This window comes from Lissotriton vulgaris, chromosome 2_1 (genome assembly GCF_964263255.1).
Source record: "Lissotriton vulgaris chromosome 2_1, aLisVul1.2, whole genome shotgun sequence".
NCBI lineage: Eukaryota > Metazoa > Chordata > Amphibia > Caudata > Salamandridae > Lissotriton > Lissotriton vulgaris.
The window spans coordinates 1,234,948,491-1,235,236,848 of NC_141687.1; positions in this window are offsets into that span (position 1 = coordinate 1,234,948,491).

Sequence of the window (288,358 nt, forward strand, 5' to 3'; positions counted from 1 at the left end):
TAAAAAGGAAGCGAAGGGGTGTCAAGCATAGGGGAAGGCTGGCTAAGCAAGCCAAATTGCACCATAACCCCCCAAGGCTCATACTAAGCCACTGATAACAGAGAGGACTATCCAAAGCCTGCATGTGTCCCAATCTATTTTACAATCCCCTCTTCTGGCTCAGATTGAAAATATAGTTAGGTCCTTCATATTGCCGTTGGTTGAAAGACTTAAGAATCTAAATGATATGGTGGGTCTAATCAGGGACTTAACTGACGCCAACAATGCGGAAATCAAGCAACTGGTTCAAAATAGCTGTATTGATGTCCACATATCATCTAGTTTGCCTACAACTAATATTGTTAAACAACCTAATTTAAGCCAATCCATGGCCACTAGATCCTCATGCCCAAAGGTGCATAATCCAAACAATCATAAGGGGGTAAGTCCTTTACCAAATACCACTCTCGTAAAGACTGCGCCCAATATCCCTAATAAGTTAGAAACTCGTGATAATGGGCAAAGTAACAGACTTAATACCAAAATTGACTTGCCGCCTGAGGCAGCCCCCTATGTATGCATCCTTTCGGGCGTTCCTGAGCTAACCCATGGAAAAATAGAGAGGCCACAAGATCTAAAGAACAAAGTTGCCTTTTGGCTTAGTAAAAACAGACCTCTCCCCCCCAATATTGATGGGCGTATTTTAAATGTTAGAAGGGTTGGGTGGCTTGGACACACGATTAAAGACATACCGGGAGACTTGATCATTGTTAATTTTAAGAGTACTAGGGTGATCCCATTCCGGAGAAGCTGGCAACCACAAATGGGTGATGGTTGCATTGTAACATGGGAACTTGTTGATTGTTACCCAAAAGCACGATCCACATCACATGTGAGTACTAGGGTCAATAGATTACCACCACCCCGGGTCCTGCAAGTTTGCTTAATATACAATCGTTAATTTCTCATGGCAGATATGCTCCACTGTCCCCACTTGATGAAAACGATTGACATACTGTTGTTAGTGATTCATTTATCCCAAGGGCTGTTAGGGGTAATACATTAGATGTGAAAGCTCTAGTGACTTTATCACCCGTATCTAGTATGGGGTCTAGTGTCGAATCCAATCTGTGTTCCCCGGTAGCTATCAAATGCCCGGTTCCATTGGCTACCTTATCGAGCCCGAATTTAATTACAAGTGAACAGTCTCCGGCTTTGTTATATACCAAGGTTGCAGGCTGGAACATAGCGGGGCTTGAGCCTAGGTTGTGTTTACCAGAGTGGGTAGGATTTATAGACAAAGGTAATGTTTGGTCCTTTCAGGAAACCTGTGCAGAAGCACCTGTATTTCGTGTTGGCTTCCAAAACTTCTACAAACCAGTATCAAAAGGCCATTGAGGGCGCCTGTAGGCGGCCTAACAACATGGGTTCGCCAATTTCAAGGCGTAACGGTCGAGGAAGTTACAATAGACAGCCCAGATGTACTAATTATTAGGATCCGGTCTTCCAAGGGTCTTAACATCCTGCTCGTTAACATTTATGCCAGGGGTGTCCAGGGTGGGAAAGTCTCCCCAACTTGTACACTCTTGGATGACTTTCTTTCTAAAGTACCAGACGTGGGGCACAAGATTGTGGTGGGAGACTTCAACACCTGTTTTGAGCCATTGGGTTATGAGGACAGCTTACTTACCGAGGTTGAAGATTTGTCGTGGGGAATTCCCCAGTTGGAACTGGTACCCATAAAAAAGTGGTCACAATCGGCTATGTACATTAAAGGAATGTGCTTAAACCTAGGATTAAGGGCTGCAAATGGTAGGGGGAAATCTGACAGGATGGGTAGGCATACCTTCAACAACGGCAGACACAGTAGCCGTATTGATTACATCTTGATTGACGTGAAGCTGTGGTCTGTCGTTGTTGATATGGAAGTGGTGGCCAGACCTGAAAGTGATCACGACCCACTAGTGTTGTCCCTACTGGATTATAGTTTCCAGGGGGTCCTGTGTGATGACCTGAATGCCGTCCAAGCCCAGGTATGCTTAAAAAATGACATGAGAAGGGTTAGGTGGCCCAAGGTTGCTGTTGATGAAGCAGCCAGAAAAGAGATAAGACTCCTAGTTTCTCAAACACTGGAAGTATTACACAATTGTGGTTCACAGGATATGATAAACGCTAAAATCCCAACTGTCCACAGCGAATTATTCCAGGGGTTTAAAAAGATATTTACTAAAAGCATATCCAAACGGGGCAACAAACGTAAACCAAGACTGGTTACTTGGTATGATAATAAGTGTAGGCAGTCCCAAGGAGAATTGCATTTAGCAATTAAATCTAAAGCTCATGGTCGAATCCGTATTTGTAGAGCAGCTTATAAAGAAGCACAAAAGAATGCTAAAATAAAATGGGATGAGGAACGCTGGAAGGCGCTGACTGAGGCATGTGGTGGTAGAAATATGCAACAGTTCTGGCACCTTCTTAAATGGTGTAAATGCCAAGATGAACGACCAAGCTCCTCTTTTGTGGACCAACAGCAATGGGTACACTTTTTTGAAAATCAGTTCAGGGTGAATAATGACGCTGTGGTAATGTTGCCCCCCCCAAATTCTGATGAGCCGCTTATTTTTACCCACTCTGAGGTTAAGTATATTTTGAAATCAATACCAAGTGGGAAAGCTCCAGGTCCTGACTGTGTTCCTGCTGACCTATTTTTGCAGGAGCAGGACCTCTGGGTGCTTTATATCACTATTCTGGCTAACACCCTAGCATCTGGTGCACAGGTCCCTGATTTTTGGTACGGGGCAGAAATCTTACCGATTTATAAGAAGGGTGATCGTACTGTCCCATCCAATTATCGGCCGATCAGCCTAATAGACGCGGTACAAAAAATAACTGCCCGTCTAGTTTTGGGACGCATCCAGTCATGGATCACTGAATTTGACATTTTGACACCATTACAGGCGGGATTTCGCAGTCAAGCTTTCCGGTTTGTGTTGCTCTACTGGAAGTCAGTTTTTCTTGGAGGGGGCAAACTATATGCGGCCTTTGTTGATCTTAGGTCCGCTTTTGACCTTGTTCCGAGGGCAAAGCTGTGGGAATGCTTATTGAATTTGGGCATGCCAACTGAATTGGTGAGTCTCCTGGTGAATCTTCATACCCAAACATTCGCACAAGTACGCTGGGGCAAACCTGGAGAGGTCACTGAAAGATTTGCAGTGGCAAAAGGTGTTAGACAAGGGTGTGTATTGGCCCCTACCCTCTTTTCGTTATTTATTAACGGGGTCATAAATTACTTTTCTAATTACCCCACAGACGCCCCAAACCTGGCAGGGATAAAGATACCACTCCTCATGTTCCCGGACGATAGGCTGTTAATATCGAAAACGCGACAGGGTCTCCAGTCAGCCCTGTCCAGGTTTGAATTGTTTTGTCGCGAGCATGAGTTAGAGGTAAATGTGTCCAAAACTAAGTTCATGGTTTTAAGTGGGAAGAAACCTGTTACAGCCAGGGTAACAATGGGCGGAACCACTCTTGAACAGACCTCTCTATTTACCTACCTCGGCGTAACCTTCAGTGAGAATCTTAGTTGGGCCCGCAGCTTGAGCTTTTAGCCTTAAAACATGCTCAAATTGGTGGAGCTTTAATTAAAGAACATAAAAGCTCCTATACAAGGCCTATGTCTCCTCCTATGAAAATTTATGGTTCAAAAATCTTACCCTCAGTACTGTACGCTGCAGAGCTATGGGGTTTCAGTAAATTAGATGCCTTAAAAGTGGCTCAAAACAAATTTCTCAGGGCGGCAGTAGGACTTCCGCAATCTACACCACGTATACCCCTCCTTTACGATCTAGGGTGGCAACCAGTGGAGGACATAGCAAGATACAGACCCATTGCATTCTGGCGGCGCCTGTGGATTACGCCAGAACTTTCGCTTTATGCGAAAGCGTGTCTTGAAGTCAAGGACCTTCAGGGTTCCCACAAGATAGGCTGGTTGAGAGACCTAAGATCTTCCCTATATGAGATGGGGTTGGGGGACTTGTGGTCAAATCCGGATACAGCTACCTTTCCTACGAAAAAGGTGTTAAGAAGCATGTATTGGGAGTGGACTGTTTGCAAAAGGCATTCTATAATGGTAGATGGTTCTCTTACGGCATCCTTTGTGTTAGTGAAGGATGCCAGCCAGCTGGAAAATTATTGGGATGTCATTACTAGGCCTATGGACCGTAAACTATTTCATCAATTTAGAGTAGGGTCTCTTCCGCTTAGGGGCCTAACCAAGTCATAGAGCCTTGGTGGTTCAGCTGACTGCCCACTGTGTCTAGGGTTGGGTGAATCAGTCGACCATCTCCTAATTGTCTGCCCTTTGTATAAAGCACCAAGACAAAAGTGGTTACGCCCAGTATATAGAATTCTGGGTACACGCTCAGCAAAAACAGCCAGTAGAATTTTAAAAACAGATACATCATCACTGGTTGTAATTGGAGTGGCGAAATTCCTGGGCTGGGCATGGATTTTACGGGCTAGGCTGATCAAGTCTCTTTCTACTGCTGCGTAAACTGTAAATTGGAACAGCAGTCTTTTGTACCATTGAATGTTACTGCCATTTTAAATTGTTTTTTATCTGGATTTTTATCGTCTACATGAAGTCTGACGTCAGTGATTTAATACTATTCTTAGCTTGTTCTTAAATTGCATATTAATTTATTGTCTTAACATACTTCACAACTTTTATCTGTATATTCTATCTGTAACTTTGATATATTACTGGTCATGTTGTATGTTGTGTAGCATGTCTTTTATGATGAAATATCGAATAAAGACTTCTTTGACTTAAATCTCTATGGTTTCGCATCTGGTCCAAATTAAATGATATTCTATCCACAAATTTCCCTTTTGAGATTATACATATATTTTTGGGAGGCTCCTCACCAATATGGAATGCTCACTGTAATGTGCGAAGAGTTATAGACTTATTTATAGCCATCTCCCTCCAAATCATAACAACCAATTGGAAATATACCTCAAAAATGTCATATCATGCATGGTGGAACTTGTTATGCCCTCACCACAGGCTTGATCGTGCATTCGCCACTTCAGTGCCTTTATTAATTAAAAAAGACTTGTTATGATCACCTCTCACAGATTTTGTCTCCAAATATGCTCCCTGAAATATTCTTGTTTCCATTTAAAGTACCCTCTTCTCTCTTTATCACTTGTTTACTTTTAACAGTTTACTGATGTTGTAGGTTTTGAATATGCATTTTTTTATGCTAACCCTTCCCTCCCTCTTCTCCCTCTATCTTTCTTTTTTTTCTCCCTTCTCCTTAAAAAAAAACAACTTGAAAGGCTTGTTTCCTTTGTACAGTTTTAGTTCCCATTTATGGGACTAATTTGCATTTATTCTATTCTAATATCATTCCATTTTTCATTTTCAGTCATTTGCTTTTGTAATGATCTTTTACTATGTTAACTATTTTCAATAAAGCTTTCTAAACTTAAAAAAAGGATCTTCCAATGGTCCGTCGCCTCTCCTCTGTATTCCCTTGGAAAGCTTGTAAATTAACTTAAAGGTATCTGAAGACTGCTAAAGCTTTTCACAGTAGATACATTTGAAGATGATTATCACAAGAACCCTCAATAAGCCTAATCTGTTAGTTGTTCAACGTCCCATTGTTCAATCAAATGGTCTAATAAATACAACATTTTTTATTTGCAATGTCCTGGTTAGATGATGAGTAACATTTTTTTTCACCAGCCTTAATTCTACTTAAACATTCGTTTAATTATAACATAGAGCATGTTACTTAATCTAATACGATGAAAACATGGTGTGAGGAAAGAAAGAAACACATTTTCTTGAAGCAGTGCATTTTCTGACAATAACACATATTACAGTTAAATCTTACAATGAATCAACAGTTCTAAAAGGCATAGTTTAATTAAAGAGAAACTAGAATAAGAAACAATATAAGAGTCTAGGTATGTCTTCATGATGAAAATAGGAGCTCTCTGCTGACTAATAAGCTGCACATTTGTTTTTATATGTTTAAGAAATGCACATTTTCCCATGGTTTGTGTTTGTTAAGCATTCACTACGTTATTGTCAAAGTACATTTTATCATTCATGTAAAGTTAATATTCTCCAAACTTTTCTGCTGTATTTAATCTCTCCCTATGATGATTTTCTAAATCAACTATGTTTCACATGTGAGTTTGTCTTAGAGGGCACTTTCGTCATCAGTTGTGTCTTGTCTTTTCCTTTTCTGACCTCTAAATTTCAATGATTTCATATAATCGTCATTCATATTACCCCTTAGTCCCAAATCCTTTTCATGTAATTTTCTGTAATTTTCCCTTCTTTTACATAGTGCATATTTACAGCTCAAGAACAGGACATAAAGAAATATTAGATAAAGCCCCACTAATATTATTGGCATTAGAATAGCCTTCAATATTCCTTTTGATGCTGTGGAAAACCAGTTCCAAACATTTTCTAACGGTCTTGGTGTTTCCAATTCATGTAACTCAGGTTCTAAGCCTGAAAGGTTCTTTGCAAAGCTTTCTATTTCATTACTCTCGTCCAGTATGTATGTGCAGTAGTGAGCTAATTTGATCATCTTGCAGACTCTACAAGTAAGATGTCTAATGCAAGTCGGTCCTGTATAACCATAAGATACAGCCACCAATTCTGTATTTAACAAGAAAAGCTCTAGATGCAGTTGCTGTCATTTTCTCGACAACTGTGTCTAGCTTTTTAATCTTTTTGTCATTTTAGGTGGAATGACTACTCCTAATATATAATATATCTCCTACCAATGTGGCTCCTGTTTCTGTACTACGTTTCTATCTGTGTGAGGGTGTTAATGTTAATGCAGCTAAACTCTTTACATGGTACGTCTTTGGAATTAGTATGCCCAAATACCATATTCCCTCCCAGTCGGCAGGCAGTAAGAAGTAGGCATTCTGTCTACTAATTTAACTAACCCAACTAACTAAAGCATTTACGTCTATCTGTAAAATTTGCCAAGATCCCCCTGTTAGTTTAAATGTGTGTTCTACATGTCTAGTTATTTTGGGTGTCCGTCTTCTGTACACATTAACCCCTTCTGTGCTCACGTCGGCCGAATGGCCGACGCAAGCACTACCTGCTAGGTGCTGAGCACGACCTTTGGCCGACGCAGCCCTTCCCTTTCCATCGAACGCCGCACCGCGGCGGAATTGCCACCACGGTAAATGGGTTAATGTTCCCTTTGTGTTGACGGTCAAGTCGCGGTTTATGGTATACAATCTTCTTTCTAAAATTGTTTTCTTCCTTCTTCCAAGCATTTTATAAAACATCCTTCTTTTTGTGAGTAGTTTGTGTCATGTTAGATTATCCCTCTTTTAAAGCCATTATATAACCCTTCTCTATTGGTTGTATTAAACAGGTTATATTGTTTTTGTACGGCTTCACACTATCTGTAGGTCTATGGGGAAAAAATAATAACAAGCTGTGTCCATTACCTTTGCTTGTAACTGTAAATTAATGTTCTCTATTAACGATACACTGGAAAGTATTAGCTCATGATTAGAATAGATTATTCAAAATGTCCTCACCTTCAAACTAATGACGATAGGATGCTGCAAGAAATAGCATAAGAGAAAGGCATATGGCAATAAATAACTTCTTCTGAAACCGAAGTAGGTAAATGTGTGAATATGTAACAATCCTTTGCATCCATCGTTTTAGTTTATTCTTGGCCTAACCTAAAATAAACTTTAGTAGAATAATAATTTGTCTTATAACTTCCAAAGGTGAAACTAAAGGGGTCTTCCCTAGTACTGTAAATTGGTGTATTAGTCATGTTATTTGCTTTAGACTCCGACTCGCTAGGTAAAATCCTATTAGTACTATAGGGATCATTATTACTGTTATCTGATTAAAATAAGCTTTATTCGATAGCAAGTATCATAAAAGCAATTCACAGCAAGCAAAAAATGACCAGTTCATCATAATATTACAGTTAAGAGGAATACTACAAAAAGAGATAAAAACCTTGCTATCGATAATGACATGGTTAAAATATAAAAAGGTATAAGCAGTACATCCTGGACGACACTACACTATCAGGTGTAAAAATTATTGTTTTGTTATTACAAATGTCTCCAAGATGGCAATTTACAACAATAATTTAGTTTTTCTTTTTCTAAAAACATTCCCATATCTATATATGCGCTCTGGAGCCTCAATAGCTAATTTTGCACTACTTCCTTATTTATTGCTTTGGTGTGGATAGTCCATGCGCAACCCAAAAACTTGGCAACACCACAAACGAACAAAGGGCTAGAGGAATCTGTTTTCAAAATACGTAAAGCCTCTAGGTGGCTTCTTGTGCCCAATTGTGTACATATTGGCTTGAGCCATTGAAGCCTGGCCTGTCTGTATGCTGAGCAGACAAACACTAGATGGAGTAAAGTTTCCTGCTCAGAATCACAGCAAGGACAGTTGGATGGGAGAGAATTTGTAGGGTCCCATTTTGCCCTGGTCTCGTTTACCATAAGGGAACCAAATTTAAACTGCATATATAATGCCCTATCTCTGGGTTTCCTAATGAAATCCAAATAGGGTTCCAGAGAACAAGCTGGCTTATGTTGAAGGAATTCCTCTGTTAGTCTCCCTTGTCTGATATTAACTAGGGACTGAAGGGAGACCCAATTCCAATAGATCTTTTTTAACTCGTTCTTGGGCGGGGGGATCTGAGTTGGCCAAGATTCGGCCAAACCCAATTCGGTCAACAGACCTTTTGTAGCCTTGATCCATTTGATCCTTTTGTTGGTATCCAGGACAATCAGTTCAGCCAGGCCAGTCGCGTAGTCTTGAAGTTCTGGTGTGCGTATTAATCTTGCCCAATACAAGAGAGGACGAAGTCTAGCCACGTCACTAAATGTGCGTCTACCCATATCACAGAACAAAGGCTTGAGTGGTGTATTGATAGAGACGGATGCAAATTCCCTTAAGAATTTGTTCTCAAATCTTCCTATCTCTGTTGTCTTTTCGAAGCCCCATAGTTCTGCTCCATACATTGCGGAGCTCAATGCTTTTCCTTCATAAACTGCCAATGCCGGGCCTATCAATCTTGAAAATGAAGAGCGCTGATCTCTAGCAATAGCTCCCGCCACCCGCTTATGGTTCAATAGCATCTTATTCAGATGGGCCCCCCAGTGCATTTTGTCCGTTAATCTAATGCCCAAGTAGTCGAAAGAATGGACTCTCTCTAGTGGAGAGCTGTTGAGAGTTAGATTATTTCTAAAATGTTTCCCGGGGTTAAAAGCCATAAACTTGGTTTTTGAAATGTTTATTACTAGACACCTTAATGTACAGAACGCTTGAAAGCGGGTGAGGAGTTTTTGCAATCCCATGGGGGTTTTTGAGATTAGGAGGGTGTCGTCTGCAAATAGGAGGGTTACAATTTTTTCGCCAGCCAGGGATGGGGCGTCAGCTGGATCTTGGCTCAGAAAACTAACCACTCCGTTCACAAAAAGTGAAAAGAGGGTAGGAGCCATTACACATCCCTGACGGACCCCCCTGTTAACTCTTATCTTCTCAAGGCCCCCATCTAACTTGTGCAAAAGTGTCCTCATGGAGTCGTATTAGGAAATATAAAATATAGGAGAGTAGGCCCATTTCGTGTAATACTGACCATAACTTTTCTCGGGGAACTAGATCAAAAGCGTTCTTAAGATCTATAAATGCTAAGTAGAGGCTTCCCTTCCCTAGAGTGACAACTTTCCAGGAGAGGAGGAGTAGCCTAAACACTTGATCTATTGTGCTAGTGGCTTTCCTAATGCCTGCCTGGTAATTGGAAAGGATGCCTTCTTCTTCCATCCAAGTTTGAATCCTATTTAAAATAGATCTACCAACCACTTTCTGCATGGAATCTAGTAAACTAATAGGCCTGTAATTAGCAGGGTCCTGCCGGTCTCCCTTTTTGTATATAGGTATGACCTCTGCTTCTTTCCATGACTTTGGGACATCCATTCCTTTCAATATGTTTTTAATTGAAAACAATATATAATAGGCCCACTTCTGGGGTTCCTTTAAAAACAAATTGCCCGGAATACCATCTGGTCCTGCCGCTTTTGCAGGTATAATAAACTTGATTGCACTCACAATCTCATCCGGCTCAAAGGGATATGTGACTTCAGGTACCGCTATGTCCTGGATTTCATGGGGCTGCATTAGATTGGACCCTACTGCTTCCTCCATGTATAGTTTGGAAAAATGTTTCCACCAGACTCTATTATCAATGTGATTCGGAATAGGAATATTATGGTGCCTTTCTCTATTCTTTAGTAGGGCCCAAAAGTCGGTAGAGTCTCTCTTTGAGCTAGCCTCCTTTAGTTCCTCCCAGTGTGCCTCATCCCTGTCACGCTTAGCTTGCTTCAAGGAAGAATTATATTCCTTTCTAGAAGTTTTAACCATTATGGGATTTTTTCCCTTTACTGCTAGAATTAATGCATGCCTTTTCTCCCTGCAAGTCTCCGTAAACCATACATTTGTACTTCTCGTTTGGCCTTTTCTGTGTGCACTGTAAGGTTTGGAGATAAAATGAGAACCAATCAGCCCAATTGTGTCTTGGTGGATTGAAAGAATCTTCTCCCGCCCCAACATTGCTGCGGAGACTTCCTCTAATTCTAGTGTCTTGGCCTCCAAGATTGCAGCAATATGTGAGAGTTTAGAATTCTCCACTACCACCTTGGACCACCTTAAGCGCCTACCACAATTAGAAAGGATCCACTCATTGGTAACAAGGGGGGCATTAGTTGTGTGGTTATCAGGTGGGGCCCACCAGTTCTCTATTTTTAACAATAGAGGAGTGTGGTCGCTATCAATGGTCTTTCCCACTTCTATATCTATAACCGCCGACCAAAGGCGTAGGTCCACCAATAGATAATCTATTCGGGATGGGCAAGCAAGTTTGTTATAAGTATTAGCCCCCTGTGTGTCAGAGATAGTTCTGCCATTTACGGCTCTAAGGCCATATTCTAAAACCAGAGCATTGATCTATATTATAATCTCGGACCATCTTTTTACTGGGGGGAGTAACAAAGGGGTCACTTTCCAAGAGGAATCCTCTCCCAAGGTCGCTGCGGGTCTTCACAGCCTAACGGCTCAAACGTGCAATTAAAGTCACCAGCAACAATGACCTTTGTGGAGGGATGGCACTTGGATAAAAATTCTTCCAACTGACTGACGATGGATGAGGACTTGCCATTTGCAGTCCCTCTAATGTAGACATTAAAGAGCTCCAGTGAATCTACCCCCTTCGGGCCTTTTACTGACAGCCACATGATATCGGGACTATCTGTATCATGTTGAATGGCTGACCAGCCCAGATATAATCTAATTCATGTGGTTATACCTCCTGACGGTCTGCCCTTACCCTTATGAACTGCTGGAATATAAAAAGTATTGTATCCGGATTTACACAACATGGTTAAACTCCAAGTCTCCTGGAACAAGCATATGTCGTAAGCCTCCACAAGCCTGTTCCAGGCGGGTACAGACACATTTTTCTTTAACCCAGCTATGTTCCATTTGAGGATTTTTAGTGGGACCAGACCTTTTGAAATGGGGATGAAATTATCTGTATTTGTATAGGCTACATTTTCTGGGAAGTTGGGCATAAAAGGGACCAAGGGGAGCAACTGGGTGGATAATTCGAGGGGGCTGAGACTAGGTAAATTACCGCTCCTTGCACCCTCTACTAATGGTTTCTGGTGCAGTCAATCATTTGCATCCAGAGTTGAAGTGGCCCCATTAGTTCTCTGGGCAGAATCATTCCCCCCTCTTCTTGCTAGTACAATAGGGAAACAACTAATTTGGATGCGCGAGGAATCTGGGGAAGACATACGATACTCTAGCGCCACTAAATTTTCGGCCAGACTGGTATCTGCTAAGGTTAATTCAATACTATCTAAAGCAGAGTTAAGGGATATGCATCTTCTGGCATTAACTATGTCTTCCCAAATGATAGAACGACTTCCCCGTACATGGCGGAGCCAATGAATCAATTTATTGATCAGAGACTCCTTTGATTCGAAATTTCTAGCGTCGATAATTTTGGGGACATTAACCATATAGACTACATTTAGGGGTACGTCTTCATTCCTGGATTTTCTTAGGTCCATAGATGTAACGGGAGCCAAATCTCTACTTGCACACATTTTTGGCAATGGACCAGGATTTAATACTGGGGAGCTCGATCTGACAACGCTCGTACAAGATTGGGGGGAGTATTATGTATTGGCTCGCTGAGACATCTTGTCGCCTGGATTGAACCAGGCGTGGCTCTTTTGCTATCTAGGGTGTTCGTAATTACCTCCCCCCTATTTGGTCTATAATCCTTAACAGGATGAGAAATCGCTGGCGTAGAACAGTTATTAGTATTTAGTGCGGAGGTGACTGTTAGGCGAAGCTCAGATATCATACCTTTCATCTGGTCAATTTCATCTAAGTGCCCTTATTACCTACAACAGATCCTCATTCGTGTGGCTGCAAGGGCAACTAAGTGGTATCCTAAGTGTGTCAGGATTAGAGGAGGGTGTGATTGAATCAGTGGATTCGCTACGAGAGGCAAGCAGGGCAAATCTATTAGAGCATGGAACAGAAGGGATCACCCGAGGTGTCGCTTCGCAATTATTATGGGAAACGTTATGCGGGGCTGTAGGGTCGCTAATCGGAATCACTTCTAGGCAGGGCGGGCTCACAGACCCCTTTTTTTTGCACAAGTAGTTTTTTGGAAGATAGAAGGAATTACTGTCTTTTTCGAAGGTGGTACTGGACTCCTAGGTAAGGTAAGTAAAACTTTATCTGCGGGGGCGGTAGAATCCCCTGCTAACACATCCTCGCATTCTTCATTTAAAATGGTGCACAGACATAATATGGAGTCCAAAATATCGATTGGACATAATATTGAGTTTTTAATATAGACTGGACAAAATATCGACAGGACAGAATATAGATAACAAAAATATTGTTTTTAAGGTAAGTGAAGTAATATCGACTGTTAAAAATATAGATAGTTAAAATATCGAAGTATATAATATAGATAGTTAAAAATATCGATTTTTTAATAATATATAATTTTTGATAGTGTATTTTTATGTTATATTATGTGTGAAAAGTGTGTATTTATGTTATAAATAATTTTATTTAATGAATTTAGTTTTTATAATTATTGAGTAATTTAATTCTGTAGCGGGTTGTGGGTTTATAGGGGAATTTAATTATAATTATTTAAATATGTAAATGTATTTATTGATAGTAATTTGTAATTAATTGTTAATTAATTTATATGTGTTAATTAATTTAATTGTAATTGGAAAATAATTATTATTAATTGATTATTTGGTAATTATGTAAATGTTACTAATTTAATTCTGTAGCGGGTTGTGGGTTTATAGGGGAATATGGTGGGAAGTAATTTAATTATAATTAATAAAATATGTAAATTTATTTATTGATAGTAATTAGTAATTAATTGTTAATTAATTAATATTTGTTAATTCATTTAATTATAAGTGTTAAATAATTTGTATTAATTGATTAATTAGTAATTATGTAAATTTTACTAATTTAATTTCTGTAGCGGGTTGTGGGTTTATAGGGAAATAGGGTGGGAAGTAATGTATTAATAAGTAATTAAATAATTAAATTAATTAAAATTTATTTTTTGGGAAATAATTGTAAAATCATTTTTAATTATTAAATAATTAATTGTTAATGTTTAATTAATTTGGATTAATAGGTGATTAATTGAAATATTTATTGTTAATTAGTAATTTTTAAATATTAAATATTATATTAGATACAAGTTTTATTTATTTGTAATTAATTATTAATAGATATTAATTTTTAGATTTTTGAATAATATATGGAATATTTACTTTCCCTAATGTTGTATTCTCTGGAGTGGGAATAGTAATTTTTAACCCCTACGCTATTAAACGCTTTCCCTACTGTTGCATCCACTGGAGTGGGAATAGTAATTTTTACCCCTACGCTATCCAACGCTTTCCCTACTGTTGCACTCTTTGGAGTGGGAATAGTAATTTTAACCCCTACGCTATCCAACACTTTCCCTACTGTTGCACCCACTGGAGTGGGAATAGTAATTTTAACCCCTACGCTATCCAACGCTTTCCCTACTGTTGCACCCACTGGAGTGGGAATAGTAATTTTAACCCCTACGCTATCCAACACTTTCCCTACTGTTGCACCCACTGGAGTGGGAATAGTAATTTTAACCCCTACGCTATCCAACACTTTCCCTACTGTTGCACCCACTGGAGTGGGAATAGTAATTTTAACCCCTACGCTATCCAACGCTTTCCCTACTGTTGCACTCTTTGGAGTGGGAATAGTAATTTTAACCCCTACGCTATCCAATGCTTTCCCTATTGTTGCACCCACTGGAGTGGGAATAGTAAGTTTTACCCCTACACTATCCAACCCTTTCCCTACTGTTGCACTCACTGGAGTGGGAATAGTAATTTTAACCCCTACGCTATCCAACGCTTTCCCTACTGTTGCACTCTTTGGAGTGGGAATAGTAATTTTTACCCCTACGCTATCCAACGCTTTCCCTACTGTTGCACCCACTGGAGTGGGAATAGTAATTTTAACCCCTACGCTATCCAACGCTTACCCTATGATTGCACTCTTTGGAGTGGGAATAGTAATTTTTACACTTTTGTTATTGTACGTTAATAATATTGGCTATTATTTAATTATATTTTGTTACTATATATATATGTTTTAAGAAATATGAATTAATTTTTATTTTTTTACTTTCATTAATTATTTAATTATTATAAGTTAATTTAAGTATTTTTAAGTATATTTTAGTAATTAATTTTTGATATTAATTTAATTTAACATTGTTTTTAGTAAAGTCGATATTTTTTATAAGTATATTTTTGTAAACGATATTTTTAACTCGATATTTTTGTACTTACCTGTTTGTAGATAGAAACTCGATATTTTGTCAGTCTATATTTTGTCAACGATATTCTTGATGGTCGATATTCTGTCTCTTGATATTATTTCAGTGATCCAATCAAAATATCTATCCTAACCATTACACAGTTAACAGCAGCATGCTTTCCAATTTTCCTCTGCCTTTTCCTTTTCCTTTGCTCTATTATCTGCCCATTGTTACTCCCCACTCACTTCATCACTTTCCTTTTCCCCATTGTACAGTAAGAGTACTCTTAAGGTGAGACAACAGAAACAAGTATACTTCAAGTGGAAATTTAAAAGTCCACAATTTTACTCCCGGTCAGCAACTCAGGACCGTAGGAATGAACAACCTAGGTATGATCACGAAACGAAGCAAGTTTGTCACGGAAACAGTACCTCTCTCTTGGAGTCCTGGGCAAAATCAAAGGGACCAGGCCCTGCCCTGTCTCATCCTTGGCTCTGACGGGCTTGGACGGGCCCGCCCTTCACGAAAGTTGAACCCATGATGCATATACACTTATTTCTAAGGCAACACATTCTCTTTGAGCCAGACCCAAACACTTACGTTTAGTAACTTGTAATAAGATTAAATACGCAGTTTCAATTAGTATAGTTAGTTCTTATTTTCAGCAGATACATTTCTAAAAGACAATCCCTAGCCCTACTCCATATTCTGCTAAAATGTTGTCTCTATCTCTTCTTTAGCTTTTATTATGGCCTAGGCTGATCTTATGTAAAAAAAAGAAACAAAATAATAAATGTCTAGCAGGCACTGTTCAGAGATATTCTTTCTTCAAATTCATCTGGCTTTAAGTATTTTTTTCCAGTGTTTTTAGCAAGAATCTCGCTCACTTTACTTTCAGTGAGGTTCAAATATATCAGGATTCACGTTGCAAAATCTTCCAATGTGATAATAAAAGCAATGTTCATGTAGTGTAACTATTCAGGTGCTGAGTATCTTCAACAGGGCATTCATGCTATTTTTGATCTTCTTAGGTTTTAATGACTTGGATCTAGGCCACTTTCATCGCTAGACTCAGCTTATTTGGGTATTAATTCTGGAAGTCAAGCTATTGAAGAACTTCACCTCAGATTTTTGTTTTCATAGCTTTGTGGCCCTTTCACTTGTTGATTTGTTCTCCTTGTTCCAATGCTTAGGTCTTCTTCTCCTTCTTGCACCACTTTGGCGGTATTTCCCCTCCGTGATTCGATCTATGCTTCTTTGTTGTTAGAGATCTCAATGCCAATCTGAGTCATTTCAGGTACTTGCGCTTGTCTCTCTCCTTGCTGATCTTCACCCCTCTTTTCCTCCTGCTGCTAGATTGGCAACGGGACTGCTGGTATGGGTGATCTCTCGACTGGTGGTGCAACCTCCAAGGCTCTTTGGTCAGGATCATAGACCAAAAGCACTTCTTCTGGATTGCTCAGTCTTTTGGTATGCAAAGTCAGGATCACCTGGAAGTGGCCTCCCATTTGGGCTTGAAACAAGTCTTCCAAGCAGGTTTCTTGATCATGACCCAATCACTGTTCTTGATGTTGGTATGGTGTGGCAGCTGAGACCTGATGAGAGACAGAACGAAGCACATCAGCCAGTCCCTTGCAATAAGCTTTCAACCCCCTCCATGTTCTTGTTTCAAAACTGAGAACTCCTCATTGAGCAGTTCTAACTAAGCCGAGTTCCTCGACAGTTGCAGTAACCACCGGCAATCCAAGTTAAAAGAAAAGTAGTCACAGTAAGAGCTATGATTTAGCATAAAGACAGAAAGTCTCCTCATGAGTGGTAAGGAAAACAAGAAAATCCGAATTAGCAGTATCTTCCAGCACTTCAGGCAGCTAAGGGGCAAGGCAGGATAAGTGTGCATAGAATGCATGCCTTAAATCTCTAGCTAAGAACATGTACTATACAGAAAGGCACAAAACATATGTTGCAAAACATGTGCTTAAGTCATTTCCAGCAAATAAAAAAAGATCTTCCAATTGTCCATCGCCTCTTCTCTTGGTTCCCATGGAAAGCATGAGAGTTGACCTTAAGTTATCTGAAGACTGCTAAAGCTATAAACAATAGACACAATTGAAGAAGGTTGTCACAAGAACCCTCAATAAGCCTATTCTGCTAGTTGTTCAACGTCCCGTTGTTCAATGAACTAGTCTAATAAATGAAACATTTTCTATTTGCAATGTCCTGGTTAGATCATGAGAAAAATGTTCTACAACAGGCCTTAATTCTACTTAAACATTCTTTTTATTATGACATATAGCAGGAGACTTGAACTAATACAATGAAATCATATGGTGTGAGGAAAAAAAGAAATACATTTCCTTGAAACAGCACATTTTCTGACAATGACACATATTACAGTTAAATATTAGAATACATCAACAGTTCTATAAGGCATCATTTTATTAAAGGGAAAGAGAAAGGAGAGAAAGAAAAACTTTAAGGCCTAGCAGTGGCAGCTCCTCCACCAGGGTGGAGGAGCGTCGCCCCACTCCTTTCTCGCAGTGCAAGAAAGCCGAAACATAAAATGATAATAACGTTTAGTTATTACAAATTCATGTTTGCTTTGCGTATTATGGGCAGGCAGGTGGCTGGGGCTGCTCTGCTCTTTGAGCAGGGCAGGGGAGGAGGGGTTTTCCCACTCCTGATAATGCAAGGACTGTTTGGTTATCCCTCTTGGGCCGCCCAAACCAGTCATGCACCTTGCACCCTGCATGGAGAACATGGCCACCCCATTAGCCCCTGGCTGGGCACCGTCCTGACCAATCACAATGCTGCTTAGGGGAGGGAGCCTTGCTTTCTGCTTCCTGTTCCTGTCCGAAGCATGAGCAGTAAAGACGCGGGACTCGGCGGAAAGGTAGGTTCTTATTATTATATTTTTTTAACTATGATCCCCCTCCCCATGCGACCCCCCACACCCTACACCCACGAGCCATACAGGCCACTACAGAGGCCTAGTTATGTCAGCATAATGAACAAGCATTTGCAATGCAATAGGTCTCGCATTAGGAAAGTTTGAGCTAATGGTATTGTAAATGACATTTTTTATTTATGCGTTGGTTTTAAAAATACCGAAATTAATAGCTTTGTCATTTACAATGCCAATAGTTTTAACTTTCACAAATGTGACACCTATAGCTTTTGTAATGCAATATGTGTTGTATTTTCACGAAAATCCAAGAACAGAATTGAAATATTAACATCTTTTTGTGACATTTATAAGACAGACGTCATCGTTGTTCGAGTACTTTACGCTGATGTTTGGATTCCTGTAAATCCCCTGCGTTGCAGGGTGCATAAGAATTTTGTGATCACAGTTGTACTGTATTCCGTGCTGGGGGGGAGGGGAGGAGAGAGAGAGAGAGAGAGGGGGGGGAGGAGAAAGAGAGAGAGAGAGAGAGAGAGAGAGAGAGGGAGGGAGGGGGGGAGAGAGAGAGAGAGAGAGAGAGAGAGAGAGAGAGAGAGAGAGAGAGAGAGAGGGGGGGGGAGGGGAAGAGAGAGAGAGAGAGGGAGGGGAAGAGCGAGAGAGAGAGAGGGGAAGAGAGAGAATTGGAGTTATGCTAATGCAACCAACACTTACCCTTGTCAATGGTCCATCTCTGTGCAGACTTCCAGATCCATCTACAAGGTTCATAAGACCTCCAGCACGTCCTGGTAACTGGCGTGTCACACTGGATTGGTTCCGGGTGCACTAACTTGTGTTAAATTCTATTGTAGCTAATACCGGTCCAGCGTTCGTCACAGAATATGTTTTTGACATTTTTCAAAAGTTTATGGTAGCAATAAATAATAACAAAGCCTCACTCATGAGTCGATTTCTTTCATTCACAGTACTTTGCCCAACCTGACTCCTCCTTATCAAGGGGAATATCACGTAATTTCGCAAACCTGTCATTCAAATGTAGGAGGCGCAGCCACTGCTAGGCAGTGCAGTTTGTGAGGCATAATACTTTTAACTCTGCTTCAAAGTCCGCTCAAGCAGGACAAAACTGCAACAACATTATTGCATTTGATTTATGTCCACTGAAACCCGCTGCCATAACAGTTTTCCAGTCGAATAAAATCCGGCGCTTGTACTTTATGTAAATGAGGAGCTCATAGGCTAGATTCTGTCGAATTAAAGAAAATGCAAGTACATCTTAATAAATCTAATTTATTGGCCTTTAGCGCATCGGTTTGTTTGTGCGGATGGGAGAAAGGAGAGGGCAGAGATTTAGAAAGAGGAATGGAGAAGAGCTAGCAAGAAAGAGAGGTTGTGAGTAATAGAAAGATCAAGAGAGAGAGTTAGATAAAATGGTGAGAAGGGGCAAGAGAGAGAGAAAGAAAGCGAGGGGACAGTGGAGGGGCTAAAGAGATAGAGAAACTATAGAGGGACAAAAAGAGAAACAAAAGTGGAGATAGAAAAGAAAAAGAGAGTGACAGTCAGAGAGAGAGAGAAACACAGAGAGAGAAAAGGAGAGCGATCGCAGACTTGAACTTAGTCTGCCACTGGGGCACACCCTTTCTTCACCAAGGCTTCGGCAATAACTGTTGGCATCTGCGTGGGAGTTCTGATACAAGGCACCAGGGATTCGCCTGACAAGTGTCTGACTCCGCCCCTGTCCTAATGGCCTTCCAGACACGGGCTGTCGGAGCATTTCTTCCTTTGCACAAGAGCACACCGTTCGAACTGCTTTCCACTTGCACAGCTCCTCTGTAGAGTTCTAAGCAGTTGGTGGGGAGTGCCCCGTGAGCGAACAGCCTGTCCTTCATGTTCACCTCGCTTGCCCAACGGAAATGTAACAAACATCACGACACAAGAGCCTGCCTATGGCCAAGAGGAGGCGCTGTGATACTCCAAGCAGGCAGGGGCCGTGCACTGTTCGTAGCACCAACACGCACATTCTGCACGCCATCACTATTCATGCACGGCTAAATCACAACAAACTAAAGTGGGCTCAAGTGCTTGCTAATAATGCATTACCATTTCAGGTACCTGTGAAGACTGGAAGTCTGAGCTGCTGAGCAGAGCCAGCTGGAAATCCAACAATCTCTGACTTGGATTACCCTGGCAGGCGCACAGCCCGCTGAGCTATCTTACGATCACTGTCAGAGCACAGTGGAGGGACTGGGAAGTGTGGGATTCTTTTCAAAGGCATGCGCTTTTGGCGACGTGTTCACCAAGGAAAAGTAGTAGCGAGTAGTAATACAAGTATCAGTTCTGTTCCTATTGTGAAGCATTCTGACGCCTTCGGGTAAAGTCCGCGCTATATAAAAACGCATTAAAGAAATAACTAAATAAAAAATGATACCCTTTGCAGTGAGGAGATTGTGAGTGTGGACCTGGCGCCGTCTCTGCACATGTCACGGTGTGGCGCCGTCTCTGCACATGTCACGGTGTATGCGGCGGCTACTGCCATAGCACAGGGATGCAGGGCTGCTGAAAAAAATCAAAGTGCGCACTGAAAATAAAAAGTGTAAGCAGTGCCCTGAGCTGCGGCGAAAAGACACCCGAGCTTGGGAGACGAGTGTCTGGGCACCCCCAAAGCAACGCCGAATATTGGGAATACTCACTGTTACCTTGCAGCGTAGACTGCCTATGTGCTCACACGATACACGAGCGAAGGCGGCCCCGCGGCCCTTGTCCTTCTACTTCCAAGGCCCTGGTCTGCTCGCTGTTCTCAGGCTGGGGTCGTGCGCAGCTGATATTAGATCCGGGTCCTTGTCCGTACTCTCTTTCTGCGGGGGGCGGGCATGCACGCGCTCGCTCAGTTCGTAGGAGGGACGCACTGGTCCTTGTTATGTTACGCATCTGTATAGGAGGCCGAATGGGGGCACGCGCCGGCAGTTAGACAGATGCCATGGAGCCGCCGCTTCTGATCACCGCCTGCCTCCTGCTGCTCGGCGGGGCCCGCGCCGACCCCTCCGGTGAGTGCCAGCACGTTTCCTTCAAGCCTTTTCCGCGTTCGCTTGTATAGGAGGCTGAATGGGGGCACGCGCCGGCAGTCAGACAGACGCCATGGAGCCGCCGCTTCTGATCACCGCCTGCCTCCTGCTGCTCGGCGGGGCCCGCGCCGACCCCTCCGGTGAGTGCCAGCACGTTTCCTTCAAGCCTTTTCCGCGTTCGCTTTGTATAGGAGGCTGAAAGGGGGCACGCGCCGGCAGTCAGACAGACGCCATGGAGCCGCCGCTTCTGATCACCGCCTGCCTCCTGCTGCTCGGCGGGGCCCGCGCCGACCCCTCCGGTGAGTGCCAGCACGTTTTCTTCAAGCCTTTTCCGCGTTCGCTTTGTATAGGAGGCTGAAAGGGGGCACGTGCCGGCAGTCAGACAGACGCCATAGAGCCGCCGCTTCTGATCACCGCCTGCCTCCTGCTGCTCGGCGGGGCCCGAGCCGACCTCTCTGGTGAGTGCCAGCACGTTTCCTTCAAGCCTTTTCCGCGTTGTGGAATCCTCACATGCGGTGTGGCTTCGGGGGCTGTAGAGTGCGAGCACGTTTTCACATAAATGAAAGCGAAACTGACACGCGCACGTTAGACCTGAATGAAAGCGCAACAAGCAGCCAAGGCGCCAAAGCGCGCCCACGAGCACAAATCTCCGGCAGGAGACGCTCGTAACAGTCTGATGTCCACAATATTCCCAGAAAAGCGGCAACATAAGTTGTCTCGCATAGACAGCAAAAGCTTCGCTTTTGCTTTCGTCTAGGCGAGACCTAAAAAGGGAGCACTCTGCTGACCAATAAACTGCACATTTGTTTATACATGTTTAAGAAATGCAAAATTTTTTACAGTCTGTTTTTGTTAAGACAATTTAATTTCGGCACATGAGGAAGATAGCAGTCATAGCAATAATATAATATTAGGACAGTTACTCATGCTGTTTAACTTTCTCGTCCAGAGAAGTAGACAACAATACTCTGGGATAGTTTTTGGAGAATGGTATAGAGAGTAAGTGATTAAGTTATTTGACTGTTCACAAATAATTGATTGAAAAATTGATGAAGGATTATTTGATGTGTTCATAATCTATTGCACCTAATGGAGTATGCAAGATGAAACTTGTTCCAAAGTTTGAATTTGCCTGAATACATTCTTTATTTTCATTTTATGTGCAGAAAAAGCTGTTTTTCGCCTCAGGCATGATCATATTTTCGTACAGCAATTGAAGCATCTAGTGATAGATTGGAAATAAATTCTGGGACACGTTCAACTTGGTTAATGATAATATTAAGAGGGAGCATGGCCAAGCTGCTGACCAAGATGGCCGCGCAGCGTTGAGGCTCCGTCAGTAATCCTGACAGCTTCGCCCATCCTGCCTTCCATCCTGGCCGCATTAAACCCAGGACGATCGGCCTGGCTGCATTGAAGTATCTGCATGAATTGGAGCTGCCTGGAGCACCTGGCCGCCTAAAATCGCCACAAGCTAAGGCCTCCAGGTACGCGGGGACGGCGCTGGCACAGTGAGCAAGGCGCGGCCGAGATCACGCCTGTTGAAGAGAGGAGCTGATGGGCCCCACTTGCACAAGGTGAGCACGCTCTACTTGCTGCCCCGTGATGCATATGGACTCAGACCTACATCGGTGGCTACAAATTGGCCTGATTCGCCCCCGGAAGCCCCTTCGTGAGGGGGACCGAGGGTGAGCCTGGGGGCCAGTCATCTGGCTGTTTGGGCCGGCCGGGGGACTGTGGGATTGTCAAGCCCGCTATGATAGCTGCTCCTGCTGAGCTCTGCTGAGCATAGCGGAGTGAAATCCTGCTGTGGTCAATTCCTGTTTGTTAGTGCGGGGTTACAGCTCCCGTACAATGGCACTCCAGTGCATCCCAGCATCTCCCAAGTACATAGTCTGACCACTCTCCGGTAGTGTTGCAGGTACGTGTTGCTAGACCTGAGGGATGTGAGAGGGTGTGGAGTTTCCTTGGATCGGTATTGTCCGATGCAGTGTTTCTTTCTGAGCTTTTGAAGGCTATAGTTGAATATTTTGAACTGAATAAAGGTTCAGTAGACTCATGGGCCACACTCTGGGAGGCATTTAAAGCCTATATGAATGAGGTATGCATCTCTAAGCACTCAAAGGTTTGCAGAATATGATTGCGTAAACCGAGAAGCAGCCTGATGCACTGGAAAGTGAGCAGATTATAAAACCCGACCCCTTACATCAGAGCCGGCGACTAACGCTCTTGACGGAGTTCAGAGAGGCAGAGGAGCGTGAGAGTAGGTACTTAAGTAAGTATGCCATTGCGAGGCATTATGAGAAGGATGACAGACCTGGCCGCACATTGGCGCTGCTGCTGAGTACGAGGGGTTCCGATGGAAGACGTCCGCTCCACGTACCCGATCTTACCTCTTCAAATTATCCAAACATAGGACTGATGAGGGAATTCATACAGCTCTAGTAGAATCAGAACCCCACGCCTAGTCGGGACTATTTATCAAGCTAAGCGATCCTTCTATGAGCGGACGATGATCTTCTTCCCCACCCATTAATCCTCGTATTTTTCGTGTTCATTATCTACACACAACGAGGAATTCTTCCCGACAAGTCACGATGCAACACACACAAGAGTCGTGGTGATATTTATATTTGACATATCTACAGAATAAGGTCATCTCCATTGAATCCTATTTCAGTAAACGTTTTTGTGTAAGAATACAGACTTCCTGAAAAAGGCTCACGCTGAAACGCGTTGAATGGGAATGTACTTCTATATTTTATGAATTATTTTGAGTGTTTGCTATCACTTCTGTATTTTTTATTCACAATATTTTATGTCACATGTATTAGAACTTTATCTGTACAAACTCTTTAGTAACTAAAAAATTTCCTACAAAAAAGATGAAACAATAATAAATAAAATATCAGAATATATCAGGAACACACATAGTGTCAGTTGATTCATTAGCACAATGTTCTTCCTCACTTTTGTATAACAGGCACAAAACCCTCTCTTTCTAAAGCGCTGCTGCTGAGACCCGCATCTGGGCGCTCATATATTGCTTGCATACGCTCCTCATCTGGTAAGACCCTAACTGACACCTCTGAGATGAATTCTTAGCATATTATTTCACGTTGTACGCCACTCGTGTGTTGCACAGCGAGGAAGACCGCAACAACTATCTCACAGAGATCGCCATGGTATGGCTCAAGAAGTTTATGCAGCAATTCCCTGCATAGCCATTCTCTGTCGAAGAAATCAGTAGTGCCATAGATGCCATAAATGGCTCGACAGCTCCTGGTCTTGATGGTTTTACTAGGATATTTTATAAAACCTATAAAGATCTTCTGTCACCCTTCTTATACTTCTGTTGCCCCATGTGTATAACGAGGCACTTTAACGCGGGGAGCTTCCCCTACTAACCCCTACTTTGCGTGAGGCCATAATAATTCTTCCCCCCAAAAGCGGGGAAGGATCTGCTGCGGTCCTACTTGACACTGAAAAGGCATTCGACTCCCTGGAGTGGCCTTTTTTCTTGGCTGTGATGGGGAAGTTGGGTATCCCTCATCGACCTCACTGTGCTGCTATACACCCTGCCCACAGCCAAACTCTGCCTTAACGGCACACTTTCCTCCTCGTTCCCCCTTACTTGTGGCACCAGACAAAGTTGTCTACTCTCCCCATTGCTCTTCATACAGGCACTAGACCCTCTGGTTTGCCACTTCCAGGAAAGACATCTGCACAGAGGCCTTCTGTTCAAAACGGGGCCGCTTTTAATCTCCCTATTGTTGCCGATACCACAACCTGCGATATATCTCCAGACCCAAACCACAGGAGCAACGAGAATTCCCCACACTCCTAGAATCTATCTATGGGTGCAAGGAGGAGAAGCACTTACACCCCCAGACTGACTCCCGGAGATGTGGGGATAAGAAGCCAAAGGCATAGACCTCAAATCCCCCAGCTGGCTCCCTCGGAATGACAAAAGAAGAGCGGTACCTACAGAGGAAACAATAAAGATAAAATTAGTATGAAACCCACCCTCCTGTAAATTACTACTAGTCCTAAACTACTGAGTGGCAAGCTTTATGGAAAACACACACTTTCTTACCAGCTGGACGTCTCCAGACGCTAAAAATAAGTGAATGAGCAGCAGTACCGAAGCAGAATTTAAGGCAGGTAGAACGTGGAAAAACACCATCAGTTCGCCATCAAAAAGGAAAAGGTAAATGACACTAAACTTTACTGAAGATTAACTCTGTTTCTAACCCTCACAGAGTAAAGAAGCCAATTATTTCAAAACCTATAACAATTCCTTTAGTTCTGACTAGAGTCAGACAACACTCTCACACACAGCGCGTGTGACTATAACATTTCTATGCTGCTCAGGTAGGAAAGAAACCTCAAACGCGCACCGCGTGTGTAAAAAAAAATTGATTAATTGCTCTGTCAACAAAGCGCAACAATGTATCAAATCTGTCACACTAGCTTGGTAGGAGCGGCTGCGATAACTGTAGTTGCGAAGACCAAATAAACCACACTGTGAGCTAACTAAACAACCCTGCAGGCATGATAGGGGAAATGCTCGCTGCCTCTGTAACCAAATAAACAACACTGCGAGTCTGATAGGAGCGACCGCGATAACTGTTGGAGAAATGCTTGCGGTCGCGTTAATTAAACAAACCACACTGCGGGCTTCTTAAACCAACCGGCACTCAAGGACTCTGGAAGCCTGACTAAACCAACAACGGTCGGACCCACGATACCGTGTTGATTGGAACAAGGGAGGGTAAAAGGAGACAAAGGCAAACGGGAAAGGCGCAGGAAGCTAAGGAGGAATTTCTGGAACCGGAGGAAGGAGCGAGGATTCAGGAGAGCGAACGCCAAGCACCGGGTTCTTGCCAAAACAAGGCATTTAAAGGCAGAGAGTATCAACTAACCCCACCTCTCTCAGCGCGACTAGGGATCGTTTCAAAAGTGTGGATTCGCCACAAAACAAACACTCAGTCCCTTCTCTGTCTCCAAGGGATTAAGCACAAAGCTTGATGTCTAACACCTATATGCGGATGACATTATCCTTTACGTCCGTAACCCTAGGGAGAATCTGGAACCGTTCATCTGTGAAAATATTTCGATTTGGCGTTTTCTCAGGGTTGGATATAAATTTGGGTAAATGTGAGACTTTTCCTTTGACCCAGTGCACAGCACATTGAGAGATACGTTCCCATTTGCGTGGTGTGAGGAGTCGCCAAATATTTAGGCATTCGGGTCCACCGAGACATTGAGCAAATTATAAGACTAAATTATTGCCCGGTGGTGCATAATTTGAGCAGCAGGTTGAGCGCTGGCTGAAACTCCCTCTCTCCCTTGCTGGTCGGATGGCACTTGTGTACATTGGAGTGGGAATTGCAAATATAACACATTTGAAATCTAATAATTTCACTACTAATATGTAGACTGGAGTGGGAATAGTAAATATAACCCCTCCAAAGTCCAACGCCTTTACTACTGTTGCAGAGACTTGAGTAGAAACAGTAAACCTAACCCTTCTAAAGTCGAACTCTTTCTCTACTGTTGCTTAGGCTGGAGTGAGAATAGTAAATGTAACCCATCTGACATCTATCACTTTTCCCTACTGTTTCTTAGAGAAAAGTGTGAATAGTATATGTTACTACTCAAGATATTATGTGTAGGGAATTGGGTTACTGGTTGAGGGGGTGAAACCCTACTTAAGCAGAAACCTCAATTCCTCTCAGGGTGAAGTCACAAGCAGCCCCAAAGTAACCTTTGCTGAGCCCCCTGGTAGCTTCCCACAAAAGTAGACAGGCTTAACTTAGTGGAAATGTGTATAAAGTATTTATGCAGCACTTCAAACAGTAATAAAGTGAAAACCCAAGACAAGAAAAATGACAGACCAATAAAGAAAAATTAAGTACAATTAAAAAATGATTAGAGACCAAAAATACAAAAATCCAATCCATAGAACAGAAGATATGCAATTTTAAATATTTAATTGCAAATGGTGCCTAAAAGGACAAAGTGCCAACTGTGTCAGAAATTCAGGCTGATTGCGATGGAGTGTGAGCCGGATAGAAGGGCCAAGTTAGGCCTGCTGAACAAAGCACTTTAAATGTAGGTTGCAGAGCATTGCAAGATCTAGAGTGGAGGATGCATTGCGCAGTGGCAGTTCAGATGGGATGCAGGCTAGAATGCAAAGTCTAGGATACGTCCTGCATCTGCTGGTTTAATGAGTTGCGGGCTGTGATGTGAGGTCCTGTTTCAAAGAGGAGTCCCACAACACTGATTCCAAAGAGTCATGCGTCAGAGATGCTTGACGCTGGGGTAGTTCCAATGTGGACCTGCAAGGTGAAGTGTTGCGCTGCATTGGTCCTGCTTGGGGCACAGCTGGGCTGTCAGAGCATCTTCAGGCTAAAACCCAAGGGTCCAGGAATGGGTTGGCACTACTTGGTGGGTAGGACTCACAGCAGACAGAATCCAGGTGCTGGGTTAAAGGTGGTTGGAAATGTTTCTGTCCCTGAGGCTCTAATCAGGTGACTAGCCAGCCAACCTTTGGGGTCACTTCTGGTGGTCATGTGATCAAGATTCAGGTCGATTCCTTTTCAGTCAGATAGAAGGGTTACAGACTAGCAGTCCTTCTTGCAGCAAAGTACTACAGCAGTCTTTCAAAGGTCCAGTGGTGTACTGAAGAGCTGAGTCTGAGGGTCCAATCTTTATATTTGGTGCCAGCTTTGAAGTAGGTAAAGGTTTTGGAGGTTTCCACTATTATAAGGGTTTGTAGTTTTCTGCATCCCTGTCCTCTGCTTGTTTGGGGGCACAAAAGACTACTGTCAAACACTTTGTGAGTGTGCCCAGAGAGAGGCTTTATGATGTGCAAGTGTGGTAAGGGACAGCTCCTCCACCTCATAAGACCAGGCATGGCCCATCTGCCAAAACCTATTGCCCTTCATGCTGATTGACACAGAGGATTATGAACCTTGAGTAAAAGTGGCCAATGAGATTGTTAGGTAAAATCATGAAAACAAATCAGGGACAAATAGCATAACTGAACATGAGAGGCTGCAGATGATATGCTACAAATCATGTATGAAATAGGAGAAGAAATCATGGCAAATTCCTGAGAGGAAATGGAGAACATGAGAGAAACCAGAGGATAAGTGGTAACATCAAAGCAGATGAGCAGAACAGATCATAAATGATGCGCCCAAGGAGACACATGAAATGAGTAGAAGAGATATAAGAATAGGCAGAACAGTTCAAATAGCTGTATAGATAATAAAGGATGGGAAATAAAAAAAGAATGAAAGGCACAAGAGATAATTAGGGATGCTATATAAGGAGCATTCTGCCTTTCTTGATCAATCATATGGAACGGGAAGGAGAAATGAAAGAGGATGTGCAGGAGTGGTTGTGGAGAATGGGCTGGCAAGATCATTAAAGATGACTGTCAGTTAAGCCTTTAAAAATGAGCTTGTGATGTTGTGTGTCGATTTAGATATTGTATATAGATTTCCTGATTCATGCCCTTATATAGGTACAATTCACATTGCCCTTTTTTGGGCATAGAAATCCAGCCCTTATTTAAGCATTGCTCATGCTAACGAAATACATGCATGGTGAACTACATCCGATCCTCTTCGTCACAACGAGTTCTTGGAAAACCAGACTCTCAAGCCTTTAGGACTTCCCCTTGCCTGGATAGTGATTTCTCTAAGAATTCATTTATTATGCTTGAGCATCTATTCCTTAGGGGTTCATTCATGACGTTCATATCCTCGACTTGTTCGTCAATACTGGCATTGCTCAACACCTTCAAGGTATAAATATACCTTCACTTGCTATGGCAAGGCATGGTGCGGTTCGGCTACCTACTTGCATGACGCGGCTCGCCACAGCAAGTCCCTAGGGAAGTCAACTCCCCAACTGACGCACTAACCAGACATGTCATCCTCCTCGCCAAAGATTCCAGCTCCAGTGTTTCTGACTGTTAGAGATCGAGTCCCGGGAAAGAGATACCAACCTTTTTCATTCTAAGGTATGGAGCTGATTAGAACCTAGAGAAACTTTTGGCAATTCTTGGCACAACTAAACTAAACTAAACTGTAGCTAAACCAGCACGTACGTCTTCCCTCGTACTACACTTAGGTCAGGTACACTGGGGTAGGATTATTTTAGAAGCACCAATTGAGTTATTTATCCTGTGTTATTTATGTATGTATTTTTATATAGGTCATAGCTACAGACCATGCTATTGCAGTATTATTTTATCTTACTGCTAACGCTGTAGGTATTATACTTCGTATTCTGTCTTACGATTATAGCAGTTCATAACTCTTGTATGAGAAATAAGACTGTTCAATGAACCCTTTTTATTGAAACTCCTGTCTCTCTATTTCTGTGCAACTCTGTAGAATTGAAAAATGAATGATTGACTGAGTGAAACTGTAATCTATTATTTCCAAGACTTTGAAGATATTGTTCCGACTCTAAGGGAAACAAAGGTGTCATGTTTATGCGGTTTTCAGAAACTAATCCCTTCTTGTTCATTCAAGACGTTTCTAGTAACCTCTGAGTTAGCTGGAACACACAAGTAATTAAGTTTAATATACTCGATAAAGACATACTGACCTCAGTCCTATGTCAAATCTATACTGTATATTATTCCAATGCGCAGAGCCTATCAGGGATGAAGGAACTACACTATAGTGATCTTGATTGATCCCAGGAGTGAGTAGAGTAAAATCTAAAATCTGAAAATAATTGTAAAATTAAAGGTAGTGATATGATCAAAAGACTTCGCAAAGGACATCTGAGGGATGGTCTGTTGAGATCTCTGAGACAGTGAAATTGAACACTTTATGGCACATGGTTGGGAGCAAACAAGACCCAGTGGTTGAGGATTGCAGAGTGGATGACCAAACAGGCTGCTGAAATATGGCAGAACCAAAAGAATGCAAGCATGTTCAATTACAAAAACTGAAGTCATTGATTGCAATGTATATAATTAGAACCATTGTGTTATAATAATCAAGTAGCAGTAGAAATGGATGAAATAGTTTGGAAGGAAGGTTTCAGTTTATTATTTGAAATGGCATACACAATGATGAACGACACAGGAAATGAGGCAAGTTCATATGGAGTTCTTAAATACACAAAATGTGGCATAGAGTGCTTCACCTCATCAATAAAGGAGAATGCTTTGCTTATAATGTTCAGAGTCGAAAAGGTAGAAACCATGTCTTCAAATTACCTTCCGTGTTCTCTCCAAAACTCTTTAAATATAGTTATTCAAGTTGTGCTGTACTGATTGATATGTTTGAGGAAAGACATCATGCCATACAGTACTGAGTAGATTAAATGATAGCACACCAATATAAAATATGTCAAGAAAGCACTGATGGCCATACAGATATATACCTATGATTGCACTAGGGAACAATTTCACTTATGCTTCTACAACTTAATGTTGGCCTGAAAATTATCTTATAAGAAAGCATTATAAACAAAGAATAGGCAATAGAATGTCTAGTTAGCATGAAAAGATTGATTTATATTACAAATGGAAAATTGTGCCAAAATTTACACAAAGACGGATTTGAAGAACATAATAAAATTCAAGGCCTGGGAAAAATGAATGTATTTTCCTTTGCGGAAATTATGCAATGTGGCCCAAAAATATTAAAAATTGCCTGTTATAAAGTATTAATGCTTCAGCATTTTGCACCATTTTGTAGCACAAATGAGTCCTTTTTGTCAATTTTTGGCATGAGGACACATTTCATGAACAACAGTTGCTCGCATTCACTTTGTTTGCGACCTTCCCATGGTCCAGCAACTGAATGAAGGTGAATTATGCAACTTGGTCTAAAGTCAGGCATTTTGCGTACCAATCACAATGAAATGTGCTAGATGACGCCAGCATAAATGATATTTTACCTGGGCTTAGACAAGACCCAAAACACAATTAGATATTAATAATACAAATATTGAATAGTAATTCTGAGGAAACAAATGGATTAAAAGATCAAGAGTTAATGAAGAAGCAAAAGCTGACTAAAAGGAAAAAGAGATACCTTAAAACATTGTAGTACTTACATTTGAATGGTTAGACATAGCTGATAGGCCACGCTTGAGCTGGTTGTTGACGAGCAGAGTCATTCATGAGAAAGAATGTGGGCAACTCATACGAACTGTCAGGTTGAATCTCTTGCAGACGTTTTCAAAACGGTTTGAAGTGTGGAATTCCCCATGAAGTTGAATTAAGATTGAAGAGTTAAATCTTCCTCAGTAGCTGCCGTGAAGCAGCTGAATTCAGCTTTAATCCGTTTGAGCATTAGGGACTTTTGTGTGATGTGGAAAATATGAGATTGAAGAGTAATTTGAAAAGTGTTTCTGTATGTTTTTGCAAAATTGAATGGTAAGTCTTACAGGCAGTGCTTAATTTGAGCTGGTGGTCTCCGGTGCTAGGACCAGCACTTAATTGTCAACACAAGCACTCGTGACAGTCTGCCACATGGTGACGCTGCATGTCTAGTTTTAAGATAAGCAAAACAAAAGTTGTTTAGTAATTCAATATACTTACAAAATGACAAATTCCTGCTGTCAAAGCCATTCTTATAGTCCGGGGGGCCTGGAAAAGTCTGAACTGTCACTGTCACTTGTCATTAGCAGCACAAACAGGGGCAATGAGCGCTGCATGTTGCCAAGCTTCTGTGGCCAGCTGACCAGGGCCCGGCACTTATGCTTTTACAAATTAAGCACTGCTTACAGGCAGTGGGCACTTGAAATTTGAAGGAGCCTTCCCAAAAAATACAGTCAGCTAGGCTCCGTCTGATGCATCCAGCAAGAATGGCCCTCTTCAGGATAGACTGGTCAGAAGGGAAAGTCCACTGTAAAGCCAAGCATGCATCTTGCAGGCAGTAGATACAACTTCCAGTACACTGGTTAATTAAAACAGTGGTTCTTCTCTATTCATAGTTGTCAAGGGATTCTGAAGAGCAGAGGTGTGGCAGAGGAACTTGACAGATGCACACATATACCATGCTTCTCAACCACCTCAAATGTTCTACTCCACCTCATGCTGTCTTTTATTTTAAAGTGGTGAATGTCCTGACCTTGCAGTGTGTCTTGGGGCCGAAAAACTCATAGGCCTTGAACTATAAATTCAAACATGGCTTACAGGGACAGATGAACTCATTTTCCAGGCCCCTTGCCCTCACTAGAAATACTTCTTGGAGCCCTCTGCAGAACAAAAAGAGTTCAGAAATGCTTCACAGGTAGAGAAGAAAGGTTTACTTTTGACCACCAGCATAAGTAAAATAGACAGATAAAATAGCACCAATACTGTAAACATATATCGTACAGGCCTACTCCCTGATGCTGTGCAATTGTATTGTATGTATGAATGCCCACATGCATCAAACTGAATTGCATTCGTAAACGGTGCGAATCGCAAAATACGGCTGTTTGCGAATGCAATTCATTGCTTTGGGATGCATTAAGCTTTTTTGCTTTTTTCGCAATTTAAGAAATCGCAATTTATTTGCGATTTCTTAAATAGCGATTGCATTTAAGAAATCACAATTTTGCGATTTCTAAAATGCAATGCATGATTTTTTTTAATTGCTAAATTGCAAATAGGAAGTGGTTAATTAACATGAAATTAAACTTCATGGTAATTTGCGATAACTTTCAAAAATGCACAAAAGTGCATTTTTGAAAGTTTCATTTTACACACACATGCCCTTGGGGCATGTGTGTGTGTAAAAAGTACTTAAAGGTAAATTTCAGGGGTGCAGGGGGGGGTCTTTTGGACCCCCCCTGCACCCTTGAAATTGCATTCTCATTTTGCGATTCCTTAATTGCGAATCGCAAAATGAGAATGCCTTCACATTCATTCCTATGGGCCTCTAGGCCCATAGGAATAAATGAAAAGGGATTCCTTAATTGCGATTCGCAAATTGTGAATCGCAATTAAGGAAAATTAAGAAATCGCAAAATAAATTGCAATTTCTTAATGCATAGCCGTTTGCGAATTATTAATTGCGATTCCTTAATTTTCGCAATTAAGAATTCGCAAACGGGAACATTGACGCATCTGGCCGATAGTTCTTACTACCTTTGAAGTCATGAACTGCCATGGATCATTCAAGTGGAAGGCCAAATTGAAAACTGATAGAATTTGTACTTTGTAATTAGTCACTCTCTCTTGCAGACAGTGGTATGAATTCACATCAATCAACCTTGGGCAGGAAAGTAAGGTGAATCTAATCTCTCTCATAACTCTTAAGGGGTAAGAGTTAAGAACATTCTGATCATAAATTCGGATTCCCTGGGCAGGATCGTATTTCTGAGAGGGGTGACTTTAAAGAGCACCAAAACAATCATTTCTGCACTTAACTAAATATTCTATTTCTTAGAAGAGATGGCCACAGATTGTTCTGTAGCTTTGTGACAAGGAAGCCTGAATATCGCACAGTTTCAACAAGGGGAACAATGCCTCATACTTCTCCATGCTGTTAGTGATGCCATGGTAACTATGCAAGTTAACTTATGATCCTTCAGTAATTAGTAGGCCTAGGCGTAATTTGTGCAACGCTGTATAATCACCATGATTGTGGTAATTTTGCATTTTTTATGTTTTGTGAAATATCCGAAATTACGTTATCATGCCACATCGCGTAATTAAGTGCAGTTCACGGTAAAAATGTACAGTGAACATACAGACACAATGTGACCGGCAAAGCAGAGTGGCTGTGTTCATAGTGCTTTTCTTTATTTGCAATGTTTTTTCTTGCGAAAGGCACCTTTGTGACAGTCAATTAGTCAAATATCTTTATTCGGCTTAAAAACACCCATAAAAGTACATACGATTTCATAAATCAAACATTAAAAACATTTATTAGAAGAGAAAAACATGCATATAATTAAAAACAGTTATTAAAACGATCAATCTAAAACAGCTCAATACATTTTACTATCCTTCTCCTGTGCAATGCAATTTCCTTGTTGTCAGGGAGCTTTGAATAAAATTAATTACAGTCCTACTATGTATTTCTGACCAAAGTAGTTGTAATGCAATCAGAGCAAGTTTGGGCTGCTTAGTACATAAAATAAGCATAGTGGTATTCTATAACGTTTCTTTGCATCAAAGAAATTTTCAAAAAAGAAAATTAAGTGCATAGGGCTTTGTGCGATTCTCTCATAGGCATACGGGGAGATCAACAGACCCGTGGTCACAGTTTTAAAAGTAAATCAAAAGGTGCACATAATTTAAAACTATCGTATAAAATCCAAGCTGAGAATTTAATCCAGACAGAAGATACGGCTCAGGTCGTTCCACTATTAAAAGTTCAATGGGATTTCACGGAGGGTTTATACAATTCACGGCTTAATCTATTATCACAATAAGATTTAAAAAGATGTTTAATCTTTTTTCTGCTTCAAAGCCTGATGGGCATATAAATAACTCTGTGACACCGAGCAAGTGGAAGGCTTTCTTTACATATGCAAGCCAGGGAAAATGTGTTGCATTATCCAACAGCATTCTTTCCCTCAATATGGATTGGTCAAAGCTTGTCTCTAAAGTGGACACAAGGACGCATTTCGATCTATAATAGAGCAAGAAATAATAGTATTGCATTGCACGAAATTATGCATAATATTGCATAATTGTTTTCAAATTTCACATAATTAAGCAAAAGCAAATCACAGAAAGTTTGCAGAGCTCTAGTTATGAAAATGAATTACTCTTCTTTGCCAGCCCGTTGCCTATCCATCCTATTTCACAAGGTATGCTTTGATGAGCAAAAAGTGTAAGGCTAGGAAGCTTGTATTCCATTGAACAATGGGTTGTCTGACTCAATGGAAGACCGGGTCTAACAGTGCAGATCCAGAGCACACAGTCATATTTGCAAGGGTGGAGGAAGTGGCAAAGTCATTTAACTTGCAGCTTTATCATTTTTTTGAACAAGGTTAGCTACACAAAGAATGAAGCTGACAAGCTGCAAAAAAGGGGCCTTGCGCTGCAGCAGTAATGTTATCAGGAGTCCACCCTCAACAGCCTTACGTTTTCTTTCAGCCATCCCTAGTCTGTCTCCATTCCCCACTCCTAGAGATACCAGCAAGTAGAACTTCTAGTAATGAGAAAAAGACTGGATGACACAGCTGAGCAGTGGCTATTGTTTTCGTCACTACCACTTCGGTAAATGTGTGGAAACAGATTAACTGCAATGCTGGGCAGGACAGTCACTGCAAAGAACTGGGCGGGAAAGGGAAATTATGCTGGCCTCAGCCACCGTTGCAGAACTTAGCACTTCTTTTCAAAGTTCCCTGACTTTGCTCCCAGCTTCACAAACAATGGAAGTCCCTTTGCTCTCACCCACACGTTACTTTTTGTGCTGTCGCAAACACATTGCCCACTCTTTTGCTACAGTACTTGCTACCTAACTGGTCCCAATGATGTTTCATACTTCCACATCATGTGTATAATTAATGAATGAATGAAATGAAATGAAATGAAAAGAAAATGTATAAAGCGCGATGGCTACCCAGGGGCGTCCCAGCGCTGCGGAGGTTGGGCTAAGCGGAGTACGCTAGACTTAAACTGATTTTTAAGATGATTTATTGAACAGGTGATTTATTAAAAAGCCAGGTTTTAAGGAGCTTTCGGAAGGTAAGTAGTTTAGGGTCTGATCTGATTGAGAGGGGGAGAGTGTTCCAGATTTTGGCTAGGTTGTAGGAGAGTGACCGGCCTCCACACCTGGCTCTTTTGATTCGCGGCACTGTGGTGAGACAAGAGGTCCCAGATCTGAGGAGACGATTGGGATGGTAGGCATTTACCAGGGGCGGTTAATAGCAGGACCTGTTCCCCAGTAAGAGCGGTGAGCAATACACATGGCCTTGAATTCGATCCTCGATTTCACAGGGAGCCAGTGGAGATCTTTCAGTCGGGCTTTAACTGAGACTTGTCGTGGGATATTGAGGAGGGTCCTGGCGGCACAGTTTTGGACAATTTGAAGTCTATTGAGCGTGGACTATGGGGCCCCAAGGTATAGGGCGTTTCCGCAGTCAAGGCGAGATAGAATCAGTCCTTGGACCATGATCCATCTTGAGTGGAACGGGAGAACAGGGAGGATTTTGCGAAGTAGCCTCAGGAGCCCAAAGCACGTGGCAGCAAGCGTGGTTGCCTGGTAGTTAAAATTGAGTGTTCTGTCCAGCCAGATGCTGAGACTTTTGATTTGTTCCTTGGGTTCCGGGGGACAGCCTAGGCAGAGGGGCCAGATGGAGTCGATGGATTTGGTGATGTTGTTTCCCAAGAGCATAATCTCTGTTTTCTCCCCGTTTAGTTTTAAGCAGGAGGCCGACATCCAGGCGGCGACTGCTTCCAAACATTTGTATAGGCTGTGGTGGGAATTGAGAGGGGGGTCTAAAAAGGTTTTGGAAATTGGGTTACTGGTTGAGAGGGGCTAAACCTCTACTCAAGCAGCAGCCACCATTTCTCTCAGGGTGAAGTCACAATCAAACCCCAATTTAACGTTTGCCAAAACCTCTGGTAGGTTGGCAAAATCAGTCAGGCTTAACTTCGAGGCAAAATGTAAAGTATTTTATGCAGCTTTTCAAGCAGTAATATAGTTAAAACTCAACACTGGAAAAATCCCACAACAATTTAGAAAAATAGAGTAAAGTTATTTGAGACCAAAATGACAAATGTTCAATCAGTATTGTTATGAACCCCAATGTACCCCAATATAGGCCTAGGTAGTTACAGGACCTTTTACCTACATTTGTCCTACCTTACTCTACATAACAGTTCTGGTGCTGATCTTTTACCTAGTTAGGTTCTACATAAATGTTGTGTGGTTTGCTCTGAAAACTAGCCTAATTCATTATGCAAGAGGATTCATAGTATCAGAGCAGTATTACCATCTTCAGCATAATAAGTCAATATAAGGGTTACCACTATCGTCATCTTGGCCGACATGCCACAGTACCATGACACATCTAGGTAGAACCCCTGAGGATACCTTTCGGGTATATAAGTACCACATCTTTTCTGGGCAAACCAGAGGAGAAAGAAACTTCCAAGTTGACATGCTGACACGAGACGCTGAAGTCCCTGAACTCAGATACTCCAGCATGCAGTGGTCTGACATTCCTCGCAGTGTTTACAACTCGTGACCAAGATGGGGTCCTTCACTTTCTCACATCAGGTAATGGGGTCGGCTCTTTCCTAGGGGATTCTTGGCTATACACCTACATACATGCTAGATACACTTAGGTACAGCTAGTTAGGGTTTGAATCGTAGGAGTAAATATTATTACTGTCATGTATTTATATGACAAAATATATTACCTGTTTTAGCACTATGGTAGAGTTCTACCTTTTATTTACTCTATGGGATCTTGCAATCGTCTATATCTGTTTCTGTCTCATGGTTGTTGCAGCACACGTATTTTATACTAGAATGACACTGGTTCAATAAACACTTATTGGAAACGTCTCCACAGTTTATTCTGTGTATCTCTCTGAGACAAAGTGAGCACGTGTAACTGAGTGAAAAATACTGCACCGTTTCCACAATCCCTGATGCTTTGCGAAATCCCATGTTTATTTATTTTATTTATTTTAAAGGTTTTATATAGCGCGAACAAGACACATGAGGGTATCAGAGCGCTTTACAGGTGAGCAAAAAAGAGAAAGGAGACCTACAATCAAACAACAGGGTGGTAAGGAGTGCAAGGTCAGGGAACCACTATATCGGCATGGAATACATAAATATAAACAGTCTAGGGTATGGAGAATAAAAGAACAAGAAATAAATAAAGCATTTTACAAGGGCCTGAAGGATTAGCAGTGGGAAAACTGAGCATAAAAAGAGTACAAAAGTGCATCAAAACAATACAAGTACAATAAAAGTAAAGACAGGTAAAAACCGGGGAGGGACGAAGTCTTTGAAGTGGTTATAAGGCAAAGGAATTTTTAGGCAAAAATGTGTTCATCAGAAGACCTGTAACTTCCTATTTGAAGTTAATACTAGAAGGGATCATCCTTTTGAAGATGTATCACGCAGCGGTGGTTTCGTGAAGCTGCGGGACTGTGATGCAGAGTCCTGCATCATCGTCGAGGATGCTGTTGATGAGGGGCTTGTGATGCGAAGTAAGGCAACAATGTCACGTCACGCAGCTGCTGCTCTAAAGAAACAGTGGGGCTGCAATGCTAAGTCCTGTGTCATCTTTGAGAGTGTAGTCAATGATGAGCATGGGATGTGAAGGCCTGAGTTGAGGATACGTTGTGTAGTGGCGGTTCTGAGGAGGCTACAGGCTTCATTGCAAGTTCCTGTGTCAGGGATGCATTGTGGAAAGGTAGTTCCAAGGCAGCTGTGAAAAGATGCGTCATGCTGCATCAGTTCTGCCCACAGGACCACAGCTGGCTAGAAGCCCCCCTTCAGGCCCTCTTCCAAGGGCCCAAGACTGTGATGGCACCACTTGAGGGGCAAGGCTCACAGCAGACTGGGTTCAGGTGCTGGGATCAATGTGGTTGGAGCCCTTTCTGTCCCTGAGACTCTGATCAGGAGGACAGCAAACAAGGCCTTAGAATCACTTTGGTGGTCCTGGATTCAAGACTCAGTCCTTTCACTTAGGCTGCAGGGCAGCAGAGTATTAGGCCTTATTGCAGAGCATCACAGCAGGCCTTCTGAGTTGGGTCTGAGGGTCCACTGTTTATACCTGGTACCCACTTTGAAGTAGGCTCAGGTTCTGGAGGTTTCTACCCGCAGAGATGTTTGGAATTTACTGCCTCACTGCCCTGACTCCAGTTTGTCTAGGAACTTCAAATATTAGTGTCAAAACCCATTGTGAGTGTCTGGTCAGAGCCTTTGTGATGTGCAAGTGTGGTAGGTGACAGCTGCTCCACCTCATCAGGTCAGAGATGGCCTGACCTACCAACACCTATTTACCCTATGTTTCAGTGTCTGGGAGCAAGACTCAAAGACCAACTGCCAGCTACAGCTAGTCGTGTGACCCAGGATACAGGTTGCAGGCTTCAAATGGTTGGGACAGGAAAATGACAACTTTCTAACAGTTATCAGATAAGATAAACTGTCAACAAGAGAGTCATTTAAAAGAAAGATTTATAACACTTAAATCAGTTAGGGATGTCCTTGGCTGACATTTTAAATAAATTTGTTACAAATTTGAAGCGGTACAATGTTGAATGAATGATAAAGGTGGGAGTAGAGACACGCCGATACTTGACAGCGAGATGGAATAGTTCAATGCAATTTACGCATCTCGGCACAGATAGAATGTTCATATCGTGTCACTTTAATAGGGAACTTCATCGAGCACAATGAACGGAGTTGTAAAGCCCAACATCTCCATATAACAACAATCAACAAGTTTTCTGACTGAACCACTCATCAAAGGGTCTTTGTTCTACATATGAATTCTGTGGCCTGAAGATGATCTTTACAGGTGGACAACATAAAAGACAGAAACATTAACGCATCAACCCATTTTACAACCCACTAAAGAGAATCTATTCAGTAAATTCATGTTGTATACATAGGCTATTTCCATCAGAATTATATTTTGAAATGGGTTTAAATACATTGGTGACAATGAGAAATTATTTTGAGTGATTTTGGCTTCTGTCACCCCTGTATACATGAGATATGCATGTAGCCTGGAATCTCTATTCTTAAGTATACAAAGTCAAAGTCAAAGAGGTTTATTGCATAATTAATTAAAATCATTACAATTTCCACATGTCAATATTATGATACGAAAAATAAATGCTACTAAAAAGAAGATTGAACTCTTCCATTGTTTAAAATGATTACACAATTTTAAAACAAAGTTCCTCAGGTAAGCTCCCACCGGCATTAAGAGGTCAGAATGTTTGATACATATTAATGCAGGGTTTACCGGTCTTAGGGATCAGGGAAGAGTTATTACACCGCTTATTTCATCATGTCCTTGTTCCACAAGACTCAGGCATTTATTCACTTCTGCCAGGAATTTTGTTCCCCGGCATGCTAAAATGATTGAACTCCCTCCTAGCCAGCAAGTTACCGCTTGCCTACAGGTGCGGATTTTTAACTCGTTACAGATCTGTTTCAATAATCTTCTACGTTGCACCAGGAGAGCCGGACAAACGCACAAAAGATGGGCTAATGATTCCGTTTTGTAGCCACAAAGTCTACAGCTCTCGGTCTGGTGTTTCTCTTTCCAAGAAGGTGCTAAGTCTTTCGAACTGTGCATACCCATCCTGTAGGCTGTAAAGGCTCTTTTTATGTGCACATTAAAATGCGAGGTTAAATATGCGTGTGGTCGACCAGCTGTGAAGGAGTTGATTATGGTCCAACCATGCCGCCGCTTGAGCAGTAACGCTTTGTCCTCTTGAAAAGATTTCGACCTTGCTGCCTTATTGGCTAGTTTACTTATTGTTGCTTTGTCCGTCACAGATTCCCAAATTCCTTCCAGCCCCAGCTCTTTCATGCAGGTTTTCAGGTATTTTCCCCAAGGACAAGGGGTTCCAGTTGCTCCTTGATTTTTTATGGCTTCCCAGTTTAACCAATCCATCGAATCCGGATCTGCAGATCTTAATTTGTGACACAGTTTTATGAAGCCGCTCATGCTCCTATATTTCTGGTTTTGCAGACCGAATTCCAGCCTTACTTGCGGAGCTGAAGCACTCTTAGGGAGGTTAAAAACTGCTTTATAAATTTTTGTTTGGAGCTCGTTGAGCAAGTCTACTTCCTTGCCACACCAGGTGACGAGACCGTAAGATAATGATGGTAATATTTGTGCTGACATGACCTTCAGGAGGTGACTGTAATTTGGGCAATTCATTTTTGCTTTTAGCAATCGGTACGCAAAAATTAGTTTTTGTGCTTTTGCTCGAATTGCAGTTTTGTGCTCCGTTAGTTTTGCTCCCTGGGATATTGTTACTCCAAGATATTTATACGAGCCTTGTTCGTTCACCTTTGTCCCGTTAAATGACCATGTGTAACTAAGTTTTTTTGGGTCCACTAAACGTACTACTTTTGTTTTTTCTTTGTTTAAGTCCAGTCCTTCTTGTCTTAGGTACTCTGCTAAGATGTTTAAAGCTCTTTGTAAACCCACTGGAGTTTTACTCAGCAGGACAATGTCATCTGCATATTGCAGACAGGGAATTCGCCGGTTTGCCAATAAAGGTGGATGCACCTCATCTGTGTCCAACACTGTTGCGAGATCAGAAAGGAATAGATTAAAAAGGGTAGGCGCTAGAACACAGCCTTGTTTTAGGCCCTGGAATGTTGGTATGTTCCTCGTTGTATACGCTCCGTCTCCCAATTTAACCTTTGCCCATGTATCTTCGTGCAAAGCTTTTATTGCCTGTATTAATTTTAAAGGCGTCCCCCAAAGCTGCAATTTTTCCCATAGGCGCTCTCGATTTACTCTGTCAAATGCAGATTTGATGTCAACAAAACAGGCGTATAATCGTGCACCCTTTACTGCTATTCTGTCCATTAATACTGACAGGCAAGTTAAGTTGGTGATTGTCCCCATGTCCCTCCTAAATCCCGTCTGGAACCAGGGGATTCTCTGAGATTCTTCTATCCAATCTTGCAGCTTAAGGAGGATACAAGAGGCATAGAGCTTGGCTTCCACATCTATCAATGATATAAGTCGGTAATTTGTTGGGTTGCCATGGTCACCTTGTTTAAATATTGGGTGAATCACGTTCCCCTTCCATGATGCAGGAACCTGTATGTCACGATAGATTTGGTTAAACAATGGTGTCAGGATTTCTGCCCAGAATACCGGGTCATGTTTAAAAATGGCATTGGGCAGACCATTCGGACCTGGTGCTCCTTCAGCCTTTAGCCTAATAATGATTTTACACAGTTCCACTCTGGTCGTCAATTCTGGGACTATCATTTCCTCTTTCACGCGGACCTTTATCCCTGGTCCTTCTGAGCCTGTGTTGTAGGTTTCCAACTGTCCATTCTCTGCTGTATTTGTTACCTGCATATTATTTGGAAGACCAACTGTTCTTGTGCAGTAAAGGGATTGCACATGTTGAGACCACGTGTCGGCTCCTACTCCCGCTTCCTGAAAGAGTTTTTGTCCTTTATTTAGGTCGTTGATGATGCCCCAAAATTCACGACTATTGGGTTGTTTTCCGGCACTTAACAATCTATTCCATAACTTCTCCTTGTAGGCTGATTTTGCAATGTATAAAGCCTTCCTGTAGGTACTTCTGGCTTCTGTCAGAACCCCTTTGTTTGTTGGTAACCCCAGCTTTTTATTCCACGCAAGGTGACGGACAACATTTGCTACCCTCCTTTTCTTTGTTCTCAGTTCGTTGGAAACCCAGGGCTCCTTTTTAGCGGTGGACTTACTCCGTACACCTGAAGTTGCAGGAAATTAAGTATACATTCATACAAAAAGAAATACACCCGGTTATGCTTCTTTTGCTTTATGAGATTTATTCACCATAGATTTTTTAATTTATGTTAAAATTTTATATTTTTGATGCTAGTACTAGAGCATTCACAAACAGAACAATGTTTAAAAGAATGATATTGTTAGCTAAATAAAGCCTTTGTAGGCATCTTCACTCGATAGAAAGGAAACTACAAAAGGATAGACGAAGGGTCCCAGGGAATATTTAGCGACCACACAGTTACAGCCCCCTTCTCAAAACTATAAATACAAAACAAAATAACTGTGGGTCGAAAGATGTGTCAAATGAAATGTGTCTAAATGAATGAGTGTGTGCTAAAAGTTGTTAGAAAAGCACACAACCAGATATCGCACTGTATGGGAAGAAAATCCATCAGTTACTTGTCCTTTGCTGCCCTTTCATCCTTTGAACCACTTCCCAAAGTGGAGAGTCCAAGTTGTTGCCACCTTGTCAGGGAAAGGCTAGTATTATGCAATTAAGCGCTAAAGGAAGTGCTGTGTAGTAACTGAGGAGCAGTGCAAAAATGAGTTTGTGAAAACCAAGATAGGAAAGAATGTGCTCTAAGATAAAATTGAATAATGAACGCAAAAAGACTTTATTCTGGTGCCGTTCATTTCCAAACTTAAAAACAATTCAGTGCAAAATTGCCAGTGATTAACCCTATTCGTCACTAGCCCAATGTGATGGTCGACATGTTTCTGCGGTAGTTTAAAGATCACTAAGTATCTCCCGCTTCTTCAGGACCTATAACATTTGCTACTGCTCAAAGGTGCGATATAAAAAGGATTTCTGATACAGATATCACCTGTTCAAACCTGGTAGTCCGCTTAATTGTGCAGGGGATGTCCCAGGAAAGACGTCATCAAGGCACAGACAACATAGATAAAAGACACGTACAAAGATAAAAACGACATTACCATGATTAGTGTAAGTCATCTCATATTACCAACTGATTATCTGGAAATCCTATATGACCAGCTTACAGTCGCTAGGTCACTCAAGTCCCCTCGCTCACCTAGAGGAACGTGCCACTCCTCACCTGGCCACAGCTCAGGAAGACAGTGCACCGCTCTATAATATAGAGAAAGTAATATGTGAAAGTCAATTAAAACCACGCGAGTGCCAGTTGTTCAAGCGCTCCCTAAATTCTGAAAGAGATACCATTGTCCATATTAAGTCTCCCTTATTCCTTATGTTTCTCCAGAAGTTTCTTAGCTATTATACATCTGCTCATATTCCCATATTATCCTAAGAACTTTTATAGAACTATCTAGAACATATTGGGGCATGTTTAGCACATCCTCGGCCGACATCTATGCTCTAAGTAATTTCCATATAACGAGTGTACACAATACTGGCACACAATACGTCCCGCCTCAAGGTGTGCGTGTACCCTATGAATGGAGGTCGTCCTAAGAACTCCAACACACGCAACTTCATGAGGTAGTGGTAAATAACCACGCAGACTTTGTCACGTAGGGCGCACTAAGAGCGCTTTCATTCGTGAGCAATTTGGGGGCACGTATATTAATTCCACATTCAATGCTTTGGCAACATGTTTTGTTGTCTTGAGAATAGGTAATGGTAATCTATCTGTTTTTTTATGTGCAATGTTCGTGGTCCACCTTTAAGGAATGTCGGCACAACGAGCATAAACAGTACCGGTACACAAACGTGACCCGTACTACATCTCCCGGCATACTTTGTCGCGTATGAGTGATGTCATTGCTAACCAATCGCGCTACGAGCACAAACACACTAATGGCGGTAACGTACCCAGCCCCGGCACCTCCCCAGACAGCCCAGACGGGCTCTTGCTTCAACATTCTTCGCATGCTCAAAAAAACATTTCGCTGGATCCCCACCGAAACTAGAAAAACGGTCACCCACGCACTGGTCACGAGCCGCCTGGACTACGGAAACACCTTATACGCCGGTACCACCGCAAAACTCCAGAAAAAACTCCAACGCATCCAGAACGCTTCAACCAGGCTCATACTAGACATCCCGCGTAAAGAACACATCTCTGGTCACCTGAAAAACCTCCACTGGCTCCCCGTAAATAAGAGGATTACTTTCCGCCTCCTTACCGACGCACACAAAGCACTTTGCGAACTTGGACCCGAATGCCTCAACACACGACTGTCCTTCTACACCCCCTCCCGTCAGCTACGATCCTCCAACCAAGCCCTGGCCACTATACCTCGCATCAACAAAACCACCATGGGAGGTAGATCCTTCTCCTACCTGGCAGCTAAAACCTGGAACTCACTTCCCACTTACCTTCGTCTTACTCAGAACCACCTATCATTCAGAAAGCAACTTAAAACTTGGATATTCGACAAGTAACTCCCCACCCTTCCTCAAGCGCCTTGAGACCCTATGGGTATGTAGCGCGCTATATAAATCCATTGACTTGACTTGACTTGAGTGTACCGATGGGCAGGTAAGCCCATACTATCCTGCGTCTATGTGTGTCTGTACCAAATGAATGTACCGAATGACTGTCGGCTTAAGTGTACTAACGCACACAGCACAATATGTCCCAGTTTCATAACCGCATGTATCAGGTTTCGAATGGCGTATTAAGAGCGTAGCAAGAGCGCTTTCACTCGAACCATTAGTGTCACACATGTGACATACTACTACGTTTATTTTCCATGAATAAACGGTTTTTGAAAGCAATACAGCCAGAGTCAGTGCACCTTTTTCCAGCGTGAAGGAGGGATGTGTGTTTAATTGATTGCTGGAAGCCTCGCACCAGCAGCACTGGCCGCACTGCAAAGGTCGTGGGCTCCCTGCGTGGCAAAGTGGTGACTCATTGATTTTTGGAGCCTGACCTGCTTGCCCTCGGAGAACAGAAAGGATTCCCTGAGTTAGGCGAGCAAGGGAAGCATTGGGATGAAATTCCGGTTTGCGGGCTGCTGTTGCTTTCAATAAGTAAGTGGACAATGAAAAAACAGACTGTGCAACTAAAACTTACTTATTTCAATGTGCAAGGGAAACCATATTATCAAGAAGAAGGTTTTCAGCGCTAGAATATTGAATGTTATGGATTGAAATCGCGCTGTTCACGTTCCTTTAAAAATGAATTACTGTTTCCATTGCGCAACTTGCAAAAGAATACGGCCTGCGCTTTAAAAGGAAGCACGTGGGCAATTCAAAATGCAAAGACTCTCCCGTGATCAAGGCTCTACGGAGCAGAAACGTTGGGACTGTGAGCCTGCTGCCTCTGTTTATTTTCCATGAATAAACGGTTTTTGAAAGCAATACAGCCAGAGTCAGTGAACCTTTTTCCAGCGTGAAGGAGGGATGTGTGTTTAATATATATATATATATATATATATATATATTCCAGCACAGTGTCCTTACGGTTTAAGTAAGAAAAACGCCGAGCCCCAATTCTTCGATGAAGCAATTTATTTCTTATACAGCATAGGGTAATTTTTGCCACTGCTGTATAAGAAATAAATTGCTTCATCGAAGAATTGGGGCTCAGCGTTTTTCTTACTTAAACCGTAAGGACACAGTGCTGGAATATTTAGGCTCGCAACCTGGCCGGAAGCCCGCTGTCATAAGTCGCAGAGAAAAACTTGCGAAAGAGATTTGCCGTATATATATATACCTAAATGCAAAGCCTGCACGGCAGGAGTTAATACCCGCACATACCAAACTGGAATCTCCAAAAGACAGAAAACCATCAGGGGTTTTTTTAGTTGTAAGACGGATTATGCTGTCTACGTGCTTAAGTGCCCATGCGGCCTGAGGTACGTGGGTAGTACAATTCACCCAGTTTATGTGCGCATCCTGCAACACATGAGAGCCATCAAACATGCCGACCCTGCCTACCCGGTAGCCCGGCATTTTGAGACAGCTCATAATCAAGACGTAACAGGGCTCTGTTACTTTGTTGTTGATTCTGTCCCTGTCAGCAGTAGGGGCGGGGATCGCTTGCAGAAGTTGAGACGGCTTAAGTCTAGGTATATACTTGAACTCAATGCCAAGGCCCCTGGAGGTCTCAACCTAGAAGAAGATTTAAAAACACATCTGTAGTCTAGCTTTCTAGTTATTTGTTAGTTCGGACTTTGAGTCAGGCTTAAAGGCTGCTGTATATATTTATTTGTCCATCAGAGCGGGTGGCCGGCCTAGGATCCCCACTCCCACAAATGAAAGAGGTTTTATTTTAACTTGCACAATTTCAAGGGTGTCACAAATGTTAGTGGGGGTCACATGTGAAACTTGTTTACTGTATTTGCCCACATGGGCAGTATCCCTTGCGGTCTGCTTAACGTTATGACACACATAAAAACGGCCCACCAATTAGATAATGACAACAAGCCCACTTGGGCTCAATTAATTGTATTGTAATTTTTATGGTACTATGGTTAAAGCAGTTTAATTGTGATTTTGCATATTATTGTTTGCATTATTGTCATTATTGCCGATGAATTTATTAATTTAGTGATTAAGCTAAGCTCCGCTCTGATTGTCCAGGATTTATTTATGAAATGGGACGAACTACAAGTCTTTTTTCCATTTCCATCCGTAACTTCCTGTTTCTGTCACGTGACCTCGCAACCTGTTTTGCACTTTAAAAGGTTTTCTGTTTACATTGTACCTTAGGTGATCAAGCCTGCTGGTCAGGCGAAACGCGTCCAGGGTTTTGACAAAATAAACTTTATTTGTCTGGTACACGGTCTCGTCAGCGTGTGGTTTTCTACTCGTTGAGGCTCATTTGTAAAGACCTGGCAGCGGAGGTCTTTTGACAGACGAGACACCCGTTGGTTTGGAGGCGGTGACTACTTCCGAGGCAAGGAGTGGAGAAGATATACATATATATATATATATATATATATATATATATATATATATATATATATATATATATATATATATATATATATATATATATTTTTTTTTTTATAACTCCAAGTTTGCTTCAAAGCAATAAATTGCGCACTCGGGAATCCATGTTCAGCAAAACAGGTTTATTTTCAGTTTACACGCTACGCGTTTCGACACTCCTTGTGTCTTGATCACATACAGAGTGAATCTGCTATGTAATTACAACTTTTATAACTGAATGTGTTTGAAAGTGCTTTATTTTCAGTAATAACAAGTTATATTTTATAGGGATTTATAAGAAGATGCTTTACTTTTTACTATATAATGGAATATGTATTTGTTAGAAATGGGATTTCTGGTTGGCTAGGGCTTGCGCCTAAGCTAGTCAGAAACCACCACTCTAGTCAGGGCAAGGGAGGTACACGCTGAAGATAACCCCTGCCCACCCCCTTGGTAGCTTGGCACGAGCACTCAGACTTATCCGAGAGGTAATGTGTAAAGCATTTGCGCAACACACACAAACCAGCAACACACTAGGCACACTACCAAAGGAACTCCACGCAAGGTTATATAAAAAAAGCCTTTGTATTATCCAAAACACATTAGACTCATAATCACACAGTATACACTGTGCCAACTGGCACTGGGCAATATTCCCAGGGGAGTATATACAGGACAGGGCCAATCGGGCCACGTTCAGAACCTTTAGAAAGCACTAGTAGCACGCATAAAACACATCCAGTTACTACTGGTACAATAATGACCTCAGCATTATATCTAGCTACATAAACGCAATATGTCTGCATCACCATAGGCATAAAGCACCTTTTGCATAAACATCCTAAGCATAACATCTTCACATTAGCAACATAAATGCATCATGTCTGCATCACTTTAGCATAAACACATTAGGCAATAGTTATGATGCAAAAATTACATTTAGGGCCTTGCGCCCTACCAACATACAACTGACCCCCTGGCCAACTGGCCTTTCTGTGGGGATCAAATGCTCTCTGTCCGAAATGTCAGGGCTTGTAACTGGGGCTTCCACTGGCTCCATTGACTTCCACTGCAGCAAAAGCAAACTGCACAATGCACTGGGGCAGAAGAGTGTATTTCACTCCATCTTCAGAAATGAAAAATGTTCCACGTTGCAGCTGCCCGCTCTCTCTCTCCCAGTGCAGCTGTAGCAATTGGCACCACAGGCATTAATGAGCACTTGCCCCTATGGTCTGCTGGATCCCCATTCTGGTACTGCTACAAACAAATTGTCCCCAAAAAGGAACTCAGCCATGGCACAACAGTGCCACAGGGAGCGCCACTCTGGCTCCGCTGTGCCCCCACTCACCGGGATAGATCGCGGTTGGCTCCAGGCACCGACAATGTGCCTAGGTGGGCCCCTGCTCCCAGGGACTCCCCTCACTTCCCTGGTCCCTTCTGGGAAGGGGAAAAGGCACAAACATCGCTTTAGGGTGCCCCACTCACCTTAGCTTCTCCCTGATGAAAGGAGGAGAGTGCTGCTTCCCTTCCCTTCCAGACCACCGTGACAGACTCCCGCTGTGGCAATCTCTGGGCCTCCTCAGCCGCGTGGACTGCACGCTGAGCTCTCCTCCTCTCGCCAGTCACCATGCGACATGCGGGCTCTCCCTCTCTTCACGGGAGCCCCGCTCCAGAGTGCGCTGAATTCCGGCCTTTGTCAATTGCTCAGGCCCGCCCACAGTCAGGCAGGGGTGCCTGACATCCATTTATGCCGCTCACAGCGGCTCCTCCAGTGCGGGGTGGGCTCACACCTCTAAATAAACGCGAATGTAGGGTGGGCTCCCACTTCAACGGGCATAATTGTGGGTTGGGCTCCCGCTTCTATCCCAATGTGGGGAAGGCTCCCGTTGTCCTCTTCTTCGGTCCCGCCCACAAGCAGGCAGGATGCCTGACTTCTGGGTTGCCGCTCATAGTGCGGCTGCCCTTCTCCGAAAGGCAAAGACGCAGAGTGAGCTCCCACTTGGTTTCACAGCAGGGTGGGGGAATCCTCACGCTGGGATTCCCTTGGTCTATGTGAAGCTCATGGCTGCAGGGCCCACAAGCTCCTCTTCCCTGGCACAGCAGCAAAACGGTGCAGCGCTCACAAGGTGCTTGAATCCCCAATGTTTCAGGGGCACAAGACTGGGCACAGGCAGGCCAGCTCACAGGGCCCTCATGGTGGTTCCTCCTGGGGCCCAGCAGCAGCAAGTCCCCCAACAGCACAAGGAAGCACAAAAAGCACAACGCATGGGGTCACAGCCCCAGTATATATACATGATTTTCCTTTGTTCTGCCCTTGGCACAGGGATGGGGGAACCGGTCTCAACTGACTCTGGGGGGTATTGGAGCACTCTGGTTACAGGGCTCCTCTTCCCCTTTGTTAGGTGGGGGCTCAGTCATCAGACACTCCACAGGGGGCGGAGCCAGAATTCACCTCGGCAGGCACAGACCTATTCAGGGCCAGGGGACTACTCCTCCCTCTACTCCAAATTCAGATCCCCTATTCAGCCTAGTGCCGACTCACCCTGCCCTCCCTGGAGCGACACACACCTCACCAGCCTCTGTCACTCCAAAGCCAGCAATGCAATCCACAACAGGCAGGCAGACACATACCACACAGAACTTCTAAAAGTGGCATTTCTAAACTAGTGATATTAAATCTGCGCACACCATTGTGCAAAATGTATTATTACTATTTCAGACATATCAAACTTTACCACTCTGCTACTTTTGTATCAGGAATTAGCACTGAAACACTTATCAGGGAATCCCCAATGCATTCATATAAGTGGACAGCCTCACAGCAGTGAGAAACCAAAATGGAGGTTTGTCACTTCCAGGACATGTCACACACTTTAGGTGTCACGTCACAGCGGCAGTAACACTAATCGTACAGGCCCTGCAATGGCAGAGGCCTGAGCCACGTTTGAAAGGCTACTTTGGAGGGTGGCGCAATCAGTGCTGCAAGTCCACCAGCAGCATTTAATTTACCGGGCCCGGGTATCTGAGATACCACATTACAAGGGACTGACAGGTACATTAAATATGCCAAACAGGTGTAAACCAATCTTTACCATGTTTACCACAGAGAGCACACACACTTTACACTGAACAACAGTGCTAAAGTGTCCAGAGTCTTAGAACCACCAACACCATGTCAGAAAAAAGGCTAGGATGAAGGCAAAATGTTCAGGGATGACCCTGCAAAAAGGGCCAAGTCCAACAGTATTCATGAGAAATGCATTTATTTTCCTAATGTGACTGTTCATGTATTAGCATTTATGTAGTATAATATGTATTGAAGTTGTTAACTAGACCAAAGGCCTTAAGCATTTGGGTTTCGCAAAGTCTAACTTTCAATGTGAATGTTTTCTCAAATAGAGTGTTTTTTTCTCCTCTCCAGGTACATGGTACAGCAGCGCCGGGGATGCCTGGCTTCACCTTGGGGGTGCCCTCTCACAGGGAAAGCCAGGACGGGTTCCCCAGCGGTATACAGCGCCAGGACACCACGTAACGAGGTAACAGTGCGCTTTACAAGTATACATACATTACATTACACACATGGTACGATGACCCAATAAATGGAAAAATACTCTTTATGTGAAACAGATAAGGAAGTGAGAAGGGAGTCAAGGGCGAAAGAAATTATGGCCAGATGGGACGCTTACTGTCTGTGTGGAATGAAGGCATACATTCAAGGTCATATCAAAATATGTGGAAATAATGTGTTTTCAAAATTACCATCAGAGAAAAATGAATTATCAGTGTGTCTTGCCAAAGAGAGTATTGTTTGAAAGTAGTCTTTAATTGCATCCATGAAAATAATTTAGGTCTTTGAGGGTATGACTAGACAATGTTCTGTGGCTTTGAACAGACTACGTGAAGACTTCTTTAGGATAGTAGCAGTTTAGACCTCTGTGCCTTGTTCTCCTCACATAGCTTCTTGCTATAAAAATACTTTATTTTAGAAATGTCAATTGAAGTTTCACGCTGACACTTTTCTCTTTATTTTAGGAATCTAACTGAAGTTTAGTTTAGCTTAGTTTAGCATTTTTAGTGTAGTTTAATTGAGGGATTAGAAATATTCATGCATCATATACAGAAAGATCAGACTTTTACATCTTCTCATTCTACTGTGTTTCTTTCACTTTGTACCATCGCTACGAAGGTTCTCATTGGTTATTTACTATTAAGAATTAATTTTGTTCACACAATTGGAAGTCCTTCGATAATTTTCTGTTGCTATGTGATGTTTTTGAGACTGATTTATATCACTTTGGCTTTGAATTTGCAATGAATCTATGTTTAACCTGACTTCCCGATACTGTGTAGTCAAATGGGTTGCACTGTATTTGTGAATTTGAATTGAAATCTAACTCCTTTATTCCTCAAGCTCCCTAAAAAGTTAAGATTTGGAGGGGCCAAAGTGGGCCCAAATCCCTTGTGCTGGAGCAGATGGTAGAAAAGGATGGTCAGGGTCCTGAAATAAGGAGTTAATGGGTTTTGGTGACGATAGTTAACATCCCAGGTTAGGATGGTTCCAGCCCTGAAGTTCATGATTCCATTTGGTGGATCAGCGCAGTTTCAGTGTTCTGTGGTGGCGTATTAGCATCTGAAGGATTGAGTATAAATAGGGTTGTGTGCATATGGCTTACTCTTAGCTTGCGGTGTTGTAATGGTTGTGCGATGTCTGGCGGAGGTGTTGTGTATTTTGTGTGAATGTGGTAATGTTGTTAATGGGCCCGACGTGGCCTAAGATCCCAGGATAGTATTAAAAGATGTAAAAGATACCATATTGCATTGTCTTGTAGAATTTTGTGGTATTTGTCATGAGACGTTGTCGGCAGCCCAATTAAGATAGGAACTTTTCTTTTGTGGTATTGAGGAGTACAGTGGACCCAGGGGAATTCTGTATTGATCAAGGTGATTCTTCACGGGTGAGGTTTCGCTCGAATGTGTGCTTGATGAGAATTTCTTGTGTGAAAGAATTCTGTTTATCTCTTTAGTAAAGCAGAAACTTGTTATATTGTATTTGGTTGTATGTGTGGAGTTCAAAGCATGCATTCATGAAAAATTGTAAAGGAGGGGGAACTGTTGCAAAAATATATGGGGTGTCACTCTGTGCTGCGCTGCGATAGGATGGTATGAAGTTGCGCTGTTATTGGTTGACTAAGTCGCGCTGCAGTGCTATTGGTTACTGACTCTGAAAATAAATTGTGTGAAAATCATTGTTTTTCTGTTTGAATTGGATAATATTGATTGTGATTTTTATATATTGTTTTAAGAATTAAATGTTTTAAAGTGATACAGGACCTGATTAGAGGAGATGTGTCTATTACCATAAGAAAGGGAGAGGAAGTGCCACATGTGGATATGGCAGGTCATTATGATAAATATAGGGCTCCACAATGTATTAGCGTTTCCTCGCTATGGTACATGTAATATACAAATCATAGAAAATTTGAGACACATTTTGAATCAAATGAAGCCACACCAAGACCTGCACAGTTCGAAGCACTCAATACGTGGGAACGTGCTGCACACGCTAGAGAGAAAGAGAGCTTTCAAGGAAGGGCTAGAAGGACAGTATGTATGTTTGCACATTCAAGATTGGATGCAGAACAAGAAAAGGTAGAGGACGGATATGATAGAAGGAGCTAAATTATATCCAGCATTAACAGGTGAAGAGTTTCGGAAGGAAAGGAAAAAGAAAGTGAGAGGAGATGGGTTGAAGAAAGAAAATGAGGGAGCTGAAACTGAAGAAATGGATTCCAGTGATGATCGTTTAAAGGTTTTGCTGTCTGAGCATCCACCTCAGTACAATAAAAGTGGGGGAAGGTCGAAGATTAATGATTAACAGAAATTCAGAGGGTGCTACTGCATTGATAAATACAAACACTAACACAGTGGGAAATACTTTTACAAATTGGAACAAGAATATGGCACAACTTAATCCAGGAACTTGTGTACTTAATCACCCTATGGACCCAAATAATTCTACAGCCCCAAATATACTGGATGCCCTTACGGTTCTAATCATGATTGGACCCGTAGTCGCGATATATAACCCTCGTACTACAGAGAGTGTTCTATTTGATGTTTCTGTTCTAAGTGCGACAGGACCCCAAAAAAGTCTTCGACTAGTTCTAGTGTGAAGTTTGTTCCCTTAGTTCCCATAAATGAGGATTCTCCTACTGCTGGGAGTGCAGATCCATCTATGAGTCAAGGAGGATTTTGACCTTTAAGCTAATTTGTGAGATTGCCAGAACTGGGTTACCTTGTATGGGAAACACCTTTGAATGTACCCAAAAGCACGCCTAAGTTTAAGGTAGTGTCCAAGCCACCTGAGAAAACATGCATACTGACAGATGAGAATATAGATGAGTGGTTAAGGGAATGCAACATTCCCTTAAGGCAGGGTTCTCCGAAGGCACTCTTGAAGGGCTGGATCCCTGCCAGATTATTAAAATAACTAGATTTATCTAAATGGGGATATGCTAAAAATCTTTCATGGATCTGGCCCTCCAGGACCGACTTTGGAGAGCCCTGCTTTAAGTGAATACAAAGTTTTGTTGAATGAGACACAGAGTACAGAAATAAGTCAGTCAGCTGTAAATGTAAATTTGGTGGATGTATGCAAAATAAAACTTGAATTTGATGAAATGATCAATGGAAGTTTGGAGTTAAATTGAATTGATACTTATTAACCAAATTAGCTTTTGTTTATGAGCAAGGATGTTACTCAAAAGGCGAGACAGGTTCATGAGAAGTTATCTGAATTGGATTAGAAATAGGAGGTAGATTTAGAGCAAACTAAAGATTTACAGAAAAGTCATCAAACTAACTTTCCCGATCAGGACTTGGGAAACATGAGTTTGGTAGGTTAAAAATGCAAATTAGAGAACTAGTCCTAAGTTTTTCCATTTTGGAAAATATTGGAGAAGTGGGAAGTTAGACGGTCAAAGAAGAAAAGCCCAAGAAGACAGTTTGGAGAGCCGCCGCCCCCAAGAAGTAGGAACAGGTATCAGGATTTGACCTCTACGATAAGTAACTTGAAGTTGAAAGAGAAACCTGTAGTTTGATACAAACAAGTTGAGCAGTTTGTGAAGATTTCAAAGGTTTTGTGGGTAGATTTGAATACTTTGTTTGAAATTGTGGTTTGGATGATTTGTGGTTGGATTACAAAATAGCCAACAATGGCCTAATGGAGGGTCAGAGAGAGATCCAGCGACTAATAGTCTGTCAGGTATTCTTATGAGAAAGTATAGTTAAGTGATGACATGGTTAAAATCTATGGTGTCACCTAAGGATGTTGATTGGGTTAAAATTGATTGTACGACTCAGGAACACAAGGAAACTAGTTATGCTTACTATGAGAGATTGTTGCAGGCATTCAAGCAGTATAGTGGGATGTATACATTGGAACTCAAGGATATGGGAAATTTTGTGTCCAGATTTGTGACAGGATTGAGACCTGAAATTAGCATGATGATGCAGCAGCATTTGATATGCTGGCAGAATTAACCCATCAATGAAATTTAGCGGTATGCAAAATACTACAATGACAAGATTGTTATGAAGCAAAAAATGTTGAAAGGGAAGCTCATGGTGGCATAAATGAAAGCAGCACATAGAGGAAATCAAGGTCCACCATTAGTTGTGAATACACTTGATATGCAGGGAGTGTATCAGCAGGGAGTCTCTGCCACCTATGGTGGAGGTGGATTTCTGTCTCAAGGTAGAGGTAAAAGAGATTCTATTGTCCCTAGTTATGGAATTGATGTGACAGCATTGAAAAAGTCTAATCCAGTAAATCAGGGGCAAAATGCAGGCTTTGTACCTCAACAAGGTAACAGTCCTATGCAGATGCAGAATGTGCCTAGACCAAGAGTTCAAAATTTCAATGTACGTCAAGCCCCATTGATGCAGTTTCCACAACCCTGATGCCAAATTCAGCTGGTCCCAGATTTGTTTTGAATCAGGTTCCAAATGTAATCCAGAACTCATTTCAAGGAACTGACCTATATCAGCAAAATCCTGTGTTTGAGACAGTTGACAACTTTGGTGCTGACCAGTCCATTTGACGGTGCCTGAGGGGGGAGGAGTATTGTGTACTTGGTGCAGTCCTAGAAGTAGACCAGAGTGGCCCTTATGTAAATTGTGCGGTATATGGCCCCAATATATCTTTCTTGGTTGATACTGCTACTACATGTTCCACTGTAAAATCAGTGGAAGTTCCGAACCTACCCCTCTGAAGAAGAATGATCGAGGTTGTTGGAGTTGCTAATCAACAGATAAGACATCCCATTACAGAGGAAGTACCTGTTAGAATAGGTAAGTTTGAGGACAATAACCAGTTTGTTGTTTGTGATTCAAGTCCAATAAATCTGTTAGGACATGATCTGCTGTCCAAGTTGAATTGCATTTTTCACTGTACACCGAAAGGTGTGGAGTTTCAGACACACAATGAGGATGTGGCTTTTAAAATAGTCAATCACACTCCAGTTGTTGCCATGTATCCCATGATGATGTGATGATGTGCCTTTAGACCTTAGAGGCTCAGTGAAAGTTGAAGTGTGGGATTTGTCAGGAAAAGATATTGGACTCTCTAATTGGACTCTCTAAAGGAGTTGATCCTGTTGCATAAAGATAAAGTCAAATGCAGTATTTCCCAGTAATCCACAGCAAAATGTGTCTCCTGAAACAATTGGTGGAATAACACCAGTGATTGAGTTCATGATTCAGCAGGGAATATTTAAAAGAAATTATGGGGAATCCAGGTAATTCACCCATTTCGGGCTTGCAGAAGCCTAGCAGTAAGTACAGCATAGTGCAGGACCTTTTTAAAATAAATATCATTGTTGTCACCTGTTGTCCTATGGTACCGAATCCTGTTGTAATATTGTTCTAGATTCTATGCTAGGCTGAGTGGTTTTCTGTTATCTATTTGTGCCCGGCATTTTTCTCCATACCTTTGCATGAGGAAAATCAGTTCCTCTTTGCGTTCTGAATAGGTAATCGTGTCTTGGAGTTCCACAAGATTGTGCTACATTGGGTCCGTCTATCTTCAAGCAGATTCTACAGAATAGTCTGTAGTCTGTGGTCATGCTTTGCAATTCTATCCTTGTCCAGTATATTGATGCCTTGTCGGTTGCGCCAAATGCTCGTGAAGTGTGCAAGGTTGATACCATGGCATTGCTGAACCACTTGGCTGAGAATGGACATAAAGCGTCCACTGGAAAGTTGCAGTTCTAAGTGAAAGAGGTTCAGTACCTTGGTTATCATATCGAGGAAGGAGTGGTAAGCTGTCACAGGAGAGAATCCCAGCAATTTTGCAAATTAGGCTGCCAACGTCTCAGAAAGAGGTTAGAATGTTTATGGGAGTCGTGGGTTACTGTCACCAGTGGATACCCAACTTTTCCAAAGTGACTAAGCCTTTACAGAGGCTGACACACAAGGATGTGTTGGATCTGATACCTTGAGATAATGACTTTCAATGCATTTGTGGAGTTGCGTGAAACAGCACTCGTTCAGCCTGAGGAGGGTCTTAAAGGGTTAGTTGCTGAGGTCAAAAACTAAATTGGTTCTGTGACAATGACAGAAAACGAGTCAGAACCAGATGAAGGACTTAGTGCTGTTCAGGCATGAGTGACAGCTGCCGAACGTTGGCCAAGACAAGAGAGGGGCGGACGGATCTAGCAAGGAGAAGATGATCTTGCTATAATTCGGGAAGACATAGAGAACTCTGATCTGAATGACGCTGGAAAAGAAGTAGACAACACACTCAGAAGGTCAAAGAGAGCGAGGGTGCCTTGTCGAAGGTACTCTTCTCCTGAGTGGACATGTTTGTTTGCAAATGAACGAAAGTTCAAACGGTCTGAATCCTGGAATAGTAGTGGAAAGAGTCTGGGGGAACCTGATCTATAGTTTGAGTTCACGTTTGAACTTCCTTCGCTAATAAGACTGAGTGCTTTGAGGTATTTAATTTTTAACGTGATCAACTGGATACCAAAGTGTATCTTGTGTCAGTCGATGAACTGAAACTCTTTCTTTTGGAACTGATTGTTAGTGAATTCAAGCCTTTTATCAAGAGAGACACTGAATACAGTGCAAGCAAGAAAGAAAGGCTCATAAATCTGTTGCTTATTGACTTAACTTGCTTTTGCTGTTTGCACATGTGGAAATTGACAGAAAAGATTCTTTAGCTGCTACATTCCACCCAAAGGTTTAGATTTTAGCCAAGAAATGGAAGCCAATACCAAAACAAGTTCTATAGCTGATGTTACACATAGTACTAACTCTAATAGACATAAATGCATCATAACAGGCATAATAACAGTTGCAGTATTAGTAGTACTCATAAAGATACTTATGGGGTCCTCCCCAACTACATATAGGCCAGGAGGACTGATTTCAACAGATGCACCAACTACATCACATTCTGCTCAAAATAAAGTACAAATATAGGGAACTAAAATGCTACATACAGAAATGCCAAGAGGAGATTATGATTCAAATGAGTATGTTCGGATGCTGTATGAGTATGTTGATACAATGAGTGCGAGAGATTGTTATGTGTGTACGCAGTTGCCTGCCTCAGTAGTTGAGAGCAATACCTACTATCACATACATTTGACATTTGAGATTACATGTAGTATTTTGATGAGATTTTTCTATGGACACTGTAGTTTTCAATAGTATTTTTCGAATTTTGATTTAGCACAGTCAGAAATTCCAATTTTCCTGAATTTGAATAAGAATCCTTACATCAAGGGTTCGGAATTTGTAGGTACATATTTTGCATCTCCTAAAATTCTAGATACGGCTTACACTCACAGACACAATCTGAAATGTTCAATGTCTAATGTGGAAAATACATTTCTAAATTTAGTGGAGGATAGATGGAGAGGCATGTAGACTCAAGCTGAAACTGGTAAGAGTGAAGACAATCACAAATTGGGGTAGTGAAGAACTCAAACAGCAAGAAAAAGGAACTCTACCTGCTCTTGCTTTATATTGGGAGCATAAGGGAAAATTGTGCATACATGTTTGATCAGAGTTATTTTGATCCATTGTTCTTAGGGGAGGGTGATTGTGAACATGTGTTTGAAGCAAGAGGAAGGAATTCTCGTTACTTGGAAGGACAGGATCCTGTGATTCTTGGAGTATATTTTATTTGTGGGCAAAATGCATATTTCAAATTTCCTTTTGAATAGCATGACAGGCTATCTTGATGTATTGTTCCCATAAATTTACCATATTGAGCATTTTGATCATCCAGCATGGGATAAGAAACACACAACAAAACCTGGTGCTAGTGCAGCTGCAGTAGTAGGTGACATATTTGATGCCATCATTTCATTTGGAGGTGTGATTTTGAATGATCTGGTGATTAGGATGTTCCTGTCTAAAGTGGATAAATTAGCCACTAGTACTGCAAATTCTCTACTGCTTATAAATAAGTAAATGGTATCGACTTGATTGATGGTTTTACAGACTTGACTTGGGTTATGCCTTCTACTGGCAAAAGATGTCGGAGTCTGTCGGATGCTCAAAATCCAACAATAATGTACCTATTTCTATATCTGACGAGAGTCAGGATCTTAATATGTATATCCAGAATATACCTGGGTTGATGAAGGACTTGTAAGGGTTGAAAGCAACAGGAGCTTGTGAAGGTCCGAGCAGTATCCTCTTGGGGAAAGTAGCCATGATCGGCATGCAGAATCAGACTCATGCATAGTGCTAAGAGAAGGATGGGGCACCCCCGTCGGTCTTTGCTGTATTACTTAGATCCTGCTGGGCATCACCTACGCTCACTGCAGAAGCTTCACATAAGCGTTCACTGTGGGCTGTAGTGCGAAGTGGAGATTTCAAGTTGCTGGTTGCTGTAGTGCAAATTTAGGTCCACCAGAGCATAGCATTTACGGCTTTTGCGGGCGGCAAGATCTTTGCACAAACTGGCATGCTTTGGCTGCAAAGAGGCCAAAACTTTAGGATGTGTTCCTTTATTCACCGGTGGAGCTCAACTGATGCCAACCAAGACTCCATATCTTGTGAATGTACCTCTTTGGGATCAGAAACTCACTCCAGCAGAGGCCAGCAGGGCTAAGGCAGGTTACATTGTAGGTCCAGTGCAGCAGGTCAGCTGCAAAGTTGTGGGAAGGCCTCAGGAGCTTGTTTTGCCCATGTAGCTCAGAACAGAAGGTCAGGAGCCAAACCCTGGAGTCACTCTGGCAGTCCTGGGATCAGGCAGCAAGGTAAACCTAGTAGCAGGGCAACCCTCTAAGGTACAAAGGAGGCATCAAGCAGCAGGGTAGTCCTCTGAAGTACAAGGCAATCATACTAGGGGTCCTCCGCAGGTCCGGGATTGAACTGAAGAGTTGGCATCAGGGTCCAATATTTATAACTGGTGCCAGCCTTTGAAGTGGGAGAAACATCTAGACTCCCCCTCCTCCAATCAGGTTCTGGAATTTTCCTTCCTCCCCTTCCTAAGGCTCCAAGGGCTCTAGAGTGACAATAGACTGGTGTCAAGTTATTTGTTACTGTGCTTGGGCAGCCCCTTTGAATTATAAGTGGGTCAGAGAACAGCTCAGCTGCTCCCAATCTGGCAGGATGGCCCAACCTGCCAACACCTAGTCCTCCTTTGTCTCACTGTCTGAGAGGAATACACAAAGCCCGACTGCCGACTCCACTCAGTCGTGTGAACCAGGACATAGGCTGCAGGTGCCAAAGGAGTAGGACTAGAAAATGCCAACTTTGTAAAAGTGATTCAAAAAAGGGGGTGGTGATGAACAGAGTGTCTGAATTAAGCAGACCACTCTTACCCAGTCCAAAGATCAGGGCTTGATCCATCACCGTTATTTATCTCACTGCACCATCCCAGCTCAGAACCTGGCTATATGCAAATCAGTCTGTCCCTGGCCCAGTGCATCATGGGAACAGGGCAGACTAAACTACCAAGCCAATTCTTCACCAGAAAGGAGACAAGCTACCGGGGACCGGTTTCTGGCATTTCAGCCGTCTTCGGCCCGGCTTGCTTGAATCCTGATGGTGCAGTGAGAAAAGGACTCATGTCTGAGTATACCCTGCCACACCTATAGTGGCCAAAAACGATTCAAAAAAGGGGGTGGTGATGAACGGAGTGTCTGAATTAAGCAGACCACTCTTACCCAGTCCAAAGATCAGGGCTTGATCCATCACCGTTATTTATCTCACTGCACCATCCCAGCTCAGAACCTGGCTATATGCAAATCAGTCTGTCCCTGGCCCAGTGCATCATGGGAACAGGGCAGACTAAACTACCAAGCCAATTCTTCACCAGAAAGGAGACAAGCTACCGGGGACCGGTTTCTGGCATTTCAGTCGTCTTCGGCCCGGCTTGCTTGAATCCTGATGGTGCAGGGACAGACTAATTTGCATGTAGCCAGGTTCTGAGCTGGGATGGTGCAGTGAGCTAAAAACGGTGATGGATCAAGCCCTGATCTGTTGACTGGGTAGGAGTATTCTGATTAATTCAGAAAGTCTGTCCATCAACACCCCCTTTTGAATCGTTTTGTCCACCATAAGTGTGGAAGGGTATACTCAGATGTGAGTCCCTTGCTCATTGCACCATCAGGATTCAAGCAAGCCGGGCCGATGACGGCTGTAATGCCAGAAACCGGTCCCCGGAAGCTTGTTTCCTTCCCAGTATAAGAATTGGCTTAGTAGTTTGGTTTGCCCTGTTCCCATGATGCCCTGGGACAGGGACAGGCTAATTTGCATGTAGCCAGGTTTTGAGCTGGGATGGTGCAGTGAGCTAAAAAACGGTGATGGATCAAGCCCTGATCTGTTGACTGGGTAGGAGTATTCTGCTTAATTCAGAAACTCTGTCCATCACCACCCCCTTTTCTGAATCGTTTTGTCCACCATAAGTGTGGAAAGGTATACTCAGATGTGAGTCCCTTGCTCATTGCACCATCAGGATTCAAGCAAGCCGGGCCGATGACGGCTGTAATGCCAGAAACCGGTCCCCGGAAGCTTGCTTCCTTCCCAGTATAAGAATTGGCTTGGTAGTTTGGTTTGCCCTGTTCCCATGATGCCCTGGGACAGGGACAGACTAATTTGCATGTAGCCAGGTTCTGAGCTGGGATGGTGCAGTGAGCTAAAAAACGGTGATGGATCAAGCCCTGATCTGTTGACTGGGTAGGAGTATTCTGCTTAATTCAGAAACTCTGTCCATCACCACCCCCTTTTCTGAATAACTTTGTAAAAGTGGCATTTTCAGAGTTGTGACTCAAAACCCGACTCTACCATTAACCCCTTGCATGCTCATGACGGCCAGGAGCCGTCACAAATCACGGTGGGCGTGCGCGCAGGATGGTCCCCGGACATCCGAATCCTGCCCACTCAGCGAAAATTTGTGCCGCACGCAAGGGGTTAAAGAGGGTTTTCATTTACAATTCTTTAGAGAGCAAACATGATTTTTATACCTGTTATCAAACAAAAGTTATCACTTATTAATTGTAATAAGGTAACCCCATTTCATCCTATGGGAGAGGCAAGCCTCATAGTAGTGAAAAAACATATATAGGGGTTATGTACTACCAGGACATATGAACGGCATGTGTATTCCACTTTTTCCTAATTTTACAATGTTCGCTTCAATTGATAGCCTTGTTGGTTTTGAGGTCAAACAGTAATCAATGATAACATAGTGGCTGATATTACTGTAGTTACTATAGTTACTATAGTTTCTGTGATTACTGTAGTTCGTTTGGATGCTGTTGTGGGTGCCATAGAGGTTATGATTGAGGCTGTGATTGGTGTGATGGGAGCACCAAGCACATCATGAGAGGTTGTGTTAAAGATGTAGTGGATGTGATAGACACTGGAGTGTTAATTGGATTTCCCAAAAGTTCTCCTTTGAAGGGAAATGGTGTGCTGGTGGTTTGCAGATTTCTGATAGTGCTTTTGAGTGTATGGATTGACATCTTCAGGGGACAACATAAGCCAGAGAATCCTAGATTTAGCTTGTGCCTGCTTCTCCTCTCAGTAGACAGATTCATTTGTTGAAAATTGTAGTTGGTTGCAAATCAATTTTTGAGGCTGTGGCTGAAATTTTAATGTAGTGAACTTTGTATTTATGCCCAGTTGAGAGTCTGAACAGATTTATATGCACCTGTTTTGATATTTCATTCTCTATACAGTTTTATTTAGCTCAGTATAAATCTTTGTGAATCTGTGCTCTAAACTTGAAAGTCTAAGAGGCTTGCAAGCAATCACCCATTCCTGTTGCTACATTGACAGAGGAGCTGGGCAGGTGGGCAGCCAGATGGGCATCAATGAAGGCAACAGCTAGCTCTCGGCTCTCCATCATCTTCTGCATCCAGCCTCCAGGATAACTGAAACACAGGAATATCCCCTGCAGCACATATCTGGTTCTCACCATGCAGGTACAAGCTTTGTTGTGCAGATGAACATGGCCAAAGAGGCCAGTAACGAGAAGAGCAAGGAGAAGGAGAATGGGATCATTACATTGTAATATTACAATATTGCTTCCCTCACTCTCTAGGTACTGTCCCATATACCCTTGTGCCACCCACTCCTTGCTCACTTTTAACACATTTTAACAATTTAGCAAAGCTTACAGCTATACCTCAAGCTAATTTATACTATACAAGTTCACAAACTCACTGGCCATTCTTTTAGATGACCACCCTGCCTGTATGCATCCCGCCTCCACCATCACCTTTGTCAGTGACAGCTGCTGGGATAGCAGTATGCTACATGGTTTGAGAGCGCTCTGCCATACTGCAACAGCTGGCTAGAATGGCAAGGTGAGGAAACAGAAATTTTATGTGGCCAGTGTGTCCCCCCCTCGCACCCTATCCACGTACCTATGCTCCATGTATGTACATGTTATCATGTAATTCTTTTTCCGTGCCTGTCACAATAATGCCTCTGCATTTCCGTCTAATGTTAACATGTCAGTTATTAGGCCTTCCATGAATGAAACGTTAATTCTGCACTGAGGCCTACGTTGCCAATGCATTTACATGGTACACGTTTAAATATCGAGAACCACACGTTTTTGTGGCCCAGCCGAGCCAGGCCCTGAATTATGGATCCGAGCCTTTTCTGTCTCTGAAAGCTGCAGTTTAGGTATGCATCCCTGACCTCTCCCTCACTTCCTGCTCAGCCGAGAGGTGCCCAGCCTGGCCTGCCTGCCAAGACGGTATTTTGCCTACAGTTATCTGCTCAGCCTCCGCCAAAACACATTCCAGTCTAGTGAAAGAGGTAAACATATCCCGCCTGCAGAGCATAGGGCCTAGCCTTCCTGTCTCCATGCAAGTGATTTACTGAACCCGTTGCCATAGTAGGCCCATGGCCCCACGCAATGCACGAAGAAATATATGCACACACTAGCATTTAGTGATGAACGGCCTTTACTCGAGAGACCTTTATGTCAGACAATACATCCTCCAAACACAAGATATCAGATATGCCAAAGGTACAGGTCGCTCTGACACCCCAGACTCCAGACTCCTCTACTAGTGCTAAAGTCAACCCCCAGCTCTCCCCAGTTACACGTCAATGTCACGTCATGACCAGTTGCGCGCATATGTAGGTTAAAGGTTTCTGCTGACCCTGCAGACCTCCTCTATGCATCCACCCACCTATGACACATCTATGACTCACCAAGTGGACGCCTATTTACACACCTCTTTACACGCATTCTTTTACGCCCATGTGTTCTTATCTCTCTCTTTTCACTTACTCCGCCTGGAGTGTTCCGCCTACCCTATTCATTACAATTGTATGGTTTTACTATATATAATGTGTGATGTTAATAAAACGTTAGATATCCCTTCCTGAACCTTAGTGGTGATGGAACCCGATTCTCATTGACTCGAGTCATTCGAATTAAAGCCCTTTTTGACTCAGATACCACGGACTCTGCCTCTCATTTTTTATGAGCTATCCTTATTCTTTATTAATGTATAGAAATTATCCCCGGGTAATTTTATTTACCACATAAATCTGGCGCCCGAATAGGGACGAGTCCCCTTCCCCACGCGCCAGTGATGTAACCGCAGCCCACTGACCCCTTCTATAGCTGTGACGGACCTTTTCTGTGCACATTCGCGGGTTTTCCTGCTAACTCCCTCAGGCCCACGGAGGAGACGGAGACTGCGACCAGGCATCCACACGAGGCGGTGAGGATTGCGGACTGTCCCGACCAGAGCCCAAGCCGAGAGAGCAAGGTCCGAGGTATCCTGAGGCCCACCTGTTCCGAGGCGCATGCGCAGCAAGAAGCCGTAGCAGTCCAGTCCAGTATCGAGTTTCCGAGGCCTTCAGTTTTGCTTCCCGGTGAGTACCGTTGTTGGGAACGCATATAGACGGGTTCATTTATTTGTGCCCGGTCAAGACGGGTCTGGGTACACAGATCCGGTATAGACGTGTCCATTTCGGTGGATGCGGTATAGACGTGTCTCTTTATGAGACCGGTATGACTGTACTGTTCTAGCAGTGCATCCAGTAAACAGGGTTTATTTTAGGATTTCTAGGAATTGTGTTATTCTATGTACTAGTTAGTATCTGTTTCTAATGTTTTAATGTTGTGGTATGAATGATTGTTTACAGTCTATTATTATGCTTATTGTGTTTTCGTTCAAGCTAGTTCAAACATGCCATTGTTTTCGAAATTACGTCAGATACGAACCAGGAAAGGGATACTCGAAGAGGCAGTTCCCGTCCCGCCTAGGGACACTCCTGGACATTTTATGTATCACAAGCATGGCCTAGATGCCATACTGTACTTAGATTTATGGGTAGATTACACGAAGGATCTGGAAGAGAAATATAGATGGCCTGTCTCAGGGACATGGGATGCCGATTGCATCATGAGAGTAGAGGAAGCACTGTGGAAAAAGAAAGCTAGACAATCCCAGAAAGATGCCATAGAGTTGTGGCGTAAAGAAGCACATAGAAGAACAGAGAAAGAAATTCAGAAAGCAGAGAGAAGTAGAGAAGCATCAGAAAAAGCCAAGGAAAAAGAGTTACAAGAAGAAGGTGAACGGGTTAAGGCAAAACAGTTAGATAGACAAAGAAATGCCCTTATTAAAGGCATGTACCCCCTTCTCACCGAGGGCCTACCTAAAGTGACCCCGGAAGTACCCAGTAACTTGCCGCCACCATTGATCCCGACTAAACTCCGTAGTCATAAACAGACCGCAGCGGACATTTTTCTTTCCTCCTATTTGGATGACGCTGCTCCAGAATATGTAAATGCAAATATACCTCCTCCCAACCCTATCAATAATACTAATAATACTAATCCCCCTACTATTCCTCCTGCCACCCTCCCTACTAATCCTTTTCGCACAGCATCCGTAGTACAAGATCAACCCGCATTACCAGCGACAGCGCTGACAGTAAAAGCCGATTCAAGCCAAGGCAATTCCAGTCTAGGAGCATCGGGAGGGGGCCCCTCCACCCCACCACTATTAAAACGATCATCACTACGAGATTTAGCACTACAATCCACGCCAAAACCAGCAACATACCAATCCCTTAGACAGTTTCTTACGGATTGTATATATGATCCAGTACCAGGTGAGGGTCCAATGCTCATATACTCAATACGTTTAAGACGCGTTGCAGACTATTTGATTACTTTACCAGACATGAAAGACCACTTAAATAAAATATACCACTTCATCAGAACGGGGGAGGGACCAGAAAGTATTCACGAGGCCATGGCACATAGAAAAGTGGAGCTTCAACGTATGCTCTTGCAGTTTCTTGTTAATTGTTTGATCAGGGAACAAGATCAGCTAAATAAAGAAGTAACTAAAGTCATGACAAACTGGAGTGACAACATAGCTGCTGGTAAACATGATAAACAGAGTTGTGTAGAAGCAATGTACAGGAAAATTCGTAAAGAAATACTTGAGATACACAAGAAAGAACAGGCCGAGAAGGAAGCCGAGAAAGAGGACGATGAAGTCTCAGAGGACGATGATATAGTAACAGAGGGAGCGAATAAAATACATTATGTGGGTAGGGCAAGACCATTTGATAGACCCATACGCCTAGAATACATGAAATGTTCTCTCTCTCCCATACCAGAACGATATTCCCTTGAACATATATTCCAAGCCACGGATCAAGCACTGAAAAAACGAGTAGGGAGTAGCGAGCTTAGTACTATGCATGAACAGGAACTAGCCCGGTCAGCAGTCCAATGGGCTGGAAATTCTAACATGTATAAGGATGACGTAGTAGCACAAACATTTTTGAGTCTTCCTCCGGAAGAACAGCGTTTAGCTGGTATTTACATGATTCAACATCTCATCACATTGTACGAGAGTCGACATTCTGATCCAGGTCCCCTGTATAAATTATTGGACGATTTACTCCTAGCCAGATGGAGAGGTCTAGGCACCGAATTAATTAATGATATTCTAGACCAACGACATAAATACATGACTTTCCTGACCCCACACTTGATTACTGTTCCACACCGAGAAAGAAAGACCTTTTACATAGACAGACAGAATCCCCTACGAGAGGTTCATCCCGTTAGAACTACAGGGGGTGAGCTTCAACGAGTATATGTTTACACACCCTTGACGAAAATGGAATTATTGGAAATGAAAAAATTACTGTCCTGTCACGATAAAGACCCAGCAGGGTTCCACCGTGAATTAAAAGACATGCTCCGCATGGGGGAATATACGTACGCTGATACGATTAAAATGTTGAAAGTACTGTTACCAGCAGGCATTTATGAAAAACTTAAAGAAAAGGAGTGGGAGGTGGGAGAGAAAAAGATTAACTGGACAGAATTAGAGGATGAAGATAATACACGAACCCCTGGTACTGGTCTCGGGGAAAAAGCTAAAGAGTTACCCGAGCTATTGATACAGGTTTTGCCGAGATTATTGACTTCTAAAAAGGAAGATTGGGATGCTATTTCAGCCTGTAAACTGAAACAAGATGAAGATACTAGTGATTTTTTGTCTAGATTCGAAAAATGTTTTATTATTAATAGTGGCCTGAAGACAAGTAGTGAATCGTACCCACATCTGTTTGTGACCAAATTAGTAGAGAATTCCTTACCCCAGATTAAAAATAGAGTACTGAAGGTTGAAAGTACCTGGCAAGCAAATAGCCCTTCTCAAATGTTACAAATGTTACAGTACCATCAGAACCGAATTAGAGAAGAACAGGAACATGAAAAGAGACGCATGAAAGACACGAAAATGAAAGTACTAGTTGCTCAATCATTTCCAGCCGATGGCCAGAAAAAGGGCACAGCACCTGTCAAAGGGAACTGTAACTACTGCAAACAGCCAGGTCACTATATAAATGAATGCGCTGTCCTGAAACATAAAATAGCTACAGGCAAGACGAAAGAAAGACTGCGTCCTCCTAGACAGGAACACATCCCGCAGAACACCCAAACTCCACAGAACGCGCAACAGACAGTAGCTGTACCCCAACCCGTTGCTGCCACACAACATGTCACACAACAAATGTACCAGTACGCGCAGTCAGACTACCCAGATTATCAACAGTATTCATAAAACAGCCTAGAGAGGGAGGTTGGCTTGCCCCTTATCGAGGTTCCTGTAGATCAAGAGGGTCCCTATGTACATAGTCATGTATTGGGGAAAGACAGAAAATATCTGATTGACACAGGGGCGAGCAGAACTACCATCAGTCATGACGAGGTTCCAGGGGCACCCCTCTCCGGCTCACAGAATATTTCCCTGGGATTTTCAGGAAAGCCTATTGTTAACGAAGTGTCAAAGCCAGTTTCCCTGGAAGTTGGTCCATTGTCCCGTACTACAGACTTGTTGCTTACTAAATCATGTCCAGAAAACTTGCATGGTATAAAAACACTGAAAGAACTAGGAGCAGTGATTTGTTGTTCTCCGGAAGGAGTGAGATTGTTTTTACGTGATTTTAAAGGACATTATGTGTTGAGAGATTTTGACCCAAGACTCCAGAATGTACCACAGCATTTATGGGCACAAGGTCCGACTGATGTAGGTTATATGCACATTACACCATACCGTGTCACACTCAAGCAAGGAGTTGTACTGCCACGAATCCGACAATACAAATTGCCACCTGATGCTGTAGTTGCATTGCTGAAAATTGTTGACGAACTCATTGCACAAGGAGTGGTTGTAGAAACTGACTCCAATGTATGTAATTCTCCTATCATTCCGATTCTTAAACAAACTGATCCAAATGCACCACCGGTTTACAGATTAGTGATTGACCTCCGAGAATTGAACAAATGCATAATACCCCAGTACCCAGTGGTCCCAGACATTTCTTCACTATTGACTACCATTGATTCTGAAGCGGCGTTCTTTACTGTAATTGATCTCAAGAATGCCTTCTTCAGTGTCCCAATCCATCCGGAAAGCCAGTACCTTTTCGGATTCTGTTTAAATGGCCGAAGCTTCAAATTTGCAAGGGCTCCTCAAGGGTTCACAGAAAGCCCTAGTATTTACAGCCAAGCATTGAAAAGACAACTAGACAGTATTCACATGCCTACTGACACTGCATTGCTCCAATACGTTGATGATCTTTTGATCACAGCACGGACAGAACGAGACTGTGAACGTGCATCTCTGACAGTCTTATACTTCCTGGCAGAAAAGGGGCACAAAGTGTCCCCTTCGAAGCTACAATTCTGTGTCCGGCAAGTTGTGTACCTTGGTCACTTGCTGTCCAAGAGGGGTAGACAGTTGACACCTGACCGTATTCAGTTAATTGCACATCTTCCACAGCCCAAGACACAAAAGGAAGTACGGGCCTTCATTGGCCTCACTTCTTACTGCAGACAATGGATTCCCCAGTACGCATATCTAGCCAAACCACTCATACAGTTGACAACACAGGAGGCAGCGACTTCGACTGTCCTCCCTTGGACTCAAGAACATACACTTGCTTTTGATGAACTGAAGAAAGCCCTATGTGAAGCACCAGTTTTAGCGACACCATGTTACAGCAAACCTTTTACACTTTTTGTCACTGAACGCGATGGCACAGCATTATCTGTTCTCACACAAGATCAGGCAGGAAAACACAAGCCTTGTGCTTACTTTTCTAGTACATTGGATCCAGTGGCCCAGGCTCTGCCTGCGTGCCTCAAATCAGTTGCAGAAACAGCTCTAGCAATCAGACAAAGCGATTCCATAGTGTTAGGACATCCTCTGACAGTACAAGTACCACACTCAGTGGAAGTTCTCTTGAACAGGACACAGACACAGCACCTGACTATAGCAAGACTGACAGGATATGAACTGACATTGTTCCAGCCACACATAGAGATCAGACGTTGCAATATCCTAAACCCTGCTACACTTTTGCCCTCGAGCACAACAGACCCTGCACCACATGACTGCGTGGAAGTAATTAACACAGTGACAAAGCCAAGACAAGACTTGACAGACATTGCATTACCCGACCCAGACCTGACACTTTATGTGGATGGTTCATGTATGAGAACAAGCACAGGAGAGTTAGTGGCCGCATATGCAGTGACCACCGATACCGAAGTCATAGAAACACAACGAATTGACACCCTGTCTGCTCAAGCAGCAGAGCTCATCGCTCTGACCCAAGCCTGCATACGAGCCAAGAACCTGAAAGTAAACATATACACAGATTCACAGTACGCATTCGGAGTCGTTCACGATTTCGGTGTCCTCTGGCAAGAGAGAAGTTTTCTGACCTCTCATGGGGCCAAGATACAGCATGGTCCCCTCATTCAAGCTCTGTTAGATGCAATACACTTGCCTACGGCCATAGCCGTCATGAAATGCAAAGCACATACTAAAGTCACTGACACTATTTCCCAGGGTAACGACCTGGCAGATCGAACAGCTAAACTTACAGCACAGACTCAAACAGATATTCCAACTGACACGACGAAGACTGAAGTGCCATCACTGACAAATTGCATGACAGTCAGGGATCCCTCACAAGATGTACTCGACATACAGACACATGCTACTCCAGACGAAATCAAAAAATGGACTGAACAAGGAGGGGTCCAGACAGATCAGGGATGGATGACAAAAGGCAAGGCCACGTGGTTCCTCCCTGACTCCATGGTTCAAGTTATCATTAATACCGCACATAGTCCAGCACACTTAGGAGAGAAAGCCATGTTAGACAGTTTACAGAACATCTGGTTCAACAAGCATTTACGTGCAGCAGCGAAACAGAAAGTGCGTACCTGCATGATCTGTTGTCAGTTCAATCCAGGCAAAGGCATTCCCGTGGAACAAGGTGGATTTCATCCTCCTGACCACCCTTTTGAAGTCCTCCAGATGGATTATATTCAGATGGATAGATGTCGAGGATTCAAGTATGTCCTCGTAGTCGTATGTGCACTATCTAGATGGACAGAAGCGTACCCAGTTCCAGATTACACTGCTGTGACCACTGCCAAGCAGTTGGTCCGTGAATTCTTCCCGCGATACGGCTTGCCCCGTGTCGTGTATTCAGATAATGGACAGCCATTTTCTTCCGAATTGATGAAACAAGTATCTCTTCTGTTAGGGTACCAGTGGAAATTCCATTGCGTACGACACCCAGAGGCAGCAGGCCTCGTAGAGAGACACAATCAGACTCTAAAAACAAGGTTAGCGAAGGTCTGTGCAGAAAAAGGTGTGGATTGGATGGTAGCCTTGCCGGTTGCCCTCTTTTACATGCGTATGGTAGCTCATTCCAGAACCGGACTATCCCCGTACGAGGTGGTTTTTGGTAGACCGCCGAATATGTGGGGTACGCCTATGCCGAGAAAAATAACTGATGTTGACAGTACTATGCTGACAGATTACCTGGCTTCCTTGATGTCTGCACTACTCTCTTGTCGTTCACAGGTTGCAGCTGCCTTCCCGGACAACACCCAGGTGAAAACGCACGAAATTGTTCCAGGAGACCTGGTGTTCGTCCGCAACTTCGACCGCTCAAGCCCTCTGGAGCCCCGCTGGAAAGCACCCAAATTAGTCTTGTTGACGACGAGGACCGCCGTCAAGGTCGAGGGCTGCAAAGGCTGGCTCCACGCCCATCATGTGAAGCGTTTCCATGGACTTGGTTCAGTGAAAAACTCTGAGAACTGCCCCGAGAACATTGACATTAAACCCCCTTTGCTAGAAAAGACTCCGCAACAGGAGTATAGGCAGAAGCTACGGTCTAGTAAGTCAGACAGCGTTTAATTGTTTAAGTCCCCCTCGGGTGAAGCGGTTAGACAGGTTCCTGACATGTATAAGATCGTAGACCCAAATAGTCAGAGAGATAGGCAGAAGAAAATGAGAGAGAGATACTGCAAGAACCTACGTAGTAGATGCATAGTAACTTTGATCATTATGTTTTTCCTGAGTATATCGATTATATGTATAAGCTTGACGCTAGATGTTTTCTTTCCTCCTCTTGGTTCACATATACATTCTTCCTTCAATGACACTGTAGAGCACACTTTCAGTGACCTGCCACCCCATGAACTATCCTATCGACTAGCACTGCGCAACAACACTTTTATCCGTATGTTACACCATTCTCACCAGACCAGCAATGTAACGAATTGCTGGGTATGTGGCCGACTCCCACCTTATCAGAAAATGAAGGGAGCTCTGCCCCTCTGTCCTTATCCGTTTTCACACAATGGTTCATGCGAGGCATGGTTGGCTTTAATGTCATCACTAGACAGTAAGTCCACAGTTTCCCAGAGCAATTGGATATGGGGAGACCTGAATACAGTCATGAATAAGGCATGTTTTCCCGATAGAGATGGTCTTCCCCAAAGGAAAGGAACAGATCTAGAAAATGAAGTGTACGAATTAGGGAATGTTTCCCTTAACCTCATGATTCTGAACATCCAGTCCGAGACCAATACAGGTTCACCGTTTATAACAGTCCTACCAGTGAAAGGTGAATTATGCGTTAGGAAAAATGGTTCAGTGCACCTAGGACACAGTGATTGTAATACTGTGGTCGAATTCAATGATAAAGGAAAGCCTACTTTCAAAGCTTCCCGTCATTCCTATTTTATTTGTGGTCAGACAGCCTATGTACGTCTGCCCTTAGACTGGGGTGGAACGTGTTATATTGCGTTCCTACTGCCACCTGTTTTTCTAGCTCCATCCCATTATCATCGAGATTCCCAGCTTATACATGTAAGACACAAGAGGGAGATCGAGTCCCCAATTGTCGATCAGACTGAGACAGCATTGGAGCAATATACAGATTTCAATAAAGGATTCTTTTTCTTCATAGGTCCTATCCAAAACAGTAAATTAATACGTAGATTAACCAGAACATTGGAAGCAGTAGTGAATGAGACTACTTCTGCTTTAGGAAACTTGACCGAGGAGCAGTCTGCTATGAGACTTGTTGTTCTTCAGAACCGCCTTGTTCTTGACGTCATCCTGGCCGATAGGGGCGGAGCTTGTAGAGTGATCGGCTCGAGTTGTTGTGTGTTTATTCCTAATAACGCACCATCAGTGTATGCAGCAATAACAAGACTCCATAAGATAGCTCACGAGATGCACCAGAACCCAGGCACCTGGACTTGGTCCGGTTGGATCTGGAATGTGATATCAGCCTGGGGATGGAAAGTATTGTCATTCCTAGGAATAATACTGCTCATAGTATTCAGTTGCTGTCTCTGTCTGCAATGTGGCCCAGCGATTTGCGGCTTGTGTGCCACTGCTTGTATTCCCCGTCCACGTTCACGTTCCCGTGCACGAATGAAAAAAGACGAGCAAATGATGCTGTATGAACAAATAGATGGTCTCATGAAAATAGATGTATCCTAAAGGGCGCAGTAGGGGACAAGGAGGGAATGAGGAAACAGAAATTTTATGTGGCCAGTGTGTCCCCCCCTCGCACCCTATCCACGTACCTATGCTCCATGTATGTACATGTTATCATGTAATTCTTTTCCGTGCCTGTCACAATAATGCCTCTGCATTTCCGTCTAATGTTAACATGTCAGTTATTAGGCCTTCCATGAATGAAATGTTAATTCTGCACTGAGGCCTACGTTGCCAATGCATTTACATGGTACACGTTTAAATATCGAGAACCACACGTTTTTGTGGCCCAGCCGAGCCAGGCCCTGAATTATGGATCCGAGCCTTTTCTGTCTCTGAAAGCTGCAGTTTAGGTATGCATACCTGACCTCTCCCTCACTTCCTGCTCAGCCGAGAGGTGCCCAGCCTGGCCTGCCTGCCAAGACGGTATTTTGCCTACAGTTATCTGCTCAGCCTCCGCAAAAACACATTCCAGTCTAGTGAAAGAGGTAAACATATCCCGCCTGCAGAGCATAGGGCCTAGCCTTCCTGTCTCCATGCAAGTGATTTACTGAACCCGTTGCCATAGTAGGCCCATGGCCCCACGCAATGCACGAAGAAATATATGCACACACTAGCATTTAGTGATGAACGGCCTTTACTCGAGAGACCTTTATGTCAGACACGTCAATGTCACGTCATGACCAGTTGCGCGCATATGTAGGTTAAAGGTTTCTGCTGACCCTGCAGACCTCCTCTATGCATCCACCCACCTATGACACATCTATGACTCACCAAGTGGACGCCTATGTACACACCTCTTTACACGCCTTCTTTTACGCCCATGTGTTCTTATCTCTCTCTTTTCACTTACTCCGCCTGGAGTGTTCCGCCTACCCTATTCATTACAATTGTATGGTTTTACTATATATAATGTGTGATGTTAATAAAACGTTAGATATCCCTTCCTGAACCTTAGTGGTGATGGAACCCGATTCTCATTGACTCGAGTCATTCGAATTAAAGCCCTTTTTGACTCAGATACCACGGACTCTGCCTCTCATTTTTTATGAGCTATCCTTATTCTTTATTAATGTATAGAAATTATGCCCGGGTAATTTTATTTACCACAAAGGATAGAAAGACAGGAGAAGGTCGGGGATCGCGATCAGCGCTAAGGGCTGGGAGAATTGCATGACCAAAGGTAAAAAACAGGACTGAGGTACTTAGAGGTCTTAGGATGTTCATTAGGCACAATTTCCTTATGAAGAAAGATATTCAGAGATAGAAAGCAAGCTGTACCAGAAGCTACTGCTCCCCTTCTGACAACGGACAATCTAATGTCCCAATGTTCAATTTTGTTGCTGTCAATTGCAGGAGAATTACAGAGTTGAGAATGAATGAACCTCTTGTGAAGGTTTTCAATCTTCAAAAAAGATACGTATTTCAATAATGGACTGAATCTGAGTTCTGACACTACTGGCATTATTTAGAGTTTGGGAGATGGGATACTCCATGAAAGAGTGAAGGATGGCCCTTCTGCAGTATGACAAGTGGCATAGTCTATAATGCACTCACTATGGAGCAGATGGAACATCCACCATGTCTGTAATGGAGTATCCCATCCGCCAAGTTCTGGCTTGGCAGTTCGGTCTGGACTGTTCCCATTGTAACAGGGTCAAGACTGAAAAACGATGAATTGGAAGGGGGCCCTGAGTAATTACCAGTGGCTGAGATTAAACCAAGCATTCCATCCATCACTTTTTTGTATACTTTAGTGTCTTGCCCCAAGTGGGATGGGTATGCCCAGATGTGAGTCCAATGCACACTGTGTCACTGGAACCAAGCTACACCAGGCTGATACGCCCTAAGTACAGCAAAATCGGTTCTCTGTTGCTTCTGTTCGGGTTCAGGGAGGACCTGGCTTGGCAGTTCGGGCTGGACTGTTCCCATTTGAAGAGAGTCAAGACATATTTGTATATAACTGGGTCCAAACTGAGGTGGAATTGGTGTGCAAAAAAACAATGGAGTGGGATGCTTTTCGAGTGTTTGCCAGAAGATAAGATTAGTTGAAGCATTTCATCCACCACTTTTTTGTATACTTTAGTAAATTCTATATTAGGTCCTAAAGGTTATTTAAAAATAATTTGCCAACCGAAAGGGCACTACCTGTTAAATATTGACCAGCTTTGTAGGAAGAGGATTCCATTGTAAATCTAAGGGAACAACCCTGCCCCAATAAAATTGTTACCTGGGTGTGTACTGTTACGTCCTTTAGCTCACACCGGCTTTAGTCCTTTCAACATTACATTCTATTTCTCTAATGGATACACATATTTCTACCTTCTTGTGTCTATCTCTTTATTTTTATTTTTCATTTTCTGACTCAGCTGTGTGAAATCGTTGTCTGTGCAGCCGCTGAGGCGCTTGTGTTGCAAGGGCAGAGAGTACTTAGGATCCGCCCTCCCGAACCTTTGTGCTTGGTTTCGTTTCCGGTTCTTGCCCCCAGAAGAAATTCTCGCTTTCAGCTCTCTCGCTGGTTTACTAGTTTTCGTGCCAGCATTGCCTTGGATTTCATAACTCTTTTGGCAAATTTCTCTTTGACCTCTATTTCCCCTCGAGCCCCATCGGACGCTGCACTCTTGAACAGCGCTTTCTGAATCCCTTCCTTCTTCAATGACTCTTTTTAGCTAATTCTGGGCATATTATCAAGAAGGGCTTTAAAAGTATCGCCACTTTAGCGGCAGGAAATGCCGCTAAAGCGGCGATAATGGGCTCGATAATATGCCCTTGAGAATTCCCATAAAAGCCCATGTTCACACACCAGAACATGGGCTTTTATGAGAATTGACAAGGGTATATTATGAAGCCCATTATCGCCACTTTGGCGGAAGTTTCCTGCTGCTAAAGCAGCGATAATTTTAATGCCTTTTCTTGATAATATGCCCCTCTGTTTCTTCATCTCCGACAGCAAGGGCATGTAAGCGAGTGTCAGAAAGTACACCAGAACAAGCATTCTTATTTTTTTGGGGTGGGGGGGGGTTGTTTTTTGCGTTCTGGAATGGGTCAGTGCACTGTTTTCCCTTAGTTCACAACACATTTGGAAGGATTCCCTTCTCATATTTGGTTAATAACTTGCAGGTTTTTCCCCTAATCATGGATTTTGCCGTATTCACTTTCTTTATATTATCCCATTTTTGGCCTTTGGAAGGATTCCTCCCTAAGAACTACTTCAACTAAGAAATGGGATATTGACTACTCCTTTAACTGTTGTGATGTTCATGTTGGACATCTAATTGGACTCTTATTCCAGGGTGAGCAGTGGTCGTAGTTTTGTTATATACAATACAACAGTCTGCAGTTCATTCTTGAGTTATATTTTTCTGTCTGTTTTCTAACCTGTATTTTATTTTCTTCTTTTCTTTCTCTTAAAGACATTTGTGGAATTCCCTGCCTCCCAAGATACTCCTGGACATTCTGTTTCACTCGAACCAGCAAGAATTGGTCTACAGCGATCTAGGCACATTTTCCTTGTTCCCTTGTTTACCTTCGTTCCCCCAGTGTGTTTTCTGGTCATGTCTGGTAAAATATTAGCATGGAGGGTAAAGGCAAAGGGTGTGTGGCAGGACATTCTCCATTCCCGCAGTACCTGGTTTTCAGGTGAGTGGATATTGGACCATGTACTCTTCTCGTGGCCAATATTGCTGTTTAAATTAGCTTATATTTACTGTTCTGGACAATAAATATGTTAATATTAAAAAAGCTGAATTTTTGACATCTGGTGGTGATAAATTAATGCACCCTTATTTTAAGTTTCAATCCCAGGTCCACATTTCCCCTACAGATATATGGAAACATTTCAATGCAGCTTCGGAATGGAATGTATCTCCTTTGGCCTCGAGCAATGGGCCACTTTTTCACTTGCAGACAGACAGCTGATGGCAAAGGCCAATCGTTTCTTCTGCTAATGGCACCCTACATTTGGAACACCAACTTTGCAAAATGTCAGCTGCTGAGAGGAAAAAGGAGTCTTCACTGTGCTCCGTCCTTTATGTACACCTTAGTCGAAACTGATGGGCTGAAACATCATGCAGAATGCATCATTAAGTTATAAAATGTGATCTAATTTACAAAAGAAACCTTAAAACATATTCTAGTGAAAGTACCTGCATTCTTTTTCTCATGGCTTACTACAAAAACATTTGGATGCTGGGCCACTTAGGTTGGTGATGAAGTGTGTCCTTCTAGCTTCCTGGAACTAGATAACTATTATGTGTCTAGATATTAGGTACGCAGGCAATCGGAAGATTATTTCAGTCTCTTAAATGCAAATTGATTTAGTAATTTGGTCTGACATAAACCGGCAAAACCCTGTGAACACACAGGGATAATAAAACTGGACAATTTAAAATGGATAGTAAAAATTCAAATACAGAACTTATAAAAAGGAAAATGAGCAGAAATGGCATTTTGTTCACCATATCCCAAACTGAGAAAATGGAGCCCATCTCGACTTATATAGGTTAACGGAAAATTACATAATACATGTGAACTCTTGTGATTTCCAGTTTGAAGCCCACCATTTGACATGGCGTACAAATTATTTAGAAATTTAGATTGATAAGTTGTGGAAATATGAAATCTCTAAATACCGCATCCATTTTGTATTTAGCCTCCATTTTTGTATTGCCATCACCCAGGCCTAATTTCTCGAGTCATCACTCAGCACTCCCTGTCCCCGAAAACACATGCAATGCTTGCCTAACAAATAAACCATTCATTGTTGACTCTGCTCGATAGGAACAATCCTTATACCAAGGGGATTGTGTGAACTCTTGACCTGCATTATGGCCCAGTAGAGTTTGTTTATCCTTGTGCATTGTGACTCATGTTTGTGGTTAAGCATGTCTGTCCTTGTGGTGGGTGGTCTAAGTCACTAGACATGTACATGATTAACTATGTTGCAAAAGATGTTGCACGAGTGAAGAACTGAAGCACGTGATGATCACGCCACACTTTAGCAAACAAGGAATTCACTGACTGATTGGTTCGGTTTGTTTAAATGTGGGTTGGATATGGGTGTGTCTATTGCTTTAAAAGATTGTACGCTGTTGATTCAAGCAGCAGTCTCCCGAGAACTTATTTGTATTTTACTTCTGGGACCACTGTTCATGGCTGCAGCCAAATAAATACTTGCTCTTCCTCACGAGTAGAGTGTTCTGTGTCTCTGTGTACCTGGACAGGTGAACTCGAAGATTTCAGGCGTGCCCTGCGCCACTGGGCCATTAAAAGGTCCGGTTCTTATAAGTTAAATTATGCAAAACAAATGGCATTTCTGTTAATCCACTAGTAATATTCTCATTTGCTTTTCAAATGTCTGTAATACTGCAAAGTTCTTAGGGCGTCTTTCAGTATAGTTAGCGAAGGCAACGTCTGCAATCGAAATATTACTGTTCACCGTCAATGCTGGAGGTAAGGATAGAAAAATCTTGTACATGGTATAAACCTAAAGGCAGTGTTTTAAACTTCTGTTATTTTGAGGAATGGTCTAAGAACTGCGAGCAAAGCTCTGACTAGTAAGTGTTGTGCATGGCATGACCCTTTATGTTGCAGTAATATATGCATGCATCGGTATGTAAAACAAAAATATTTTCACACCCACCTATGTATGCAAACAGCATAAACCTTAAATAGAAGACTAGGAACAGTCTACTGAAGACCTACAGTGTACTGGATAGACTTTGAGTCTACATACGGTAAGAGTTCTGAACATGAGATGCTGCACCATGTATGTTTTGTAACACATACCAATTTAAGAAATCCCTGGACTCGAAAAATGGAAGTCCCTTAGTATGGATTTGAGGCTTGTTGATTATTAAACCAGGTAGACTTATTATGGAGCCAATCACACAAAGTCTTTTAAAAGTTGGAAATCTATGGATAGTACGTTTCGCCCCACGGTTTGCATAAATTTCGGACCTTTTTTTGGGGTGGGGGCTATTGGAAAACTATCCAGGTGTGTGCATGTATTTCCATGCATAGGTGTAACTATAGGCAATGTACATTGCACATGCAAAATAATCCTCTGTATGAAAAGTATTTTCTAGATGAATAAATGCCTTTGGAGTTAGCTCCTGGTCTAGGGACTGCATAGTGATGATCAATAGCTCAATAGTGAGGCCCACAAAATCTTTGATTAGCAACCAGCAGTTGCGCTTGGGAGCACAAACCTGGCCCTGTGTGGTACTTGGGTGTGGTGTGTTCTGCCAAGTACACCAGTTAAGCAAAGGTTAACATTCTAAGTGCCGCAGTGTTTTTAGGTCGAGCCTAGAGGCAACACAAAACATTAATTGATTTTCGCCCGAGGCCGTGTTGTCCTGCCCCTGTGTGCTGACCTGCTGCTGTGCTCCTCGAGTCCTCCCGCTGCCGCTTCTGCCGCTTCTGCTTCTCTTGCGGTTGCCGAGCTGAGGACTCGCATTCCCACCACCCCCAGCGGCGGCGCAGCCAGGAGATCGTCATTCATGCGCCTGGAGGCGCTACAAAGGCAGTGAGACACCCGCCTCGCGTGAGCAAGCGCGGAGCGAGCCGGGCGAAGCCCGGGCAAAGGGCGGGCCCTCTGTGGCCCTCAGTGGCCGAGGTAGGCTGGGCTGGGCCCTGCTATTTATATTTTATTCTTCTTGTGTTATTCTACTTGGTCCGGATGATTTAAATACCTGAGTTGAGAGGGATTGAGCCTTCCCACTTATTACAGTAAGCTGGCCGTTATATAACTTTTTACGGTGTTTATAAATATTTTAAACTTTCCCTATACTGGAATATTACCATTTCACAAACGACGCAGTGTGGGAAGCTCGTTGTAGAAGATGACTAAAAAACTTCGCTCTGGGAGAATGGTAGGAGGAAGAACTTGTGCCAAAACAAAATCAAATCCCTTGCGAAATAAATCCATGAATAACCAGCTGCTAAAGGGTCAATGTCAGCTCTTTGAACTATGGGAAAAACCGGTGGATAAACCCCTAATGGCTGCTGGAAAGGATGTTATAGCCCCTGACATCCAAGAGAACTATACTCAAGTTGTAGATACCAACACTCTTCCTGTGATTCCTGAGCCAGCCCAAGTGATAATCATTGACACTCCCTGCCTTGTGCATCCTGAGGACGGTGGGGTTATTAATTCTCTTGCACTTTCTATCAATGACATTCAAGTCAATAATCCTGGCCCACTTTTGGAGTCACCCGTAAACAGTATGGACGGGCAAGCCTCACCACCGCTTTCCATTGACCTCGAACTCTGTGGCCGCTATGTGAAGGCTGTCAGCCCGGTTGCCCCTGAAATTAATAAACCTTTTGGGGGGGGCGACTCCATCCGGGCTTCTACTTTATAGTAGTACCCCCTCAGTGAATAGGCAAGGTATGTCGGACTTATTAAGTACTTCCAGGAGTCCGATCCTCAATCTCTCCGGCAGTTGTCCTGCAGTCGGGGCAGGAGATAAACCCCTATCGGAATCCCTGATTGCATTGGAACATCTGTTAGCTTCTATATTATTTCTACTGGGGAAATTTGTAGGCAGTTCGGACTGCATCTTGGACTCGGTTACACAAATCTTGGAAACTCTAGTGCAAAAAGCACCTGAAATGAGGAATACCCCCCTCTTCACGCATGTTACTAATCTGAACAAGGGGGAAACTGAGGTGTGCACAGAAAACTCCAAGATAAAGGTCCCTGATCCAGTACTAGTACCAGTACACGACAACATTGTCAAGGGTTCGACTGCAACTGCTGCATCCAATTGTATCATGAATGTGGATCTGGAGGTAGTGGAAGAAATTATGCCTAGCCCTGACTGCCAAGCCCCACAAGAACTTTTTCCTATTTTCTGCTCGGAAAATAAAAAATCACTTCCTGAGGTCAACCTAGAAGTAAAGGAAAAAAATGGAAAACACAAAAAATATAAAGGAAATAAAAGGAAACCGGTGCGTAAACATAAGAAGAAAAGACAGAGGCGGATAATTTTTCAAAACTCTTTATTCCTAAGTGATAAGGAAGACAAAGCCATTGAACCAATCCCAACAACCGCAATGGTGATTTTGGAATCCAGTCTTCCCTATCGTGCCCCAGAGACTTCTGGAAATTCCCTACCCACGATTAGGGAAGATCTTACTCAAAAGGACGGTTTGGGCTCAAAATCTTCCCCACGATCGGACACAAGGAATGCAAACCCAGTTAAATTTGAGTTACTCAACCCACTCGCCTCTCCTTTTACTCTTACAGCTGGGGCAGGGGAGCCGCCACTTCCCATTTTAGAGCGAAAAGAGGTTACATCTTATGTGGACACTTATGTGTTGGATTTTTTTCCGCTATTTGATGTTGACTTACCACTAAATAGAGCATGGTTACTCAAACGCTTTAGTGAGATGGATAGGCTACATCTTATTCAATCCAGCGATATTGAGCTAGTCTCTTTGTTAGGGGGAAGTAGTGTTTCGCGTATAAGGGTCAAGTTTCATTCTAAAATAATTGTAAATTTGGTTCTGCAACAGGCAGAGAGTTTCCAATGTACAGGTATTGATGTATTACCTATATTGAATTTTGGATATAAAGACGCTTCTCATAGGATGTCCCAAAAGGATGATAGACAAACTGGGGTTATTTCACCACTTAAAGATCTAAAAATTTGGGTTGCAAAAGGGAAACGTTTAGTTTCCCAGGTAAAACCACCTCCACTGATTCAGAATTCCTCTCAAATAGAGGATTCTAATCGGTGGAATTGGCTGCATAACGCCCTATCATCCAAACCCACAGATAATCCCAAATTGTTTCAGCACCTTTAACAACCAACTGAAAATCATCTCATGGAATGCAGCCGGGATACACAGTAGTCCAGAGAAATTCGAGTTCCTATTCACGTTGGGAGCAAACGTGATTTGTATTCAAGAAACTTGGTGTACTAATAATATTGACGTTAGAAATGACTACTTTGTGTTGGAAGTTCCGGCTGTTACATCCAAGAAAGGGCATGCTAAAGGGGGAATCGCGTGCCTGTTATCGAATAAATTGCACTGGAAATTTTCTCAGTATACTGACCCTAGTAACCTTTTCCAAGCCATAACCATAGCAAATCTTCCCTCACTCCCAAAGAAGTCGTCTGTTGTAATCATCAATGCTTATATTCCTCCAGAAGAGTGTTTTAATGGTGTATTGAAGCAGGTTTTCCAATATATTGGCCAGATTAAAAATATATCACCTTCTCCAGAAGTCATACTAGTGGGTGATTTAAACTGCAAAATATCTAACTCCAGTATGAACCTTTTTAGAAATAAAGCCAAAGAAGAGGCGCACTTTGTACCACAATCCCTCTTTCCCGATAAAATAGTAACTAGTAAAAGAGGGAAGATGCTTCTTGAAGAATTATCGGCAGTCGAGGGGCTTATCTTAAATGGGAGATTCCCCTCTGACGTACCTGCGAAATTCACGCATAAATCCCATTGTAAGCCCTCTATTATTGATTATGCGATCTCGGACTATGACACGTTCCCGCGCATCCTGGACCTTATGATAGTTCCCACGACATTGAGTGACCACAATATAATTCTCCTGACTATTTCCTTAAAACCTCCTAGTACGGCATCATGGTCTATTAATAGTAAAGATACAGCTTTCCACGCAGCCTCTGGTAGATGTTTTTGGAACCCATCTGCAATTGCTGGGGTGCATACTATCTTATGTAAAACTATATTAGATCTGAATGCTTGGTATGGTTCGGAAATTGTTAGTTTTGAAAACTTTATGCGGAACATTATCCTGGATGTAAAAAAAAAGGCTAGCTGTCCCCCGAAGCGGGTATTCATGCCCAGTGCCTTGTGCACACTGAACAAAGAAATAAATAAACTAGTCCGAGCCCAATTTTTAAGTAGATCTGGGGAACGGGAAAAAGAAATATCGAGGTTAAAAAGAAAGAGAGTTAGATTAAAAGCGAAATTAAAAAAGGAAAAGGAAGACCTAGTATGGATTAACCTAAGGGAAGCAGTAGCGCATGGTAAGTCCCGTGAATTTTGGTCCATAATCGGGAAGGGTTGTGGCAATAGATTAACCTCTTGTCCAATTCCCATTGCCGAAGAGGTTTGGTCTGCCTACATTTGGGAGCTTTATGGAGGGAACGATACTATAGTGGATATTAGTCTCCCTGATTTAACTTCTGAAGGAGAAATTAAGTATCCATCGGAGGAAACAATAGCAGCGACCATAAAGAATATGCGCTCGTCTGGCGCAATGGGCCCTGACGAACTTCCCATGACGGTTCTGAAACAGGAGCCCCTCCTTTGGAGTAAAATTCTTTATCCACTGTTTAAATCCTGTTTTGATTCGAAAAAGGTACCAGCATCTTGGAGGGGTAGTATCTTGGTCCCCATCTTTAAGAAGGGAGCAAGGGATATCCCTAGTAACTATCGTTTGATTGCTCTCCTCGACTCAGTCGGTAAGATTTTTGCGAAATGTCTTTTAAGTCTACTTTCCGACTGGGTTGATGAGAGCAATACTTTGCCACTCGAACAAACGGGATTTCGTAGGGAGCATGGCACTTTAGATAATTAAACCACACTTCACGTGATATCGGACAAGTATACGCAAGTGAGAGGGGGGTTTGTTTATGCAGCCTTCATTGATTTCTCCACAGCGTTCGATAAAGTGGATCGTAGAACGCTGTGGAGAAAATTAACATCCCTTGGAGTACCCCCGTACTTGCTAGATCTCGTTCGTACATTACATACGGAAACCTGGTGTAGGGTGCTGCAGGGGGGTGAAAGGGGTCTTTCCGATCGTATTCCCTCCCTAAACGGCCTAAAACAGGGCTGTCTTTTGGCGCCTCTTTTGTTCTCCCTATATACGCAGGATTTACCAGCAGCTGTGTCTGTCTGCGAGGGTATCGCTCCAGTGATAGGGGGGGCCTCTATCTCCTGTCTGATGTATGCCGACGATATTCTTATTTTAGATTTAACACCTAAAGGTCTGGCAAATAGGTTGCAAGCACTTCATGCTTTTACAGTTTCCCACTCTATGAAGATTAACATATCTAAAAGTAAAATCATGTGCATAGGGGGGAAAAAGAAGTGCCGCTCGGAAAATTTTGGGTGGAACATTGGCGGCCAAAAGCTGGAGGTAGTTAAAACTTACACCTTTTTGGGAAAAATCATCGCGGCTAATCTGAGCGAGAGGCCCCATATTGAACATTGCTCTCGAAAAGCCCTCGCACATGGTAAAGGCTTAAATTCACTATACTCAGCGACCGGTAAAAGACATTTTGCCTGTATGCTTGAGGTATATAGGGCTAAGATCCCCGCTACCCTTCTTTATGGTATTGAACTTGTAGAGTTAAAACTCTGGGATTTCTGCCATAAAATTGAAGGGAAACTTTTAAGATCCTTGTCCTCCCTAAACACTAATTGCTCTTTGGCTGCTTGCAGACTTGAGTTTGGGCTAAGGAGCAGTTGGGTGCAGGGATTATGTGCCCTGGTACGATTGGTGGCCTCTCTTGCCAGAGCAGAACCGGGGACGATGAGAGCCCTACTCAAAAGTGAATTATTAGGCAACTTTAAAGAGTTTTCACAACTTGTAAAGAATTTTAGAAGAGCTGTGACTCTTCTGAAGTTAGATGAAAGTGTTTTGTTCCTGCATTCTCAATCGCAACTAAAAACCCTGTTAAAACAGGCATCGTGGGAACTATGCTTTCTAACAGATAAAAATGTAATACAAGGTAAAGAGGGTTGTGATCTTCTCCTTAACTCATATGTTGCCAAGAAAGCCCAACCCTATGTTTTATGGAATATACCCCATGGCATTAGAAGACTATGGTTCCTTCTCCGCTATGATCTATTGCCTTTAAATGTACTCCTATCCAAATGGTATGGATCATCTAAAATGTGTAATTTTTGCAATTTGAGTACACAGGATCGTATGCATGTTCTGCTGATTTGTCCTGCACTTCGCACTTTGCACCTGAAATGGCTAAAACCAATTTGCCTCCGTTTAGGTATATCTAATGTAAATATCTTTGTACAATCCTTATATTGGCCTCCAAATGAAATGTTCTGCTTCTACATTTTTAAATTTTTTAAAGGATTTTTAGCTATTTATTAATACGTCATCTGACTGATTTGCGCCAGCTTTTTGTTGTATTCCCGGTAATGGACGATTCATGGATTTGAATAACATATGTATATGGAACATTATGATTTTATTTGTATTTGCTTTGAATCTATTGTATGACTTTTATGTGGCCCTCGACGAGAGCCAAAACATAATAAACTTTGAACTTTGAACTTTGAACTTAGAGGCAACACACATGCGCTGCTCTGCGAGGCATGCTGTAATCTCTCTGCGGGGTTTTAATGCACCCACCACATGCCCACCTCTTTTCATTGGTTGCTTGGTCCGCCTTTACAAATTCCATAGTTTTCATTTGTGAATAGAGTACATTTGTCCTGCCTCGTGGCTGTTTTGTTCCCATCCTGACTACTGGCCCTGCTACATGGATCCTTTCGATATTGGCTATATGTTTTTGTTGGGTGCACTACTTTCCCTTTTATCCCTCTCCTTGCTATCTGCTCACTGACACAGGGTGTTGCTTGCAGTTCCCTTAAACTAGCCATGCCTTCCTCCAAGTTGTTAATTTCCAGTGTCATTGTTCTGTAATCACGCCACGTCTCACCCACCGAGCTAGTTTATATTACTGTGCGTTTAGGGGCAGAATGTAATTTTGAACGCTTGCTCTGTCAGAACCTTTGCTTAAATCACACTTGTTTATGTTTTATTCTGAAAAAAAGAGTCGAACCACTTTCTGCATTACCAAAGACAGGTACGTAGAAATCCCCTGAAGGGATGACGACGGTTTAACTCACTCAGCACTTTCGCGCTATGAAGCCACCAACAAGATTGGTGCCAGTCTTTCGCCTGGCACGCATGGCTCAGCGGGAATACACATGTGAGGTACAGGGAGAGACTGGTCTAAGTGGATGTAAACAGACAGGCTTACTCAGGTGCAGCCGTGCCATTGTTGTGGGTAGTTTAAAAAGATGCCTGGCTATGTGGACTGTCTGGGTGGAAAGTGTTTTTTTCTACCGTTGGTTCTATATTTTTGTTGGATGTGGTATGAGATCGTATCTGCTCCTGCAGCTTCCCTCATGATGCAGCAATAGTGAAGCATATGCCTGGGCGTTTGAAACATATTACAGGGGGTACCACTGGGCAGACCCATTCTTCTGACCCTAGTTGACCTCCATACACACTACCTGCATCATCCCAAACGCCTGCTGCTCAAGTCTTGTGACACCTTGTGGGGGGCATCGCAGTATTCCAAGTGCGTCTGTAATCCCACATGCTTGGTATCAGTCCTTCACCTGGCATTCATGGCTCGAGCTAGAGTATACATGTGAAGTGTGCATTGGTAGGGATAGAGAGCGACTGGCCGCAGCAGATGTAAACAAACAGGCTCACTCAGGTGAAGCCTAGCCATTACTGTGGGTAGTTTAAAAAGATGCCTGGTTGCCACATAAATAAAGTGGGGGGGCGGGGGGGGGTGCGGGATGAGCGCAGGAGGTGGGGAGTGGGCGCTAGGGGAGAGGAAGTTTAATAATAATAAAAAGTTAAACGTACCTGCTGCCATCCGTCTCCCACGTCGCGCCTCCGTGTTGGTTCTTGTTGGTCCCGGCAGACACTGGTACCACGTCACAGACTTCCTATCCAATCCCCGCACTACTCTCCTGCTAGGAAAGCATCACCAGGGATTGAAGTCAGCGGACTAGAAAGAAGGTCCGCTCAGGGAGTCTGTGAGGTTTCTCCAGCCCAGCTGTTCAATGCATCCAGGTTAGAGAAACCTAACTGCGCATGCGTGTTTTGGTCACCCAGAGATGGCTGGCCAAACACATATGCTCACTTAGAGTGCACATAGCACTTCTCCTCTCCCCTCTCATGCCCTGGCCCTGCCCCTCCTCGCACACCCTTGCTGTGCTAGCTGCTTAAAAATAAAACAATAATAAAATATTGTTTTATTTTTTAGCTGCTGGCTCTGACTAGTGTGGCGATGCTCCTCCGCCATTGCGGAGGGGCCGCCCCTGCTGGTCGTGCAGACTGTCTGGAAAAAATTTGTTTTTTTTCTACTGCCAGGTCTATATTTTTATTTGATGTGGTATAAAATTGCATCTGTTCCTGAAGCTTCCTTTATGATGCAGCAATAGCGAAGGCTGTACCTGGGCTTTTCAAATGCTAAACAGGGGGCATCACAGACCAGACCCCTTCTTCTGCTCCTAGTTGACCTTCATACACACGACCTCCCTCGTCGAAACTCCTGGTCAAGTCTTGTGACACCTCGTGGTGGGCATCGCAGTATTACAAAAGCCTCTGTAATCCCATTCATTTAGGATTTCCAAACTGGCAACATAAGTTGGTGCCTTGTTTTATCAAGGGTACTCCATGAACTTAAGGGCTCCTCGAAATCTGTGTGCATTTTGAGGTTTTGATTCAGCAGCACACCAAAGACCATTACCTCATCGTCCCTCCCTCGCTTCCCTTACTTACGAAATTGAGGCATCCCTGCCTCACCAGACACCCGTACCCACGTGATTTGTCACGTGGGGACTATATATAGCCCCCAGCCCCCTCATACCTCCTGTTTTTTTCTGTCTCACCACTGTGAGACGCGCGTCCCACGCGCTGGCCGTTCTGCGGAGCTGCGGTCATTTTCTCTTTCTTGAGGGCTTCTCCCTCACTTGCTATCGCCATCCTGGGTCTGGCGGCGCCGTCCTGGTGTATGCGAGCCTTCCCCACCGCATTAGGTGTTTTGCGGTGCACTTCTCGGCGGCTGGACGGTCGGGTTCCGGGTGACGGAGTCACCGGCCCTGAGTGGCTGGGGCTGTGGTTCCGGTTCAGATGGCCGGAATGGTGGCGGCGGCTGGCGGATATGCTGTGGCTTCTCGGCTGGCTGTTTCCGATGCTCCTATGCGGTAGGGGCCTCGTTTGAGGTCGTTTTTTATACATTTTTATGTTTTTGGGTGATTGGATTTCATTGTCTGCGAGGCTTCTTTATTGGTTGCCTCGTGTGTCCTTTTATTCTATTGGGTTTCTCCCGGCTGGGGCTGTGTTTCACATTATTTAAGGGCTTGCCTCGGCTTTCTACCCTGTCAGTTTCACTATGGCTAAACGGACTTCGAAGCGCTTGAGGGTTTTGTCCTCCTCTGATGAGGATGGTGAGGTGCCTGTCCCGGCTCGTAGGACCAGGTCCCAGGGTCCGGTGGATTCTTCTGCCCTCCTGTCTGCTTCTGAGGTGCAGTCCATGATTGAGGCTGCTGTGTCTCGTGCTTTGGAGGCGAGGGGTGCTAAGCCACGACGCAGGTCTTCTCGTGTTGCGGGGGGTCCGGTGGACTCTCCCTCTGAGGACTCGTCTTCTTCTTCTTCGGACTCTGCCATGCCTTCTACGTCTTCGGGAGAGTTTGTGCGTAGGGAGGAGGTGCCTGCTATTCTCCAGCACATCAGGGAGAACTTGGGGTTTTCTCCTTTTGCTGCTCCCATGGGGTCCGAGGACATTTTTCCCCAATATGTTAAGCCTCCTGTACTCTCTATGCCCTTTCATGGTCGCATCAAAGACTTGATTTCGGGGGAATGGCGAGACCTTGAGCGCTCCTCTGTTCCTCGCTTTTTGCAGAAGCTTTATTCCCTGGAGGAAGGGGAGGTCTCTCTTCCTCACTCTGTGAAGGTGGATGCCATGTTGGCCACTCTTATTGGGCGCACTTCTATTAATCCTGAGGATTGTTCGCCTTCGGATGCCACGGATAAAAAGGTGGATGGTGCGCTGAAGAAGGCCTTTTCCGCTGGGAATTTGTCTTTACGTGCTGGTATCTACTCAGCGTATGCGGCGCAATCTTTGGTGTCTGACTTTGGCAAGCTGGCCACGGCTGTTCAGGAGGAGTCGGACTGCTCTGGCTTGCTTGTCCACATGGAGCAGCAGGCTAAGCTCTTGGCTGACGTCTCTTCAGATGTTCTTCGCTCTGCGGCCATGACCTCTGGCTCCTTGGTTTTGGCTCGTCGGAACTTGTGGATGCGTGACTGGAAGGCTGATTCTTCGGAGAAGTCCTCACTCCTTAAGATTCCCTTTGATGGCAAGTTGCTCTTTGGTGACCAGCTGGATAGTATGGTCACTAAGGCGTTCAAGGACCGTAAGCATGCTCTGCCTTACAAGGGCAAGGCGTCTTCCTCTGGTTCTCGCCGTTTTTGGAATCCTGCTCCTTCCTCCTCTGCGTCTTTTCAGTCTTCCCGCCAGTCCTCCAGGAACTTTTCTGCTCGTCAACGCCATTTCAGGCCCAGGAAATCTTCGGCCTTGCCTGGTCCCAAGCTTCCGGCGGATACCTTCAAGAGGAAGTCCTGACGTCGACTGTGTTTCGCCCTCGGGTCCTGTGGGCGGAAGGCTGATGTCTTTCCTGGACGCTTGGCAGCTGGATGTAAGGGATCGCTGGGCATTGACTATTGTCAGGAGAGGCTATATTATCGACTTTGTCGCCGTTCCGCCCGGCTGGGGCACCATCCTTACTCCTATCCCCAGGTCTCCATCCAAGAGGGAGGCTCTACTGGAAGGGGTTCGGGATCTTCTGTCAAAGAAGGCGATTGTTCCGGTCCCGCTGGCGCAGCGAGGTCTGGGATGTTATTCCATTTTGTTTCTGGTCCAGAAGGTGTCAGGGGGATTCCGGCCGGTTCTGGACCTGAAGAGGGTGAATGGTTGGGTTCGGACCGTTCACTTCAAGATGGTGACTTTGCAGTCCATCATTCCGTTGGTGGGGGTCCGGGACTTCATGACGTCTATCGATTTACAGGACGCCTACCTTCACGTTCCTGTGGCTCGGACTCATCAGCAGTTTCTTCGCTTTGCAGTTGGCGGCTTCCACTTCCAGTTTGCGGTTTTGCCATTCGGGCTGAAGTCCGCCCCTCGGGTCTTCACCAAGCTCTTGGCCCCCTTGGTGGCCCTGGTCCACTGTCAGGGGATATTTTTACATCCTTATCTGGACGACTGGCTGGTTCATGCTCCCTCTTTCCAGTTGACTGTCGCTCACACAGACTTGGTGCTGGCCGTTTTGAGGGGGCACGGCTTTCTTGTCAATCTGGGCAAGTCGTTTCTTGTTCCTTCCCAGGATCGTCTCTTCATTGGGGCCAGGTTTCGGACAGATTTGGGAGTGGTCACTCTGCCCGAGGCTCGGGTGGTCAAGATTCAGTCTCACATCCTGTCTCTGCTGTCCGGTCCGGTGCAGGTGGCGGCACGTTGGCTGCAGGTCCAGGGGGATATGGCTGCCACGGTGTTTCTGGTTCCTTGGGCCAGATTTCATTTACACACTCTGTTGGCTCATGTTCTGGCGCATTGGTCTCCCCATTGCCTTCCCCTCTCTTCTCCGATCCCGGTTTCCCCTCAGATCAGGTCTTCTCTGGGTTGGTGGCTGGTTCGGGATCATTTGCTGAAGGGTGTCTCTCTCTCTCCTCCGGCTCCGGTTGTGGTGACGACCGATGCCAGCCTCTCGGGTTGGGGGGCCTGGCTGGGGGTTCATCAGTCCAGGGGCTTCTGGTCTCCCGCTCAGAGCAGGATGTCATCGAACTGGAGGGAGTTGGAGGCTGTCCGTCTGGCTCTGTTGGCCTTCTCCCAGTTTCTGCTGGGTTCCGTGGTCCTGGTCAGGACGGACAACGTCACGGCCATGGCTTACGTCAACAGGCAGGGGGGGACGAGGTCCTCTTCTCTGTCCCTTGTGGCGAGGCGGTTGTTTGTTTGGGCGGAGTCTCATCTGTTGGCTCTCTCGGCGATCCATATTCGGGGGGTGTCCAATTCCCGGGCGGATGCCCTCAGCAGGGCCATTCCGTCGTCTGTGGATTTCTGCCTTCGTCGGGAGTTGTTTGTGGCTCTGACGTTGCGTTGGGGGGTTCCGGTGGTGGACCTCTTTGCGGATGTGGGAAATGCCTTGGTGTCCCGGTTTGTCTCCCGCTGTCGGGAGGGGTCGGCCTGGGCGGTGGATGCTCTCTCTTGCCCTTGGCCCCGCGGGCTTCTGTATGCGTTTCCTCCTTTCCCCCTTCTTCTCCGCTTCCTGCTGAGGGTCCGGTCCTCGGGGGCTTCTGTGATTCTGGTGGCTCCGGCGTGGCCTCGTGCCTCCTGGTTTCCTCTCCTGGTGGAGTTGAGGTCGGAGGTGGAGTGGTTGCTGCCTCTGTCTCCTCCCCCTTTGGTCTTCCCGGAGTTTCAACAGGATGTTCTGGGCCGGATGCGCTTGGCGGCTTGGAGGTTGAACGCCTAGGTCTTCTGCGACGTGGGGTTCCGGCTGGTTTGACCTCTACTCTGCAGGCGGCTAGACGCGCTTCGACCAACAAGTCTTACCTACGGCACTGGCGTTCTTTCAGTCGGTGGTGTCTTGTCAAAGGTTTGGACCCCTCTTCCTCTTCTTTGTTTGAGGTGATGCTGTTTCTTCAGGAGGGTGCTTCCTTGGGCTTGAAGGTGTCTTCCCTTCGTTTGCAGTGGGCTGCGATTCGGGCGTTTAGGAGCTCTTGGGGTAATCTCTCGGATTCTGAGGGGTTGGTCAGTCGCCTTTTTAAGGGTTTGAGTAACGTTCTTCCTGCCCCTCGGCGGCATTTTCCGACCTGGGATCTTTCTCTGGTCTTGGACGCCTTGATGTCATCTCCCTTTGAGCCGTTGGTTTCTGTGGATCTGCGCCTGTTGTCCTTCAAGACTTTCTTTTTGGTGGCCATTTCATCTGCTCGCCGCCTGAGTGAACTGGGGGCTCTTTCTTCCAAACACCCTTTTTGTCGGGTTTTTGATGACAGGATCGTGTTGCGACCTATTTTTTCCTTTCGTCCTAAGGTGGACTCTCAATTCCACAGGGATCAGGAGTTGGTTCTTCCTTCCTTTTTTGGTTCCCCGTCCTCGGAGTCTGAGGTGCGGCTTCACTCTTTGGATGTTAGGAGGGCTCTCCTGGTCTATTTGGAGCGGGTCGCTCCTTTCCGTCTCTCAGATTCCCTTTTTGTTAATTTTGGTCCTGTGAATAGGGGTTTGCGTCCTTCTACTCCTTCCTTGAGTCGTTGGGTTCGTTCTCTGATTTCTTTGGCGTACAAAGAGGGGGGGCACCTTTCTCCTTTGGGGGTTCAGGGTTGTTCCACTCGCTCCATGGCTGCTTCCTGTGCGGAGGTCCAAGGGGCTTCCATTTCAGAGATCTGCCGGGCTGCCACCTGGGCTTCCCCGCTGACCTTTGCCTCTCATTACAGGATTGGCCAGGAGATTGACTGTACTGATGTGTTTGGACACAGGGTTCTTTCCACTATGATTCCTGAATAGTGATTTTTCCCCTGGTCTTCTGTGTTTTTTAATAAACCTGTTTTTTGCATACCTTCTTTGGTTGTCCTGTTTGGCTTTGTACATCTCAATTTCGTAAGGAAGGGAAGCGAGGGAGGGACGATGAGGTAATGCTTCAATTACTTACCGGTAATTGCATTACTCTGAGTCCTACTCCCTCGCTTCCCTTACTTACATCCCTCCCTCCCTCCCTGATGGTCCAGGCCAACCTTTTGGTATGGTTTCGATCTGTGTGGTATTACAGGAGGTATGAGGGGGCTGGGGGCTATATATAGTCCCCACGTGACAAATCACGTGGGTACGGGTGTCTGGTGAGGCAGGGATGCCTCAATTTCGTAAGTAAGGGAAGCGAGGGAGTAGGACTCAGAGTAATGCAATTACCGGTAAGTAATTGAAGCATTTCATCATATCATCTCAGTTTTAAAACAATTGCGCTACTTCCACTTTCAACATGCCTCCCGTTACATACGACTGTATCATTTTCAAGCTGTCTGCTCAGATAAATTAGGGAACCTGATGCAAAAGAAATTTACAAAATCAAAAGCGACTATAACACGTACCTCCCCGATGGTCAGACTTCAAATCAAAAAAACTCAACAAGAACCCATCTGTAAACAGAAATTCTCTTCATACGATGCCAGGTGATGAAATAACCTTTGCCTGAAACAAAGACTTACAACTTGCTTACAGACGTTCAGGAGGGACCAAACTAGGTACTGCTTCACCATCTCCACTTACCTGTAAATTAAGCGTTCCTTGTCCACCACATCCCTCACGTCTTTTCCGCATCATTTTCATGAATCTGCTTATATGTGTCCCCAACATGCTTCTATAGTCCAACATTTTTGCACATATTCCTCCGTTTCTCCGTTGGGCCTAGGTTTGCGCTGTATAAATACCCACAATTAATATAGCAGTGGGTGCATTAGAGTAAATCTATATCCGTTGTTGGTTCTGTGGGAAAGAAAGACGGGAAAGAATGTCTAGTCTGGAGAATGTGGCTGCACAGGCATATAACCAGAGAAAAAAAACATCTTTGTAATGTCTGCACTTCTTTTTACTGGCCTTCCAGCAGAGAAGCGAGCTTGTGTGAATTAATTTATCTGCGCTAAAAGCAATGTCACATTTCTGCTAAATTCACACTTCTACCTCTCAAAGAGCTGTTAAACTATCCATAAATACAATTGAACACCAAATTCTTCCCTTTGTCAATACGGCCTTGCAGCATATCTCACTGTGCTGTGGTTTCAAAGAATTAAATGGGAAGCGAGTCCTCAGTCTCACACTGGGTCAAATAAAAGTAAACACATGCATGACTTATCTCCATCTTGTGTTGTGACGTTGTAGGTTCCCCCAGAGATTTAAGTGTGTAAAGTACAGGATTTTAATATGCATTCTTTAAGCCATACCTTTAACTATATAGGCCAACACTCTTGGAAATAATGTACAGCCTGATTCATGAAGCTAAATTGCGCTCGCAATAGCTGCGAAAATGCTATCGCGGGCGCAATTCCCATAATCGGTATTCACCACGAAAATTGCGAATTCGCTAACACAGAATTGCGAAATCGCTAAAATATTCGCAGATTGCCGGCAGTAGACCAGTTGTGAATCGGAAATAGCGAGAAATCACGGATTCTGCGAAAATAATAGCAAAATCGCAATTTCCTCGCAATCGGGATTCATGACAAATCGCAATCAGCGAAAAAACCCAAAATCGCATTTTGCGAGGCGCAATTTAAGGACAACCCAAAGCAGGTGGTAACCATCAAACCCATAGTAAAAAAAAAATTGAAAAACCGTTGGCCAATCAGCAACTGGTGCTGGCCTGACCAAACACACTTAAGGAGAAGCAGCATCAGCATAAGGAGTGTCACAATGCCAGGAATGTACATGGTGGTCAGGCGGCGAAGGCTACAGCGAGCAGCACGGAGGAGACGCAGAATCCAGGCCAGGATATTCCGCCAGCGGGTCACCCTGCTGGGCCAAACCAGAGAGCAAATTTACGCAAAGTAGCGCCTGAATGGGGCAATGATCATCAAGCTAATTCAGGACCTTGACCCCCTGATGCAGCACCCAACAAGGCGGACCAATGCCGTGCCAACACATGTCCAGGTATTGTGTAGCCTGCCCCTCCTGGCCTCCGGGAGCTTCCAGGGGATAGTTGCGGCTGCTGGGGGGATATCCCAGCCCACCATGTCCCACTGCTTAGGGAGTTTCCTTGACGCAATGCTGACCCAGCTACACCACCACATCAAATTTCCAACAAGCCAACAGGAATTTGATGAGACCAAGCTTCAATTCTACAATGTTGCGCATTTCCCACATGTGATAGGATGCATTGACTGTACCCACATCCACATCTGCCCACCAGCTGCAACGGAGTACATGTACCGCAATCGCAAGTCCTACCACTCCCTCAACATCCAGATGGTCTGCAATGCTAAGACATACATCACGGACATAGTGGCACAGTACCCGGGTAGTACACATGACTCATTCATATTCCGGCACAGCGGCCTCCACACACGACTGGCCAGGGGAGACTTCGGGGAAGGACACCTACTTGGTAAGTACACTTTGCCCACAATGTCACACTGCGATGAAGTAGCTGCGCTGCACAGGCACTCACCCTCTGCTCCTCTCATTCAGGTGACAGTGGCTACGCCCTGCGTGAATACCTCCTCACCCCATACCTCAACCCTGCTACATCACAGCAACGGCGTTACAACGTATCACACATACGCACAAGGAATTGCATTGAGAGAACTTTTGGGCTACTGAAGAGCAGATTCCGCATACTTCACAAGACAGGTGGGGCCATGTACTACAGTCCTGATGTGTGCTGGTTTTGTGGCTGTGTGTGCAATACTACACAACATTGCTACCAAGCGCCGGATACCTGTCGACATCTCTGGCAGTGAATCGGAAGGGGACGACCGGCCACCTGCACATGCGCGCCATGCATGCAGGGAGAACCCAGCTGAAGGCCACAGACGCCGCAACCACATCACAATGAACAGTTTCTAGTGCACCCTCTCCCCTCACCCAACAAATCACAATTGCATGCAAAATGAAATAATGACAGAACGCCAATGTGTGATGCTATATTAAATATTATTGTTTGATTCACAATAATAGTGCAAGTTGCCATCCTTCCATTGCAAACAGTATTTCCCCATACTGCTGCGTCCAATACACAGGGCAGGCTTATGTTCAGCCTGTGCCTGTACAAGTACATATAAGTCAGGTGCGCCTCCGGCGCGAAGCACCCGAGCGCCTCTCCGGCTCCTCCTCAGCCACCGCACGTGACCCTGCAGTGGGCCTGGTGCTACGTCTCAACGCCCCTACGTGTGAGGCAGAGTGGCTGCTCACACTTGAGGTGCCCTCGCTGGCATCATCCCCCCCCAGAGTGGCAGGTAGAGCGGGATGAAGTGCCATTACCGCAGTGGTGAGGTGCTCTAATACCCTGGCCACATCCTCGCAGCATTGAATGAGCTGCTGCTGCTGCGCCAGGGACCGGCGCGATAGCTGCGACGTGGCATTCCCGATCACGTAGTTCGACCGAGTGTAAGCCGTCAGCCGCGTCAGTAGCTGCCGGTGGCGCCGGCGGGCCGTGTTGCGCTGGGATATCACAGCAGCTGTGTTGGCCTCCATGGCGGCCGTCATGCGGGCCATCCCCTCCCCCACACCTGCCATGGCTGCCGTCATGCGGTCCATCCGCTCCCCCACACCTGCCACATTGCGGCCAATGTTATACAGCTGCAACTGTATGGCCCCTTGCCGGCGTGCCTGCAGCTGGTGAATGCGTAGCATTCTACGTTCGATACTCATGCTCGGCAAGCGCTGTTTCATCCCCCTCCTGGCGCTGGGAGCATTGGTCTGCAGGCGAACCCTGCCATGCCTGCTCTGCTGGCTGGCCACAGTGGGTGGCCGCTGTGTCACCGCTGTCGCTGTACCTGATGTGGATGCGCCAGCTGCTGGTGGAGTTGAGCTAGGCGTAGATGGTGCGCCAGACGGTGGAGGCACAGATGTAGTGGGCCTGGCTGCAGGGGTTGGTGCTGCGGCAGACGGTGGAGGCACAGTTGTAGTGGGCCTGGCTGCAGGGGTTGGTGCTGCGGCAGACGGTGGAGGCACAGTTGTAGTGGGCCTGGCTGCAGGGGTTGGTGCTGCGGCAGACGGTGGAGGCACAATTGTAGTGGGCCGGGCTGCAGGGGTTGGTGCTGCGGCAGACGGTGGAGGCTGTGTTGGTAACGGCACCTCCTCGTCATCCAGTGTTTGCTCATCGATGAGCAGCCTCTCACTGTCGCTGCTGTCTGCGCCACCTGTGAGGGGAAGTGGACGTTCATTAGTTGCATGTATCTGTCACACGTGCAGTTGCTACATGCATGCTGGGTGACATTCCCTGACTGGCTATGGCATTGCGTACTTTTGAACCTGTCTGGCTGCATTGGGGTACTTGTACATTGTGGCCACACTACATGTCCCACAATGCTTTAGGGCATTACCTAATGTGCACTGATGGCATGACTTTGGAACATTATGGAGGCTATAGGGTCATGGCCATTCATAGGGGACAGGGTCGCAGTCGCATGCCACTTACCTTGGCTCTCTTGGGTGGGGCGGGATGAGTCCAATCGGGTGACTCCAATGCACGCCTCGGCCTCCAGCGTGTCTTCGACGCGATCCTCCATGGGGTTGTTTGGAGGGACTGTAGGTCCTCCCCCTCCAGTGGCCATGGACTCTCACAGCCTCTCGGCAACCTTCTCCTTGGCACAACCTCGGAGGTCGTACCACCTTTTCTTTAGTTCATCAAGTGACCTGTCGGCCACACCCACAGAGTTCACTGCGGCCGCTATCCCGACCCAGATCCTGCGCTTCTCCTGCTCGGGCACCCTCCTTGACTCTCTCCCGAACAGTTTGGAGTGGTTCTCCACCACCCCTTCGATTAGGTGCTCCAACTCCTGTTCGGAGAACTTAAGTTTTCTCTTGCGCCCGGTGTTGCTGGGCCCAGGTACTGCCTCCTCAGCCATTGCTGCAGTGGAATTGGAAGTGGTAGTCCAAGTTTGCAGGTGTCCTTGCAGGAGCTGTCTCTGTTGCTGCCTCGAGGTCTGCCTCACTGTGGTGAATGGGGGTGGGAACTGGCTGCTTCCTGGTTGTGATGTCATCACTGTGCTCGAAATGCGACTTCCCGTTTTCCCGATCTCGCGATTTTGCGATCTCGCTTTGTGCGATCTCGCAATTAGCAATATCGCTATTTGCGATATCGCAAATCCTACACGGATGTTGCCGAAAATAGCGATTTTTCTGCGATTTTCGATAATCGCAAACGGTTTTTGCGGCCGCGTGCGAATCGCATTTTTTTCTCGCAAAACATCATGAATACCGTTCTGCGATTTCTCAATTGCGATTCGCAGTTAATGGCTATTTGAGAATCGCAGATTCCGGTTTTCATGAATCAGGCTGTATGTCGCCCTTCTTTGCCCACTTTTCACTTTTAAAAATCTCCCAACTTTTTCATTCCAATTAAGGTCTTGAGTCACCAAAACCCTCTCCGTCCCCATCGCATTCTATTCACTTTGTCCCTCTCACACACATGTACTACATCTATGTCTGTCTCTCGTTTTCTTCTCTCAGCTCTTTTCTGCTAAATCCTACTCCACATAATTACTATCCACATATTTCCACTGCACACCATGCCACGTAATTTCACTGCACAAATTCACTCCACACCACACAATTCCATCACACACAATTCCACAACTAACAACTCCAATCCAACCAACATAATCCCACTCCACACCACTTACATCCACTCCAAACCACAACACATGGGTAAAACACAAGTGGGGGTATTCACAAGAACTTATCTCCGATTTATCTCCACCTTAACGCATCAAAAGTGGAGATAGATTTAACACCCCATTCACAAGCTGGTGCAAACTGCAGACATCGCCAGTATTCCCATAATAACTGCCCCAAAATGTATCTCCACAGTGGACACCACCACCAACTAACCCTAATGAGATGCAGAATAGGCGTTCCCATGCAAAAAGACACAAAAAAACCACAACACCACTTTCACAACGAACTACCAGGTGTGCGATGTGAACCAAAAACAGGCAATAAGCCGCAGTAGCAGCAGGGAATTACACCTGCCTTTTGCTGGCGTTAAGCAGGACGACTACCTGCAGCATAAAAGGGAGCCCAGCCAAGAGACACACCTGAAGACCCACAGATGCAATGGAGACAATGATCATGCAATGTACCCATGAGGGCCACAACACCCACCCCATCTGCCACAGCCCACCACCACCCCAGGACCCATCCCACCCCCCGGTATACCACAGAGGCTGTACACAAAGACAGCGGACCCACCTGAAATGCATCTGCCTCCCAGACCCAACGCCAGAGGAAGACATTGCCCACTACAGCCCCAAAAGGACAACCATCCCCCGCATCCTGACCCACATCCCCCACCTGCTGACAGTCCCAACCCAGTGGACAACCAACATCCCTCTGCAGACAAAGCTGCCGGCTGCGCATCACATGCCAGCCTATGGTACCATCCAACCCACAACTGCCAGAGTCGAAGGAGTCACACAGCCAGACCCATCCAAGGTCATCACACCTGTCCTGGATGCAAACATCAGCCTGGTACCCCAGCAGCCCCACGTCACCCACATTGCGCAGGATCAGCTGGAGACCAAGCAAGGCCCCTATGCCATAACTGGATTCCCTCACGTGTCAGGGACAATCAACTGCACACATGTACCCCTCGTGCCTCCTGCCCACACTGCACACAACTACCACAACAGAAAGCACACGTATACCATGAATGTGTAGGCAATAGTGGACCTCCCAGGACTCCTCAACAATGTTGTGGCCAACTCCCCAGGCAGAGTGCAATATTACTCACATCTCTGACAACACCACTCCATTGGGAATCCGGCCTTGCCATCTACAAAACCCAGCCACGGCATGGTACCACCGACACACGTTAGCAGGATGTGAGGAGAGGCATGGAGCAGGCATGTGCGAGAGTGGCAAGTGATTAAGGAATGTGAACCTACCCAATGCCATGTGTGGTGTGGAGGTGCCGGACACAGATTGCAAACCACGGAAATGGCCAAGTGGAAATCAACTGCTTTTTTGCGCGCAACCAATGTTGATGGTTATAAATAATCCTGATCATTTTTTGCGCTTGTGTTGATGTGTGGTTTATTGAATTTTTATTGAAATCATGTGCATAAATATGGTTATTGTGCATGTAGAAATTTCTCCCCTTGTTTCAGGTTATTGATTAACCGTGTTGTAATGATATATACAACGTAAATTCGCAAATATTTCTTGAAGTGTTGGTCACGGACCCTTGTTTTCATCCTGGCATGGAGTGTAGTGGCCAGTGGACGCTACCATGTCCCCACAGGCTGTGGGGCAGAACGCGGAAATGTCACACGTTATGTCCCCCCTGCATGCATGTGCGTAGTGGGTGTGTTCAAAAAGCCTATCGCACTGGTCGTGGTTCTCATTCGGAATGGACAATGTGTCTGCCAGGGCAGCACCTCTCAGCCCGCCACGAGTCCTGTGCCGAGCACGGCGGGGCATGCGTCCCTGTGTGCCTGCTGCACCCCGGGCTACTGGTCCCCAGACCAGTAATGCGTGCCCCAGTGCACCAACGAGGCTGTGCTCACCTGCATACACATGCGTGTGTCAAAGAGAGCCCACCACTTGGTGGTGCAAGCTCCAAGCACCAGTCCCGTGACCTCTGCAGCCTCCACAGACCATCGCTGGCCCATATTACTCCTTTCTCATTGACATACTCCACCGGCCTCCTCTTTGGTCCAGTAGGTCCGCCATGTGGAACTATGTCTTGGGTAAGAAGTGGAGGAGTCCACACCATTGGACATGCCTCATCGCAGGCGGCCTCCTCTAACAGCATTGGTGCCACTAACTCTGTGCGCAATGACTCATGGGCACTATCTGGTTGGACCTTGGTGGCGTCTGTGCCCATTGCCTGGTGGTTTTCTGCATCTTCATCTGGCTGGACCGGACTTGGTGTCCGACATGTTTCTGTTCCATTCATCTCCACCATAGTGACTGTTTCAGCGTGGTCCTGCCCTCTGCATCATGCCCTGGGGTACACCTCCCATTGTCCACTGAGACACTCTGTGACAAGCCCCTTTGTCATCTTCGGAAACCTGCTCTGCACTCGTGACCCTGCCCCAGTGCCCAGCAAGTCAGCTGCCCCTGGCGGTAGGCCCCTGCAGGACGCTGTGCATCCGGGCCACTAACTCTGTGCAGCACAAGTCAATGGGCCTTTATGGTTGAATGGTTGTGTCCTTTACGATGTACACTGTTGTTGATTTCTGACTGCACCAGTCATCCCTTGCCGGCTGGTGTGCACACACCCTACACACATCCCACACAGGTTTCACCCGGTGTGTGTGCCTGCTAATAAATGTGGCCGTGCGCACATGCCCGTAGCCATTCCACCATTTGAGCAAGTGTGTCTGTGTGGTCATTGTGTGTAGCGGGCCTGGCTGTGCTTATCCCTGCTTTCCTCATCGCGAATGGGCTCATCACACTTTTTGTGTTATTGTTTGTGTTTTTATCTCCGTCGAGGTAGTTGTATCGCGGACATTGGCTGTGATTTTGGCAAGACTATCGCATGGTACCGCCTTGTTGTGAATTCCACATTGACACAGGGTTATTTTCCCGCAATAGGCTGCGATGTTTAGCACACGTTCTTGTGAATATACCCCATTGTCATTTACAACACCAATATCTCTAACCCTCACTCTTACAAATGCGAGACCAATTTGCATTGCAAATGCTTGTTTCTTCACCATTCTGATTTCATAGGTTTTTTTAAAGGTCTAGAATCACCACAGCCATTTTTTTGTGTTACTTCTCTAATTCACCCAACCTGAATTTGTGAAATCTTCTCCAAATAATTGGTTAAGATGTAATCCAGGTTCTTTTCTCTTCTGGTCTTACTGTTTTGCCTGGCAGACCGAACTCTGACCACTCCAATGCTTGGATGAAAAGAGGGGGAAAATATGCAAGGTAAGTTGGTTTCCTTTCCCTTTTCTTCCTCCTTCTGTTCTTTCATTCTATTCCTCCCTGTTGACTTCTGTCATTATCCATTACCAACCCAGTACTAGGTCACCCACCTGCGTAGGCCACGTTCCTGCAGGAACCTAGTGGGAGCCAAGTTCAGGTCCCATCAGCTTATGGACTGTGAGACACTAAGCTGCAAACATTTGCTTCCTTCTGGACTCATCTTCTTCGTGCAATGCAGGATTTCTTTCTTTTTCTTTTTTTCATGTTCTATTTCTCACTTTTTCTATTTCATTGCTTTTTTCAGACATTTGTTGCCTTATTTTTCAGGTCGTGCAGCATCCCAGCATTCCCAGTGAAGCTAGAGCTTAGATAGGTCCTCTGCTCCCTCACATTGTGTTAATGCCTTACCTATCCCTTTGCAATGTTACTTCTGTAATTCTATCCATACCATGCACCTTATTTCACCCAATTATTGTCAAGCAATTGTTGAGCACCACTTGAAATGCTGTGACTAAAGAGCAATCTTGCATCAAGTATAATGCGGTTACCCAGTGACCCTCAGAACCTGGGTATCTGAAATCTAAAGTGAAGTAGGTTCTTTCAGGGGAAGAAATAATTACTTTAACTTTGTCAGAAATGGACGCACAAGAAACAAATGGAAACACACCTGGATTGTTGTAAGCAAAAGAAATTGTATTAACACAATTAATTCTTATTCCATACAATAGACTTTAGAAATTACATGATCCGGCTGTCACAGTGAGAAACATGGCATTACAATACAACACGAGGTAAGTTAATGTGTGATAAGGTGATCTAGAATTGACAAAGTGTAAGAGGTGAACTGCAAATTTATAGTGCTGTACATATATAAAATGGTTAGTCAAATGATACCAATCCCTATACAAATAAATCTCCAATCCATACAAGATTCTGTTTTTTAACATGATGTGGAGAAAGTAGGGAAATGATTGCGTTGGCACGCATCCTCCATTTTGGCTTAAGGTCCATGGCGGGTACCTCTCCACATCTTAAGGCAAGAAAAATGACTGTTTGATCTTTTGGTGGAGGGTGCTGCCAACAGGGGTGATCCTCTTAAAATGGAATATGATTTTATCTAGACAGGCTTTCCTTATTGGCAGTCCAGCTTTGCAGTTTGGTTGATTTGTTTGCCAGTTTCGTGAAGGTTTGCCCAGAGATATTAGAGGTCCGCAAATCTCCCAGTTCACGCATCTGAAAATTATTTTCAAGATATTTCATGTGAAGACAATTTCCCCGTTCCAAATTAATTTCAGTCCAGACAAAACTAGCCAGTGTGTTTTCAGCTGCTACACAGAGATTATAATAAATGGTTATGAAATCCACCGGCCTAGCGAGTGTCTGCTTTGTGAGTTGAAACTCTAACCGAAGCTGTGCAGACGAGACAGATCTAGGGAGCCTAAAGGTTTGTTTATAGGTTCTTATCAACAGTTTTTCTAGCAGAGGTGCCGCACACTTAGCATTATATCTGATCCATATGCAAGAGTTGGAAACAATTTGGCTTTCATAACTGTTCCCAAAGGTTTCAGATCGTGGCCTCGAATGGATCTGGCCAGTGCCAAGAAGCCATAATTAATGGCCTGAGCTTTCGCCCTAATCGCCTTCTTCTGACACACAAAGGAGCCGTTTGCATCTATTTTCACTCCTAAGTATACACAGAGTTTAACCTTGTCAATTCTATTTCCCTTGAAAAGCCATTTTTGATTTTTCTTGGAACCATGATTACATACCATCACACTTGTTTTTGAAATGCTTATTTCCAGGCCGTTCTTTTCAGTGTATGTTCCAAGGGAATTGAGCAGGCCTTTGTCCTCCTGTGCTAAGTGCATAGGCCATCTGCAAGAGGAAGCAAAACGCTCTTCAAGACAATCAAGCACTTCATTAACCACCTGCCAAACCCTCCTTTCTCACACTACACAGATAAGTGCCATCAATGTATTCTTAAATGAAAAAATACAACATATCCAACAGCACATCCACAATATCAAGCCTGCCTCTTCTGGTATATCCACATTCCTGTAGAAGCCTGCAATGGACATACTTCAAAGGCCCATCTCGTGCATATTGTGCCAATATACTTAATAGTCTCAAATCCACTTCCAAGGAAGGTTATCTGTTACCCTCAATCTTCATCAAATCTCTCTGTACGGAAGCTCTCTCACCCCTATTCACCATTGGACGAGGTCCCGATGAAGCAAATGGGTTTTGGCAGGAAAGCTCTAAATGGGAGAAATTTGAATTTCATGCCCAGACAAGGTCCGTCTCTGGCGGCATACTTTTGGCACCTTTGCCCGGTGAAATATTCTACATTTGGACGTAATCACTTTTTGGAACTTGCATTCTTCAAGTAGGGCAAGATTACAGGTTGTAACCGGAGATAGCTCCACAAGGCCAGATAACTAATCTGCAAGGTCTTGCTGAAATGGATTTGCTACTGTAGAATAGCTCTAAGTGGGGGCAACCTACATCTTCAGCCTAGCAGCGACACACAATGAATAAATGAATGGTATTTATTAAGCATGGGCTAATGCCTGGAGGAGTCTTGGCACTGTAGGGACCAGTCAGAAAGGTGAAACCTAAAACGTTTCCTAGCTTGACACAAAGAGGCAGGTTTTAGATTTCCGAAAATCCTGTAATCAAAGGGAAATTTCAAGTTCCCAAGGCAAAGAATTTCAAAGCACAGCAATCGATTTGAAGAAACCTAGAAGCCTAGTGCTCTGTTGTCAGACAGCAGAAAAATTAATGGAACATCTCTAACAGGCACAACAATTATCTAGTGCACTGGTGGAAACTCTTGAAGCACAAGCAAAGTTGAAAAGTAGTCTGAAGGGAGGAACAATTTCCACAGCTATTTGACAACTTTTAGTCCTACAGAACATATTGTGTTCCTATACCCATTAACCAATTTCATACCAGGCAACCCTCCAAACTCCATATGTTTTGTTATGTGCTGTACACCATAACACAAGGTACACTAATCCTATCCACAACAGAAAACAAACCTGGTACCTTGTCCATGTGACAACCCTCCCAATATGTATCCTCACACTGTTACAGCTTCCACACCATGAACCTGACATATTGCACCCATCACAACTCCACACAGTATCACATCAGACGTGCTGTTTGCCAACCCCCCTAGTACATACCTGGCATACTGCCAGCCTTTTACCTTCAGGTAAAACAAATTGGATTATTATTTGGTGTAGACAGTTGCCCACCTCAAGGAATAATAACACTATCCAATTAAAGTAAACCTCAAAAGTCACTACATTAATGCTAGCTAAACCCCCTGGTAGCTGAAGCACATAGTTTACAAATGGGCTAGAATTAGGAAACTCAGTGCTCAAAAACAATACAAAAATATTTAGGCAAAAATTCAATATTTGGGCAGTGCTTAAAGAGGAGTTATGTCAAACCTGCATCCCCTAAATCTGTATGGTTACAACAAATGAAGCAAGCCTCCTAGCACACGCAAGTATATCCAAAATATAACAGTGTAATCAATCCAGATGTCCATGTACTCCTCAGGTTTTTTCTTTATTTGTTCAATACCCTCAGCCAACCATTACGTTTTTCATCACCGGTAAAATTCACCCAATGACTTCCTCAGGGCCGCATCTGATCATACAGAGCTCTTGCCGGGACAATGTTTATGCATCCTGTTAATATCCAATAGTAATTGTGTGTTATGACACGAGAGTCAACCCTCCCTAATCCACGATAACTAAGTGAGTCCACAATCTGCTGTATTGGTAGATATTTATGTAGTTATGCTCAATGTCTAATAGTAGTGCAAAGTGAGTACACCCATATTCCAGCGTTCATCCAATACGGCTGATAGTGGATCATGAATTTTCCCAGTGACAAAACACCGACTATTCAGTGACTGCTCAGAACAGTCCTTTGGTTGTGAACAGGAATAAGGTGGAATCCTTTCCAACAAATTAATAGACAAACCACATTATCATTAAGGCTTCCAGTTTTTAATTTTTACTGATTTTTACAGATAAATACAGACATAAAACAATATTTGCTGCCTGTATTTATTTTTAGAAACAGAACAATACAAAAAATTGTGTTTACTGTGAGTGACTCTCAATGCTGTCCTTCATGGATTGCAGGCCAACAGCTGAGCAGGTAGAAAGCATGGGAAGTTAAAAAAGCCGGATGAGATTTCCTTAAATACAGGCATTAGTTAACATATATTTGTATATAATGGTATATTTACATGTGGGTGTAGAGTTTTGCTATATTTGGCTACTTAATTTGCCAAAAAGCAGCAGGTATCAAAGTATGAGTGCATGTTTATCAGTTAAATAAACATAGAAATATACTGTTTTACGACTCTGTTTATCTTCAAAACATGAAATAAATATGGATAAATATCAATAAGATGGCCAAAAAATAAATATAGTTAAATACAGATGGAAATGTTAGAAAAATAAATACCATAAAATCACGAGCCCTAATCATCATATACATTGTGCAAAATTTACACCTTCAAGAACTCTTCTTGTGCTTTGGACATGTTGATGGGAAAAATCCTGGCTGCAAATAAAAATGTGTTATTAGACTTGGCACCATTGGCTTGAGTCTCCCTTCCACTTTTTGCTGTTGCCTCATCTGTTTTTGTTGGTCTAGATGCTTTGGGCACTTTGCCACTGCGCCACTGCTGATCAGTGCCAAAGTGCATGTGCTCCCTATTGTAAAATAATTCAATGGATTAGGGATTCCATGATTGGTTATTTGATTTACTTGTCAAACCCTAGTACAGTGCACCATGTGGGCCCATGGCCTGTAAATCAAATAGTGCTGGTGGGCTTGCAGCACTGATTGTGCCACCCACAGAAGCAGCTTGTAAAATGTGGCTCAGGCCTGCCATTGCAGAGCCTGTGTGCATTTTGGAGCTGCCATGTCGAGTTGGCAATGCACCCACTTGCCAGTCCCTAAACCTTCCCTTTTCTACATGTTAGTCGCCCCTAAGGTAGGCCCAGGGTACCCCCATGGTCAAGGTGCATTTTATGTGAAAGGTAGGACATGCCCTGATGTGTGTGGCATGTCTTGATAGTGAATTTCAGCCAATTTCGTTTTTCACTATTGCAAGGCTACCTGTTCCCATAGGCCAGAATCGGCAGTTTGATTATAACATCTTATAATCCTAATTGACTCAGGGAACTAGGTAGAAATTCAAGTTTAGTATGCCTGAACTCATAATGTTAAAATACATCGTTTAGTGAGGGTGATTTTTACATTCTATATTTCAAAATACCAGTTTTAGAAAGTAGGCATTTTCTTTCCTAACCATCCAGCATGCCTCTGCTAGGTTTGTGTATTCCATGTCCGATTTGTGAGTGACAGGGGCTGGGGTGGCTCCAGGAGTCTGAGTGAGACAGCACTAGGCTGAAAAGACCTATCTGCATTTGAAGTTGTGGGAGAAGTAGCACCTGGGCCTGAATCAGGCTGTGCCTGCCTTCCACAATGCTGGCCCACATTCATGTGGTGTGTCTGATGATTCTGGCCCACACTGACAAATGAAGAAGTTGTGCACTGGCAGAGTGCACCCAGAACTGGTTTGGACTGGGTCCAGGACCCCTCACACATTGAGAACAAAGACTTTTGGGGTATAAATATGAGAGCTGAAACCCCTGAACTTTAGATCACTTCTGGGAATCAAGACCAACCTTTGCCAAGGAGAAGAACCAGAGAAGATGAAGGAAGACTACTGCCCCTGTGCTGTTTGATGTTGGGGTTGTCCTGCAGTGGTTACCTTATTGCCAAGGAAAGGAGAAAAGGAACTTTGTGTTTACTTTAATAATCTTGAGGAAGATCTCCAAGGGCTTGAAGCTTCTGTTCTAAAGTCTCAGGGGAACAAAGACTTCCCCACCAGCTCCCCCTGAATTCCCTTGCTGGGAATTCTACTTGCAGTGAGGTGCCTGCTGTTGTTTGGGCCCTCTGAGAAGACTGCGTGTCTCTGAGAGATGGAAGAGCGACGCAACAAGGAGAAGCGTGTCGCCTCCACAGCAGTTGCTGTTGCATTGCCTATGAAGCGTGCCACGGCAGCAGCTGGTCACCGTCGCATTGCAGACAAATCTTGTCGCATCACCCGAGAAGGGTGCCGGCACCGCAGAGGTCACCATCACATCACCTGAGAAGCGTGTAGCAGGGCCTGTTGCGGCTCCAAAGTTAATTGATTCAGCCGCGCGGCTGTCGAGCATGCATGCATCACATCCACGTTGTCGCATCACATCAAGGCGCCATCTTGTTGCATTGTAACTGGAACGCAGTAAGAAATGGACACATCACCTCCTCTCCAGTATGGAACCGACGCATCACCTCCACTGCGCTGCAGCAAGGAACCGATGCATCACCTCTCCGAAGCAAGGAACCGAAGCATCACCTTCCCTGCAACCCTTTTGTTTGTCTTGTGTGACACATCCAAGATACTTCAAGAGTAAAGTGTTGCATTTACCATCTACATTGAACTAAGCTATTTCTACCATTTTAAAGTCTTATTTTTGATTACTGTATTGTGGATTTTTGTTGTTTGGTCTTGCCTTAAGTCTAGTAAAGATTACTTATTTTTCTAAACTGGTGTGGTGTCCATTTGTAGTGTTTTCAATGTATTACTGTATGTGTTCACAAATGCGTTACACACTGCCTCTGAGAGAAGCCTGTCTGCTCGTGCCAAGCTACCAATGGAGTGAGCAGGGGTATTTTAGGAGTGTAGCCCCTTACCCTGACTAGAAGCAAGGGTCCCTATTTGGACAAAGGTGCAAACCATTGCCAACTAGATACCCCCATCTCTAACATGTGTCATGTAACATGTGACACTCTAATATGAACTTACCCCTTCATGCTGCTGTTGGGCCCTCAATTGCCCATCAAGCTCTGATTAGGCGACCATTAGGGAGGTCAGACTGTGGCACACGCTCTTCCCTCACTGGGAATATATTGCCCAAGCTTGGCTTAGGCTGACTTTCTGGTTCAGCATTGTAGGTCCTCCCACCTCTTGCAACGATAGACACTGCATAGCTTGTAGACCCCCAGGGTCTGCACCTTCCTAGCAATGGCCTTCCAAATGTCCCACTTCAGATGGGCCTTGATCTGTACGGATACAAGAAATGAAAGAAAATCCTGTAGTTTTGAGACTTTTTATTTGCCTGTCTTGATGTAACACAATTTATGTACATCTATCACAAGCATAACTAATAAGTTACCATATAACGTGTATTTTCATATGCTTACCAAAACAAATGTATCAATACACGCCATTGTAGTGACCAGTTCACTACCCCATCCCATGTCATGGCCTAAACTCACTAATCCAGGACTGTGATATCCTCTACCCCACGGAGCTCCCACATATTCTGTGATGTGACATACTTCAGATCAGTGAAAGACATTCTGAACTACTGAATGCTAAACATAAATACTTATGGCACAGTGAATATTGGCTTCAGTGGCAGGTAAGTGTGGTGGGTGGCAGGGGGGAAGCTGACACACAACGGAATAAGTATTATTTATTTAATTATACCTATTCCGGTGCCTGTCAATTTCCCCACCTCTCACCCCACCTCACCGCTTTTACCTGTGCTAACCGTTGCTGACTGGGCCTGCAGTTTGGACATGATACACTTTGAAATGGTGTAAAATGAAATGATGTATTAGCACAAGAAGTTAGGTAATTCTTCCTTTCAATTGTCATCCTTTTGCTTTCAGGGGCATATTTTTAAGCACACCTTACATTTTGACATGGCAAGGATATATTTTATAACAGATCTACTTCGGTGCTTCAGTTGTTTTTCCCTGTGACTCAACCCCAACCTGGCCCATGATTGTGACTGAGCTCATTTTCAGGCCCTGCTACCTGCAGCCTGATCATCATGATGTCACATAAACATAACCTTCCCATTACTTTTACATGACAAAATGACCTTGTGCCCATGGAATATGTGATCTCATGGGTGTGTGCTACTCTGGAGGGGTCTAAACAACTGTTTAGAGAGCCCTGATCTAGACTCAGTGATTTGTTTGACAAGACAGATAGCTATCATCATTTTTATTTGGTTTGTACAGAATACATATTTATATACAGATATAAAGAGTATATCATGTGTTTTCTAATTTCCATAATATGAGCGTTCAACATATCACATGTAAATCAAGCATACACACACATATATCTCCATATATACACCAAATAAAATCTAAGGCTTTAAGCACACAACACATATTAATCTTGTTGTTTTTTAACGCTGTAAAGTGCTTACAAATCCCTAACACCATTCTCCTATGTAAGGACCAAAATATATTACATTTAACATCAATCACTAAACGTCACTCACTACACTGTAGCCTGTGTTAATGGAAAAAAACAGTTAGACAGATTTACATATGCATTTCAAACACGAGCCTGTTCCTCTGGTGAGCCATAGAGCTGGCCATAAAGGTAAAGGACCTCATTTGCCAGAAGCTACAGCTCTTCTGGCATGAAGGCAGGGACCCTCTCTCCTGTTCAACCTGGCATCATTGCTCCAAGAGGTCACAGACAGCAGTAATAGTGGAAGAGGTCTTGATGGCTGCAATGTTACAAGGCAAGTGAGCTTTTTTTGAACCACAGCGTACATGTATGTGACATACGTGGGCGTTAGACCAGGCACCATTGGCGTGGGTCTCCCTTACATTTTTGCTGCTGCCTCATGTGTTTTTGCTGGTGTTAAATGCTTTGGGCACTGTGCTACTGCTGTCCAGTGTCACAATGCGAGTGCTCCCTATTGTAAATTAATGTATGAATTTGTGATTCCACGATTGGCTGGTTTCGTTTATCTGTCAGACCCTAGTACAGTGCACTAGGAGTGCCCAGGGCTTGTAAACCAAATGCTGCTGGTGGGCTTGCAGCATTGGTTGTGCCACCCACAGGAGCAGCCTGTAAAAGTGTGTAGAAGGCCTGCCATTGCAGAGCCTGCGTGCAGTCTGGTACTGCCATGCTGACTGGGCAAGTACACCCACTTGCCAGTCCTTAAAACTTCCCTTTTCTTCATATCAGACACCCCTATGGTAGGCCCAAGGGCAGGGTGCATTGTAAGTATAAGGTAAGACATGCCCTGGTGTGTGTGGCATGTCCTAATAGTGAATTACAGCCATTTTCGTTTTTCACTATTGCAAGGCTACCTGCTCTCCATGGGCCAGAATGGGCAGTTAGATTATTACATTATATAATCCTAACTGACTCAGGGAACATGGTAGAAATTCGAATTTAGTATGCCTGAACTCAGAATGATAAAATACATCTTTTAGTGAAGTTGGTTTTAACATTCTGTGTTTGAAAATACCACTTTTATAAAGTAGGTATTTTCTTGTCTAACTATCCAAGCCTGCCTCTGCTAGGTTGTGTATTCCTTGTCTGGAGTTTGAGTGAGAGGGCTGGGGGATTTCAGGAGACAGGATGAGTCAGCCCAGAGGTGAATAGAGAGATCTGCATCTAGATGGGAGGGAGAAGTTGCAACTGGGACCTGAAGAGGGCTATGCCTTCCCTCCACAATGCTGGCTCCACCTCCTGTGGTGTGGCTGATGTCTCTGCCCTGCACTGTGAAAGGAGAGAAGGAATCATGTCATCAGAGTGCTCCAGGGCTGTGCCTTTCCTCCACAATGCTGGCTCCACCTCCTATGGAAAGGAAAGAAGGAGTCATGTAAACAGAGTACTCCAGAACTGGTTTGGACTAGGCAAAGGCCCCTCTGCCCTCAGAGGACAAAGGATTTTGCGGTATAAATATTGGGACCCTGATCCCAAGAAATTAGATCACTTTTAAACAAACAAGAAGAAACCTTTGCCGAGGAGAGGAACCTGAAGAAACTGAGGAGAGACTATCCCTAAGCTGAAGTGCTGCTTAGGGGATTGGCCTGCAGTGGTTGCCTGACTGCCAAATAAAGGAGAAAGGACTTTGTGTGTACTTTATTCAACTTGTAAAGGATCTCCAAGGGCTTGAGAGAAGAGCTTGCCTCCTGCTGAAGTCTCAGGGACAACAGACTTCAACCCTCAGCTCCCCAAGAGTTCTTTGGAAGTGCCTGCTGCTGTTTTGGGGCTTCTGAGGGACTGTGTTTCGCAAGGAGCTGGAAGCATCTTGCAACGAAGAAGAAGCGTGTCGCTGTCGCTGCTGCTGCCGTTGCATCGTGGATGTTGCCGCTGTAGCCGTCGTATTGCACCGCAACGAGAGAAGCGTCTCGCAATGAAGAGGAAGCGTGTCGCCGTGGCTGCTGCTGCCGTCGCATCTTGGATGTCGCTACTGTAGCTGTCGTATTGCACTGCATCGAGGGAAGCATCTCGCAACAAAGGACAAGCGTGTCGCCATTGCTGCTGCTGTCGCATCTTGAATGTCGCCGCTGTAGCTGTCATATTGCACCGCATCAAGAGAAGCACCTCGCATCCACGGAGAAGCGTGCCGCCGTCGGAGCTGCTGTAGTCGCGTCACCGAACAAGGGTGTCGCCACTGCATTTGTCGCATTGTGCGGAAGCGTCTCGCAACATCCGAGAAGAGTGTTGCCGCCAAAGCTGACGCGTCGAGTCGAGACTTCTCACATCATCGGAGAAGCGTGCCGCAACAACAAGAAGACGTCTTTATTTCTTTGCCTCAATATTTAAACGCATCACCATCCTTGCAACATTTTCGTTGCCCTGCGTGTCGCATCTAAAGGTACATTGAATCAACGTGTCACATTTTAAGAGCTAAGCTAATTCTACCATTTTAAGTACAGTATTGTGGATTTTTGTCCTTTATGGTCTTGTGTTAAATCTATATGAAGAATACTTATATTTACTATACAACTGTGTGGTGTTCATCTGTAGTGTTGTCACTTGATTACTGTATGTGTTCACAAATGCTTTACACACTGCCTCTGAGATAAGCGTGTCTGCTCTTGCCAAGCTACCAAGGGGGTGAGCAGGGGTTATTTTAGGAGTGTACATCCTTACCCTGACTAGAGGCAAGGGTCCCTATTTGTCACAAGTACCTACCTGTGCCAACTAGAGACCCCCCAATCTAACAGTGGGCTTCAGTGGAGATGGACACATTTGACTTTGTATTCTGCTTTCACCCACGTTAGCCGATGGCTGTGTCCGTCATTGAGTTGAACATCCACCAGGCAGTCAACTTCTGCTGCGGATTGCTGATTACAAATGTCCTGGTGGCGAGGTCAGGCGACCACCATTTTAGAAGGTCAAATAGTGTTTTTGTGACTGTTAAGCGTGTCACCACCACTCAAAATGGTGGGCAGTTTTTCTACATAATCAAACTTCAATGGACACTCATGTATTAAAAAAAGCATTTATATGTAGTGCATTACTGTGGTTAAGAGCAATCTTGGAGCTGTGTATCTTACATCTCCATTGATGGTATTTTGTCAGAAAAAATCTTACAAATATTTTGGATGTGCAAATAATACTTAGTAATGTATTTTTTACACACTCTTAGATGTATAGCTGAAAAAAATACATTTGTGAAGTAGAAATGACAAAAAATAAATGTTAGATTTAAATATGTTTTGAAACCAGATATCTTTTTTGCTCAATTTTACATTAGTGCCAATAATAAAAACAAAATGTATTTGGACAATGTTTAAATATGATCACAATTCTTCCAATGCAGACAGTTGAACCCGGAGGGAGTGAGGAGGGGACATCATCAAGTGTACTGCTCATTTCCAGACCTTGCCACCATGTAAGAAAAGGATATCATCAAAAAATTTAGATTAAATAAGCAAACTGTAATGGATTTATGTCATCAGATGGAGCCGGATATTCTGCCTCACAAAGGAAATCTATTATGCGAGTTGTCAAACTATTGGCAGTTCTTCATTTTATGACCACAGGATCCTTCCAATACACTGTGGCAGTATCTGGTGGAATGGCACAACCTACTTTGAGTGGTGTGCTACAAGACGTTCTTTCATCAATGATGAGGCACATCAGCAGTTTCATCCAGTTTTCACGACATGAGGATTTTGCGAATGCGAAGGGTGATTTCTATGCTTTGGGTTGCCTACTACATGTGGTTGGAGCCATTGATGGCACACATATTGCTTTTGGACCACCACATGCCAGGGAACAAGTCTACCGGAATAGGAAGCACTTCCATTGAATGTGCAATTTGTCTACTTAGCTGATTTGTACATCACAAGCATCTGTGTGTGTTTCCGCGGATCAGCCCATGATTCCTTTGTACTACGGAACAGCAGCATACCCCTGCAAATATCACAACTTGGACCTGAGAGGGGCTGGCTTGTTGGTAAGTACAATAGGACATAATATTGCTTTGGGTAGTTTCAAGGTGAATCATCTGAAATGACATTACATATCTTGGCTCATCTCTTTTTTTTCCATTGAGGAGGCTCAGCTGATCTTAACGGACCATAGTTGGTGGCACCGCTGAGGAATCCAACAATGCCAGGGGAAGTCCACTTCAATGAGGCCCATGGAAGAATATGGATGCCAGCGGAGTCACTTTTGGGCCTCTAAAGGCCAGATTTTGCTGTCTGGACAGAACTGGTGGAGCCCTCCTCTTCGCACCCGATAACGTGTGCCTATTCACCTTTGCCTGCTGCATGCTGCACAACATAGCCCTGTGGCGAAACATCCCTTTCATCATAGATTTTGGAGACCATGAAGAGCCACCCGGTGAGGATCCTGAAATGCCGAATTAAGATGATAGTGGTAAGGATGAAGGAGTTGACTTTTGTCAGTATGTCATTGACAACTTCTTCACATGAGTTTAAGTATCTTTTTAAAATCTCACTACAATAACTGTAAAACTGTAATGTGGATAAAAGTATGTGCTGCACATTTTTTAGGAAGAGCGAGTACAGGGAAATCCAGGCCACAAGTCATTGTTGATCAAAGTTTTGACACATTGACTTTTTTCTTAATTTCCATTGTTTATCTCTGATTGGTATTTGGATAACGTGTCCTAAAAAACATGGCTTTTTAATGTGTCTATTTTATAAGGTTTCATTACTCATCTTTTTGTTGTAATCATTTTTAGGTATCTTCACTATGTCATCCGCATTTATTCATTTCAAAGTTGTGACATTTGCAGTTAAATGTTCCAGTTTTAAAGTACAAAGGGACCATGCATTGTTCCTGTGTAAGACGCACACAGACTATATGTGTGCATATCTTGTACTGAGATAACTTGTACAGCGATTGAATGGAAGTTTTTTAGATAGTATTAGAATTGTTTTCTGTTGATCTTGGCTCCCGCCAGTTGAACTACGCATCAATTCCTTGTTATTGCTAAATAAAAATAAATAAATATTTTGTAATAAAAAATCCTTGTCGAAAAAATCCACAAAGTACTTGATGTACTATCACACCTTTGAGACTACCGCATTTCTGTAATGTAATTCCATTTTAAGTACGAATTAACTTTTTTTTTAATTTGCAAGTTTTCTTACTCAGATGTTTTATGTAAATTGCAATGATTTTAATAAATCTGAAAATAAATATGACTTACTTACTTACTGTTGAATGTTATCACCAAGCAAATATGTGCTGCTTGATTTGCTCTAACAACATGTGGTAGTCAACCAAAAGCATAATCATCCGCCTTCACATTGTCCAAATGTACATTTTGTGTTAAGTGTATGAATATATTTACAGGTCTTATCAATGTCAGAAGAACTTCTTGTAGCACAGCACTTAAAGGTGGTTGTGACATTCCCCCAAATATTGCAATTGCACTGGTCCTGTGGCCACAAAATTGAGCAGTGCTAGGATTTATGACTTTTGGTGTTATTGTTGTGCAATTCCTGTTGTGAGGCGGAAAAGCTGGCTCCAGCTCATGGCATAATACATTAATATTTTGCCTATTGAATCTGAATCTTTATATTATATCCACTTTTTACATTGTGGCAAGGTGTAGAACTGCACATTTAAATATTGCACTTTGTATTTGTGTTATTTATGGTTTATTATGTTCAATAAAAAATAGGCAGAACACTCTGTTACTAATTGAATGAAATACTGGTTGATGAATATTTGGTATTTATATTTTGTTGTCATGGCTGAAGTTAGTAACATTACTTACTCACAATGCAATTATGAATAAACATTACCTTGGTTGTTTACATTTTGAAAGATATCATGGAAGGAAAAACAAAGAATGAATACAGAAAATAACTACAACACCAGTCTTTGAAAAAAAGAAATTGTTGATTTTATTTAACAAAAGCAAATAATGTAAGACTGGAGTTCAACCAAAATAACAAACAAAAAAAGAAAAAGTCAGTCATGGTGAATTAAACCATAACTGTAGAGCCTAAATTGTTTGCAGTCCAATATCCAAAATACAACTGGCGTCTGAAAAAGGAAATGTGACCAGAAAATAGTCCACAGAGTTGATTGTGTCACACACTGGAGGAAATTAGGTGCAGTGTCTCTTGCTGGTGGTGGGGGTCTTGCCATCCCCTCTTGGTAGTCTGGATGAACATGTACTCCGTTGGGTGGCTGGTGGAGCCACAGTTGCAGGGACTGGGGTGGGTGCATGTGTTGCCTCTGTTGTGACAGGGTCTCCCTTTCAGTGGCTGAGGCAGCTGTAGTAGGCCCAGATGTATTTGGTCCGCAGAGAGGAGAAGATGATGCAGGAAAAGCCTTGCACAAATGGGTGTAAATGTCCTGTAGCACCCCAGTTAGGGAGTCTAAATTGGAGTTCAGAACATCCATTTGAATATTGTGCTCCCTCTGCAACTGCTTCATGTTCTGGAACTCTGTAAAGACCTGGCCCATCATGTCTTGGGACTGATGGAGGGCTACCAAGACTTGGTTGATGGTGGCTTAGGTGACAGTGACCCAAGTGGCCCCACTATGCTAGCCCACAGGATCCCTCCCACAACTCCTACCCACACTAACCTGTGGCCTTGAGCCAGTGTGCCCCATCCTATTGCGTCCTGGCTGAACTGAAGGTGGTGGTGGTATTGTCTCACCACCAGCTAGGAATGGGGCAGAAGATGGGTGTTATGTTGGTTTGGAAACAGAAGTGGAGGCATTAGTCTGCTGAGGTGTTGTAACAGCTGCAACCTGTTGGACTTGGCCCATTTTCCCAAAATGTTTTGCTTTTCACCCCCCTGTTTTAGGATGTCTCCCTCATGGTCGAAAAAATGTATAGGTGTGAAAAAATCCTAGGACGTCTAGGTATGACAGTGTACATTGAAGTATAGCCAGCTAATGAGAAGGAACAATGGAAGTGGAGTAACAACGTTATTTAAAAAAACATATTTTTATTTGTTATATATTAAAAACCATGTTGAAACTAATCAAATGAATAAGTAAAAAATGTCTATAACAACATTACATACAAAAATCATAAAAGGTTACACGTAAGTTGAATAATATACACAATAAACCAATAAAATGACAACATATACAGTTAATCAAAAAGATGGAACAAGCATAAAAAACTCGACGCGCGTTTCGGCAGGGGACCGCCTTCTTCAGGAGACACAATTTACTTCAACAGTAAGACTCTATCCATGCAGCAAAAAACATCGTAGGTGACTCTTCATTTATTCAGTATAGTATGGTAAACTGATGCCTTATATTTCCACATGCGATGTTAGAGTTATAGATGAGAATATCCTAGATGAGATTGTCCCATATCAATGGGTATAGAGAATACACTGCAGCAAAAACGCTACATAGGCTGATAGAGTTAATGCTTGAGGCAAAGTTGCTTTAAATGGCGCTCTTGTTCGTCATTCACAGACTGATAAAAAAATGGGTTCTTGGTTTAAAATGAAGCAGCGTTTGGATAGAACATACTTCAAAAAGGTCGATAGGGGAGGGCGCCTCACGTTGTTTGTTAAAATAGAAAGATCGAGAAACGAAGGATTCTTTGTGGACAGCACGATGTAGCTGCTCCGTGTTCAGGCGTATGGGAAATCGTCCTCCTCCTCCCGGATAAAAAGTAAGAATGTATAGGCCATGTGTGGTGTGAGACGCCATGTTAAATGAAATGCAATGGTGTGCGCACTTGTTAACCCCCAATTGTAAAAATGCATCCTGGTGAAATGCCGCATTTAAAATGGATGCCATGGCTGTGTGTTGTGCCACCTGACTGTGGTAGGTTAGCAGTCTAGTTCTTTGGTTCCCAGTCATCCCAGCTTTTGGAGGGAAAGCCTCGCACCCAGGGTGCTCTACTCCCCCCTGAGCCAGTTAGAACCAGTTCTAGAAGCTTCTGGCACTGCCTGGTAGGTGGGGTGAGGGGCGTATAAGTACAGGGGTTGTGCCACCATGTGCTCAGACAGAGCAGGGACATGAACGTGAGGGGACCTGCTGCCAGGGTGTGCTGCCACTTGGGCCTGTGTGCTGGACCCTGCACCCACCTGAAACCCCTCTGATGTCCACAGGGTTAGTGAAAGCCCCACTACAGGAGTAAAGGCTGCTGTACAGGAGGAGTGCCACGCTACAGTGGAGGATGGTTTTTAAAGCCCACTGCCCTGTCTTGATGAGTGACCACTGACCTTGCCCAGTAGTGCCTGCTGCTCTGCTACCCGGCCCCTGAAGAAGGAAGGAGCGCCATCTTAGTTCTCTGACGCAGCTGGTGGGACCTTGCGCCCTGTGAGCGCTACCCCTGGGCCCTGACTGCTGGCAAGCGCCTGGAAGAGAAGAGCGCATTATCTGCCTGCTGACTGGCGCTTGGAGGGTGCAGCGCTATATTCCCAACGCCCAAGGTGTGGTAAATAAATTAATTACCCTGTCAGAATTTCTATACATTAATAAGGATCATGCATATAATGAGAGGCAGAGTCCGTGGTGTCCGATTCAGAAGGGCTTTAATTCAGTAACTCGAGTTAAGGGAGAATCGGGTTCCATCACCACTAAGGATCAGGAAGGATCGTCATCTCAATCTTTATTCACAGAATACATTATATATAGTTAAACATACATTGACTTGGATAGAGAAGGCGGAGCGCTCCAGGTGGAGCAAGTGAAAGAGAGGGATAAGAGCACATGGGCGTGAAAAGAGGCGTGTAAGAAGGCGTACACGTGGGTGTTCACTTAATGGGTCATAGGTGTGTGGATACATGGAGGGGGTCTGCATGGTCAGCAGGAACCTTTACCCTACTTATGCGCGCAAACTGGTCATGACGTGGAATTGACGTGTAACTGGGGAAAGCTGGGGGGAGCTGACTTTCATGCTAGTAGAGGAGTCTTGGATGTCAGGACGACCTGCACCCCTGGCATTATCTGATATCTTGTGTTTGGAGGATGTATTGTCTGACTTAAAGGTCGCTGGGGCAAAGGCTGCTCATCACTAAATGCTAGTGTGTGCCTATATTTCTTCGTGCATTGCGTGGGGCCATGGGCCTTCTATGGATTCGGGTTCTGTAAATCACTTGGATGGAGACAGAAAGGCTAGGCCCTATCTTCTGCAGGCGGAATATGTTTACCCCTTTCATTAGACAGGAATGTGTTTCTGTGGAGCAGAGCAGATAACTGCAGGCAAAATACTGTCCTGGCAGGCCAGGCTGGGCACCTCTCGGCTGAGCAGGAAGTAAGTGAGAGGTCAGGGATACATAGCTAAACTAAACTGCAGTTTTCAGAGTGTCAGGAGGCTTGGAGCCTGAATTCAGGTCCTGGCTCGGCTGTGCTACGAAAACGAGTTTCATCTCGACTTTTAAACGTGCACCAAGTAAGTGCATTGGCAACATAGGCCTCAGTGCAGAATTAACGTTTCATTCAAGGAGGGCCTGATAACTGACATGCTAACATTGGACGGATATGCAGAGGCATTAATATTACAGGCATGAGGAGGGAAGTGCATGATGACATGGACATACATTGGGTATATGTACATACATAGGGTGCATGTGGGGGACACACTGGCCACGTAAAATTTCTATTTCCTCATTCCCTCCTTGTCCCCTACTGTGCCCTTCAGGACACATCTATATTCATGATACCATATATCTGATCATACAGCATCATTTGCTCGTCTTTTTTCTTTTGTATACGTGGACGGGGAATACAGGCAGTGGCACACAAGCCGCAAATCGCTGGGCCACATTGCAGACAGAGACAGCAACTGAATATAACTAGTAGTATTATTCCTAGGAACGACAATACTTTCCATCCCCATGCTGATATTACACTCCAGAGCCAACCGGTCCAAGTCCATGTGCCTGGATTTTGGTGTATCTCGTGGGCTATCTTATGGAGTCTTGTTATTGCTGCGTATACGGATGGCGCCTTATTAGGAATAAACACACAACAACTGGAGCCGATCACTCTACAAGCCCCGCCCCTATCTGCCAGGATGACGTCAAGAACAAGGCGATTCTGAAGAACAACAAGTCTCATAGCAGACTGCTCCTCGGTCAAGTTAGCTAGAGCAGAAGTAGTCTCATTCACTACTGCTTCAAGTGTTCTTGTTAACCTGCGTATTAATTTACTGTTTTGGACGGGACCTATGAAGAAAAAGAATCCTTTATTGAAATCTGTATATTGCTCCAAAGCTGTCTCAGTCTGATCGACAACTGGGGAATCAGTCTCCCTCTTGTGTCTGACATGTACTAGTCGGGAATCTCTATGATAATGGGATGGGGCTAGAAAAACGGGGGTAGTAGGAATGCTATATAACACGTCCCACCCCAGTCTAAGGGCAGATGCACATAGGCTGTCTGACCGCAAATAAAATAGGAATGGCGGGAAGCTTTGAAAGTAGACTTTCCTTTATCATTGAACTCGAACACAATATTACAATCACTGTGTCCTAAATGCACTGAGCCTTTCTTTCTAACGCATAATTCACCTTTTACTGGTAAGACTGTTATGAACGCCTTTGTATTTGTCTCGGACTGGACATTCAGAATCATAAAGTTAAGGGTAACATTTCCTTGTTCGTACACTTCATTTTCTAGATCTGTTCCTTTTCTCTGGGGAAGACCATCTTCGTCTGGAAAACATGCCTCATTCATTACTTTATTTAAATCTCCCCAAATCCCTTCACTCTGGGAATCTGTGAACTTTCTGTCTTGTGATGACATTAAAGCAAACCATGCTCCGCACGAACCATTGTGTGAGAACGGGAAAGGAAAGAGGGGCAGAACTCCCTTCGTTTTCTGATAAGGTGGGAGTCGGCCACATACCCAGCAATTTGTTACATTGCTGGTCTGATGAGAATGGTGCAACATGCGAATAAAAGTATTGTTGCGCAGTGCTAGTCGATATGACAGTTCATGGGGTGGCAGATCACTGAATGTGTGCTCTACAGTGTCATTAAAGGAAGAATGTATATGTGAACCAAGAGGAGGAAAGAAAACATGTAGCGTCAAGCTAATACATATAATCGATATACTTAGAAGAAACATAATGATCAGAGTTACTATACATCTGCTGCGTTAGGTCTTGCAGTATTTCTCTTTCTTATCTCTCTGTCTACTATTCTGGTCTACGATCTTATACATGTCAGGAACCTGTCTAACCGATTCACCACAGGGTGGACTTAAACAATTAAACGCTGTCTGACTTACTAGACCGTAACTTTGACCTATACTCCTGTTGCAGAGTCTTTTCTAGCAAAGGGGGCTTTGAGTCACTGGTTTCTGGGCAGTCCTTAGTTTCGATTACAGTTCCGTGTCCATGGAGTCTTTTGACGTGTTGGGCATGGATCCAGCCCTTCCTTCCCTCGACCTTGACGGCGGTCCTCGTTGTAAGCAGTACTAACTTCGGTGCTCGCCAGCGGGGCTCGAGAGGACTTGAACGATCAAAATTCCGCACCAACACTGTATCTCCAGGAACGATGGAGTGTTCCTTAACTTCGGTGTTGTCGGGGAAGGCGGCTGCAACCTGTGAACGACAAGAGAGGAGTGCAGACATCAAGGAAGCCAGGTAATCTGTCAGCATATTACTGTCAACATCGGTAATTCTTTTTGGCATAGGCGTACCCCACATATTCCGTGGTCTACCAAAAACCACCTCGTACGGGGACAGTCCTGTTCTGGAATGGGCCACCATATGCATGTAAAAGAGGGCAACCGGCAAGGCTACCATCCAATCCACGCCTTTTTCTGCACAGACTTTTGCTAAATTTGTCTTAAGTGTCTGATTGTGTCTCTCTACAAGGCCTGCTGCCTCTGGGTGTCGTACACAATGGAACTTCCACTGGTACCCTAACAGAAGAGATACTTGCTTCATTAATTCAGAGGAGAATGGCTGACCGTTTTCTGAGTACACGACACGGGGCAATCCGTACCGTGGAAAGAACTCTCGGACTAACTGCCTGGCAGTGGTCACAGCAGTGTAATCTGGGACTGGGTATGCTTCTGTCCATCTAGATAGTGCACATACAACTACTAGGACATATTTGTATCCTCGACATCTGTCCATCTGGATATAATCCATCTGGAGGACTTCAAAAGGGTGGTCTGGAGGATGAAATCCACCTTGTTCTACTGGAATGCCTTTGCCTGGATTGAACTGGCAACAGATCATGCAGGTACGCACTTTCTGTTTTGCTGCTGCACGCAGGTGCTTGTTGAACCAAATATTCTGTAAACTGTCTAGCATAGCCTTTTCTCCTAAGTGTGCGGGACTATGTGCTGTGTTTATGATGACTTGAACCATAGAGTCAGGGAGAAACCATGTAGCTTTGCCTTTTGTCATCCAACCCTGGTCAGTCTGGACCCCTCCTTGTTCAGTCCATTTCTTTATCTCGTCTGGAGTGGCATGTATCTGTATGTCGAGTACATCTTGTGAGGGATCCCTGACTGTCATGCAATTTGACAGTGATGGTACTTCTGTTTTTGTTGCGTCCGTTGGAGTCTGGGCTGTAAGTTTAGCTGTTCGATCTGCCAGGTCGTTACCCTGGGAAATGGTGACTTTCGTATGTGCTTTGCACTTCATGATGGCTATTACTGTAGGCAAGTGTATTGCTTCTAACAGAGCCTGAATGAGGGGACCATGCTGAATTTTGGCCCCATGAGAGGTCAGGAAACCTCTCTCCTGCCATAGAACTCCGAAGTCGTGAACGACCCCGAAGGCATACTGTGAATCTGTGTATATGTTTACTTTCATGTTCTTGGCTCGTATGCAGACTTGTGTCAGAGCGATGAGCTCTGCTGCTTGTGCTGACAATGTGTCAAATCGTTGTGTCTCTATAACTTCAGTATCAGTGGTCACTGCATATGCGGCCACTAACTCTCCTGTGCTTGTTCTCATGCATGAACCATCCACATAAAGTGTCAGGTCTGGGTCTGGCAATGCAATGTCTGTCAAGTCTTGTCTTGGCTTCGTCACTGTGTTTACTACTTCCACACAGTCATGTGATGCAGTGTCTGCTGTGCTTGAGGGCAAGAGTGTAGCAGGGTTTAAAGTGCTGCATCGTCTGATCTCTATGTGTGGCTGGAATATTGTCAGTTCATATCCTGTCAGTCTTGCTACAGTCAGGTGTTGTGTCTGAGTCCTGTTCAAGAGAACTTCCACTGAATGTGGAACCTGTACTGTTAGGGGGTGTCCTAACATTATGGAATCACTCTGTCTTATTGCTAGGGCTGTTGCTGCAACTGATTTCAGGCACGCAGGCAGAGCCTGGGCCACTGGATCCAATGTGCTAGAAAAATAAGCACAAGGCTTGTGTTTTCCTGCTTGATCTTGTGTAGGGACAGATAATGCTGTACCTTCTCGTTCGGTGACAAAAAGTGTAAAAGGCTTGCTGTAACAAGGAGTCGCTAAAACTGGTGCTTGACATAGGGCTTTTTTCAATTCTTCAAATGCAAGTGTATGTTCTTGTGTCCAAGGGAGGACAGTCGAAGACGCTGCCTCCTGTGTTGTTAACTGTATGAGTGGCTTTGCTAGATATGCATACTGGGGAATCCATTGTCTGCAGTAAGAAGTGAGGCCAATGAAGGCCCGTACTTCCTTTTGTGTCTTGGGCTGTGAAAGATTTGCAATTAACTGTATGCGGTCTTGTGTCAGCTGTCTACCCCTCTTGGACAGCAAGTGTCCAAGGTACACCACTTGCTGTGCACAGAATTGCAACTTCGAAGGGGACACTTTGTGCCCCTTGTCTGCCAGAAAGTATAAGACTGTCAGTGATGCACGTTCACAGTCTCGTTCTGTTCGTGCTGTGATCAAGATATCGTCGACATACTGGAGCAGTGCGGTGTTGGCAGGCATGTGAATACTGTCTAGCTGTCTCTTCAATGCTTGACTGTAAATACTAGGACTTTCTGTGAATCCTTGAGGAGCTCTCGTAAATTTAAAACTGCGTCCATTTAAACAGAATCTGAAGAGGTATTGGCTCTCGGGATGTATTGGGACACTGAAGAAGGCGTTCTTCAGATCGATTACAGTAAAGAACGTCGCCTCGGAATCAATTGCAGTCAGCAATGAAGAAATGTCTGGGACCACTGGGTACTGGGGTATTATACATTTGTTCAGTTCTCGGAGATCAATCACTAGTCTGTAGACTGGTGGTGCATTAGGGTCAGTTCGTTTAAGAATAGGGATGACAGGTGAATTACATACATTTGATTCAGTTTCTACTACCACTCCCTGTGCAATGAGTTTGTCAACAATTTTCAGTAATGCTACTACGGCATCAGGTGGTAACTTGTATTGTCGGATTCGTGGCAGTACTACTCCTGGCTTGAGAGTGACACGGTGTGGCGTGATGTGCATGTAACCTACATCAGTCGGACCTTGTGCCCATAAATGCTGTGGTACATTCTGGAGTCTGTGATCAACACATAATGTCCTTTAAAATCACGTAAAAACAATCGCACTCCTTCCGGAGAACAACAAATAACTGCTCCTAGTTCTTTCAATGTCTTTATACCAAGCAAATTTTCTGGACATGACTTAGTAAGTAACAAATCTGTAGTACGAGACAATGGACCAACTCCTAGGGAAACTGGCTTTGACACTTCGTTAACAATTTGCTTTCCTGAAAATCCCAGGGAAATATTCTGTGAGCCTGAGAGGGGTGCCCCTGGAACCTCGTCGTGACTGATGGTAGTTCTGCTCGGCCCTGTGTCAATCAGAAATTTTCTGTCTTTTCCCAATACACGACTATGTACATAGGGACCCTCTTGATCTACAGGAACTTCAATAAGGGGCAAGCCAACCTCCCTCTCTAGGCTATTTCATAAATACTGTTGATATTCTGGATAGTCTGACTGTGCGTACTGGTACATTTGTTGCGTGACATGTTGTGTGGCAGCTATGGGTTGCGGTAGCGCTACTGTCTGTTGCGTGTTCTGTGGCGTTTGTGTGTTCTGTGGGGTGCTATTCTGTCTGGGAGGATGAGGCCTTTCTTTTGTCTTGCCTGTAGCTATATTGTGTTTCAGGACAGCACATTCATTTACATAGTGACCTGGTTGCTTGCAATAATTACAGTTCCCTTTAACAGGTGCCGTGCCCTTTTTATGGCCATCAGCTGGTACTGATTGTGCAACTAGCACTTTCATTTTCGTATCTTTCATGCGTCTCTTTTCATGTTCCTGTTCCTCTCTAATTCTGTTCTGGTGGTATTGTAACATTTGCAACATTTGGGAAGGACTATTTGCTTGCCTCTGGGTGTCGTACACAATGGAACTTCCACTGGTACCCTAACAGAAGAGATACTTGCTTCATTAATTCAGAGGAGAATGGCTGACCGTTTTCTGAGTACACGACACGGGGCAATCCGTACCGTGGAAAGAACTCTCGGACTAACTGCCTGGCAGTGGTCACAGCAGTGTAATCTGGGACTGGGTATGCTTCTGTCCATCTAGATAGTGCACATACAACTACTAGGACATATTTGTATCCTCGACATCTGTCCATCTGGATATAATCCATCTGGAGGACTTCAAAAGGGTGGTCTGGAGGATGAAATCCACCTTGTTCTACTGGAATGCCTTTGCCTGGATTGAACTGGCAACAGATCATGCAGGTACGCACTTTCTGTTTTGCTGCTGCACGCAGGTGCTTGTTGAACCAAATATTCTGTAAACTGTCTAGCATAGCCTTTTCTCCTAAGTGTGCGGGACTATGTGCTGTGTTTATGATGACTTGAACCATAGAGTCAGGGAGAAACCATGTAGCTTTGCCTTTTGTCATCCAACCCTGGTCAGTCTGGACCCCTCCTTGTTCAGTCCATTTCTTTATCTCGTCTGGAGTGGCATGTATCTGTATGTCGAGTACATCTTGTGAGGGATCCCTGACTGTCATGCAATTTGACAGTGATGGTACTTCTGTTTTTGTTGCGTCCGTTGGAGTCTGGGCTGTAAGTTTAGCTGTTCGATCTGCCAGGTCGTTACCCTGGGAAATGGTGACTTTCGTATGTGCTTTGCACTTCATGATGGCTATTACTGTAGGCAAGTGTATTGCTTCTAACAGAGCCTGAATGAGGGGACCTTGCTGAATTTTGGCCCCATGAGAGGTCAGGAAACCTCTCTCCTGCCATAGAACTCCGAAGTCGTGAACGACCCCGAAGGCATACTGTGAATCTGTGTATATGTTTACTTTCATGTTCTTGGCTCGTATGCAGACTTGTGTCAGAGCGATGAGCTCTGCTGCTTGTGCTGACAATGTGTCAAATCGTTGTGTCTCTATAACTTCAGTATCAGTGGTCACTGCATATGCGGCCACTAACTCTCCTGTGCTTGTTCTCATGCATGAACCATCCACATAAAGTGTCAGGTCTGGGTCTGGCAATGCAATGTCTGTCAAGTCTTGTCTTGGCTTCGTCACTGTGTTTACTACTTCCACACAGTCATGTGATGCAGTGTCTGCTGTGCTTGAGGGCAAGAGTGTAGCAGGGTTTAAAGTGCTGCATCGTCTGATCTCTATGTGTGGCTGGAATATTGTCAGTTCATATCCTGTCAGTCTTGCTACAGTCAGGTGTTGTGTCTGAGTCCTGTTCAAGAGAACTTCCACTGAATGTGGAACCTGTACTGTTAGGGGGTGTCCTAACATTATGGAATCACTCTGTCTTATTGCTAGGGCTGTTGCTGCAACTGATTTCAGGCACGCAGGCAGAGCCTGGGCCACTGGATCCAATGTGCTAGAAAAATAAGCACAAGGCTTGTGTTTTCCTGCTTGATCTTGTGTAGGGACAGATAATGCTGTACCTTCTCGTTCGGTGACAAAAAGTGTAAAAGGCTTGCTGTAACAAGGAGTCGCTAAAACTGGTGCTTGACATAGGGCTTTTTTCAATTCTTCAAATGCAAGTGTATGTTCTTGTGTCCAAGGGAGGACAGTCGAAGACGCTGCCTCCTGTGTTGTTAACTGTATGAGTGGCTTTGCTAGATATGCATACTGGGGAATCCATTGTCTGCAGTAAGAAGTGAGGCCAATGAAGGCCCGTACTTCCTTTTGTGTCTTGGGCTGTGAAAGATTTGCAATTAACTGTATGCGGTCTTGTGTCAGCTGTCTACCCCTCTTGGACAGCAAGTGTCCAAGGTACACCACTTGCTGTGCACAGAATTGCAACTTCGAAGGGGACACTTTGTGCCCCTTGTCTGCCAGAAAGTATAAGACTGTCAGTGATGCACGTTCACAGTCTCGTTCTGTTCGTGCTGTGATCAAGATATCGTCGACATACTGGAGCAGTGCGGTGTTGGCAGGCATGTGAATACTGTCTAGCTGTCTCTTCAATGCTTGACTGTAAATACTAGGACTTTCTGTGAATCCTTGAGGAGCTCTCGTAAATTTAAAACTGCGTCCATTTAAACAGAATCTGAAGAGGTATTGGCTCTCGGGATGTATTGGGACACTGAAGAAGGCGTTCTTCAGATCGATTACAGTAAAGAACGTCGCCTCGGAATCAATTGCAGTCAGCAATGAAGAAATGTCTGGGACCACTGGGTACTGGGGTATTATACATTTGTTCAGTTCTCGGAGATCAATCACTAGTCTGTAGACTGGTGGTGCATTAGGGTCAGTTCGTTTAAGAATAGGGATGACAGGTGAATTACATACATTTGATTCAGTTTCTACTACCACTCCCTGTGCAATGAGTTTGTCAACAATTTTCAGTAATGCTACTACGGCATCAGGTGGTAACTTGTATTGTCGGATTCGTGGCAGTACTACTCCTGGCTTGAGAGTGACACAGTGTGGCGTGATGTGCATGTAACCTACATCAGTCGGACCTTGTGCCCATAAATGCTGTGGTACATTCTGGAGTCTGTGATCAACACATAATGTCCTTTAAAATCACGTAAAAACAATCGCACTCCTTCCGGAGAACAACAAATAACTGCTCCTAGTTCTTTCAATGTCTTTATACCAAGCAAATTTTCTGGACATGACTTAGTAAGTAACAAATCTGTAGTACGTGACAATGGACCAACTCCTAGGGAAACTGGCTTTGACACTTCGTTAACAATTTGCTTTCCTGAAAATCCCAGGGAAATATTTTGTGAGCCTGAGAGGGGTGCCCCTGGAACCTCGTCGTGACTGATGGTAGTTCTGCTCGGCCCTGTGTCAATCAGAAATTTTCTGTCTTTTCCCAATACACGACTATGTACATAGGGACCCTCTTGATCTACAGGAACTTCAATAAGGGGCAAGCCAACCTCCCTCTCTAGGCTATTTCATAAATACTGTTGATATTCTGGATAGTCTGACTGTGCGTACTGGTACATTTGTTGCGTGACATGTTGTGTGGCAGCTATGGGTTGCGGTAGCGCTACTGTCTGTTGCGTGTTCTGTGGCGTTTGTGTGTTCTGTGGGGTGCTATTCTGTCTGGGAGGATGAGGCCTTTCTTTTGTCTTGCCTGTAGCTATATTGTGTTTCAGGACAGCACATTCATTTACATAGTGACCTGGTTGCTTGCAATAATTACAGTTCCCTTTAACAGGTGCCGTGCCCTTTTTATGGCCATCAGCTGGTACTGATTTTGCAACTAGCACTTTCATTTTCGTATCTTTCATGCGTCTCTTTTCATGTTCCTGTTCCTCTCTAATTCTGTTCTGGTGGTATTGTAACATTTGCAACATTTGGGAAGGACTATTTGCTTGCCAGGTACTCTCAACCTTCAGTACTCTATTCTTGATCGGGGGTAAGGAATTCTCTACTAATTTGCTCACAAAAAGATGTGGATACGATTCACTACCTGGCTTAAGGCCACTATTAATAGTAAAACATTTTTCGAATCTGGAATAAAAATCACTGGTGTCTTCGTCTTGTTTCTGTTTACAGGCTGAAATAGCATCCCAATCTTCCTTTTTAGTAACCAATAATCTTGGCAGGACCTGTATCAAGAGTTCAGGTAGTTCTTTGGCTTTGTCCCCGAGACCAACACCAGGGTCCCGGCCTTTATCCTCATCTTCCAATTCTGTCCAATTTATCTTTTTCTCTCCCACCTCCCATTCTTTTTCTTTTAACTTTTCATAAATGCCTGCTGGTAACAGTACTTTTAATAATTTAATGATGTCAGCGTATGTGTAATCCCCTATGCGGAGAATGTCCTTTAATTCACGGTGGAATCCCCCTGGGTCTTTATCATGGCAGGGCAGCAACTTTTTCATTTCCAGTATTTCTATTTTCGTCAAGGGAGTGTAAACATATACTCGTTGAAGCTCATTGTTTGCATTTTTGACGGGATGTACCTCTCGTAGGGGGTTCTGTCTGTCTATTTGTAAGATCTTTCTGTCGTGGTGTGGGGCAGGAATCATGTGCGTGGTCAGAAAAGTCAAGTACTTATGTCGTTGGTCTAAAATGACATTAATTAATTCGGTGCCTAGGCCTATCCATCTCTCTAGAAGTATATCATCCAGTAATTTATACAAGGGACCGGGATCAGAACGTTGACTCTCGTACAACGTGATCAGATGTTGAACCATGTAAATACCAGCCAAACGCTGTTCTTCCGGGAGAAGGCTCAAAAAGGTCTGAGCCACTACGTCACTGTTATATATGTTAGAATTAGTCACCCATTGAACGGCTGACCGGGCTAGTTCCTGTTCGTGTATAGTATGGGGTCTACCGCCCCCGCCCCCTGCTCGTCTTTTCAGTGCATTCTCGGTAGCTTGGAATAGGTGTTCGAGAGAATATCTTTCTGGTATGGGAGGTCCATGTTTGCTGTAGTCGAGGCACTTGGGCCTGTCAAACTGTCTTGCTCTGCCTACGTAGTTCATTTTATCCATTTCCTCTGTCTCGGGCTCAGCATCCTCTGATGCTGAATCCTCTCTCTCGTCAGACTCTTTCCTGTGTAAGTTTAGAATTTCTTTACGTATTTTCCTGTACATGCATTCTATCTTTGCCATTGTATCATGTTTGCAGGCAGCTATGTTGTCACTCCAATCCATCATACCTCTATCTACTCCTTTATCCGGCTGGTCTTGTTCCCTGATCAGACAATTAATCAAAAAACGTAAAATTGCGCGTTGAACCTCCACCTTTCTTTGTGCCATGGCCTCATGTATACTCTCGGGTCCCTCCCCCGTTCTAATGAAGTGGTATATTCTGTCTAAATTGTCCTTCATGCCTGGTAATGTGATCAGATACTCTGCAACGCGTCTTAATCGTAATGAGTACATGAGCATTGGGCCCACACCTGGTACTGGATCGTATATACAATGTGAAATCGTTACATTATGCTTATAGGGTGATGCTGTCATTTGCGGCGTTCGTTGTAATGCTAGCTCTTGGAGTGCTCGTGTTGGTGGCGGTGTTTGCGGCGTTGTTGTGGGCCCCCCTCCCACTGCCCCTTGTCCTAAATCGTCTTTTATTGTCTGCACTTGTGTAAGCTGTTCCTGTGATGCGGGCAAAGGGAGAAAAGGATTGTTGCCAGGAGGAGGAGGGAAATCTGCGTTAACATAATCCGGAGCAGGCTCCTCTAAATAGGAGGAAAGGAAGACCTCCGCGGCTGTCTGTTTATGACTACGTACTTTAGTCGGGATCAGTGGTGGCGGCAAATTACCGGGTACTTCCGGGGTCACTTTAGCTAGTCCTTCAGCGAGGACGGGATACATGCCTTTAATAAGGGCATTTCTTTCTCTATCTGCTTGTTCTACCTTGACCCGTTCCCCCTCTTCCTTTAGTTCTTTTTCTCGGGCTTTTTCTGCTGCTTCTTTACTTCTCTCTGCTTTGTGGAATTCTTTCTCTGTTCTCCTATGCGCTTCTTTACGCCATAACTCAATGGCATCTTTCTGGGACTGTCTAGCTTTCTTTTTCCATAGTGCTTCCTCTACTCTCATAATGCAATCAGCATCCCATGTTCCTGAGGCAGGCCATCTATACTTCTCTTCCAGATCCTTCGTGTAATCTACCCATAAGTCTAAAAACAGTATGGCATCTAGCCCATGCTTCTGGTACATGAATTGACCAGGTGTGTCTCTAGGCGGGACGGGAACTGCCTCTTCGAGTATCCCTTTCCTGGTCCCTATCTGACGTAATTTCGAAAACAGTGGCATGTTGGAACTTAACTCTAACGAAAACACAATATACACAAAAATAGACTGAAAACAACCATTCGCACTACAACATTAAAACATTAAAAACAGATACATCCTAACTAGTACATAGAAAAAGAACATGATCCTGAAAAACTGTTTACTTTATGTACTGCAAAACAGTACAACCATACCGGTCTCGTAAAGAGACACGTCTTTACCGCGTCCACCAAAATGGACACGTCTTTACCGTATCTGTGTACCCAGACACGTCTTTACCGGGCTCAAATAAATGAACCCGTCTCTATGCGTTCCCAATAACGGTACTCACCGGGAAGCAGAACTGAAAGCCTCGGAAACTCGGTACTGCGGACTGCTACTGCTGCTGCGCATGCGCCTCGGACCAGGTGGGCCTCGGGATACCTTGGACCTTGCTCTCTCGGCTTGGGCTCTGGTTGGGATGGTCCGCGATCCTCACCGCCTCGTGTGGATGCCTGGTCGCAGTCTCCGTCTCCTCCGTGGGCCTGAGGGAGTAGGCAGGAAATCCCGCTGTCGTGTACACTTGAAGTCCGTCACGGCTGTAGAAGGGGGCAGGGGCTGGACCTACATCGCCGGCGCGTGGGTAAGGGGACTGGTCCCTGTTCGGGCGCCAGTTTATGTGGTAAATAAATTAATTACCCTGTCAGAATTTCTATACATTAATAAGGATCATGCATATAATGAGAGGCAGAGTCCGTGGTGTCCGATTCAGAAGGGCTTTAATTCAGTAACTCGAGTTAAGGGAGAATCGGGTTCCATCACCACTAAGGATCAGGAAGGATCGTCATCTCAATCTTTATTCACAGAATACATTATATATAGTTAAACATACATTGACTTGGATAGAGAAGGCGGAGCGCTCCAGGTGGAGCAAGTGAAAGAGAGAGATAAGAGCACATGGGCGTGAAAAGAGGCGTGTAAGAAGGCATACACATGGGTGTTCACTTAATGGGTCATAGGTGTGTCATAGGTGGGTGGATACATGGAGGGGGTCTGCATGGTCAGCAGGAACCTTTACCCTACTTATGCGCGCAAACTGGTCATGACGTGGAATTGACGTGTAACTGGGGAAAGCTGGGGGGAGCTGACTTTCGTGTTAGTAGAGGAGTCTTGGATGTCAGGACGACCTGCACCCCTGGCATTATCTGATATCTTGTGTTTGGAGAATGTATTGTCTGACTTAAAGGTCGCTGGGGCAAAGGCTGCTCATCACTAAATGCTAGTGTGTGCCTATATTTCTTTGTGCATTGCGTGGGGCCATGGGCCTTCTATGGATTCGGGTTCTGTAAATCACTTGGATGGAGACAGAAAGGCTAGGCCCTATCTTCTGCAGGCGGAATATGTTTACCCCTTTCATTAGACAGGAATGTGTTTCTGTGGAGCAGAGCAGATAACTGCAGGCAAAATACTGTCTTGGCAGGCCAGGCTGGGCACCTCTCGGCTGAGCAGGAAGTAAGTGAGAGGTCAGGGATACATAGCTAAACTAAACTGCAGTTTTCAGAGTGTCAGGAGGCTTGGAGCCTGAATTCAGGTCCTGGCTCGGTTGTGCTACGAAAATGAGTTTCATCTCGACTTTTAAACGTGCACCAAGTAAGTGCATTGGCAACATAGGCCTCAGTGCAGAATTAACGTTTCATTCATGGAGGGCCTGATAACTGACATGCTAACATTGGACGGAAATGCAGAGGCAATATTATTACAGGCATGAGGAGGGAAGTGCATGATGACATGGACATACATGGGGTATATGTACATACATAGGGTGCATGTGGGGGACACACTGGCCACGTAAAATTTCTATTTCCTCAAAGGTGAGGAGCTGATTCCTGCAGAGCTATACTTGGTGGGCGCTGCGCTTTTAAGGACTGTGTCCTGTCTGTGAACTGGCACTTGGGGAAGGCGGCGCTGTGTACTGTGTGACCAGGAGGAACTGTTTACCTGACAGCGCCGTGGGAGCCCACCCTACGTGATTGCCTGCGTATGACTACAGCAGGTCCCAACCCCGCTGTATGCATTGTTAAATGAAAGCGGGTGCCTACCCTGCCCTTGGAGACTGCCCGGAATCACCGCCACAGCCCGGGGGTAGGAAGAAGGAGAGTGCCGCGTCTTTGCCCCAGCGGGAGCCTACCCCACGTTATCACCGCCACTGCGCATGGGTGCAGCGTATTATTCTACAGCGTGAGCCTACCCCTCGGGTTTATCGTCACCCCAACGGGTGCCTACCCCATGTGTGAAGACTGCCTGTTTGTGAGGACTGTGATGGGTGCCCACTCCGCTGTCCCCTGCAGAGTAAGAGGGAGCCTACCCCTCATTGCCGCCTGTAGTCACCGCCATGGCCCAGGAGAATCGTCAGCATTTCAACTGGGCGGGTGCCCACCCCGCCGCCCTGCTGCCAGGATCACCGCTGCGGCCCGGGGAGAGTCCGCACCACAGACGCGATGCAGAAGTCAGGCAGCCCGACCGGGACAGGGGTGGAGCTTCGCCGAGGTCCGGCCGGGCCAGGGATCCACCCTGGGATTGGAGTCGGCTGAAATTTGCCTGGAAGTCCCACCTGCCGAGAGGGACCCGGGTGAAGCCGTGTGAGGTGAGGAGAGTAAGGAGGACGGGAGCCTACCCCGCCTCCGCCGGTGAAGAGGGCTGCTTGGAGAGTGAGGAGGGGGGCCTCGAGGCACAGTGTCGGTGCCAGCCCCCTCCCGTTGAACTGCGTGAGACCCCGCAGGAGAAGGGCAGAAGAGCGGGGCAGCCCGCAGCCAGGAGCAGAGTCCCGGATTAGCCGGTGAGTAGGGCTGCGGTTGGGGGGACTGTTGCGGGGGCTGAGGCACACTGTCAGTGCTTGAGGCCCCCCAACGTACCGAGAGGACTGGCACTCATCCCCGGGCACAGCGGCGCCACAGTGCGGGCCGCTGCAACCGCTTTTGCAACATCTGGGGGCTTGGTGATAATTAGAGACCTGTGAGGGACTCCAACGGACCGGGGCTAATTTTACTGGACACCACTGCCCCGCTGGACAGTGGGCAGTGGCAACGATTGGGGCAACAGGGTTGTGAGAGCCCCCGTGGGGGGCGCTGGCTGCATGTGTAGTGCCGGTACTCTTGTGGGGGCAGTGCCTCCGGTGTCTATGCCCACAGGCTTTTCTAAAAGGTTATTGATGCCCCACATTGGTTAGGTATTGAGATTCCACCCCGCTAACGCGTCCATTAATCAGTCCTTATTCCTAACGGAAGACTGCTGGTGTCATGCCACATGCTAGTGTGGGGGTGCACAAGGTAGTGAGGCTGGTGGTCATGTCTAATGTAATTCAATGCCTCATACCATTATAGGGAGCACCTGGGGGTACTGTGATTCTACCTAAAGGTCATGCTGGTGCCTAATGCTTTTCCCCAAGGCTCCTAGTGCTGGTTTTCTGCACCCTGTGCTTAATGTTTTCCATGCTAATGTTATGCCCACTGTTGATGGGTTCCTGCCTAATGTTTTAGGCCATTTTTATGCGCACTGTGTTTCCTGCCTCACGATTTAGGTTTACAGCATGTCTATGCCTGATGTTAATGCCGAACACCTGATGTTCTTTTCGCAGGGGATGCTGATGCCATGCATAATGTGCTTTTACGCCTAAGGTTAATGCTTTATGTTTTTATGATAGCCTTGGAACTAATGGACTTACCTTTTTCTTCCTTTTCCTTTGCCCTTCTTCATGGTTCTGGCAGCGGCCCGATTGGCCCTGCCATGTACCTAATCCCCCTTGTATATATTGCCCTGGCACCAGTTGGCGCAGTCTAGAGACTACTGTGGTTACATATGTGGTTATTCTTGTATGTCTCCATCTAATCTGGTGTGGTCTCTTTTTGTGGTGTGCCTTGTGTGTCGACTGTGTGTACTGCGTGGATGCTTCACACATGTCCTCAGGAATTTGGCCTGTCCACTCTGCACCATGCTACCCCGTTTCTAACATGCAGGGTCCTCTGTAGGTCTAGTTGTGACGGAGCAACTGGTCATATGGGGACAGGTGTTTCTTCAGCTTTTTATTTCGCTGTAACCACACAGATGGTCAGACCACTGACCCTTTGAGTCCACTTCTTTTCCCTAGTTACACAAGAGGACAAGTCCAGTCCTTCATAGTTCCTTCCAGGTTACAGGAAGCAGGGTTCAGTCCTCTTCTGATTTTCTACAGAAAGTGTTCAGAGGAGGTTGCCTGAGAGTGCAACATTTATGGTTGGCTAAAAATAGGGGTAGTCCTGGCTCTTCCATAACTAGGCCTGGGTGGAGTTTGACGAGTTCTACTATGCAGAACTCCAAAAAATGCAGAAAATCTCTGCTGCGCTCCTCTGAGTTCCGCAAGCGGTGGAGTGCAGTAAGTCACACTGCTTGTGCTTATTTTTAGTGCTGCAATTTTGTTGCACGCTGTGAAATGCGTGAACTGCACCACACACAGCGCACGAGGGAGAGGTTCTTTGTGCTGATTGAGAAGACCTGTCCCCTAGTTACACAAGGGGACAGGTCCAGTCCTTCATAGTTCCTTTCAGGTTACAGGAAGCAGGGTCAGTCCTCTTCTGATTTTCTACAGAAAGTGTTCTGAGGAGGTTGCCTGAGAGTGCAACATTTATGGTTGGCTAAAAATAGGGGTAGTCCTGGCTCTTCCATAACTAGGCCTGGGTGGAGTTTGACGAGTTCTACTATGGCGAACTCCAAAAAATGCAGAAAATCTCTGCTGCGCTCCTCTGAGTTCCGCAAGCGGTGGAGTGCAGTAAGTCACACTGCTTGTGCTTATTTTTAGTGCTGCAATTTTGTTGCACGCTGTGAAATGCGTGAACTGCACCACACACAGCGCACGAGGGAGAGGTTCTTTGTGCTGATTGAGAAGACCTGTCCCCTAGTTACACAAGGGGACAGGTCCAGTCCTTCATAGTTCCTTTCAGGTTACAGGAAGCAGGGTCAGTCCTCTTCTGATTTTCTACAGAAAGTGTTCTGAGGAGGTTGCCTGAGAGTGCAACATTTATGGTTGGCTAAAAATAGGGGTATTCCTGGCTCTTCCATAACTAGGCCTGGGTGGAGTTTGAGGAGTTCTGCTATGCAGAACTCCAAAAAAATGCAGAAAAACTCTGCTGCGCTCATCTGAGTTCCGCAAGCAGTGGAGTGCTGTAAGTCACACTGCTTGTGTTTATTTTTAGTCCTGCAATTTTGTCGCACGCTGTAAAATGCGTGAACTGCACCACACACAGCGCACGAGGGAGATGGTTCTTTGTGCTGATTGAGAAGATGTTCTTCTGGAGCAGCAGCTTACTCAAAGCAAGCAGCAGGTTTCTCAATGAGAGCAGGAGCGACTTGTTGTGACCGCTTGCGTTGAGAAATTTCATCGGCAGGTGGTCTAGTGTATGTTTTTCCTCGCTTGCCAACTTAATGTTGGTGAGCTGCGTGAGAAGAAAAACTCTGCGCAGCTTCGTGGAGCTTCTTGGAACTCCGCACTCTACAGGGAGTGCAGAGTGGGCAAAACTCAGCGAACTCCAATGGCGAAGGGGAGTTCACCGCCCACCTCTATCCATAACCAAGGGGTCAGAGTTCCAAGGCACAGTCCTACCCAATATTTCAGGTGTCCCTACTCGCCCTACTGCAAGCAGTTTCACAGTGCACATTACTTCTGAAATTCAATATAGAGAAAGGCTTTCTTCCCTGTGCAGAGTCATTGTACCCGCCCAGGGGTTTCCCAGGGAGATGAGTAATCCTCTCCTTTTTGGTTACTCAAAACTGGTTCTGGGGTAGCTTTCCTCCCATTGGGTTTGAACTGGCCTGACTGGGGGAACAAATGTTTGCCTTCCCCAGTTATCATCATATATTTATTTGTGAAAGGGCATGTCCTTAGGAAGTCAATGAAGGTCCTGGGTCCACCCTAACTGGTCATCCTGCAAGGAGAAGAAAAAAACTGTCCACACTGAGACAACTGTTTCTGCTTTCAAAGTAGTTTTCACAACTCATTAAGGTCAAGCACTGCCATACCAGCTGTCAGTAATCTAATGCTCATTAGCTTACTGGGGGTTCAGCCAGGCACCACAAATTACCTTTATCTAAATATGCATTTTTAAAAATCCAACTTTACCATTCAATTCAACTTTTGTAGCTGCTGCCTAACAAAACTTACAGATTAAAGTTTATAGCCTGCTTTTTTACGTACTATAAGCTCCAACTATGGCTACAACCCAACCTGAGAAAATAGCTTTTGGTTGCTAGTGACTGGAGGAACATGACAACTTTAGTTTTGCACATGTTCCACTTTTAAATATCAGGCAGGGGTGTGCACCTGTCAAAAAGGGTGTATTTTGAAAGGTTTGACAGTAGGGGGTAGGATGATGAAGTTAGGCTACACATGGTAGACCTGAAACAATGTTTTGTAGGCCTACTCTGTGGATAGCATAATGTGTGGTGCAATCCACAGGTGCCATTCAACTTCCAAGTGCTGGGTACATTTTTTACTCTATACACTAGGAACTTGTAGGCAAGATATATATGTCAATCAGGGATAAGTCAACTTAACCATGTTTAAAGGGGGAGCATAGGCACTTTATTCCTGTTTATCTAGGGTAAAAATGCACAGTGTTCCTAGACAAGCAAAAATAGGGTCAAGAAAAAGGAAAAAAAAACAAGGGTGACCATGCTGGAAAAACAGATGAGTTACACCTCCTAATATACTTCATAGATGGAGTAGTACACATCAGGTAGTTCCCTATTTGGATGTTTCAACGTACCAACCCATCTGGGTGTCCAAGTGATACTGACCTTCCTAGAGTCCCACGCTTTTTTCCTGACCTGTAGTGGTGATGGATGAGTGCAGGTCAATTAGAGTGGCACAGGGGTATCTACCCTTTGTGGTACCAGAGGGCTAAAAGATATTATAGGTTTACAAGATAAAGCTGTCTGGTTTTGTCCTGGGAAGTATTTCTCCATTCCCGAAGTTACTGATACTGGTAGCATTTGTATATTTGCAGGAGGAAAAATCTGGCCCATTGTAAGATGAATCCTGTTGGTGCACTAAGACATGAGGGATTCTCACAGGATCAGTAGTTTCTGGTCTGATTCTCCTGGTAATTCCGAATTTTGCCCTGGATTTTTTTCATAATATTTTGGCTGGTATCAGATACCCCAAAATCCTCATGTGAAAATAAATAGATCTAGAGTGCATTCATATTTTGTCTCATAATTCCCACAGGGTCGATAAATCTTGTTAGCAGTCCATTGGAATTAATCGCCTATTGTAATGCCTGCTTCAGAAATGAGAATTAATGTTTTAGGTATGTGAGCAGTAGAACTTCCTGTCTAATGGTTTCAACACACCTTCACATAGTTCTGATTGTGAAGACAGGATGAGAAGAGAACAACGTGCATGAGAGATGACCTTAACGGTAACCATAAGATGTTCCTTTTACAAGTGTATTTTGATTTGCTAATTGGACAATTTTGATGCCTTTCTTAATGATTTAGAAAGTTATCGACTTAATTGGAAGTGGTGAAAGTTTTTTTTTCGTTCTGTTCTGCTGTCGGCTAGCTCATATCTGCTCACAAGCTCATGCTACAGTGGATACCACTCCTTCTATCTTAGGTCCAGGACTCAAAAGCTGGATTGACATTCAGAAATGGTTGTGTTTTTTTGTTATAAGCATAGGAGTGGATTTTACAAAATAAAAAAATGCATTCTCAAGATTGCCCAACGCTTTTATCTCTTTGTGGGAGAAGATGAAAGATTGAACTGTAACCTTTAAAGCCTAATACATCAGTTCAATTAATGTACCTGCTCACCTGTTGTTCTTTTTAAAATATTGCCAGATATTTAGGGCTAGATATGCAAAGCATTTTTGCATTTGCAAACAGCCCGGTTCACAGTATCAAACCGTTTATGACCGAAAAACTGATTTTTCTTATGCACAAAGCTCAAATTATGATTCCGTATCTTGTTATTGAATCACAATTTAGGTTTTGTGATTTGGTATGTGGAAGAGGCATACTGAGGGCATCCCTTCCTAATATCGAATTGCAGTATTTTGTATGAATGTTTTGTGACAGAAATGCGCTTGCAAAACATTTGCAATTTACAGCCAACGGCCAACTCAAACTTGGTGATAACCCAATTGCAAATGGGAAGGGCTCCTCAACGGACCCATTTCCCATTGAGAATGATTCGAAAAATATTTTGTAAGAGCGTGCGAAGGTCCATGGGACTACAGCCTACTCTTTAAAAAATGAAACATCAAAGTTTTCTTTTTTTTCTTTTTAAACACGTCCCGTTTTCCTTTAAGGAAAATAGGCTGCGTTAAAAAATAAAAGATGGTGGTCTGCGGACCCCAGCAGGCCCCATCCCTGTGATGGCAGCTCACTGGGTTACAAATTGAGAGGCACCACAATAATTTTCATGAGATAGGCCTATTTGTGCCTCTTTGTGCAGGAAGACAGGAAATTGAGCTTCAACCTTATAATCCTAATTGCATCAGCTTAACGAATGTATCTCCTCGTCTGTTGTTCAGTTAAAAATATTGCCGGACATTTAGAACAAAATGTTCGAAGCATTTTTGTGTTTGCAAACTGCCCGATTCACATAATTAGTCCGTTTGTGACACTGAAAAAAGCTTTTTCTGATGTTCAAATTCCAAATTACGATTTGGTAACTTGTTACCGAATCGCAATTAGGGTTTTGCAATTTGGTATTTAGAAGAGGCGTGTTGGGAGTGTCCCTTCTGTATATTGAACTGCAGAGTTATGTACAAATGTTTCGCAACCAAAATGTGCTTGCAAAACATATGCAGTTTATCGCTAACTCAAAGTTGGTGTTAACACATTTGGAAATAGAGCGGTCTCTAAGGGACCCCTTTCCCTTTGAGAATGGTCGGGAAAATACACTTTAAGACCGGGCAGTTGTCCAAGTGATCACTTCCTACTCTTAAAAATTGAAACTTCAAATTTCAATCTGTTCTTTTTAAATGCATCTCGTTTTCCTTTTAAGGAAAACTGTCTGCATTTAAACAAAATGGTTACTTCATTTAAAAGAAATTACAGATATGGTGGTCTGCTGACTACAGTAGGGCTAAATACCTGTGATGGCAGCGAATCCCAGTGGGTCAGAAATCAAGACCTACTTCATACATATTCATGAGTTAGGTCTATTTGTAACCCACTAAAAATCACTAATGAGCTGCAGTTGATATTCTTGAACTTGACGAATCGGTTTTATTTACTTTATCCACACATCAGTTGAAATCTATCCTGAAATCGGCCTCTTGGGAACTAAGCTTCAGGTTGGACAGGGAATCACGTACCTTTAAAAAAGGCGCCCATCTGGCCGTAGATTCCTGCCAAATGAGAATTGCCCAACCATATGTCACCTGGAATCTCCATCAAGGGGTACGGCGATTCTTCCTTTTATTAAGGCAGGATCTACTTCCGTTGAACTCTTTGACATCCAGATGGTATGGCTCTTCAGCTTTATGTGATCTTTGTAATAATTCTAATCAGGATATTAATCATGTTCTTTTTGTGTGCCCGGCTTTACTTGCATCTACAAAAACCAAATTGAGCACCACTATTGCCAACTAGTTATACTTGGGTCTAGACTTGCCACTCGAACTACTGAACTAAACAGTAACTCTCAGGACACTTGTTTGTCCGGAATGAATCCGATGATTTTAATCAACTTTACAAAACATCCAAATGAAAAATACTTCACATTAATTCAAAAACATTGCTTATTTCACTCCACATTAAACATACAACAACAATTCTCTCATTCTCTCATTCAGATACTCTCACTCAAACACTCATACCGACAATACTACGCACAAATATATAAACAAACAAACTTTACATCAGTTAATACTTCAAATATTTACAATTCCATTTTTTTCTATATAACAACGAAGCATTGGAAAGACTGTTTCAACCTTTATACAGTGTCTTAATTTTAACACAACATTCCTAATGCTATCTGAAGGGGGTCTACGCGTTTCGATAACCCCTAGATGTGGGGAAATCTCATCAGGACCACGTAGCTGCGAATGGAAAAAACAAACATGAGTGAATCTGATGGGAACCTCCCTGTAACACTTCAGAAAAAACCAGGGGAAATCTGATCCTACCTCAAAGGTGCTCGATTTGTTTTGGAACCGGGTGCTGTAACAAAAACAGACTAGACTTAAAACCAAATTCCATTCTGCTTCTCTACTCTCATAAGGAGAAAAATCCAAAATACTCACATGTTTCTGATGTCAAAACCACCTATGGCTCATAGGGAGTGAAAATCTGTTGTGAGAAAAATTAGATTGTCTGATGTCAGTGAGGGTTCTTAATTTTGTCTTGTGCTACAAGGTAAAAGGTGGAACTACGGGGAGGGGAATCTTACTTTGAATCTGGCGTGTCCACAGTCCAACGTTTGGATAACCAATTGGGCGCCTCGTGGGCAGGTTATTTGGTCTGAAAAAATCAAACACAACTGGATGTTCCTGCATGACACAGTCACAGGGCAGCGGCGGTGCGGAACGAGGCCGGGCAAAGTCGCTAACTGACCATACCTTTTTGCTCGATCAGTGTAGCAAAAAAAGGGGTTTCCGATCTCCGTGTGGTTCTTCAGAGAACTGACGCCATTAGTGCGATGTTGTGATTCAGCGTATTGGCGTCTTCCTAACTTCCTGTAGCCAAGAATTGTGGGATCAGTAGTTTATTTCACTGACATGAAAAAACGATTTGTAGAAGAAAGATTTTTAGAAAAAGCAGACCAATATTCTCATCTGGCACCACATACTACATGTGTACGGGGGGGGGGGTTATTGTGCCACTATGGTCAAATATAGCCGGCCACACGATGTAAACTTAAGGCGTTTCTGTTGTGAATGGCAGGACGTATCTAAGTATGTGTAGCTGGGGGTCGCGTAACTAACGGGAGTAGACATCTAGGTGTTTACAGTCGGTTAATTTCAGAAATTTCATTAAGGCCATCCACGGCTGTGTTAAATTTAACAATTAGCATAGCCTCGTGACGTGACAATTTTTCTTCAATGTCACCACCTCGGTAGTCCTTCTCTATTTTTGCAATCACTGTCCATTTCAAATCTTCCACTGTATGGTTTTGACTCCGCCAATGATTGACTAAAGGGGCAGTATTTACATCTTTTTTAATACGCGATTTATGTTGCGTAATCCGGCATCTGACCTCTTGACTCGTCTTGCCGATGTATAGTTTGTCACATGGACATTTTATGCCATTTACCACATATCGGGATTTACAGTTAGAACATTTTTCATGTTTCCAGAATCTCTGTTTATGCTGAAAGAGAATCCCTTCTTCTGTGCTTGCACAGCAAATGCAAGAGCCACATTTATGGTGGCCTTGTATGGGCGGCAGCCCCAACAATGAGCCCACTGTTGGCTGTTTCTTCTTAATTGCTGCTCGAACTAAGTGGTTAGACACACTTTGATCTTTTTTAAAGGCGAAAAGTGGTTTTTCTTTCAGTGATTCATCAATACTTTCCACCAGATGCCAATTCTGTAAAATGATCTTTTTGAAAAGATTCGAATTTGGACAGAATGTTAAAACGTATACCACTCTCTGAAGGGTGGGTTTTTCTCTTTTTTCTAAGAGGGTGTCTCGAGGAGTCCACCATGCTCTCTTCATTGTTCTTCTTAATAGTTTCTTAGGATACCCTCTGGCTATTAGGTTGTCAGTCAAGTTGTTCGCATGAAATATATATTCATCCTTAAAATGGCAATTCCTTTTAATCCGAATATAGCCCGAATGGCAAGTTTTCTCTTAGATTACGTGGGTGATTGCTTTGGAAATGCAGAGTCTTATTCCTGTCAGTTTTCTTTTTATATAGGGTAGTGACTAGACCTTGATCTGTCGGATAAACGTCAACATCGAGGAATGCCATTCTGACTTTTGAAAAGTTCAGGCTGAATTTAATCTCTTGTGTCCTTGAATTGAGCCAATCGTGGAATTTGTTACGGTCTTCTTCACTGCCTTTCCATGTCATAAAGATATCGTCGATTTATCGACTCCAACTAGAGATTTTGTCCACATACAGATTAGACTGGTAGACAAATCTCTCTTCATAAAGTGCCATAAAAAGCACTGCTAGTTCAGGGGCAAATGGACACCCCATAGCTACGCCACTCGTTTGGAAGAAAAATTCACTGTTAAAGTTGAAATAGTTCTTCTTTAATGCCAATGATGCTAGCTGCATTATGAATTCTGTTGGCACTCTGGTAGGTCTGTCTCTTTTTTCAAGGAAATAATAAATCGCATCCAGTCCATCGCTTTGGGGGATCTGGGTGTACAATGAAGTCACATCCAGAGTGACTAAGAAATCTTCATTTTCGACAAAGGGAATTGTTGGAAGTTTGTTAATGAAATCCGATGTGTCACGAAGAAATGATTTGACTTTAGGGAGAAATGGTTTCAAAAAGAAATCCACAAATTTCGAGGCTTGTCCTTATTGCCCGTGAGCCCAGACCCAGTTTTGGTTACGGTACTTTAGCAGAAGGTTTACTTGCATCTAGGCGCAAGTGGCTGAGACCTATCTGTCTTCAACTGGGTATTTCCTCTGCTATTTTTTTTTGTTAAGCCATTCACAATGCCCCTGATGAAATATTTTGTTATAAAAATTTTAACTTCTTTAAAACTTTTTTAACTTTATATTAATTAAGGTTGGAAATGTATATTGCTATTTTATACTGAATAATGATTGTATGTAAATGTACTTAATTGTTTAAGTTTTTATGTGGATCTCATTTGAGTTCCGAAATCATAAATAAAAAAAATAAAAAAATAAATAACTAATGAAACTCAAAAGAGTTTCATACATTAGGAATAGCAATTTCCTAGTTGTGATTCACTAAAAATCTCAATTTGGAAAATTCTATTACTATGTTTGTACATCTGGCCATTACTGAGCGCTTCCTCTTGCACCCACTCATGTTTACATTTTTAAGCATTCAACGTCCCGTTCCTTCCATCATTTAGGTGAGTCCAATCAATCAATCAATCAATCAATCAGTTCTTGTAAAGCACGTCTACTCACCTGTGAGGGTCTTAAGGTGTTAGGCAGACTGGGCTCTGTGGTTCAATCGAAGAGCCAGGCCTTGAGATCCTTCCTAAATTGTGTCAGAGATGGGGAGAGCCTGAGGTGGAGAGGCATGGTGTTCCAGGATTTTGCAGCAAGGTAGGAAAAGGATCTTCCTCCGGTCATGGTCTTGCGGATCCAAGGGAATGAGAGCCAATTGGGCGGAGCGGCAGTGTCTGGTGGGTACGTGGAATGAGAGGCAGTGGTTCAGGTACGCTCGTCTGGCATCATGGAGGGCTTTGTAGGCGCATGTGAGGAGCTTGAAGGTGACTCTTTTGTTGACTGGGAGCCAATGGAGTTTTAGTAGGTGTTCGGAGATGTGGCTGCGACAGAGTACATTGAGGACCAGTCTGGCTGCAGCATTCTGCATGTTCTGAAGTTTCCTGAGGAGTTTCTGGGTGGTTCCTCCATAGAGTTAATTGCCATACTTGAGTATGCTGCTGATGAGTGTGTGGTTGACCGTCTTCCTGGCCTCATTGAGGATCCATCTGTAGGTCTTCCAAAGCAGACGAAGATTATGGAAGCATGATGCGGTGACAGCGTTGATCTGGTGGTTCATGGTGAGGGAGAAGTGCAATATGATGCTGAAATTTTTATGCATGGTCAGTGGGTGTAGGGGGGTTCCTAATGCAGCGGGCCACAATGAGTCTTCCTAGCCGGAGGTGCTGGCTCCCAGGATGAGGACTTCGGTCTTGTCTGAGTTGAGCTTTAGGCAGCTGTCTCTCATCCAGGTGGTGATGGCCTTCATCCCGTTGTGGAAGTTGTTTCTGGTGATGGTGGGCTCATTGGTAGTGAGAGAATCAGCCAGGAGTCATCAGCATAGAGTACAATGTGGCTCCTAACAATGGTTACGAGGTTAGGAGGGGGCCATGTAGATGTTAAAAAGTGTGGGGCTCAAGGAGAAGCACTGTGCAGCAAATCTCTGTTGGTTCCGAGAGGAACGTGGGAAGTCTGACTCACTGTGTTCTGCTAGTAAGGAAGGAACAGTACTAGTCCTGGGCTTTGTCGTAGATGTTGGCTTCATGGAGTCTCGTGATTAGGGTACGGTGAGAGATGATGTCAAAGGTGGACGGGAGGTCGAGGAGGATGAGGGCTGCTGTTTCTCCCCGGTCGAGGAGGAAGGGGATATCATTGGTGGTGGAGAGGAGGGCAGTATCGGTGTTGTGGTTGCTTCAGAAGCTGAATTTAGAGGAGTCCAGGACATGGTTGGCTTCAACGAAGTCAGAGAGTTGGGCTGTGTTGGCCTTCTCGATGACCTTGGCAGGGAAGGGGAGCAGGGAGATGGATCTGAAGTTCTCGGGGCCTGTCAGGTCAGCTGATGGGTTCTTCGTGTTTCTTCATGTTTCTGTGTGTTTCCAGTCATCTGGGATGGTGGCAGTCTCAGTTGATGGTGTGGCTTAGTTCTGGGGTGATGGTGGTGGTGGCTGGCTCTGTGGAATATGTGATGTGGGCAGGGGTATGAGGAGGCTCCAGAGTGAGTGCTCTTCATGGTATTGAGGGTGTGGTCTGTGGTGAGCGGGGTCCAGTTGAGCAAGATCTGTTGAGGGGCGGTATAGTCACATGAGGTGGTGGCAGGAGTGATGGGTGGGTCTTGGGTCTCAAAGCTGTCATAGATCTACTTGATATTGTGGTGAAAAATAGGTGCTGAGTTTGTTGTAGTGGTCCTGGGGAGGGTGGGTCTTCTGTGGTCTTGCTAGGGGTTTTGTCATTGTTCTTTGTTATTGTGTGCATTGGCATTGATTCTGGCTTCAAGGGCTGTTTTCTTTGCTGTTTTGCAGAGGTTGTGGTGTGCAGGGGCGGCAGCTTTGAAGGCTGCGTGGGTTTCTGGGTTTTGTTGTTACTCCATCTCTTCTCGAGGCATCTACAAGTGTGTCCGGACTTGTGAGTTTGGGAGTGAACGAGCTGGCTTTCTTGGAGTGTTGCTTGCCGAGTGCTGTTGTGAGGAGCGCAAGTGCGTCGGAGCAGTTGGATATCCACCAGTGGAGGTTGCATGCTGAGGTATTGGCGTCTATGTATGTTGGCGGTATGGTTGGGCAGAGGAAGGCGTTGAGATGGTCTTTGGTAACCTTGTTCCAGTTGCGACGGGCCGGTGGGTGTGCTGGTGTATGGTGGGTTTGGTGAACGAGAAGTGAACGCAGTGTGGTTGGTCCAGAGGAATTCGGAGGTGTGGCTGTAAGTGATGTTTTCGCTGGCTGAGAAGACAAGGACGAGCGTGTGTCCTGCGGCATGGTTCAGGGAGGTGACTAGCTGCTTGAGTCCGATGTTGGCAAGGTTCTCCAGGAGGGATGCAGTGTTCAGGTCATTGGGGGTGTTCAAATGGAAGTTGAGGTAGCTGAGTAGGATGTAGTCTGTGGATGGAGAGCCTGGGGTGAGTGAAGTCGATGATGGAATCAGTGAAGGGCAAGCGGGCCAGAAGGCCTGTAGACGAGTGTCCCACGGAGGGTGGTGTTGGGGTTGGTCTAGAACTGGAAGAGGAAGTGTTCCATGGTTGCCGTGGGGTCATCTGAGTGTGTGGTCAGGCGGAGGGAGTCCGGAGTGGTAGATGGTGACGTCGCCTCCGGGACGGTTGGTGTGATCATTGAGGGCGATCTTGTAGCCTTCGGGAATTGAGATGACGATGTCCAGACCTGAGCTGGGGTTCATCCAGGTTTCCTTGAGGAAGGAAATATTGGGTGAGACGGAGTCAAGTAGGTCCCAGTTTTCTGTGGTGTGTCTGTGGAGGGAACGTGTATTGAGGAGGATGCAGCTGAGCTGGTCAGGTGTGCTCTGGGTCTGCCGGGTGGCTTGCGGGGCTGGAGTGCAGAGGTGGGGTGAGAGTGCACCTGCAGTTTTGGGTGGAGAAAGGTCCTTGGGTGTACTTTGACGATGCGTGTTTTGGTACCATGTTGAGGATCCTTTCATGCCCATGCTAGTCTGAACTCAAGCAGGAAGCTGAAATAAGTGTTGCCTTCTCCCTCTTTCTTTTTGGAGTGTGGGGCTTTCTGAGATTGTCTTCCTCTTTGGTTTCTAGCTGGATGTGTGATCTGTGTAGCTTTTGCCTATCTCCCTGTCCTTATCTTCTCTACTGCCCCAGACTCTCGCTTGGTTTGGCAGCTGATTCTAATGTGTTCCTCTCCTTGCTTGGCCCTCTTACAGCTTGGAGTTTTCTGTGGGTTTCCTTCTCTTGGCATTTTGTAGCAAGTGATCTCCCAACGCCTAGTGGGCCCTATGTTTTTACCCCATTTTTGTTGGGTGTCTTTGTGCCTAGGGGCTCAGATGTCTTTGCTTTGTGTTGTTTTTTACTGTTCCTTTGTATTGAAGTGGTCGTATGCCCCAATGTTTTGTTATTTTTGGAATACAGAGTGTCCTCTGGATTCTCTTTTGCTCGCTGTGGATAGATGCATTTTGTGCCCTAGCTCTGTATTGTTAGTGGTGTTCTTGGACCTACTTCTGCTTATTGGATTTCTGGGTTTGGTGTGGCTCTGTCCCTGATTACCTCTCAGGTGAGCCCTTACCTTTTTGGGGTCCTTAGCCACATAACCTGGAGGTTGGGTTTCCTGCCCAGCCTGTGGTCCTTTTGCTGTACCTGTGCACCAAATCGGCTTGTAGATGTGTGGGTTGTGGTGGCTGTTATCTGTAGCCTTTTTTCTGGATGTGTATTGGGACTTGCTGGTCAGAAGCATCTGGATAGTTTTCTTCCATCTTGGCCTTCTGTTGGCTGTGTGCCCTGTCATTGATTGTGAGCCCTTTTATGAACTGTTGGCTCTCCTCCTGTGCTTCCATCATTGGTGATTTTCCAACAGTGGCCTGCTTCCCTTCCTGTGCTCGGAGCTGTTCATGTTGCTGTTCATGGTGGTAGGATGCTGCCTCAGGCTCTATGGTCTTCCTTTGTGGTCTACTGGGGTCTGCTGCTGGGGTCACCTCTTTGCCCACTGAGTTGAACATCTGCAGATTAGTTGACCATTTCCCTTGTTTCCCCCGGGTTCTGCCGGAGTGCCTCTTCTTCTGTTTGATTGTTCGCATGGGTTCAGGCACCTGACTGGATTTAGCAACCAGGTTTGCAGATGTGCGTTTTTCCTCTCTGCTGTGGGGGCCAACTCTGCTGCCTTTTATTATGTAAATGTAAATGTAAATGTAGGTGTATTTATATAGAGCAACCTGTCACCCCAAAGGGCATCCTGGCGCTTGCCTAGGGAACCCGTCCTGGTATTCCCCTGTGAGAGGCCCCGGCAGGGTGTCCACAGGGTGAAAGCCAGGCATCCCGCCGCGAGGGGCCGTCGTGGAGATTAAGCAAGCTATTGCCCAGAGTTGCAGAGTGAGACCCCGTGAGTCGAGTAGGCACCGGAGCGAGAATTGTCGAGGCCGTGGAATTTTGAGCCCGAGACCCGCTGAGGCGGGGAATCGAACCCTGGTCCACGGTCGATCCCAGCTCCGGGTCTGCCGCCTCTAACCACTGAGCCACACTTCTCCACTATGGTCTTTTCTTGGATTTTGTTGTGGAAATCAGATGGTCCATTGGCTTCACGTTACAAGTGTTAACCTCTGAAGTTGGTCTATCGTTCAAGTTGGTAGCTTGTTTCTTGTAGGCCACTGAGCTGTGGTGTCTTCAGATGGCATTCTTTAAGCGCAAAGTTCCTCACTGGTCCTGTGATGCTGTCTTACGTTGTCTACAGCAGATCAGAAAATGTCTCTATGTCCTGCTTTTGGCTCTCCTGGGCCTCTTTTGAAGTCAGTGCAGACCATCGACCAGGACCCTTGGCATTAGTGCTGTAGGCTGTCCTTGTGATCCTTGAGTGAGTCCCTTTCGCTTGGTTTGGAACTGGGGCCTGTAAGGCTTCTGGAGGATTGGTTGAACAGTGAAGTATTTTCGAACTTGCCAGATTATCGTCCTGGAGATCTGGTTTGCTGGGAGTGCAGTTTGGAGGTCCATGAGTCATGCGTCATCTTGGCCTGTCATCCTTGCCTGAGTGTGTGCTGGTCCACGATGTGTGATCTGTTTTAGCCACTCCAGAAGTCTGCTCACTCTTTGTTTTCCCTTCATTGTGCGAATTCAGACTGAACCAATGAAATACAGCATCACTAATTCGACTAAGTAGGGAAGTTCTAATCTGTTAATATTTAAAAAATAATTTTGGTATAGTGAAAATTCTGCCTGTAAATCTATAACATTTTCACACCATATTCATCAAATAAATCCCCAGGATACCTAACTCCACCCTGTCTCCAGGTACCAAAATACAGTGCTGTAAAGCATTCCGGTAGATCAGGATTATCCAGTAGCAATGTGTGGGCATGGAGAAGTTGAATCCCTAAGAACTTCCAAACGTTCTTACAGACTTTAGTAAGAGCCTCCGTCATCTACAATTTTGGCCTTCTTGAAAAATCTACCCCTGTTGCATTTACTCTTAGTTATTCGCAGATTTTTTGATAATAGAGATGTCATAAAGTAATCTGAAGTGATTAGCATTGACGGCCCAATAATAAAGACGCCAATCCGGAAATGCCCAACTCCCCCAGTTTATGGGTAGTTTTAAAAACGTACGGGTTTGGCGTTCTTTTCTCCCTTTCCAGATAAATTGAATTAGTTTAATATCCAGCTGTTTGAAATATTTATGAGGGACATACAAAGATAGTGCCCGAAAAAGATATACAATTTTGGGGAGGAAATTCATCTTAAATAGATTAATTCAGCCATTTAAAGAAATGTGCAAATGCATCCACTAGGCCAACTGTACCTTGATCTGTTGTAGTTGTAAAATACAATTATGGTCATAAAAATGTTTAATTGAAGGGGTAATAATGATACCAACATACGTAGCTTTGGTTGTCACTCGAGGATCAGAACTGGTGTCACCTCCTAACAAGATATGTTGTGTCTTATGAGTATTTAGTTTATACCCAGATATGTTGTCAAAATCTAAAGCAGCTTGTTCATTATGCTAATTGCTGGGTCATTGCAGTTTGAAAAAAACAAAATATCATATGCATATACAGCCAAAGATTAAACCAATTCTAAATTCGGATTACTGGGGATTTTATTTGTCTAACATAGAGCTCCATATATAAGGCGTAAAGTACCTCGCGTTATTAAAATGTAAGGAGTAAGCTCCTGTTGAATATTGATTCGGGCATTAGGTGATTGATAGCTTGAATCAATTTAATAAACTTTGGGCTGATTTTAAACTGTGCAATAAATACCCAGAGAAACTTCCAAGAAAGCCTGTCAAACATCATTTTCAAGGGTTCTTGTGGAGTTTCAGCCTGGTCAACCAGGGGATGAAGGGATGGGGATGAAGCCATTTTATTATGGTGATGTAAGCCGCGAGATAACTTTATTGATACCATTTGCCAGCAGGTTTGTAAAAATCTTCGAATATGTATTAAGGGGTGAAAAAGGTCAATATGAGCTGCATTTGTCCGAATTCGTATCTTTTTTCAAAAATATTATTTTTGTTGCTTAATTCCAGGAAAACGGGATACAACCTGAGTTCTGATTTTCAATTACCACTTCAGAAAAATAACGGTGGGATTATAAATGCTAGAATCTTGTCGATTTCAGATGGAATATAATCAGACCCTGGGGATTTTTCTCTCCCAGCTAATTGTGTATGAGGTCTAAACCTCTTTTTTGGGGAACTCCTCGCTAAGCATGATATTATCCTCATTATCAAGTGTAAGCAAGTCTGATAATATCCCGAATGACTGTACGACAGCTGTCTGACTCCTCGTGATAAAGTGTAGCATATTATGCTAAGAAAATACCAAGAGAATCTCAGAGCAACGAGTACATAGACGCCCATCTGTGTCCCTGATTTGAGCAATTGCAGTTTGCAGCATTTCGAGTTTAAGCATGCCACCAGCTTCCCGGATTTTCTGCCCATTTCACAACCCAAGGAACAGGTTTGAAACGCTTTTTTATTGAGTTTAGGAATTAGTAAGGACGCAATGCACCAACTTGATTTTTAAATGTGCTTCTTGTGTCGCCCCTGAGCCTGACATCATTTGTGCTATATGGATTTCAATTAACATATTCAGCTGCCTCCGGGTAGAGCCCTCTTCTTTGTTATCTGCCTTTGAGGTCAGGGGAAAAAAAGATTTTGACATCCCTCTTATAAAGGCTTTCATAGTATTCCATACCACAAAAGGTGAAGCTGAGCCTTGATTAATCAATAAAAACTCATGCATACATGTACCTAAACACTGAATATAATCCAGTGGCAGAAGTGGGCGGGGACGGAAGGGCACAGCGTGCCCCTACTTCTAAAAATTATTTCAGTCCGTTCCCCTACTTCTTTCTTCCAAAATATTGTCCCGGGACGGCAAACAATAACTTTTTCATTCAGCTTCCAGGGGCTGCTCGTACTTCTCTGTTGAACTCCAGAGGCTGCAGCAGCCCCCGCCCTCCATTAGCTCGCACAGACCGAGGGCAGGCCCATTGTCATTCCGATTGAGGCAGATTATCCCCTTTCCAATGACAATGCGCCCGCCCCTCCCTTTAAGCATATCAAGTGCCAGTGAGATCGGAGTTGGTGATTACAGAGGAGCTTTCCCCAGACTGAGTACTGTGGGGAATTTGACACCTTGTGTAAGTTGTCAATGTTGTACACAGAGTGAACTGGGCAGGAGCAGTGACTGGACAGAAGAGACAACAGGAAATGAGAGGTAGTAGGGAAGGAGAGGTGACCGGGCAGGAGAAGTAATGGGCAGGCGAAGTGACAGGACAGGAGAAGTGACAGGCAGGAGAAGTGACGGGACAGGAGAAGTGATGGGCAGGAGAATTGGCACGGCAGGAGAGTTGACGTGTCAGGAGCAGTGACGGGACAGGAGAGGTGAAAGGAGAGGTGACGGGACAGGAGAAGTGATGGGGCTGGAGCGGTGATCGGGCAGGAGTGCTGACCGGACACGAGCAGTGAACGGGCAGGAGCGGTGACAGGCAGGAAAAGTGACGGGGTAGGAAATATGGCGAGGCAGGAAAAGTGGCGGGCCAGGAGCAGTGACGGGCAGGAAAGGAAACATGAAAGGAGAGGTGACTGAGCAGGAGAGGTAACTGGGCAGGAGAGGTGACCAGGCAGGAGAAGTGACGGGCAGGAGAAGTGACGGGGCAGGAGAAGTGACGGGGCAGGAGAAGTGACGGGGCAGGAGAAGTGACGGGCAGGAGAAGTGACGGGGCAGGAGAGATGGCAGGGCAAGAGAGGTGATGAGGCAAGGGAGGTGACGGGGCAGGAGAGGTGACGGGGCATGAGCTAGAGTGGTTACCGGGCGGGAGCGGTGAAAGGACAGGAGCGGTGAATGGGACAGGAGCAGTGAACGGGACAGGAGCAATGAACGGGGCAGGAGCAGTGAACAGGGCAGGAGCAGTGAACGGGGCAGGAGCAGTGAACAGGGCAGGAGCAGTGAATGGGGCAGGAGTAGTGAATGGGGCAGGAGCAGTGAATGGGGCAGGAGCAGTGAACAGCACAGGAGAAGTGATGGCCAGGAGAAGTGAAGGGCCAGGAGAAGTGACGGGCCAGAAGAAGGGAGGGGACAGGGGAATTGACGAAGCAGGAGTGTTGATCGAGCATGAGCAGGAGCACTGACTGGACAGGAGCAGTGAAAGGGCAAGAGCAGGCGTTTCCCAGGGCGACTGGAAGGGTAGGGGGCCAGTTTAGTTTGGGGGGACCGGTTTTGTAGAAGTGCAGGAGTTTCAAAAACACTGCAACGTTCTTTGTATATTCACCAGGTTTCGGTCAACAATACAAGTGCCAAGATAACATTGGTGATCAATGTACCTGCTGGAGAGAGATGGGAGCATGTTTTGTCTAGTGGCTGTTTTACTCATCTAAGGTAGCGCAGAGGGGTAATATGCCTGCTGAAAAGAACATGTACCATGCATATCAAAGAGCAATATGTTATGTGCATAGTTCAGTGGGTACTGCTTTGTGTTCACTTCCCGAATGAAAGGACACTTGAATACATATGGCCTAGCAGTTCGGGCTGGACTGTTCACATTGGGTGCAGGATCAAGACTGATTTGCATATAGCTGGGTCCAAACTGGAATGGCATGGTGAGCAAAAAAACAATGGATTTAGGCCTAGATCTCTGTACTGTATATTCACCAGGTTTCGGTCAACAATACAAGTGCCAAGATAACATTGGTGATCAATGTACCTGCTGGAGAGAGATGGGAGCATGTTTTGTCTAGTGGCTGTTTTACTCATCTAAGGTAGCGCAGAGGGGTAATATGCCTGCTGAAAAGAACATGTACCATGCATATCAAAGAGCAATATGTTATGTGCATAGTTCAGTGGGTACTGCTTTGTGTTCACTTCCCGAATGAAAGGACACTTGAATACATATGGCCTAGCAGTTCGGGCTGGACTGTTCACATTGGGTGCAGGATCAAGACTGATTTGCATATAGCTGGGTCCAAACTGGAATGGCATGGTGAGCAAAAAAACAATGGATTTAGGCCTAGATCTCTGTACTGGGGTGAATGTATGACATTGTTCTGCATTCTGTCCATCAAGTGTTCTTTTTGCATTTGTCACCCCGAGTGGGACAGGTATGCTCAGACATGAGTCTGTGCTCTCCATGCCACTGGAATCAAGCTATCCTGGCTGATGAGGGCTGAAAGCCCGAAACCGGTCCTAGGATACTTGTTTCCAGTCCAGGGAGGACCTGGCAGTTCAGGCTGGACTGTTCCCATTGGGTGCAGGATCAAGACTGATTTGCATATGGCTGGCTCCAAACTGGAATGGCATGGTGAGCTAAGAAACAATGGATTTAGGCCCAGATCTCTGTACTGGGGTGAATGTATAACATTCTTCTGCATTCTGTCCATCAGTTGGTTTTTTTGCTATATTATGATTGAGCAGCTAGCTGGCTGACATGAATATAAAGGAGCCTTTGTGGGTTTCCGTGAGTCTAGATTCTCCTGAAGAGTCCCTTTCTCTTCTGAGCCCTGCTTAACACATGTGTACAGGAGGAGCCCTGTATTCATGTGCTCAATGTTTGAGAAAAAAAATAATCCTGGATTTCTGAACAATGAGAGTAAAAGCATTAAGGTAACATGTTGTTCCTGCTTATATTTCACACGCTTTACATAAACCTGTATTCCCTATGAGAGTTTGCTTTTTCATGAATTAAACCTGAAATAAACATGTTTATCCATTGTTTTAATTAAATAACGTTATAAGCTGTAACTGGTCAGTGAAATGCTAAACGTACAAAAATTGGTATGCTTTGCTATTTCTAGCCACACCCCTGACTCCGCCCACTGATTCAATCTTCGGTTATTCCCGCCCCCTGATTCTCCACCCACAGTTCCTGTACTTTTTTTTCCCACTTCAAGCAATGATATAATCAGAACGGTCTAGAATATATTTTGGGAAATACCATCCGCATGAGTTTGTGTTAAAAGAATGACTCACTTCCCAATTCAATAGGATAGCTGAGTGTACTGAATATAGGAGATGCAAAATTTCTGTGGAGCATGAGGATGCAATAGAGCTGCTAATCAAGCAGAAATCTATTAGGGAATATTGCCTGTGAGGTCTGGAGAAGTAAGTATAATTCTGGCTACCTTAACTCTCTCCAAATGTCATCTAGGCTCAGAGTACACATCATGTCTGGTAAACTAGCCCTAGTTCTACTCATACAACACGTGCTGTGTGCGATTTATTAGTGGTGTCCAATGAAGGATTCAAAATTTAAATAAAGTCGCCAGTTATTATTATAGGCAAAGTGACAATATTTAATCCTAAATTAAATTGGGATTTTGAACATCAGGTGCAAATAAAATATCCAAAAGAAAACGACTGTTATATCCATGGTCTAAAATGTCCCGTATAAACCACCTTCCCTCCCGATTTAATGCATAAAATATTAAGAGATTTGTTGAGAATTATAATAGATACCCCCTCTGACTTGAAGTATGTGTGGTACTAGCTATTTTGTGTATTCTCAGTGTAACATCCCCTCTGCAGCATTTCGTTATGTTGTGGATTTCGGCCTCCTTTTTAGTGAGAGGCAATATGGTGGCAGGTAGTGAGAACGCCTCCAGGAGCTGAAAGGAACGGGGGGGGGGGCTGCTCGGCCCCCACGCACACATGGCTGGGCCCGATCCCCCTTCACCGCCCTGATTGGTCCGTGGGCCCCGCCATTGACCCGGAAGCGGTTTTACTCTTCCGGGTCAAGGGGGCGGGACCCGTAGCATAGGGGGGGTTTAAGAGCCTGGGGAGCGTGGGAAGCATCCTCTTTGTGCCCCGCGCTTCCCAGGCTCGCTCCGCCCTGGGACTTGTAATTTTCTCTTTTTGTATTTCAGGTGTATTCGTTGGGAGCGGCAGGTTTCGCGATCCAGATCGGCGGTCGGCGTGCCCAATCGATCGTGACGAGCAGGATTGGCGATCGTAGACTGCAGCAGGAGTTCTCAATTGAAGCGGTGCAGTGGGAGCAGCGGGCACAGAGAGTGGACTGCATCTGGTGATTTAGGAAAACAGGTTTAAGCCTCTTAAGGTACGTTGCGGTCTTTGCGGTACGGCCGCTAGAGGACTGGCCCGACAGAGCGGCTGGGGATCTGCGAGGCATACTCCAGAGTGACACGGCAGTAAGGGTGCTGCGAAGCAGGGTCGGCCCGGGCAGCAAGTGAATGGGAGACCAGTGCTGGGTTTGTTCGTAACAAGGATCGTTTTGCTGTGTATTTAGGCGGGGGCAGCCCGGTACATTTCTTTAAAAACGTTTAAAGGCAATTTTGAAACAAAGAAAGGTGTGGGGAAAGTGTGATTCTGGGAAAATCACTTAAACTCACTGTGCTTAATAAATTTAGGGTGATCTCTATTATTGATTTCCAGATAGCTGCATTATACACAACTGTTTATATGGCATGATTCCGGGCAAATCACTTAATCTCACTGTATTTAACAAAGTGAACTGTGTTGAGGCCAAGGGATATGCGCCTTGATAGCTGATTCAGGGCAATTTTGCACTCTATAAAACAGTTCATAAGACAGCATTATTTTGTTTCTACAACAGCTTGTTTTGTGTTAACATACCTTCTGATTCAGGCCAAGTTTTGCACTATATTGTTTTTACAACAGCTTGTTGTGCATTAACATACTGTTTGCTACATCCCAGTGGCAGCGTTTTGGATTAAGGGGTCAGTGGGGACCTGATTTAGCGTTTAAAGCATTTAGGAAGCATTTACACAGTTTGGGACGGATAATTCCCCATTTTGTGAATAGCCTGAATCCGGTTTTTAACAATTTTCTCATTTTAGGAGCAAAAGACAAGAGCCGCTGTGGACCGGGTAGCTTGGGAGCTCACGGTGGACGGCGGATTTCTGACGATGCGGGCAGGCCTGCATTTCACTGCTTCTGGCGGGCCGCGGGGCTAGAGTTCGCTCGCCCAAACACTCCAGGCTAGCTGGTGTGTGCGGTCACAGTTGCGTGGTGCCTACGGCCAGCTCGTGAGCCTCCCACTTGGACAGGTACAGGGCACAGTGTGCCGGAATGTAACAGAACGCACTGTGTAGTGTAGGTGTGAGAGCAATATGTCTGCCATACGGGGTGCAGGGAATTCGCGCATGGAGTTAATGTTTCGTACAATGATGCGCAGAATGTCTGCAATGGACAAAAGATTGGGGAAGGTGGACAAATTGGATAGGACTGTCGCTGAGCTGGATGCGAGGTTTGAGGCACAGGCAGGACCAACGGGAAGGCCTAAACGGACCATAGTACCACCCAAACCAAGGGGTGATTTCGAGACACCGCCGAAACGTAGCAGAACTAGAAAGGGTAGTGGTCGCCCTCCCAAGCCCACTATGGGTGGGGGGTCCCCGAGGCCGGTACCGAAGAAAGCGCCTGTGGCACCTGGGTTACCCACGCCCGCTCCGCAAATTCCAGTGAGTGTGCCAATAGCGCCAGTCGTTCCACCCATCAACCTAGTCCCTGTCATTGTCCTGCTACCGGTCGCGCCACCGAGTAACCCAGCCCCCATTATTGTCTCGCCCGTACTTCCAGCAAGCCCATCACCTGGGGCCGGTCAGGTGCCACCATGGTTGGGGATTGGGGGAATGTTACCTACGGCAGCTGACCCTAGTGCAGAGGCACAGAGAACGGTTGCACAAATCATGTTGACTAGGGGCGAAAGCAGCACACCGGGCGCACCAATTTCTCCCCAAACAGGTCCAGCGAATGGTGGGGGCGCAGTCAAGACCGTGGAACCAACGCAACCCACCAAAAGTGGTAAGGAGGTTGCCCTGCCGGTACTGGGTGAAGGCGCAATTCCCTCCAGGGGTGAGAGTTTGGCACAGCATGTATCACAAAGTGTGAAGGAATTGATTTGGGCAGATAAATATATTAATATTTTCTCATTGCTGATTGACAACAGGGAATGGGAATATACTAAATCACAGAAAGAGATGATGTTGCCTAGTGAATGGCGATCTCAGTTATACAAATTTAGGGTGGAGGAGATGCTCATCAATTGGATCAGGGCTTTTTTTGTGTTTAGTGCAGTTACCGCCGAACGTTACCCCTGTATGCAAGCTGAGATGGCTTGCTATCAGAGCAGGATTACAATGTTTAATGAGAATCATGGGGGGGATGCTTGGAAAGAATATGACATAGCTTTCAGGAAAGCGAGGGAGTTTAACAGATCTTTAGCTTGGGACAAAGTTGACACTATTTCCTGGCATTCTCAGTTTGAGAAGGGGCAATCTGCAGGTACTAGCACAAACTGGAACAAAGGCTACTCCTCCAAGCCCCACCAGCCCTTTCAACAGCCCTTTTGGCCAGCGCAAGGCAGGGAAGTGGCCAATAAGGCCAAAGGTAGTACGGGTGGGAAGGGAGTCTGCTGGGATTTCAATAGGCGAACCTGCAGCAGGGCACCGGGCACTTGTAAATTCAGGCACGCGTGTTACATATGCGGCCACCCTTCCCACCCAGAAACAGCATGCCAGTCAAAAGGTAGTGCGTTAGGTAACAGAGGGAGGAGAAAACCTGAATAGCGTGGGACACCCCCTTATTGCGCAATCACCTATTATCGTGGCTGCTATGATACCTTGGCTGAATAGATACCCAAACCACACTGCTGCAAGGATGCTCCAAGAAGGTTTCACACACGGTTTCCGGATTCCAGCTGGGGGTTATACCGGGACACCGCAGTGTAGGAACCAGTTGTCAGTTAAGAACAATCCAGGGGTGGTGGCAAACAAGATAGAGAAGGAACTGCGCTTAGGTAGAGTAGCGGGGCCTTTCCCCCACATGCCTGTACATGATTTTGTTTGCTCACCTTTAGGAGTGGTCCCGGAGAAAGAAAAGGGTGAGTATAGACTCATACACAATCTGTCAGCACCTAAGGGCGTATCATTGAATGATGCGATTGATGAGTCCATTTGTAGTGTGAAGTATGCGTCTTTTGACCTGGAAGTTGAAATGTTGAGAGTTTTGGGCCCTGGGGCACTGATGGCGAAATCAGATATTGAGTCAGCGTTTAGCCGGAAGAACACAGAGAGTCCGCCTCCCCCCGATTCGATCCGAGGCCACCGAAGTCATCTGTGGCGTCCTGCAAGGATCATCACTCAGCCCCACCCTCTTCAACGTCTACATGAGACCTCTCGCCACCATCGCATGCGAACACAACCTCAATATCATCTCCTATGCCGATGACACCCAGCTGATCCTCTCCCTCACCAGAGACCCCGACACCGCCAGAACCAGCCTCCACGAAGGGATGAAAGACGTTGCCGAGTGGATGAAGAACAGCCGCCTGAAACTGAACTCAGACAAGATGGAAGTCCTCACCCTGGGACCATCACCCTCCGCCTGGGACGACTCCTGGTGGCCCCCAGCCCTGGGCACCGCCCCCAAGCCTACAGACCACGCACGCAACCTGGGCTTCACCCTGGACTCCTACCTCTCGATGACAAGACAAGTCAACGCCGTCTCCTCTTCATGCTTTCACACCCTCCGCATGCTCCGCAAGATCTTCCGATGGATCCCGACCGAAACCAGGAAGACGCTCACCCAGGCCCTCGTCACCAGCCGACTTGACTACGGAAACACCCTCTACGCCGGAACCACAGCCAAGCTACAGAAAAGACTCGAACGCATCCAGAACGCCTCCGCCCGACTCATCCTGGACATTCCCCGACGCAACCACATCTCCGGCCACCTGAGGGACCTGCACTGGCTCCCCGTCAACAAGAGGATCACGTTCAGGCTCCTCACCCACGCACACAAGTCTCTCCACGACCTGGGCCCCAAGTACCTCAACGACCGCCTGACCTTCCACACGCCCACACTCCAGCTACGGTCTGCCAGCCTCGCCCTCGCCGCCGTACCACGCATCCGAAGAGCCACCGCCGGAGGCAGATCCTTCTCCTACCTGGCGGCCAAGACATGGAACTCCCTCCCCATCCACCTTCGGCTGACCCAGGACCACGTCGCCTTCAGGAGACAACTCAAAACCTGGCTGTTCGAGCAGTTGCGGACCTCTTCCCCAAGCGCCTTGAGACCCTTCCGGGTGAGTAGCGCGCTATACAAGTGTCATGATTGATTGAGACTACTTCCAGTGCATCCAACAGACCAACCCTTGCTAGTGTTTTCATTTGAAGGCAAATACTACATGGATAGGTGTCTGCCGATGGGTTGCTCTTTCTCATGCGCTTACTTTGAAACATTCAGCTCTTTCCTGGAGTGGGTCCTGAGACAATCTACGGGCCACCAGTATGTCATGCATTTTCTAGATGATTTCCTTTTCCTGGGTCTGGCGGGCACACAGGAGTGCGCGTGGGCATTGCAGGAATTTTGCGTGCTCATGCGTGCTTTTGGGGTCCCGCTCGCGCAGGGAAAAACAGTAGGACCATTGACATGTCTGGAATTATTGGGAATTGAATTGGAATCCATGGAAGGCTGTTTTAGGTTACCCAAAGAAAAGATTGAGAGATTCAGGGCGACCCTTGAACTATGTTTGCTGAAAAAGAAAGTCACTTTACAGGAGTTACAGCAGACAGTTGGCCAGTTAAATTTTGCCTTGAGGGTCATACCTATGGCACGCCATGAAGGGCCTGCGGGAGAAGCATCATCGCACACGACTGTCAGTCGAGGTTCGCCAAGACATGCGGATATGGATTGCATTCCTGGAGCTTTTCAATGGCAGAGTACTGTGGGGTGCCCCCACGCTGACCCTAGCAGAGTTGGGACTATGGACTGACGCTGCCGGCAGTGTAGGGTTTGGCGCCATACTTGGCAATAAGTGGGTGGCCCAAAAATGGCCCATCTGGTGGGAAGAGAGCGGTTTGACAGCAAACATTGGGTTCCTGGAATTGTTTCCAATCTGGGTGGCGTTAAAGGTATGGCCCGAGCAATTGGCTAATCGATCGGTTATTTTCTGGTCAGAGAACATGACCGTGGTGTAATGCATCAATCAGCAGGCAGCGCAGTGTAAGTTCATACTGCGCCTGGTAAAGGAGATTGTGCTGAGTTGTATGAAATTGAATGTACATTTCAGGGCCAAACATGTTCCAGGGGTTTTAAATAACTCAGCTGACGCCCTTTATCGCTTTAAGATGCAGGTATTCAGGGAACACCTACCGGCTGCAGAGGCCTCCCCAGCTCACTTCCCATCGACACTTTGGCAGATTGGTGCCCCCAACTACATGACCTCGTGGCAGCCAGCCTAGCTCCCAGGACCAGGACAGCTTATGAAGGGGCATTCAGGTCTTACTGTAAATTTCTGGGACATGATTGGGAGGACAGATGGGATCAGGAGGCTAGTTTTAATGGGTACATGGACATATTACACAAGGAAGGGCGCTCAGCGGCGACAGCCAGCAGACATAAGGCAGCAGTTTCCTTTTTCGCACAAGCAAGGGGAGCCAGAGATCCTACAGTCAGCTTCATAATACAAAAGGCTTTGAAGGGATGGCGGCGCTTACAGGCAAACAACGCCGATAGCAGAAGACCGATTGGTCTAAAACGGTTGGCAGCAGTATTCCTCGCCCTGCCCAACTCATGCAGTTCTTCGGGAGAGGTGTTATTATTCAAGGCTGCCTTCTCCCGGGGCTTTTACGGGGCTTTCCGGGTCGGCGAACTAGTTGCTAGCAACAAACTTGACACGATAGGAGGCCTTCAGCTGAGAGATACCAGTATACAGGGTGACACAATGCAGGTCACCATCCAGAAATCCAAGACTGATCAGGAGGCCAGGGGGGAGAGTTTAGTACTGCATCGGGCACCGAATAACCCGTGCTGCCCGGTGTCACATGTAGAAGCGTTAATCAGGCAATAAGCAGGTGAGGCGAGGGGGGCATTGCTAATGCATGCGGATGGTTCCCCTCTGACCCGGTTTCAGTTCCAAAGAGTCTTAACTATGTGTATTGCCAAGGCAGGTTTAAACCCCAAGGAGTTTGGGACACATTCTTTCCGGATAGGGGCAGCCACCGAGGCCACCGCGAGGTGTTTGAATGTCAATAGTGTGAAGAGGATTGGGAGATGGTCTTCCAATGCCTATAAGCATTATGTGCGGCAGCATATGTTGTAAGGGTCAGTCGACATCCCCTGACGCCTGCTTTGTTTATGCTTATCTTCTAGTTTCTCGGGCCTGTGACGCAGGGCGGAAACTTCTTCAAGGTCATCTAAGCCAACCATCAACATCTCGGCAACAGCAGGAAGACAAAAGGAGGACACATGTAGTATGGGTTGTCGGTCATTCCTATGTGAAACGTGCTAAACCAATTTTTCTTGCAGGAGAGGGTAGACGGAGGGCGGAGTGCGGGGGTCTCAATGTTTCCTTCCATGGCAGAGGGGGGCTCCGCCTCAATCAGCTTGGGGTCTACATGTCAGATTTACTCAGAGGTCACACCTCACCACCCTCAGTGGTCATCCTATACCTGGGGGGGAATGCTTTAGTCGACTTGGGCAGAAGGGTCCTGTTGGAAGAAATCATCTCAGCAGCAGGCTGGCTGGCGAAACTGTTACCGTATTGCACTATAGTGTGGTCACAGCTGATACCGAGGCTTCAATGGAGGGGGGGTGAATCAGTCAGGGCGTTAAATCACTCGGTAAAGAGGGTCAACAATCAAATAGACAAGCTTTTTCGAACTCCTCACCTACAGAGTATACCTCATGGGTGCATTTGGGGGAACAGTTCTACTTGCGGGATGGGGTCCACTTGACAGAGTCAGGGAACGCACTATTGATAGGGAACATACTGGCATGGGTAGAAGGTTTTGCTAGGAGAGTATGACCTTTCAGTGTAGGCAGTTGGGGGGGGCCAGATAGTCGGTCAACTATGCTGGCCTGTGGCGGTAAGGTCATAATCGGTGAGCAGCAATTTAAGGTCCTTAAGGGGCGGCTCCATTAACGAATGGGGCTGCCCAGGGGGAGGGGCCAATGGTTTCTCCTAGAACTTCCGGGGCAGGATATCCGCTTGCTTGGAAGTGTGCGGGGGAGGGAGTCACGCTTTCCTCGGGCTGGTAGCCACCCCGCACATACTGACGTCAGCAAATGGCGCGAGTGTAAGGGCCCTTATTTTTGGTTAAATGGAGTTCACGGAGCGTACGAGGGCAACGAGGAGAGGGACGAACTCTCCCGGTAACCGGGCCCTTGTCGCGCATGCGCACTCAGACGTGAGGGCATAGCTGGGTAAAGGATCTGACACCGGTTAACGACCTTGCCGTAGGACCAGAAATTATTAGAATGCAAAATTGATATGTAGGATGTTACATTCGGTTAGGAAACAAGCTGTATTAGACATTTGTTAAGGTTAGCCCATCATACCTGTCTAACTCGCTGTAAATCTAATGTCTGAATTTTGCATTTAATAATTATGTAAATAATGTTATTTTAATTTTGATTTGTTTTCACATTTTAATAAATACGGCCGGGGGGTTGCTAGACCCCCTGCCTTCCAAAGAATTCTGTTGCTTGTCTGATAAGTGTTATTCTATAGTTTGCATGATAAGGCGGGGGTGGCCGGCAGTCCCAGATCATGTAGCTCCTCACGAGCTTCATCTCCCTTCTATATCGGAGGGGCCACCAGAATTTTGCCCCGATCCTCCAATTATTGACATATCCTGTTTTTGCCACTCTGGGTCGTAATTATTCTGGTACTGATCGATGTTGTTGTGGCTTCGTTACCTCTCTGCAGTTTGCTCACCTGGATGACCATTCCGACGGAGTGCTCTGGCTTCCGGATTAGCTGGCCCAGGTCTGCAGCCTTGACTCGGAGCTCGACCCTCTGGGCTGCTGGTGAGACTTCGTGATACAGAAGACACAAAGGTGGCGGCATAACCAGGCTGCTCGAGTGCACCGACTTCGCTTTTGGCGCGGCATCCAGCTAGCGGGATACCGCGGCGGTTGGGGCTTGTTTAGAGCTGAAAAGGATGCTTGCTGATGGGCAACAGGGCCCGCTGGGAGGCTCTGGAGATGCTGTATGAGCATAATGGAGACCAAATGGAACGGGAGGTACTTATCTAGATTTATTGAAGATATTGGACTGTAAATTGGATTGCTGAGCCTTACCACTGGATAATTCAATACCCAGTTTGGTCTAATAATTTCTATACAAGCTATTTCGTTTGTTCTACTTGACTCATACCGCCACCTTGGCCTGGGCTGCCTGACCGGTATAATATGTGCATGACTTTTATTACTTATTATTAGTGGCTGCACCACGAGGGGACTGTATATGCGGAGCCATTACAACTAGAGGGGATAATGGCTGGTGTCAAATTAAGAGCTAGCGAGTTAACGAGTCACAGGGTGCATAGGCGGAAGTAGGTATACCCCTTAAATTGAACAACGACGTGGGCCGGCAGGAAAAACTCAAGGTCAAACCAGGAGGACTAGCAGCCATATCTGAGCAAGGGCTTGTAATGCCTGTGGTGGACAAAATTAGCAATAAGGCAATTTCCAGAATATGCATATAGAGGGCATTCCTATGGATATTGGAAGCTCAAGCCTCAAATTGGGAGAAGCAGACAAAGTGAATATCCCTTCTCCTTTGGATTACTTTGAGGCTTTTAATTCGAGCCTAATCTCTGCTGTGGCGATTAATACATTGAACCTAACCCCGGACGGTGTCCCTGAGACTCTAGCAGGAACTCACACCATTGGTCTTAACCTCTCTACAACAGCATCTTCTGTGCTAAATCGTGAACTCAGCCCTGGTGTGGTATCTCAAGCCCCAGTCAATCACTCAATATCCTGCAAGAAGCCTCAGCTATTGCTGCCACCTTAAAGAATGGGGCGAAAATGGCTACAGTAGCTGAAATATCAAGGAGGACTCTGGAAGCAGGTGCTTTGGCGAATAGTAAATCCTTACCCTTGCCAGAAGCGAATGTTGGATTTAGTCAGCCCATAATGATGTCTCAATCTATGGCATCTCATACTATAAGTGGAGGGGAGAAGAAATGATCTGGACCAGTTTACTGCCAAGCAAAGAGCCTGCCTTTTACTTGACTTAATAAAGGCTCTCAGCCACTATTGCAGATGCAGCTGGCCTAATATCATGGCCTATGCTCTGGAGGAGTTAGAGGACAGCAATCCAAATACACTCAGAGCACTGCACATTTTGGATTTCATTCTCTCCTCAATGGGAAGGTCAGGTTATTTTCAAATGGCATTGACCTGGCTTTGCTTGGTCACTGCCTAGGGTGGGCTTATTCTCTAGCTGTTTTGCGGTTCTCTCTCATCGCCTGTGTTACCACGATAGGTTGGTAGGTCCAATCACTGCTTAGCTCCTTCACCCTGGTTGTTTCCACTCTATCTTGTAGTTGTTTGAGTTTTCTCTTCCCTGCCCAATTGCAACTTGGTGGCTGCTGGTACGAGGTGTGTGGGGGCTGCACTAAGCTTTGCTTCCCCAACTGCTTAGATTTGTCATGCTTCTGGCCTGTGTCCTTACTGTCCCCTCATATTGTAGCCATTTGGCTCCTTCCGGATGCTGCTGCAATGAGTTGAGTGGCGCTGACATTCCAACAGTTCCATTTCCTATGTGGATGCCACTCATGGCCCTATACCAACAGCTTGGTGTGGGCTCCTGTTTTCCATAGCTGCCGACTTGGCCTTCCATCATTCCTCTCTGCTTTTCTTTTAACTTCAAGGCTGTTCTGTGCTACGTTTTGTCAGGCCAAGTTGTCACCTGCTGCTGCCTCTGCTCAGACCTCCTTCTGTCAGGGACTCTTGGTTTACTGTACCCTTGTACGTATATAGACGTGCCACTGCCATGCTGCTGTGCTTGTTGCGAGGCTGTGCAGTGAGTCCTATGTACAGGTTACAAAATCTGACTTTCAGCTGCCGCTTCTTATCGGACACCTCTCTGGGTTTTGCCTGTTTCAGTGTAGCATGATGGATGATTTGTCCATTCCCTTTCCTTGCAATCTTCCACTTTCTTTCTGGACTGAGAGGTGTTCTGGTATTGGCCCGAAACATGCTTGTTATCTTGGTGGTTGTGTTGGCTGCCAGCTGGTGGGACTTCTTGCCACTTTGCTGTCTTGTGTGCTCTCTACCTGGCAGTGGTTGTGCCCCTGAGGGGGTCCTCATCCTTCCTGCTGGCCCCTCTAGCACTGTTTTGTTAATGTAGCCTACGTGCAGCTGTTTTGACTGCCTGAGCTTGAGGGAGAAGGGGGCTTGAGGTCTGCCTCCTGTGGGATTCTCTCAATAGGCCTCCTGTTTACTCTTGGTCCTCTTGGAGTCTGCCTGTAATCCTGGTGCATTGCGCTACCTCCCTTGTGCCAGGGTGAGTAGGCATCCAGGATTTGACAGATTAGTCATGGTTTTCAGCAGCTCTCCTAGCATATTTCAGCAAATGTGGCTCATGTACCCGTTTTTCGAGGGGGATCTATTGAAACCACAAGGAGGTTTATTTTTATGTGTTCCAAAGCAGGACTAGTTAACAACTATTATCAGAAAGCAATTTAATTAACATATGTGATAGTGTCTTTAAAAATTGCAGTTTATTTATTTCCTTAGGGCCTCGTTTGTTTTTCTATATTAATGAGTACTAACATTCTACCAAGCCAATTCTGCACCAGAAAGGAGACAAGCTACCGAGAACCGGTTTCTGGCATTACAGCCGTCTTCAGCCCGGCTTTCTTGAAACCAGTGGTGTGGAGAGCATGGGACTCACGTCTGAGCATACCCATCCCACTCGGGACGACAAATGCAAAAACCACAGTTGATGGACAGAATGCAGAACAATGTCATACATTCACCCCAGTACAGAGATCTGGGCCTAAATCCATCCTTTGTTTGCACTCCACACTACCCCAGTTCAGACATGGACATATGCAAATCAGTCTGACCCTGTGCCTCATGGGAACAGTCCAGCCCGAACTGTCAAGCCATGCCTCCCCTGGACCAGAAACAAGCTTCCGAGGACCGGTTTCTGGCATTCCAGCCGTCTTCAGCCCGGCTTGCTTGAATCCAGTGGTGTGGAGAGCATGGGACTCACGTCTGATCATACCCATCCCACTCGGGGTGACAAATGCAAAAACCACAGTTGATGGACAGAATGCAGAACAATGTCATACATTCACCCCAGTACAGAGATCTGGGCCTAAATCCATTTTTTGTTTGCACTCCGCACTACCCCAGTTCAGACATGGACATATGCAAATCAGTCTGACCCTGTGCCTCATGGGAACAGTCCAGCCCGAACTGCCAAGCCATGCCTTTCCTGGACCGGAAACAAGCTTCTGAGGACCGGTTTCTGGCATTTCAGCCGCCTTCAGCCCGGCTTGCTTGAATCCAGTGGTGTGGAGAGCATGGGGTTCAAGTCTGAGCATACCCATCCCACTCAGGGTGACAAATGCATGCAAAAACCACAGTTGATGGACTGAATGCAGAACAATGTCATACATTCACCCCAGTCCAGAGATCTGGGCCTAAATCCATCATTTTTTTGCACTCCACACCACCCCAGTTCAGACATGGCCATATGCAAATCAGTCTGACCCTGTGCCTCATGGGAACAGTCCAGCCCGAACTGCCAAACCATGCCTTCCCTGGACCAGAAACAAGCTTCTGAGGACCGGTTTCTGGCATTCCAGCCGTCTTCAGCCCGGCTTGCTTGAATCCAGTGGTGTGGAGAGCATGGGACTCACGTCTGAGCATACCCATCCCACTCGGGGTGACAAATGCAAAAACCATAGTTGATGGACAGAATGCAGAACAATGTCATACATTCACCCCAGTACAGAGATCTGGGCCTAAATCAATTGTTTTTTTTGCACTCCACACCACCCAAGTTCAGACATGGCCATATGCAAATCAGTCTGACCCTGTGCCTCATGGGAACAGTCCAGCCCGAACTGCCAAGCAATGCCTTCCCTGGACCGGCAACAAGCTTCCGAGGACCGGTTTCTGGCGTTCCAGCCGTCTTCAGCCCGGCTTGCTTGAATCCAGTGGTGTGGAGAGCATGGGACTCGTCTGAGCATACCCAGCCCACTCGGTGTCACGAATGCAAAAACCACAGTTGATGGACAGAATGCAGAACATTGTCATACATTCACCCCAGTACAGAGATCTGGGCCTAAATCCATCGTTTTTTTGCACTCCACACCACCCCAGTTCAGACATGGCCATATGCAAATCAGTCTGACCCAGTGCCTCATGGGAACAGTCCAGCCCGAACTGCCAAGCCATGCCTTCCCTGGACCTGAAACAGCTTCCAAAGACTGGTTTCTGGCATTCCAGCCGTCTTCAGCCTGGCGTGCTTGAATCCAGTGGTGTGGAGAGCATGAGACTCTCATCTGAGCATACCCATACCACTCGGGGTAACAAATGCAAAAACCACAGTTGATGGACAGAATGCAGAACAATGCCATACATTCACCCCAGTATGGAGATCTGGGCCTAAATCCATCGTTTGTTTGCACCCCACACCACCCCAGTTCAGACAGGGCCATATGCAAATCAGTCTGACCCTGTGCCTCAAGGGAACAGTCCAGCCCGAACTGCCAAGCCATGCCTTCCCTGGACCGGAAACAAGCTTCCGAGGACCGGTTTCCTGCATTCCAGCCGACTTCAGCCCGGCTTGCTTGAATCCAGTGGTGTGGAGAGCATGGGACTCACGTCTGAGCATACCCATCCCACTCGGGGTGACAAATGCAAAAACCACAGTTGATGGACAGAATGCAGAACAATGTCATACATTCACCCCAGTACAGAGATCTGGGCCTAAATCCATCGTGGAGTACAAAAAAACTATGGATTTATGCCCAGATCCATGTACTGGGGTGAATGTATGACATTGTTCTGCATTCTGTCCATCAACTGTGGTTTTTGCATTTGTCACCCCGAGTGGGATGGGTATGCTCAGACGTGAGTCCCATGCTCTCCACACCACTGGATTCAAGCAAGCCGGGCTGAAGACGGCTGGAATGCCAGAAACCGGTCCTTGGAAGCTTGTTTCCGGTCCAGGAAAGGCATGGCTTGGCAGTTTGGGCTGGACTGTTCCCATGAGACACAGGGTCAGACTGATTTGCATATGGCCATGTCTGAACTGGGGTGGTGTTGAGTGCAAAAAAACGATGGATTTAGGCCCAGATATCTGTACTGGGGTGAATGTATGACATTGTTCTGCATTCTGTCAATCAACTGTGGTTTTTGGCATTTGTCACCCCGAGTGGGATGGGTATGCTCAGACGTGAGTCCCATGCTCTCCACACCACTGGATTCAAGCAAGCCGGGCTGAAGACAGCTGGAATGCCAGAAACCGGTCCTCGGAAGCTTGTTTCCGGTCCAGTGAAGGCATGGCTTGGCAGTTCGAGCTGGACTGTTCCCATGAGGCACAGGTTCAGACTGATTTGCATATGGCCATGTCTGAACTGGGGTGGTGTGGAGTTCAAAAAAACTATGGATTTAGGCCCACATCTCTGTACTGGGGTGAATGTATGACATTGTTCCGCATTCTGTCCATCAACTGTGTTTTTTGCATTTGTCACCCCGAGTGGGATGGGTATGCTCAGACGTGAGTCCCATGCTCTCCACACCAATGGATTCAAGCAAGCCGGGCTGAAGGCGGCTGGAATGCCTGAAACCGGTCCTCGGAAGCTTGTTTCCGGTCCAAGGAAGGCATGGCTTGGCAGTTCGGGCTGGACTGTTCCCATGAGGCACAGGGTCAGACTTATTTGCATATGGCCATGTCTGAACTGGGGTGGTGTGGAGTGCAAAAAAATTATGGATTTAGGCCCAGATCTCTGTACTGGGGTGAATGTATGACATTGTTCTGCATTCTGTCCATCAACTGTGGTTTTTGCATTTGTCACCCTGAGTGGGATGGGTATGCTCAGAGGTGAGTCCCATGCTCTCCACACCACTGGATTCAAGCAAACCGGGCTGAAGACGGCTGGAATGCCAGAAACCGGTCCTCGGAAGCTTGTTTCAGTCCAGGGAAGGCATGGCTTGGCAGTTTGGGCTGGGCTGTTCCCATGAGGCACAGGGTCAGACTGATTTGCATATGACCATGTCTGAACTGGAGTGGTGTGGAGTGCAAAAAAACAATGGATTTAGGCCCAGATCTCTGTACTGGAGTGAATGTATGACATTGTTCTGCATTCTGTCAATCAACTGTGGTTTTTGGCATTTGTCACCCCGAGTGGGATGGGTATGCTCAGACGTGAGTCCCATGCTCTCCACACCACTGGATTCAAGCAAGCCGGGCTGAAGACAGCTGGAATGCCAGAAACCGGTCCTCGGAAGCTTGTTTCCGGTCCAGTGAAGGCATGGCTTGGCAGTTCGAGCTGGACTGTTCCCATGAGGCACAGGTTCAGACTGATTTGCATATGGCCATGTCTGAACTGGGGTGGTGTGGAGTTCAAAAAAACTATGGATTTAGGCCCACATCTCTGTACTGGGGTGAATGTATGACATTGTTCTGCATTCTGTCCATCAACTGTGTTTTTTGCATTTGTCACCCCGAGTGGGATGGGTATGCTCAGACGTGAGTCCCATGCTCTCCACACCAATGGATTCAAGCAAGCCGGGCTGAAGGCGGCTGGAATGCCTGAAACCGGTCCTCGGAAGCTTGTTTCCGGTCCAAGGAAGGCATGGCTTGGCAGTTCGGGCTGGACTGTTCCCATGAGGCACAGGGTCAGACTTATTTGCATATGGCCATGTCTGAACTGGGGTGGTGTGGAGTGCAAAAAAATTATGGATTTAGGCCCAGATCTCTGTACTGGGGTGAATGTATGACATTGTTCTGCATTCTGTCCATCAACTGTGGTTTTTGCATTTGTCACCCTGAGTGGGATGGGTATGCTCAGAGGTGAGTCCCATGCTCTCCACACCACTGGATTCAAGCAAACCGGGCTGAAGACGGCTGGAATGCCAGAAACCGGTCCTCGGAAGCTTGTTTCAGTCCAGGGAAGGCATGGCTTGGCAGTTTGGGCTGGGCTGTTCCCATGAGGCACAGGGTCAGACTGATTTGCATATGGCCATGTCTGAACTGGGGTGGTGTTGAGTGCAAAAAAACGATGGATTTAGGCCCAGATCTCTGTACTGGGGTGAATGTATGACATTGTTCTGCATTCTGTCCATCAACTGTGGTTTTTGCATTTGTCACCCTGAGTGGGATGGGTATGCTCAGAGGTGAGTCCCATGCTCTCCACACCACTGGATTCAAGCAAGCCAGGCTGAAGATGGCTGGAATGCCAGAAACCGGTCCTCAGAAGCTTGTTTCTGGTCCAGGGAAGGCATGGCTTGGCAGTTCGGGCTGGACTGTTCCCATGAGGCACAGGGTCAAACTGATTTGCATATGGCCATGTCTGAACTGGGGTGGTGTGGAGTGCAAAAAACGATGGATTTATGCTCAGATCTCTGTACTGGGGGGAATGTATGACATTGTTCTGCATTCTGTCCATCAACTGTGGTTTTTGCATGATTTAAATGGTGCCGCATGTGCACTGGCATCGAACCAAAAGTCGTCAGAACTCCTCTAAACACCTAATATTGCTATATTTAACTACCAAACAGGCAGTCCAAGTGCAGGTATTTAGCAAGCACTGGGTCATGACTTCAATGGTGCAGCAGTTGCATTGGCACCGGGAACAATTGCTCCAGGCACCCCACTAAACACCGATTATTGCTACGTTTTGCAACTAAACAGGCAGTCTAAAGGTCAGTTATTTAGCAAGCACTAGTGTGATGGTTTCAATAGTGCAGCAGGTGCAGTGACACATGGACCAAAAGCTACAGGCACCCCACTAAACACCTAATATTTAATCAATGAATCAATCAGTGTTTATTAAGTGTGACTACTCGCCTGTGAGTGTCTCAAGGCGTTGGGGGGGCTGCAGGTCCTGATGGGCTCTGAGGTTCAGTTGAAGAGCCAGGTCTTGAGATCGTTCCTGAAGTGGGTCAGCAATGGGGATAGCCTGAGGTGGAAAGGCAGGATGTTCCAGGCTTTGGTAGTGAGCTAAGAGAAAGATCTTCCTCCATTCCTGGTCTTCTTGACCTGAGCGCCAGTTCTGTGGAGCGGAGGTGTCTGGTGGGTATGTGGAATGAGAGGCAGAGTTTGAGGTATGCTGTTCCAGTGTCATGGAGGGCCTTTTAGGTGTGAGGATCTTGTATGTGACTCTTTTGTGCCAGTGTAATTCTCGCAGGTGTTCGGAGATGTGGCTGCAGCGGAAGTTGTTGAGGCCCAGTCTGGCTGTTTCATTCTGAACATTCTGTAGCTTCCTGAGCAGTTTCTGGGTGATGCCTTCGCAGAGTGCATTGCTGTAGTCAAATCTGCTGCTGATTAGAACGTGGCTGGCTGTCTTTCTGGCTTCAGTGGAGATCCCCTAAAGGTCTTTCGAAGCAGGCAAAGAGTGTGAAAGCATGATGAGGAGTTGGTGTTGATATGGCGTTCCTCGTGAGCGATGAGTCTAGTATGATGCTGAGGATTCATGCATGGTATGTGGGCATGGGGGAGGTTCCTAACGTGGCAGGCCACTGGGACTCCTCCCAAGCGGTGAAATTGGGCTCCAGGATGAGGACCTCTGTCTTGTCTGAGTTGGACTTGAGACAGCTGCCTCTCATCCAGGCAGCAACGGCCTTTATTCTGTCATGGAAGTTGTTTCTGGTTATTGCGGGCTCATTGGGGAGGGACAGGATTAACTGGGTGTCGTCAGCATAGGAGACTATACATTAATTGACAGAGCACAGCACAATATAGTTAACAACTGACTCTACAAAGTCAGGTTAAAGTTTAATAGCAATATCAGAATCAATAATCAGAATAACAAAACATATGTTGAGAGCACCGATCTTCACCACTGTTGACACGTTGTTACAGCAATGACCCATCCAACACATGTTTTGTCGTATGACAACTTTTTAAAGGCTCAAAAAATATGTTTTAGTTTCTGTGATAAGGTAAGAGCTTATTATTAATCCAAACAGCACAGGGTATGGATAAGATTGTCAAAAATCCTGTATTCAAGTTGGAAAACGAACCGACATCTGCTAAAAACGTGATAAAAGGCCCCCAAAGCAGAAGAAAGGAGTTGCCAAATGGAGCCTCACATGATAATGTCTCCAGCTCCTGTATTTACGAGAAGCAGTCTATTCGGAAGATGTCCAGCTGTCTATATGACCAGGTAGCATAGGAGACTATGTTGAGTCTGAGGTTCCTGACTATGGATGCAAGTGGGGCCATGTACACGTTGAAGAGGGTGGGGATATGGGAGAAGCCCTGGGGGAGTCTGCAGCTGATCTCCATGGGTTCAGAGAGGAACAGTGGTTGTCTAACTCACTGTGTTCTACCACTGAGGAAAGAATGGATCCAGTCCAGTGCTTTGTTGTGGATCCAGGCGTCGTGGAGTCTCGTACTTCGGGTGCGGTGGGAGAAGGTGTCAAAGGTGACCGAGACGTCCAGGATGGGGGATGTTGTTTCTCTTCAGTCGAGGAGGGAGTGGCTGTCATGGGTAGTGGTGAGGAGGGTGGTCTTGGTGCTGTGGTTCCTTCTGAAAATGGATTGAGAGGAGTCTAGGCCGTGGTTAGCTTTGATGAACTTGGAGAGTTGGGCATTGATGGCCTTCTCAATGACCTTGGCTGTGAAGGGGAGCAAGGAGATGGGTCAGATATTCTTTAGGTCTTTCTGATCTGTGGACAGTTTCTTCAGCAGGGGGTTGATCTCAACATTTTTCCAGTCATCGTAGAAGGTGGCAGTCTTGACGGAGCAGTTGAAGGTGCGGCCTAGTTTGAGGGTGATGGAGGTGGCGGCTCTGTGGAAGATGTCATGCGTCAGGGGTCCAAGGGTGATCCGGAGTGAATGCCCTTCAAGGTCTTGATAGTGGCATCCATGGTGAGTGGGGTCCAGTTGAGCAGGATCTGTTGGGAGGTAACGTGTGTGGTGGTGGCAGGATTGATGGGCGGGTCTTGGATGTCAAAGCTATCATAGAAATGCTTAATCTTGTGGTGGAAGTAGGTGCTGAGTTGGTTGAAGAGGTCTTGGGAGGCTAGGACTTCTGTGGTCTCGCTGTGGCATTTGTCAAATTCCTTGATGATGGTGAAGAGTTCTTTGCTGTTATGTCATTGATGCTAATTGTATCTTAGGCCGTTTTCTTTGTGGTTTTGTTGTGGAGGAGATGATGTGTAGTGATGACTGCTTTGAAATCTGCATGGGCTTCTAGGGTTTTACAGTTCATCTCTTCTTGAGCCGTCTACTCGTGAGTTTGGAAACGTGGAGTGTGGCAGTGAACTAACTGGCTTTCTTGGAGTAGTGCCTGCTGGGTGCTTTTTTGAGGGGTGCCAGTGCTTTGGAGCAGTTGGAGATCCATCATTGAAGGCTGTGTGCTGTGGTATTGCTGTCTGTGGATATAAGGCAGTGTGGTTGTGCTAAGGGTGGCACTGAGCTGTTCTTTGGTGACCTTGTTCCAGTTACGGTAGTGGGTGCGGTGGGTTTGTTGAAGGCGAAATGAACGCAGTGGTGGTCAGTCCAGAGGAGGTGTGGCTGTAGGTGATGTTTTCATTGGCGGAGAAGACAGGGTTGAGCTTGTGTCCCGCTGTGTGAGTCAGAGAGGTGACAAGCTGCTTGAGTCCGATGTTGGCAAGGTTCTCCAGAAGGGATGCAGTGTTTTGGTCATTGGGCTTGTCCAGGTGGAAGTTGAGGTCACCGAGTTGAATGTAATCACTAGATGCGAGAGCCTGCAGTGCGATGAGGTCAATGATGGTGTCAGTGAAGGGCGGGCAAGGGCCAGATGGTCTGTGGACGAGGGTGCTGTAGAGGGTGGTGTTGGGGTTGGCCTGGACCTGGAAGTGGAGATGTTACACAGAAGTCATTGGGTTGTCTGGGTGGGTGGTCTGGCTGAGTGAGATCTTGTGGACGATGGCGATGCCTCTTCCTGGTTGGTCGGTGCAGTCCTTGCGGGTGATCTTGTAGCCGTCTGGGATGGTGGTGGCGATGTCCGGGCCGGAGCTGCGGTCCGTACGGATTTCCCTAAGGATGGCGATGTCGGGGGAGACTGATTTGAGGGGGGTCCCAGATTACCATGGACAGTTTGTAGAGGGAGTGCGTGTTGAGAAGGATGCAGCTGAGCCAGTTGGGTGCGCTGTGGGTTGGCCCACAAGTTGGAGGAGCTGGAGGGCAGAAGTGGGTGCCGCTGCAGTTTCGGCAGGAGAAAGGTCCTTGTGTGCTTTTCGGCGATGCTTTGTGGCAGGTGGCATGGCGTCCATTGTTGAGGGTGAGGAGGGTGCTGGCTTTGTATCTGTGAAAGGTCAGAGAACCAGGTTCCATGGTGACAGGCACAAATCGACTTGCCTTTTGGTGTGCCAGAGGTGGGAAGCAGGAAACTAGGCTCTGGAAGAAGGCAGGGCCACGGGGTTCGAGCAGGGGCACGGTGGAAAAAGAAGAGAGTGAGGAGTTAGAAAAAAAGTGAAGCAAGTACGAAAAAAGACACAGAAAATGAGAAAAAACTCAGTAGAGTGCAGGGGGGAAAACAGGGTAGACAGCACAGGTACAGAAGGCAGATCAGCAGCTGGGAAAAGATGGTCCCCACTAGCCCACCAGGGATGATGGGAGGCAGGAGCCAGCGGATGGACGAGGGCCTCGAACACCAACGAGCATGGGTCAGTGGAACTGCAAGGGGCAGCAGCTACCAGGAGGAGCTGCGATGGAAGGGAAGCAGTTCACTGACAAGGTCAGTAATTGCTATATTTTTATTCCTAAACAGGCAACCACAAGTGCAGTTACCTTGCAGACAACAGGGTCCTGATTTGAATGGTGCAGCAGGTGCAATGGCACCGGGCCCAAAAGTTGTCAGAACTCCTCTAAACACATGATATTGCTATATTTTACTACTACACAGGCTGACACAATTGCAGTTCTCTTGCAGTAGAATGAGCTTGATTAGAATGGCGCAGCAGGTGCAGTGGCACCAGGGCTAAAAGCTCCAGGGACCCCACTAATCACAGAATGTTTCTAAATGTTACTATTAAACAGGCAGTCAAAAGTGCAATTATCTAGCAGGTACTAGGGCATGAGTTCAATTGTGCTGCAGGTGCAGTGGCAACGGAGCCAAAAGTTGTCAGAACTCCACTAAAAAACAAATATCGCTATATTTAACTACTAAATAAGCAGTTACAAGTGCTGTTACCTTGCAGGCACTAGGATCATGATTTCAATAGTGTGTCAGGTGTAGTGACACCGGGGCCCAAAGCTCTAGGAATCCCTGTATGGTTTGAATGGTGCAGCGGCACCTGGCCCAAAAGTTGTAAGAACTCCTCTAAACATACAATGTTGCTATTACATCAATTAATTTGATTATTTTCCTCTTTCATTTCATTTATCATAATTTTGCTATTACTTACCCGCATCATACTACTGGTAACAGCTCAATATATTGCCTTTTTGTACATAAACAAGTCATATCACTTCAACAGACTTTCGGTAATTTATATTGTACAATTACTCAGCAAGCTACAACTTACAACAACCTAACGCATTTACTAATGCTTGTTTTCTTTTTTGCTGTGTTAGCTGTCTTTAATTGTGTTTCTTTAGCTTCCGCCTCTGAGCCTTTCTGGAGTGGGCGGCTCACGCTATGCCGCCATGTTAGGTTGAATCTCTCCTCTGGGGTGCTGTGGGTCAGTTTCCCGTGGAGTTTCCGGTCCATTTCTCTTTCTCGAGGTTTTGAGCTATCCCTGGTCTTTTTTAGGAGGGGAGACATGCTTGAGCTATTCTCACAGCTGCATTTCTTCCTATGATACTTTTACAACCAACAAAAAAGGGGATGGCCAGAAATGCCGAAGGACCTGTAGAAGCCCCAAAGCCTGTGCAACACCACAGAAATACAAAAATGTATTGCTCAGCGCTGCTCTCCAAATACTTCCCTTGAGTCTGATCTGTACCACTTGTAGGCCATCTGTACCCTCCTTTATCATCTGTTAAGGTGGCAGATCACTCTTCCAGTTCCTATTATGTTGCTGAGAATACCCTAACAGTGTGACTGACCCTTACAATACTGCAGGAGCCAAGAAACCCAGACACCCTGGAGTCCAAGAAAGTACTGACCACGAACAAACGGTGGAAGGGTGGAACATTAAGGGTCAGGCCCGACCCAAAGACAAGCATCATCAGTGCTTACTGCCCAAAGATTCCAGAGCAGCCTGATGGCACTTGCCCTGGTCCCCAGATGATCCAGACGGGTTGATGGCAGAAGAGAAGCTGACTAACATCTGTCGAACCAGACTCCAGAGAGATGTTTTTGCACCACTGCAGTGAACACCATAACACATTCTGTCAGGCTTCCTTATTACCTTGTGCTGCTTCAGGTCAGACCTTTCATCATGTTTAGATCCCATGGCTGTTAGGATTCCTGGATATTCTTCAAGCTGGGACCAAACAATAGGACATTGAAGGTACAGTCATAGGACCTTTATAGAATCCTAGAAATCCCTGGTCCATGAAAGTTGCGTATGCCACTTACCCACCCTTACACAGACAGGAGCTGCAGGGACTCCCGTCCAGTGAGGGATATAGGCACAGTCCCTGAAAGGAATTCCCATTATCATTGGTGCGAAGATGCAAAAAAATGTGAAGCACAAAACTATGCCAAGGCACAAAAGTACTGGTTTCTAATTGGGATTGGCGCTTTCAAAAGTCATTGGATGAGCTAGCACCCTTTAAAATGTTACAAGATGACAGCATCAAATTATAACAGAAGGCCAAAATGTATGCTTTTAATTGTATTTAGAGCAGTCTAAGAGACAATCCTGTATCTTCGGTGGAATACTGAAAATGTAAGCACCGCCCTGGGTCCAAAGGAATCTGTTCTGGTCTCAAAGAGGCAGCGTCCATACTGATCAAATGAAGGACCCTAAACAGAATCCACATGCATTCATGCTGTGACTTTGCAAATCTCAGTCCTCTTCTAGATCAGCTATATCAGGGCCTTAAGTGGGCTGACACTTGCCGGTACTGAGCACCGGCAGTTCTAACAAGCATTTGCAATGCAATAGGTCTTGCATTTGCGAGAGTTAGAGCTACTGGCATTGTAAATGACAATGCCTTAACCCATGTTTTTTGGTTTAGAGTGGAGTGGATGCATGTGGTGTGGAATGGAATTATGTGGGTAGTATTGAAATTGTTAGTTGTGGAATTGTGTGTTGGACAGTGTATTGTTGTAGTGGAATTATGTGGCATGGTGAATGGATAGGGTGAGAGCTTCTCAGAATAGATAGAATGGAAGATTCAGAGGGATAAGTAGTTTGTGCAGGAAGTGGTGAATGAACTCCAGACAGAGAAGCAGAAGGGGTGAGTGAGAAAGAGAGAAAGAAGGGGAGAGCAGGTGACAGACGTATAAAGAGGGTGAGCTTGTGTACGCAAGAGACACCCAAAAAGAAGAGGAGAGCGTGGGTTTGAGAGACGGAAATGTTGAAAAGGTATGGGAAAGAAACTTTGTTTGAAAACAGGATTAATGATCTGAGAGAGGCGGGAACAGTGCATGAGAGAGTGAGAGAGAGGGGTGAGAGCGAGTATGAGAGATAAAGGGACAAGTGGGTGGGACACCCAAAGACGGGTGGGGGAGTCGAGAGCTGTACTAGTGCACAGCATGAGGAGGTAAAGGAAGGTAGTATGTGTAAGCAGATAGTATTGTCGCGTTCTAATCTAGGACCCCGATCAATACTGTGACCTTATGCCCCTATACTGCTATAATCCCTTTGTACCCCTATATTGGCATAACTGATCAAATGCAATATTCAGAAACCCGTCTCTGGCCTCACACGATCAGAGCCACATTTCAGAATCTCTTCCTCTGCAGCTTCCTCTGCAGCTCATTAGAGCAAATGACACAGCAGAAGCCACTATCTAAGATTCCTAGATTACACTCCGAGTTCTTCAACAAGATAAAAACTCAGCAACCTGGGAAAGCCCTGCTTGCTATGTTTTGATTAGTAATAGAACTCTAATGAGCACTGAGAGACGATCAATTCCTAGTGACATCTTTATTGACGTCTTATGTTTCAAACAAGGCACCTTTCAGGTATAAATATTACCAATGTTGCCTTAAGCAAACGCTGCCACGCTGATACTGATGCTATCACTGCCTCAACGACATCGGCGAACGATGGTGTGGTGAACATAGGAGCAGAACAGCTGTCCCCCTGCAAAGCGCAGCAGATACAAGCTGCCCGCGGACACTGCCCCTCCTCCTTTTCCTCGACGCGCTGAGAGAGACGCTGTCTTTTCTCTTGCCGAGAAAATCCAGCTCCGGCGTTTCCAGCCTACTCTTGCGAGTGACTGGGATATCGAGTCCTAGAAGGAGATACAAGACCTCCAACATTCTATTCCAGAGGTATGGTGTTGACTAAACCCTTAGAGAGAATTCTTGAAGCAAACCTTGGCAAAACCAACTTAACTAAAACTGCTACTTACTTACTCCCTTCCAAGTATTAGGCTTAGGTCAGGTACACTGGGGTAGGTGTAGTTAGAAGCACCAGTTGAGTACGTTAGCCTAATGTATATATGAATGTATATATGTTTTATTCATTTTAAACCATTGTATGGCTAAGAAACCATATCAATGCTTTTACAGTATTATTTCGCAATCCTCATTTTACTGTACGCACTTTTTATAATAACTAGTCTTGCAATTGTGGCAATTCATTTCTCTTGTATGAGAAGAAAGACTGTTCAATAAATAATACCTTTTTATTGAAAACACCCGTCTCGCTATTCTCTGCATATTGGTGAAAGTAATCTGCACAAAAACTGACTGAGTAAAATAACTGTCTATTGTTTCACACGACTCTAGAGATTGACTCTTATTCTAAGGAGCAAAGTTGTCATGTTTATGCGGTTGTTGGAAAACTGAATCCCTTCTTGTTTGTACCAGGGAAGCTGATCACTTCCTATTCAGCCAAGAAAGTTTCCAGTGACCTCAGAGCTAGTTGGTAACAAACCCAATTAAGTTTAGCATAGTCAGTGGAGACCTGGAAGATCCGCACTTCTACATCTATACTACTGTTTATGTTATTCCAATGCGCAGGGCCTATTGGGAAAATAGGAACTACACTACATGGCGCCCAACGTTTGGTAAGGCGATAAAACTAACGCAAGACGTTAGAGTAACTCAGTCATGCATTTTTCACACAGACCCCTTTCTCCCGTAAATACTCTAATAGACGTCTGGAGTGGGTGAAAGGTTAAAATCCGCCCGACCTTAGTAGGAAGAGATTCCTATGTAAAGCTCTGGTTTATTCAACGTTGAAGGATACAGTGTTCCAAAATATTGTGCACCTAATCTTTGTCTCCTTGGAGACCTGCTCTGCAAAACCTCTCTGACAATAGAATGTCAGACACTGAAAACGGAACCGTTGATGCCGCAGTAAATGCGACTCAGCAGGGTCCCGACGGGACTACTGAACCGGGTGCAATAATCATCCCGGCACATTTAAGAAAATCTATAACGTCAAAACTTATAGAAAATGGACTGACCACACAAGGTGGCACAGTCGTCTTCGTGATAGAGGTACACAAATATCGGCACACAGAGGTATTCTATTCTTGGATAAAATTTCCAGCGGCAAACACCGCAACACACGAGTTCCACTATTACAAAATAGGGGATCCACCGGAAGAGTACACTCCTTTCGAGGAGATTGAAATCCCATTAAAATACCAAGAGCATTTGCTCTGGTTTAAAGGCGTCCTAAAACATAATGATCATATTACCAGGCTCGGTCCACTAGGTAGACCAGGAGCAACGTGGCCAGTTCTAGCCAGCTACACACCACATCCGGACATTGCAAAAATATCAAAAGATGAGCTGTTAATACAGCTAAAAACATTAATTAAAATACATAGACAATTAGTCCAATATGTAATGCGGACTGCAACAGTCCAAACAGCTGTAAATGTTCCACAGCTGACCCCTCATCAGGGGAACACAAATAAAATTACACCACAGAACATACAATCATGTCTTGGTAAAACACCCATAAAACGGGAACAAATTCCTTTCTGGTTAGCGCAGAAAATTACTCAAAAAGAGGCAGTATTTCCGAATACTACCCCTATTGAGAAACACAGAATTCTGACCATCTGCCTTCCAATGGGGGTCGCACCACACGTGGAGGACTGTGACACTTGGGGTACAGTCTTTGCTTCCATTTACACAAAAACACATGGTATATTACTAGCCAACATAAAAGGAGAAGCAGCATCTGTGGCGATCCGCCAGAAATTGAAGGAAACAGATATAACAGATCAACCAATTGAGCTTGCCAGAATCATAGAAAAATGCTATGAAGAACTAGGTAGAGACAGCTTGGGTGGAAAACCAGTAAAGCCCCAACTGCTCGAAAATCCTGAAAAATTATTTATTAAAAATAATTCAAACACTCCTAAAAAGAGCTGGGATGGAAATAAACAATCCACTCCCAAAGAAAAAGTTTTCCAGTCCAGAGGAAGATCTCCTCGACGGAGGGAAAGAACTCCGACTCGAGAACACCAGTCTCCCCAGAGGGCGCCCTCTGAAAAAAGATACAACCTTAGAAATAGGGATAATTTTAAAAAAAGCCTGATAGATATCAAAGTATTGATACACGTCCCTCTCGATCTTTTTCGCAGAAATCGGAAAGAAGAGGACGGTCAGACCCAGGAGAGCACACCAAGTCCAAAGACAAGGAACCTGCTCAAAGTAAAAAGTTACAATTTCCAAAAAAGAAGGTAGCCAGTATTAGAGTAATCGAACATGCCGAGAATACTGAGGACACAGTTGAAAAACGGGGAGTGGACACAGACAATGCTAGACAGTGCAGCAGAAATCAGTATAGCCCGCAAGATCCTGATGAGTCATCTGGAGACAGTGGACACGAATGAATACATTCGGGTTGAAACTGCCGACACCAGAGTTAGCGAGCCCCATAAGATATACGAAATAACACTGCATATAGAGGGTGATAAGACTAGGAAGATAAGGGGTCTATTTTGGGATAAACTCTCAAAAGGCTATGATATTCTGTTAGCTGAAAAAGATTGGCCCCCAGAGTTTGTCAGGGAGTGCCCTCGTGGCGAAGAAATAATTATGCCTGCCTTCTCGAATCACATTCCGATTCACAAAAAATATACTTATGCAAGGAAATGGGCAGTAGCCCAGGCACCAGCATTATATAAAAATCATGTAGGATGGGATGAGGACTCTCCTCCTCACAAAATCCAGTTAAAAAGTCAACCGACTGCACAAAGGCAGTATCTCATTAAGCAAGAAGCTAAAAAACAAGTCAGGGAGATTTTAGATCAACTTGAATATCAGGGGGTGATTGAAACATGCACCTCTCAAATGAACAATCCTTTGTTTCCTGTCTCCAAACCAGACAATTCATATCGTCTAGTTTTGGACTATAGACACCATAACGCATGTTGCAAAACATTTGCAGTACAAAATTCGCATAGTGCTGCACTAATGAATAACATAGTTAGGAAAAAATTTAAAACGACATTAGACATATCAAATGGTTTCTTTTGTCAAAATATTGCACCAGAAAGCAGATACTTGACCGCTTTCTCAGTAATAGGGTCGCAGAAAAATTTCTGTAGGCTCCCACAGGGATTCAAGAACAGCCCAGGACTATTCTCAGCCAGAGTAACAGAGTTACTACAAATATATGATGATGAGGCATTATCTTACGTAAATGATATCTATCTCACAGACGACGACTTGGAGACTCACTTGAAAAGAGTGAACACCATTATATTTGGGTTCGCAGCAGAGGGTTACAAATTCAACTTTAAAAAGTCTTGAATTGCCCATCTGACAGTATTATTTTTAGGATACGAATTATCAAGTGAAGGAAAAAGCCTAGCGGACAACTTCTTAGAGAAGTGCCCTGTACTCCAAGCACCTAAAACGCTGAAGAACTTACAATCGATTCTAGGCTTCCTGAATTTCGGTAGAACTTACATTCTAAATTACGCAGAGAGGGTTAAACCTCTCTACGAACTAATTAAACCTGATTTTAAACCAATCAATTGGACTCAAAAACACACAGAATTTTTGAGATCACTGCAAACAGACATGTTAGCAAAAACAAAATTAGACACACGTGACAACACACGCAATCTTGTAATCCGAGTCATCCCAGCAAGATGCGGATTCACATACCTGACTTCTAATGAGGGAGAAAAGGTACCAATTTCAATTAAATCTCACTTGTATACACAAGCAGAAAAAACATTCAGTCCAACAGAAAATACTGTGAAAGCAGTAGAAACTGCATTAGCGAATGAACGAGAACTAGCACACGGCAAAAGGATTAATATCCTCACAGCGGAATCCGCCTTCGAGGCGCTATTCAGCCCAGTACATCTGCCCACAGTGTCACTGGATCCGAAATGGATACAGTGTATAGATTCTCTTGGAGCGGAAGATGTGAAATACTATTTCGCCCTGCAATTCAAAAAACTGAATGAATTGACTTATGAAGAAGAATATCCTCTGCCAATCGAACTTCTGCCTCTCCCACAGTACGCCTGTATAATCTATACAGATAGATTTGTACAGCATTTTAACGTAGAGAACAAATCCTACGATGCAGCCTGCGCGATTGTTAAAGGTCGCTGGCTGTGTGGTAAATTCAGACCGAAAATAACAAAAACTGAATCAGTTAGATACTGTTCGGCTCAGAGAACTGAAATTAGATGTTTAAAGATGGCGCTTAAAAATGCAGAACGTGAATTCCCGACACTAATCGTGTGCGATTCGCATTTTTGCGTCAACTCTTACAATAATAAGTTGCAGAGCTGGATTGAAAACGATTACAAAGAAGACACAGGTGCCACAATAAAGCATAAAATGCTTTGGAAACAGGTAGCTCTTTTACAGAAAGAACTACAAAAGACTCACGTGATACACACTCTGAGTCATCAACGTGATGGCGTTCACGTTGCAGGGAATTCATTGGCTAATACAGCCACAGCGGAAGCAACTAAACCGGCTTCCGTAGCCACAAAAAAGCGTTCAGAAAAATACATAGACGGGGAAACCATGCTGGCAGTCAAAACGTCCGTAAAAGGCGACTGTGCAGCGCTACCCGTGAACTATCCACTCAATTATGCATACGTAATTGATGCAAACTCCGTTCCTTTTGCTCGAATCCCTGGAGTGGGGGATAGGGTAATTCCAAACAGGAGAGGTTTCCTATTACAGGAAGCACATATGGGGTTGGGTCTGAGACACCAAACAATCAGGGACTCTCTGAGAGAATTGCAATCAGAGTACCGGTGGCCGGAAATGAGTGAAGGAATTCATGATTTTGCAAAATATTGTGAAGACTGCAACAGAGATCGCAGTGGAGAACCGGCAAGCGTGGTGTCAGGAACCCTAATAGAAAGCATAAGGCGATCTATCCACGCAATAAAACAAGAGAAACGCGTCCCATTGTATATCATTAAGACTAAATCCACCTAAAAAATGTGGCCCCCAGCGCTCGGCTGACGCCAGAACGGTTATAAAAGATCTGCGAGTCTTTATCGGCACATACGCAATTGCCATGTTCCATTCTGACCAGGGTCCTGCTTTCAGCTCTCGAGCTTATAAGGAGGCCATGGCCAGCATGGGTATTGGATTGCGGTATTCTTGTCCGTCACACCCCGAAGGGAACAGTGTGGTAGAAAGAAAAAACCGGGACATAAAGCAATCTATAACAGCGAAGGTATTAGGTTCAGGTGCTGGGTGGGTCAAACATTTAATAAGTGTCCAGTTAAGTCTAAACAACTTGCCAAGAAATTCTCTAAAAGGTTTCAGCCCATACAAACTATTGTTCGGAACTAGAATGCACATTCAGGACTTAGATAGTCAGGTATCAGTGGTAAAAGATAAGAAAACAGACTTTGACATCAAAGATTGTTTGGCTGTTTCACAGGACTTGAATGAAACAAGAAAATCCTTAAGCAACATAAAGTTAAAGCAACAGCCAGCTACCACTGACGAGGCACCACCAGCCCCAGCAAGGCCTGTCTGGATTCCAAAGATTGGGTATCTAGTCAGAGAAAAAATAGCGGGGAAGAAGGAATTTGGGCCTTCTTACAGAAAAGCAGTACCTGTCTTAGCAGTCAACGGAACAAGATCAGTAGTACTACCGCCCCTTGCTGGTAAAAAGGAGAACAGAGTTGCATCAATCGACCTGGTAAAACCACAAGCATGTGGCCTATAATCAACAGTAGGCCCAGTGGACTCCCGAGAAACAACAGAATACCCAAACTTGCAACAATCCAAGAGGTTCAAACTGAAAGACTAATCACATTCGATCAGCCTGCAGTGCACAGAGAGTGACTATGCAATACTGCCATGGAACTCGTGCCTCTTGAAACACAGATTGAAACAGTTCGTCAAGAAACACCAGTCTACAATGATGTGGCATCAGAAAGTGCCACCGAAAGACAAATTGAAAGAACAATCCCAACAATTGACAGAACTGCCTCTGGCTACTTCATCAACTTCGATAACTTCTCTGAGGATCAAAGCAACCCCGAAGTGATGCCAGAAACAAAAAAGACTTTTAAAGAAAAAGCAACAGAACTCTTTCAACAAATCAAAGAAGTATATCTGGATGCACCATTAATTGAGCATTGGATTATTTATACTCCTACTATGCCTAATTTTAGTTTTATTTTAGGAAAGTTTAATATAGTACAATGGACACAGCAAGTCAGAACATCAACTTAGTCCTCAAACCACACAGATCATCCCACGTGAAGAAAAGAGAACTGTCAACAGTAAATGTCACAGCCATTCCAATACCCGGCGGGGTAGTATGGGAGAAAACTGACTATGAAATATATGGTCCGGTCGAAATCCTGAAGTATCCTCATCAATTCAAGGTTTCCTTAAGTGACTTTGTAAAACCTAGTACATTCTCTGATGATTGGGACTTTGAAAGTATTAATAATATGATGTCTGATTTAGTAATGTCAGCAAGATTCACAGAACATGATTATTTACAAGGTTCGTCTAGTTATGAACAGATGTTCTGCTACACACACTATGGTGATCATTACTTGCATAAATCTGCACAACCTAGAAATGTTTTTAAGTATAACCAATGGGAACATTGTGCTACACCACCTAAAAGCAGTCCTAAAACATTCTATGAGAAATTTCAGTACTTCTCAGGGTTTAACACCAGTGATGCAGAAACGTTTTATTATAAACTGTTAGATAAAACAGGGTTGAAAACAATGCTGACAAATACTAAATTGATATATTCAGAAGCATTTTATGAAAAAATTATGACATTTGGTTTTGATTATTGGAAAAATAACATTGAAACAAAAACAATCTGGGGTAAAAAAGATTGGCAGGTACAAGGCCTAGAAGCACTATTTCGAGCCTGCATGATCCCAGAACAAATAATGTTTTTAAATGAAACAATTCAACAAACAACCTGTCTTGGCCTAGCTAAGATCAAAGACCTTAACAAACCGTCTATTCCAAAGCCAATACCTGATAATGCAACAACAGATATTGAGATAGACGTACCCAAAATTTTACATTTAAACAGAACACATCCTGATTGGAAAAAGTGGTTAATCTGGCCTACTGACACAAACAACTGTCAAGATAGATTCCTGAATAAAACACAGGGGTTAACAATGTCCAGACCAGACCCTAGATACTCCAAGAGACAACATCCAAGGATAGTAACAACATACAGTGTAGGGAAGCTGTGCCTTGAATGGCTAGAATCATCCACACTGGCTGAAATTAAGCAACACTTGTCTTTACTTAAAGATGGTGCTGATTTGCGCAATTTCATTCTGGGACCACGCAAACAGCGTCAAAAGCGTTTCATAGCGACCAGTATCTATGCGGCATACAACGAGGCTTGGAAAGTCACACAAATTGAAACAGCTGAAAAAATACGAGAAATTGATCATATTAATTTGGAAAAATCACTTTCTGTAGTGGACAATGGGTTAATGACTCTGTCCTCCAGAATATAATTGTTGGATAATATTGTATCATCTGCCATAGATATAATAGACAAAGACTTGCTAATGTTACAACATGGCCAGTCGCAATTGCGTTCTATTGTACAGTTAGGCTGGACGCTGCAAAATCTTCGTTCAGGCTATGTGCCTTGGCGTGTAATCAACACAACGTCATTATTTTCCATCTTTAACCTTACTGATAAACAAATCAGGTTGGCACTGAAAGGAGCAGACTATACAATCCTGAGCATCGAAAAACTTGAGAGATTACCTTTGACAATGTCAGAAAGTCCAGTCATTGAATGGATAATACACGGGATTATCACAATTCCGATAACAACGTTCCGATTTAAAAATTGCCTTGAATACATACCTACTGGCCAGTATGAACGATTGGGTAAAGGATACATTAAGTCAACATGGAAATTACCATATACACACACATGCTATAGTGACAGCAACAAAAATGTATTTCTTAGTGGTGAAAACTGTAAATATTCACTAAGCGGTATACTTTTGTGCCAGGGTATTAATTTACACAGAGCCTGTGAAGGAAATTCTAACAACCTTTCATGCCACCAACATGTCACACCTGCAACGCAGATAGAGCCTTTCTTTATGCAACTCGCAAATGGGAGTTACATTCTAATAACGGATCACAGCTGTTGTGGCCTTTTGCCAGGAAAAGCCTATCTCGTAAGCGTAACATCCATGGTCAAATGCTGTATGCAAGCATTGTTTCCAAACGGCCCTGGAGACACTGAGACTCCCATTTGGCCTCGTTTGAATTTCTCTTCTATACGAATTGATACTTTAAGCAGAATGAAGTCTGTGCTTTTGCAGACAACAGTGCCCATCACGTCATCAAAAGAGACGTATGATCTCCTAGTTGTTAGGACGGCTACGGAGATACATGACCTTTTATCAACAAATTGCCCCGTGCATTTCACAGAAATGCTTAGCCAAATTCTTAACATGTCTAGCGCCATAGGCATCCCAGGCATATTTAAGACGATTTTTACAGGACTGCTAACACCATTCAGAGCAATTCTGGGAATCATTCCCAATTTTGTCCATTCAGTCTTTGGCGGCATCCCCCTGATTTTGGGACTTGTAGCAGGCATTTTATTTTTGACCCTCCTGCTCCGATATGGCAAGCCAAAACTCAGACATGACTCCTACAAGGATGGAAGAAACGATCCTAGCAATCCTCTACCGGGACAGAAGAACTAGAGTCCTTGGATTGGCCAGGCTGAGAGATCTGAACATGACCTGGTTTCTTTCATTCAGACCTATATGGCAGACCTGCACCTTACCTGTGCTTCGATGTATGCTATGCTGAGATGAGTGCGTGTTGGACATCTGTCTTGCACTTCCATCAGCAGTACCAATGGATATCGATACTTTGCTAAGTCCGATAACGGCTCACGCATTGTGTTGTCCCCAGCGGCTACCTATCCTGATGACGGCATTCGTTGAGACTCCTGTGCTACGACTAGGTGGTGACAGTGGAGCGAAAAATAAAAGCAACATCACCCAGGTACGACCTTCTGTGAGCATTGCTGATCCAGACTTTGATGATAGCAATCATTCTCACACCTGCCAAGTTACAGCACTATCAAACTTGGTCGAACTGTCACCTGATTTTGTAGACCAATTTTTTGAGAGCCTGTCTGATATGATGTTCTCCCCTGAACAGAAACAATAATTTTTGAAAAGCATTCCGACACACAGTGTTCCCATGAACTCTGAATTCGGCCTTCAGTTTTGATCAACAAAAACTGCAGAAAAGCGTTGGAACTCTATTCCCCCGTTCAACAAAAAATTTTTTTTTGAATTGAACACTTTTTGAAAATATTTACCTTTTCTGGCACCAAAAATTCTTTGCTTAAAGTAGACCTATTCATAAAGAACAGAAGCTTCTATTTCTAAAGACATAATAACTTTACATCAGCCTCTAGCACATTTTATAACAAATGCATTTATATGTGATGAAATTATCTTGCCCTTCTTTTCTGTATTAAGAGATATTTCATGTGTAATTTTTTCACAAAATCGTTCATTGATTACATATGCTATAATTTTGAATGATTTCTATGCTTAAAGAAGTACAGTACCGAAATTACCACGTATTTCGAATACGCCATTTTCAAAAGCAATTATGTATTTTGGGGTGGGTAATGTTACACATGCATCTTTTGCTATATAGTTTTAGTAAATTGATGGACATAAATTTGTGGAGTGGGTGTCCCGTTCTAATCTAGGACCCCGATCAATACTGTGACCTTATGCCCCTATACGGCTATAATCCCTTTGTACCCCTATATTGGCATAACTGATCAAATGCAATATTCAGAAACTCGTCTCTGGGCTCACACGATCAGAGCCACATTTCAGAATCTCTTCCTCTGCAGCTTCCTCTGCAGCTCATTAGAGCAAATGACACAGCAGAAGCCACTATCTAAGATTCCTAGATTACACTCCGAGTTCTTCAACAAGATAAAAACTCAGCAACCTGGGAAAGCCCCGCTTGCTATGTTTTGATTAGTAATAGAACTCTAATGAGCACTGAGAGACGATCACTTCCTAGTGACATCTTTATTGACGTCTTATGTCCAAAAATTTACGTCAAACAAGGCACCTTTCAGGTATAAATATTACCAACGTTGCCTTAAGCAAACGCTGCCACGCTGATACTGATGCTATCACTGCCTCAACGACATCGGCAAACGATGGTGTGGTGAACATAGGAGCAGAACAGCTGTCCCCCTGCAAAGCCCAGCAGATACAAGCTGCCCGCGGACGCTGCCCCTCCTCCTCTTCCTCGACGCGCTGAGAGAGACGCTGTCTTTTCTCTTGCCGAGAAAATCCAGCTCCGGCGTTTCCAGCCTACTCTTGCGAGTGACTGGGATATCGAGTCCTGGAAGGAGATACAAGACCTCCAACATTCTATTCCAGAGGTATGGTGTTGACTAAACCCTTAGAGAGAATTCTTGAAGAAAACCTTGGCAAAACCAACTTAACTAAAACTGCTACTTACTTACTCCCTCCCAAGTATTAGGCTTAGGTCAGGTACACTGGGGTAGGCGTAGTTAGAAGCACCAGTTGAGTACGTTAGCCTAATGTATATATGAATGTATATATGTTTTGTTCATTTTAAACCATTGTATGGCTAAGAAACCATATCAATGCTTTTACAGTATTATTTCGCAAACCTCATTTTACTGTACACACTTTTTATAATAACTAGTCTTACAATTGTGGCAATTCATTTCTCTTGTATGAGAAGAAAGACTGTTCAATAAATAATACCTTTTTATTGAAAACGCCCGTTTCTCTATTCTCTGCATATTGGTGAAAGTAATCTGCACAAAAACTGACTGAGTAAAATAACTGTCTATTGTTTCACACGACTCTAGAGATTGACTCTTATTCTAAGGAGCAAAGTTGTCATGTTTATGCGGTTGTTGGAAAACTAAATCCCTTCTTGTCTGTACCAGGGAAGCTGATCACTTCCTATTCAGTCAAGAAAGTTTCCAGTGACCTCTGAGCTAGTTGGTAACAAACCCAATTAAGTTTAGCATAGTCAGTGGAGACCCGGAAGATCCGCACTTCTATGTCTATACTACTGTGTATGTTATTCCAATGCGCAGGGCCTATTGGGAAAATAGGAACTACACTACAGTATAGACAGAGAGTGTGAGGGAGGGAGGAGAGGGTGCAGTGGGGTCGTGAGATGAGGGGTAGTGGGAGTGTGAGGGAGTGATAAGAGCGGTAGTGGGGGGGGAGAGATGAGGGGGGAGTGGGAGGGAGAGATGGGGGAGTGGGAGGGAGAGTCGTAGTGGGAGTGGGAGAGAGAGATAAGAGGGGTAGTGAGAGGGGGAGATGAGGGGGATGTGGGAGTGGGAGGGAGAGATGAGGGCGATGTGCGAGTGGGAGGGAGAGATGAGGGGGAGTGGGAGGGAGAGATGAGGTGGAGTGGGAGGGAGAGATGAGAGGGGGAGTGGGAGGGAGAGGGGTAGTGGGAGTGTGAGGGAGAGATTAGGGGAGAGTGGGAGGGAGAGATGGGGAAGTGAGAGGGAGAGGGGTAGTATGGGTGTGAGGCAGAGATAAGAGGGGTAGTGGGAGGGAGAGATGAGGGGGTAGTGGGAGGGAGAGATGAAGGGGGTGGGAGGGAGAGATGAGGTGTAATGGGAGTGGGAGGGAGAGATGAGGGGGGAGTGGCAGGGAGAGCTGAGAGGGGTAGTGGGAGTGCGAGGGAGAGCAAAGAGGGGTAGTGGGAGGGATAGATGAGGGGGAGTGGGAGGGAGAGATGAGGAAGTGGGAGGGAGAGGGGTAGTGTGAGGCAGAGATAAGAGAGATAGAGGGAGGGAGAGATGGGAGATTGGGAGGGAAAGATGGGGGGTCGGAGGAAGAGATGAGAGGGTGATTGGAAGTGTGAGGGAGAGATGATTGGGTTGGTGAAGGTGCAAGGGAGAGATGTATTTTATTGTAAACAAGCAATGACGGTACGAAAGAGAGCTAATATCCTCACCAAATGCACCAAGATTTACCATACTACCACAAATGAATGTGTAATGAAAGCGGTGCTCTTGTAAAGTGCTCCAATAGCTACAGGTCGAAATTGCGCTGTATAAAAGTCCTAAAAAAAATAATGTTACCATGTATAATGAAACCTCTGCTTGTGTAAAGCGCTGCATAACACAGTGACTGCATTAGGCACACAGGAGGAATGTGACAGAAACAATGCTACTTGCACCAGCTGCAGACACACAGAAACCACTGCAGCACTATCTGCATGGAGGAAACACGTAGTGAAACAGCAGCAATGCTAGCGACACCTCGTGTACACAACACAGTGACAGCATCAGATACACAGAAGCAAAGTGACAGCACCAACGCCACCTGCATCAGCTGCAGTCACTGAGATTAAGAGTACTGCCCGCTACAAGCATAGAGTTAAACTGTGAGAGTAGCAGTTTTGTCTGGAAAACGTATATTCTTTATGAGCTGGTGTCTGGAATGGACCAATGGGGACTCAGAGCTTACATGTCCCTGTCCTGGGAATGGTAACCTATCTTCTTTCTTGGGATGGAGGTTTTCCTACGTAATTTAAAAAAAGCAGATTTTAAAACCAATCGTAGAAGGAGGCAGACAGCCTCCAAGTAAAGTTGTGTATTTATTTTTTCTCCAGGTCTGGCAAATACTGGCGGCAAGTGTACTCATAAAGTGACCTTTAAAACCATTTTACATGTGACAAGTGCAACATGCCAAGTCTGCATTAAAGTGTAGCATTTCTCACAACGTTTCTGAGGGATTTCTTGCAAAGTTATCTTTTAGCCACGAGGTCTGGCCAGTGCACTGTTAGAGGCGATGGGGGCGGGGTGGTGGAGGTGGGCAATTGGCAGGGTGAGACAGCGTTGGTCACTGCATGGGAGATTGGTGAGATGAGATATGGACAAGCTGACAAAGGAATGTGTAATGAAACCGGTGCTCATGTAAAGCATCAAGATCCCTTGTATAAAGCAAAAGACTAGGGGGAAATTAATACATAGCGGAAAGAGGTCTCGAACTCATAGTGGTGGTGGGGGCGGGCAAGTGGGAGGGCTGAGATTGTGTTGGTATGGCACAGGAGATCCAGGAAATCGGGAGATGAGTCATCCGCAACATGACAAAACAAGGAATGCGCATGAGAGAGGGGGGGAGCAGGAGGTGAGCCGGGGAGCGGTGCATGCGTGCTCATTTTCAAGCACTGCACTCGTGGCGCACCCCTGCTCACTCCCGCAAGGTGGATGCCACCACAAGCACGAGTGTGTGCTTGAAAATGAGCAGAGCAACGGCTAAAGGCTCTCCTAAGCGGCGAATGTGCGCTACGTAGGCAAGACCTAAAAAGCAGGTGCCAAGACGGGTCCCTATGGGGGTCTCCGTTTTTATCCTCACTCTCGGGGTGAAAGAAATTCTTTGCTCTGCAGCAGTACCACCCTTTACTGCCTTTGATGTAACTTCAAAAAGACTCCTTATATGTTCTTTCACAGTCTCATCATTTCAGAATGGAAGCATTTTCATCATTATACAAAGCCATAATTGTTGCTAATTTATCCTATGCAACTAACACCCATTGGCAAAGCCGAAAGACCTGGCTTGGTGTTTTTGTAATGTTATTTGTTGTACTATATATATCTAGATGCAATGATAAAACAGCAAACTACCAGTGGGGCAGCACACTATGCTTAGCGCAGATTTTTAGTTTAGATGTTTTAAGCCACGCCCCTTTGAGAGACCCCCCCCACACACACTTTTTTCATCCCACTTAAGCCCTAGGCCACATCCATCTTTCCGCTAAAGTAAAGACCCTTTGTCTAGGTCGAGGGGTTGGCTTGTTCCTTTCTTAATCTTTTGGTTTCGCGATTAGGGTGAATGTTTTTTTATTGGCAAAAAAAAAAGAAAAAAGCCTGTGTAGTCTGATGAAATATTCACTGCACAAATGTACTTGTTGACTTGTTAAAGTTGTGTCTACCCTGTGCAGAATACTAATCTATGCGCACCACTCAATGTCTGAAATGCGTGTGCTGTGGTAAAGAAGTGGTATCAGTAGGGAGTCCCACTTTCCATAGAGATGGGACCGGTAAAGGTCGGTATGATACTGTGGCGTTGCTGGTTAGGCCCAACACGTGGGTGAGGGGCATGCAAGAAGGGACACAGACACAGTAGTATGGTTAGCCGGAAAAGACCATGAGCGGTCTTCCGCATGTTTATTTATACCCCGGCGCGAGCCCGCCCCGGGGTATGCAGGCGTGCGTGGATGCATTCGATACAATGTAGGAGAGAGCCCGAGTGGCTCTCTACATCCCTCCTTCAATTTAGTTTTGTTCTTGCTGCAACCACCAGGTCTCGATTCACGGGGATGCCCAGGCAAAGTCTCTCAGATGCAGGTTAGGTCTCGGGTTTGGCCTCAGACTGTACCGTTGGTTCCGGGTACATGGTGGCTCTACAACCCCGGCCGGGGTTGCCTCTGCACCTTCGCCCACGATGGTTGCCCTGGGCCGAATGCGTTCAGCGATGAGATTCTGCGGTGCCATTCTGGGTGGACTCTCACCGCGTTGCCGGGTCACCGGTGATCTTGGCACGCTCCCGCCTAGGTCTAGATCTCCATCATCTGCAGCCTCTGTCTCTTCCTCGGTTCGGTGTTCTCCCGTTGTCTCAACTATTTTCTTAAAGCATGACACGTTCCGCGTCACTACTTGTCCATTACGCCTTGCAGTTACCATTGTCCCTTGGATCTTGTCCACTCTCCACACTTCCGACTCGTACGGTGTGCGAACTTCCATCCTGGGTGGCGGTCTCGCACTACAACCATGTCTCCTTCTTTCAAAGTGGGCTCCTTTGCATGACGATGCTCGCTCGCCTTCATGTTGGTGTTTTGCCTTCCGGCTTGAATGGTCGCAGCATCCCTCTCTTCCGGTACCCAGGTGCTATCGGTCGGGACGCTGTCCCGGGGTGCTCATTTAAACAACACATGGGCAGGAGCACATTTTGTCGTGCTGTGAGGCGTTTGTCGGTAGGCTCCTAGAAATTGGTCGAGGGCTATTTCCGGATCCTCCCCATTGTCCACCGCAATCCTCAGTGCTCTGTTCAGTGTTCGCATCAGTCTTTCGACTTCCCCATTTGCCTGGGGCCACAGCGGGGTGATTTTTCTGTGCTTGATCCGGAGGCTCTCAAGGTATGATTGAAATTCTCTCCCTTGAAAGGGGGGTCCGTTGTCGGACTTGATTTCATCTGGGAGCCCCATGGTTGCAAAGACGCGGCTCAGCACTCTTTTGACTTGTGGAAATGCAGTTGAAGATATGACTTCGACTATCGGAAACTTTGAAAACGAATCAATAAGGACTAGCATGTGTCTGCCATCAGGGAAACTACCAAAGTCTATGCTGAGGTGTGTCCAGGGCGTCTGAGGCGCTTCCTCCGTGATCACATGTGCTGGGGCCGGATCACTGCCCGTGATGATGCAGGCATGGCAAGATCGTATCATGGCGTCTACTTGGCTGTCCATGGCGGGGAACCACACTTTGCTCCGAAGGCGTGCTTTTGTCTTGGCCATGCCCTGGTGGCCTACGTGGGCTAGACTTAGGGCTCTCTGTTGGAGACTCTTCGGTATGACGATGAGGTGCCCTCGGAGGATGATTCCTTCATCGCCCACGCTCAGTTCGCTGCGTATCTGCCACAGTTGTTGTCGTGCATGGCTCACCTCCGGCCGGAGGCTCGACGCACCATCGAGGAAATGGGCCCAGCGGTTCCCTTCTAGAGCCTGGCGAACTCTCGCCAATGTCTCATCCGTGGCGGTCGCCTCTCCGATTTCTTTGAGTGACAAATTTTCCGGGCACGCAGCTTGCGAGATCATATGGACAAACTCTTCGGCTTCCACACCTTCTTCTCTGGGCGGATACTGGTTGATGATGTCAGGGTGTCGGGACAGGTAGTCGGCCGGGTTGGTAAACGCGCACATGCTTGCGAGCCGGCGGAGCCCGGCGTAGTACATATCAACCGACTCGGAATCCGTCTGCCAGGCTCGTTTGAATTTAAACTTTTCAAAGTCATTATTGAGTTGGGGATCAAAGTGCACGTTCAAGGCTGCGACCGCAGCGTCGTAATCGTGCTCAGGCCCTGTGTTAGGGAGTGATTTGAATAGTTCGTAAATTTCTGGTCCACCATATAAGATGAGGAGCGACCTTTTCACCGTTCCATCCATCTCCCTTGTGCCTTTAAAGTAGAGGTTGAGCCTCCCAACCCACGCCTTCCATCTCAGAGCCGCCGTTGCCGGGTCTGCTGCCTCGCTAAATGGTGGAATGGGCGCTGCGCCGGAGTGTAGGTGGGTGGACGCTGCTTGCATGGGGGCTCCTGCTTGGATCTGGGCCTGTGGCTGTGGCGCAGCTATCACTGGTGGGGGCATGACTGCTGGAGGTGGATTTTGACCTGCCCCATCTTGGGCCGCTCCTGTCACCACTACAGACATTGTGTGGTCTTCTTTTCACCCTTCTGGAACCTTCCGGTGTTGTGTACCTGTGTGCTGCTAGGGTTATTTTACTGTTCCGGGGTCCCTTGTGTGGTGAATCTTCCCTGTTGAGTTCCCGCCTCTTGGCTTTGCCAATGCTTAATGTGACTTGGTCCACTGGGTGTGGTGCGTGTCCCTGTTCCTTTTGGCCGTGTATGCTGTAGGCAGGGAGCTCAGTTTTTTTTCAGGCGTGTCACAGGGGCTGTTTGCCTTTACTTGTGCTTATTTTTCTCTTTTTTTTTTTTGAAGATTGTGTGCACTGGTGAGCGTTGCTGCTCCGCTTCTCAACACCCTTCCCTGGGCCGCGATAGTGTGATGTGAGGCTGGGGGAGTGTCTCAGGCCTCCGTGAGCTTCTCACTCGCTCGCTGCTGCGGTGACTGCTGGGGCTGCGATAGGCCGCGCTGGGCCACGTGGTGCTTTCGCGTAGATATGCCGTCCTTCGGGCACACGCTTCCGCGCAGGCGGAAGGAGGGACACGCAGGGGTGTCGCGCTGGCGGGGCAGAGGATTAACTCACCCGCAGGTCCTGCCGGACGGCACCTCGACTCGCGCGAGCCCCGCCGGCTGAAGGCGCTCCCTCCAGGGAGGCGCGTGGGAGGGCCTCGGGAGCCGGGACAGGTCGGCACAGCAACGCGGGTGGGCACCGCGACTGGAAGCAGGCAACGCGGCGCCACCGGCACACAGCTCGGCACGCGTGAAGGTAGGCCGGCCTCGTCGCCAATGTGACATTGCTGATTAGGCCCAACACGTGGGTGAGGGGCATGCAAGAAGGGACACAGACACAGTAGTATGGTTAGCCGGAAAAGACCACGAGCGGTCTTCCGCATGTTTATTTTTACCCCGGCGCGAGCCCGCCCCGGGGTATGCGTGCGTGCGTGGATGCATTTGATACAATGTCGGAGAGAGCCCGAGTGGCTCTCTACAGATACCTCGCACTTTGTTGCCAGACATGGCCTTTCATTTGACATCCTAATGTATTATGGAAATTACAGTCATGGTTTACTTCCACATAACACATTTGATACGCCTGATCAAATTAATACAGCGTTCAGGTAACGGGATAAAAGGAAGCAAGGGGCTGTGAGCACGGAAAGAGAGCAGGCAAGAGAACGGAGCATTCGTCTTAGATAAGAGGGCAAATGGGGTAAAGCAAGAAGAGTGAATGTAATTGTTTTTCACTGCGATAGACGGGGTTACTTGTGAACGACTAGTAGAAGACAAGGACGTTAGACAAGGGGATGCTGCAGATAGCCAGAGGGTCGGGAACTTTATGAGGCAGAGTAGAAAAAACTTCAGGTCAGACTGGCCTTTTATTGCATCGGTCACTCTCCTCGGTGCGTTAGAGACAATGGAGGCCGGTTTGGAAAGCCCACGGCCACTGATGGTGCGTCTATCACTACCCACGCCTCTCCGAGGTTAATTTCTCAAAGCACAGAGGATTTCAAAAGAGAGATGGAAAGAGTGGGAGAGACCGCGCGAGCTCAGAGAGGGAGAAGAGAGGGGTTAGAAATGAGAGAGCGAATGAAAGGATGGAAAGAGAGAGCAAGGGAGGAGAGGAAGGTATGCTGCTGGTTTGAGCATTTTTTTCTGGGCTTGTTCTAATGTTCCAGTCGGCCCTGACTGATAGACTTAAGGTGTGACGAGCGAAAACGACGCATTCGGCTACCTCGTATGCACCCCGGGCTATCATTCACCTCTAACATGCACGAGGGGCTCGCACATTCCAGGCAACTCGATAAGAAGAATGTGAGATTGTAGCCTGAAATTCTTCAACCGTCAAGTACCTGCCTGGTAACTAAACTCACAGCAGAGACAAACTGCTGATGTTTCTGCGCTGCAATTTTCATTTTTTCTAACAAAAGCCAAACAGGCTCTTATTGCAAACCATACCCGAGCATTTCTATGGCAACAGCCTCATCAGCTGTGAAAGATACGACTGATTCCGCAGGCGCGTAATTGCCAGGCAACAGGCTTTTTTTTTCTCCCTTGGAAGCTGTTCAGATTTTTTCCACAAAATCTGTTCCAAAGCTTTTTATAAAGCTGATTAATTGTTGTTTTGAAAATTCGGATGGAAAAGCGGAGAATCAACATCACATTAGGGACTGTGAGTAGAAGCAATTTTAACTGATAATCATGGAATGAAACTCATCAAACTCTAGCTTCAAAAAACTCTGTTGTTCAATCATGTTATGAGTTTTTTATGTGTTTCCGTCAAATCAGAGCTGTTTTTAGAGAAAGCGTAATTATATACCTTTTTTTCCGAGACCCGCGTCCATGCCTTAATTGCCTCCCCTAAACTGCGGAGGTGTGCATCAGTGGTCCAGCACGGACCGGTCCAGTCCACCTTTTCAGGATAACCACGGATTACGCAAATGATTTTGCCTTCAGATCGATGGAGTGCACTTTTACCTCTTTTGGATAACCTGCAATCTAATAAGCGAGTTGACAGGTAGCGCATCACTGCAGGATTTATGGAATGTGTAGACTTTATTTTCCTAACTCTGAACATGATTAAACATCCCGCATTAGTAATAATGGACGAAGATGTTCCATGTCTCCCAGGTGGCAGCATTATAAAAGTACTGAGCCGAGACACCATTTTCTTTCTCCAACATAATGCAATTCTCACAGTGCGACAGGACTGGAACCAATTTTGACAATCCTAACTTGCCAGGTTCTAGGCGGTAGCCATCACAAGCTGGATTCACTGGCTCAGTGTTCCTTATGAGGGACCCTGGCCGTGGCAAGCAGCACCAGAGAAACAGAAAGAAACAGCATCTTTGTCTTGAGGAACAAAGTAAAGGAGCACGTTGTCTAGATTGATGTGAAATGAGAAATGAACCAGAGGCATAACAATGGGTATCGGGTGTAAGATGACTTTGCTTTTCATTTGTTTGCTGGAAATAGGTTGTGATCAGCCTTCAATGACTGTGCTTGAAGGGACTCACCATGCACATATTCAAATGAAACTTCCTTTCTGATCCTGTAACATCAGTACAAAACTCTGCCAGAAACTAGACAAGGATTGTATATTGAGATAGCCGGCCATGAAGATTGCTGAATCATGGCAGCAGGCCCTTTGGAAAGACCACTCCATTTAATGTCAACATCTTACTTATCTTCGAAGCCGACATATTAGGTGAGCCAAGTCCATCACAACACTAGAGTGGAAAATTGCTAAGAGGTCGTATAATAATTCCCATGGCAGAAACCTAGAGAGATCTCAATGAGTAAAACATTATGAGAATTGCACAAAAAGTAGGAACTTCCATAAGGGCATGATGGCTCACTCCCAAGACTGAAGGAGTGTGTGGAATCAGAGAGATGGCTTAGTCCTTTCAACTTGTTCTCTCTCGCATTCCCTTTGGGTCAATTGAGAGCTTCCACACTCATCATACGAAATGCAAATACAATGTGCGATATTGTGCCTAATTTCTCTTACGGATGCGTTAAAATCTCAATGTTTAATAACTGCTCCTTTGATGAGCTGCTCAAAGCTTGGACAACCATACCAAATACTAGAGCAAGATGCAGTGGCTCAGTAGGCCTCCAGTTATTTATTAAGGTGGAGGCATATTACAGACCTCCATCATCGGAACATAAAACGTCTGACATGTAAAAGTTTGTTCACTATACGGTGTGGTTCATAACATTCCAGTTCAACTTCAGGACCAGGTAATTTAGTGGTGCCAACCTAAGCTTTATGCCTGTCAACCATAAGCAGAATAAGAGCCTCTTGCCCCATTCTACCCTTCCCACAGAGAGAGAAACTGTGATTGCAACCATCATGCTTGTGTCTAGCTAGATAGTGGTCAGATTGAGGGATCGAACATGAGTGAGCTCGGATCTAAATAAGGAAACCGAATCAAACTATGCATATGCATTGTGGAGCAAGATAACATAGCAATGAAAATTACTATCTGTACAAAAAACCCATTACTAAGTGCTAGAAATAGGGGGCTTCTCGTTGACAGAGGTAGGCACCTTTGTCCTGGTAGGGACCCTTCAGGGTAAAGAGATTACACACTTCAGATAACCCCTGCTCACCCCCTTGGCAGCTTGGTACGAACAGACAGGCTTATCTCAAAGGCAATATGTGAAGTATTTGTACCAAAAACCTAAGTATGGGTGAAAAAAATCCACAAATTCGCGGATATCCCCTGCGAAATCGCAGATTTTTTGTCAATTGCACTATACTCAACTGGAGTACTTTCTACTGGCTAATCAGTAAGTGCTACCTCGTTGGGTAAATGTATTGTGCTTTTCCTACACTACAGCTGCGTAAAGGCCCAGAAGAGTTGTCTCCAGTGACCCCGTGTGTCTGTAACTTTGCCACCGCGCCCATTGGCGCTGAGGTCCCTTGATTGAGCTGTCCATCACAGTGGGGAAAGGCGGGAAGAGGTTGCATAGCCTAGTGTGTGTGGGGCAGGCTTCTGTGCGAGTTCACATGCCTCTTGTTTATAAAGATCAGAGACCAATCAGAGCAGCAGATGAGGAGGAAGCAGTAAGTGCTACCTCGTTGGGTAAATGTATCGTGCTTTTCCTACACTACAGCTGCGTAAAGGCCCAGAAGAGTTGTCTCCAGTGACCCCGTGTGTCTGTATCTTTGCCATCGCACCCATAGGCGCCGAGGTCCCTCGAGTGAGCTGTCCATCACAGTGGGGGAAAGGGTGGGAAGAGGTTGCATAGCCTAGTGTGTGTGAGGCCGGGCTTCTGTACGAGTTCACATGCCTCTTGTTTATAAAGGTCAGAGACCGATCAGCACAGCAGATGAGGAGAAAGCAGCCTCCTGGTCACTGGAAGTACAGGGGGATTGCGCTCGAGAAACTCGTGGATGCCTAGACCTCCATCACGGATTACAGCTATTTGTAGACAGTAGATTTGGGGAGAAAGCACACCTGCCTAGCATCGACCGTGCTCACTAGATTCTTGGGCTGATTAATAATGCGTTACTGAAATTGAGCTTCAACTTGGGCACCTGCTTTATTTATATCTGTAAGTGCTTCCTGCTGAGGTTTAATTTTTGTGACAGGAGCCTTGTTGCCTAATTGTAACTATTCCCTGACCCTGCTTCGAGGGTCAGAGCAGGGTCAGAGAATAGTTGCAAGTAGGCATCAAGGCGCCGCTCAGGAAGCACTTACGGTGTCACAGCAGGTGCCCAAGTTGGAGTTAATTTCTTTGTAACCCTTTTGTAAACGGTTACAAAGAAATTAGCTTCAACTTGGACACCTGCTGTAACCCTGTAAGTGCTTCCTGAACAAAATTCGTCCCACTCGCGGATTAGCAGATTTTGCAGCGATTTTGCGAGATTCGTGGATCGCAAAATTGCGGAAAATCCGCAAGCGGAACAAATTTTCGGCCCATACTTACAAAAAACACAGTAAGCCAGTGTAAACACCACAAATGGACACCAGACTAGTTTATAAAAAGAAAGCATATTTATCTAACGCAAGTATCTTTATCTAAAGCGAACATTACATATGTGCTAGAAATGGGGGTCTCTAGGTGGCAGATGAAGGCACCTTCGTCCAAATAGAGACCCTTCAGGTTGAAGGGATTACACACTTCAGATAACCCCTGCTCGTCCCCTAGGTAGCTTGGCACGAATGGACAGGCTTATCTCAAAGGCAATGTGTAAAGTGTTTGTACAAAGGAAACACAGTAACCCAGTGAAAACACCCAAATTGGACACCAGACCAGTTTAGAAAAATGAAGTATCATTATCTAAAGCAAACCAGACAAAAATGACAAAGATCCAACATACATGTATCAAGATCTCATTTTTAAAATGGTTACTTTAGAAATAGAACTTGTATTTTTTCTATTTGTAAACTTTATTTCGACTCTTTTTTTTTAGTCATAAAAGTACATGATTAAAAATACAACAATTTAAATTAAACATCCATATTTGATTTGCAATTGTGGCAATAAAAAACTGCAGGAGCAACAGAGTCCAGAAGATTCAAAGCACTGGTACAAGGTAGCATTTAAGGCCCCGTTATTTAAAATAATAAGTTAGTATAAAAGACATTAAAAAATCTATTAAACATTTATATTGGGGCCAAATAAGAACAAGGACAACTTCAGATGGAGATACAAAGTGGTCCTAATGACTATATATTAATTTCTAGGAGTCGCCCTCTTTCTCCACATTTCCTGTAAAAAGTTAGACATTGCAATAACAAATAGTGGTGTCGTGTCTGATTTTAAAATTCTTAGTGTGTCTGAATAATTGCTTATGCCTAGGTTCCTACATACTTGCATGATCCATTTATTCCTAGCCTTCTCATAGGCCATACAAAAGAAGACCACATGAACATCTGTTTTTTCTTCCGTGTGGCACCCAGGACAAAGATAGCAAGAATCATCCGACCACTTGATTGTTAGTGCAAATAGCGGAAGAATGCCATATCTAAATTGAAGATAGAGCCTCCTTGTCAACGAGGAATATATAATTTCCAAGGCTTGTTCAAAGGAATATGTAATTTTATGGTTCAGGAACACCCAAGTCAAGCTTGTGGTAGAATGAGCTTGGCTTAAAGACGACAAATTGTGCTCTTTCAGGATTTTGGATAAACAATTTTTCGAGGTAGTTGCACATGCTTCCGGTTTTGCCCAAAGGTCCTCTCTCCCAATTGCCTTACAGGAGTCCCTTACAAAGGACAGCCAAGGTATACTTCTAGCTGCTCCTGGTAACTGTAGGAACGACCTGAGCTCCTCCCTAAAGTTGGTTAGCTCCTCTGTACTCCAGAGCCGGCGCCAATATAGCAGTGGTCGGCTTGAGATGAGATTGGCCATGGGAGAGACACCCAGGTCCATCCTTAATGGTACCAATGGGGTGTTAGCTGGCAATGCTGCAATACTCCGAAGAAATTTATTTTCAGTTAGCTTTAGTGTTTTACATTTACTGTGCCCCCAAAGTTCCGCCCCATACAGGGCAGCAGAGCGGGCTTGCACTTTGTAAATCTCCAATAGCGGGCTTATTGCCTTTGATGAACAACCATTATTAATTTTCCTTATCCCCCCTATAGTCTGTGTGAGCCTTAAGTTTGCCTTTTCGATTTGAGGGTTCAAGCCATTTTATCGTTCAAAGTCAGTCCAAGATATTCAAAGACCCTGACACGCTCCAATGGGATATCATTCATGGTTGGTTCCGGGTAGGTAGACGGTTTGGCGCCAGACACCATATATTTAGTTTTATTGATGTCAACTTGTAGTTTCCTCTTTTTACAAAAGTCAGTGAATTCCCTTAGTACTCTCTGCATCCCCATAGGTGACTTGGAGAGGAGCAGGGTATCATCTGCAAACATTAATGCAGGAAATTTGCGGGAACCCAATTTTGGGAAATCCAGATCTTTAGCTTGGTATAGATCTTCCACTAGACCATTGAGGAAAAGGGAAAAAAGGGTAGGCGCCAGTACACAGCCCTGGCGGACCCCTTTGTCAACCGGGAATGGGGCCGCCAGCTGTGCATCTTTTCCGTACCTCACTCTGGCAAAAGTGCCTTCATGAAGGTGTTGCAGTTGTAAACAGAGATAAAGGGGAACCCCCATGGTATACAGGATCTTCCATAGTTGATCTCGGCCAACCATGTCAAAGGCTGACTTAAGGTCAACGAATGTAAGATATAGACTCCCCTGCCGAGTATAACATGCTTCCAGTGGATCAGCTGTAACCTGAAAAGCTGGTCCACTGTGGACATCTTGGCCCTAAAGCCTGCTTGGAGGGGGGTCAGAATGGCCGGATCTTCAATCCAGTCTTGCAATCTCCCCAACAGTAACCTCCCATACAATTTTTGGGAGACATCGATAAGGCTAATGGTCCTATAGTTTGATGGTTCCACTGGGGATCCCTTCTTGTAGATTGGAACGATCTCAGCGCCAGCCCATGTCGGCGGCGCCAGAAGACCGTATTGAATTGCATTAAAAAGTACCACAAGATAAGGGGCCCAAACTAGGTGTTCACTTTTGAATAGATTGCCCGGAATTGTATCCAATCCTGGAGCTTTATTAAAGTGTAGTTTGGCCAGAGCAGATTCCACCTCTCCCAAATCAAATGACGGTGCATTGAGTAAGCTCCGAAAATTAAGATTGCGACCTGAGGTGTTATTCAAGTTTGGCTCTAACGGTAAGGTAGAGCATAGTCCTTTGAAATGCGGGAACCAAGTGCCCTCATCGATGTTGGGGTCAAGGGTAGTTCTGCCCTCTATTTTCCCATGGTGGACGAGGTTCCAAAAGCTTTTGCTATCTTTACGCTCGAGGGCCCTCTTGATTTCCTCCCACCTGGCAGTTTCCCATTCGATTTTAGCATTCCTAATAGTTCTCTTGTGGACCTTTCTAGCTTCCCTAATACTTAAAAGATCAGACCCCTTGAGTTCTTTCAAAAGGGCCTGTTTCGCTAGCCTGCATGCTTTTCTGTACCATGTATTCCTTGGATCTCCAGTTCTAAAACTATTCATGGTGCTCCTGTAAAAGAAAGCAGCCAGAGCTTCTGTGAGAGTATGGTGTAGGTTCCCTATCTCGGTATCAAAATCAGGGTACTGACATTTCCCTGCCAGATCACTAACCCTTTCTAGTACCGGAATGATACTGGCATACAATGCAGACAATGATTCCTCTGACTCAATTACCTTGGTCCATCTTATTCGCCTCCCTCCTTCTACAATGGTCAGATTGTTTTGGTACTTCTCCTTGTCTGAGTTATTAGTTCCGGCCCATTTGCAATCCCTTATCATGACTAGAGGGTTGTAGTCGCTCTCACATCTATCTCCTATGGCAAATTCCCTCACCTTTTGCCATAGGTCCATACTAATTATGATATAATCAATAGTCGAGGACCGGCCGCGTCCCGCGAACGTCGGCCGACCGGGACTATCACTTGGGAAGCGGCCATTACATGCCCTTAATGCGAAGTTCAAAGTCAGAGATGTTATCTGGAGGGCTAGCGGAGTAGGGCGACTAATAGAGGTCATATTTAGGGACGGAATTAACCAGCTGGAGTCCTCTTCCTCAGTGATCAGAGATATGTCACCTCCTAATGGCTCAAAGAAACAATTAAAATCGCCACAAATTATGAATTTAAAATTTCCTTCCAGACTTGCTAGAAGGTTAGTCAGACTAGTAATTGCCGGCGAGGTCTCACCATACTTCGTGGGGGGAGAATAGAGATTGATAATTGCTATTTTTTGAGTATTCTTAGAAGTAAGGGTAATACAAGTTATTTCCGGTGATTTCGTCTCAATACACTTGATCCTACAGCCAAGATCTAGAGCAACCCAGACACAGAGCCCCCCAGATGGTCTGCCCATTGGACCTTTGACGGCCCTCTCGCAGTATGCCACAAAACCTGCCCTATGTTTTGGTTCTACAGCCCACTTTTCCTGGAAAACACATATATCATGGGTATCAATGTATTCCCCCCAGTCTGGCTGGTCGAGTTTAGAAGTGAGGCCAGCAATATTCCAGGACAATATTCTTGGGCCATCATTGGTTCTCTGCTCTAAAGGCCCTCCAAATCCCCCAATTGGTTTGTTACTGCCTATAGCAGAAAATCCCTGGGATGGTCACTTCAGGTGGTAACAGCACATCAGTGCCTTTAACTTCAGTTAACAGGACCCCTACGGTGCTGTGGGAAATGTCTTCAATCATGCATGCAGTATACGGAGGGTCTTTGATATGAGCCCTGGTTGTCTCCACTCTCTCCCGGGCCTTCCCGAGGTGATTTTTGGTTCTGTATGCACCTGGATATGCACAATTCTTTTGTATGGCCTACACTCTTATTTGTGTTCCCCCCTGATCCAGAGTGCAATTCATCAACCAACATAGGTTCGCCCCTTCCCTGGCCTCTAAGTCAGTCTACCCCCTCCATCCCATACAATTCTGTAAAGCGATTAAAGGTGGGTATGGAAAAGTTGGCTTTAAAACCTTCCAAATCCCCTATGCCTTGCATTCTCGAGGGGTTGTACTGTCCACGTATTGCTTGGGACGGGGGATAGAAGTGACTCAGATCAAAAACATTAATCACTCTCCAGTCCCTTTGAAAGTATTCATTGATTATAAAGTCTACCGCTCGTCTGTCCCTAAAGTTAACTACAATGGAGTCCCCAGGTATGTTCTTTGATCTTTGCCCCACCCAGCTTATCCTTCTTACAAATAAAACTTCCCCATTGATGCAACCTGGAAGGGGCCTATTCTTATTTAACCAGAATGTTACTTTGTTCTTTAGTTCTTGGTAGCTCTCTGTTTTCCCATCTTTTAATTCCGGTACACCAGTGAGGACAACAACATAGGGGGAAGACTCCGGGGGTAAATGGATGTGCTTTTTCAATGGTTTTCCGTAAGCCTCATTCATCGTTGCTTTGTCAGTAAGGGGGGCCTTTTTTCACGGCTCTTTTGGATCTTTTAGGCCAGCTTCGGCCTCTTTTCCAAGCCTGCGGAAAGATTTCTCTATATTCTCCCTTTCTTTTTCTAGGGTGGGGGTTTGCCGATTATCAGAGGAAACCACAGAAATAGAGGTTGGAGGGACCAGGGAAAGAGATATGGGGCCTGGTGAGGCAAGATCTTTCTTAGTATTAGCTCCAGAAGTATTAACGCTATTAATTCCCTCTAGCTGTACTTTTAAAGCCTCAAAATTACCATTGATGGAATGCTCAAACCTCTCCAACCTTTCGCCAATTAGCCTTGTTCTTTCCAGGAGAGGTAAAATTAGGGACTTACCCAGATGGCTTATTTGGTTGAGGGAGTCTTCAGATAGCTGGGCCAAGGGGGTGGTAAGATATTCCCGCATATTATTCGTGGCTGCTATATTGGAGGCTGGGGATTGCGCCATTATCGGTTGTGGACTGGGTTTAATAGTCTGCACTTCCTTTATAGTGGTTGGTTGTGCCCTGAAAACTCTCAGCATCTTGGGGCATCTCCCCTTCTGTGTTGCACCCCCGCTTCCGTTTGGCAGTACTTAACTTTTTCCCCCCTCTGATATTTATTGGGGAGGCTGGGGTTACATTATTTGTTGTGTCTACACTTATGGTTCGGCTTGTTGGCATAAGAGAGGAGGTTCTACTTAGTCCAGATGTATCTGTCACATTTTCCCTCTCGCTTTCTAGGATTTGTTCTGGGCATAAGGGTCGGTTGCTGGCAATATTCCCCTCTTGTTGATTTGGAGATGGCACTAACATTAAGGGGCCTAACGAGGAGCGCCTGTTATACATTGGTTCGGCAGATAAACGTCGCTCAGTAAGTGCAATTTCTTTTTCAAGCACAGAAGTGGCCCTAATAATGAATTGATCAAGTGTACCACTTACACTGTCACCCACTCCCACTCCCTTCCATTTCCCAACTCGAGTTGCCATTAAGATAACGGACTGTGTTTTTACTCCCCCCAGATATCAATATGTCAAGCGAACTAGTGGGCGCAGGACACACTTACCTTGTTTAGTGGGAAGATGGCAGCTTCTAATCTGGTTAGCAATTATCTACACAAGTGGCTCAGCCCAGCCCCGGTTCTGGGAGGGGCAACTAAAGTCCCAATATTTCCTGATATTCCTATGACTATTATGATCAACGGCCAATATAGTATAAATATTGATGTAATCCTCAATAGTCTTATGGCAATGGATAAGGCCAATATTATAGTTCACTTTAATTTAGCAAGAGAGTCATAATGTTACCCTTGTGTTCGACAATGTCTGATCCCCGTGCTGTCTCCCTAGTGCGGTGCTCAGAGAGGGGGCCCAGCCCGGCCTGCTCAGGCCTCGGACGGCCGCAGACGGCCTCGCCCTTATCCCGGGCTTCTCCCGGCGCGTCCCGCGCGCGATCCTGCGACGCGGGGGGATGTCCTCTGATTTATGCGCCTCCTGGCGCTGTTTTTTCGTTGGCGGCTTCCGGCCGCTAAGGCTCCCGGGACATGTGGTCCCTGTCACTCCCTCACGGTCCCCCCCCACTGCGGCCGCGCTCTGATGGAGAGGAGCTGCGGCGCCAGGGGTAGACCGGCTACAGCGGTGTGGAGTGGCGGGTGTGACAGGCAGACAAGCAGGCAACAAGCGGGCTACAAGCAATGCCCCCAACAATCACAGTTACGCAGCTGCAGAGTTTGAGGTAAGACCCCTGCTCCGCCGGGGGATGTCCTCTGATTTATGTACCTCCTGGTGCGGTTTTTACGTTGGCGGCTTCCGGCCGCTAAGGCTCCCGGGACTTGTGGTCCCTGTCACTCCCTCACGGCCCCCCCCACTGCGGCCGCGCTCTGATGGAGAGGAGCTGCGGCGCCAGGGGTAGACCGGCTACAGCGGTGTGGAGTGGCGGGTGTGACAGGCAGACAAGCAGGCAACAAGCGGGCTACAAGCAATGCCCCCAACAATCACAGTTACGCAGCTGCAGAGTTTGAGGTAAGACCCCTGCTCCGCCGGGGGATGTCCTCTGATTTATGTACCTCCTGGTGCGGTTTTTTCGTTGGCGGCTTCCGGCCGCTAAGGCTCCAGGGACTTGTGGTCCCAGTCACTCCCTCACGGTCCCCCCCCCACTGCGGCTGCGCTCTGATGGAGAGGAGCTGCGGCGGCAGAGGTAGACTGGCTACAGTGGTGTGGAGTGGCGGGCGTGACGGGCAGACAAGCAGGCAACAAGCGGGCTACAAGCAATGCTCCCAACAATCGCAGGTACGCAGCTGCAGAGTTTGTGGTAAGACCCCCCATAGAACTTGTAGAAACAAATAGCTCCTCCTGGGGCTACTATTACATCATGACAGGCACAAATAACAAATACAGGACCAACCGTGAGGTGCGCGGGTCAGGCACGGGGTCACACGCCCCTTCCCCCAAACAATAGTACTTTGGAGACAAAATCAGCAGACAATGCATGGCATTGTGGAAGTGAGGCGTCGGTGCAGAGGAAAAACCTGTTTCTTTCTGCCATGGGGGAGGCGAGGCATTTAGTCCGTGAAGAGGCGAGGCGTCGAATCCAGGACAGGAGAAGTTGAGCAGCGTCAGTGATGAGGCATCGGTTACAGTGAAGCAATTGGACATCAAAGAGCTTGTGGTGTTGCCCTCGTTGGTTATTGGCACTAGGATAACGTGATGCTAGATCAGGGGTGACAGCGTCGTTGCGAGCGCTGACATTGGAAAGGCTAATAACTGCAGGTGTAAGGGCCTCAATGGGCCTCAGAGCTGCGGTGCAGGCCGGTGGTGCATTGTGCACTTTGCGAGCGGTGCCCCCAGCCTCAGAGCAGGTCGCGGCATCACTGGCGGTATCAGAGTTGTTCTTCTTGCTTTGCAGAAACAACCACACAATTGTAAGGGCTGAGGAACTAGAATTGGCACCCTTTTGAACACAGGGGTCCAAAGAGGAGTCCAGGTGATGGTCAGTGGGTTCAGGCAAAGTCTTTGTGGCCTTAAGGTTTCAGACCAGAAGGCAAGCACAAACAAGCCCTTGGAGAATCTTCTTCAAGCAGACTCACAGCAAAGTTCCAGTCATTGTCCTCTTGTTGGCAGAAGCAGGAACTGTAGGCAAATTCAGCAAAGCACACACAGCAAAGGGGCAGTACTCCTCCTTACAGCTCTCCAGCTCTTCTCCTTGGCAGAGGTTTGTCTTGAGTCCTGAAGTGATCTAATTCTCTGGGGTTTAAGATCCAATACTTATACCTCATTTTCACTTTGTTCTCCTTGTGGCAATGATCTCTGAGCCCAGTCCAAACCAGTTCTGTCCTCTCTGGCCCAGCTTCCCTACAGGAGGTGAATACCGTTTTGTTCAAAGGAGCCACAGACTATTCGGGTGCTAGTGAAACTCCTACCACTACTAAATGCAGACCAGGTTTATTCAAACCAACTACGAGTCACCCAGGAAAGACAGGGCACAAGTCAACCTCCCTTTGAGACTGTCTAGAGTGAATGCACATCCCCAGCTTCTGTCACTCCAAAATCAGACAGTTAAAACACAAACAGGTAAAGGTACACAGAATGGTTGAACTAGAAAATGACCACTTTTTAAAAGTGGCATTTTCAAACACTCAATTTAAAAACTACCTTTACTAAAAGATATGTTAGTAAATTCTGAGTTCAGAGAGCCAAAACTAAATTTCTCCATCTTGTCCCAATGGGAAGTTACACTTGTAAATTGTTACAGTGCAGCTCCCATGTTAGCCTATGGGACAGACAGCCTTTCAATTGTGAAAAACAAAATACACAATATTTCACTATCGGGGCATGTAACAAACACCAGTGCATGTCCTACCTTTCACATACACTGCACTCTGCCCATGGGGTACCTTTGGGCCTACCTTAGGGGGGGACTTACATGTAAGAAAAATATGAATGTTTGGGCCTGGTAAATGAGTGCACTTGCCAGGTCAACTTGGCAGTTAACAATTGCATGTGCAGACACTACAGTGGTAGGTCTGAGACACAGTTACAGGGCTACTCATGTGGGTGGCACAACCAGTGCTGCAAGCCCTCTAGTAGCATTTGATTTACAAGCCCTGGCACATTCACTGCACTTTACTAGAGACTTACAAGCAAATAAAATATGTTAATCATGGATAACCAATCATAATCTACTCACAGAGCATATGCACTTTAGCACTGATTAGCAGCGGTAAAGTGCCCAGAGTTCTATAGCCAACAAGAAATGGGTCAAACACTAGAGCTCAAGAAGCAAAATGTCTTGGGGTAACCCTGCTAAAATGATAGGTATCTAACAATATGGATGCCAATTGACACCAAAAAGAAGGAAAAAATGCAAGTCAGAAGACATTTATGCAGACAAAGAGAAAAACCCTTTCAATATTGTACATCAGAGCATGCTCAGAGAGGAGGAATATACTGGACAGCTCTAGATAGAAGAACAGAAACACACGTCCCTAAATGAGGAACAGAAGTGGTCAGGAGTGCACAAAGACGTCTTCAAGAATAAGATTTAAAAAGACAACTTTACACTGAATTAACTAAGGAGGAACTGGTGGATTACTCCATTACACATGGACTGGCATAGGCAACTTGATCCACAGAAAGACCAATAAATTGATGGCTCTTGCTAGAATCTTGTTTTCCCTAGATAGAATTTGGAGTAAAAAACCTGTCCCAAAGCCAAACTATCTCTGCCCATCCCAAATTTTTTTTTTTTTGGAGTTCAAATCTGCTTTATTGTATAGTATGAAGCGCAATACACAGCTTTTTGTGCCCACAACCCGGAGGCCGGCAGCAGAGTAGTATGATCAATACACAGCCATGTGACCGTCATCCCAGGGGCACGGCGGCACTGCATAAACATAGGTATAGAGATAGTATCATAGCCGGTGTTGTAGGGCATGCAAGGATGAGCAGCAGTAGAACAGAGTTCTTAGAGAATAGTTCTCTTCATTTTTTGTTGAAGTTCATAACAGTGAACAAAACATCCCAACTAAGCAGCAACTAAGAGGCAATTCACAGCTGTGCAGCAGGATAAGCGATAGTGACCTGACGTGGCAACCCAGGCAAGCAGTGGCGTGTCCAGTGTCTCGCATCCAGCACACCTGCCCCAGCACAAAGAAGAAGCCAGCAAAGACCGGTCGTGATAGAATGTACAATGCCCTGGAACGTCATCCGCCGGTTGGTGTAGGAGCATGCAGTGGGAATGGCACAGGGTATACATGTATAAAAGTAGGAAGAAGCGTCAGGCCATCTGAAGCGGGAGATTCTAAAATGTCAGTTACTGCGTGGAGGCCTAGGGGGTGTGTAAGGTGGAGGTCATGCATCTAAGTAGTGTTTATGGTTAGGTCTAGAGCACAGGTCAGGGCGCTAAGTTGTGACGAGTTGGCCTTCCGACTGAGGGCTGTTGTCTGGGTGTGTGAGCAAATAGCGCACCAGTGGATCCCAGAAGTCGCTGGGACGACACGCAAGAGGTAATAGTTCAGCGAATGTGGTATGTTGATATTGGCAATAAGTCAAGTCTGTTAGCCAGTCTTTGAATTTGGGCGCTCTGCCTCTGCCCCATCGACACGCGACACGTCGTTTGGCCAAGAGTAGGGCAGTGTCGATAAATTTTCTGCAGTCTCTAGGCAGCCGCATCGTGTACCCGAGGAGGGCTATCAAAGGATCCGCAGGAACCGTCTCACCCACCATCTCCTCGAGAGCCTCCGTCACCTGCCGCCAATAGCATGCCACCTGGGGGCATTCCCATGCTAGATGAAGAAAATCAGCAGGGGCGGCATGGCAGCGCTCACAGTGATCATCATCCGTCAGCCCGAACCTTCGCTTCCGCACCGGCGTGTAGTACACCCGCTGAAGGAATTTGTAGTGGATGATTTTCAATCTGCTACTGGCAAAGATGCGGGATGTGAGTGCACAACAATGGTGCCATTGTTCGTCTGATATGTCAATGGCAAGCTCAGTAGACCAGCGCAGCCGAGCACTGGAGTCTGGCAGTGGAGCAGCCCCTCGAATTTGGCGGTAGAGGCCGGAGACCAAATGTGCTCCGTCCTGCGAACCCAATAGAAAGTGTAGCGGAGGCAGAACCTCGGGTTCGTTGGGGAACTCGGGCAAAATGTCTCTCATCCCTGCGCGCAGCCGTATGTAGTAAAAAAGCTCAAGGGGAGTACGTTCATGCGTCCCAAAGAACAGGTCCGCCGATTTGAAGTGACCATTAGAGAACAAATCACCCCAGCAGGCGACATGGAGTCTAGTGCAAAGGCTACGGAAACCCGGTTCACACAGGAGAGTGAGATTAGGGTGATAGGTAAGCGGCAACCTGGGCGAGTACAGTAGTGGGCAGGTCAAACTCTTGGTTATGCGGCGCCAGGCATCCAGCGTGCAGGAAACCGAAGTGTTTGGCGTGGAGATGGATGATTCAGGGCAGTGCATCAGCCCCTTGAGCGGGAGCGGGTGTACTATCCAGTCTTCAACCGCTATGTGCGGCATAAAGGGAGTGGGAGCCATCCAGTGGTAGGCGAAATGTGCCTGTGCACACTGGTAGTATGCTGTAAAATCAGGGATATCAAATCCCCCCCTGTCATAGGGAAGGGTCAACGTGGACCACTTGAGCCGGGGGCTCTTACCTCCCCAGAAGAGCCTGCGCAACTCCACCCGTAGAGTCTTGAAGAAAAAGGCGCCAGGGAAATAAGGAATGTTGAGGAAAAGGTATAGGAAACGAGGGAGTACCACCATTTTTATGAGCGAGGCCCTTCCGGCCATGGACAGTGGCAGTGTGATCCATCTGTCGACGGAGGCAGTCAGTTTGGTTATTGCCACTCCGTAATTGGACCGCAACGTCTCGTCCTTGTCACGTGATATGCGTATCCCCAGATAGCGAAGATCTGATCGACACCACTCCAGTGGGTAGTCGAGAGGGAAGTCAGTCACCGCGTCCGTTAGGGGGAAGAATTGTGACTTGGACCAGTTGATGTGGACTCCTGACACCCCACCAAACAGAACAAATTCACGAAGCAGTGGATTGAGATGTGTCTCAGGGTACTTAACGTACAGCGTGATGTCATCCGCATAAAGGGACACATCGATTTGACGCTGCAAGCATTGCACTGCCCCGCCCCGATACAGTTGTCGCAAGCGACAGGCAAGAGGCTCGACCGCTATGGCAAACAGCAGGGGAGAGAGTGGGCATCCCTGCCGGGTGCCTCTGGTGAGCGCAATAGATTGCGATAGACGACCGTTGATTAGTACTTTCGCCGTGGGATTAGTATAGAGGAGGCGAACCCAGGAAATAAACAATTTAGGGAACCCCATGCTGGCAAGGACTGAGAAGAGGTAGGGCCACTCGACCGAGTCGAAAGCCTTGGTGGCATCAAGGAATACAGCTGCTACAGGCGTGTCAGGGCGAACTGTACGGAGTAGAGAGAAGAGGGTGCGAAGGTTGTGGGAAGTGGACCTGCCCGCTACGAAGCCAGACTGATCAGGCAGCACAAGTCTGGTCATCAGCAGCGATAGCCGGGTGGCCAGTATTTTAGCAAGTATTTTTACATCGCAATTTAAGAGGAAGAGTGGACGGTAAGAATCGCACGATGCGGGATCCTTATCTGGTTTCAAGAGGGAGGTGATCACCACCTCGCGCATAGAACAGGGAAGCATCCCATCAGAGAGGGATTCCGTAAACACCTCGCGGAGCACAGGGGCCATTATGTCGATATAGGTCTTGTATAACTCGGCAGGTATGCCATCAAGTCCCGGAGCTTTGCCATTCTTGAGAGACATGATGGCCTCACGGACCTCGTCGAGTTCAAAAGGCGCCGCAAGGAATGCCCTGTCTCCATCGCTGAGCCAGCATAGCGCCACGTCGTTGAGGTATTCAGCATAGGGCGTGTCTGCCTCCGCTGTGGATGTATAAAGCGAGTGGTAGGGCGCCGTGAATGTTTGCAGTATCGCATCCGAGTCCCTGACTGTGGAACCGGAGGCATCAGTGAGTTCCAGTATGGTAGTGTGTACTCGTGAAGGTTGCGTGAGCGTAGCAAGCACCTTCCCAGGCCTATCGCCTTCGCAGTACTTACGGGCTGTCCAATGTTTACCACGGAATTTTACTTCCCTGGCAGTCTCCTCTTCGTACCTTGACAGTGTCTCCCTAAAGGTAGCGTGCAGTTCAGGGTTAGTCTCAGACACCATGCGGAGCTCCAGGGCCCGCAGTTCTTTTTCCAGTGTACTGATTGAGTGTAAGATGTCACGGAGCACCCCGTGGCCCTTAGAGATGCAGCATCCCCTAATGGTGACTTTGAACGCCTCCCATATGTGTTCGACCGAGTCAGCTGACCCCTTATTTCTAGGAAAGAAATCCGCTATCTCCTCCCCCAGCTCAGTGCGAAACAGGTTATCGAGAAGGATGTCAGGGCGGAGTCTCCACTGCGGTCGCGGATTGTCCCACCCAGGTATGCGAAAGCGTAGCAACACAGGGCTGTGATCAGAATAGGTCCTCGGTAGATGGTCCACCCCTACCAGTTCCACAGCTATACCCCTGTTGATCAAGAAGTAGTCTAAGCGTGCCCATGTGCCAGTGTGAGATGTGAAATGTGTACCCTCCCTGCCGTGAGGGTGCAAGTGTCTCCAGGCATCTATCAGACCACCCTCCTCTACAACCCCCCCCAATGCCTCTCTAGCCCTGGGCTTATAGGAGCTCACGCTATCTACCCTATCCAATGGGGGCACCAGCGCCAGGTTGAAGTCCCCACCCCAAACCACGTGTTGTGCCCCAGCAGACGCAATTTTGCCCCATAGCGAGGTAAAAAAAGCAGGTGTATCGATATTAGGTGCATATATGTTCACAAAGGTGTATGTTTTGCGGCCTATCCTACCCCACAACAGTGCATAACGGCCCTCCCTGTCAACCAGCTCTCCAAATCTTTGAAATGGCACATTACGGGCAATGAGAATGACAACACCCCTTGCATAAGTCGAATACGAGGAGAAGGTACGACTTCCGGCCCACCTGCTTGCAAAATTGGTGCCACCCTGAGCGGGGAGATGCGTCTCCTGTAACATAGCAACTTGTACATGGTGTCTATCAAGGTAGGTAATAACATTACGGCATTTCTTAGCATTGTTCAACCCCCTGACATTCCAGGACAAACAAATCAATTGTGCAGTGGCAGGCAAAGCAGCCATGGATAGAGCAGCAATAAACACAGCAGCGTCTGAAAGGACGGCATAAGAAGGCCACCTCCGTCCCTCCAGTACTAGAGCCCACACCAGGTCAGTGTACATGCACAAAGTCTAGTCGATAAAAGCCTCTTGAAACCCCCCCCCCCTCCCCCACCCACCCCAGCATCCCAATCATGCCAGTGGCCGAGCACCCCCTCCCAACCCTCCCCCCTCCACCCTTCCCCCCCCCAACTGTAGTAATACAAACAACCAAAACAGCAACAGAGCCATGGGGATCACCCAGTAGGGGTAAGACATAGAGTACGCACAGCCACTTCCCGGTCCTTAGCTCCAATACTGTACCGCCCTTGGTGGAGACTAGGGCCAGGAGAGTGGTTCTTGGTTTACATTACCACAGGGATGTAGAGTTCGTGTAGGTCCATCATTCATGAGTCTCCCAATGTCCGCACTGCGATCTGTAGGGAAAGGGCAAACCAGTGTGGGTGATGCACGTCCCGCAGGTCATGCGGGCAGTCAGTCGTCGCGTGGCGCCGGTGACAGGTCTGCATCCTCTCGCTCATCTGCAGCGTCCCGGTTCTCTCTGCGTGCCTTTCGGATCGATTTCAGAAAGTCCTCTGCTTTCTGCGGGTTAGTGAAAAATCTTTGCTTACCCTGATGCGTCACTCGGAGCTTCGCAGGGTATAATAGTGCATAGTCTATCTGGGCCTCCCGCAACTTTTTCTTCACCGGTAGGAACTTGCGCCGCTCATCCTGAACCATTGGCGTGAAATCTGGGTAGATGGAGAAGGTAACCCCGTTGTACTGTAGCGATCTCTGAGTTCTGGCCGCCCTAAGGGCAGTATCACGGTCCCGGTAGTTCAGAAGCCGAGCAATGATGGGCCGTGGTGGAAGGCCGGGCTTAGGCATAGGCGCCAGGGATCGGTGGGCCCTCTCCACAATGAATTGAGGTGAAAAAGCCTCCTCTCCGATCAAGCCCTTGAGCAGTTTCTCAATGTACAACTCCATCCTACCCGTATCTGTGGACTCCGGCACATTGGTGACTCGTATGTTGTTCCGGCGGCTGCGGGCCTCTAAGTCCTCGTTCTTTGCCGCTATGATCCGGAGTAAGTCATCCATCATAGTCAGTTGCGCCGTGTGAGTCGAGGCGACGTCGGAGTTGTCAGATATTCGTTGCTCCGCAGTCGTGATACGCTCCTCATGCCGGTCGACCTTGTGTACCAGAGCATCCAGCCGGGCATTGACCCCATCCACCTTCTCAACGACGGTGGCAAAGCCTTGTCTCATTTCCTGTATGAGGTTGGTGAGGTCGACATCACTAGTAGGAGATGGAGTGGCCTGCGGAGACGATGCGCTGGGCCCAGGATTCACCTGCGTCGATTTCGCGCCTTTTTTGCGCTGTCGAAGCTTAGCTTAGTTTGGCGATTCTCAGTCCGTACCATGGCGGCGACTGCAGGCGGCCCCTGGGGGCTGCGGTAAGTAGTAATAGCTCAGCCAATCTCCACAGGACGCAAGTGTATAATCCACCCGGGGGAGGCACAACAAACAGCAGGCAGGAGTAAGCTGACGTGATGCCACCAAGGTGAATACTGGGGGGGGCACGAATTGCGAGCAGGTCCGCCCGTCCCTCAAGCACTGTGCTGGCGAAGGTGGCAGAGTTGCCCAGGCCAAGGTGCCCCTAGTGTCTCTCTACTCTGCACCGGTAGGGAGCTGGCGTGGGTGCGTCGTGCCCCAGCAGGGGGGAGGGTCCAGCCTAGAGGAGCAAGAAATGGCGATATCCCACTGGGCAGAGAGTTGCGGGGGGTCGCGTCCAGCATGGACGTAGTCTAGGATGTGTTTACTAGGCCCCAACACGGATGGAGGAGTTAGATCAGGGCAGTCCGTTGCGCCTGGAAGCGCGGCAGCAATCGGGAGCGCCCCACACACTGGAGGCAGCACAGGGGCATCACGGCAGCTAGGGTGGCATGTGGTGGGATCGCCAGGCGTGGGGGGCCAGTCCTGACCCCCGATCTCTCAGCCCGCCAGCCCGCACTGCTTAATCCACGAGCGCCAGCCAGGCGGGGGCCGCTCCAAGAGTCCGGGGGGGGGTCGATCGGCCCTGCGGCGTCCGTCCACCTGCGGCGTCCGATCCTCCCCACAACACCATCGGCGAGAGGCCGCAGCAGCAAGGGGGGGGGTCCTCACGAGGGGGGGAAGCGGCAGCTGCCTACCTCTGATCCGGGCCCCCTCGCGACGTCCACACAGGATTCTAGCGGCCGCGTTGCACTGCGGCCCAAAGCCTCGCGGCAATCCTCGGGGTCTCGTAGCTAGCAGCGGCCGGCCACTCGCACACGCCAGCTCCAGAGCAGACACCGGAGAAAGTGCAACAGCCCATATCTCCGGCCTCAAAACTCGCAGAGTCACCGGAGTTGGACCGATTGTGGGCGATGACGTCCTGCAGCCAACACTGGAAAATTGAGGCGATTCAGCGCCCCGTGGTAGAGGAGTAATGAAGGATAATTCACCAAGAAGCGGGAGCTACACACTTAGGCGGCCATTCCACTTGTGCGCCCTCTAGCGCCCCCCTGCCCATCCAAAACTTGATTGTGTTTGCAAGTTGTGAATTAATAGAAGAGTATTGGCTGGGGTTGCTTGTCCCATTTATTTAGCCTCGTTGGGATCTGTTTTTCTTTCTTATGTCCACATATGGTGTCAGATCTTCCATAACCAAATGCTGTATGACTTTATTTCAAACATCCTTTATTACTTTAACTGTAAAACATGGTGACTTGGTGGGATTCATCGTCCACATTTTCCTGATGAGTTGAATCCTGATTCTTTGCCTTGATTATTTGAATTTGTATACAGGGTGGATTCCACAATAACCCTTGCATTGGAAGATGTCTCAGTTAGTTCTTTATTGGTCCATGTCTTCAATTCACTGAATTGATCACTCTTCTCCATAACATCAGAGAATGAGGTGAAAGAAAAATGATGCAGAGGTAAGAGTTCCTTTTATTGATAGGGTCGCCTTTCAACAAGTCCTAATTGAAATGGATTTTCCGAAAGCATGCTGCATTTAAGTCAGCTATCATAATATTTGGTTGGAAGCCCCTCATAGCCCTGCTGGACAGTCCACTCTAAGACAGGATGTGCTATTATTTCTGTTGTACTAGGACAACATGCACAGCTATTGGTCCACTGAACCCTTGCAAATCCACAATATGACATAATACAAAACATAGGTCCTGATTCACAAAGGTAAACTTAGACCAAATGCCTAAGTTTAGACCTGAAGTCTAACTTTACTGCTAGTATAGTTACACGTTTGGTCTAAGTTTAGACCAAAAATCTAACTTCAGTTGTAGTAAAGTTCGACTTTAGGTGTAAGTTAGACTTTTGGTCTAAGCTTACCTTTGTAAATCAGGCCCATAGTTCGTACAACACATGCAATACTCATCAACTCACCCTTAATGTGGCAGATGCAATTACGAATGTCATCAATGATTTAAACCCAGGTTCTATATCACATTAAAATTACCATTATCAAAGAGACAACTGAGAATGTAGCATTTGTTATTAGTTGGCGTATGTTTTATCAGCTAATGGTGCTCTGCTTTTACTTGCTGTTACCTAGTAGTATAAATGTTGCAAGGTTATAAACATTGAATTTGATGTTGGGGTCATGGTTAGCATGGCTGTTGTGCCAGTTATGATTTGAAGAGTTAACCTTAACCTGCACATTTTTTGCCACCGTGCCGTGGGTCAACTTAAAACATATCAGAATGCCAGAGTGAATGCAGCATTAGCACCTGCAAACGAGTCCTCTTTGCAAACAGCCTCCTTTACTGTGTAACTTTTTTATGTGACGAAAAGATATATGACTTTGAGTTTCTGAAAGGCTCAGAATGTCCTTTAAATTGTCAAAAAGTTTGCAAAGTCTGCTATAAATTCACCGACTTTAAAGAAAGTCTTAACTCGTTGCTAGGTGTATCAAGTCTGCAGACTTGAATTTAAGTCTGTGGCCTTGTCACATTTAAAAAAAATATATTTACGTTTTTCAACCGAACACTTCAAAGCAATCTGACTCTAGCCTACCCCTGGACAGCAAGTTGAGTAGGACTTTTATCAATTTATATATTTAAAATAGTGATCAAAATTGTCCACAGTTCCCAAACTTGAAATCATGTCCCCAGAATCTGCACTCTAAAATTGCATGTACAGTCTGAGTCTTCTAACTCTATACGAAGTTGTTGGCTACCAAGGAGATAGAACATAAGACCATTGGTTTCATAGAAGGGGACCCACCATGTGCCCAGATTCCTAGCTTGAAATCGGTGTTCTTTAGTAAAAATGTAATCGTTGGGTGCGGATGGGGGGGGGGGGGGGGGGGGGGGATAAGGGAACTCCCTCCGTGACCTTATGTGGTATTTGTTTATTTTTCAAGATGCGGGAACCCTTGACTAATTTCTTGTAATGACAGCTGCAAGAGCGCATTTTCTCTTGCGGCCAGCCAATCAGAACCTTTAAGTCTCCAAACCCAGCTTTGGGGTCCCAGACCCAAAAAGAGCAATAGTATAAAAGGCTTACTCGTCTACTCAAATTAGTTTTCTCTTTTTCTTTTTTTTTATTTGGGTGCATGGACTGTGGGCTCGCAGGGAAGATTGCAGGTTTATTTTAGTTATTTGGTGAGCATCACTGCGGTGTTTGTTAATAGAGGTTGTGCTGCTGTAATGCAGCCCTCGGTTTTTAAATAGCTCTCCACAGTAATGCTTTCCGCCCACATTGCAGCCTGTATGATTTCCGACTCCCTGGCTCCCGACTCTCCCAGCTTAATACAGCTTAATACAGTGAGGGATTTAATGAGGACGCTCCCTTGCCAGAAGTCATCAGCTCATGAAACAGGCTGGCTTGATTCTGATCTAATTAAAAGGAATTACTCAAGCACTGCAGTTCTTTTCTTCTTTTCAGATCATGTTTTGTGGTGCCCAGCAGGTCAAACAGGAAAATGCCATTGTCTTGTTATGACATCCAGGGTTAAGTGGTTCTATCGAAAGAGATAATTATAACAAAAGCGGAAAGACGTTTTTGTGTTCCATTTTGTGTGGCTGGAAGACAGCGGAAGGGTAGGTTGGCACAATTCCTTGTAGAAGAGACCTCAGTGGGAAATATAAAGCTATTGCTACAGGCAGATGCGTTTAATAGCTAAGAGTTACCTTTATTGGGACGGAAGCGTGTGATCGTTGGCAAATGTTATTTCCCTACGAAATTTTTAATTTCCAGTTAATGGTTTCCATGGTGCATATTGCCAGATATTCTTTTCAGGGAGGGCGATTTTATACCCATTGTCCCTGACAGTGGTTCTAGGGGTGTGCTAATTTAAAATGTTGCTATCAGAACTGGGAAATGATGCATTTTTATTCGAAATATGTAGTAAGCTGGGTTTCTGTTGCAGTAACACCCCCACATTTTGCCAGATTTCTGAGGCACTTTGACTTGATGTGCCATGGGACCCTGCCAATCAGGTTTCTGGGGCCTGTGTTCTGTCCCAAAACTGTACCTTGTACCCCAATTGGCACCTCTCTAGCCACATGTAAGGCCCATGTAAAACCATGGGTACAAGGGCACTGAGACCAGGGAAGGCCTCTAAGGGCTGCAGCACATATTGTGCAACCCTTAGAGAACCTGTCCCTTAACTCATTCACACAGCCATTGCAGGCTGCGTGTTTTGTTGCTGAGAAAAGTGAAAAGTCGACATGGCACACCTGTGTGCCATGCCTGCAACCCACTGTCTGTGGTATAGGTAAGAGACCCCTCTAGCTGGGTGCAATATAGCACAGGTGAGTGTACAGTTGCATTAGCACTGTACCCATTCAGTGTCTAAGTCCATTCTTAGACATTGTAAATGCAGTAAAACCATAACAGAGTATATGGTCTGGGAGTTTGTCATTGTGAACTCCACAACACCACAATGGCTTAACTGAATTCTGGGAATTTTTGTATCAAACTTCTCAGCATAATAAACCCTCACTGTTACCAGTGTCAGATTTATTGTACAATGCACTCAGAGGGTATCTTAGAAATGCCCCCAGAAAAAAGACCAGCATCTGGTGGGCCCTTCACTGGTAACTACCAGCCTGCCACCACAAGACATGTTTCTGGAGCCCTGGGGTGGGAGCTTTCACCCCCTGAACCCAATAACCAAGCCTTTCCTGGGTGGAGGTGTTCATACCTCCCCCAGGTCAGGAAGAGCCATCAGTGGCAGGGGAGCTTCAAAGGCCTTGCTGCCTTTGTAACACAACCCCCAGCCTCTCCTGCTATCAGGGGCAGGCCCACTTCCTGTCTCCCATCCTTTTCAGTGGGAAGACAGGCAGGAAAAATTAGCACAGCCCAGAAGGTGTGCCCATCTCTGCCAACCCCACCCCTCAGGTGCAGCCCTGCCAAGTGCCACGCATTGCGCCTTAGCCTAACTCATTTTAATGCAAGTCCCCGTATTCAAAATAATTATCACGCATTCTAGCGCCTCCTCAGCTGTCATGTTGGAGCACTGCAGTATGGTAATTTAATTAGTACAGTCGGAATAAAGCTGGCAGCCCAGTTCGTTCGTGCTGCTCGCAGCTTGGGGGCTACCTCCGGCGCTGCTTGCATTGGAAACATTTATCCAACATTCTGATTTACGTGACCTAAAGCTGTTAGAGAGGCACCCAACATCACGTGACATTAACATCACTAGTTTCTTCCAAGGCACCCGTCCCACCCTTGAATTTAGTTAAACTCATGCTTCCTGAGACACAAGCGGGGGCGGGGAAACATCCTAATGGTTTTAGAGTCTGCACTAGTGTAAGTGCTGATGGGGAATGGTAGGAAGCTCTGACACTATCCTGCGATTTCACTGACTCGATCCCTGGGCTCTTAGCTTGCCTATGTGGCACACACTTCAGCCATGGCAATATGGCAGAGTCTAAGAGCTGCTGGCATGGGTTATCTGCAACCGGACCGACCTCACCGGCCGTACCATGAGACTGTGTGTTTACTCAGGGCATAAAATGGAAAGGGAATAGAAAGGAAAGAATACTACTGTGTTAGGAGTTGTTGCAACCACAAGACCAGACGCCAATTCAACTGCCTGATCCGCCTATTTTCTCACGAGGAATTCAGTTACTTTTGTGCAGTGAGTGAAACCATCTGTGCCCTAAGTGAACCGTGATACCTTGCACCTGCGCCCGTTTGTCCATGTGGGGCTGAGCAGTCACATGACCCTCTTTTGAGAGCCTGGCTGGCTTCACTAAAACAACTTCAAGTTCCTAAATGTCATTGCGCCGTAAAAACATTTTAATAATTATTCTGAGTTGGCCCACCATTTGTCAGGGGACTCTCACAACTTTGACAGGTTGAGAGCAATGGCCTGAAAATTCTGGTGGTACTATAGTGTGTTTATGGTACTATTGAATGACACTGCTAGTGTGCAAGTAAAAACTGAGCACTGAACAAAAGTCAACATCGGTGACTTAGTGTGTGAAACTGGTTAAAAAAAACCTTGACTGCCTAGACCCCTGTTCCACATTTTACTGAACTCTGGTTATCAGAGATCAAACCCCACCTCCCAATTTGTATGTGTTGGTGCATTCAAGTAATCTTTTATTAGGACTATGTTCCCTTTAAAGAGTGCTGGGTTCTAAATACAAGCCGTGGAGAGTGGGGTCCACCTTAGCACTGACAGAATGGCTTCAGCTCAGCTGGTGAGGTTCACATCAGTAGACAGGTGCAAATTTTATTAGAACTTACTGTATTGTACATTACTAGTGCACTGTACTTTTCAGGAGCCCTGAGCAGCGCAACAAAGTTGAAGTCACACTTTACTCGCCGGTGATGTTGGAGTGAGTCTGGTTAGTGGTGACGGAGATATTGTCACTAATAGTCATTGAAATGTCACTCATAATTACACTGAAATTCTGAAAATGTCACACTAGGCAGTCTGAAACCTTGGCAGCTATGCAGGCGGGGGAGGCAAGGTGAAGCCCACTCTTCAGTTCCCGCCATCCTGCAGATGGCAGGCCCTCTCCAATCAGATTATTGATAAAGCCCACTCCCACATGTGGGGTGATAGCACCAAGGGTGTAGTTACCCTAAGTTCAGTATCCCATTGGCTACTAACCTCAAGACCCCTAAAACGTCCCCTAAATACAGTATTTAGGGGGCAGCCCTGTACTAAGAAGACAGACTCCAGCCACCTACAAAGAAGAAGGACAAAAGAAGATGCCCAGCAAAGGAGACTGGAGAGAAGAACTAACTTGGCCCCAGCCCTACCAGCCCGTCAGTAGTAGCCAGAGATCCTGCACCAAAAATTGCCTTGTCCTGCATCCAGCGACCTCTAGAACCCTTGGAATGACTGACTTCTACAAAGACTGGATCTCTTGTGTACAGCAGCTCTGTTCAAAAGAAATTCCCAAGACAGATTCTGAACCTGCCGAGGACAAAGAAACCCGACTCCTGGAACCACCATACCACCCGACGCCTATGACCCAAATCCGGGTGGCTCTCTGGCCTCAGTGAAGTCCCTCAGTGCTCCAGAGTCCGAGTCCACTCCACTGTGGACTGACCCCTCCAGGACTCCCCGACGTCGCCTGCAGCCTCTGCACAGAGACCCCCCATCTGAGAGTGGCCCGGTAAGGTGAAATCTGACCGCAAAAGACATCCCTCCATCCAGCCACTCTGCGCCCTGGAGAAGAAAACCCAAGAGGCACCTACGTCCATGAGCCCTTCAACTTACCTGCCCAGCTGTTAGTTCTTACCGGAAGTTTTCCTGGACTGAGCCTGCAGCCAAAATCCAAATTCGGCAACTCTTATTGAATACAACAGGGCACCGGATGCTAAAAAAGCACCCTGCACCCGGCCGCCCCTGTACCACTGTGGGTGCACCTTGTGTGCTAAACCAGATCCCCCTTTGCCCTAAGCCCTTTGCCCTAAGCCGAACACCAGGAGCTTTGCTCCCACAAACTTGTGTCCTGCTCGTGCGCAGTCACCAACTGGTGGCCCCTATCCCCCATTGGATAACATGGGGCCTCAGCACTCTGCACCCTGCCACCCTAGTGCCAGAATACAAACTACCACAAACAAGTACCTACCTGTAAACTGATAACTTCATTTCCTCACATAGCAATGCAATGACCGCTTTTCTTTGAAAATTCTTTCTAAGTGTGGAGTTGTTTTATATGAAAACTTGAAAAACTACAAATGTATCAAAAGTGCATTACCTTTTGTCTAGGAAATGTCTCAGTGGGATTTCTAGGCATATCAAACTGATTAGAAAAAGTAACTTAAAAAGTAATCCAAGAAGTAACCAGTTTTGTAATCTACAAAGTAACTGAAATGTAATTCTGATATTGACTTACCTGTGAATCAACCAACTACATTTGAACCTGCATTCAACTGTAATCTAGAAATAAAATAACTAAATAATATTTTTGGTACAAACAAATTGATCTGAGTTCAGTCTTTGAGTGTGTGACATCATTGCGTGCCTAAGTGTGTACAACAAATGCTTAACACTAACTTCTGATAACGCCTTACTGCTCGCCCACACTACCACAAATATAGAGTAAGGCATTATCTACTTTTACCTCTGCCTACCTCTGGGGTTCCACTGGACTCAGTGCACACTATACATCACTTTGGTATAGTATATACAGAGTCAGCTTCATACAAATTGCCATTCAGGTGAATTTTCCTTTTTTCTGGTGAAAAGTCGGATCAAATCAAATGTTTTGTGCTCTGCAAAGGAAGCGAGAAATCTGGAGAGATTTGTGTCACCTTTTTTGTAAAAACAGGAAATATTTTACAAGTATATTAATAGTTATGAAATTGTCAAAGTTTTCCCAGCATACATGAAAAGAAAGACTTTCAAATTTGCATACACTTAATCAGTGCATCTCTACAGCTTGGATAAAAGCTGTTTGTATGCTATGTGGGGTTGCTTACTGTACAGACCTGACAATGCCTTTTTAGTCATCGTGATAGTCTGGCCTTCAAAAGCGATTAACTATTTTGAGTTTGTTTTCTATTTCCATTGCAAAAGTGTATATATTTGTTTAAAGGAATATGGGTACTCTTGCAAATGCTTTTGCTGGTTGTAGCTTCTTCAAGAAGAAGAATTCAGCAACTACCTCAGTGCAAGGCATTTGGGGGCATAATTACAATGAGTTAGCACACCGCAGCGTCATTCTTTTAAATGCAACACCAAAGGAATCAGTGCTCCACACTGCTATATATACAAACTGACGCATTGGACCCAATGCATCAGTTTGTAGAGGCCTACCTCACATTATACCTGTAATCAAAATCCCTACGCCTTTCCAAACCGGGTGGAAGGATATACACAGGGTTTTTAACATGAGACTTGCCTCTGTGTTTGGACGCATTGCTGGAGTTGTGTCCGTATTACTACCAACTCCAGCAAGGCGTCACTTTATCACCAAAAGGTGCATCAAAATTTCTAAAGCATCTGTGAATCCTTGCACCATGGATTGTATTGTAAATACAGCGTATCCACTGCGTCGTTAGGGCATTTGAGGCAGACACAAGAAATCTGATGCATCGAGGCCGATGCATAAGTTCCTGTAAATATGCCTCTTGAAGTCAATTGGTTGCTTTGTAATAGTAGCTTATATGATGCCCCCGAGCATAGCCTTTCTTCTAGCATCTTTTTAATAGTGTTATAGCAGTTTTTCAGCCTGATTCATCAAGCCGAAATCGGCTCGCAAAGGGCCAGATTCTGAGAATCTGGCCCTTTGCGAGCTCTATTTTTGCATTTGGGATTCATCATCCCAAATGCAAAAATCGGTAATAGCGATGTCGCAATTTTGCGAGGAATTACATTTAAGGAATCTCTATTTGAGATTCCTTAAATGCAATTCATCATCCATTAAAAAATTGCGAATTCGCAATTTCGGCACCGCTATTTACCGCGAGGTCAAACCTCGTGGTAAATAGAGAAAACTTAGAAAAATGCTTTTAAAAGCATTTTTCTAAGTTGCATGTTGCACACACACATGTCCTTTGGACATGTGTGTGCGCAACACCTGTTTCAATTTGCATTTAAGGGGTGCTACAGGGTGTCCTTTGGACACCCCTGGCACCCTTTAAATCGCTACCTTATTTGCGATTAGCTAATTGCTAATCGCAAATAAGGAATACTTCCCATTCATTCCTATGGGCCTTTTTGCCCATAGGAATGAATGGGGAGTTATTCCTTATTTGCGATTAGCAATTTGCTAATCGCAAATAAGGATTGTGTAGGAATCGCAAATCTTTTTGTGATTCCTACATGAATCCCGTTTTGCGAGTCTGTAATAGCGATTCCTTATGAATCGCTATTATAGACTCGCAAAACGGGTCTATGATGAATCAGGCTGATAGTCACTTACAGCCTGATTCATCATAGACCCGTTTTGCGAGTCTATAATAGCGATTCATAAGGAATCGCTATTACAGACTCGCAAAACGGGATTCATGTAGGAATCGCAAAAAGATTTGCGATTCCTACACAATCCTTATTTGCGATTAGCAAATTGCTAATCGCAAATAAGGAATAACTCACCATTCATTCCTCTGGGTCAAAAGGCCCATAGGAATGAATGGGGAGTATTCCTTATTTGCGATTAGCAATTAGCTAATCGCAAATAAGATAGCGATTTAAAGGGTGCCAGGGGTGTCCAAAGAACACCCTGCAGCACCCCTTAAATGCAAATTGAAACAGGTGTTGCGCACACACATGTCCAAAGGACATGTGTGTGTGCAACATGCAACTTAGAAAAATGCTTTTAAAAGCATTTTTCTAAGTTTTCGCTATTTACCACGAGGTTTGACCTCGCGGTAAATAGCGGGCCGAAATTGCGAATTCGCAATTTTTTAATGGATGATGAATTGCATTTAAGGAATCTCAAATAGAGATTCCTTGAATGTAATTCCACGCAAAATTGCGACATCGCTATTACCGATTTTTGCATTTGGGATGATGAATCCCAAATGCAAAAATAGAGCTCGCAAAGGGCCAGATTCTCAGAATCTGGCCCTTTGCGAGCCGATTTTGGCTTGATGAATCAGGCTGTTAGGCCCTTATTAACAAGAAATGACACATCCCTCTGCAAAGGCCGCAATGCACGAAAAGTCTTGCACCTGTGTCAAAAAACCTTTTGACACCCTGGATGCACCGTATTTACAATATGAGGCTCCATGGTGCAAGGTCCCAAGGATTACCTGAGAAATTCTGACTGATCCGTGGGGAGGATGCTGCAAGGCATTCGGCCCAAAAGTGGCTAATTGCTGTAGTTGGTCATAAGACTGAAGCAACTACAGCAATGCATCGGAAGTCAGAGGCAATGCATCTGTTTTGATTGACGCAAGTAGCCCATGTGTGAGGACCAATGTAATTGAGTGTGAAAAGGTGAAAACCTCACCTTGAACTCTATTACATTGGCCCTTATAAGTGAGCATAGTGTACTTATATGTAACACTGTGCCTACGTATGTGTGAGAGTACAAAGTGAGTGCATACAAGTCTATGATGGTGTGTGATGTGATATTTTCTGTTGCACCTATCTTATGCGTGCACTTACCTATTGAGGAGATGTGACTGGATTGCAGATTTCACTCTTTCAAGTCACTTCTACTTGTCAGATACCTATACCACAGCCAATGTGTCCTTCCCATGCCTCAGTTTTAGAGACGCAGGAATTTTGACACATCTCAAGCTCATCGGTCCGCTTTTGCAAAATGTCACAAATACTACTGCGTCCATTTTATGGGGGATTTGCATACATTCAAACTAACGCGGCACAGCCAATTCCAACAAAGGTAAGAACTGACGCAGGCTGAGGAATAGTGACACATCTGCCTAGATGCGTCACCTTGTAAATATGGAGCAAAGAAAGCACTGTTTCTGCACCCCAAAATAACAAATGACACAGCAGCAGAGCAAGCTCTTTGTAAATATTACCTTCAGTATTTTTCCTTAGTGGCAAAGGGGAGATGATAAAAGGCCCATAGGCACATAACAGCTACCCCACTGTCCTATGCATCATGCACCTGTCACAATCCTCCTTTCTAAAGAGCTGGCGGTACAATTGTAAACAGCAGTGCGCACCATGCTCCAACATGGGGGATATCTTTGCATTGGAGGGTGGCAGAGCACAGTGAGAGTCGCAAAGGACAAGTGCATGGGCATAAGAGGATAAAAGCACTGGAAGGCAAAAGTGGCTCTAGCAGGGCTCTGCAGAGTAAATCTTGTTGAAACAGGACCTGACTGCAGAGGAATTCATCCGTTTCATAAGGCAGCACAGCCAGGGAGCTGTAGATTCCAACCAGTGGGTCAGCACAGAATTGGGGACGTGGTAGGTTCAGGAAGTGCCAGGACAGTGCAAGAAATTGATTATTTTGCCCCTTTTTAGGTCGTAGCCTACAGACATCTTGGAAACTTTTAGAAAGTTGACCGAGAATTGCATTCAACCCATTGCTTGCTATTTGCTTTGTGGTTCGTACGGGTCTTCCGAGTGCTCTCTTTCTGTGAACAGGCCTGTAAATCTTGTTCTTATCTTGTCACATTTGCTGTGCGTTCAAAGGCTGAGGTCAAATGTCAGACCCTGTCTTTTCAACTGCACTTATTTCCTTTTCTTTCTCTAAGTTCAAAGTGAGAGAATTTCTGTCACAATCTTGTTTTACTTGTTTTTATGTTTAATTTCTGTACCTCTTATATTTACATTAGTTGGCTACTTTCAAGTTCTGGTTAGAAATAAGCTTGATATAGGAGAGAATTTGAGAGAAAAGACGGTACTGGAATCCAGGTAGTCTTCTGTATTGACACATGCAGGGAAATGGATGCCCTCTGCCATCGACATCTACTAGTAAAGGACAACTATATCTGAAGGACTTGCAGGCTGGGGTAATGCAAGGATAACCATTAAGGTTAGTGAATCACCACCGCATGCATGCCTCACGCTAACAGTGACTTTCCTCAGCATTGTAAACAAACATGAATGAAATCTACTCACCAAAGCAAATTACACATCCACCAAATGCAAACTTTTGAAATGGCTGTGCTTTTCCTGGAGCAGTCCTTAGTGAACTTCCCTGTTTTATGAATGGATTTGCAAAAAATGCAACAAAACCTGTTTGTTAGAGTAGACTTGTGTGTGTTCTGTAATTTCCTCGAACATGATGCTGTTCTTGGGCTGCTGCGTCATCCATCCTTGTAATATACTGATTCATTACACTGATTCATGTTTGCTGTGTTATATTCTTTTGCTTTTTCTGTAAAGTGCTTTTTGTCACCATAAGGATGCTATAGAGCACTTAATTCCCAACAGGTAAGAGAGCATAGAGGGAGCAGAAGGACGAAGACTGAACACATGATGAGCCTTTTAGGTGGGAAACCATGAAGAGCATCGAAAGCGCTTCTACACTGACCTCCTGCATCAAGGCAAATGCGGCTCCATAAACAAACTGGACAAATCATACTTCAATAAAACCTCTGGAAATTAAAGATCAAGTGGGGCAGATAACGATCACAAATGCTGTCTCGCAGACTACTAATGCAAAAGAAACATCCAAATTAGAAACAAATCAGTGAATTCATGATCATGGACCTATTGGCTTAGTAACAACTTAGACCGCCCAAGCCCATGAAACTCAGGCCACAATACACAGGCTAGTGATGAGCACGTTATTCCGCTTGGCCTACATTTCCAAAGGCCCTTTCGATATCCTAAACTGGAGCAACATCCTGAAGTTGACTCACATGATTCCAATTTTGGGGAAAGTAACAACAAAGGACATTTTAGTATCACAGTGAACACACTAGACTTACCTGGAGCTCCGAATAATTGACACAAAATGTGATGACGGAGGTGGAGACCTTTAGGAATTGTGGTATCTCACTATCTACTCCCAATATTTTTGGATACCCCTATCCACTTGAACAAATCCATAGCAAGGAACCCAGATCAAGCTGGATGACAAGAAGAGTTTTCTCTGTACAAAGGAATGCTGGGAAAAAATCTCCAGGACAGACCTTTTATCGGGGGGAAGAGACAATTCCGGCACCTTCTCAACACAACATCAATGAATGACAATGGGGCTGGTTAACAGGCCCACTAAACACAACTAGGAAGCGGCAATGACAAAGAAAACTTAAAAGGAACTAGGGTGAAAATACATTAAGAATGTGCTCCTGGAATATTTATGGGTTTGCCAGAAAATTAAATGAATTCCCTACAGTACAATATCTATGCACCTTTCATGTAGGTCTTCTGCAGGAGACCTGGGTGCTATAATCCGTCCCATTGGAGGGCGTTTCAAATGTTTATATTTCGAGGACTCAAGCTCAAAAGCCTGGGAATCAAGAGGGTGGCCACGGATTCTATTTATCAACATCTATTCAGATGCAGGGCAAAGAACTTAAGGAGAAGAACAAGGGATTGCAAATTGTGGAATTAGCCCTGAAAGCCTCTGATTGCAGGATGCTCACCACAGTAAATATGAATGTTTACATTCACCCCAGCAGAAAAGCAAGACTCGAGCTCTCAAAAGCTCCAGGGTCTCGGGAGACTTTAGCATGTGTCTGGTGTGAGCTCCATTGCCCAACAAGGTCTTAGCAGTGCAAGACCAAGCCTGGGGCATAGAGCATCAAGTAAGCCCAAAACGACATAAAAATGACAAAAAGGTCAGCTGCTCTTAAGGAACCTGGATCTTAGGATCCTGAACGGCTTCGCTACCCCCAGGGCTATCATACCACTCTAAAACTGGACCCTCCCTGATCGACTACACCTTGATGGATCCACCTCTAATGCAACAGGTAATCATGTTTGCTCTGGGAAAGAAGATTGAAAGTGATCACCATCCTCAGGAGATAGTTCTTTCAATCATCCCAGAGGAACATGAGCATCTGCTTAATGAGAAGACTGTGGCTTACATAATCAACAACCAGAGGATTAAATGGGCACCAACCTCCTTGCCATACCTCACTCAAGGGGTGAAAAAATTACTTCATACTTCAGATACAATGCATGGTCCTGTGAGGATCTGGGAATACTTTACCGCGAAATACACGGGACTCTTTGCAACAACAGTAGTTACTCATTATATAGACCCTGGAATTAACAACATCTCACATGGCGCCTGAAATTAGAAATGGGGAGAGAGGACTCTGTGGGGAACTGTCTCCATAGTAACACACAGAGATATTGGTGAACGATGGGCTGAATTTCGGAACTCGAGATTTCAGGTTGCAATTAGTAGATCTCAACAAAGTTTTTCTCTTACACCTAGAGTGATTTTCACACAAAATAAGGGGGTACGAGCTAATTGTTGTTTAGTCAACCGAGAGACATTCCATCTGCGCCTAGTGTGCTAAGCAAGAAATGATAAAAATTAAAATCAAAATGACTAAGAGGCAATTCGGTTAATGAGCATTTTTACATTGAAATAACCTGATAAAATAAAGTCCCCTGAAGCCTGTGTATCGAGGAAGCAAGCCTTTAAAGGGATTGAGTCTTACATTGTTGAGTGGTCTTGTGCTTCATCACAACTTCTTTAATATTTTCTGCACTACAGAGCGGTGCTTCAAATTCCTGAGCTGGTTGCCAGGTGAGGCGAGGCAGTTTCCCCTTACAAATTAAGGTGAGCCCTTGATAATTTTAACAATGGGTTGCATACTAAGGTCAGTGGACCATGTATGCTAAGAATAACAATTTAGTAATGTTTAATGATAGCCCTTACTAATGATGGTGTTATCATTTTATATTCTTTGTCTATGTGTGGGTACGCTGGCGAATTTACAATCGGACCTTTTGACCCAAGAAGGCGGAAAACTAGAAGTGAACAGGTGACATTTAGCATTTTTGTTCACAAGTGTCCTGTTTGTATTTATTCTTTTTCACGTAAAAGCAGTAGCAATCAAGTTAATGGGTCCTGAGGAAGCGGCAGGTACAAGTTTTGACCTTTAATTGTCCGCAGAAACATGTCGACCAGATTACCCAGTCAGAAGTTATTTGTTTGAACCATCTGACTTTTTTGCACTCTATTGTTTTTAGCTTTGGAGGTGCATGACTCCAGAATAAAGTTATATTGCATGCACCATCCAATCTTATCATGAACACATTCACTTTTTTTCACTAATCACTAATGCACTGCTTTCAGTTACCAGTTAATAACATCTTAGACATCCATCCTGAATAACCATCTCCTTTCTCTATCTATGGAGATAAACAATGGACTACCTACTGTGAAGTAGACCAAATGATGTACTGGGTGGTACAGAACGAGTAACTGATGGACATTTTTTCATAGTGGGTAATTGTCCAGTAGTTTGTCTTCAAATTAAATTCTGAAGCAGACACATAGCCAGCTCTACACACTTAGGGCCCGATGTAGGTAGGGCTTTACCGATCGGTATCGGCCGAAAATACCGATTTTTGGCCCTTACCGATCGGTAAACAGCCATCGAGATGTAGGGGACCAAAAACAGAACGAATCGGATAGAAAACCGATTCGGAATGTGTACCGAATGTGAAAGAATCCGATACGTACATACCGAAAATCGGATATGTAACGAATCGGAAAAACACCGATTCGGTTACAAAGACCGAATCGGTCCATGTACCGAATCGTTAGTGACACCGAATCGGAAAATCACCGATTCGGTCCCACTACCGATTCGTTAGCGACACCGAATCGGAAAATCACCGATTCGGTCCCACTACCGAATCGTTAGTGACACCGAATCGGAAAATCACCGATTCGGTCCCACTACCGAATCGGAAAAAATACCGATTCGGACATGATCCGATTCGGAAAACATGCCGATTCGTATAAATCTCCGATCGGGAAATTCCCCGATTCCGACAGTTGGGGAGATGTAGGGAGGCACAGAAACACCGAAATCGGCTCAAAATCGGTAGAATTCACTCGGTATTTACCATGGATTGCAATCAGGTGGTAACCAACTCCAACCCATATAAACAGTCCCAAAATGCATTGCAACTTGCAGGATGGCAGCTTTCTATGTCATTGCGAGGCGGCTACGGCTACAGCAGGAAGGACTGAGGGAATGGCTAAGAAATGAACAGGTCTACAGACAGAGGATAACCCTGTTCATGCTCACTGAGGCTGAGATCCTACAGAGATACAGGCTGGACTCTGACACCATACTTGAGCTCATCAGGGACCTTAAGCCATACTTGGACCACCACACCCCAAGGGCACACGCCATCCCTGCGCACGTCCAGGTGCTATGCAGCCTACACCTGGTAGCGTCTGGCAGCTATCAAAGTGGAGTAGCAGCAGCAGGAGGGGTGAGCCAGAGCAGCCTGTCAAGGTTCTTCCACATATTCCTTGACGCCATGATAGACAGGATGGACCAATACATCTCATTCCCTGCAACCCACGCAGAACTGCTACAAACCAAAGCGGACTTCTACCAGATGGCACACTTTCCCCAAGTCATCGGTTGCATAGATGGCACGCATATTCCGATTTGCCCACCAGCGGACACCGAATACATATACCGCAATCGGAAATCGACACACACCATCAACGTGCAGGTGATCTGCAATGCCAAGTGCACCATCACAGACCTGGTAGCAAAATTTCCAGGGAGTACCCATGACTCCTATATATTCCAACAGAGCGGCATATATGCACGGCTGATGGCTGGCGATTTTGGAGAAGGATACCTCCTAGGTGAGCCACATCATCAGACCCCCATAACACATAGTAGGTAGGTGTAATACATGTATGCATGTGTCTAATGTGACCCCTTTCTCTTCCAGGCGACAGTGCATATGCCCTCCGCTCATTCATACTCACCCCCTACCTCAACCCCTCCACACCCAGCCAAAGGAGGTATAACCGGGCCCACATACGCACAAGGAATGTTGTTGAACGGACCTTTGGCATCTGGAAAAGTAGATTCAGATGCCTGCACAAGAGTGGAGGTGCAAGGCAGTATACCCCCATCACCTGCTGCAAGATCATAGCTGTATGTGCAATGTTACACAACCTTGCGGTCAAGAAGGGCACTGAGGTGGAGTTGTCTGACTACGAGGACTATGACGACGACGAAGCTGTGCCACTGACACAGCCAGCTGGGGTGTGTACGCCATGTGATGGCAGATACAGACGTGAGGAGATCACTGAGAACTATTTCTGACTGAGTACAGATGCAAAGACAGCTAAATGTTGCTTGGAAAATAAACTTTTTAATAGTGATGCACCACAGTTACATCACTGAAGTGCATAGAAAAATGGAGTCTGTCAAAACAAATAAAGTCCAGGGTTCTGGTATGATCATCCCCCCTTGCCAGCCTATTTTTTGGCCCGCTTTCCAGACCCACTGGGGTGTCCCTCGGCCCCCTCCGAATGGCCAGCAGCATCAGCGGAGCGCCTGGTGCTCCTCCTTGGCTCTGATGCAGCGCTGGCCGGGCTGCTGCGGCTGCTGCTGTCACCAGCATCACCCAGGTCCAGGGCAGGATTGGAGGCGGCGTTTGATATTAACATGGCCTCCATGGCCGTGGTGATCCTGGCCATCCCCCTGGTCAGCTCAGCAGTATGCTGACTCTGCACCGACTCCTGATTTGCGCTACGATGGCACAGCTGTGCAGTCGCCGCTGCAAGGCGGGCCATGGCCCGGTTGAGCACCCGGGCATCCCTCCTGCGCGCAACCTCATGCTCCTCCTGCCTGGCAGAGGAGTGGGTGATGGCAGTGGTCAGCCTGCCCAACCCTGCTGCCACCTCCTTGTTGCTGTCCACAACAGCCTGGAACCCCTTCACCAACTCCCCCATCTGCAGGTTGTGCTGCAGGAGCTGGCGTTGGCAGGCCATGGTGGATCTGGCCTGTTGGCGCTGGATTTTGACCATCTGGCCCTCCAGGCCCAGGAACACACTGCCCTCCCGTGCTGGTGCAGCAGTGGTGGTGGTGGTGGTGGTGGTGGTGGCATGGCGTCTGGCACTGCTGCCTCCGGCCTGCTGAGTGGGCTGGGGTGCCACTGGTGGTGGTGTGGTGCTGGCCGGTCCCGGAGCCCCTGCTCCCAGGACAGGTAGGACGGGTGGCAAGGCCACGGTTGTGGCAGGAGATGTTGTCGGCGGAATGGTCTGCCTTGTTGGGGAGTTGTATGGGGAAAATTGCAAGGGGGGTGAGCTGGGCAGTACTGGGGAGTGCACTGCCTGGAAACCAATCACCAGGACTCCCTCCATTCCAAGCCCTGGGGTGTCTCCTTCCTCATCCTCTTCCTCCTCCTCCTGGCCAGGCTGGCTGGTGCTCGGCCCTGCCACTGCAGTATGTGATGTCGAAGCTCCCTCTGCTGCCACAGTGGTGCCGCCTGATGGTGCCCCTAGGTACAAAGAAGCATTTGTAAACTGAGTGCCGATGTATTACAGTCAGTACAATTATGGCATTCCACATGTCCTTGCATCTCCTTACACCGTGTCACACTGTTTCCTGTCTTGTGATTCTGCACTGACATATTTGGCTAACTCCTGCTGACTACATGTACCATGATGCTTGTCTCTTGTATGTTGGTGACAGTACAGTGCTGGTGTTTGCCTATGCATTGTGTCTAATGGGGAGGTGTCTGGTAGGGTGTGTCATGATGCGCATGCTTCTTACCTGTAGCTGTGGCCATCGCAGTGCTGTCCAGGGTCCCGATCCCTACAATGCTCTCCCTCTCGATGGTGCTGGAGACAATTTCCTCCAGCTCGGTGAGGGGTGGCGCCGGGTTCTTGCCTCCTCCGGTGAGTCCTGCCTGCCTTTGGAGGTCGGCCAGCTTCCTCTTGGTGAGGCTGCGGAGGTCATAGAACCTTTTCTTAAGTTCCTCAATGGACCTGGGGGTGACTCCAGCAGCATTTACCTTCTGGGCGATGTCTGCCCACAATCGCCTCTTGGTGCTGTCTGGCACGTTGAGGGACAGCTTGCCAAAGAGCTGGCGGTGCACCCTCACCACCTCCTCAACCAGCACCTGTAGTTCTGTGGTGGTGAATTTGGGCTTCCTCTTTTGGGAGGACTTCTGGCTTCCTGCCTGATCTGCCATATTCTCTTGCTCCTGCTCAGTCTGCAACCTCCTTCTCCCACTGCTGCTAACTGTGTGTTGGGCTCAGGCAGGCTTTCCAGAAACTTCTAGAAACTTCTTAATTGGCTGCACCTGCCAGGGTTGCCACTCCCTGTTTGGGTGGGGGAGGGGGAGCCACCTCATTGGCTGAATCGCCTATTGCCGAGTCTGCTTTTACCGATTCGGTAAAATCCGATTCGGTAAAATCCGATTCGGTAAAATCCGATTCGGTAAAATCCGATTCGGTATTATCCGAATCGGTAAAAGCCGAATCGGGTCATGCAATGCATTCCTATGGGCTTTTTCGCCATGGGTCTATGATTGCCGAATCGGTTTTTACCGAATCGGCTTTTACCGATTCGGTATTCGCCGAATCGGAAATATCCGAATCGGTGGTAGCCGATTCGGTATTTTCCGATTCGTTGTTGGCCGATTCGGTAATTTCCGATTCGGACCGAGCTGAATCGGAACGTACCGAATCTCATTACCGATGCCGACCGAATCGGTCTTCAGTCGGTATTTTTTTCCTACATCTCGTTTTCCGATTTCAGAATACCGATTCGGCCCGCCTCGGTATTTTGAAATCGGAAAATCCCGTTTACCTACATCGGGCCCATATAGTCTTGATTTTGTTCGGAGACCCACAGTTATCTGTCGTTTTTTCATATAAACCTGTTCACCTATGTTTTATAGACTATAAATCTGCATTTGACAGGGTGAGACATAGTAAATTATGCAAAATCATGCGGGTTGGAATATACCAAGAGGCCTTTTAAAGGCACTACAAATGCCTCACACAGACACATGGATCAGGATAAAACTTGGGAGTGCCTCTAGGCTGTTCAGACGTATACCTACAACAGGCTGTAAAACAAAGAAGTGTGCTGGTCCCGACTTTTCAAACTGTTTCTTCCAGACTTACCACCCTTACTAAATAAAGCAAATAGTCATGCACCATAATTGGGAGGCTTCATTACATCAAACCTCCTATATGCGGACAATTTAGCTCTGATAAGCAGGACAAAAGTGGGAATGCAGCGGCTCCTTGATGCAATCTTTGAATATTCTAAAAATAATGGATAAGCTATTTACATAAATAAACACCTGAACCCTCACATTCCAAAGGAAATAGTATAAAAAACACATTTGGCCCTTGGGCACAGAAGAACTGAAACAAACCAATGTGTACAAATATCTGGGAGTCCTCTTATAACCTAATGGGAGATTTGTAGGTTAAATTGAAGAAATCAAAAAGAAAGGCAAAACACTGGGAGCTGCCCTGGGACTGCTCCACAGGAAAATGAAGGGCTCTTCTTTTAGTCCAATCTTGCAGGTGGCACAAGCCAGAATCCTCCCAATGTTGGCTTATGGAAGAGAGGCTCTGAGGGGCTGGGACAGTGTGGCTCTCGAAGCTACTGTCTCAAAATGTTTAAAAGCTGGCTTCCATCTCCGGGCATATGCGTCTCCTGCTCAAATTAGGCGGGATTGGTCAGACAGGCAGCTTTCAGGAGCTGTGGCCAGAGGCTTAAATTTGTTAAGGCGGGCTCCTTGGGTCACTATCTCTGGCTGGAAATACTGAGGAGGGAAAAATCACCCATTAAAGCTTTCTTACAAAGGTCATTTGACACCCTGGACCTCTCATCTGCCTGGGTCCAAAATCTGAGCTGCACCCAGTTGAAATAAATAATAAAATCAAACACTAAATTAAAGTCTCTACTGGAGGACAAGCAGACTCCACTAAGATGGAGCCACGGGGGGCTAACTCTCTGCAATTGCAAGAAACTATCCCCCCAAGCTCTCCAGCAACACCCTATAGTATCCACACAAAAGAACAGTTCTTAAAACTTAGGTTAGGGATAATGCCAGTATTTGTGCATTACCTGCTCTGGCAAAGAAAGGACAATGGGAACAAATGTATGCTCTGCGATGAGGCACCTGAGGACATCATAGACATGTTGTGCCTCTGCAAAGTCACTATAGATGAACGTCGGAAACTACTATGCAGGGAGTCCATCAAGAGACGGATAAGGTCAAGCAGTTAGGCTGTGGTTGCTTGTTTTAACCCTGTAGATCTTACACTTAACTCTGCACTGGGAAAATTCCTCAAGAACGTGGAGAAAAAGGTGACGACAATAAAAGTCAGGAAGTAGTAGAGACACTCGAAAATTCATTGGGAAGACTATATTAGATGCACGAAAAGCACTTTAGTAAATTTTCTCTCCTTAATAGGTCCCGGGAGAGATATAGTATGGTAGCACTCACTGCACCACAAGAACTAACTTTTTTAGACAGGACGTTGCTTGTTTTTGTGTTTAAGGTCAGACCACATTTTACAACTATGAGAGATGAATTTTAAAATGATAACTTGCTGATTGTTTTAGCTGGAAAAAATGTGAATGATTGTGAAGTAATTGTTTTGTATAGTATTGCAATGGTTTTAACTATCTAAGCAAACAAACTTAAAAAAAACGTAAACTTAAGTCACACTCATGTCTGCCTGCATCACTATTGTATTTCTGCAAATTGCCCACACCTCATTTCAAGCATCACAACCTACCCCCTAACATTCATACCCCTGCAACCTAATAACCACTAAATTTGGGGCAACGTGTTGCCTGATGTAAAGTGCTTCAATGCCTCGTTAGAGGTAGTGAGAGCTATATAAATGCAATACAATATCAGACATAAACTCCAGTGTAATCTGGCTAGTTGTTAGTACATCCAGGATAACAAACAACTGGACTTCTGGGAGATACGGTCTGTCTGCAGTGTCTAGTGCTGCTGTTCAGCACTCTCATTCTGTTATTCTCCATGTGATCTGCGCAGAGAGAACCTGGCAGAGCACTCAGACTGTTCCATGTGAGGAATTGTTTCTTATCCAATCTTGGTTCTGTATTTTACATTAAGATACTTGTGTTTTCCTTTCACATGACGCATGACTAGAATCCTTAGAAAGTAAAGAAGTGGTCAGCTACTCTCACCTAACATGGGAGCAGTTGAAATCTCTGGACTTAAATTTAGGGAAATCAGGGTATTTCCAGGAAGAAAGGTGTAGCTTAAGGACCTGTAGGAACTTAACGTAGCCAGTCACAAGTCCTAGCTGTCTCAAAAAGCAAAAATGGCTGTCAGTCACTTGTGAGCCTGGCCTAATATGAAATAACTTGCTGACACAGACAAAGGCAGAGAGACGTGGCTCCTAGAGTGCAATTATAAAGTCATGTCCAAAATATAGGTCACAACAAGACAAATTACCAGAACCTGGATAGCCTTGGAGAAAGCTCAAGGGTGCATATCCCGAAGCAAAATATGTCAGCTGCTTCGCTCATAAAACGCCTAATCAGGGGAAGTAAGCGCTGTAAAAATGCAATTAAACTCCACGTAAAAGTGCTGTTTTTCAAAAATAACATAAATGCTATAGACCTTCAGTCAAGCACAAGGTAACGGCGCACCTCTGAGAGGCTGGGGAGGAGATGAGGGGTGACGGATGACGAGCAGTCAAAGGTAATCCTGCCTCTAAAATGCTAGGAAGGCAAAGGATCAGTAAGCTTCATATAATCTTTGCTTACTAGCAAAACATATAGAATACATGCAATTATATGTATATATATATATATATATATATATATATATATATATATATATATATATATATATATATATAATTCAATCAAATATATATCTATATATACACACACATATATTACACAGTGCAGTTGCTACAGGGTAGTTATAGTTCCGGACACGTTTCTGTAGGAAAAGCATTTTTGTTTTGTGTGTATGTGTTTGTGTATATATATATATATATATATATTCACTGAAAAAAACATAGGTTTTACAGACGTTAAAGTTAGGAATTAGCATTTGAAAAACCTTAGAAATTCACAAAAAAAACCATAGGGTAGTTATAGTTAGTTGAACATTTGACTCATATAAAACCAGAGAAATTCCCTTGTTAGAGTTAGTTGAGCTAACTATAACTTGCGCGCCCTCAATGCACTGGTGATAGCATATTACAACACTCATGACATGGTCAGTGACATCACTGATGACATCACTGATGACATCTCTAATGAATTCACTGATGACATCATCCAGTGGATGTGTGTTTCTGGAAAGTTGAAATATTTTTCATATATATTCATGCCAAGGTGTATTGAAGAATGAGTGGATTTCCAAGCGCCTGAATGGATTATTTAGTAGGTGCGTGACTGACTGTATAAGTGAGTGATTGAACATATCTTACTGACTGCATGGGTTAGTGACTAAACTGTGTGAAAGTCTGTATTAGTCTCTCAGTTGGTGTGTAAGCAGCTGCATGGGTTGGTGAGTAGCTACATGAGTGTCTATATGGGTTATTGATTTGTTGTCTGAGTATCTGTATGAGTGCCTGAGTGTCTGTGTGGGTGGGTGGGAGGGTGTGTGACTCTGTACGTAGATGTCTGAGTAGGTGATTCACTGGTTGTATGGATTCAAAAGTGCATCTGGGAAGGGCTGTATGGGTGAGTTATTGTGTGTGTGGGTATGTTGGTGAGTGAATGAATGTCTCAGTGGTATATGTATGAGTAACTACATATGTTTTAAGGCAGTATATGTGAGTGTTGGAATATATAGATGACTATATGTGAGAGTAAGTTATTTGAAGAGTGTGTGTATAAACGAGTGTCTGCTTGTATCAGTGATTTTATAAGACAGTAAGTATGTGTTAGTATCTGCATAAATGAGTGATGTGATATGTGTATAAATAACGGAGTTGGTGTGTATAATAGTATACATGAGTAAATTGGTATGTTATTGATTCTTTGCATGACTGACTAGGTGTGTGAGTAACTCTATGGATGAGTGGTGGAGTGTTACTGTATGCATAGGTATATGAGTGCATATTATAGTACTGTATTGATGAATAGCTGCATGTATAAGTGACTGGCTGTGTGTATAGACCTAGGAAATAGTGGGTGGTATGTAGTATCTGGCATTGTTGTGTGTATGGTTTCAAAAATAGTAGTCTGTATTTTAGAGTGCGTATATCAAAGTTTATATTAGGGCATCAGTATACGCATTAGATTTTCAAGTGGATGATGTCATCAGTGATGTCATCATTGATATCATTAGTGATGTCATCAGTGATGTCACTGACCATGTCATGAGTGATGTAATATGTGACGTCATTACCAGTGCATTGCGGGTGCGCAAGTTATAGTTAGCTCAACTAACTATAACAGGGGTATTTCTCTGGTTTTATATGAGTCAAATGTTCAACTAACTATAATGTCCCTGAAACCTATGTGTTTTTTTGTGAATTTCAAAGGTTTTTTAAATGTTCATTTTATATTTTAATGTTTATAAAACATATAGTTTTTCTATTATATTTTTAAATATTTTGGAACTCTATTATACTTCTTTTTTCAACTTTAAAAATTATGTAATGTTTTATATCTTCCCCAAAATATATGTATCTTTTTTTTGTTGTTGAGAAAACTGCACTACCATACTGGTAGCGTACCAAGCTCCATCACCACACAAATCCGATCCACCATAGTGCTAGACTCATAAATGATGCGCATTTCGTAACCGACGGGTTCGTGGCACCGTGTCACGCGTAACATCATATACGCATGAAGTCGCCCCAGCTGCTACTTTGGTATCTGACGGGTACGCAGTACCAAGCCACGTGTTACGTCATGTACGTATGGGGTCGAGCCCGCTGCGCGTTGCGTATGCGATGAGTGCACCCCGCCGGCTCTGTGTTACGTCACAGACATATGGTGTTGTGCCGGGTATGCCATTCCCTCTTATTTTTTTGTCTCAAAAGTATATCTAAATAACTTTACACAGTATATGAGAGCAAGCGATAATCTAAAATATTTTAAACATTTATATATTTCTAACTGTAATAAACTTATATTATGATAAATATATTTTCTCAAAATCGTGTCGGGTGAAGCCTCCTTGAACGCTCGGTGCGCAATTGCCAAGTGACCTTAAAAAAAACCCATTTGATTGCTTCATAACATTTCCCATTGTAACAGTTGAATGACCCCACCCATTTTAGTCATTTTTTCTACGGCGTTTGATGAGGCACACCCTTCTGCTTAGAGAGCTTTTTTGAAAAGTTTTTTGCTGTATACACATATCTTATACCACACACAACATGTAACGATCATCTTGATCAATATTCATGGTCTGTACATTAGCCTTCCACGTGTGATGGCCATGCATCTCAAACGTTACATCAAAAAACAAATGTGTGTTACACGATGCCCCTGGTGTGTGTGTGTGTGCACATTATTATGTTGCCTTTCGACCTGGGTATTGGTGGCTCTAAGAAGTATCATCAGCCACGGGCAGAGTACACATCCTAGATCACATGTGAGAAACAGTAAACAGTAATGTGTAGATTTGTATTGCTGTACGCTCTGTTGTCAGGTTTTACCAATATAGTAGTGTGTTGTATGTGAGAAATTTCAGATTCACGTTTGACATACATTGCTTGACTGTAATAAGCGTTATCACTGTGTATGACATAGCCTCACTGCTGATCCTCCCTCCACCCGAGCACATTCACATCTGTACGTTTCGCGATAGCAACACTTTTAATATTACCGCACACCATTGACATGCCTGTCTGTGTATATCCACAGCCTTGACAACAACATGTGATGTTCGCCATTCAATCTTTTCAAACAGCAGCTCATTAGCGATAGTTGCCGCCCTCCCGATACATGCTACATTAATGTAAATTGTGCATTCTGTGACGTCAAAACTGCAAATGAACACACATAAGTACACTTCCTGGCCAGGCAGGAACTGAACAACGCCCAGATCCCCGGAACAATTATTCACACCCCCACGCTGGCCTGGTGTACACAAGCCCAGCCCACTTGCAGCACTGACCTACAGACACATGTTGAGCGCATTAATGTGGGAGGTGTGGGGTGCATCAGCCTGGGTGCGCAGGTGCGAACAAGCGATGTTGCTGTGCGTAAAGATGTGACCTCTGATCTCATTCAGTCACATGTTTGTCTCATTTTAAGGACCTGCTGGACCGTACTGTAGGCCTGAGCCAGCGGGCAGCGCTGCCCTACAGACACATGACGTTGGCTTTTAAGGCACTGTAGTGAGCTCATTACTAAGTGTACATGCACACAGGCTTCTGCGACTGCATTACACGCGCACATTATGCTTCTAGCATGCGCTCTGTTCCTTTGTATTTGAATGTTGGTATAACATTATTATTTAACCTTGTGTATTCTTGTGCACTCCAACTCCTCTTTGAACCACGATTATCACTAACAGTTGGTATATCGTACTTCAAAAATGAAGGACACACTCAACTGGTGTTTTCTATTACGCTTGAAATAAACCTTCATTTACCTCCACACTTTTCCACCATTAAATTATTCATCCCTGTTCAGACACTGAATTAATTGACTAAAAATGGTTATAGTGGGTGCTCACCCCGTAATGATGCCCTGGGCATTCTGACGCCTTCTATCATGGTATCAAGACACCGTCCTCGACTGGAGACCTGCTCTCCCACCCTACAAAGTACCTCGGCTCGGAGCTTGCACCGGCACATCGTTGGACACACCGATGGTGGCAGGTGAGCAGTGAAGCCTCGGTGCGCAGGACCTACAATTGGGCACAGTGCGGGGGAAGGAGCTGGAGTGCAGCAGCCTATTCCTGTATCTAATAATCTAATCTCTGGCTGTACTGCCGGAGGGGTTAGGTGCCTCAGCCTGGGTGCGCAGGTGCGAACAAGCGATGTGGCCGTCCATAATGATGTGATCTCTGACCTCATTCAGTTACATCTCTGTCTAATTTTAACGACCTGCTGGACCCTACTGTAGGCCTGAACCAGCGGGCAGCGCTATCCTACAGACACGTGTAGAGCGTGATCCTGCGGGAGGGGTGGGGTGCATCAGCCTGGGTGCACAGGTGGGAATAAGCGATGTTGCCGTGCGTAATCTCTGACCTCATTCATTCTCATCTCTGTCTCCTTTTAATGACCTGCTGGAACGTACTGTAGGCCAAAGCCAGTGGGCAGCGCTGCCCTACAGACACGTGTCTAGGGCACTGTAGTAAGATCATTACTGGTGTACATGCACACAGGCTTCCTCCACTGCATTACACGGGCTCATTATGCTTCTAGCATGCTCTCTGTTCCTTTGTATGTAAAAGTTGGCATAACATATTATTATTTGACCTTGTGTATTCTTGTGCACTCCAACTCCACCATGATTACCACTAACAGTTGGTAGATCGTACTTCAAAAACGAAGGATGCACTCAACTGGTGTTTTCTTTTAAGCTTTAAATAAACCTTCATTTACCTCCAGACGTTTCCACCATTAAATTATTTCTCCCTTTTCAGACATTGAACTGATTGAGCCAAAATGGGCAGAGCGATTGTTCACCCCGTCATGATGCCCTCGGCATTCTGCCTTCCATCGTGGTATCAAGACAATGTCCCCGACCGGAGAGCAGTGAGCCTCGGTGCGCAGGACCTTAAATTGAGCACAGTGCGGGGGAGGGTGCTGGGGTGCAGCACCCTGGGTGCACAGGTGCAGGCAAGCAATGTTCCCGTAGCTAATAATGTAATCTCTGGCCTCATTCATATGTTTCATTTTAAGGACTTGCTGGCTCACACTCTTTCTCATGGACCCCAGCGTTCTAGACAAACGGGTGATGGGAGGTAAACACTGAGGGCTGGGTGCAGTAGGCCGACGCTCTGTCTCCTCCTCCCTCTGTTCTTATGACTCTCCCTCCTCTTCTCCCTTCCACCCGCACCCTCTCCCTCCCATTCTCACTGTTTTCCTTTTATTCGGTCTAACTTTATTTTCCTCTTCCACATGGCACACATACTTATGTTTAATTTATGTCTTGCAGGTTTTGTACGCTGATTCCGGATGATTCCCACCCATGTCATAATGTTGTTTGTTCTAATAAACTTGCATTTCCATTTCTTTGTATTGTTTTATTAAAGGTTATTTTTTTTCCAATAAATAAGTGAGTGTATAGGTCTTCTTTTTCTGACAACACTTGTCTTAGTTAATTGTGAAAATAGTCTGTTTATAGGAGGTTAAGAGGAAAACATTTGTAATTTTGCAGTGCACCTACCAAATATAAACCAACAGACTGTTACATAAATGAAGCCTGCATATTTCCACAACTGCAAGGGTTCTATGCATGTATCACTTTATAACACCATGAGTACTGCCCATGTGATTACAGAACCAATAAGGCACTGCCTAGGACCACAGAGGCTTCAGGGACTGCCGAGGCCCACCCAGCATATTTAAGTAAAGCCCCTGAGGGTGGCGATCCCCGGACTTCAGTTGGCCTCGAAGCCCCCTGAATAATTAGTAGACAATACCCGTGAAGGTGGCGATCCCCTAGGCTGCGAAACTTCTCTGTGCCCTCTCGTGCCTAATTTACATGTGACATTAAGATCCCCAGTACTGCAGAGACCCCACAATATAATAATAGGATTGGCCACAGAACATTACCCACCAGGGGCCACATTTAAATGAACGGGTGAGACCACACGTTTTTTTTCTCTCCATTTTTACCATCCAGATCCGCTCTATTAAAGCAATACAAGGAAAACCTTGTATCTCTTTAATAGTCAAAGAAGGATTTGCTATCACAGGGTGGAAGCCATGCTCCCGCCCTCTAATAGTAAACATAAATGGCCCATGGATGCACACCCCGGGACATTGTATGAGCTGAGCCTGGGAGGTTGCAGTCCCTGGGACCATGATGCATTGGTTAGTATAAACACATACTAACACTACTTACACACTTGTAGTACAGCGACCAGAGTGTAGTGAAGAGGCAGAGGAAGCGCAAAATCAAAAAATATAAATCCTACCAGAGGTCGGATGACATAGTAAATGAGCCGACGACCCTGGGATGAGTAGAAACAGCTACGCGAAGAAAACGGGTCTTCAGCACAACACAAGCAACTTTAAAATATTGGGGAGTACTGCCTTCTTTTTACCTTCTCCCACTCGTCGCCAAATTTATGTAGTCAAGGGACAGACAGCAGTGGATCCGATAAGTAGATTTATTGCAGGAAAACAAGAGACCTTAAACACCCACCAACAGGAGCAGACAGCAAGGCAACTGTCAACTCCAGCACTGTGTACAAACTCCCCAGGGTTCCCCTCATGACAGCCCTACATTCTAACATACATACTTAAATTCTAGTAGAATTACATACTAACATTCTACTATGACTTACATTGGAATACTACACAGAGCACATGACTTTACAGCAATGAGCTCATGGTTTCATCCAGGAGTCTTGAGACCAGTAGGGGTGAGCAGTTCGCTTCCCACTCCCTGTATTATGTAAACGCAAACTAACACTACTTCTACAGGTATAATAATGCGCCCAGAGCAAATCACTTTACAGCAATGACCTTACGGTTTAGGCTCTCGGTTTCATACCTGAGTGTAGCAGCATATCATCTCAGCACCATGTCACTCTGAGCAACACCGTACTTTCAGACTGGTAGGAGTGACTACTGCGCTTCGCACTCCCCCACAGATGTTACATTGCTCCTACCCTCCTTTCCTACTTTTCTCACCCTTTTCCTCCATGCTCGCTTCAACTGCATCACAAAATGGTGGCCAACACTTCCTAGTTGCAACCGCTCGCAACCAATAAGCAGCAAGCTTGTGCTCGTAACGCCTCAGCCAATCAAATGTCAGAATTCCCAAATATCGATATCTGTAAATATCGCTATTTCTCCAAAACTACTGAACGGATTTGCACCATATAAACAAAAGTTTGCTTTCTAGACCAAGACCCTACTCCCTGCTGAATTTGGGGTAATTCCGATCACCCATTCGACCTGTAGCCTTGTCTAAAGTTTCCTATGCAAATTAACATTGAGAAAACACGTTTTGGGACCACCCTTTTGTCACGGCCCCCCCATGACCAATCACCCCCAACTTTCCACATAGGAACTGATATGAACAAAGAATTAGTTTTAAAAATGTCATGAAGATTCATCAACAGACTCCAAAGTTATAAGCAAATAAGCAAAACAAAAAATGCTCTTTCTATGGAAGCTTGGTCCTAACTATAACTACCTACTGGTGAACATCAGTAGGTTATATATATATATATATATATATATATATATATATATATATATATATATATATATATATATATATATATATATATATATATATATATATATTACCTACTGGCGGTCGCCAGTAGGTATATATAGTTAGGATTTTTTCCCTATGGGATTTTTGAAAATTCTATGTCTAATAACTTTGGCGTTTGTGGACGGAATCGGCTGAAATTTTCAGGAAAATGGCACATTTTGTTTCTGAGCAGCCCTTGAAAATTTGGGGGGGTTTTGTCGAGGGGGGGCCGAGAAAAAAGGGGGGTCCCAAAACGCGTTTTTCCCATGTTAATTTCCATAGGGCGGTTGGACTCACTTTTAGCTCGAACGGCTGAATGGATTTGCACGAAACTTGGCAAAATTGTAGGGACTGTTAGCCCGATGTGCCTTTGCTAGGTCTCAATATATGTGCTCCAGTAGTTTTTGAGAAATTAACGTTCAAAACAAGATATATATCTGTAACAGCGCTCCGGGCAGCGATCCGGTCCGCTTACTTTTCGCGAAACGGAACTTTGCGCGCAGAAAGCTGATTGGCTTTCCAGTGTCTGTCAACATTCTAAACAGTCCGGAGCGGCCGCCATCTTATCTCTCGGTAGGATCGAGAGAGAAGAAGAGGTGAAAAACGAAGGGGGAATTTATTGAAAGGGGGCAAGGTATACCCCTCTTGACCCCCTAGGAATGTTGTTGGGGTTATTAAAGGGTCCCGTGGGGAAAATAAAAAAAAAATGATTTTTCACGGTAGAAGCGCTTCACGGGCCGCGAACTGGGCCGCAAACTGGTAGCGAAACGGGAATTCGCCATTTTGTGCTTCGTTTTAATTGTTTAGAGACAAAAATTATCGCCGCACATCGGCCACAATGCATGAATATCGCTGAAAAGTCAGCGATATTCATGCATTATCCAGCAAATGCTCTTAGCCATGTTATCCACCTTCCATTGGATAACATGGCTAAAAACTGCTCTGTGCGTGAGCTTTTTTTTTTTTTTTTTGCTGCGTGACGTTTGTTAACGTTCGATTCGATGGAAATCAGGAAGTGTTGACCACCATTTTGTCACTGCGAGTAAATATTTTGTTATAAATGAATCCTTATTGATAAACATTGTCTGCGCCATCTTGCGTTTTTGTCAAATGCCACAATTTTGTCGTGCACGGCAGCCATTTTAGATGCCTTGACCAGGGCCACTCTCTGCACGCCGCCGATCCTCAGCATGGCTCCCCACCCTCGCAAGCATCTCCCCCACGCACTGGTCACCCCCGCTCTTTCTCTCATGCATGGGCCATATACTTCCCCCCATCTGCGCTGCTCTTCTCTGAGAATCACACCCTGTGCCCGCCCGACACCTCCCTTTCACCCTATTCACTACCGCACCCTCTGACACTCCTCTTCCTCTGTGTCCGATTGTCCAGGCCGGACCTAGGCTATCACCTAGCCCTGCGGATGTAGTTTATGGCCCCAGCTGTAGAGTATCCAGACATGCCAACCCTCCCGATTCAGGCGTGAGACTACTGATTTCAGTGCTAGTCTCCCACCTCCCGATTCCTGCAAGCAAAAACCCGGGGGCATATTATCAACAACTAGCGATAATTTTTGTCTCTAACTTGTTTAGAGACAAAAATTATCGCCGCACATCGGCGAATTTTATCGCACATAAACCTTGCTATTAGCAAGGTTTATCGCAAATGCGATAAAAAACGGCCGCAATGCATGAATATCGTTGAAAAGTCAGCGATATTCATGCATTATCCAGCAAATGCTCTTAGCCATGTTATCCACTTCCCATTGGATAACATGGCTAAAACTGCTCAGGGCAGGTGTTAGGTTTTGGAGATATTTGCGCTTAGCGCGAATATCTCCAAAAGTTGGTAATAGGAGATAGCGATGGTTAGGGACTGTTTCCAGTCGCTAAAATCTTGGCACGCCCACTTTGCATGTCATTAGTGATAAATATCACTGATATGCAAAGCGGGGCCCAAGATGGTCGCTATCTCCTTTTAGATGCCACTAACTGGTGTTAGCGACAGCTTGGTAATAGGGAGATAATTTTATCTCTTTTTTTTTTGGCTTTTAAAGCCCAAAAAGCGGAAATAAACCCCCTTGATAATATGCCCCATGATTTCTCGGGGGTTTCAGCTGACAGGGCTAGGTATTGTGTTACGTGCTAATTCTTCCAGGAAACGTCAGAGGGTCGATGCAGGGGTTCTAGAAGGGGTGATAAACCATTTAAGCCTCATGAACAAGCGCATGGTCTTTTAAAGATTTGTGAAGTACTCGGGGCGGCGGTGTGTGTGTGCCCTCTTTCAGGAGCGGGCGGGGGGGGGCACTGCCAGCAACTTGCCAGGCCAGGCAGTGTTCAACACGTGCATCACCCTTTCTCTGCCTGCTATTGCGCTCCATGCTTCGGAAAGGTAAGAAAAAGAACGTGCATTTGAGTTTGAAATGTCCGATCTTGTAGCAGTACACTTGCAAAGCCCACACATGACAATAACCCGATTCAAGGGCCCATTCACCCGATTTTTTAAACATATATAGCACTCCAACAAAGTTAGATTTTAAAACTTTATTAACTTTTAACTATAATGAACGGAACGAAAACTGTAAAAACATTTAAACATTTTTCACCCAAAAAAGCAACAATTGTCAGAAGCTGTCTTTTGTGCGAATAGTCCCAAGGCAGCACAACGTGCTGAGTTCTGGACGGCACCCAGGTGATGTCGCCTGGGTGCCGCACTGGTTTTGGTATCCTACAATGCTGCTCCGAAAATTGGCGTGGGGCGTCCCGGGTGGGGCGGGGGGAGGCCTCGTCAGTAGCGGTCTGTTGTGCGAATAGTCCCAAGGCAGCAGAACGCGCTGAGATGTTGATGGCACCCAGGTGATGTCCAGTAAACTGCCGCACTGGTTTTGGTATCCTACAATGTTGCTCCGAAAATTGGCGTGGGGCGGCCCGGAGGGGGGGGGGCGTGGGGGAGGCGGCGTGAACGGGCCTCCCCAGGTGGCGGCCATCCAGCTGAGTTGCGCCCGCTCTTGCGGCTACAGCGTCTCGCTCACCATGTTGTTGAGTTGCTCCCACTCTTGCAGTGCAGCGATAGGCGGCTGCCACATGACTCTTGAAATGGCGGACGGCTCTTCGGTTATGGGCCTGGTCCACTGAAATGGCCCTGGGACACCTTGGAACTCGGACGCTTGCCTGCTAGGGCTTGGGCTCCATTCTCGAAAAGCGTCCCCTCAGCCGTGAAGATTCTACAAAAGTCTTGGGGGCCCCCGACTCCCGCAGGCTTCCGGTGGGGAGCGGCTGCCATGATTGCTCGCGGAATGACCACGACGGAGCTACGAGATGGTGGTGCTCTCATGCTGACGCCAGCTTTAGTCTGAAACATCCAGAAACAAGGTGGGGCTTTCATCGTTTGGGAAAAAAAAATGTTCTAAACCAATGAAAAGTGTTATTTTTAGGTCATATGACCAAGCCTTCCATCTTTAGGAAACCAAAAGTAAAATGAACCAATGAAAAGTTTTATAAACAAGTCACATGACCTGTTATGCGGCATAGGGCTACAAAAAGCGTAGAAAATCCGTTGGCACGTGAGGCGGCGTCAGTAGCGGACCGATGTGCGAATAGGCCGAAGGCAGCACAACGCGCTGAGATCCGGATGGCACCGAGGTGGTGTCCAGCAAATTGCCGCACTGGTGTGGCCATCCTACAATGCTGCGCCGAAAGACGGCGTGTCCAGCTGAGTTCCGGTCACTCTTGCGGTACAGTGAGTCGAACGCGCCGAGATCCAGATGGCACCGAGGTTGTGTCCAGCAAGTTGCCGCACTGGTGTGGCCATCCTACAATGCTGTGCCGAAAGTCGGCGTGGGGTGCCCCGTTGGCTTATGAGGTGATGTCAGTAGTGGACCGATGTGTGAATAGGTCGGAACCAGCACAAGGCGCCAAGATCCGAATGGCAAGTCCTGGATGTTGAGTGCCATAGTTGAGAGTTCTGAGCAGTGCTTGTAAGACTATCTGAAGCTTATTTGCACCTGCTGCAGCTTCACTGTTGCCCAAGGTGGTGTCCAGCAAATTGCTGCAGTGGTGTGGCCATCCTACAATGCTGCGCCGAAAGACGGCGTGTCCAGCTGAGTTCCGGTCACTCTTGCGGTACAGTGAGTCGAACGCGCCGAGATCCGGATGGCACCGAGGTTGTGTCCAGCAAGTTGCCGCACTGGTGTGGCCATCCTACAATGCTGCGCCGAAAGTCGGCGTGGGGTGCCCCGTTGGCTTATGAGGTGATGTCAGTAGTGGACCGATGTGTGAATAGGTCGGAACCAGCACAAGGCGCCAAGATCCGAATGGCAAGTCCTGGACGTTGAGTGCCTCAGTTGAGAGTTCTGAGCAGTGCTTGTAAGACTGTCTGAAGCTTATTTGCACCTGCTGCAGCTTCACTATTGCCCTGGTGTGGCCAAAGGTCGCACATGACATAGGCGGCCGGCTCCCGAGGTCCGGCGGAACTTTTTTCCTTTTCCTTTCTGCTTCTTTTCCTACAATCCGTTTCATCTGAAGACACGACCAGGTCCCTGAATGTGTGCAGGGGGACGCTATTGATTGAATGAAAATGGCGGCTTGACACAAAGCTGACTCAAGCGTTGCTGTTGATGCTATACAGACAAAAATTGGTTTTCAGTTTGTACATTCTTCAGGATTTTTTTTTCCATCCAAGTCTGATTGAGAGTTTGTAGAAAAATGGCTTCAGATTTTCCACATACTACTCTTCAACATTCTTCCTAAATGTAACAATGTGAAACTCACTAGGAGAACGGCTGTTTCTGTTTCCTTTCAAAATGCTGCCAACAATATTTTCTGAATGGAAGACACCATCTTGTAGCATAAAGGGCCGAAAGGGGTTCTGGTCTGGCCGATGGTTGGTGGAGACATTTTGACTATATCTTGGACCTGCCCGGCCTCGCCCAAAATGGCGCCGGTATAAATGGGACTCGTAACTCCTTGCCAGCAAATGTATATCTAGAAAATGTTATTGTAAGTGGCCCTGTCGTATTTTAATTACAAAATGTACGTCCACCGATTCCGCAACTGTTAGACACCTTTGTTCTTGCAACCTAATGGCCCGCTCGTTACGTTCCTCTACAGTGTAAATGTCTCCTCATCATATATGATTTCAGTTTGCTCCGTGGCCGGCCCACGTGGTTATAGGCCCGTATTTGTATACTGACATTTTCACAATAAAGGTTTTTAAAACAAAACACGGTAGTAGTATTTACATTGGTAAAGTTTTTACTTTTAGTCACTGTTTTCGAATCAGTAAAAGGCAAGTGAAATAAAGCAGTCCAATTACATGACGGATAAAAGGTATAATATGTAGGAACGCAGTAAAGATAAATGGTCAAGGGCAGTTGTGTTTTTCATTTCTGCAACATAAAGTGATCGATAAGAATCTGATAATCAGGCGTATCGGCGACTAAGACAGCAGGCCGAATCTCTTTTACTCAACGGCTCCGTCATGGAAGGAAGAAACGCCCTTTTTCTCGAAAAAGGAATATATTTTACTTGCAGGACAGTTGTAAATTTTCCGGGAAAGTACATTAGCCTGGAATATTATAACATATGTTTAAAAAAAAATAATGTTCGAAAACAATAAAAAGCGTAATTTTTAGGTCATATGACCAAGCTTTTCATCATTAAAATAACAAAAGTAAAATGAACCAATGAAAAGTTTTATTAACAAGTCACATGACCTGTTATGCTTACGTTACGCGCTGCGCGCCGCGCCTCGGATCACTTCCGGGTGCGCTAACGCGGCGTGTCATATAACGCATTACGCGACAACGTAGGTCAAGAATATAGTCAAAATGTCTCCACCAACCAGCGTTCGGAACACAACCCCTTTCAGCAGTCCAAAAAGTTCTGTTAAATGACAACAGAGGGGACAGGCAACAAGAACCATCAGTCAAAGAGGGGAGGGCAAGTTCTTCTCTTCCGGGTCATGTTGGGGCGCTACCGGAACTGATCGAATTGGTAGTCTACAGTGTTTCTGGATGTTTCAGACTAAAGCTGGCGTCAGCATGAGAGCACTACCATCTCGTAGCTCCGTCGTGGCCATTCCACGAGCAGACATGGCAGCCGCTCCCCACCAGAAGCCTGCGGGAGTCGGGGGCCCCCAAGACTTTTGTAGAATCTTCACGGCTGAGGGGACGCTTTCGAGAATGGGACCCAAGCCCTATCAGGGAAGCGTCCGAGTTCCAAGGTGTCCCAGGGCCATTTTAGTGGACCACGCCCAAATCTGAAGAGCCGGCCGCCATTTTGAGAGTCCTGTGGCAGCCGCTTATCGTTGCATCGCAAGAGCGGGAGCAACTCAACTACATGGTGAGCGAGACGCTGTAGTCGCAAGAGCGGGCGGTAAACAGCTGAGTGGCGGAAGAGGCACAGTGTAGCAAAAGCGGGCGGAATGGCAACTGAAACGGTAAAGGGGCGCCCCACTACAGCGTGTCTTCAGGTCAAACGGATTGTGGGACAAAGTCCAGAATAGAAGAGTCATCAAAAGGCAAAAAGTTCCGCCAGACCCCGGGAGCCGGCCGCCTATGTCGGGGGCGATCTCAGGCTACACCAGTGCTATAAGACTTGGGGAGGGCGTCGGAGCCAAGCGTCTTCTCCGAGTCCGTGCCATCACACCGCCCCTCGGGGGCCTCCGTCAAGCGGTTTAGGGAGGTACCATATAACATTGTTTTTAAATGCAGTCAGGTCCACAAACGACCCTCACTTACTTTGAGAATAGTGAAGCTGCAGTAGGTGGAAATAAGCTTCAGACAGTCTAACAAGCACTGCTTTTGTAAACATTTTTTGATTTTTTTGTATTTTTGCACAGTTTTATATTTTTTTTTTGTTTTTGATGGAGGGGAAACAACAAAGCACAGGCATTGAAAAAGGCTCAAACTCAGAACTCTGAACTTTGGCACCCAACATCCAGGACTTTCCATCCGGATCTTGGCGCCTTGTGCTGCTTCTGACCTATTCACACATCGGTCCACTACTGACATCATCTTATAAACCAACGTTATGTAAATAGTTATTTAATAAAATGTTTTACCCTGTTTCTTTGCTGGTGTGTTGTCTATATTTTTAATATTTGCATAGGGTTTGTCGTTATTTTGGGCGGGATGGGTGACGGAGCCGAGCTGTCTTGCAGCCCTCATGGTGTGGAGCTCAGTTCATCTCACTATTTTCGTATTTCTCATGAAGGGTTGTTTATAATATTTCTATTTTAGCGAGGTCAAAAAGAGATCCAATTAGTGGCCTACTGATTTTGCTCGATTACTTTTATTTTTTTACACGATTTTTCACGATCTGCAAAGACTAAACAGAGTATTGCGACTTTGTGCTTGTTTGTAAATAGAGAATGAACCAAAGAGAATCAATTGTAAAACAGTAAATGCTTGGATAATAATCAATCAAATGGAGAGACAAGCAGGCAGGACGGATTACAACGGGGGTAAAGGCCTGCGTTAACTACTCTTCACTATCTGCAAAGAGAGAGTACTACTAAGAGAAAAGAGGGGAGGGGGGCAGCGTTCAAAGCACATCAGCGTGCATAAATACGAAAATGTTTTTATCTATCACGTACTTGACATTTTAAAGCTTTTCATATTTGCTATTAAAAAACCATTGAAATTCACTGAAAAAACCATAGGTTATAGTCGATATATAGTTAGGAATTTGCATTTACAAAACCTTGAAAATTCAATGAAAAAACCATAGGTTTTAGGCCATATATAGTTAGGGATTTGCATTTACAAATCCTTATTTTACTCGCATAAAACCATTGAAATTCCATATATAGTTAGATGCGCTAACTATATATCGCGCACCCGCAATCCACTGCTGATGATGTCACATATTACATCATTCATGACATGGTCAGTGACATCACTGATGACATCACTGATGACAACTCAAATGACATCACTGATGACATCTCAAATGACATCACTGATGACATCACTGATGACAACTCAAATGACATCACTGACAACATCACAGATGACATCATTCATGTGTTAATATGATGAACCTCTACAGACTCTGATATATCCTTAGATACACTCAGTGAAAACAGACACTCACAGACTGTCACTCATCCATGGAGTTACTCATACACCTAGACAGTCATGCAAAGAATCAAACACACCTCCAATTCCTCTACTATACAGTTATACACACCTTACTTATTGAAACATATTCTAACACATATTTACTCTCTTATACAATCCTTGATACATGTTCACAATGATCCATACAGCCACTCACACATTCACTGGCTCTTATGCACAGTTATTTATATATGTTAACTCTCACATGTACTGTGTTTTACATATGTACTTACTTTGACATGTAGCACTGAGATATCCATTCACTCACCAATACACTCATGCACACAGTCAACCGCCCATATAGCTGTTTCCACATGCACTCTTGAACTCATACACCTAGTGAATCAACTGCTTACACATCTATGCACAGAGTCACACACCTCCCAGCCACCCACACACATACTCAGTCTCCCATACAAATACTTGAGCAACCAATCAATAACCCATATAGTTATTCATATAGCTACTGATCAACACATGCAGCAGTTTACAGAACAACAGATATAATGATGCACAAATTAATACAGTTTAATCACTAATCCATGCACTCAGTGAGACACATTTAATCACTCCCTCATACAATCAGTCATGCACCTACTAAATCCTTCATCCAGACATTTATACATCCACTCATTCTTCAATATGTAAGACATATTTTAACTTTACAGAAACATACAGTCACTGGATGTTGTCATCAGTGATGTCATTTGAGTTGTCATCAGTGATGTCATCAGTGATGTCACTGACCATGTCATGAATGATGTAATATGTGACATCATCAGCAGTGGATTGCGGGTGCGCGATATATAGTTAGCGCATCTAACTATATATGGAATTTCAATGGTTTTATGCGAGTAAAATAAGGTTTTGTAAATGCAAATCCCTAACTATATATGGCCTAAAACCTATGGTTTTTTCATTGAATATATATATATATATATATATATATATATATATATATATATATATATATATATATATATATATATATATATTCACTGAAAAATCCATAGGTTATAGACTATATATAGTTAGGGATTAGCATTTACAAAACCTTAATTTACTCGCACAAAACCATAGAAATTCGCATATATAGTTAGTTGCAATAACTATATATCGCGCACCCGCAATCCACTGCTGATGATGTCACATATTACATCATTCATGACATGGTCAGGGACATCACTGATGACATCACTGATGACATCTCAAATGACATCACTGATGACATCACTGATGACAACATCCAGTGACTGTCTGTTTCTGTAAAGTTAAAATATGTCTTACATATTGAAGAATGAGTGGATGTATAAGTGTCTGGATGAAGGATTTAGTAGGTGCATGAGTGAGTGAGTGATTAAATGTGTCTCACTGAGTGCATGGGTTAGTGACTAAACTGTCTTAATTTGTGCATCATTATGTCTGTTGTTCTGTAAACTGCTGCATGTGTTGATCAGTAACTATATGAGTAACTATATGGGTTATTGATTGATTGTCCAAGTATTTGTATGGGAGACTGAGTGTGTGTGTGGCTGGCTGGGAGATGTGTGACTCTGTGCAGCTCAATGTGTTCTTGTATCATTGATTGTGTAAGAGAGTAAGTATGTGTTAGTATATGTTTGAAAATGTAAGGTACTCTATGTTCAACTGTATTGATTAGAAAATGGAAGTGTGATTGATTCTTTACAGGACTGACTAGGTGTGTGAGTAACTCCATGGATGAGTGGCAGAGTGTGAGTGTCTGTATAGGTGTATGAGTGCATATGATAGTGTTGTAAAGATGAGTGATTGTATGTATGAATCATTGAATGGGTGAATGAGTGAATGTGTGTGTAGACATAGAAATCAGTGAGTGCGTATGCAGTAACTAGTATTGGTGTGTCAATGGTTTAAAAAATTATATTCTGTATTTTACACTTGATGTAACAGAGGTTATATTAAAGTGTGAGGAGATGCATTGTATTGTCACATGAATGATATCATCAGTGATGTGACCATTGATATCAAATGAGATGTCATCAGTGATGTCATTTGTTATGTCATCAGTGATGTCATCAGTGATGTCATTTGAGATGTCATCAGTGATGTCATTTGAGATGTCATCAGTGATGTCATTTGAGATGTCATCAGTTATGTCATCAGTGATGTCATTTGAGATGTCATCAGTGATGTCATCAGTGATGTCACTGACCATGTCATGAATGATGTAATATGTGACATCATCAGCAGTGGATTGCGGGTGCGCGATATATAGTTATTGCAACTAACTATATATGCGAATTTCTATGGTTTTGTGCGAGTAAATTAAGGTTTTGTAAATGCTAATCCCTAACTATATATAGTCTATAACCTATGGTTTTTTCAGTGAATTTCAATGGTTTTTTAATAGCAAATATGAAAAGCTGTAAAATATCAAGTACGTGGTAGGTAAAAACATTTTCGTATTTATGCACGCTGATGTGCTTTGAACGCTGCCCCCCCCCCTCCTCTTTTCTTTTAAAATTTGGAAGAAACAAAAAGTATTCCCTTCCATAAATAACCCAAGACTTTTATTTTGTTATGGCAAGGGAACGAAATAGAGAATAAACTATAGTTGGTCACCATGGGGTTTAAAGAAGGGATGGTTCTTCACCAGATTAGATATTTTCCCAGACCCTCATTCTCCAATGTGATGAACTAGGCTAAAATTCTTCTGGTGCCTGCACCCTGTCACAGAATATCACCCTAAAACATGGAATCTCCCAAACACCAGATTGAGTTGAACCCCACAGTAAGCCTTATTTCTTCAGGGCCTCAGAATTTCTTTTGCTTTGCTCATGGAAATTGTGGGATATTGGAGAGATAAGGTGTCACCATTAAGAAAGGGTAGTATTTAAATTTGCATATCAATTATGTTAAACCTTTTAGACATATGATATGCTAGCTTGAACTTATGCTTTACATTTGAGGCCGAATTCAACAGCTTAAGTAAGTAGGTTTTCGTAGTTGTAACTTTAAAGGGTGATCTAGCAAGTTGTAAAGATTTTCTAAAACAGTGGAGCGTATTTAGTTTTTTAATGTACATGTTTATGAAACGATTACACAAATGAAACATTTGTGAGTTTTAAATTTCCGGAGAAGTATAATTCACCAATAGCTTTCTCTGTAGATGTTTTTCCATTAACAATCCCAGTTCCATCACCCGCCCAGGATATCACTACTGTTAGTTGTCATTGTTGCTTCTGTTTTAATAAAAAATGTTTTAAGGTGTTTACTGTTTTTGTTGCGATGTATATATTTATAAGTTATTAAAGTGTTATAATCCTACTAATTTTTTATCGATTATTGCTCTTTGAGATATTCCCTGTCTACAAACAGAGAAGAATAGGAATATTCTGTCTCCCTTTGCAGATAGTGAAGGATAGGTAATGCAGACTTTTGTCCCCCGTTGTAATCTGTCATGCCTGTTTTTCTCCCCACTGATTGATTGATTGGCTGGACGTTTATTGTTCAAGGAATAGTTCTTTCGAGGTATTCTCTGTTTGCAAAAAACGTGGAATAGAAATATTCTGTCTAGTCTTTGCAAGTAGTGAAGGGTGGGTAATGCGGACCTTTGTCCCCCGTTGTAATCTGTCATGCCCATCTACTCCCCACTGATTGATAAACTAGTTCCACCCGAACCATTTATTAGAGGTACATCATCTGGCTCAACCGGAGGGTACCCCTAATAAAGAAGACATATGTAAAATACGAAGTAATCACAGTATCCTGTTAAACAGAAACTTTAGCATGAAACACACTTGAAATGGAAGGGAAAGAAATCGAACAAAATCAGTAGGCCACTGATGAGTTTTTGACTTCGCTAGAAATAAGAAACATGAAAGTGGTGAGAGAAGCCAAGCTTGATGTTACGGCAGCCACGAGGTAGCTAGGCTCCGCCACCCCCCCACTACTCCAAGCATGTCTGTCCCACCGCCCGCCACGCCCAATAACGGTAACATGAAATAGATACAAATCAGCAGATACCTACCCCCATTCCGGAAACTCCCAAAGTGCAACAGGTTCGCGGCTACGCCCATCCGGACGACGAGGCCTTCGGCACGTGTAGGGCGAGTCCTGCTGGCAGCCGTCGGCCGGGGAGGTCGTCGCGTAAGGTGGGCCAGGAGAGGAGCCGGGGCCGACGGGATCCCTTGTCCCATCCTCTTCTTTCTTCAATAATGGCTGCGACAAGGGGGGGGGATGTCTTGCACATGCCACCGACCCCCCCCTCCCCTCGTATCTCCTGGTCTGGCCCCGGCTTGGTATGAGCTCCCCGTTCGATCCTGAAGCGGCACCTGCAGGCCACGAGGGGGATGTCTTGCCTCTGCCTCCGACCCCCCCACCCTTCTTATCGCCTGGTCCGGACATCACGGATATCAACGCCATGTGTCGGCGTAGGATGCGCTGGGAGGGAGAGGCGGCGCGAACGAGCCTCTCCCACCCCCCCAGGTGGGGGCCCCTCAGCTGCACCCCCAACGCTCCACTCACCCAACAAAAGGTCTCGTCCACTATTGTGAGGCAATGATGCTCTGCTCACCCAGCGGGGGTCTCGTCCACTGTTGCGGTGCAACGGCGCTTCTGAGTTCAGCTAGAAAATGAGTCCTGCCTCCAGAAACGTTCTCCTCGACTTTGAAGATTCTATAAGAGCCACGGGGGCCCCCGACCCCCGCAGACACCCCCGATGGGGAATGACTGCCATGATCACCCACGGAACGACCACGACGTAGCTGCGGGACGTCGGCGCGCTCATACCGGCGCCGGCCTCAGTCTTGAAATGACCAAAATCCTGCAAGACTACCAACTTGATCAGTTCCGGTGGGACACCAGTATGACCCGGTAGGAGAGATTGTTGCCTCCCACCCCACTTTGACTGATGGTTCATGTCGCCAGTCCCCTCTGCTACCCTTCAACGAAAACTTTTGGACTGCCGAAAGAGGTCCCGGTCCAACCACGAGTTGGTGGAGACATTTTGACTATACTTGGACCTTCCTGACCTCACCCAAAATGGCGCAGGTACAAATGAAACTCTCAACTCCTTGTTGTGCCCCGATTGCTCAGCCTTGATATCATGAGATATGTATGCAGTTTTTAGCACATGAATTGATATGAGATAAGGCCAATTATATGTTCGGACAATGAATTGATCCGGGATGGGTATTGATTATACGTTCGAACAATGAATTGACATGGGACGGGTACTGATTAAACATTCGGACAATGAATTGATATTAAGTTCTAATGCATCATTGATTACTGTATTTATTGAAGGTTCGAATTGTCGACACTTTTGGTACTTGCTCACAATGAATTATCGATATGATTTTGTTGCACTTGTCGCACTTTTTACTATGAAATCAACGACCACTGACTCTGTTATACTTTCCACAAATGAATACCCCCCCCCCCATTTACAGTTCCATCCTGCTCCGTGGCCGACCCACGGGGTCTTCTGTTTTAATAAAAAATGTTTTAAGGTGTTTACTGTTTTTGTTGCGATGTATATATTTATAAGTTATTAAAGTGTTATAATCCTACTAATTTTTTATCGATTATTGCTCTTTGAGATATTCCCTGTCTACAAACAGAGAAGAATAGGAATATTCTGTCTCCCTTTGCAGATAGTGAAGGATAGGTAATGCAGACTTTTGTCCCCCGTTGTAATCCATCATGCCTGTTTTTCTCCCCACTGATTGATTGATTGGCTGGACATTTATTGTTCAAGGAATAGTTCTTTCGAGGTATTCTCTGTTTGCAAATAACGTGGAATAGAAATATTCTGTCTAGTCTTTGCAAGTAGTGAAGGGTGGGTAATGCGGACCTTTGTCCCCCGTTGTAATCTGTCATGCCCATCTACTCCCCACTGATTGATAAACTAGTTCCACCCGGACCATTTATTAGAGGTACATCATCTGGCTCAACCGGAGGGTACCCCTAATAAAGAAGACATATGTAAAATACGAAGTAATCACTGTATCCTGTTAAACAGAAACTTTAGCATGAAACACACTTGAAAAGGAAGGGAAAGAAATCGAACAAAATCAGTAGGCCACTGATGAGTTTTTGACTTCGCTAGAAATAAGAAACATGAAAGTGGAGAGAGAAGCCAAGCTTGACGTTACGGCAGCCACGAGGTAGCTAGGCTCCGCCACCCCCCCACTGCTCCAAGCATGTCTGTCCCACCGCCCGCCACGCCCAATAACGGTAACATGAAATAGATACAAATCAGCAGATACCTACCCCCATTCCGGAAACTCCCGAAGTGCAACAGGTTCGCGGCTACGCCCATCCGGAAGACGAGGCCTTCAGCACGTGTAGGGCGAGTCCTGCTGGCAGCCGTCGGCCGGGGAGGTCGTCGCGTAAGGTGGGCCAGGAGAGGAGCCGAGGCCAATGGGATCCCTTGTCCCATCCTCTTCTTTTTTCAATAATGGCTGCGACAACAGGGGGGGGATGTCTTGCACATGCCACCGACCCCCCCCTCCCCTCGTATCTCCTGGTCTGGCCCCGGCTTGGTATGAGCTCCCCGTTCGGTTCCGAAGCGGCGCCCTGCAGGCCACGGGGGGGATGTCTTGCCTCTGTCTCCGACCCCCCACCCTCTTATCGCCTGGTCCGGACATCACGGATATCAACGCCAGGTGTCGGCGTGGGGTGCGCTGGGAGGGAGAGGCGGCGCGAACGAGCCTCTCCCACCCCCCCAGGTGGGGGCCCCTCAGCTGCACCTCCAACGCTCCACTCACCCAACAAAAGGTCTCGTCCACTATTGCGAGGCAATGATGCTCCGCTCACCCAGCGGGGGTCTCGTCCACTGTTGCGGTGCAACGGCGCTTCTGAGTTCAGCTAGAAAATGAGTCCTGCCTCCAGAAACGTTCTCCTCGACTTTGAAGATTCTATAAGAGTCACGGGGCCCCCGACCCCCGCAGACACCCCCGATGGGGAATGACTGCCATGATCACCCACGGAACGACCACGACGTAGCCGCGGGACGTCGGCGCGCTCATGCCGGCGCCGGCCTTAGTCTTGAAATGACCAAAATCCTGCACGACTACCAACTTGATCAGTTCCGGTGGGACACCAGTATGACCCGGTAGGAGAGATTGTTGCCTCCCACCCCACTTTGACTGATGGTTCATGTCGCCAGTCCCCTCTGCTACCCTTCAACGAAAACTTTTGGACTGCCGAAAGAGGTCCCGGTCCAACCACGAGTTGGTGGAGACATTTTGACTATACTTGGACCTTCCTGACCTCACCCAAAATGGCGCCGGTACAAATGAAACTCTCAACTCCTTGTTGTGCCCCGATTGCTCAGCCTTGATATCATGAGATATGTATGCAGTTTTTAGCACATGAATTGATATGGGATAAGACTGATTATATGTTCGGACAATAAATTGATCCGGGATGGGTATTGATTATACGTTCGAACAATGAACTGACATGGGACGGGTACTGATTACACGTTCGGACAATGAATTGATATTAAGTTCTAATGCATCATTGATTACTGTATTTATTGAAGGTTCGAATTGTCGACACTTTTGGTACTTGCTCACAATGAATTATCGATATGATTTTGTTGCACTTGTCGCACTTTTTACTATGAAATCAACGACCACTGACTCTGTTATGTTTTCCACAAATAAATACCCCCCCCCCCCCATTAACAGTTCCAGCCTGCTCCGTGGCCAGCCCACGGGGTTGTAGGCCCGTATTTGTGCACCAACATTTTTATTAAAGGTTTTTGAAAAAGCAAACGTAGTTGTAACGCGTAGATTGGTAAGTTTCAAATAAATGGCCACTGTTTCCGATATATAAAAAAAAAAAAAAAGCAGGTGAAATGAAGCAGCTCGATTAGTTAAGAGTTAAAAAGTATAGTACGCAGAAACATTGCAAATATGAATGGTCCAGGTTTGTTGTAACTTATGTTAAAAAGCGGCGACTGTTGAAAGTGGCAATGTATATGTACATAAGCGGCGTTCATTTGTGTTCACCATACCCCTTGCTGTAAACAGAACGAATACCGCGAAACACTCACAGCATTATCCCGCCAGCATAGACCTATGCACGCACGCAAACGACAGCCATTTTTAGGCACCATGGCCTCTCTGCCCGTTTGTTAAACCCCCAGCACCCCTCCTGCGCACACAACTCATGCATCGACCAAAAAGCCCTCTCCCTCTGCGTGACCCTCATGAGAAATAAAACTCTGTTCTTGTGTTCCTGCTTCCAGCGCCCGTCTCTTTATTTGGTAACCGTTCAAGATGGGAACTAAGTGGCGTCTTGTGCCAGCAGCCTGGGCATCGGTTGTAATCTGGGCTGAATTTTCCTCAGCACGGGGTGTGATTCTCAGGGAAGAGCAGCGCATATGGGAGGAGGTTTATGGCCCATGCATGAGAGAGAGAGCGTAGGTGACCAGTGCATGGGGGAGATGCTTGCGAGGGTGGGGAGCCATGCTGAGGATCGGCGACGTGCAGAGAGTGGGTCTGGTCAAGGCATCTAAAATGGCTGCCGTGCACGACAAAATTGTGACATTGGAAAAAAGGCAAGATGGTGCAGACAATGTTTATCAATACGGATTAATTTATAACAATTATTTTTAACAAAATATTTACTCGCAGTGACAAAATGGCGGTCAACACTTCCTGATTTCCTTCGAATCGAACGTTAACAGACGTCACGCAGCAAAAAAAAAAAACGCTCACGCGCAGCCGCTGGAAGACATGTATCAACATATATGAGCCTCCTCAGCCACCCTCAGAAAACATAAAGGGTCAGGATACGTCTCCCGTACCCCCTTATACCCTGTAATTTAATTAAAACAAAATACAAAATGGCAAATTCCCATTTCGCTACCTGTTCGCGAACCGGGAAGCGCTTCTACCGTGAAAAATCATTTTTTTTTTTTTTCCCACGGGACCCTTTATTAACCCCAACATCATTCCTAGTGGGTCAAGAGGGGTCTACCTTGCCCCCTTTCATTAAATTCCCCCTTCGTTTTTCTCCTCCTCTTTTCTCTCGATCCTACTGAGAGACAAGATGGCGGCCGCTCCGGACTGTTTAGAATGTTGACAGACACCGGAGAGCCAATCAGCTTCGCTTCGCAAAGCTCCGTTACGCGACAAGTACGCGAACTGGAGCGCTATCCGGGACGCTGTCACAGATATATCTGTTTTTTAAAACGTTAATTTCTCAAAATCCACCGGAGCACATATATTAAGACCCAGCAAAGGCACATCGGGCTAACAGTCCCTACAATTTTGCCAAGTTTCGTGTAAATCCATTCAGCCGTTCGAGCTAAAAGTGAGGCCAAACGCCCTATGGAAAAATGAATGGGAAAAACGCGTTTTGGGACCCCCCTTTTTTCTCGGCCCCCCCTTGACGAAACCCCCCCACATTTTAAGGGCCTGATCAGAAACAAAATGTGCCATTTTCCTGAAAATTTCAGCCGATTCCGTCCACAAACGCCAAAGTTATTAGACATAGAATTTTCAAAAGTTCCATAGAGAAAAAATCCTAACTATATATACCTACTGGCGACCGCCAGTAGGTAATATATATATTTATATATATATATATATATATATATATATATATATATATATAAACCTTAATTTACTCGCACAAAACCATAGAAATTCGAATATATAGTTAGTTGCAATAACTATATATCGCGCACCCGCAATCCACTGCTGATGATGTCACATATTACATCATTCATGACATGGTCAGTGACATCACTGATGACATCACTGATGACATCATCCAGTGACTGTATGTTTCTGTAAAGTTAAAATATGTCTTACATATTGAAGAATGAGTGGATGTATAAGTATCTGGATGAAGGATTTAGTAGGTGCATGACTGACTGTATGAGAGAGTGATTAAATGTGTCTCACTGAGTGCATGGGTTAGTGACTAAACTGTCTTAATTTGTGCATCATTATATCTGTTGTTCTATGAACTGCTGCATGTGTTGATCAGTAGCTATATGAGTAACTATATGGGTTATTGATTGGTTGCCCAAGTATTTGTATGGGAGAGTGAGTGTGTGTGTGGGGGTGGCTGGGGGGTGTGTGACTCTGTGCATACATGTGTGAACAGTTGATTCACTAGATCTATGGGTTCAAAACTGCATGTGGAAACAGCTGTATGGGTGGTTGACTGTGTACGAGTGTATTGGTGAGTGAATGGATATCTCAGTGCTACATGTCAAAGTAAGTACACATGTAAAACACAGTACATGTGAGAGTTCACATATATAAATTACTGTGTATAAGAGCCAGTGAATGTGTGAGTGGCTGAATGGATCATTGAAAACTTGTATCAGTGATTGTATAAGAGAGTAAATATGTGTTAGAATATGTTTGAATAAGTAAGGTGTGTATAACTGTATAGTTGAGGAAATGGAGATGTGATTGATTCAGTGCATGACTGACTAGGTGTGTGAGTAACTCCATGGATGAGTGACAGTCTGTGAGTGTCTGTTTACTCTGAGTGTATCTAAGGTTATATTAGAGTCTGAAGAGGTTGATCGTATTATCACATGATTGATGTCATCAGTGATGTTGTCAGTGATGTCATTTGAGTTGTCATCAGTGATGTCATTTGAGTTGTCATCAGTGATGTCATCAGTGATGTCACTGACCATGTCATGAATGATGTAATATGTGACATCATCAGCAGTGGATTGCGGGTGCGCGATATATAGTTATTGCAACTAACTATATTTTCGAATTTCTATGGTTTTGTGCTAGTAAATTAAGGTTTTGTAAATGCTAATTCCTAACTATATATGGTCTATAACCAATGGTTTTTTCAGTGAATTTTCAAGGTTTTGTAAATGCTAATTCCTAACTATATATGGTCTATAACCTATGGTTTTTTCAGTGAATTTCAATGGTTTTTTAATAGCAAATATCAAAAGCTGTCAAATGTCAAGTACTTGATAGGTAAAAACATTTTCGTGTTTATGCACACTGATGTGCTTTGAACGCTGCCCCCCTCCCCCCTCCCTCTTTTCTCTTAGGAGTACTCTCTCTTTGCAGATAGTGAAGGGTAGTTAACGCAGGCCTTTGCCCCCGTTGTAATCCGTCGTGCCTGCTTCTCTCTCTATTTGATTGATTGTTATCCAAGCATTTACTGTTTTAGAATTGGTTCTCTTGGGTTCATTCTCTATTTACAAACAAGCACAGAGTCGCAATACTCTGTTTAGTCTTTGCAGATAGTGAAAAATCGTTTTAAAAAACAAAAGGAATCGAGCAAAATCAGTAGGCCACTAATGGGATCTCTTTTTGACCTCGCTAAAATAGAAACATTAAGAACAACCCCTCATGAGAAATACGAAACTAGTGAGATGAACTGAGCTCCACACCATGATGGCTGCAAGACAGCTCGGCTCCGCCACCCACCCCACCCAAAATAACGACAAACCCTATGCAAATATTATAAATATGTACAACACACCAGCAAAGTAACAGGGTAAAACATTTTATTAAATAACTATTTACATAACTATTTTATACTTTTTGTTGCCCGATCCGGCTAGCTCAATCGATCGAGCATGAGACTCATGCACTCTGATCTCCTTGGCCTCAGTCAAGCATTAATAGTAAGATTTTCATACATGAGTGTACTTTTTGCCTTTTGGTGACTCTTCCATTCTGAACATTTTTCCACAATTCGTTTGACCTGAAACGATTACACAAATAAAACATTTGTGAGTTTTAAATTTCCGGAGAAGTATAATACACCAATAGCTTTCTCTGAAGATCTTTTTCCATTAACAATCCCAGTTCCATCACCCGCCCAGGATATCACTACTGTTAGTTGTCATTGTTGCTTCTGTTTTAATAAAAAATGTTTTAAGATGTTTACTGTTTTTGTTGCGATGTATATATTTATAAGTTATTAAAGTGTTATAATCCTACTAATTTTTTATCGATTATTGCTCTTTGAGATATTCCCTGTCTACAAACAGAGAAGAATAGGAATATTCTGTCTCCCTTTGCAGATAGTGAAGGATAGGTAATGCAGACTTTTGTCCCCCGTTGTAATCCGTCATGCCTGTTTTTCTCCCCGCTGATTGATTGGCTGGACATTTATTGTTCAAGGAATAGTTCTTTCGAGGTATTCTCTGTTTGCAAATAACGTGAAATAGAAATATTCTGTCTAGTCTTTGCAAGTAGTGAAGGGTGGGTAATGCGGACCTTTGTCCCCCGTTGTAATCTGTCATGCCCATCTACTCCCCACTGATTGAGAAACTAGTTCCACCCGGACCATTTATTAGAGGTACATCATCTGGCTCAACCGGAGAGTACCCCTAATAAAGAAGACATATGTAAAATACGAAGTAATCACTGTATCCTGTTAAACAGAAACTTTAGCATGAAACACACTTGAAAAGGAAGGGAAAGAAATCAAACAAAATCAGTAGGCCACTGATGAGTTTTTGACTTCGCTAGAAATAAGAAACATGGAAGTGGTGAAAGAAGCCAAACTTGACGTTACGGCAGCCACGAGGTAGCTAGGCTCCGCCACCCCCCCACTGCTCCAAGCATGTCTGTCCCACCGCCCACCACACCCATTAACGGTAACATGAAATAGATACAAATCAGCAGATACCTACCTCCATTCTGGAAACTCCCGAAGTGCAACAGGGCCACGGTTACGCCCATCCGGAAGATGAGGCCTCGACACGTGCAGGGCGGGGCCCGGCTAACCGCCATCAGCCGTGGGGTGGATGGCCCGAAATGTACTGGTCTCCCGATTCCCTTCTTCTGCCGCCTTGCAGGCCACGGGGGGGATGTCTTGCCTCTGCCTCCGACCCCCCCCCCTCTTATCGCCTGGTCCGGACATCACGGATATCAACGCCAGGTGTCGGCGTGGGGTGCGCTGGGAGGGAGAGGCGGCGCGAACAAGCCTCTCCCACCCCCATAGGTGGGGGCCCATTAGCTGCACCCCCAACGCTCCACTCACCCAATAAAAGGGTCGTCGCGTAAGGTGCACCAGGAGAGGAGCCGAGGCCGACGATATCTTCTTCTTTCTTCAATAATGGCTGCGACAACACTGGGGGGGGATGTCTTGCACATGCCACTGACCCCCCCCCCCCTCCCCTCGTATCTCCTGGTCTGGCCCCGGCTTGGTATGAGCTCCCCGTTCGGTCCTGAAGCGGCGCCCTGCAGGCCACGGGGGGGATGTCTTGCCTCTGCCTCCGACCCCCCCCCCTCTTATCACCTGGTCCGGACATCACGGATATCAACGCCAGGTGTCGGCGTGGGGTGCGCTGGGAGGGAGAGGCGGCGCGAACGAGCCTCTCCCACCCCCCCAGGTGGGGGCCCCTCAGCTGCACCCCCAACGCTCCACTCACCCGACAAGGGTTCCTCCACTCTTGCGATGCAGCGGCGCTCCACTCACCCGACAAAAGGTCTCGTCCACTATTGCGAGGCAATGATGCTCCGCTCACCCAGCGGGGGTCTCGTCCACTGTTGCGGTGCAACGGCGCTTCTGAGTTCAACTAGAAAATGAGTCCTGCATCCAGAAACGTTCTCCTCAACTTTGAAGATTCTATAAGAGCCACGGGGGCCCCCGACCCCCGCAGACACCCCCGATGGGGAATGACTGCCATGATCACCCACGGAACGACCACGACGTAGCCGCGGGACGTCGGCGCGCTCATGCCGGCGCCGGCCTCAGTCTTGAAATGACCAAAATCCTGAAAGACTACCAACTTGATCAGTTCCGGTGGGATACCAGTATGACCCGGTAGGAGAGATTGTTGCCTCCCACCCCACTTTGACTGATGGTTCATGTCGGCAGTCCCCTCTGCTACCCTTCAACGAAAACATTTGGACTGCCGAAAGAAGTCCCGGTCCAACCACGAGTTGGTGGAGACATTTTGACTATACTTGGACCTTCCTGACCTCACCCTAAATGGCGCCGGTACAAATGAAACTATCAAATCCTTGTTGTGCCCCGATTGCTCAGCCTTGATATCATGAGATATGTATGCAGTTTTTAGCACATGAATTGATATGGGATAAGATTGATTATATGTTCGGACAATGAATTGATCCAGGATGGGTATTGATTAAACGTTCGAACAATGAATTGACATGGGACGGGTACTGATTACACGTTCGGACAATGAATTGATATTAAGTTCTAATGCATCATTGATAAATGTATTCATTATTGAAGGTTCGAATTGTCAACACTTTTGGTACTTGCTCACAATGAATTATCAATATGATTTTGTTGCACTTGTCGCACTTTTTACTATGAAATCAACAACCACTGACTCTGTTATGTTTTCCACAAATAAATACCCACCCCCCCCATTTACAGTATCCGCCTGCTCCGTGGCCGGCCCACGGGGTTGTAGGCCCGTATTTGTGCACCAACATTTTTATTAAAGGTTTTTGAAAAAGCAAACGTAGTTGTAACGCGTAGATTGGTAAGTTTCGAATAAATGGCCACTGTTTCCGATTTTATTATTATTTTTTTTTAAAAAGCAGGTGAAATGAAGCAGCTCAATTAGTTAAGGGTTAAAAAGTATAGTACGCAGAAACATTGAAAATATGAATGGTCCAGGTTTGTTGTATGTGTTTTTCATTTTTGTACAGCATAAAGCAATCGATAAAGATCCTGGTATTTAGCCTCTACTTTATATGCTACCTGTATCAGGGAAGTTGTTTTAAATGCCCCTAAGCCACCCCGAAGGAATGTCACCTGGCCCTCCTAGTACGAACGAAAACGACCCCGTACCACTGTAGGTTATCTCTCTTCCTCAAAAATGACAAAAATTACTTTCTAGGACGTTTTGGACATTGATGATTTTCATATGATCTATTTATTAAAGTAATACTCAACTCTCCGCATGAAATTAATTTTCCACATGCTACACAAGTCAATCTCATCTGCCCAAAGTTCTTTTACAGATTTGGGACCGTTTCCCTTGCCTCTGACTCACTTATTGCTAAGTCATTGGTGGATGTTTTTGCCGGTCGGGGGTTATCCACCAAATCTCGAAGTTGCGCTTTAGAATAATTAAGAGGGTGCCACCTCTCCATGTGCCGATGCATGGTATGATTACCATAGCTATATTTTTTTTCGGTCCCTCTCGAGAGTTTTTTTTTGCAGATGAGGCAGGTAACTAACCTGGCATTAACTTTCTTTTCATGAGAAGGAAAAGAAAAAAATTGCCAGATAAAATTCACTTTCACATGGGACGTTCTTGGCATTTCTTTCAGAAACTTTTACATCACTATGTCATTTCTTTGTCTATCCTGGTTAAAGCAATGTCATGTTTAATATAAGCACTTCCACATAGGATTGGGTGCATTGTTATAAGGCATGCTTTAAAAGTGATTTAATGAAATGAGCGACATTTCACTGAGTGAGTTCAGCAACACTGATATATGAAAACATTGGTGGAAAATGATATTAAATGTTACATGGTGTTCTTTGCAGGAGTTTAAGTCCTTTGTTGCAGTGGCAATTCTGCCTCAGGATTAGGGGGCCGGGGGGCTGAGTGGTACTTGTATGATATGTAGAGTGAAATAACAGACTCTGTTCTTGTGTTCCTGCTTCCAGCGCCCGTCTCTTTATTTGGTAACCGTTCAAGATGGGAACTAAGTGGCGTCTTGTGCCAGCAGCCTGGGCATCGGTTGTAATCTGGGCTGAATTTTCCTCAGCACGGGGTGTGATTCTCAGGGAAGAGCAGCGCATATGGGAGGAGGTTTATGGCCCATACATGAGAGAGAGAGCGTGGGTGACCAGTGCATGGGGGAGATGCTTGCGAGGGTGGGGAGCCATGCTGAGGATCGGCGGCGTGCAGAGAGTGGGTCTGGTCAAGGCATCTAAAATGGCTGCCGTGCACGACAAAAGTGTGGCATTGGAAAAAAAGCAAGATGGCGCAGACAATGTTTATCAATACGGATTAATTTATAACAATTATTTTTAACAATATATTTACTCGCAGTGTCAAAATGGCGGTCAACACTTCCTGATTTCCTTCAAATCTAACGTTAACAGAAGTCAAGCGGCAAAAAAAAAAAAAAAACGCTCAAGCGCAACCGCTGGAAGACAAGTATCAACATATATGAGCCTCCTCAACCACCCTCAGAAAACATAGGGGGTCAGGATACGTCTCCCATACCCCCTTATACCCAATACTCACATTGCTTTTCCTCCATCTTGTAATTTAATTAAATCGAAACACAAAATGGCGAATTCCCGTTTCGCTACCAGTTTGCGACCCGGTTCGCGAACTGAGAAGCGCTTCTACCGCGAAAAATCAAATTTTTTTAATTTGCCCCACGGGACCCTTTAATAACCCCAACATCATTCCTAGGGGGTCAAGAGGAGTCTACCTTGCCCCCTTTCATTAAATTCCCCCTTCGTTTTTCTCCTCCTCTTGTCTCTCGATCCTACCGAGAGACAAGATGGCGGCCGCACCGGACTGTTTAGAATGTTGACAGACACCGGAGAGCCAATCAGCTTCGCTTCGCAAAGCTCCGTTACGCGAAAAGTACGCGATCTGGAGCGCTATCCGGGACGCTGTCACAGATATATCTGTTTTTTTAAACGTTAATTTCTCAAAATCCACTGGAGCACATATATTGAGACCCAGCAAAGGCACATCGGGCTAACAGTCCCTACAATTTTGCCAAGTTTCGTGTAAATCCATTCAGCCGTTCGAGCTAAAAGTGAGGCCAACCGCCCTATGGAAAAATGAATGGGAAAAACGCGTTTTGGGACCCCCCTTTTTTCTCGGCCCCCCTTAACGAAACCCCCCCCAAATCTTTAGGGGCTGCTCAGAAACAAAATTTGCCATTTTCCTGAAAATTTCAGCCGATTCCGTCCACAAACGCCAAAGGTATTAGACATAGAATTTTCAAAAGTTCCATAGAGAAAAAATCCTAACTATATATACCTACTGGCGACCGCCAGTAGGTAATATATATATATATATATATATATATATATATATATATATATATATATATATATATATATATATAAATATATATATTGATGCTTAAGTGTGTGGAAAAGGGACTGATTAAACAGCAAGATGGCTCAGCAAGGTCATTACTTTCTGTTGGACATCTGAAAGAACTACCACTCATGAGTCTGAAACCAAACAAGGCTAATTCATCCTTTCATCTTTGCAAGGTCCATACAACAAGCTAATAAATTGGGTCATTGCAACATATTTTATTTGTAGCACTCAGGGGTAGCTTAATGTGATATTATTGTTATTATTTTTTCCATCAGCTTCGTAGATCATCTTACTGGCTCTTCCCTAGTGTATGCAGCCTTTCACAGGCCAGGACCTGTGGTGAAAGCTCCAGATTACCCTTCTTTGGACAAAAATCCTGCAGCCGTTTCTTTCTGTTCGCCAAGATCTGTAATACCACAATGAGAATGATTGCTCTGTTTTCCTATGCAGAGTACCTGCTAGAGCTAACACTTTCCTCCCTCTATGGATATATGTTTATACAGATTCACTGATATTTTAGATGTTATTATTATTTCATGAAAAGAATAAACTGTATTAATCTAGTCCTTCTGGATGTCACAGCTTAGAAAAACAAGTGCTGGTAGAGTTAAAAAAAATGAAATGGCAACTATGACCATCAGGGTCATCCTGTGTTCGAATAGGGGAAGCCGCTGTACTCTAACACTACCCATGTTACCCCTTGTCTACGAGATCATAAAAGCAGAGGCAAGAGAGGATATAATGGGCTCCAGGAGCACTCTTCAGACAGTATCTAAAGTTTCACTACTTGCCCATCCTCTAATACTTCTGTAGTGTAGTTCCTATATTCCCAATAGGCTCTGCGCATTGGAATAATATATTCAGCAGTGTAGACGTAGGACTGAGGTCGACTAGATCTCTACTGACTATATTAGACTTAAGGTTTGCCAGCTAGCTCAGAGGTCACTAGAAACTTTCTCGAATAAACGAGGAGGAGTTTAACCTCCCTGGATAGACAAGAAGGGATTAGCTTCCGACAACCATATAACATGACAACTTTGCTCCCTCAGAATAAGAGTATATCTCTAGAGTCGTGTGAAAACAATAGACAGCTATTTCACTCAGTCAGATGTGCGTACTTAGTTTCACCAGAGTGCAGAGACAAGAGAGAAGGGCGTTTTTCAATAAAAGGTGTAATTTATTGAGCAGTCTTCTTTCTCATGCATGAGAAATGAATTGCCATAATTGCAATACTTAATGTAAAGTAAAGTGCGTACAGTAAAAGGAGTATTATGAAATAATACTGTAAAAGCATTGATATGGTTTCTTAGCCATAAGATACTTTAAAATGGATAAAATATATACATACATATATACATTGACTAACGTACTCAACTGGTGCTTCTAAATGCGCCTACCCCGGTATAACTGACCTAAGCCTAATACGTGGGAAGGAGTAAGTAAGTAGCAGTTTAAGTTAAGATGGTTTTGCCAAGAATCTGACTCAAGAATTCTCTTTAAGGGTTTAGTCAGCTCCGTACCTGGGTAATGGAATGCAGGAGGTCTGGTATCTCTCTTTCAGCACTCGATATCCCAGCAGCCCGCGAAGGCTGCTGAGAACACCGGAGCTGGATTTTCTCGGCAGGAGAAAAGACAGCGTCTCTCTCAGTGCGTCAAAGAGGAAGGGCAGCGTCCGTGGGCTCTCGCATCAGCTGGGCTCTCGGGCAAGTAGATAGCTGCTCGGCTCCAAAACCACCACCGTGTGTTTGCTTAAGGCAACATTGGTATATTTATACCTGAAAGGTGCCGAGTTTGACGTAAGGTTTGGACATAAGACGTCAATAAAGATGTCACTAAGAACTGACTATTCCTTTAGTGTTCGCAGGAGTTCAATGACAAATCAAAACAAAGGCAAGTGGGGATTTCCCAGGTTGCTGGAGGTTTGGTGTGTCGAAAGAACTCGTTGTGCTTTCTAGGAATCCAAGGAAGTAGCTTCTGCCGTGCTTTGGACTGCAAGGGCTATTTTCCTTAAATATGGATCTGATTCTTATGCCATTATAGGGATATTATTGAATATAGCCGTACAAGGGCATAAAATAGCAATATTGATTCGATTCCTAGATAAAAACACAATACCCACTCCACGATCTAATGTCCATCATTACTAAACTAAGCAATAGTAAACATTTAAAGGTGCATGTGTATTCCAACCCACCCCAAAATACATTTTATGCATTCGAAATGGTGTATGCAGAATACACAAAAAATGATTATTGTACTGTACGCTTTTCAAGCAGTGTAATTATTCAGTTAAACATGCTTATATATATTAGCTGAACGATTTGCAAAAATTACACATGAAATGGCTCTTAATACAGAAAAGAAGGTCGAGACCATTCCATCACATATAAATACAGTTGTTGTAAAAATGTGCTAGAGGCTGAGGTAATATTTTCTCTAGAGTTCCTAAAAATAGAAGCTCTGTTCTTTAAGAATAGTTCTACTTTAAGTAAAGTACATGTGCCAGAAAAAGGTAAATATTTTGGAAGTTCTAGAAAAAAATAATTTAGTTTTCAGGGGAAAAAATAGTTCCAAATGTTTTCAGTAGCTTTTGTTTATCAAAGCTGAAGGCCGAATTCAGAGTTCAGGGGAACGCTGTGTGCTCGTTGCTTAAAAAGTTATTCTTTCTGTTCAGGAGAGAACATCATTTCAGACAGACTCGCAAAAAACTGGTCTACGACATCAGGTGAAAGTTCAACCAAGTTTGAAAGTGCCGCAACAGTGCAGTCGTGAGAATGATTGCTTTCATTGATGTCAGGATCAGCAATGCTCCCAGAAGGTCGTACCTGGGTGATGCTGCTCTCATCTCGTAGTTCACTGCCACTTAATCGTAGTGGTGAAGTCTCAACGAATGCCGTCATCAGAATGGGTAGCCGCTGGGGACAACACGATGCATGAGCCGTTACGGGACTTAGCAAAGTTTCTGTATCCAAAGGAACTGCTGATGGTAATGTAAGACAGACGTCCAACACGCATTCTTCTTCGTATAGCATACATCGAAGCACAGGTAGGATGCAATTTTGCCAGATAGGTCTGAATGAAAGAAACCAGGTCATATTCAGATCTCTTAGCCGGGCTAATCCAAGGACTTTAGTTATGCGGTCCCGATAGCGTATAGCTAGGATTGTTTCTTCCAGTGTGGCTTGAGTCTTGTCTGTGACTTGGCTTGCCATATCGGAGCAGAAGGGTAAAAAATAAAATTCCTGCTACGAGTCCCAAAAGTAGTGGTAGGCCGCCAAAGACAGAATGGACAAAATTGGGAAAAATGCCCAGAACTGCTTCGAAGGGTGTTTACAGTCCTGAAAAAATTGTCTTAAATATATGTGGGATACCACTGGCATCAGACATATTTAGGATTTGGCTTAGCATTTCTACGAAATGCACAGGGCAATTTGTTGATAAAAGGGTATGTATCTCTGCCGTTGTCCTTGCAACTAGAAGATCATACGTTTCTTTTGACGACGTTAAAGGCACGGTTGTCTGTAAAAGAACAGACTTCATTCTGCTTAAAGTATCAATTCGTATAGAAGAGATATTCAAAGAAGGCCAAATCGTCGCCTTCATATCTGGAGAGCTGTTTGGATACAATACTTGCATACTTGGAACTAACGCTTACGAGATAGGCTTTCCCTGGTACCATGCCACAACAGCTGTGGTCAATTATCAGAATATCGCTCCCATTAGAAAGCCGTCTAAAGAATGGCTCTATTTGTGTTGCAGGTGTGCCGTGCTGGTGACATGAAAGATTATTTGAAGTCCCCTCACAGGCCCCATGTAAATTAATACCTTGGCATAGAAGTATACCGCTTAGTGATTGTTTACAATTGTTACCACTAAGAAATACATTCTGTTTCTTTTCACTATAACATGTGTGTGTGTAAGGTAATTTCCATGATGACTTAATGTACCCTTTACCCAACCTTTCATACTGGCATGCTGGTATATATTCTTGGCAGAATTTAAATTGGAAAGTTGTTATCGGAATTGTAATTATTCTGTGTATTATCCATTCAATGACAAGTCTTTCTGACATTGTCAATGGTAATCTCTCAAGTTTTTCAATACTCAGAATCGTATAGTCTGCTCCTTTTTGTGCCAAACTGATTTTTTTATCAGTAAGGTTAAAGATAGAGAATAATGACGTTGTGTTTATCAAACGCCATGGCACGTAGCCTGAACGCAGATTTTGCAACGTCCAGCCTAGCTGTACAATAGAACGTAATTGGGACTGACCGTGTTTTAACATTAGTAAGTCCTGATCTATAATATCGATAGCAGATGATACAATACTGTCCAGTGAATATATTCTGGAGGACAGAGTCATTGACCCATTGTCCACAACAGAAAGTGATTTTTCCAAATTAATACGATCAATTTCTCGTATTTTCTCTGCTGTCTCAATTTGAGTTACTTTCCAAGCTTCGTTGTACGCAGCGTATATACCGGCCGCTATGAAACGTTTTTGACGCTGTTTGCGTGGTCCCATTATGAAATCACGCAAGTCAGCACCGTCTTTAAGTAAAGTCAAGTGTTGCTTAATTTCAGCCAGTGTGGATGTGTGTAGCCAATCAAGGCATAGTTTCCCTACACTGTATGTTGTTACTATCCCTGGATGTTGTCTCTGGGAGTATCTAGGGTCTGGTCTGGTCATTTTAAACCCCTGATTTTTGTTCAGGAATCTATTTTGACAGTTATTTGTGTCTGTTGGCCAGATTAACCACTTTTTCCAATCAGGATGTGTTCTGTTTTGATGTAATATATTGGATACGTCTATCTCAACATCTGTAGTGGTATTACTATCAGGTATTGGCTTTGGAATAGACGGTTTGTTTAAGTCTTTAATCTTAGCTAGGCCAAGACAAGTAGTCTGTTGAATGGTGTCATTCAAGAATATTATTTGTTCTGGGATCATGCAGGCTCTAAATAATGCTTCTAAACCTTGGACTTGCCAATTTTTTGTACCCCAGATGGTTTTTGTTTCAATGTTATTTTTCCAGAAATCAAAACCAAATGTAATCATTTTTTCATAAAATGTTTCAGAATAAATCAATTTAGTATTTGTCAACATTATCTTCTTTAACAGTTTAAAATAAAATGTTTCTGCATCACTTGTGTTAAACCCTGAGAAGTATGGGAATTTCTCATAAAATGTTTTCGAACTGACTTTTGGTGGAGTTGCACAATGTTCCCATTGATTATACTTTAAAACATTTCTAGGTTGAGCAGATTTATGTAAATAGTGATGTGCAAAGTGGTTATAGCAGTACATTTGTTCATAATTCGACGAACCCTGTAAGTAATCATGTTCTGTAAATTTTGCTGACATTACTAAATCTGACATCGTATTATTTATGCTTTCAAAGTCCCAATCATCAGAGAATGTACTTGGTTTTACAAAGTCACTTAATGAAACTTTGAACTGATGTGGATATTTCAAGAGTTCAACTGGGCCATAGATTTCGTAATCCGTTTTGTCCCAAGCTACCCTGCCGGGTATTGGAATGGCTGTGACATTTACTGATGATAGTTCTCTTTTCTCGATGTGAGATGACTTGTGTGGCTTTAGGACCAAGTTGATGTTCTGACTTGCTGTGTCCATTGTACTGTATTTTCCCTCAATGAATTTTCCCAAACAACGTACCATGATGAGCCAAATTCGGAGGAAAAGTACACCTAACACAATCCAAAATTCTATCCATGGAGAAATCAGATAGGTTTCTTTTAGTTGATGGAAGAGTTCAATTGCTTTGTCTTAAAAAGTTTTTGTTGCTGGCGTTTCTTCTGGTTCGCTTGGATCTTCAGAAAAGTTATCGAAATTGACGAAGTAGCCTGATGCAGTTCTGTCAATTGTTGGAATTGCTTCCGAATTTTCCATTGCTTTTTCATTTTTTTTTTCATTAGCATAGTCTGAGGCTACATCGTTGTAGACAGGTGTTCCTTGACGAACTGTTTCAATTTGGGTTGTGAGAGGCGCAAGTTCCATGGCATTGTTGCATAGTCCTTTTTTATTCACTGCAGGTTTATCAAATGTGATTAGTCTCTCAGTTTGAACCTCTTGGATTGTAGCAAATTTTGGTATTCTGCTATTTCTTGGGAGTCCACTGGGCCTACTACTTATTATTGGCCACATGATTGTGGTTTTACCAGGTCGATGGATACAACTTGGTTCTCCTTTTTACCAGCAAGGGGCGGTAGTACAACTGATTTTGTTCCGCTGATATGTAAGACAGGTACTGCTTTTCTGTAAGAAGGCCCAAATTCCTTCTTCACCGCGATCTTCTCTCTGACCAGATCCCCAATCTTTGGAATCCAGACAGGCCTTGCTGGGACAGGTGGTTTATCTTCAGTGGCTGTTGGCTACTGTTTTAATTTTATGTTGCTCAGGTCTTTTCTTGTTTCATTTAAGTCCTGTAAAACAGCCAAACGATCTTTGATGTCAAAGCATTTTCTTTCTACCACTGAAGTCTGACTATCTAAATACTGAATATGCATTCTAGTCCTGAACAATAGTTTGTACGGGCTGAAACCGTTTAAAGAATTTCTTGGCAGATTGTTAAGATTACATTGGACACTTGTTAAATGTTGGACCCACCCATCACCCGAACCTAATACCCTCGCCATTATAGATTCCTTTATGTCCCGGTTTTTTCTTTCCACAATCCCATTTCACTCAGGATGGAAGGGACAAGAGTACCACAATGCAATGCCCGTGCCGGTCATGGCCTCCTTATAAGCTCGAGAGCTAAAAACAGGACCCTGGTCAGAATGTAGCATGCCAATTGCGTATGTGCCGATAAAGACTCGCAAATCTTTTATAACAGTTCTGGCGTCAGCCGAGCGCTGGGGCCACATCCAAATGAATCTCGTGCAGGAATCCACTGCGACCATGATATATTTATAGTTACCATCCCTTTGTAAGGGACCACAGTGGTCCAGGTAAACACATGCTAATGGTTTATCTGAGATTAGAAGGGGTGTCTGCGCAGGTCGTTTCACTGTTGATACTTTCATTCTTTGGCATATTTCGCATTCTAGAACATATTTCTTAGTTTGTATTCTCATGCGCGGCCACCAATATCTTTGTTTTAATAACGATATTGTGGCGGAAACACCAGCATGTGCAGAAGCGAGCCCTTCGTGTGCCGCTGTAATTAGTCCTAATCTGCGTTCCATGTTTGGAATTGCCCTATCCCCCACTCCAGGGATTCGAGCAAATGGAACATTATTCGCATCAGTTATGTATGAGTACTTTACTGGAAAGCCTTTCGGGAGTGTTTTTCTGTCCTGTTGTACTGACGCACTGACAGCTTGCATTATATCACTGTCTAGTTTTTGTTTTTGACCGTGTGATAGCAGCTACGGAAGCCATTTGTACAGCTGCCTTTGCGGCTTCATCAGCCAATGAATTCCCCGCAACGTGAACGCCATCACGTTGATGACTCAGTGTATGTATCACGTGAGTCTTTTGTAGTTCTTTCTGTAAAAGAACTACTTGTTCCCAAAGCGTTTTATGCTTAATTGTGCCACCTTTTGCATCTTTGAAACCGTTTTGAACCCAGTTCTGCAAGTATTCATTATAAGACTGAACGCAGTAATATGAATCGCATACTATTAGTGTGGGGAATTCGCGATCCGTATTTTCAAGCGCCATCTTAAATGCTAGTAGTTCAACTCGCTGAGCTGTACAATCCCCTAGAGATTGCATTTTAGTGACCAGTGGTCTAAATTTTCCTTTGTGCCAACGATATTTAACAATCGCTCACGCAGCACTGTAGCTTGTTTACCCCCAACTGTGGGTTGTGCTGATCCATCTGTATATATTATACAGCCGTAGTGTTCTAGAGGCAGGATTTCGGTTGGCAGAGGACATTCATATTCATATTGTAGAAATTCTTGTGTTTTTAAATTTGGATCAAATTCGTATACTACGTCTGTTGCAGCAAGAGAATTAACCATTGGATCCATCTCGGATGTAGTGCTTTAGCATTTGGAATGCTTGCTTTTGTTACCGCTTCTAGTGCTGGTATCGGTGTAACGATTATTATTCGTTTACCTTGTGCTAGGGCTCTTTCTTTTGCTACAGCAGTCTGAACCGCAGTTAGAATTTTTTCAGTTGAACTGAATTTTATTTCAGCTTTTGTGTACAAATGTGATTTGTATGCTATTGGTACCGTTTCTCCCTCATTAGAGGTCAGGTACATAAATCTGCATCTTCCTGAGATGACTCGGATTACAAGGTTGCTTGTGTTGTCGCGAGTTTGTAATTTTGTTTTAGCTAACATGTCTGTTTGCAGTGATCTCAAAATTTCTGTGTGTTTCTGAGTCCAATTGATTGGTTTAAAATCAGGTTTTATTAATTCATAGAGAGGTTTAACCCTCTCTGCATAATTGAAAATGTAAGTTCTTCCGAAATTCAGGAAACCTAGTATTGATTGTAAGTTCTTGAGCGTTTTTGGTGCTTGGAGTACAGCACACTTTTCTAAGAAGTTGTCCGCTAGGCTTTTGCCTTCACTTGATATTTCATATCCTAAAAACAGGACAGTTAGATGGGCAATTCGTGACTTTTTAAAGTTGAATTTGTAACCCTCTGTTGCGAACCCAAGTATTATGGTGTTCACTCTTTTCAAGTGAGTATCCAGGTCATCATCTGTGAGATAGACATCATCGACATAAGATAATGCCTCATCATCATATATTTGTAGTAACTCTGTTACCCTTGCTGAGAATAATCCTGGGCTATTCTTGAATCCCTGTGGGAGTCGACAGAAATGTTTCTGTGACCCCATTATTGAGAAAGCGGGTAAATACCTGCTTTCAGGTGCAATGTTTTGACAAAAGAATCCATTAGAGATGTCTAATGTTGTTTTGTATTTTTTGCGAACAATGTTATTCATTAGTGCTGCACTGTGTGAGTTTTGTACAGCAAATGTCTTGCAACATGAGTTAAGGTGTCTGTAGTCCAAGACTAGACAATATGAATCGTCTGGTTTGGAGACAGGAAACAAAGGATTGTTCATTCAAGAGGTGCATGTTTTGATCACCCTTTGGTATTCAAGTTGATCTAAGATCTCCCTGACTTGTTTTTTAGCTTCTTGCTTAATTGGATACTGTCTTTGTGCAGTTGGTTGACATTTTAACTGGATTTTGTGAGGAGGAGAGTCCTCATCCCATCCTACATGATTTTTATATAATGCAGGTGCTTGAGCTACTGCCCATTTCTCGCATATATGTATTTTCTATGTATACGAATATGATTTGAGAAGGCAGGCATAATCATTTCTTCGCCACGAGGGCACTCCCTGACAAACTCTGGTGGCCAGTCTTTTTCATTATAATCAAGGGGGGGGGGAAGGATCACTTGTCCTGCTTAAACCTTGGGTTTCACAAGTAGAGGAACTGGTATCTCCCAAAATATAACTCTCATACACGTGTACTTAGGATGGTTCTTTCTTAGCGGTATATACTGGGTACCCGCTTTTTTACACGTGCGTGCGTAATCACTGAGTTATTTTTTGTGTGTTGTGCACCCTCCACCAGGAGGTATTGCCTTTGGTTTAAGGCAGTAGTGATCGTGAATAGTAGGGGAGGGGTTGTGGTGGCGGTGTGGTTAAAAAATCCGGACAGCCAGACTGAGAGAATTTTAATAAGTCTGGATTCGGAATTGATTTAAAAGTTAATAGTGCACTTTTTGAAATTGTTAGGGGTTCAAGTGCATTTCGTATCTTAAAAAGAGGTCAACATGTTTCAGCCTTTGGTAGTCAGAGGATCTTAGGCTCTCGTCAGGACCAGTAGGGGTGAATAAATAGTGATTAAAGCAAAAATTGTGAGAAGAAAAAAGGTAAATTGACCTGATCCTTCGTTATTCAAGGTTTCATTGTACCTGTGAAAAAAAGACATACACAAACGACAACAAAAGGGAGATAGGGGATGGGAAAACACATAATATGTACAGTAGTGCCTTTCAATTATTAAGGAACTCATGAATAGCAATGCTTTAGCTCATACTCAATTCAGGCGTCAACTCTTCCTTTTTCATGCTTCGATAGTGGCAGGGACTAGGACTGTAAAATGGTGCCCATAATTTTACCAAGGTACAGTTTCTGTGCGTGGTCTATAGTGAGGATCAATGTTTGTGGTTGGTTCGTAATATCATTCATGCTCCATTCACACCATGCTTACTGTCGCATATCAATCGTGTGGTAATAGTATTAAAATCACGTGCCCATGTGATGGATGTCTATAAACCGGTTTTGCTTGGTGCGATGTGCGCAAGGACTAATAACGAGTTTCCACTCGAGTGATTCTGAAATCATGCTCTAAGGTGGTCGCATTAGGTATGCGATGCTCCGTGGTGAAAAGCGTCGCTCATATATGTAGTTTCGCCCAAGGCGGTCGGCGTTATTGCGTACCTTGTTTTGGATGAAGAATTACTTCATCGGGGAAGGAGGCGGCTCGAGAGAGGTTACTATGGAAGTATTGAGAAAAGAAAGTTACAAAGGGTCGTCAATACTTGCGGTTTGTCGGTCTCATGTACGAGGCTCCGAGCGCCTCGTTATACCTGAGTGCCTTCTTGCTCGGTCAGCGCCGCATGTGCTGGCTCTGCCTCTCGTCCCCCGGAACTACAGAGAGGTGCGGTTCCGGGTGGACTTTAACTCCAGGTGGATAGAAAAGGAAGAGATACTTCCCGCTTTTTTAAGGAATTACTAAGAATATGTAAAAATGTAAAGAAGTGGCTTGAATTGATTATCACATAGATTGTGATCCAGTAATTATGAAAACGGGTTTGGAATTATATCGAGTGGCCAGTCTTTTTCAGCTAATAGAATGTCATAGCCTTTTGAAAGGTTATCCCAACACAGACCCCATACTTTCCTAGTCTTATCTCCCTCTATACGCAATTTTTTTTCGTATATTTTATGAGGTTCTCTAACTCTGGTATCTGCAGTTTCCACCTGAATGTATTCATTCGTGTCCACTGTCTCTAGATGATTCATCAGGATCTTGCGCGCTATTGTCACTTCTGCTGCGCTGTCTAGCATTGTCTGGGCCCACTTTCCGTTTTCAGCTGTGTCCTCAGTATCCTTGGCATGTTTGATTATTTTAATACTTGCTACCTTCTTTCTTGGAAATTGTAATTTTTTACTTTGAGCAGGTTCCTTGTCTTTGGACTTGACGTGCTCTTACCTGTGTTCTGACCGTCCTCTTCTTTCCGATTTCTGTGAGGAAGTCTGAAAAGATCGAGAGGGACGTGTATCAATATCTTGATATCTATCAGGCTTTTTCAAATTATCCCTATTTGTAAGATTGTATCTTTTCTCAGAGGGCTCCCTCTGGAGAGACTTGTGTCCTTGGTCCGCAGATCTTTCTCTCCGCCGAGGAAACCTTCCTCTGGACTGGAATCTTTTTTCTTTGGGAGTGGATTGTTTGTTTCCATCCCAGCTCTTCTTCGGAGTTTTTAGATTATTTTTAATAAATATCTTTTCAGGATTTTCAGTTAGTTGGGGTTTTACCGGTTTCACACCCAAACTATCTCTACCTAGTTCTTCTTAGGATTTTTCTATGATTCTGGCAAGTTCAATTGGTTGGTCTGCTATATCTGTTTCTTTCAATTTCTGGCGGATCGCCACAGATGCTGCTTCTCCTTTTATGTTGGCTAATAATATAGCTGAGACCTGCTTGAAGTCTTTCAGTAATTTCATACCCAGAGTTAAAGAAGGTTCTGGACCGTATTCATTTTGAATCTGTCTTAGTACATCTGGTATTACTGCCAGAGACGGAACACCATGTGTTTTTGTGTAAATGGAAGCAAAGACTGTGCCCCAAATGTCACAATCCTCCACATGTGGTGCGACCCCCATTGGAAGGCAGATAGTCAGAATTCTGTGTTTCTCACTAGGGGTAGTATTCGGAAATACCGCCTCTATTTGAGTTATCTTTTGTGCTAGCCAGAATGGAATTTGTTCCCGTTTTGCGGGTGTTTTACCAAGACATGATTGTATGTTCTGTGGTGTAATTTTGTTTGTGTTTCCCTGATGAGGGTTCAGCTGTAGAATGTTAATAGCTGGTTGGACTGTTGAAGTCCTCATTACATATTGGACTAATTGTCTATGTATTTTAATTAGTACTTTTAGCTGGGCTAAAAGTTCCCGGTCTGACATTTTTTTCGATGTCTGGATGTGGTGTGTAGCTGGCTAGAACCGGCCACGTTGCTCCTGGTCTACCTAGTGGACCGAGCCTGGTGATGTGATCATTATGTTTTAGGGCGCCTTTAAACCAGAGCAGGTGCTCTTGGTAATTTAGTGGGATTTCAACATCCTCGAAAGGAGTGTATTCATCCGGAGGTTCCTCTATTTTGTAATAGTGGAATTTGTGTATTACAGCGTTTGCTGCTGGAAAGTTTATCCATGAATAGAATACCTCTGTCTGCCGATATTCATGGGCCTCTACCACGAATATGACTGTACCACCTCGTGATGTCAGTCCATTTTCTATAAGTTTAATAGTTATAGTTTTTCTTATGTTGACCGGAATGAGTATAGCATTCGGGTCATTCTGTAGGAGACTCGTGTCATCCTCTAGGAGTTGCCTCCCTATCGTCTTCACTTTCCACCATTTTTACTGGCAGAAAGGTTTTTGTTGCAGATCAAGTTTCAAGAAAAACAAAAGATTAGGTGCACAATATTTTGGAACACTGTATCCTTCAACGTTGACTAAACCAAAAACTATACATAGAAATCTCTTCCTACTAAGTTCCGGCGGATTTTAACCTTTTACCGACTCCAGATGTCTTTTGGAGTATTTACGGGAAAAAGGGTCTGTTTGAAAAAGCACAACTGAGTTACTCTAACGTCTTGCGTTAGTTTTATCGCCTTACCAAACGTTGGGCACCATGTAGTGTAGTTCCTATATTCCCAATAGGCTCTGTGCATTGGAATAATATATTCAGCAGTGTAGACGTAGGACTGAGGTCGACTAGGTCTCTACTGACTATATTAGACTTAAGGTTTGCCAGCTAGCTCAGAGGTCACTAGAAACTTTCTCGAATAAACGAGGAGGAGTTTAACCTTCCTGGATAGACAAGAAGGGATTAGCTTCTGACAACCATATAACATGACAACTTTGCTCCCTCAGAATAAGAGTATATCTCTAGAGTCGTGTGAAAACAATAGACAGCTATTTCACTCAGTCAGATGTGTGTACTTAGTTTCACCAGAGTGCAATAACAAGAGGGACGGGCGTTTTTCAATAAAAGGTGTAATTTATTGAGCAGTCTTCATTCTCATGCAAGAGAAATGAATTGCCATAATTGCAATACTTAATGTAAAGTAAAGTGCGTACAGTAAAAGGAGTATTATGAAATAATACTGTAAAAGCATTGATATGGGTTCTTAGCCATAAGATACTTTAAAATGGATAGAATATATACATACATATATACATTGACTAACGTACTCAACTGGTGCTTCTAAATACGCCGACCCCGGTGTACCTGACCTAAGCCTAATACGTGGGAAGGAGTAAGTAAGTAGCAGTTTAAGTTAAGATGGTTTTGCCAAGAATCTGACTCAAGAATTCTCTTTAAGAGTTTAGTCAGCTCCGTACCTCGGTAATGGAATGCAGGGGGTCTGGTATCTCTCTTTCAAGACTCGATATCCCAGCAGCCCGCGAAGGCGGCTGAGAACACCGGAGTTGGATTTTCTCTGCAGGAGAAAAGACAGCGTCTCTCTCAGTGCGTCAAAGAGGAGGGGCAGCGTCCGTGGGCTCTCGCATCAGCTGGGCTCTCGGGCAAGTAGATAGCTGCTCGGCTCCAAAACCACCACTGTGTGTTTGCTTAAGGCAACGTTGGTATATTTATACCTGAAAGGTGCCGAGTTTGACGTAAGGTTTGGACATAAGACGTCAATAAAGATGTCACTAAGAACTCACTGTTCCTTTAGTGTTCGCAGGAGTTCAATGACAAATCAAAACAAAGGCAAGTGGGGATTTCCCAGGTTGCTGGAGGTTTGGTGTGTCGAAAGAACTCGTTTGTGCTTCCTAGGAATCCAAGGAAGTAGCTTCTGCCGTGCTTTGGACTGCAAGGGCTATTTACTTAAATATGGATCTGATTCTTATGCCATTATAGGGATATTATTGATTATAGCCGTACAGGGCATAAAATAGCAATATTGATTCGGTTCTTAGATAAAAACACAATACTTCGGCCACATACAAGAAACTATTGGGAGCAAAATGGGTTAGTTACACAGTGCCATAAGGTGTTAGAGGGTTCATGATGTGAATTCTTCTACCCCCGAGTGAATTGACATCCATGTCCAGTTCTTGCAAGGATCCTGCTCATACACAGAACTGTGCACAGAGACCTAGGACATCAGTGAATTGTGGTGTACCAGAAACTCACCTCAGTACCCAGAAAAACCCCAACCAGCTAGCATCAGTGTCACATTAGCTCTTCGTCCTATAGCAAAGTAACCAATGATTATACAACCTAGAACATGCGACTTAGGGCCATCTCAGGAGTGGTGGGAAGTTAGAACACTCTTTTGTTATACTCTCATACCAGTCCACAACACAAGTAAATCAGAGACACGGTAAGGTTAATATATTCATTTTAACGACGTGACCTCATGTGTAGTATCATAGCCAACATAAGAAGACAGACATATGATTAAAAATGATATGGTCAACATGGTTACAATTCCATAAAATCAAAAGGAGAAATCATATTACAATGATGGTGCAAACAGGTCCTATAGCACCTAGTTTTAACACCCCCCCCTATATAGGAACTATGAATTATAAACTATAGAAGGTCTCTTAGGCTTGTGTGGGGGACCCCATTACCTTTCCGCTCAGTAAGAGTAAATTACATCTGGATCAGCATAGGCTTGCTGCATTCCAGGAAACGGAAATCTTCCAAGTGTGTAGAATCATGGCAAGTGTGTGATAATAAAGACGCCAGAATCTTACGTGGCTCACAGCTATCAAAATGTTGTGTCTAGAAAATGTTACCCGAACATGTCGAAAAACAACTAACATGTTTTGATAACCTTGACGGCTTTAGCACTCACTGTGCAGACTAGTGGCACAATGTAAGTCTAGAGATATCGAAAACCAACCCTTTCTCATGTGTAGACCTTCATGAAGGCTAACTTAAACAAAATAGCTATGCAATGTTGTGCGCAAAAGCAGCAAAAGGTAAAATGGTATTTAAACTTCTAATAAGCCATGCTAACATAACATGCACGCAAAAGCAGGCCTTTAGCCATACTACACAGTCTTGCTTTACTATGTGTCCAGTTATACCCTTGCTTACTCAATTATTTTGTGCCACAGTTTTGTCACAAATTGCTTTGAATGTGTGCTCCGACCCGTTGTGGTCTGTAAAACCCGTTTGCTTGCATTCTATTTGCTGTCTTTATTTGTTTTAGACTGTCCAGCATGTCTTTCTCTCTCCTGTGGAGCATAGCCTGTTTATTGTATTTTTCCACAAGTTCTGGCTTTCTATAAACTGGCTGTTAAATGTTGTTCTTATCTTGTCACATTTGCTGTGCATACAAAGGCAGAGGTCAAATGCCAGGCTCTGACATCAGAGTGAGCTTGGTGTTTACTTTCCTTTCTCTGACTTCAAAGTGCGAGGATTTATCTGACAATCAAGGGTGGAAAAGGAAAGGCTTTTTTCAAGCACATAACAAAATGTAAGTGTCTGTAAATTAACTATGCCAACATTTCAAAATATATCTTAATTAGAAAAACTCAAATGAAGCACATTTTATTTGTAATTCTGAAGTGTGCAGGAAACAAATATTTTAACACAGTCAAAACAAATCAATACAATAGGTAATGCAATTTTCACACCTTATCGTTTGTGCGCTGTATAGTTTTATCAGTAAAACTGTATGTCAGTGCAAACGTAAAGGTCATTTCAATTGAAAATGTGGTGTCTGTACTGGCACTGTACTGCCACAAAATGC